The sequence below is a fragment of the Pinus tabuliformis genome, chromosome 5_2 (genome assembly GCF_031772625.1).
Source record: "Pinus tabuliformis cultivar Carrire ecotype Pingquan chromosome 5_2, CPIR1, whole genome shotgun sequence".
Lineage (NCBI taxonomy): Eukaryota > Viridiplantae > Streptophyta > Pinopsida > Pinales > Pinaceae > Pinus > Pinus tabuliformis.
This window is the reverse complement of record NC_142306.1, coordinates 1,058,277,066-1,058,565,423: the sequence shown is the minus strand read 5'-3', so window position 1 is coordinate 1,058,565,423 and position 288,358 is coordinate 1,058,277,066. Positions and strand designations below refer to the sequence as shown.

General features: G+C 39.8%; 1 protein-coding gene and 1 pseudogene across 1 annotated transcript; one reads left to right on the top strand and one right to left on the bottom strand.

Annotated features, from left to right (window-relative positions):
• Positions 1-22,132: 22,132 nt before the first annotated feature.
• LOC149162874 (beta-1,4-xylosyltransferase IRX14 pseudogene) lies at positions 22,133-23,710 on the top strand (annotated as a pseudogene).
• A 112,459-nt stretch (positions 23,711-136,169) lies between these two features.
• On the bottom strand, positions 136,170-281,170 carry LOC149162873 (uncharacterized). Its single transcript, XM_089435825.1, has 3 exons — positions 280,849-281,170; positions 211,314-211,432; positions 136,170-136,514 (listed from the first exon to the last, which is right to left on the bottom strand). The coding sequence occupies exons 1-3, from the start codon at positions 280,973-280,975 to the stop codon at positions 136,404-136,406; spliced, it is 357 nt and encodes a 118-aa protein (XP_089291951.1). The 5' UTR covers positions 280,976-281,170; the 3' UTR covers positions 136,170-136,403.
• Positions 281,171-288,358: the final 7,188 nt, after the last annotated feature.

Below are 288,358 nucleotides of genomic sequence, written 5' to 3'. Positions count from 1 at the left end.
ATTTCGGGAGATTCTGTGGACGATTCTCGGCGCCGTCTGGACCAGGTAGGAGCTAAACCCGAGCTCTTTCATTTCATGGTTTCCTTTTTGCATTCTGTGCTTCATTCTCTGCTTTTCTGAGCCCCTGGGGTTTGATGGGTTCATTCTGCCATCAACGCACCCTGGGTATATCGAAACCTACGCTGAATGTTGGCCAGTATGAAGGCAGTTTGACATTCAACGCAGGTGGAACACTGCTGCAGGTGCGTTGGGCGCAGAAAAGGAATTTGTTGCACAGTTTTTGATGAAAATTTTTGCCTGTTTCTCATCAAAATCAGGATCTAACTCCTCTCTTGTTTGTTTTTCAGAGATCTCGGAGCAAGATGACCCTTACATGGCGAGAACGAGAACATGAAGAAGAGGACATGATTGCCCTAGATGATCCGGTTACAGTGAACGTGCTACGGAACTGAGGCTTGCTGAAGTTCTTCCGCATCTCTAGCATGAGACAACAGATCAACCTACTGCAGTATTTGCTCGATGCTTGGGATCCTATCAATCAAGTTTTCCAGATTAGGGGCAAATCTATCACCTTGACTGCAGTAGACATTTACTTCTTGATTGGCTTGTCGAGGCGGGGTGCCCCCATCTCTTTGTCAGGTTCGGCCCGAGGAAGTGACTCTGTGAGATATTATGTTCGCCAGTATTGCAGGGAAGGATCTCAGCCGAGTAAAGACGGCAAGATCATCATCCGTGATGTCACTGACAGGTCCCTTAGGTCTATCCTGTTTACTTTTGGTAGGATGGCCGGTAGTGCGTCTCTTCATGTAGCCAACAGATCCTATATGCAGCATGCCTTGGAATGCCTCCAACCGAAAATATTCAACTGGTGCGATGCAGTACTTCTTGTGATGAAAAATCAGTTGACCAAGATAAAGGACGGGAGGTTGAAGAACTTTGGGTTTGGTTCTATTTTGACCGCCTTTGCCTTGGAGAAGATACCACTGATGCAGCCGCAGTACATTGCACTCGACTTACCTTCTCCTACTGAACCACGTATGCAGAGATGGGTTGACCATATGTCTAGGCATGCTGGCCAGTCTCAGATTTCGTTTTCTGATACCTTCTTCAGGTGGTTTGATCGTTAGGAGATGGCTTATGCCGAGTATCCATATGCTGGCATGGACTTCTGGGGTGATCTGGATTTAGTACTGCCGGATGGCGAGCAGTGGGGCGCTATTGGTAAAATCTTTGACCATATCACTGTTTACTGTTTTTAATTATAATGTCCTTGTGCTTTATTCTATCAAGACTTTAATCAAACTCATGTGTACATGCAGATGTTGGTCCCGTTCGTCCAGTAGTTCGCCTGAGAGTGCCAGTCGTTGCCCCAGCAGGAGAGGCCGTCGGGAGGGTTATTCTTCGTGACCTTGATGTGGTCGAGACTCTCACAGCTGTGCAGGAGCAGGTTGAGAGCCTTACTCTCGGTATTCCAGATGTGAGGATCGACGAGCTACCTTTGCAGTTACAGCGACATACTACTGGTGTGCCTAGACGATGGACTCGTCTCTTACGCATGATCGCACAGGCTGTGACTTGCTATCACGAGAATCATTAGGCTAGGGTGCCCCCTAGCATTTTGAGTTTTTGGGTCATGTGACCGATTTTGTCTTGGTTACAGAACATTATATGTAAACCATAAACAACTATATATATATTTTGATTTTCGAGGTTTTATTCTGGTTGAGCTATATGATCCACATGTAAAACATTGATGATGTGTTTCTTTTTATAAATGTTGCAAATGTCTATCTAACACATAGTTTGCTAATGAGTCGGTTAATGTGTTTAAGTTTCTGGAAATATGTTGGTATTGAATAAGATCAAATCGTCTTTCCAAAATCTTAACCCTTAGGAACATGCGATAAATAGCTAGGTTTCGGACGAAATATATACCATTGAGTTGTAGTATTACGAGTTGTGAGTCTAGCCTGACAATTAGTCTGCGTATACCATGGGCGATGGCATCAGAGAGAAGTTCTATCAATGCGCTATACTCAGCGATGTTATTCGTTGATTGACCAATACATACACCTCTGAAACTTACTAACTCGCCGCTTGGATAAAAATGGCCCAGGCTGCGGAAGACAGGTTCTGCGAACTACGACTCGCTCCGTCGGCATATCCAACACATGTCTCCAAAAGGTTTGACATCTGCAATGAATGTAAAAAGGTGGATTACTCGACCAAAACGAACACTTTAGCGAAAACAAAATACAACAAAAGCATATTGGTTACTATTTAAGCATAGTAACGCTTGAGGTACAACCCATTACGAGGTTGCGCCAGTGGAATTCCGTCATAATCCATTAACTCGTAGGCTCCTTTTGCTAACACCCGTTTAACAATATAGGGGTCCCTCCATAAAGAATTAAATTTACCTGCTCCCAATTTATCGGATTCTTGGTCGTAAAGCAAGACCAAGTCACCTTCTGAGAAGACACGGGGTTTGACATTTTTGTCGAACTGCGCCTTGACTCGTTTCTTATGGGCTTAGTTAGCCAAATCGGCATCACGACGGGTTTCATCCAATTGGATTAATTCCAAGAAACGAGTCTCTTCTTCTGAAGTTCCGGGGAGGAGATCGATTGCGAGTCTAAGAGATGAGATTTCGCACTGGACTGGTAAGACTGCTTCCAGGCCATATACCAGTTGGAAGGGTGTGCACCTGGTTGCATTCCTTACCGATGTTCGGTAAGCCCACAAGGCTAAGTACAAGATTAGGTGCCACCTTCTTTTGTGAACTCTGATCATCCTTTGCAACATACGTTTTAGGACCTTGTTGATCACTTCAACTTGTCCGTTGGCTTGCGGATAATACGGAGTAGAGCTGTCGTGAGACAATCCTAGTTTGGCAGCTAATTCGAGCATCATGTGATTGTGAAAATGCGATCCATGATCTGTGACTATAGCCTGTGGTACGCCGAATCTGGCGACTACATGATTGAAAAAGAAAAGGGCAGCTGTTTCACCAGTGTTATCTAATGTAGGCATCGCCTCGACCGATTTGGTAAAATAGTCAACTGCGACTATGATATACCCATGCCCCCCGGTCGAGGTGGGGTTACATGTCATGAAATCGATGCCCCATTTGGCGAACAGCCCAACAACAACTATTGGCAGTAGAGGTGCGGGTGGTCTTCTGGTTTTGCTATCAAAAATTTGACAAGCATGGCAACTTCTGACTGCGGTTATGCAATCTTTGAACATTGTTGGCCAGAAGTATCCTGCTCGTAAAAATTTTTGTGCTGTAGCATATCCAGATTGATGTCCCACACAGGCCCCTGAATGACACTTATTCAGGGCTTTTTCGGCCTCTTCATTGGTGAGGCACCTTCTCAGAACTATATCGATACCACGACGGTAAAGTGTATCACCGACGATCATGTAGTCTTTTGCTTGGTATCGAATACGTTTTTGTTCAGAGTGTGAGGTGTTAGGCCTAAACTTTTGGGTTTGGAGATAAATTATTATATCTCCATACCACTCATTGCTTGTAGATATCAGAAACAAATTTTCATCCACGATTGATTCTTCTGATGTTTCATCGTTGGACGACGATGGGAAATCGCATAATAATTCTGCAAAAACTAGAGCTTTCTTTGACTTGGATTTTACGAATTCCAGATCAAACTCTTGAAGGATCGCTATCCATTTCGAATATTTGCCCCCCAGCAACTGTCGCGACAATATATAAGTCATGGGGTTGCAATCAGACAGAATGGTAGTTTTCCGAAAGAGGACATAGTGTCGAAATCTTTGCATCACTTGAACAACTGCAAGCGCCAGTTTTTCCACGTAAGAATATTTGCTTTCTGTATCATTTAAGTTCTTACTTAAATAATATATAGGATGTTCAATTCCATCGACTTCTTGAACTAAAACCATTGCGATGGTTGTATCTGCTGCAGCCAGATATAGGTTAAAATCTCTTTGATAATCAGGGGCGTACATTAATGATGCTTTTATTAGGGAATCTTTCAAAGCATCAAAGGAAGCTTGCGCAACCTGATCCCATACAAAGGGTACCCCCTTTTTCAAAAGATGTGTATAACCTTTAGCAAGTTCGGCGTAATTTGGAATGAACCTCCTCAGAAAGTTTTCTTTCCCTTGGAGTTTCTGAATCTGAAGCAAATTTGAAGGTGGAGGCAAATTTATGATTGCCTGGACCTTGCAGGGGTCGAGACGAATCCCATCCTTGGAGACTAAAAAGCCAAGTAAATGACCAAAACTGACGCAAAATACACATTTGTGTGGATTGAGTCGTATCTTGTAGTGTCGGCAACGTAGAAATATCGCTCTTAAATGCTGCAGATGATCAGTCCGCTTTCGCGAATGAGCCGGAAGGTCGTCGAGGTATGGTTGAACGATGTTTTTGATGTCATGGAAGGCATAATTCATTGCCCTCTGAAACGTCGCTCCCGCGTTCTTTAAACCAAAGGGTAATTTTCGATATGCGAATGTGCCCCACGGACAAATGAATGCAGTCTTTGACTGGTCCTGTGGGCGGATATTTATTTGATTATACCCGGAAAATCCATCCATGAATGAAAAGATTTCGCATCTGGCGCATTCATCAATTATCTGGTCGATGAAGGGTGTAGGGTAGTTGTCTTTTGGACAAGCTTGATTTACATCCCTATAATCGACACACACTCTAATTGTCCCTTGTTTCTTCATAACAGGGACAATATTGGATACCCAATCGGTCAAAGGAACCGGGTAGATAAAACCAGCATGGAGAAGTTTTTCAACTTCTGCCTTAATGGCAGCAGCTTTCTTGGGGTGCACCTGCCGTAGCCGTTGTCTTACCGGTTTGACATCTGGATACATCTTAATTTCGTGTTCAACGATACTCGAGTCAATGCCTGGCATTTCATCATATGACCAAGCAAAGACATCTCTGAAGTCGCGAAAAAGAGAGTTATATATTTCCAGTTCTGAAGGAGAACAACATTTGCCAACATAAATATTCTCTACAACATCTGTTTTAGTCGAGATATTTATGGCGATAGTCTCTTCAATGTTGGATAAGTTTCGCTCGGAATCCACTGTATTTACAGTATTTGATAGGAATTCAAAAACTGAAGGATGATGAAGGTCATCTTGAGTATCTTCTTCATAATCCGGAAGAAGGGAACGATGGTGGCAATCAGTCCATGGTGCCCCTTCAATCAACATTGATTGTACAATTCCTTCGTCGGTTCCATGCACTCACGACCAAGGATCTGAAGGGGTACCATATTCTCTAGACCTATCTATCCAAACACTTGACGAGCATTGATTTGGGTTTGCCTCCCATGCTAGAAACATTGATTGCTATAATATTTCTATTGGGCGTGGGGGCAAGACCATTGCATGATCCATGTTGATATCGTTTTCTGAGATCTTTGTGGAAGATATCATATTGCAGGTTCCTACCGACGCTACTTCTGCCAGATTGATTGGAGGTGGAAGAGTGAAAGTTCCCATTAGTGTAGGATCTTTCAGTAGGCCTACTCCGATATTCTGAAGCGAATGGGGGTTTCCATGGATCATAGGAATGCTTCCTGTAACTTGAGAACCATTGGGGAGGAAGTTTTGTTGATCGACGATTGTAATCCCTCCTTGAAAGGGAAATGCAATCTTTCTAAAATAGGTCGACACAACAACTGCCATGGCATATATCCATGGTCTTCCTAGTAGGATGTTGTAATCAAGATTCCCATCAATGACTTCAACATCTATTTCTACCGTTTTTCCCCCTAGTTCAACTTTCAAGTTATTTAGGATACCATATGGGGTATATGTCCTTCTGTCGAATGCTTTTAATGTCGTCGAAGATCACGACAAGGTTGGAGATCCTAAAGTTTTCCAGCAACTCATCGACATAATGCATGTGGATGCCCCCTCATCAATAATTGTTCGATGAACAGTTTTGTTGAGGGCTTTCACTTGAATAAGGAAAGCTAGTTGGGCTGGTAACTGAGGATCGTATCCTTTGTGGTCGAAGGATACAAGATTGGAATCTTTTGGGTCAACCCCACCAATGGCTGATAACAAAGCCTGCCTTTGGGATGGGAAATTTTGTAGTACTTCAAGAGTCGACATAGCGGATGGCGATTGGGCCAAATCTTCCACTATATTATAATGCTGCGCCGCTCTAGTGCGGGGATTAAATGCCGACTTATGTACTACTCCCTTTGGTGGTTTTATTGTTAATTCAGGAATGATGGGTGGTACAACTTCTGTCGAAGTTGTTGTCGAACTACTTGGTTGATCTTTATCCTTGTCGTTCGGCAGTTGCGGATTCCCGTAATCTTTGTTCCTTGTCGAAATCAAAGCATCATTTTGCTGTTTTGAAACCGACAACATTAGCACTTGAGACGGGGAAGCATTTCCACTATCAACCAGATTTGTTCCTGGATTTGGAAACAGATCAGTTAACACTGCTGAGGTTTTCGAACTCTTAAAGAATTTCTTAAGTTCATCTTTGTATGGACATTCTTTCGTCCAATGATCCTCATCACATATCTGACACCCTGAAGGGGGTTTCCTATTTCCAGGAGGGTTTGAAGAAGGTTTTTCAGGAGATGACTCATCCTGTTTCTTCTTCTTCCCTTTGCCTTGTTTCTTCTTGCTTCCTGGTTGTTTGGTTTCTTTGCCCTTATCTGTCGATACGACATTTACTTCCGAAGCAAGAAGTTCGTCTTTTGCATTTTGATCTGAAATCTTACGGGCCTTATTAGATGTAGCCTTTGTCGATTTCGTGTCTGTTTTGCCAATCACGCCATCGCCGACGTGAGAGTCATTGTTCGATTTAGGAGGAGGAGGAATTGAGAATTCCGGTCTAGGGGCGTCAGGTATTTTGTCGTAGAGCGTGCCGGACTGAGTATAGATCAAGTCCAGATATTGCGCACGAGCTATAACTTGCTCTTCCGTTACGACTCCCCCCTTTGCCACATCTTCCGTAATGGAAGGTAGTAATGACTTGATAAACCATTCAGCTAATAGCTGATCGGGAACGTACGTTTTTACCATCCTACGACGACATTGCCACTCATGTATATGATTAGATATGTGAGTGGCCGTTGTCTGTTTGAAGTTGGTAAGGAGTTCGGTTCCCGTTTCATACCTTATTGGTAATTGAAAATGGGTTAAAAATGTCGTGGCTAAGGTACTGAAGTTGTCAAACGAAGCTCTAGGCAATTCAATGTACCATTTTGCCACTGGACCCGTTAACGTCCTCTGGAAGAGGCGAAGCCTTATCGAATCATCGTTTAGGGTGTTTGATGAACACCATAGATGAAATGTCATCACTTGATTCGATGGATCTTCGCCCGGATTTCCATTAAATTTAGGAATATCTGATGGAAGTTTATGAGGGATCGCTGGCCACCAAGGGGCGTAAGCAATTGGATCATTTGTTAACCGGTTTAAATCAGGTAACTCTAAAGTTGCCACGAATGGTAGCTGCTCATTCAGATTAGGCGAAGCATACCCAGGGTAAGATGGGATTGCCTGAGCAGTTGGTCTTTGCATGCCAGCATAATGCATTTGATGCTGGTACGACTGATACGGTTGGTGGACATGACCATTGTAAAATGGTTGATTTTGACCGTTTTGAATGTACGACTGTCCACTGTTCATAAAGATTTGCTGCTCAGAACCTTGGTATACTTGTTGGAATTGTGGTTGTTGGTATTGCACCAGCCATGGTTGAGAAGCCATGTGCTGTTGCGCTATACTAACCGTTGGACCAAGGTGTGGGGTAATTGTACCCGTCTGGACCTGTGTCGCCCCACTAGTTGGCGATTGTGGTTGAGTCACAGGGTCAAGGGGCTGTTGCATTACAACCTGAGAAATCTGAGGTTGACATACAACAGGCAGCGTTTGAACTTGTGACACTGTCACAATAGCTGGTGTAGTCGGGATATTCGACATAGGTACACACTGTTGCATTGAATACACAACCCTTGGTTGTCGAGGTAGTATAGGTACCCAACCACTTGAGGTAATTCCGGTATAACCTGACTATTGCTGTGAACTCCCGTATGGATATCCTCCCAGAGGGGATAATGATAGGGCATACTGCCCCCCATATGGTGGTAATCCAGAACTCAAGGGAATTGTTTGCCCTTGGGGACCAGACTGCCCAGATGGATCAATTTGTTGAGACTCAACATAAGAGTTTCCAGATATTATTCCGGAGGAACAAACAGGAACGGACCATACTGTCGAAATAGCCCCTGAGTGGGCTCCTTCTAGCGGTTGAGAGCTAGTTGGGACAAATGGTATGCCGGCAAACATTTTTGGAGTGACGGTAGGGAGTTCTGCTGTCGCTGTGTCAGACGACACAGTCCTAGATGTTGACGGTTGTTCAGACATTTGGAGTCTATCCAAAAGATTACCTAGCGATTCTACAGGAACTTCCACTGGTGGTAGACCAACTTCTGATGAAGAAGGAAATAGAGTTACCCCGACTCCAAAGTGCGTTGGAGTACTTGTTTGAGGATCTTCTACAATTTCTTCAATCACAATCAAACCAGGTGGAAGGGGAAGACCGTCAGGTCTGTAAAGTATTTCTGGTGCCGAAGAAGGGGTTGAATCGACAGCGACAGATGTTTGCAGAGCAAGACTCTCCGAACCGGTTGTAGATGGAACTGTTTCGGTAACACAAGTGTTTACTCTCAGACTAAGATCAGTATCACTGTCCCTCTGTGGCTGTTGAACTTCTTCTGTAGAGGCAGGGTTTCCAAAAATGTTTGGAGTAACCGGAATCTCGGATGTTGTTGGAACACTTGTTCTAACTTTAATAGGATATTTCGAACCGGTTAAACGAGTTCGCTTTGTCCGTATTGGTTTCGATTCCGGAGACAAAGACGGTTGACTCGTAAGCCTCCGCGAACAACGGGGTTTCAATTGACTTTCTTCCACGATTGCGGATTACTCGATCAACTAAAATACAAAAGGGGAATATGTTTCCGAATTAAATGAATTTTAGATGCTTTAGACACAACTTGTTTTTTCAGTTTTTAACAGTCGAGAAAAAACAAAAGATGACTCTAGTCTCCTTCGATTTTTAATGAGCCTGAAGTGACAAGTGCTCAGATGGACATTTTCCGTTAAGGAGTCTGAAAAGGAATGAAAGGGACTGCTCTGGAGATCTAGGTAGAGGGTGTGCCAAACCAATCACAAAACTGCAGAATACGTTTTACGGTACGACAGTCAATCTTCCCGAATGCTGTGTTCGGTGCATTGCGATCAGTGGGGCGGCCGACACGGCTTCCTATGGATAAAAGGTTTTAAGCCTATAGGGGTCTCCCAATATATACTCGACGGTACGTGGGAGCACAAGTCCGTACTGGCACTTATCGTCTCACAGTGGAGGAATCACACAACCATCAGTGAGGACAACAGTTACCAGGTTTTACGACGCCGGAACACGTCTCTAGCCTAGACCTCTATGTTGTGCGTTAAATTCCAAAGCTTTGTTAGATTCATTCAATTTATTTTAAGTTGATCTTTCTTAGAAGTTTGCCTTTTGGGATCACCACGAGATGTAGATGTAATTCCTAAATGCAATCTAAAGATGATAAGCAAATTTTTATCTCTTTTCAACAATGAAAATCCTAGCTACAAGGGGAAAAGAAAGACACAATCTTTTCTCAAAGAGCAAAGAGCACACTGTAGATGCACTTTTCCTAAATCAAGCCATACAAACTATCAATATGCAAATGCACATATGCATGTATTTGTTTTCACTTTCTTAATATTGATGCCTAAAAAGAAAGTTGATGTACAAATCTGAATTTGCTTCCAAGTGAAAAACACAAACAAGCTTCTTTTCGAAATCAAAAAAGTAGAGAAGATTACGACACTCTATGATTTTGAAATAAACACTCGTTTCGACACTAGAAAGTGACAAATTCAAACCAAAGGTAAAAGTAAAAGTATAATCAACTGTCAACAACAAACAAACTTTCTCCTAAGATCAAAATCGACACTTACGACAGATCTAAATCCAAGGACGACAGTATGACTATTCTACTCTTTCAATGGAAAACTGTAAATGATGTAACAAACACACAAATAACATCTACAGTCTTTTTGTACAAAGGAGGCGGAATTAAGGCAAAGAAAAGGGGTTTTCAGACAGGTACACACACTGATAACAGGCTGCAAAAATCAGAGACAAAACTGGACAAAATGAAGCAAAGAACCTCAGCTGCACAGGGCAAAGGCTGATCAGCACACCTGTTGCACAGAGAAACTGAATTGCAGCGCAGGTAGCCCTCTCGGGACCTGCGTTGAAATGCAGAACCTCTTCACAGAGCCTGCGCTGGGGCAGAAACGAGACTTCTATCCGGGTTCTGGGTCACGATTTGCAGTTTAATCTATGGTTTTTGGCCGAGTAAAAGCAATCAGTAAGGTACAATCAGAGGGATGATTTAAAGGAGGACTAAGAGCTATCACAAAGGGTAATCAGATCATTTGTGAATCAGCTGTTCAAATCATAAACAAATCCAGTGAGTGGATTGAAGTAGCAGGTGTCTACTTTGCATTTGATAATGGCAAATGCAGTTCGATTGCCACTTCTGTGTTTATGAAACAAACAACAAGAGAAACACAAACAAACTAACTAGACAGGCTCCCCAGCGGAGTCGCCATTTTTTTGTTGGGAAAAGTGTCTACTCAGAACGTCCCTATCCCACTAAGGTGTGATAGTGCCTTAGCAACAAACAAGGAAAACTACTTTCGTATTCTTCTTTATGAACTGTAAACGAAGAGGAATAGGATGAACCAACCTGTGTCTTTCGCTAGTCTTTTGATCCAATCCCTCTTCTCTTTGACAGCCTCCCGCTACCTGCTCCCTTACTTGCCCAGCTTCACCAAGTTCCTGCAAGATCACAGAAGAGGAAAACTACACAAAGACATAGATTTACATTCATAAATAGCTTAGGATCAGATTTAAGCTAAACATGCAAATATAACAAAACATCATTGATACACAAGCATGTAGGAGAAACTCAAATAGTTTTATTGATATAAAAAGAAGATCCAGGAGGAGATACAACCAAGTGAGTCCCGATCCAGCATCAACCTCCCAGCAAAGGAAACCCTTCTTCACCTCCAACAAAGCATAAATCACCCAATGCACTGATCTCAATCTCAAAACCAACAGCAATTCTCTGCAAAGTACAAAATTCCAGCCTTTGGATCTCTGGGATGAGGGATCCATATATAGATGTATGCAGAGAGGATGAGTCAGCTTATGATTTGACTTGTGGCTTCTCTTTGTCAGTTCTTGCTTCCACTTGGAGACTGAGAGCCTCTTACTCATCCTTGGTCGAACTCAGTGAGGCAAGTGTCATTGAGGAAGATTCTGGAAGCTTCCATTGTCTGTCCACCTCGCGGAATGACACTGCCATTTGTCATTTCCCTCTCAGCGCACCCTGGTAGTGCATTTAGGTGCGTTGCAACGCACCTAGCTAGTGTACTGGGGTGCTATGCAATGCAGCTGGCTAGTGGAGCAGCTGAAATGATCCTGATTTGACTGATTCTGAGTGGTTTCTGGTGGAGAACTTCTGGGAGAAGCTGTAATTGGTTGACCTTGTTCCTCTAGGGGTAGGAACAACACTTTTAGGGACTTAGGATCCCTTGGTTTATGGACATTTCATGCTTAGAGCTGTAAGGCACAAAAATGTCTATAACATTTCTAGACCACTGAGGAGTTTTTGGAGGACTTTTGTGGCAGCCTGATCCAATCTAACGTTGTTAATGGATCAATGTATTTCCTTTTAGACACAGCAGTCCACAGATTTTCCGTAGTAATGAGCCTCCAAGCTAACTTTGCTGCAAGAGATTGGGAAAAACAAGCGAGGTTTTTTATACCCCATCCTCCCCACTCTTTAGGACGAGCTATTTTGTCCCACGCGATCCACGGGGTAACTCTCTCAGCCTTGGACCCCGCCCACAGAAATCTGCTGCATACTTTCTCAATTGAGTTTAAGATTCCTTTGGGAACCCATGTCAGGCTAGCCCAGTAGACTGGGATTGCCATCAGAACAGATTTAATTAAAACAAGTCTGCCAGCCCGAGACAGCCACTTGTAACTCCAATGTTTCAGTTTAGATTCCAGTTTTGCAAGGATCCAATGCCAATATTTTATCCTGTAATTGTCGGGCTTTAGAAAGAACCCCAGATATTTGAAGGAATCCTCCAGCGATTTGACTTCAAAGTTCAGAACCAATTCCACTCTGCACACCTGCTCTCTAGCCAGACCTGAGCAAGTAAGTGTAGATTTTCTCTCATTTATGCATAGGCCAGTAGACTTCAGAAAGAGGTCCAAGATCCTCTTGAGCGTCCTACAGTCTTCGAGGCTACCATTGCTGAAGAGGATTATATCATCCACGAAGAGGAGGTGAGTGACCCAGAAATTTTGAGCAACTTCGATTCCTTTGAGAGTTCCTAGTCTTTTTGCTTCATGGATCAAGCGACTGATGCCATCTGCTGCCAGCAAAAACAAGAGGGGAGAGAGCGGGCAGCCTTGGCGCAGGCCACGCTCAGGGCTAAAAAAACTAGAGGCTGCACCGTTTATCAGGACAACTATGGACGAAGACGAAACACAGCTCATAATCCATCTTACAAATTCGTATCTGAACCCCAGATGAGTTAACAAAAGTCTAAGATACAACCAGCTAATTCTGTCATAAGCCTTCGATAAATCTATTTTCACAACGACTCCTTTTTTCTTCCCAGCTTTAAGACTGTGGAGTGTTTCTTGAGCAACTCCCACAGCTTCATGTATTTGCCTGCCATCTAAAAAGCCAAACTGCTCCAGAGAAACGTTTTTAGAAAGGAAAGGTTTTAGCCTGACAACAATGATTTTAGCAATAATTTTGTAAACACAGGTACACAAAGAAATAGGCCTGAAATCGCCAAAAGAGACTGGAAGATCAGATTTGGGAATGAGTGCAAGAAATGTGGCATTAAATGGTTGATAGATAGAACCTGAACGCCTGGAATCTTCCACGACAGCCACTAACTCATCTCCAATGAATTCAAAGAAATGCTGAAAGAATTCGACCGTCCAGCCATCCGGACCGGGGCTTTTGTCCCTTTGCATCGATTTAAGGACGCTTTCAACCTCCTCTTTAGAAATAGGTGCCATGAGGGATTCATTATCTTCCTCCTCTATGAATCTTGGGAAAATCTGGGCAACCCTAATAACTTCTGCAATAGAAGCTTCATCTGGAGCTTTAAAAAGATTCTTGAAATAATTGACCCCCTCAGAGGCCAACTCTTCGAAAGAAAGTGCTAATTCACCGTTGGCTTTCTTCATTTCCCATATTGTATTTGAGTTTTTTCTCCCTTTGGCATAATTCTGAAAAAACTTGGAATTTTCATCCCCTGCCTGCAACCAGATCGCTCTGCTTTTTAAATGCCAGCTTTGCTCCCTGATCTGAAGAATTCTCCTTCTTTCCATCTCCAACTCATGAATTCTCTTCTGAGACTCCCCTGTACCATAACCATTTCTATCTGGATCTTCAAGGAGGGCGAGTTCTGAGTTAACAAAATGCATAGATTCTTCGTCCTTCATTTTCTTTTGGAGAGCCCAAAGTTTGGAGGCGGCCTTCATCCTTACTAAATTGTCCATAAAAAGCTGACTTTGATTCTCATTTTCATTGAAAACATCTTTCCTCCAAGTGTTATGGAAGAGACTAGTGTATGATGCATCCATAAGCCAAGAAGAATTAAATTTAAAAGGAATACCTGGTTTGGTAAGATCTCCCTTCACTTCCAGGAAAACAGGTAAGTGATCTGAAAGACCACCATCCCCAACCCAATGCCTGAACACCTGTAATTTCTCAGCCAATGAATCACTTATCAAGAATCGGTCTAGTTTCTTCCCGATCCAGTCATCTCCTATTCTGCGGTTCCTCCAAGTGGGTCGCAGCTTTGAAGGGGCAACATCCACAAGGGGCGACAAGGCCAATTTCTGTTGGAAGAACTCAGAAAGGGGATCTGCTCTGGCATTGACCCCCCAAGATTCAGTCAGTCCCAGAGAAAAATTGAAGTCTCCTCCAATAATAAGATTTGGATGCGCCAAGAAAGACTTAGCGAAGAAAGAGTTCCAGAACTTCTCCCGCTCCGAGATAGGACCATAGATATTGAGGAAGAGAAAAGGAATGCAAAGTTCGTTGGAGAAAAGTTCCACAGCCAAAACATTTTCTGATCCCCAGGAGGAGATCTCACGCATCACCTTCACATTAAAACCCAGAACCACACCTCCCGAGTGTCCATTCACATCAATTGCATGAAAAATCCAACCAGACAGAAGCTTATAAAGACAACCTGTAATTTCTTCCCCTTTCCCAAGAGTTTCTTGAAGAAGAAGAATATCAGGTTTATTGGACCTGACCAGATCCTTCAGAGCTAGTTTTTTGGGCATACTAGCTAGACCCCTGCAGTTGTAGGATAAAATGATCATCTAGAACTCTCAGGGGGTGACTGCTTTGCTCTAAGCACCACTGGCAGAGACATCTGTTTCCCTCCAGCAATATCAATGATAGCCTTCAACTTTGCCTTCGACAAATTTGATTTCCTCCCTCTTAGCTTTCTCGTACCTATTGACCCCTCATCCATCTCCAATCTGCCTACAACCAGGCCTTTCCCTTTCCTGATGGCTAAAGGTCTTAGGTTGTAGTGAGGTTCAAGGCCTCCAACTCCAGAAGGATGAGTAGAAACGAGAGGGGGAGAAGATGGGATTGTCGTTATAACACTATCTGATGGGGCTAGTCCCATCTTCAGATCTGGCATTTCGTTTGATAGTTGGCTGACCAGACCCACCCCATCACAACAAGAAACATGCAGAGCGTTTGAAGAGCGAAGGGGAGAGGATTGTGGAAGGAGGGAACACGCCTGAATCGATCCATCAATTACGGGGACTGCTGATATACCGGCAAAAGAGAGCGGAAATGATACAGAAACACTAGCTGTCACCTCAGGCTAATCATTTCCAATTTCCCCCACATGCTCCAGATCCAACTCCTGAACACTAGCCGGAGCTTCGGCCTCCTTGAACTGATCCTCTTCCTTCTGAGAGATTACCTTCTTTTTTCCCTTTTCCTCTAGATTCTTCCCATTTTTTCTCTGCCTTCGACGACGACGATGACCAAGAGGGCATTCCCGGGCCAGATGTCCATAAACATGACATCGATGACACCTAAAAGGGAGGTTTTCGTAGTCCAGGGTCTGGATAAACTCTAGACCACGATACTTCAGGAGCATAGCATCCGCCAAACCTTCTTTGGGATTTAAACTTACCATAAGGCGGGCAACGCTCCAGTCATGAGTGTGTAAATAAGTTTTGTCTAAATCGAGAAACTTACCCAGAGTATTTCCGATTGAAGAGAAAGCTGAGTCAGTCCAGAAATGAATAGGAAGACCTGTTAATCTGACCCAGACTGGAAACTCCTATGTTTTTTCTTTCTGGGCATCGAAAAGAGGTGACCATTTCCTGAATAAGATAGGCCTCTTCCCTAGGCTCCAGTGCTTTTGCAACACCCACTTGTGATCCAGGTGGATGTTGGTGGCCACCCACCTATCCCATTTGGACCCCCACGACTGTCTCTTTCAGTTTTTCAGTTTCCTTAATTATAGCACAGTTTACTATTTTTAGCAGTTTTTCGGGTCCTAAACTTCCGGAGCCGTTTTGAGGCCCTAAACGACGTTTTTTGGGAAATGCACCCCAGCGATTTTTCTAATAAAATCATCTTTTCCGTCATAGTCCTCAGAGAGATCTTTCCAACGGGCTATCATGCGCGTCAAACGGAGATAATACGACCAATTCGCGACCCCGGGAAGTTGGCTGTCCAACTCACCCCAAAACGGGGCCCACAATTTGGCATTTCATCTTCTAGGGTTAGGTTTTGGAATGTGAAGGGTTTTCCATTGTTTCTTAATAATAAATAGGCCTTCGAGCCTCATTGTAAACACAGTTCGAAACAATTTAGAGGCATGTAGCCGACACATCTCTTCTCAGAGATAAGCTACCATCGCCCTAGCTGGGTTATTTCTATTTGTAAGCATATTTCAGTATTCTCCATTAATGAAATGAAGTATTATTTCCGTTGCATCTCTGTTTTTATGGTTATCGCATCTCTGTATTTATGGTTATCTCTGTAATCTATTGCGTTCCTATCTAAATCCGGATCAGTGGTATCAGAGCGGTCTGGTTTTTCTCTGTTTTTCTTTGCATGTCCCCAACGAGGTCGGGATATAAGGAGTTAGGGCTTGAATTGGTCCAAGCTTTGCAAGACCAGCCTCGCAAATCTTGACGACCTCCCATGGTGGATGAGAAGAAAGTCGAGGGGGCAGGAGATCCTATCAGAATCTTGCTCGAAGAAGCCCTCGAGCGGCAAAGGAACGCGATGATGGATAGCTTTGCGCAAATCCTTCAGCGGCTACCCAGAGGCGACGCATCGGCTTCCAACAGCTACTCTGGAAACGCCACACCATTTAAGGTACAAGTTAATTTTGAAATCCCCATCTTCGAGGGTCAAATAGACGCAGATGCCGTAGATAAATGGTTAAATCTGCTAGATGGGTATTTTTCTGTTCATGAATTTTCAAGTCAGGAAAAGATTGTTTTCGCTCTTCTCAAAGCAGCCCCCCACGTCAAGGACTGGTGGGAAACATACTGCGAGCAGAAGGATGAAAGTACAGGCTCACTGTTTTCAGCCGCACCCACTTGGAATGACTTCCGGGATGCCATCAAGGAGCAGTACTACCCTGTCGAAAGCTATGAGGACAAATACATCAAATGGACCACAATGCGGCAGGGATGAGACCAAGATGTGCCAGAATTCACAAACATTTTCCATACCCTTCGCACACAGTTGGGTATCAAAGATTCTGAGCTGCATCTGGTACTCAAATACCGCAGCTGCCTACACAGATACATCCAGGAAGAGATGGAGTTCTTGAACATCTCCTCACTCGGCACAGCATACCGATACGCTGTTAAAATCGAGCAAAAGTTCAAACAGAAGAAGCAAGATTTCGGATTTGCAAATCTGAAGCCCAAAGGACAAAGCCAAGGCGGGGTGACGCAAGACAACTCGTCGAAGCCACAAGAAAAGAACACCACCACGAAGTCGAGGAAGGACACAGAAAAGTGGTGTGAGTTCCACAAGAGTCCCACTCATAACACAAGTGAGTGTCGGACCAAGCAGTCGCTGGTGGCCGAGTTGAAGGCTTTCGAATTAGATGCATGTTCTGACTCTGAGCCAGAACCTGACAAGGGGGATGGCAAAGGGAAGCAAATCATTGATGCGGATCCTAGTGCCACTGTTGCCACTGCCAAGATCTAGAAGAATGAGCCCGAAGAGCCAGAGGAGGGGGAACGTCTTTTCCACTCACAGATGTGGGTGAAGGGTTCGCCGCTGAAAATCATTGTCGACAGTGGTAGCCAAAAGAACCTCATTTCAGCAGAGGTCGTGAAGCGGTTGGGCCTATCAACTACACCACACCCACAGCCGTACAATATCCGTTGGCTTCACGAAGGACGAGATCTCAAAGTTCTCCAGCAGTGTCGCCTTCCCTACAGCATCAAGCCCTTCACAGACGAGGTATTGTGTGATGTTACACCTCTGGATGTTTGCGATGTACTATTAGGCCAGCCATACTTGTGGAGGCGACATGCTGTGTATGATTCAAGGCCTTGCGCTGTCATTATTTCTTTGGATAATTCATTATACAGGATACCGGAGATAGCCCCACCTACCGCCACCTCTTTGATCACTGCCAAGAAAGGAAGCAAGCTCATCTCCCAGACTAGGAAATTCATTTTCTGTCTGGTTCGCTCCCAAAGTAAGGGGAAGATCGTTGCCACATCCATGACCCCCGCAAAGGGTTCCTCCACACAGCAGCAGCAGGAAAGGGATACGGTCACGACAGAACACAGGAACAACTTCTCCTCACCCACAGGGGTACCACACAAGTTTCAGGTGGGCAACAAATTTTGGTTACATCTGCAGAAAGAACGCCTTACCAGAACCCATCAGAAACTCAGACCACTCCGACATGGTTCTTACACCAGTAACAAGGATACGAGCAACAATGCTTTGAAGCACAACATTCCTCCATTCCTTCACTTGCACCGAGTGTTCAATGTGGATCGTCACCGACCATGCTCCCCACCATTTCTAGACACCTCAGAGATTGCAGAACAACTCACCAGAGACCCAGCTCAGCAGAAGCTTCCTCATCTCAGGGAGGAACTCAACGCAATGGGGACCATTGCTTCCTAAGGGGGGAGGAATGATCCAGGTGGATGTTGGTGGCCACCCACCTATCCCATTTGGACCCCCACGTCTGTCTCTTTCAATTTTTCAGTTTCCTTAATTATAGCACAGTTTACTATTTTTAGCAGTTTTTCGGGTCCTAAACTTCCGGAGCCGTTTTGAGGCCCTAAACAACGTTTTTTGGGAAATCCACCCCAACGAGTTTTTTGATAAAAATCGTCTTTTTTGTCGTAGTCCTCGGAGAGATCTTTCCAACGGGCTATCATGCGCATCAAACGAAGATAATACGACCAATTCGCGACCCCGGGAAGTTGGCTGTCCAACTCACCCTAAAACGGGGCCCACAATTTGGCGTTTCATCTTCTAGGGTTAGGTTTTGGAATGTGAAGGGTTTTCCATTGTTTCTCAATAATAAATAGGCCTTCGAGCGTCATTGTAAACACAGTTTGAAACAGTTTAGAGGCATGTAGCCGACACATCTCTTCTCAGAGATAAGCTACCATCGCCCTAGCTGGGTTATTTCTATTTGTAAGCATATTTCAGTATTCTCCATTAATGAAATGAAGTATTATTTCCGTTGCATCTATGTTTTTATGGTTATCGCATCTCTGTATTTATGGTTATCTCTGTAATTTATTGCGTTCCTGCTTAAATCCGGATCAACTTGACATGCTCCTTTTGACCAAACCGAATACAGAACCAGCCTCTGTCAAGCATCTTGATCTCTTCTGGCTGACCTGGAGCTTCTTTCCATTCATCCTGAGCCCATTCCTTAATGAAGGCCACCGAGAACTTCCTTCCACAGACTCTGCCAACTAAAAGGGTTTCCGATGCTTCCAGCACCCGGTCTATATGGATATCCACTCCAAAAACACAGCTGGGTCTCTCCTCCTTTTTCCTGAAGATTTTGAACTTCTTCCTCTTTCCACCCACTACCTCCGTCTTGGCTTCTCCCTCTGCTGCCTCAAACAACTCAGAACTCCTTTCAGATGGAAGAATGTTACCTTCATTTCGCTCCACGATCGTCCTTAAAACCCCACCAGCCGATACTGAGACCTGGCTTTGTTTTTGTCCCTCTTCTCCGAATCCATTCAACTCCCCTCCAGCCTCTTCTATGGACGTGGGCCTTGCTAAACTGGGAAACATTCCTTTCAGCATCAGATTTTTCCCAGATATCCGTTCAAGGGCGTCTTTTTTCCTTACTCCGGCTCCCACTACCTTTTCCAAGCTACTTGACTTTCCTGCCTGCTTTGGAAAATAATATTGCAGGTTCTCCTCGGACTCATCATGTCCCCAACAGGCAAGGAGATCTTCAGGTGTCGGTTCTATATCCAACGACTCCCTTCCTTGATGCCACTCCTGCTCTTCACAAAGACCGGACTCCATTCACACCTAAATGATAACAACCATCTAAAGACTCCAGCGGCTTCAGACCCACAACAACCAGCTCCCAAAACTCAGCCATGGCCGCCAAGGAAAACCGCGCGGGAAACCAGTTCAAAAAACCCCTGTTCGTCCATGGGCGCTCCAGGAAATTACCAACCCTTATCAAGAGCTTACCATAATGTTATCCTTGAAATCCTCAAAACTTTTTCAAAATATACTTTGCCTCTTATTCCTAGAACTCAAAATGTTATAGTTGATTCTCTTGCTACTCGTCACGTTGTTTCTGTTAATAAACACCCTTAGTTCATTTATAAGAACAATAAACTAGGTATATATATGTGTATTTTTTTTCATCATAATAATTATTCGGATAAACATGAATTAATATTTAGAACACTTGTATATTAAAAAAAAAATTCGTAATTAATTTTGAAAAGAACTAGTCTTGCAAAGAAAAGACAAACCTTTAGTACATTGAAATTCAATTTCAGTAGATACCTTGAGTATGGATCAAAGAAGATCAAGGCCATACTTGAATGGCCTGTTCTAGAAAGTAAAGCAGAGCTAAGAAGTTTTATTTGATAATTAGATATTTAGAAAATAGTTATTAACATTTCTGACATAGCTGCAGCCTTAACATACTGCACCAAATGTCAACATTTAGATGAAGTAACACTGGAAAAAGGTATTTAGCTACCCAAAAAGGGAAAACAATATGCCCCATGCAGTAATGCATTAAATATTTTCCTGGGTGAATATTGCAGTAGCTATGGAATCAACAGGATGCAACATAAAATATTTTGGGAGAACTATAGTGGTTTTGGTGATAATGGGTCGGTTTGGGTGTCTAATGTTGGTTGGAATTGGAATGGAGATATTTATCTTCCTTCTCCTTGTTGGTATGGATCCTCAAAATGGTGTGAAATCTCGGAGAAATGAAGGACATTATTCTATTTGTAAGATAGCTGAGGTAGGTGTTTGGTCGTTCATGGACAAAAGTGCAGAGTTTGATGTAGATTTTTTAGTGTTGTTTCCGTAAGCGGTATTTTCAAAAAATAGAAATCTATCGCTTTTGTCTTCCTCTAGTTAAATTTAGAGATACAATTATCTAATTTAATTTATAGTCCACACAATCTAGCGAGATTTCATTGCGAGGGGGAGCCAGGTGCCAGTAGATACTGAGTATATCCCCATCTTCTTTGAACTCAACTTCTCGACTTTGTCTATAATTAACACAAAATCTCCTATAATTATTAGTTGCATAATGGTCTAATCTTTCAGTAGAATCAAAATTTTTCTAAGGGTCATTATTCCCACAAGTTTGCTGGCAGTTTCTCCTATACTAACTCTGTCAGAATTGCCTCTTGAAGCTCTATCAATGGTTATTTTAATTAATAATTTTAATTATCTGATTGCATTTCGGGACTTTTATTACCAAGCGTGTGGTTTTTAATACTTTAGACGTTACATATGCTTTTATAGGAATTGCATTTTCATTCTCATTCTGGCTATGTATCGTTTCTCATATACCTAGTAGTCGTTTTGACCTATTTATGATTACTGGTTGGATGTTATTAAATTATCGGATCTTATATAATACCCCTTTCAATCTTCTTCTGGTAACCTTCTTTAAATCTTTTTCTGTCAACCTTCTTGATATACCCAACAATATTCGTAAAGATCTTATCTTGGATATACAATAATGATTTGTTTTTTTAATATGTAATAATGATTTACCTTTCCAAAATTTTATAGAATTTCTTTCTGATCATTTATTCCAAGCCACCATGTTCGGGATTCTTGCCCGCACTTTGTTCCTTACTTTCTACCTGAAGTTTCCTTTAGGCCACCTGCGAAGACTATTGCTATATTATCTTGGGAAGAATGTTAAACCATTTCTTGATGAATTCATCTGAAATTGACTGTTTGAAGGGGCGATGGATAATTAATTGGTCTAGGGGTGTCGAGCTTCTCAAACATATTACACATTTCGATGGGCCTAAGAATTCTCCCTTGCATATGTGTAATGCCCCACTTATATAGCATTGGATGTTCTGTGATGCTTCTTCTGTAGCAGTTGGACTAGTATTGAGTCAGACTCGGACATGTAGGCTTGTAGCACATTTTAACAAAATTGATACCAAAAGAAAATATAACACTTATGGTAAAGAAATATAGGCTTTCATTCAAAACCTTATATTGGGAGCATTATTTCCTGCATAAAGAATTTGTTTTGTCCATATCATCAAGCACTACGGTATATAAATTATCAAGAAAAATTATAACATGGACGTGGCAACTGGTTCCCATTATTTCAGATTGTCACTTTTGTTATTCAACATATAATAAGCAATGCAATGTTGTTGTGGAAAATTTAAGTAGAGTTGTCGTTTAATTATAACTATGCAAACTGAACCATGGTCTTTAATGTAATTGAAGAGGCACAACTAGAAGCACTTTTGGAGAATATTTGTTAGTGGATGGATTTTGCCTTATGCTAGACAATTGGCTTAACAGTTTAGGAGGTCAAAGAGCAAGCTGTAAATAGGGTTGGGCTTGTTATAGTCGCAGCTGGGAGGCTGGGGCAAATGTGGAACTTGTGCTGGTGCTGACAATGCTTGCCAAGATATTTGATTTGATCTCAGGTTATCTAGCTGTGTGATAGGAAGGAATTGGCCCTTTATTTGTTTCAGGACAAACCGGTGACCTTTCTGTCATATTGATTGCTAGGGTGATATGCCATAGTGACTTATATAATATAGTATAGGTAGTCATAGAGAGATTTACCAGGAAATAGGATCCAAACATCAAATGCAGGTTAGCTGTTAAATTCCATGTTTATTCTTGGTGAGCTTTGGCGGTGTTTATTTTTCATACTCACACTTTTATATGTAATTTTGTTTGTGATTTTGATGTGTTATGTCACCTTTAACCAAATCCAAATTGTTCATCATATGCTGATCTGATGGTGCATCCCATGGTGAAGTGGGTCTTTTCAGTAAGCCAAAAAAATCATTGTTCCTGGATATTGTAGACTTGCATTTCTAGCACCTTCTAAGCTTGATCATGTGGGGTATCTATTTTTAGTCCATTTGTCTTCAATTGGGAGACAACAATGGATTTTTTGCATTCTATAATTTATTCAAGCTAATGTTTTATTTGTCATGAAACCAAAGTTGTGAGGGAGCAAAAACTGGATGGTGTTGTCATGTTCGCTGATGACAACAATACTCATAATTTGGAGCTTTTTGATGAGATACAGTCTGTGAAATGGATGGGTGCATTGTCAATTGGCATCCTTGCATATCATGGTCCCTCAGAGATATTACGGATGCAGGCAACTGGGGAAATGAAACTGGACATGAAGGAGAGGGGGGAGAAGAAAATCTTCTGTACCTGTGCAGGGACCTGCTTGAAATTCCTCGGGCCATTTAGTTGGTTGGCATACTTTTAATTCCATTCCATATGCTAAGCAAAGTGCCAGATTTATTGGTGATGGGGCCACTGTATTGCCAAGGAGACTTGAGTGGGCAGGTTTTGCACTTAATGCAAGACTGGTTTGGAAGGATAGCGATAAACCAACTTGGGTTCGAGACTGGGATGATTGGACTGCAGATGGTCAGGTGGTGGAGAGCCCTTTGTCTATGTTGAAAGATGATTCCTTTGTGGAGCCACTTGGCAGATGTGGTCATCATGTATTGCTGTGGTGGCTTCATATGGAGGCTCGTGCGGACAGTAAATTCCCTCGTGGATGGGTTATAGACCCTCCTTTGGAGATCGTGGTTCCAACAAAACACACAGCATGGCTTGATCCACCACCTGTATCACATGCATCATCTGTTGCAAGTGACAATACTCTTCTAGATAATTCAGATAAACATAGAGGAAAAGATGGCAAGTCTTCCAAGAAGAGAAGAAATAAACGAAAACATGACAACCAAACTAAAGCTTAGAACGTATCACGGGTTTCAGAAAGGGATGGAACAAACATATGAGAGCTACATTTCATTAATGCGAGTCTATGTGGCAAATATTTTTGATTACCAATTTCTTGATGTAAGCCTCAACGTAACCATGCTGACCTGTACTGCTGTAGGAATTCCGATATACTTCAAATCAATTTTCTAGGTGAAATCTTTTTATTGTTTCTGGGGTTCATATTCTTCACGAAATCAATGCCAGCCAAACAGGGGTCCCTCCCTGATTAAGCTTATCAGGCAGTCCAGTTGGGTATTGACAACGGATCTATACAATATTGAGGTTGATAAGACTGGATCTGAGGCGGTTATAATGGTATTTTTCCATGGTGCAATGCACGTGGCTCTGCCATAGTCATCTGTATTGTATTTTGCTGTGGTGAGATGAAGATTGCTCTTGCTTAGTCATCATCTACTGCGGTCATTGTTTCAGCACAACTCATGGAGTACCCTTGTATGAATTATTCCTTAGTGTAGCACTTGGCACAATCTGCTTGGCTGTTGTGGCTCCCATGTATTTCTCTGGAAAAATCAAATTTGGAGTGATCAATCAGTCTTACTCTGCTTTCAATCATGTCTTGGGTGACTTCTCACTAATTGTATACCAGTTTCAGGCTATCAGTGCTTTCTCAGCTGTCATTGATCGGTTAGGTGAGTTTAGTGATATTTTGGACCAAAGAAATAGTCTATTGATAGAAGACTCCAAACCAAAGATAGCTTTCTTGAAGGTTGATTAGTTTTATGGAACTGCTTTGGAATGTAATGGAGCAGATACTTTTGAAGTTTGTCCAAAACTTTTGGAAATTGAACATTTAACATTACAAACACCACAATACACTATGACTCTTATTGAATAATTGTCATTGGTGGTCACTAAAGGAGATCACTTACTGATAATGGGTCCAAGTGGAAGTGGAAAAACGTCACTGATGAGAGCTATTGCTGGTATATGGTAATCTGGTAAAGGCACTATTAGATTCCATATAAAACAGAGCAGTAAAGGATCTGATAGATCTATTTTACAAGGAACAATTAACAATGATGGCCCAGTGAATGGAACAAACTATTGTACAAAAGACAAATAACACCAACTCGTAGATGGAATAGAAGGCAGTTCTGGGGCAATATTCATGATGTTAAGAATTCTAATACTAGCGATATTTATGACCTTAAAATATCTGAAAGGAATGATCTTTCAAGGTTGACTAAATTGATAATCTCAAAGAGTTCACCCAGTTGAAATGTTTATTAGTTGTTATATTGGCCACCGTAACTTCAATGACAGGCTTTACAAAATGCTATTATAGAAATGATTGGTTTTTGATGGCTTATAAACACGCAGATGAAAGCACATGCACCAGAATTATCAAGATCTATCTCTGGCTTGATCATGTCATCAAATGACATGGCATTTAAAGAAGAATGTGTCAGTATTCTGGGTCTTTCGCCAACAGATTTGCATAAGGAAATACTCGATCCTTGGATCAAGCAAAAGATTCTAGACATTATTGAGATGACCGACAGAAACCCAAATAAAATTGTTCAAAATACATACGAGGAACCGTGGAACAGAGAGCAGGAAGAAGAAGATGACAATGAAGAGAACGTGGATGAATGTAGAAGCATATGGGACTTCTTGTAGTAGCTGTTAGATTCCAATCTGTATAGGTACTCAATCCTTTTAGACCATACAACAATTACACTACCTCCATGAAACACGTGATGCTAAGGTTCTCAACAACTCTGTCTAGTTCGAGTTTATTTCCATTCTTACTATAAAAGAGTATTTTCTTCTTTTGCTAACCATCAAACAATATTTCTTTTTAGGTTATTCTGAAAATCAAAAAAACTGGAAGGAGATGGGTGTCCTTGGTTGTCTACTGTAAGGGACACAGATTGATTTCAGTACCAAGCACACAATTTGAATTGGCAGTTTCATAGTTCCTTGCTGACACTTGAGTAGAATACTCCTATGTTGTGATTGGCTAAGTTTCATTTTGAAGTTACAAAAGCATTTTCTTCTTATTTACATCTGCCTCGCTCATAGTCTAAAACACCTTTTTATCTTGGATGACCTTTGAAATTTAGGCCAAGCCAATAATGCACATGCCTTGTAGATGGAAAAATTTATGATCTATTAAAATCTTCAAGCATAATTTGACTAAAAGTTATGTGATTTTATGGTTTTATGGAGAAATCAGTTCCACATACTTTTATAACTTTTTTTTTGGAGATTCGTGTCTAGTGGGTCTTGGGTCCAGATTTCGAACTTGCTCCGATACCACGTGTAAGGTCCCATCCTAGGGTCTTCTTACAGATCTATATTCTCTAAATTTAAATGCAATAAGAGGCCATAATTTATTTTCTTACAAGACATTTAAACGATGATAATTTACCATTTAAATATTAATCCCTGTAATTTTAATAGTGAACATTTCATTTCAATCACTTACATGAGTAATCTATGCATAGAGGAATACCTGTACCGATGGCCCAGTGGAGATGCCCTTGAGCTGCTGCTCCTGCTGGAACGCTCCTCTTGACTACCGACTAGATTTACCTCCCATCCAATTAGGAAGTAATTCCTAGCCCATGAAACCTCCATAGGTTCCTTAGCCCTCCGAGCCCAAGTCCAACCAGATGTAGTGTGTGTGTCCAAGACCAAGATAAACAATACTCCCTTCCTCTCTCTCTAGCAATTCCTCAAAATCACAGCCAACCAAAACCAAAAGCCAGACCCAGCATTCCCCTTTCTCCCTTTCTCCTTCCCCTTTTATGCCCCTCCTCCCTTTTCCACCTCAAACACGTCCCATTAATGTCATAACTTCTCCCTCATCCTTACAGTTGACTTCCCTTCTCCCAAGTAAATCTGAGAGTACATTTGGGAATGAGATATGAATATAAAATTGGGTAATTAATTGGAGAGGACCATGTCTTCTCCCAAGTAAAGGTGAGAATACATTTGGGAACGTGAGATGAATATATAAATTGGTAATTATTTGGAGAGGACCATCTCTTCTCCCAAGTAAATGTGAGAGTACATTTGAGAATGTGATATGAATATAAAATTGGGTAATTAATTGGAGAGGACCATGTCTTCTCCCAAGTAAATGTGAGAATACATTTGGGAATGTGAGATGAATATATATATTGGTAATTATTTGGAGAAGACCATGTCTTCTTCCAAGTAAATGTGAGAGCACATTTGGGAATGTGACATGAATATAAAATTGAATAATTAATTGGAGAGGACCATGTCTTCTCCCAAGTAAATGTGATAATACATTTGGGAATATGAGATGAATATATAAATTGGTAATTATTTGGAGAAGACCATGTCTTCTCCCAAGTAAATGTGAGAGTACATTTGGGAATGTGATATGAATATAAAATTGGGTAATTAATTGGAGAGGACCGTGTCTTCTCCCAAGTAAATGTGAGAGTACATTTGGGAATGTGAGGTGAATATATAAATTGGTAATAATGGAAGGAGACCATATCCTATCCAAGATTAATTTTGAAAAGACAAGTTGGGAATTTGAATAATATAAATAATAAATTTTACATCAGTAAATAAAATTTACAGTTTCTCAAATGAAGGTATTCACCAATATTTCTCAATATTTTCAGGTGATGTAAACATTAATAAAATTTGCATGATAAGATTAATTGGGGCATTACACTTGCTTGGTTGATTCCATGTGAGCCTGACTGCAATAGCCCGATGCAATGAAAAGGTACCTAATAAAACCCTTCAGGTTCGTAAACCTCTAGGTTAGACCACCTTCGGCTCCTGCCACATGATCCCGCTCATCCAAACCCGGATTTGATGGAAAACATGTTTAAAAAATCCATTGGGGTAGAAGCCTCCGGGAGAGACCCACAACTAAATGTTCCATACCGTTATCAAAAGCCTAGAACGATGGTAATTGAATGTGACAAACCGTCAAGGTATAAAGCCTGCAGGCGGGACCTACTCGACTCCTAAGTATAGTCAGTTTCCACATGAGCCTGCTTTTGTTTCTTATTGATCTCAAATTTGTTAAATAACGAACTTTGACTATTTGACTACCTTTGATAAAAAATAAAATAAAATAAAATAAAATAAATAAAATAAATAAATAAATAATAAGTGTTGTGCAACATTCCTCTATAGACAACATATAGTTAATAGCTCTGACTCCTCTGTATGCTCTTAGCTCCTTTGTTCCCCTTTTCTCCTTACAACCCTCCTGCAAGCTTCATCTAAACGAAATTGCACAATGAATCTTCTACTCAGCCTTGTTATCAATAAAACCTAGAATCACCGGGGTTACACTTTTATATTGTGCACATGTTAATATATATGCTGAAATATAAATATTGTAAAAGGACAGTGTTATCACTCCTCCGGATCTCCAAGGTTGAGGAAGAGTCCAGCTAAGGTAACCACATACCAATCTTTTGACTTGGTAGCTAGCCCTACTAGGCCGGAGAGGGCTCTCTCCAAATAATCACAACCAGGAGGGTTGGATGGATTAGGGTTTTAGGCTAGGTATAAAGTGTAGAGGTTGCTCTGGTTTGATTTGGTGGGGTTATTGTTGGATGAGGGTATTAGGTCAAAGAGGCTAGGTAAGGGAAAATCAGATATGATTGCAGACATTTAGAGAGACAAGGTAGGCAGGAGGCTTAGCACTTAAAAGGTGATTTGGTGAGATGGTTTAAGACTGATGAGGAGTTAGGAAGAGCATATGAGATGTATTCTTCCTAAACTGAAGAAAAATGGACAAATTATGATAACTTTCCCAAAACAGAGCATGAGCAAACATGTATTCTGCCTATCAACTTGAAAATTACCATATAATAGACATGAAATGGTTTATGAGCTTACAAAACATTCATACAAATGATAAAAAATAAGAAACAATGCTAAACATCCATACCACATGTATCCCAAAGAAATAGTTGCAACTCATCTATTAATACTTGCGAAAATCTGATACAATAGTGTTTCTGATCACTAGTGCAAAATCCAATTGAGTCCAACCTCCGAAAATAGTGAAGAAAGGGAAGATATAGACATCAAAACAAACTCCTCCCAACCTCAGGGGTCGAATCCATGAGAGGAGGAGTAGTTCCACCAAAATCTGAACTGATAGCTAGAGTGTAGGGTGGTCAAAGTGACTCATCCCTAATTACATTGAAATTGATTCATTTGAGCTAATGAAGTCTATTTACCTAATGTATTTAACCCTAGGTAATAGTAAAGGACCATAATTATAGTTACCATATCAATTACATCAGTAAAAGGTTGATTCCCGAAGATGAAAATCAAAACTAGAGAAAACAGTGAAAAATCAGGCAAATTGTCAAGTGCGCCATCTTTTTGTTAAGTGCGCCCTCACAGTGTCATGTGCGCCCTCCATATGGAAGGCTACTTTTGACTGTCTTTCCAGTGTCCAAATTGAGCCCATGATAGCTCATTGGAAATCTTATCCTGTCTAGTTTCCAAATATGCCTTTATTTTTCCAAATGGACTTGATTTGACCCTCCAAAAATGGGTAGAAACATGATTTTTGCTTTTTTTTTTTGCCCTTTTCACTTGCCAATTTTGCAAATAAGGGCTGGAAACATGGTTTTCTTCGATGTATGTGTCATTATGAATCCAGTGGTGGTATCCATTTCTCCAAAAAGTGCCGCAAAAAGGTGTTGCGCGTTTGACTAAGCAATTGATAAGAAATTACCTCAAAAAACACAGAAAAATCAATATTTACAAAAATGAGCCAAGAGGCTTCAAAATTGTTCAAGGGGATGATGTTTGGTGTGGCTAGGCATGGAGTGAAGTTTCTGCAAGTATGTCATGCTTCTTCTTCTCTTCTTGGTGAGTTAGGGCTTCAATTTTTACCTTAGCAGTCTTGAGCTTTGCCCTTGCATTTCTTTCTTTGTTGGCATAGTGGTTTTCCATCTTCCTCTGAATGTCATTTTGCTGATTATCCTTTTCTAGGAGCTTATCTAAATTTGATTGATCTTATCAAGCCAATGCTCCCAGTTCTCATTGATCAAGATGGCAAACTGCTCATTCCATGTGAGCTCATTAACAAGCTTGACCTCCTTTTGTTTCTCTAGTTATAGAGCTCTTTCCAGCCCTCTAGTCTTAGGTCTGCTTCTAGGTTCTTGCTCTTCTTCATGACCATACCTATCATAAGCCTCATCAAGCAATGCCTTGGATTTCATTACTTCCATTTTTTCCTTGATGATCTGAATCTCCATGACATCATGTTTGGCTTGAAGCTACTCATTCTCTTGCTCATAATATGAAATGATGTATTTTGACCTCTCTAGGTTGATTTGGAGCTCCTTGATGTGTGCATCTTTTTCCTTGATGACAATGCTGGTGGCCTTATTGTCATCATGCTCACCTAGGTCAACCAAGACAAAATCCTACTCTGTCAAATGGAGGTCCTCCTCCTCATGCTGAATCTCTATCTCTGTCATCTTTTCTTTGCCCTTGTGTACTTGCTTTGCTGATGAAGAAGGCAAGGCCCCTCCCACAATCTATGGGGAAAACACCTACCTATGGCCTCTCTGATAAGTTTGTGCCACTATGCCCAAATATGCTCCTTTAGGCTTGATAACCTCAACCTGCTTAATCTGCTCCGGTTCACTGATCTCATCTTTGCTAGGTGACTCAATATGCTCATGAAATGGTGATGGTGAAAGTGACTGATCTGATGATGATGAATGGTCTATGGGCTAAGATGGAGGAATGGAAGTGGAAGGATGAGATGATGAAGGGATATTCTGAACATTCTGAATAGATGGATAAGTGAATATGGGATTGGCTATGAAGGTACTCCATGTAATGTTCAGCTCGTTGAGATGATAGAGGACTATGATTTTGATGAGGGAATGATGAAAAAGACTCTTCATTTGATGTTCATATTCCATTTTCTGGACAATATAGGCCATCTTATCAATGCTCCGGAAAAGGTAGTAGGGTATGTTGAGCAGTTTTACCCTAGTGAAATGCATTAAGAGCCGGATGTGATAGGAATAAAGCCTAGAAAATCTACCTTCACATGAAAAATACTTCATGATAATCTTCATCATTGGGGCATATCTGTCCAGGAGGTGAGAAAAAGGAAAATAGCCCTTTCTCTCATTTCGGTACCTTGGTTTTATGAAAGGCTCATAGTAATGTTTCTCCAACTCACCTTGTTTAAACCATTTCTCCCCAACATCTGGGATCCCGGTGGTAGCTGATATAACAACAATACATAAAGTAAAAGTGACACCATCTAGAGTAACTTTGTTGTCATGGAGTTTGGATATGAAGAGTCTAGTCAACATAACATGGTGATGGACTACTTGAATTTGCTCACAGAAATCATAACAACCAAGATATTTGAAAGATGTCACAGCCATAGGAGATGCTAAGAGTTCCCTGAGATCTGTTGTCTCAAATATGAGTATTTTTCCCCCTTTGTGTGGTTTCTTCACCTCTGTTTCTTCTCCCTCACTATATGGTTTGTTCTCCTCTTCAACCATGGTGTTTTAATAATCAAACCCTATGGATTAGGAAATGGGAGTGGGAATGGGTAGGAAAAAATTATGGAATGGAGGAAAGGATTAGGGAACTTAGGGAGGTGATAGGGGATTGAAATATTTAAGGGATTTGGGAATTGGTATTTTTTTACAGGTATGGCAGTATGGCTGCTTAGGAATTTGATGCATAGGGATTAGGGTTTAAGGGAGAATAATTTTGGGATAGGGATTTAACAATATAGGGGTAGGGAAATTGAAGGAGATTGGTTTAGGGAAAGGGAATGAAAGTGTAGGGGAGTTGAAATTTGGGAATTAAGAGTGAATTGATAGTCTTAAGGGATATACTAGGGTTTTAATGTGAGAAAAACACCAAATATTCAATAAAATTCAAAACACCATAAGGGTGACTTTAGGAGGAAGAAGCCTGCTATATTTAGATGTTACTTACTTGTTTGGAGGTTGAATACCATTTGGTGGAGCTCTGGAGGCAATTTTAGCTTTCCTAGACAAAAGCACAACACCTGAAGGGAGTGCGTAGCACCTGGCAAGTGCGCATCGCTTGTAGGGAATGCGTAGCGCTTGAAGGGTGTGCGTAGCGCCTGAAGGGTGTGCGTAGCACCTAAAGGGAATGCACAATGCCTGAAGGAAATGCGCAACGCCTGCTCTGTTTTTTCAAATTAGCTTAGAATCGTGAGAAATGCTCTCTTGGGGTTTTCTCAATCGATGGTAGGAGGCAAATGATGTTGAGTTTGATGCTAGGAAGGCCTTTATACTTGAGTGAATTTGAATTTTCAACTTTAAAACCCACTTTATAATGTTTCAATTCACCTTTTTGAAAACTTTGCTAATTACCCTTTACACTTTGGTTTCTTCTTTGCAGATTGATGATGTTGGAATTTGGCACTTTTCGCATTTGAATTTGCTTGGATGAAGTTGACACATAGAGTTTGAGTTGACAGCTTTAGGAATAATACTTATTACATATAATGGACATAAAATTACATAAATTAAAAAAATATTACATCTATGTTTTTTGGAATAAAATTACAATCTGAAATAAAACTCATACTTTGGAATGAAAAATTAGAACTTGGGAAAGCATAATTACATGTTTGCAAATTCTCTTTAAATGAAAAAGGGACATTATTTTTCTTACTCTCATACTTATTTTTCTTGCCTTATGCAGTGAAATGGAGTATTATTGAACCTTGGAGAATGAAACCTAGTGACCTAATGGGACCTTGAATGACTAGACTCCATGTGGACTTGACTAACACAAGACATGATGAAATGAGCTTTTATGACTGATGTATGCTCAATAAGGCATGAAGGTGGGCCAACAAGTATTGATTTTTTAAGGGAGAGTGAGGCTTTTGACTTGGGATACCATCAATGAGTAAATTTTTGCATGAGGACCTAGGTGGAATGACAAAATTTTCAGAATGGGACCCTAATATGATATAAAAAAGGAGTTTTGATCACTGATGGCAGTATGGAAATACTGACTCTTACAAACTGGTTCTTAGGGAAAAAAATTTTCTCTCCATACACACCGATGCATATTTTATTAAAAGAGGGGATATAAATATTACATTTGCAAATTTGGTCAAGATCCATAATCATAGGATCTAAGGGATCATTTTTAGGAAAAAATAAACAAACTACAACAAATTACAACAATTTGCTAATTTAATGAATTACATAACAAATTAAAATAAATCCCACTCTAACAATCCACTCAATAAGGAATCAACTCCTTTAGTAAAAAAATTGACCTCTCGGTTAAGCAGACTTTTTATTGATGCCCCTCCATCATACTCCCGAGGAACAAAGAATTCATGGGTTCTTGTCTATGATGTCTTCAACATTTTTTCCACTTTTCTGTAAGAGTGTAGCCGTCATCTAGGTTGCATCAGCCACCAGATGACTTTTCCATTTGACTAAGTATTCATATTACTCTTTGACTCAAGTTTTCTTAATCAATGTTTTATCCAGAATTATTTTTGGCTGTAAGGTATTTATTGTTGGAACTACCTATGACATTGAATATGTTGTTGTTCGTTGTCTTCTACTGGTTGCAATTCTTCTCCTGGTTGATATTTGTATAAATCCACAATTTTAAAAATAGGATAAATACCAATCATCAGGGGTAATTCCAACTCATAAGAATTTGTTGAGAATTTTATAAGAATCCTGCAGGGACCAATCTTTTTTAGTTTCAATTTATTATATTCTCCCTCTGGAAATCTCTTCTTCCTCAAATGTGATAGCATCTGATCTCCTACTTCAAAATTATGCTCTCTCCTTTTGAGGTATGCTATATTTTTATACTTAAGGCTACTTTCTTGAAGCCTTTTCTTGAACTGTTCATAAATTTCATGTATGGTTGTGGCAAAATCTTCACCTGTTGCACTTCTCTACTCTATTCTTCCCAAATTTATGAGTTCATGTACTCCCCTTTGATGCACTCCATATAAAATTTAGAAATGGTTTTCACTAGTACTCCTGTTGGGAGAGCCATTGTAGGAAAATTTAGCTTGCACTAAAACTTGGTCCCACTGTTTAGGATGGTTGCCAACTAGATTGCATAAGATATTACCCAAACTCTTGTTCACCACTTTAGTTTGGCCATCCGTCTGTGGGTGATATGTCGAACTAAAACTCAGCTCGATTCCAAGCTTTTTCCATAATGTTCTCGAAAAGTGTCCTAAAAATCTAGTGTCTCAATCAAAGACAATGCTTTTGGGCACTCCATGTAGCCTTACAACTTCCTTAAAGAACAAACTAGCTATATGAGTAGCATCACTAGTTTTAGTGCAAGGAATGAAGTGATCCATTTTAGAAAACATGTCTACAATTGTAACCACCCTCCTCCCACATCTACCCAAGTGATCGGCCAACCAGAGTAAACATGCAACGAAGAGGCTACTATGATATGATTGAACCTCCTTGGTGACCTTAAGGAAATGGAATCGACTGAAACACATCAATTAGACCTTCCACATCAACAACAACACCCCTATGAGACATCTTAGCCACTTAGGCATCTTGCCCTTGGGTCCCATTGATATTTTAAATCTATTGAGCTATGGAGACTCTCATTCTATGGGCATTCCAATGTCCAGATACCTTTGGATGCCCTCACAGGCCTACAAGCCAATGTCCGGGGACTTTTCCCAACATACCTATGCCAGCATCTGCGGAATTCAAGGCACTTTTCTAGCCCAGAATTTCTTCGACTGCCCAGAAGTTGTTATAACTTTTAGAATCCATCAAAGACATGATGACAAGACTAATAAACCAAAATCAACCTCAAGACTAGGCTTTACCATCCCCAACCGGGACTGACATTCTATCAAACACTTGGCACTAATGCAAATTACATGACTAGGATACAAGATAGAACATGAATGACTAAAAACTTTTATGAAACATAACAAGAAGGATCACCACCTTCTCACTTGAACTATTGTTATAACATCAATTAGGTCTTGCATCCCTCATTTTAACATTTACAAGTAAATACATGAAATAACCATGCTTATAACCAACATAAAACCATGTAAATAACAAACATATAATTGCCATTAAATCCACATATAAACAAGTGCAAAAGCAAGAGAACTTAGCTTTCATTAATCATAGGCAAATCCGACTAGGTTCAGGACTTCCACGTACCACCCGACCGTAGACATGGTTGAACCAAATATTTCTTTCAGCCAGTCACCCTCGTGCCATATTCCAAGCATGAATGTGGGATCTCATGGATAAACCAATCCAAAACAACCAAGGGAATCCATAGGTTAAACCACATCCACCCTCACGAAATCATGATCACACCAAAACTTGTGCTCCGATCACAACCCAACTGAACTTGGAATGCCATCCATAATCCATCACTATCCTTGAGGAATTTTCCATCTCTTTGTCTCTTAGGCTTTACGCAATCTAATCCCGGATCACTAGGCCCTAAACCGATTACGCAATCCAAACACAGATCACTATGCCCTAAACCGAGACCAATCTCTCAGGATTTACGCAATCCAAACCCAGATCAACAAGCCCTAAACTGAGACTTATTCCTTAGGATTTACTGTGTATCCTACCAAAACCGGTCAAGGGATTCCTAGGCCTTTTGGAATGAACCTTGAGACCACCTCTGTTGGAAATAATACTGAAAGGGGGGGTGAATCAGTATTATCAGGTCAATTATTTTTCATTTCACAATCAGATGTGTATACGCTACTTCAGTTAGTAAATACCGCGTATGTACGCAACTTCAGTTAAGTAAACAAGCGTATATCAGTAAACTTGTAATTTAAACTATTCTTCAGATGTTGATCATTAATCTGTGCATCAAACCATATAAACAGTAACCAGGAACGGTGAAACAGAACAGGTAGTCACACATAAGAACACAAGATATAAGGTGGAAACCCAATGTGGGTGAAAACCACCTGCTGCAATTCGTCTCTATCTTCTTTAATTAGAAACTTCTTTTTACAATATTTCTGTACTGGTGTAGTCTTATGCCAATACGCAGGCTGCTACTTGCAAAAGGCTACAACCTGCAAAAGGCTACAACCTTCTCTCGTTCTCCAGCTTCTCCTGGAAGGGAGCTACAACCCCCTTAGCTCTTGTACTAGCTGAGGTACTAGTACATAGGTGCTTACCTACAGAAGGCTACAATCTTCTTTTTCTTCCAGGGACCACGTTTCATAAATTTTCAGACTGGATCCATGAATAACATCAATCAAACATCAAGTATATCTGCATCAACCAATCTCTTTTGCACCAAACAAACTGAATCAAATAATCACTTATCTGAATGCTGTACCCAGAAAGCAGTAACAGTAACCAAACACTAATTCTGAACCCAGAACCGTGCAACAATAAACAGAAGTAGCTAAAACATATTTCAAGAGACGTACGCTACTTCAATGTGTACAACCTGCGTGCATACGCTTCTGAATTAAGGCCAACCAGTGTATATGCTATTTTTACTTACTGAACCAGCGTGTATACGTGCCTCTGATGTGCTGAACCTGCGTACAGATCTATAAAAGATAGTTCACTCTTTCAAATATTCAGACATCAGTTATACCCAGATTATCAGATTTATAGATCAAGTCATGCGCCAAATATAACAGATCAAAAACACACAAAGATACTACTATTCAAGTCTTGAGTTTTGACCCATCAATAGAACTTATCCATCTTCTTGTGCTCAGGTTCCTCCTTGATTCAGATTCAGCTACACACCATAAACCAATCACCAGTATTCTAGATCTTGCTCTTCATAAGATATTCAATAATTTTGTCAATCACTTTTCCAAATGATTTCCTCCTTTTTATAGTCTTAGGCCTTACTCAAACTATGGTCCAAAACCATAGAGAACCAATACTAGGGACCCAAAACCTGGGTTCAATACTTTAGACGCAATACCAAGGTCCAAATACCATGGTCCTAAAAATAAGCTTTCCCACATGTACGCGCTTTTCCGTGTATGATAGTGCGTGCATACGCGTACGCGACTTTTGATCAGCAATCCTGCATGTATACGCGACATGGTTAAGAGGAAAATGCGTATATGTATTTTTCTTCCATTCTGAGAGCTTGTACTGTGATCTGCCATCTAAGTGAGTTGTCATCAAGGACAACATCTGTGCCATAGTGCCAAACCTGTGTCATAATGCCAAAAATCTCCCCCTTTGGACTTGATGGCAACCAAATCATTCAAAGTCATTCTCCCCCTTTGACATCAAGGGCAAAGGGTTATGCTCCCCCTGAGTACATGCTGAATTCTCTGCTTTGCTATGCTGTCCATGCTCCCCCTGACTGTAGACAAGGTCTGCAGAAAATTGATCTATAAGAAAGACCATGACTCTATACATCATAAGTGACCTTTCTATCACCAAAGACTTATACATACATCCATCTCCCAACCAAGTGGGGATATACCAATATTGACTCATCCACCCAACCAAGTGGGGATACACCAAAAGTTTACACAAGATAAAACAAGAAAATTACATCATCCATCCCAGGCATAGTGGGGACACCAAGATAGGCCGTTACATGACCTTGACAAGAAAAGAAATTTACGACATAGAGACGAAATATCTACAACAAGACTATGATAGTTATCAACAACTATCATCAGTACCATCTGTCAATCATCATTCAGATCAGCAACCATGTTCTTCCTCTGCACTTGTTCCACCTGAAATTAAAACAACTATGAAAGTGAACCAATATCTTCTAAGATAATGCTAACAATGCATTATTAGAAGAATATATACTTCCCCTGAACCTGTGCCAGATGGTCTCTGTCAGACCCATATCAGACTCTTTTCATCCTGAGCCTAGCCCACTGATTGTCTTCAAACCAACATATACGTGACTGTATCTTCATAAACTGGCGTATGTACGTGGATCCTCCTAATGAAACTCGCGTACAACCACTTTTCTCTGAAACAGACAAGATTCAACAGCAAGATGATGCATCAACTACCCCCAGCTTCTGTCTGAGGTATTCAAATGTCTCCCTGGGCAGTGGTTTGGTGAGTATATTAGCAACTTGTTCCTTAGAGGGAACATACTCCAATTTGACCTTTTGTTCAAGCACTTGTTCCTGGAGAAAATGATATTTGATAGGTATGTGCTTGGTCTTTGAATGCATGACATGATTCTTTGAAATACTGATTGCACTTGTATTATCACAAAAAATGGAGATAAGTGGAGTACAAGTGATTTGCATGTCGTGCATTGTTTGCATCATCCAAAGGAGTTGTGTGCAACATGATGCAACAGCTACATATTCAGCTTCAGCTGTAGATAATGCAATTGAACTCTGTTTCTTGCTGAACCAAGATACTAATCTAGGACCCATGAAGAATGCACCACCACTAGTGCTTTTTCTGTCATCCACGCTTCCTGCCCAATCTGCATCTGTATATGCATGAAGTGTAAGATCTGTACCTCTAGGATACCATAAGCCATAGTTTTGAGTTCCTTGAAGATACTTGAAAATTCTCTTAACTGCTTGAAGATGAGTTTCCTTTCGATTTGCTTGAAACCTTCCAACTATTCCCACTGCATGCATAATCTCTGGTCGGGTACCTGTTAGATAGAGCAGACTACCAATCATGGATCTATAGGTTGGTTGATGCGCTACTGCTGCTTCATCATTTGTGCTGAGGCTGCATCCTATTACCATAGGGGTACATACTGGTTTCGAATCCTCCATCCCATATTTCTTCAAGATCTGCTTGAGATACTTGGTTTGTGATAGAAAAATACCGTCTTTGTTTTGTTGGACTTGTAAACCAAGAAAATATGTGAGCTCACCAAGCAGGGACATTTCAAATTCTTTTTGCATCACCAAGGCAAAGTTTTGACTCATGTCTTCTTCATTGCTACCAAAGATGATATCATCAACATATACAACAAGTATTAGCAACTTATCATTGTCAATTTTTATATATAGATTGCTATCTGTTGATCCTTTTGTAAAACCTTGTTGATGGAGGTACTTATCCAACCGATAATACCAAGCCCTTGGAGCCTGTTTAAGGCCATAGAGAGCCTTTTTGAGTCTGCATACAAGTTTTGGATCATTTCCAAGAATAAACCCATCTGGTTGCTCAATATACACTTCTTCATCCAAGTCTCCATTCAGAAAGGCAGATTTCACGTCCATTTGAAATACTTTAAACTTCTGAAAGCTAGAAAGAGAAAGGAACATTCGTATGGCCTCAAGTCTAGCAACTGGAGCAAAAGCTTCTTCAAAATCTATGCCTTCTTGTTGAGCATACCCTTTACAAACAAGTCTAGCCTTGTTTCTAATAACATCTCCATTTTCATTCAGCTTGTTTTTGAATATCCATTTTGTTCCTATGACATTATTATCTTTTGGTCTAGGAACCAACTCCCAAGTGTTATTCTTTTCAATCTGCTCAAGTTCTTCCTCCATGGCCTTGACCCAACATTCATCTTTGCATGCCTCTCTTACATTTTGTGGTTCAGTGGAGGAGAGCAATGTTAGATAGCTTGAAGCTTCTGAAATGGTTCTCCTTGTTTGTACACCTGCTTCTTTCTACCCCAAAATTTGAGTTTTTGGATGATTCTTCTAAACGTACCTGGATGGATTCTTTTCTTTTATCCTTATCTGTTCTTCTAGTGCCTCATGGGTTTCTTCTTCATCATGAATCTGATTTGATGTTGAAGGATATTCCTCATCATCTTCGAAATCTTTAGATTTTACTTGCCTAGGAGTGTTTCCTTCTTCATCAACCACTACATCAATACTTTCAACAATTTTTCCAAGTCTTTTATTGTAACACTTATATGCTTTGCTGTGGGGAGAGTAACCAAGGAGAATGCCTTCATCTGCTCTAGGTTCAAACTTGCCAAGGTTTTCATCAGTCTTTTTGATGTAGCATTTGCTTCCAAAAATTTTGAAGTATTTTACCGTGGGAGTCTTACCCTACCAAAGTTCGTGAGGAGCCTGAGTGTTGTTTACCCGGACGTTTGTCTTGTTGAGAATAGTAACTACAGCAAATGCGGCTTCACCCCAGAAGGTTGCGGGAGTTCCAGACTCATCAAGCATAGCACGAGCCATTTGTTGAACTGTTCTGTTCATCCTTTCCACTACTCCATTTTGTTGAGGAGTCCTTGCAGTAGAGAATTCCATTCTTATTCCATGTTCTTCACAAAAATTGAAAAATTCATTCGAGGTAAATTCCCCACCTCTATCAGACCTGAGGCATTTGATTCTGTGATCTGATTCATTTTCAACCAAGGCTTTGAATGCTTTGAACTTTTCAAAAGCTTCGTCTTTATGCTTCATAAGTCCTAACCAACACATCCTGGAAAAGTCGTCAATGAACAATATAAAGTATTCTTCTCCTCGAGGTGACCTTTTCCTAGATGGTCCACATACATCAATATGGACAAGTTCAAGTGGCCTGCTAGCTGATCCTTCCTTCTCAGGGAAATTAGTTCTGGTTTTCTTACCAAATTGACATGATTTGCATATTGTATTGTCTGGAATTCTGATGTCAGGGAGATCACGAACCGCCTGATATTTACATGCTTTCCTTATCTGAGAGAAGCTTAGATGCCCCAATCTTCTATGCCATAGCCAGTGTTCATCATTCTTGCTAAGATAACATTGCTGTTGTCCTCCATTGAGTATGTTTAAATTATTTGGAGTTCTTATGCCTTTGATCACTATTTCTCCTGTATCAAGCTCACGAACAATACATCCATTTGATCGAAATATTACCTCATTTCCTTGATCACACATTTGACTGACACTTAATAGATTATGCTTTAAGCCATCAACATACATAACATTCCCAGCTTTGACCTTTTCTTTCAAAAGAACAAAACCTTTACCTTTTATGAATGTAGGGGTGTCATTTCCAAATGAGACCTTCTTTTCCTTTTCTAAGGCGCTATATGATTGAAGTTTTTCTTTATCACTTGTCATATGTTTCGAGCATCCACTGTCGATGTACCACTGATTTTCCTACCCTTCCGCATATAAGGCTATACCACATATTTCTGGTTGTGGTTCTTTCTTCCTCCATGTTTTGGGGCTCAATGAAGCTTGCTCCTTTTGAGTTTTTTTCTAAAACCTACTCCTGCATTCAGAATCTTCATGACCAAAGTTGTTACAGATAGAACATTCTATTTCATTTTCAAGAGCAGAAAAGTTATTGTAGGTTCTTTTCATGATTCCAGTCACACTCCTTCAATTTCGTGCTTCTCTGGTCATGATGGTCTTGTAGGCAACGCATTGAGCTGCTTTATGTCCAAAGTTACGGCAAGAGAAACATTGGCAATTGAAGAAATTCCTGCGATCATCAAACCTTCCATTGTAATAGCCATTCATTCTTGAGGTAAATTGAGAATGATTTACCTGTGGTTGGTTGTAGCTTATTTTCATCCTTGAAGTAGATTGCCCTCGATTTACTTGGTGATTTCTGTTCATTCTAGAAGTAAATTTTCCTTGATTTACCTGGTGATCTTCATTGTGCCTTTGCTGTCGATTGTCAACCTGTTCACTTCTCCTTGCAGCTTCAAGATAACTTTTGGAGGTAGATGGCTTCTGTGCTTGAGATGTTTCTTTAGTATACCCAAGACCTGTCTTGATTAGAGGAGAACGCTGCACTTTGATAATCTTATCTAAAGTTTCAGATCCTTTAGCAAATCTGAGATTGAGAGCTTTCGTTTTCTCAATGTCCTTTCTAAGTCCCACAATTTCACATTACTTTTCATTGTGTTTCTCCATTTCAGCAAGTTGAAATATTAGAGTATCTATAATCATATTTTTTTCTTCTAAGCAAATTTTGAGTTTAGAAATTTCTTCATAAAGAACTTCTTCATCTATAGCATCCAAGAAATCATCATCTTCAAAAGCCATCAAAAGTCTGTAATCGTTACCTTGTTCATCTTCATCACTATTTGAAAGTCCATCATTGTCTTCATGTGTGTAATAGCTCCTCTTACTTACATTTTGTTTTCTGTTCCATCTAACAGGTTCCTTACCTTTGTCAAGCTTATCTTTATGAGGACACTTGGTAGCATAGTGACCGACTCTTCCACAAGCAAAACATTTGAAAGGTAGCTTACCTCTGAATCTTCCAGAACCCTGTTGAAGGTTCTTGACAAAATTTGATTCTTCCTCTTCTTCCAACATATGTCCTGAGTCAATGTAATCTCCTTTTCCTAAGGCTTTGAATGCGGTTTCTCTCTTGTCTGATAGTCCCCCTTTTCTCATTTCGTAAGCGGATAGGATTCTGTGTAGCTGTGACATGGTAAGGCTCTGCAGATTCTGTTTTTTTTCTATGGCAGAAACTTTTGATTCAAACTTAGAAGACAAAGATCTTATAATCTTTTCAACCAAAACAACTTCTTTTATTTTTTCACCCAAATTTTTCATACAATTAACAATCTCATCTATACGTAGGAAATAGTTAGCCACACTTTCATCATTGTACATTCTGATATTTTCATATTGAATTATGAGAGTTTGTAGTTTTACTCGTTTTACCTGATCATCTCCTTCATAGCTCAGAAATTTCTTGTCCCATATCTCTTTTGCGGTTTTGAGCTGCATAACCTTGACGAATTCTGATTGCGATAGACTCCCTAATAGAGTATTGACAACCTTTGCATTTGTTTCGTACTGCTTCTTACCAGCCGTATCTATAGGGGTTGCTGATGGAAATGTGTATCCTGTTTCCATGATATCCCAGACTTCTATACCAAGATATTGAAGATATGTTGTGATTCTTACCTTCCAATAGACGAAATTGCTTCCATCAAAAACTGGTGGCCTGATCGATGCTTCTTTCTCGTAATTGCTCATGATGATGGATCTTCCTTCAAGCGATCAAGCTTCTTTTGAAGGACCTGCTTTGATACCAATTGTTGGAAATAATACTGAGAGGGGGGGTGAATCAGTATTATCAGGTCAATTATTTTTCATTTCACAATCATATTTGTATACGCTACTTCAGTTAGTAAATATCGAGTATGTACACAACTTCAGTTAAGTAAACAAGCGTATATCAGTAGACTTGTAATTTAAATTATTCTTCAGATGTTGATCATTAATCTGTGCATCAAACCATATAAACAGTAACCAAGAATAGTGAAGCAGAATAGGCAATCACACATAAGAACACAAGATATAAGGTGGAAACCCAATTTGGGTGAAAACCACCTACTGCAATTCGTCTTTATCTTCTTTTAATTAGAAACTTCTTTTTACAATATTTCTATATTGGTGCAGTCTTATGCCAGTACGCAAGCTGCTACCTGCAGAAGGCTACAACCTTCTCTCATTCTCCAGCTTCTCCTGGAAGGGAGCTACAACCCCCTTAGCTCTTGTACTAGCTGAGGTACTAGTACGTAGGTGCTGACCTACAAAAGGCTACAACCTTCTTTTTCTTCCAGGGACCACGTTTCATAAATTTTCAGACTAGATCCATGGATAACATCAATTAAACATCAAGTATATCTGCATCAACCAATCTCTTTTGCACCAAACAAACTGAATCAAATAATCACTTCTCTGAATGCTGTACCCAGAAAGCAGTAATAGTAACCAAACACTAATTCTGAACCCAGAACCCTGCAGAAATAAACAAAAGTAGCTAAAACATATTTCAAGAGACGCACATTACTTTAATGTGTACAACCTGCATGCATACGCATTTGAATTAAGGCCAACTAGCGTATACGCTGTTTTTATTCACTGAACCGACGTGTATACACGCCTCTAATGTGCCAAACCTGCGTACAGATCTATAAAAGATAGTTCACTCTTTCAAATATTCAGACATCAGTTATACCCAAATTATCAGATTTATAGATCAAGTCATGTGCCAAATATAACAGATCAAAAACCCACAAAGATACTACTATTCAAGTCTTGAGTTTTGACCCATCAATAGAACTTATCCATCTTCTTGCGCTTAGGTTCCTCCTTGCTTCAGATTCGGCTACGCACCATAAACCAATCACCAGTATTATAGATCTTGCTCTTCATAAGATATTCAATACTTTTGTCAATCACTTTTCCAAATGATCTCCTCCATTTTATAGTCTTAGGCCTTACTCAAACCATGGTCCAAAACCATAGAGAACCAATACTAGGGACCCAAAACCCGGGTTCAATACTTTGGACGCAATACCAAGGTCCAAATACCATGGTCCTAAAAATAAGCTTTCCCACATGTACGCACTTTTCCGTGTATGAAAGTGCGTGCATACGCATACGCGACTTTTGATCAGCAATTCGCGTGTATATGCGACATGGTTAAGAGGAAACTGCGTATATGTATTTTTCTTCCATTCTGAGAGCTTGTACTATGATCTGCCATTTGAGTGAGTTGCCATCAAGGACAAAATTTGTGCCATAGTGCCAAACCTGTGTCCTAATGCCAACAACCTCTGCCTCGGATTCTGAAATCCATCCTGCAAACCAAAGCTCAAAACCGAGATAAACATCCCAACATACCATGGCATCCAGAAAAGGTAAGGCTAGGTTGAAAACCATTGTCATAGCCCGACAGAACCATGCCACCGACAGCTAGAGAACCATACACCAACTTGCAAAGCCATGCATGTCCAAACTAGCTAGGAAATCACACATCCAATATGTTACCTACAAGTATTCCTGTTGAAGCTGCTTGATCTTGCTTTTCCTTGCTTGATCCTTGCTTTCCTTCCTTGTCCTTTCTTTACTGGCTTTTCCTTTCCTTGATCCAAAGAAAAAATTGAGTAAAAACTTGAGCCAAGAGCTTTCCAACTGATCCTCAAAAGCCTTTTTATCAATGAGGCCTCTCTTTTCTTCATTTTCCGTTATTTTCCTTCAATTTCCTCCTCATATGCAACCTGTGACCTTTCACCTTACTTGTCTCCTAATTTCCTTTATTTTCATAAATAAATGTGTCAAAATGCCTTTTTTTCCTTTTAATGTCTTTTCCAATTTCCTTTAGCCATAAACACATCCAATTATTCCCACTAGGGTATCTTTGCCCAACATTCATCTTGGAATACGTGTCCCTTGACCGTGGTCTTATTTTGCCTTTATTAACTTTTATTACATGGAATTTTCACCAGGGATGTTACAGAACCCTCCCCCTTGGGGAACACTGTCCTCATTGTTATACCACACCAAGACCTTAGCAAAACCATTGAAAAACAAACATATTGCCCATGGAGCTTTATAAATTAGCTCGTTGCATTGTTTACAATGAAAGACCTGCTCAAAATCAAAACATCATGACAACATGGCTAGATAACAAACATACTGCTTATTGGAGCTTTATATCATATCTCATTATGATATTTATGATAACCACATATACGCATATGCACATTTGGTAAACTGGAAAATAAAAGGATATGACGCCTGTATCAATCAACGAGGGAATCCAGAGGCTCACACCTCCACCCTCAAAGTAATACCAGGATTCAACTCCTTCTCAGGAAGTCCATAATCCATTGTCATAGTCAAAGCTGCATCTAATGTCCAACGCTATAATCCCGTGCGACATGTCCTCTCAGTGAATAGTTACCGGCTCATTGTTCCAGGGAGCACTCCCAATGTGCATTTGATCTATATGGAAATTCTCATGACCAAAACAAATATATCCCCGTCCTTCACTTCTCTACTACATAGTCCCTCGCGAAATTTGGTCACACCCTTACGTGTAGTCACTCACCTTCCAAGTTCACCGAAATCCCCTATCCCAGGCGATCCATCCCTTGGCAAGGGGTCCTCACATCGAAAGGTCAACAACCAAGGCATATACCTACCTCAAAACCATCATACCAGTGATAGCATGCTCATGGAAATCAATGGACACTATTGGGTACCAACGTCCCATAATGGTCCTTCTCCTTAAGTGCTTTACCAACATATTGTTGCATGTTCTAATTCTTTTCACTGTTGTTGTTGATTCTTGTCGTCAGTTTCAACCACCCACCTGGGCATGTTCATGCATTCCTGTTCCAGGCACATAATTTCCATTAGATTCAAAATAAATTGAAATAACTTCACATCATACCTCATTGGTAGTTATTAAATAAGGTACACTTGCAATCATGTTTACTTCTTGTCACAACAATTCAAACTAGCATCTTTGATCAAATCATCATGTATAAACATATCACATCAGGTTAGCTCAAAACACAACCATCATAGATCAAAATCGTAAATCACATGTAACCATCATAAACCAGAATCATAGATCACATGTAATCATCATAAACCAGAATCATAGATCACATGTAATCATCATGGACCAGAATCATAACTCACATGCATAATAAAACTGAAGTAAAATACTTATACTTTTCCTTAATCAATCCTTAGCTTCTACCTTTGTCCTTATTTTGTACACACTTCAGATCGGTTGTCACACCCGAAAAACACTCAGTGCCTTCTCCTCAACCATGTACACATACACATAGTGTGCATCACACACATGCAACCACACATGACATACAAAACCATGCAATACATGCACCTATACTTGACATACAACACATACACCTACACCCAATGTACAACACAACACCATACATACGCCCACATCCGATGTACACCACCACACAATACATATGCCTATATCCAATGTATAACACAACACACATATGTACACAGAGTACAACACAATGAATACACATGTCACAATACCACGACTACAAAATGCACATATTTAGTACCACATGCCCACAACAAAACATGTACGACACACACACAATACCACATGTGCACCAATACCATATGTAAAACATGTACACAATACCACCTGTATAAAGCACTACCTACATAACGTGTGCATAAAATCACATGTACACGACACCACATGCACAACGTGTACACAATGACACATGTACATTGTACCACTTGTATAACGTGTACACAATACCACATGTGCACATTACCACATGCACGACATGTACACGACACCACATGTACACAACATCACATGTGCGACATGTACACAACATCACATGCACAGAGCACCACATGTACACATGTACACGACACCACATGCTCACAACACCACTTGTACAATCATGCACACAACACCATATGTACAAAGCACCATATGTAGAACATGCACACAACACCATATGTACATAGCACAATATGTAGAACACGCACACAACATCATATGTACATGGCACTACATATACAACATGTACATAACACCCTATGTACACATCACTACATATCCAACATACGCACAACACCATATGCAGACAACACCGCATATCCATCATGCGCATTGTACAATATGTGTTGGTCGGTAGATTTGCGTGTTTTTATCCACTTCACCTTCCATTTCATAGCTTTTTGTGAGGTTAATTCATGTCTCAACTACGAAGGTATGATAAATTGGCATGTATTTTTGAATACTTATTAATGAAACGTAGTCCTAAGGGGAATTCTACCTATGCGACTTGCTAACTAGAGATTTTTTTCAAAATCGAGATAATGATGACCAATAGGCTACAAATCAACACACAACTGTTGATGAGTTGGCAGTGCTATTCTGGGATAGGGACTGTAACGACGTTCAACCAACGAGAAGTTGATGGACCAATATTATTGCTATCTTTTGCATTATGTTTCTACCTTAATGATTGTTGTATATTTGCGGGCAGACAGAGTTGTTGAATCTTTGAGTTTGTTAGTATTATTTTTGTAACAATGCAATGTATAAGTAATGGTTAAGGAGGCAGAAATGCAGACAATTGATCCGAGAAGTGTAACAACAGACTTTACTGTATTTTCTTTTGATTAATGCAACCGAATAATCTTCGATCTTTTTCCACTACCTTGATAGGAGAGTCAGGCCCACTCTCCTGATCAGGTGTTGTTGGATTAGTTGTGTGTGTAGATTTATGTTGGTTGTGTTCACTTGCTTTATTGTTGTAATGATTTATTGATCACATTACTGTGAATTTAGATTGTTGTTACTCTGATTTGCTGTTACTATTATTTACTTGTTGTTACTGTTATTTGCTTGATGTTATTAAATTATTATTCTTGATTGACTACTCAATACTGGGTAGGGAACATGTGGCCTGCATAGACTTTGCACGGTAGCCTTGAAACAATTAACGAGCCCCGGGTTGAAAATTAATGTGGGGAAGGGTGAATTCCATAATTCATATCCGAACACCAACATTTTGGCACTGTTACAGAGGAGGCAATCTAAAGCGCAAAAGTATGACCATCATTGGCCATAAGAACACTCTCTCACCCTTATTAGGTAGTTCTTGCCTCTTTCATGGACTGAGCTTATATTTTGTGATTTTTTTCTTTTTCTTTCTCTTAGGAACACTCTCTCGCCCTTATTAGGTAGTTTTTACCTCTTTTAGGGCCCAAGCTTTAAATCTTGTGATTGGGTTATTTTCCTTTCTTTGTTTTCTTGATTTTAGGAACACTCTCTCGCCCTTGTTAGGCAAAGTCTTCACTAAAACTCTTCTAGGGCCTTAGCTTAAATGGTTGGATTGTTTATTTTTCCTATTAATTATAGGGGCCATCCTATCGTCCGGGACAAGCAAGTTTTTTTTACCCAGTTCTAGGACATGAGCTCTAGATTTGTTTGGATGTTTTCCCTTCGCTTTCAGATTGCGTGAATAGAGACACGAATAAAAGGGGCAGAGGAAGACCCCAAAAAGAGGAATGAAATATCTAGGTAGAGTTATCTATGTCCAAGAAATAATTTCAAGAGTTGAGTCAAGAGCATCATCGCGAGTTGATGTTAGGGTTAGATCTTATACAAGATATGGAGGATAGTCAGTTTCACAACCAAAACCTCCCCCAATAATAGAAGCATAATTTAGGGGAGAAGAAATAGGGAGAAAAGGGTCCAAGGAATTGAACATTGCGAGTTCAGAAGAAGAAGAGGAAGACTTGAGGGAATTAACTCCACCATTTGATCGAGGAAGTTTTGTTAGACAAACTCAACCCTGCGTTACAGAACAACTAGAATCAGTTGAGATTCTAAGTGAATATTGGAAGATATTCATGGCCCATACAAATTCCATGATCGAGTTCGCAATTGGAGATATTAGAGGTGATGCACCTATGGAACCTATTCCTTTAACAACATTACCTATTTTCCATGCTCTCTCTTTTGAAGGTTCGGACACATTCCTCTTTGAATTCAACATTGTTTTTCGGGGATATGATATATTTACGATGCTCATAAAATGAAGATATTCCCTGCTACTCTAAAAGGAACAACTCTGAGATGGTTTATGGATTTAGAGGGGGAATCTATTACAACATGGGATGACATGAAGATAATTTTCCTTGAAAAATATCAAGACTACTGCAAATATCGAGATATTAAAGAGGAAATCTTTAAGATTATGCAGAAAGAGGATGAGAACATGGAGGATTTTCTGGAACGCTTTAAATACAGTATGCAAAGATCGGGCCATAGTGATTTGGATAAGGATATCTTAAAGATAATATTTCTTCGAGCACTAAGGGAGGAATATTTGGAACTCCTGAACATGGTAGGAAAGGGGGATATCTCAAAGGAAGAATTCGACACCATCTGTGAGTTGTGTATCAAATGTTCACGTGGAGCTGCGAGGCATAAGCAAGGAGTACGAACTCTCAAGACATCCAACAGTGGGGTTACAAAAGCAGAAATTGGAAACTTGCTGGATAATTTGAGGACTGATATTCTAAGCACACTGTCCTCACAACTGGATGTTCTACAGGCAAAAAAAAACATATGGAAGCCAAGAAGGCAATGGCCATTTTCTGCCCTCAATGCAAGAAGAAGCACCCGTTGAAGGAATGCCCACTCAATACTATTGAAACTTGTGCAATATGTGAGCAGAGTCATTCTACTAGCACGTGTCCATCTCTTCCTGGGCTAAAGGCAGTTTTTCAGGGAGAAAATGAAGAAATAGATCAGCTTTACTTCATGGGATCAAAGAAACCATGGCAACCACGACCACAAAACATGAATCAAGGTATGTCTCAAGACCCTTCTTAGTATTTTAATAATTTGAATTTTGGGCCTTAGTCTGTACCATTTTCACCTTCATGGCTGCAATACTACCAGTATCTAATGCCCTGACAATCATGCCCCCCCACACTTGGTCCATCCCCTTGATGGTACCAGAGCTGGCGTGGACCTCCTCTTCCTACAAGTCAATTCTCCCAGCCTATGCCGCAACAACAGTTACAACCTGCAAAAATATTTACAACCTCTGATTCCTCCACCAACAATCCCCCTCTTCGTCCACAACCGCCTATTCAATCCAACCCAAATCTGAACAATAGGGGAACCCAACAGGTTGAGACACTCAACCTGTAGAAATTCTCACTGTAGATTAAACTGATTATGCAATGTACTAAAGCAAAATACTTAATCTACTTCTACAATCAAACTTGCGGAAGCTTAATCAATTTGAGCAAGATCAAACATAACACATATAATAGAGAAGAAGAATCAATCGCACATGAAACACAGAAGAATACTCTGGGTAAAGCCTCAGCTAAAAACCCCACTATCTGTATTATCATACAAGTGGAAATATCTCAGGATTACACAAAGCTTTAGCTCTCACAACTATCTAGCTCTTAGTACAATCCCCTCTCACTGCTCATGGATAGACCTGACAACTCATATGCCTTTCCCTCTGTCCTCCAAGCTTCCTATTTCCTTGCACTGTTTTCCCTAGGTGCTCCTGCTGTAACTTTGTGTGACACTGGTCTCACACACTGCTCCAACACACTGTAAAATTGCACAAATCTCAAGGAATTAATTCCTTCTGCATGCAAGAGATTTTCTTATAGGAAAATTCTAGCAACTGATAGTACACTATCCCTGCCTTTAATCTCAATTGGACCTTTTTCTGAACTAACATGCATGAGTTATTTATGAGAGAATATTTAGTTATCTGGAGTACACTAGTTTCATGCATGCATGCATTAACTGACTGAACTCACAATCAGTTCCACAACCTGTTTGGAACTAATATAACTGGACTTAACTCAGTTAACTGAGCTAACTAATTACAACTCAAATACAACTCATCCTTATCTCCTTAATTAAGGGATAAATTCCTCAATCGAAGGGATAACTGTTGCATGACTTCATAAAGACTTCATGTTTGAATTTCTCCAACTAATTAACTCATGATGAATTAATTAATTATTTTTTCAAATAGTTGGTGAGACTAAATTCGAATTTTAATTCTCATTTTTAATTCAAGGACAAATTAAAATTGGAATATCCTGAAATGCTATCTCTAGCAATGCTATTTTTAGCATTTCTATTTTTAACATTTCTTGTTGCTGTTTTCAACACTCCCCCTCAACATGAAAGGTATTATCTGCCACCCCGATCTTGTCTCTATGGAACTTGAATTTACACTTTGACAATGCCTTAGTCAAAATGTCAGCAACTTGCTCCTTGGTCGAAATATACTTCAACAACATGATCCTCCTCGCCACACAGTCTCTGAGATGATGATACCGAATGTTAGGCCCCTATACTACTAGTATAACCCCTTGTTGTTATTATTGCAACCCCCTTATTATATTGTTGTACCCATGTAGTCCCCATATTGTTATTATTGTGCCCCATAGAAGCCCACTATTGTTATTATTGTGCCCTTACATTATTATTGTTATGTCGGCTCTGATTATATTATGACCCCTTAGACTCCTATATATAGAAAGGAGGTCTTGTCATTTGTATCATCCAATAATTGTTCATTTTTGTAATGTAAAGGAGGTTCCCCCTTGAAGGTGCTTATTTTTAAGGCGTTCATCTATCTTTTCTATCTTTTTGTGAGCTGGTTTCATAACATTTGGTGTTAGAGCTTTGGATTCTAGGGTTTCGCTGCTCCAAATAGGTCATCGTGGACTTTTCGCTATAACTTTTGTTCTACGACATTTTATAAGCTAAAAAAAATCCATTTGATAAGAGATCATGCTAAACCTCGGGTCCGAATTTCAGATCTTGTTTCGCTATATTTTCAGAGATATGATCTGAGGAAGTTAAACATTTTGCAAGCTCCAGAATTTCCTCAAAAATATGTCATCATGGAATTTTCGCTATAACTCTTTTGCTACGAAGTTTCATAAGCTAAAAAAAAAACCATTTGAGAAAAAGTCGGTCTGAACCTTAGCACTGAATTTCAGATCTTGTCTCGCTATATGTTCGGATATATAATCTTAGGAAGTTAGGGTTTTTGCAGACTCTCGAATTACATCCTAAACAAGCGACCTTGGGAAAACCATCATAACTTTCTCTCTGAGCATCAGATTGAAATTTCGTAAGAAGTTACAGAGAGAGGATGGATAGTATATTGTTTGGGTATAATTTTCAGAACCTAATGTTTAAACATTGACACGTGGTACGTCGTACAAGTTCACTCTACTGAACTAGTCTATAATTAGGCCATCGCAGGAGATTGGGAATAACTGTTTCTTCGGGAATCCAATTGTGATAGGACTTGCGGATTTAGAAAGAGGAATCAGAGGGATATTACAGGCAAAAATTTAAGAACTTAAAGATCCAAAATTACAGAGTTACATTCATTTCAAGATTGAGCTCCTAAAATCAAGAAAAATCGAGATGAGGAAGTTGATGGCAAGGATCCGGTAAATTGGATACTAGAGATGGAGAAATATTTTGATATACATGGTGTACTACTGTTACAAAAGGTACGTATTGCATCTTCATATTTAGAACCAGATCAATTTTTATGCTATAAAGTGCTTTGTTCTCATAAACGACTTGTTACGTGGTCAATTTTCATGGAGGAAATGATAGCACATTATGAAGATACAAAGAGAAACACATTCTTTAACCAATTGATAAATCTCAAACAAAAGTGTTCAATGGCAAAGCACATTGAGGAATTTCAAAAACTGAATATAAGGGTAAAAGATATTCCAGAGAAGCAAAGGATTGATGTCTTCATAGGTACTTTAAAGGATAACATTCAACATGAGGTTCGTCTTTGGGAACCTGATCCATTGGAGAAGGCATTAAAGTGGGCAAGAAAAATTGAAAGCGAAATTATGGAAATAAGGAATCCCACCACTCACGACTATAATTATGGAAGTGTTTTTTCTCACAGCCTTCCGCAACCTACAAGGTTTACACCACAACAATTGGAAGAAAAAAGGGAAAAGGGGCATTGTTACAATTGTGATAGCAAATGCACTAAAGGTCATAAGTGTGCTGAGAAGAAATTATTTTACATAGATTATGAAGAGGAGGAAGAAAAGGATCAAGAAACATCAAAAGAAGAGGATATACACCAGGAACCAACCCCAGAGAAAGAAGAAATTAATCTAACCATATCTTGTAAAACATCAGTAAGAATTACCACTCCTCAAACTCTCAAGATAGGACATATCAAGAATAAAAAGGTTCAAGAAGCGAAAGATCACATCGAGAAAGAAGAAATTAATCCAACCATATCTTGTAATGCATTGTCTGGAATTACCACTCTTGAAACTATCAAGATAGAAAGACATATCAAGAAGAAAAATGTTCAAAAAGTGAAAGATCACATCGAGCATCAAGAAATGAATCTGACCATATTTTGTAAAGCATTGGAACAAATTACCACTCCTCAAACTCTCAAGATAGAAGGACATATCAAGAAGAAAAAGGTTCAAGCAGTGAAAGATCACATCAAGCATCAACAACAAGTTCTCCAACTTTTAAAGGATAACGCCACTTTGGTGTAGAATCGAATGAAACAATAGGTAGATCAACATCGCAGTGACAAAAGTTTTGATATAGGTGATTGGGTATTTTTACGGCTACATCTCAAGCAAGCTATTTATGAGAAGGAAATGTTCGCAATACTACATGCACTTAAGAAATGGCGACCCTACCCAATGGGAAGACACTTCAAGGTAAAAATGGATCATGATAGTCTTAAATACTTTTTAGAACAAATATTATCTTTAGAAGAACAGAAAAATGGGTCACAAATATGTTGGGTTATGACTTTGACATCATCTACAGAAAAGGGAAGCAAAATTTTGTTGCAGATGCACTCTCAAAAAAGGATGAGGATGTGGAAGCATTGTTTTGTGCTATTTCTATTATCCAACAAGATTGGATAAATGAAGCAAGAAATGAATGGAAGAAGGACGAAGAAGTGTGACCGCTCATTCAAAAGTTGCAGAACATCCCAATTCAAACATATTGCCAGAACTTGAAGAGGAAGGAAAAATCATATTTGAACCTGGAGCAGTGACAGAAACAAGAACATGAAAGCTACGAAATCAATCAATTTCAGAATATCTCGTCAAGTGGAAGAACTTACTCGTTGAAGATTCCACATGGGAGGACAAGAATTTTATACAGAAGCATAAAGAACTACTCAAGCGTTGAGGACAACACTTTTTGAAGGATAGGGGCATGTTAGGCCCCTATACTAATAGTGTAACCCCTTGTTGTTATTAGTACAACCCCCTTATTATATTGTTGTACCCACGTTGTCCCCATATTGTTATTATTGTGCCCCATAGAAGCCCACTATTGTTATTATTGTGCCCTTACATTATTATTGTTATGTCGGCTCTGATTATATTATGACCCCTTAGACTCCTATATATAGAAAGGAGGGGTCTTGTCATTTGTATCATCCAAGAATTGTTCATTTGTGTAATGTAAAGGAGGTTGCCCCCTTGAAGATTATTTTTAAGGCGTTCATATATCTTTTCTATCTTTTTGTGAGCTGGTTTCATAACACCGAATGTCAATGTGCTTGGACCTGTCATGAAATACTGGATTCTCAGAGAGTTTGATACAACTCCGATTATCACAACAGATCACAGTAGGATCCATCCTCTGATCAAACAAACCAACTAGAATTTTCGGCATCCAAATGGCATCACATGTTGCCTGACTTGCAGCCATGTATTCAGCCTCTACTGAGATGAGTGCAATTGACCTCTGTTTCCTGCTGTACCAAGAAACTACAACTGAACCAAGGTTGAAAATTCCTCCTGATGTGCTCTTCCGATCTGATGGACTCCCTGCCCAATTTGCATCTGTGAAGCCCTGTAGGTTCACTCCCTCTAACTGTCTGTACCATAATCCATATTGAGATGTGCCTCTGAGGTATCTAAAAACATGCTTAGTTGCCTTCCAAAACAGCTTGGTATGCTGAACCATAGCTTGACTCAGTTGGTTCACCGCATAGCACAAATCTGGTCGTGTGTTCGCTAAGTACATCAGTGAACCCACAAGCTGTCAATACACAGTAGCTTTTACTACTTCTCCTGAAGTAGCATCCTCCTTCCTCTAGTTACCAACTAGAGGAGTCCGTATGGGCTTGCACTTCACCATGTGGAATCTCCTGAATATCTCATTGGCATACTTGCCTTGAGACACAAACAACTCCCCATCCTTCTGCCACACTTCCATGCCTAGAAATTAGTGCATGAGACCCATGTCTTTTATCTCGAACTCTCTTGCAAGGTCCTCCTTGCAAGACATGATCAATTGATCATCACCTATCAATATTAGATCATTAACATAAAGAACAATGATAAACTTCTTACCTTCTACCATGATGTGGTACAAGTTTGCATCCGCTTCACTCTTTGTGAAGCCCAACCCGGTGAAGTAGTTGACGATCCTGGTGTACCAAGCACGAGGTGCTTGCTTCAGCCTGTACAAAGCTCTCTTGAGTTGGCACACATGTGACTCACGATCGAAGGTATCAAAACCTTCTGGTTTCTCTATATATCACATACATCTGATGGATCTTCCAACCCATCTATGATGATAGTGCCAACATTGATCTGATAGATGAGTACCTTTCTACAGGAGAAAAAATCTCATCATAGTCAATCCCCTCGACCTGTGAAAAGCCACGGGCAACAAACCTTGCCTTATGCTTTTCCACACTACCATCAACAACTTGCTTTACCTTGTAAAGCCAATGGGAACTCACAATTGACTTGTTCTCTGGTCTTGGAACAACATCCCAAACATTGTTCCGAACTATGGAGTCATACTCCTCCACCATAGCATCAACCCAAATTGGCTGCTGCACTGCTTCCTCAAAGGAAGATGGCTCGGTCTCAACACATTCCCCAACAAGGGCCATGTATCTAGTGTACCTATCAGGTGACCTCCTCTGTCTGCACTGGTAAGATGGTTCTCCCACATTCTCTATCGCATCTGACAAAAATATGTCAGCTTCTCTTGTGTGCTTTCGCCCATCTCTGGAAGACTCTGCTTGAGTGGATGTCTCCACTCTTGGAACCTCTGCATGTGGTTGCTCCGCGTCAGTCTGAGGCTCCTCCTCCTTAGGAACCAAAAGTTCCTTCATAGCCTGTAGTTGGAGCTCCCTCTCAAGGGAAACTTGCATGGCCTTCTGCTCATCAAACTTAAGATCTCTGCAAACCACTGTCCTCCGACTGGTAGGTAAATACACTCGATAATTGTGGGGTGTATCAGTGTACCCCACAAGTATCCCCAACTCAGCTGTCGGCTCAAGCTTCTTCCAGGCATCCTTGGTCACATGGAAAAATACCAATGAGCTAATGATCTTGAAGTGACTCACATCTGGTCTCTTCCCGGAGAAAGCTTCCTCTGGTGTCTTCATCCCAAGTATGCGATGCGGGCTTCTATTCTGCAAATAGACCGTTGTGTTGCATGCCTCAGCCCACAAATGAAGTGGTAGGCCTTGGTCATGCAGTATCGCCCGAGCTGCCCCCACAATTGTTTTGTTCTTCCTTTCGACCACCCCATTCTGCTGTGGGTTATGAGGTGACATCAACTCCCATTTAATTCCTTCCACTGCACAGAAGTCCTTAAACTCTTGAGAGACATACTCTCCACCATTTTCGCTTCTTAAGGCCCTGATTTTCTTTCCTGATTCTTTCTCAACCAAAGCTTTGAGCTCACAAAACTTTGAGAAGGTTTGATCCTTCTTCTGCATGAAATAGATCCAGCATTTACGAGAAAAATCATCAATGAAAATCACATAATACCTTTGTTTAGCGGCGGAGTCTGTCGAGAATGGTCCACACACATCTATATGAAATCGCTCCAAGATTTATTTAGCTCGACTGTCTCAATCATGAAATGAAGATTTTGCATACTTACCCAACGTACAACCTTTGCATGTGTCCACTTGCTCAAGTTTACCTTTGGGAAGTCCGGTAGAGATCTACTGCATTATCTTCAAGGCCCCATGATGCAAGTGACCCAACCTCCTATGCCATAACTCGCCAATGTCTTGGCTTTGCACCAATTCTGCTTTCGAACTCAATGCAACACAATTATCTACCTCTAGCTTGTAGAGATTCTTTACTCGAATCCCAATCCTCTTGGTCTGACCCGTGGCTATGTGTCTCAGGAACACTTTTCCTTTACTGAAGACTACATCATAGCCTTTGTCTTCCAACATCGCGACCGATACCAAGTTCTTCTTCAGTCCAGGCGCATACTTTACATTAGTTAGGGTGAGAGGAGCTCCATGCTCCCTCTGAAACACAACCATGCCTTCACCTGAAACACGATACTTTCCATCATCGCCCATCTCTATGTGCATCTTGAGGTCTTTCTCCTCCAAGGTACTGAATAAACTCTTATCGTCGGTCATGTGGAATGAGGCTCCACTGTCTAGGTACCAAACACAACCCACTATCAATGAAACCATACATGTGATGAGGGTAAAATCCAATTATAATTGAGAGGTCAGTGCCTCACCTTCAGATCCCTTCGAGGATCCCTTCTTGGATTTCTTCAATGGACAATTAGTTTCATAATGGCCCCCCTCATGACAATTAAAACATCTCACTTTAGATTTGTCAATCTTCTTCCCACCATGAGAAGAACTCGATTTGGAATGGGAATCCCTCCCTTTCCCTTTCCTTGCCTTACTAGCTAAGGCTAGATTTTCTTCATCATCATGCTTAGATGAAGAACCATCTCTGGTGCTCCTCCTGATCTACTCCTGCATGAGATTCGACCACAATCGTTCCCAATCCGACAGTTTCTCTCTTCCATTCACTGAGTCTTGGTAGCTATGCCAACTCTTAGGAAGACCGAGGAGAGCAAGACTCACCATATCATCATCGGATGTCGTTATTCCTACACTTCCAAGCTCATCTCTGCAGGTGGTGAGCTTGTTCAGATATGTGGAAATAGTGTTGCCCTTTTCACACTTGATTTTCCGAAGCTTTTCCTTGAGCACCAGTTTCCTCTGGTTGTTGTTGTTCTGATATAGGTCCTTCAATGTCTTCCACATTAAGAACAGACTCTCCTTCCCATGGAGACTCGAGCCAATATGGTCTCGAACTCCCTCTAGAAGAATCCTCCTCGCCTTCGCCACACACTTCTTCCATTCCGCCAATTCTTGGGCATTAGCTGCTGTTGGCTTGGGGATTTCTTAATCAATGAAATCCTTCAAACCATTGTCTTCTAATAACGCTTCCATGTGATCCTTCCATGCTATATAATTCGAGTTGCCATCCAGTGCATACTCGAGTCTCAAGCCATTGAACGCCATTGGTGAACTTTGAGGTGTGATAAGAATTCGATTTTATACTTGTAATCAAGAACTTCAAACTTCGACTTTTCCCTTCTCAGTATGTTGTTCACAGCTCTGATCACCTTTGCTTTGGTACCATGTAGAAATTCACACTGTAGATTAAACTGATTATGCAATGTACTAAAGCAAAATACTTAATCTACTTCTATAATCAAACTTGCGGAAGCTTAATCAATTTTAGCAAGATCAAACAGAACACATATAACAGAGAAGAAGAATCAATAACACATGAAACACAGAAGAATACTCTGGGGAAAGCCTCAGCTAAAAACCCCGCTATTTGTATTATCATACAAGTGGAAATATCTCAGGATTACACAAAGCTTTAACTCTCAGTACAATCCCCTCTCACTGCTCATAGACATACCAAACAACTCATATGCATTTCCCTTTGTCCTCCAAGCCACCTATTTCCTTGCGTTGTTTTCCTTGGGTGCTCCTGCTGTAACCTTGTGTGACACTGGGTATTGCCACTGCAAAATGCAATGAATGGTATCTTTGGTCCGGTTAGGTGGTAAATGCTAAGACTTCACCGGTAATTGTTGAACGTACTGATGATGAAGCCTCAGAACCAGAACCTAGGAACTCCTCTAGAAGGTTCGGGGTGATTTGACACAGATTACCATGGGACAACAACCCCCTACTCAAACAATTTTCACTCGAGGATGCCAAACTAGCCCACCGTACCCTAAGAGGCTATCCTTGAGAAAACAAATTCCCCAACCTGAATTTGATCTTTTGGGGGAATTACAAAACTTATTTGTCAAAATTCCATTACTACAAGCTATGAAGGATGTATCGATCTATGCTAAAACAATTATGGAAATTTTCTCCAAAAAGCTTGGAAGAAAACTGAAAGATCCACCCAGTATTCATGTCATGGGAAAATTATCAGACATAATGTTGGGAAAAACTACACCCGCAAATATGGTTATCCAGGAAATCAGATTCTTACAATACAAATTAATGGAGTTGACATCCCAAATGTGTTGGTAGACCTAGGAGTTGCAATTAACGTTATAACTTCCGCAACTATACTTACCTTGGGCCTGCTTGATCTTAAACCAACTCCTACAGTCCTAGAACTTGCAGACCAATCCATTGTAAGACCAGTAGGGAAGTTGGAAGATGTGACTATTTTTGTAGACTCATGGAAATACCATGTCGATCTTCTGGTGTTGCGTACTCAAGCTCCAGTTGGGGGGCATCCTTTGATTCTAGGTAGACCTTGGCATACTACTGCAGATGCTTACATTGGGTGTTGATTGGGAAATATGGTGATATCCAATGGGAAAAATGCAAAGAACCTTGTTCTTTACCCATCGGCAGAACCAATCCCGTCGATAAAACCAAGGTATACCTTAGCACAAAAGCTTCCACCCTCGGATGAGCCTAAACTTGGAAATGAATATATTAGATCAATTCTTAACTTTAGTGAAGATCTCTATTTTAAGGGTTGAACAGAAGATGATGCTATTAGCACATTTATTAGTAGTCCCAACTCCATCTTTGGTTCAACCCACCAGATATTAGAATCTATCATGAGCTGCACTACCAAGGAAACTATTGAACAAGAAACATAAATTGAAAATATTCTTGTCACTATACCCCATAACAATGTTCTTGTAGAAATCAATCCAGGGAAAATGCTGAATGTTAATCCTAATCTTTCACCTTCCCAAGTTGAACAATTACTGAAAGTCCTTTGGGATCAGAAGGAAGCCTTTACTTCGGGATATACAAATATGAAAGGGATCCCTGCTGATCTATGTACCCATCATATATACATAAGAGAAGAATGATGACATGTTTGGCAACCAAAAAGAAGGATGAATCCTGCCTTGAAGAATAATGTCGAGGAAAAATTGTAGAAGCTATTGGATGTTGGGTTTATTTATCCAATCTTGGATAGTCAATGGGTATCCCCACTAGTCATTGTTCCAAAGAAAAATGGCAAGTGGGGGCTCTGTGTTTATTACAGCGAATTGAATAAAGCAACTCAAAAATGCCACTTTCCCTTACCTTTTATTGATTAGGTCCTTGACAAATTAGCCAGGAAGAAGTTATTCTCCTTCCTTGACGGATTTAGTGGATACAACCAGATCCAGATAGCTCTTGAGGATCATGATACAACTACTTTTACTTGCCCTTGGGGGCCTTTTGCATACCGAGTCCTTCCATTTGGCCTGTGTAATGCGCGTGCTACCTTTCAATAGGAAATACTGGGAATTTTTTTTGATCTACTTAATGACAGTGTTGGAATTTACATGGATGACTATACCCCATATGAGGATTCTTTCGAGGAAGTTTTGGAGAATTTAGAAAAGGTACTTAAACGATGCAATCATACTCATGTTTCTCATAGTACAACGAAATGTCATATGATGATGGAAGAAGGGGTAGTTCTGGGGCACTTACTTTCAATTGCAGGAATATGGGTTGATCCTGCCAAGGTTGAGGTAATCTTAAATTTTCCTACACCAAAGACACCAACGACGGTACGTAGATTTATTGCTTATGATGGCTATTATCGACGTTTTATAGAGAATTTTTCTAAAATAGCATTTCCACTTTTACAATTATTACCTAGGGATGCCGAATTTGTGTGGACTATTGCATGTGAAGCATCTTTTTTAGAAATCAAGAAATTAGTTTGTAAAGCTCCGATATTATGAGGCCATGACTAGAAACTCTTGTTTCATATCTCCACATATGCTTCTCATACAACATAGGGGCAGTCTTGCGACAACTAGAGAACAAGAAATCGTATGCGATTTACTATGTGATCTAGGTGGATGTTCATGGCCACCCGCCTATTCCACTGGGACCCCCACCACTGTCTCTTTTAGTTTTTCATTTTCCTTAATTGTAGCACAATTTACTATTTTTGGCAGTTTTTTGGGCCCTGAACTTCCGGAGCCGTTTTAGGGCCCTAAATGACGTTTTTTGGGAAAATTGGGGCCAACAATGACCATTCACTATTGTTGGCTAGTCAGAACTTGTAGTCCTCAGATAGATATTTCTAACGAGGTATCGTGGCATCAAACAAAGATTGTATGCCAACATTATGACCTTGGGATGTTGATGTACCAATTTACCCAAACGGGACCCATAGTTTTGGCTATTCATCTCCTAGGGGTAGGGTTTTGGATGTTTAGGGTTTTCCATTGTTTCTCAATAATAAATAGGCCTTTGAGCCTCATTATAACATAGTTCAGAGGCATGTAGCCACCACAACTCTTCTTAGAGATAAGCTACCATCGCCCGAGCTAGTCTTATTTCCATTTTGTTTGTAATCATATTTCAGTGTTTGATATTAATGAAATGAAGTGTTATTTCTGCTGCATCTATGTCTTTATGGTTATATCTGCAATTTATTGTGTTTTTGTTTAAGTTAAGATCAGTGGTATCAAAGTGGTATGCTCTTTCTATGTTTTTATTTGCATGTCCCCAATGAGGTTGGGATATAAGGAGTTAGGGTTCGAACTTGATCTGATATGATCATATATTAAATACTGATGTAGAGTTGATTATCCATTAGTGAATTGAATGAAAACCAAAAGCATGGAAAACGAGGAAAATTGCTGGAGCATAACACTTTACGACAACTGATAAACCATAAGAAAGATGCAAAACAGAAGTGTAAACAACAAAAACACAGATATACCAGACAACGATATTGATTACGGAGTTCGTCCCTGATGGACTACATCTCCGGGTCCGCTTTCAAGATGGGCGACCATTTTATTAGGAATGAGAAAGAAGAAGTGGATTACACAGTGATTTAGTCAGAATGAACTTGCACACAGGAAATTCTAACCTCTTTCATTAGATAGCTCTCTGAACCAGCTTTCCAACGTCGCTTATGGTTTCCAAATCCGACTCCCGATGCTCCCGAAACTTAGAAAACAAAATCCGCCTCTAACCTCCAGAACCTGCATACAAAAGCTGAAAACTCTCCTTTGGTCTTCAATGGACCATTCTGCCTTTTATGACCCTGCAAGTGCATAAAAACCTCTTTGGCCACCTTTAGAATAAATCAACTGACTTCTGGGGTTCATATGGTTAGGTGTTGGACACCTTAGGGTTTAGTCACAAGGTCGAATTAATTACAAAACCAATTTTCAAACAAAAAACCCAAAATTCCATAGTTTTGGCCTGAAACCGTTACCAGTTAGCTGACTAGGCGGAGGTTGATGATACCACATGTGAACAGGTGGAGAAACCCTAGCGGTTAGGGCTCCAGAGGTTCTGGTAACTGTTTTGATTGTCGGCGTTTGTTCACATGTAATGGTTACATACAATTCTCCGCGTGGTTTCCTCCCGGCGGTTAGGGCCTGACTGTAAACTCTGATGGTTTATTTGTAGTGTTCACATGTATGGTTAGCACCTCCAACGCGGTTACCAAGCTGACTGTCGGTTGATATTAACCCGCGGTTTGCAAGGCGCAGTCATATGCTAACAGTCCCGCTGCGGTTGCGGTTAGGGACTGTTATAACCTTTATGTATTATTTTTAATATTTATACATAGGTCGAGAGGTGTAACATAGGATTATGACTGTAATTTGCATAGGATTTAGGCATAGAACATGGGTAAGCATGGTTTTATATATGGTTTTGAGCATTAGGACTAGAATGCATTAGGATTTGGATGTGTAGAATAGGATTTAGGGCTTAGATTTAGGATAAGAGAGAATTAGGATTCTTAGGGTAACAAAGATAAATAGGATAACTTAGGAGTTAGGGTTTAGGTCTAGGCCTAGGTTTTGAGCTTCGTTTAACTTTCAAATACCCATGTCGACTCTGCACAGTGACATCGGCGAAACTGAAGCCTTTACCAGATGATCGACCCTGGTACATCCTTGTGGTCTCTGTGTGACATTCATCAACATTGCACAATGACGACCATCACATCTTCGAAATTGACACTGGTGATGACGACAAGACTATGTCATCAACCAGGTACTTTAACTTGAACCCTTTTACACAATCAACTATATCAACCATAAATCCTGCAAAGTCGAATGACAAAACACATGTCGTCGACCAAACCCTAGCAGAATTGTCGATGACATAAGTCGACAGCCAGGTACAACATCACATCAACTGAACGCCATGAAACCATAACATTACCTGAACCTGATCATAACCAACACTGTCGATCTGTCGAAGCTGAACTGAAGCGACGACGACACTGAACGACACTCATGAATACTGATGACGACACTTCGAACACTTGTGCATTTGGATCAATGGATCCTCCTGGATCATTCCTCTCCACTTGAAAGCTTTTGGACCACAAAAGTTTGACTAAACATTTAGTCGATGAGGGTAGAACTCCCTCTCTTTCCATATTGAACTGATGATGTACCAATGCATTTGATCAATCACCTGTAGATGATAACCCTGATGATGCTAACCATGATACCTTTTGATTCGGTGACCTGTTTCTTCCATCTACAATATGGCCAACTTGCGATGATGGGCAAACAACCTGTTGTCAAAATGAAAATTGGATTCTTTCCATGAAGAATCATAAGTTAGTGATTCAAAAACATCTTTGAAAATAATGTTTGTAGAACTTTGTTCAATACATCTGATGGGTATTAACAATCTACTTTCCGGAATAACTGAAATATTCAAAGACTCCTTTGATTTTGATTTTGTATCAATTACTTGACTTGATTTACTTTCCTGTTGACTAATTACTAAGTCAATTTGCTGCCCATAACTTATCCAGCTATGATGAAAAGACTGCTGCAACTTAGTTTGATTCTGAAAGCATCTAAGTAATTGTTGATTTACTTGAATCACTATGCCTATTAACTGATATTTCCATTGACTAACACTTTTAGTTAATGCATTAGTTTTCAAACCTTGGTAAGGAAACTTTAGATCTACTTTTGAAAATGCTTTGTCATGAAAACTTATAGACTTCCTCTCCACTTGAAGAGAGGCTTCATTACTTCTAAGAGCATGAAATGATGATGCAATACTAAAGAAATTTGACAATGACTTCCCCAATACTGACCTGCACTCGTGAAACTAAAATTAAACATACCATATGAAACAAGTCTCTGATTAGACTCACATGTACCTTTCCCTGCAATACACTACTGATGATGATAATTTCTGTAATTCAGTTGAATGAATGAATTGAGATTCATTTTGTCTTTAAGAAGATGTTCATAGGACATTAAATGTATCTCATGTTGCTTATCCTGTTCATGAATAATATTTCTTGGAAAAGAATTAACCACCTTAACCAATTGATCTATAAATTGAATCTTGCATCTCGAATAATCAACTTGATGTTGTTCCTTAATAACCATGAGTACATATTTACTTGAACTTATAAACTGCTTAACTTGATTTGAAACAGTTAGATCCAAGTTTGATTTGACTTTATGTGCCTAACGACAAATTCAACCCCTTCTTTCTCTAGGTGATATTTATGTTCTCTTATGTAAAAGACTGCATCTCTATCATAAAGATAAGGACTCCCTAAGACAACTCCACAAATGTCTACTGGGACCACATCTAATTCCACTTCATCGATGTACTTAGATGTAATTGCAAATTTTAACCAACACTGCTTTGTGACATGTATCTGAGTTGATTTATTAATCCAACCTAATGGGTATGGTCTTGGATGATTATGTGTTTCCAATCCCAATTGATTAACTATATGCTTAGATGTTAAATTTGCTTGCGACCCACTGTCAAACATTGTGTCAATCTTTGTATGTTTAGAAGTTATCCCTATGTAGAAGAGTTCAACTCGTTTATCCTCATGTGGAGGATTTATGTCTGAAGAAGATACATTAGATTTCGAACTTGAACCAGTATCAGAAGTTTTACCTGTCGTAACCATGGTAGTTATTTTCCGTTCATCACCTGAATTTGAACCGAGGTCTTGCTGGACTGCTGCAATGGCATTCTTTTCATCCTTCACCTTAAGGAACTTTTTGGGCTTAAGTTCTAGATGAAGTTTCCAGCGCTTCGATTCCTCATGAACGATTCTCTGGAATTGAGAACATGTAGGTCTTTCCTTTTGAATGATCGTTGATTTCTTTCTCTTCAAAATGTTCCCCTTACTGTCTCTGGATTCTCTATTTTCCATCTCTTTGGATGACTGAGATGACAAATTGAATGATCTGCCACCTGATTCAATATGTATGGCCTCAACACACACCTCGTCAAAATCATCAAGATTAAACATTAATAAAGTATGCTGCAAATATGAATGTAAACTGCCGATGTATTTTAACAAAGTTTCATGTGTATCCAATGAAATACCAAGCGCCAATGCTTTCTTCCTGAATTCCTGAGTAAACTCCTGAACACTCTTCCCTTTACCTTGCCTCAGATGCTGCCAATCAATAATAACTTGCTGCATGTATCCTAAAGGATAGAACTGTTTCCTAAGAGCTTTCAAAAACTTAGACCATGAAGAGATAACTTTTCCCATTTGCTTTACATCTAACTGAGTTTTGCTTTCCCACCAGATTAAAGCTATTCCCCCCATTCTAAGTGTAGCTAACTAAATTTTAGTTTTATCTTTAGAAATGTTCTGAATACGACAATACACTTCTAACTTCTTTATCCACTTATCTAACTTTTCAGGATTCATTTCGCCATCATAAATAGGTAACTCAAATTTAACATCAAGTTTCAAAAGCGATGATTTCTTAGGTTTCTTATCCGTTTCAGATGCTGCACTAGAAGAGGAAGAAGAAGAGGATGATGGAGGTGAAGGAGGTGAAGAAGGTTTATCATCCTTACCTTTACCTTTGTCCTTCTTCGATGCCTTTGAAGAAGAAGCTGCATCTCTCGCCTTCTTGTATTCATACAATTCTCCCAACATCTGCTGCATTGTTAAGAACACCTGTTGAAACTGTTCCTCACTCATCTTAGTCTCAGTGTTTTCACCTGCATCGGATCCTGACATGGTTGCTTTTTGAACAACTCGTCGCTTTCCAATCTCTGGATTGATTTTCTCAAGGATTCCTTCTCCTCGTTACGACTTAGACCTGGTTAACATTCAATGGAAAATCTACAATAAAAAACTATCTCTGATACCAAGTTATATGATCTGATATGATCATATATTAAATATTGATGTAGAGTTGATTAGCCATTAGTGAATTGAATGAAAACCGAAAGCACAGAAAACGAGGAAAACTGCTGGAGCAGAACACTTTATGACAACTGATAAACCATAAGAAATATGCAAAACAGAAGTGTAAATAATGAAAACATAGATATACCAGACAACGGTATTGATTACGGAGTTCGTCCCTAATGGATTACGTCTCCGGGTCCGCTTTCAAGATGGGTGACCATTTTATTAGGAATGAGAAAGAATAAGTGGATTACACAGTGATTTAGTCAGATTGAACTTACACACAAGCAATTTTGACCTCTGTCATCAGATAGCTCTCTGAACCATCTTTCCAACACCGCTTACAGTTTCCAAATCCGAGTCCCGATGCTCCCGAAACTCAGAAAACAAAATCCGCCTCTAACCTCCAGAACTTGCATACAAAAGCTGAAAACTCTCCTCTAGTCTTCAATGGACCATTCTGCCTTTTATGACCCTGCAAGTGCATAAAAACCTCTCTGGCCACCTTTAGACTGAATCAACTGACTTCTGGGGTTCATATGGTTAGGTGTTGGACACCTTAGGGTTTAGTCACAAGGTTGAATTAATTACAAAACCAATTTTCAAACAAAACCCAAAATTCCATAGTTTTGGCCCGAAACCGTTACCGGTTAGCTAACCAAGCAGAGGTTGATGACACAACATGTGAACAGGTGGAGAAACCCCCGCAGTTAGGGCTCCGGCGATTCCGGTAACTATTTTGACTGTCAATGTTTGCTCACATGTAATGGTTACATATAATTCTCCGCGTGGTTTCCTCCCGGCGGTCAAGGCTTGGCTGTAAAATCCGATGGTTTATTCGTAGTGTTCACATGTATGGTTAGCACCTCCGACGTTGTTACCAAGTTGACTGTCGCTTGATATTAACTCGCGGTTTACAAGGCGCAATCATATGCTAACAGTCCCGCTGCGGTTGCGGTTAGGGACTGTTATAACCTTTATGTATTATTTTTAATATTTATACATAGGCTGAGAGGTGTAACATAGGATTAGGACTGTAATTAGCATAGGATTTAGGCATAAAACATGAGTAAGCATGGTTTTATATATGGTTTTGAGCATTAGGACTAGAATACATTAGGATTTGGATGTGTAGAATAGGATTTAGGGTTTAGATTTAGGATAAGAGTGAATTAGGATTCTTAGGGTAACAAAGATAAATAGGATAGCTTAGGAGTTAGGGTTTAGATCTAGGCGTAGGTTTTGAGCTTCGTTTAACTTTCAAAGACCCATGTCAACTCTGCATAGCGACATCGGCGAAACTAAAGCCTTTACCATATGATCGACCCTGGTACATCCTTGTGGTCTCCGTGCGACATTCGTCAACATTGCACGACGACGACCATCACATCTTCGAAACTGACACTGGTGACGACGACAAGACTATGTCGTCGACCAGGTACTTTAACTTGAACCCTTTTACACAATCAACTATATCAACCATAAATCCTGCAAAGTCGAACAACAAAACACATGTCATCGACCAAACCCTAGTGGAATTGTCGATGACATAAGTCGACATCCAGGTACAACATCACATCAACTGAACACCATGAAACCATTACATTACCTGAACCTGATCATAACCAACATTGTCGATCTGTCGAAGCTGAATTGAAGCGATGATGACACCGAATGACACTCATGAATACTGATGACGACACTTCGAACACTTGTGCATTTGGATCGATGGATCCTCCTGGATCAGAACTGGTCAAAACTTTGCAAGACCATCCTCGAAAATCCCAACAGCCTCCCATGGCTGAAGAGAAGAAAGATGAGGGGGTATGAAATCCTTTCAAAATATTGCTTGAAGAAACCCTCGAGCGACAAAGGAATGCGATGATGGACAACTTTTCCTAGATCCTTCAGTGGCTACCCAAGGGAAACACATCTCCTTCCAATATCTACTCTGGAAGTGCCACACCCTTAAAGGTACAAGTTAACTTTGACATCCCCATATTCGAGGGCCAGATAGATGTAGATGTCGTAGATAACTAGTTGAATATGCTAGAAGGATATTTTTATGTTCATGATTTTTCCAACAGGGAAAAGATTACTTTTTCGCTTCTCAAAGCCGCACCCCATGTCAAGGACTGGTGGGAAACCTACTGTGAGAAGAAGGACGAAAGTACACCCTCACTATTTTCAGGCGCACCCACTTGGAATTCGTTCTAGGACACCATTAAGGAGAAATAATAGCTTGTGAGGAGCTATAATGATAAATACATAAAGTGGGCCACACTGTGGTAGGGAAGGGACCAAGAAGTGTCAGGGTTTACCAATATTTTTAATACCCTTCGCACGAATTTGGGTATCAAGGATTCTGAGCGGAATCTGGTACTCAAATACTACAACTGCTTATACAGATACATCCAGGATGAAATGTATTTCCTGGACATCTCTCATCTTGACACAACATACCGATACACTATCAAGATCGAGCAGAAGTTTAAATAAAAGAAGCGAGACTTTGGATCTTCGAATCCAAAGCAAGGGAAAGGTGCCCCCAAACCACAGAACCAAGGATAAAGCCAAAGCGAGGTGACATAAGACAACCCATCGAAGTTGCAAGAAAATAACAACACCACGAAGTCAAAGAAAGATATAGGAAAGTGGTGTGAGTTCCATAAGAGCCCCACTCACAACGCAAGTGAGTGTCGGGCCAAGCAGTCGATGGTGGTTGAGTTGAAGGCTTCAAAATCAAATGCATGTTCCAACTCTGAGTCAGAACTCAATAAGAGGAATGACAAAGGGAAGCAGATTATTGATGCAGAGCCTAGTGCCATTATTGCCACCACCAAGATCTAGAAGAATGAGCCCGAAGATCCAGAGGAGGGTGAGCATCTCTTCCACTCACAGAAGTTGGTGAAGGGTTTGCCACTTCAATTCATTTTCGATAGTGGGAGACAAAAGAACCTCATTTCAGCAGAGGTCGTGAAGCAGTTGGGCCTACCGACCACACCACACCTGCAATCATACAACATCGAGTGGCTTCACTAAGAATGAGATCTTCGAGTCAGCCAACAATGTCGCCTTCCCTACAACATCAAGCCCTTCATGGATGAGGTATTGCGTGATGTTTCTCCTCTTGACGTTTGTTATGTATTATTAGGAAAACCATGCTTATGGAGGCGACATGTTGTATATGAGTCGAGACTTAGCTCTGTTATTATTTCTTTGGGTAATACGTTATACAAGATACTAGAGGTAGCCCCACCTACCGCCACCTCTTTAATCTCTGCTAAGTGTTGTGGGGAAAAATGCCTATTTAGGACGATCCTATCCACCTAAGGTGTGACAGCGCCTTAGCAACAAACGAATACAGCTATCATGATTTCTTCCTTTATGAAATATGAAAGAGAGGAGATCGACAAACTTACCGTTGTCTTTCGGTTCTCCCTCGAACTAAATCCTCTTCTCTTTGTGTGTCCACAGCTACTTGCTTCCTCACTTGATCAAGAGAACAGCTACTTGAATCTCACGAGATCACAAGAGAACAACTATCTGTGACAAGAGAACAGCTACTTGCAACAAGAGAAGAACACAATACAAAGGAAAATATACATATTCATAAATGATTCAGGATTAGAAGTAAATCAAATATACTAATGCAATCATACAAAATACACCAGCATATAGGAAAGAATCAAGATAGCTTTATTGAAAGTAACAGGGTTCAGGAAGAGATACAACCCATAGGGCTCCAACCCAGCATCTCCTTCCCAGCAGAATGGAATTCCTTCTTCAACTCCTTTCAAAGCATAACACACCCAATATTTCTAGCCACAAACCAACAACAATTCCTTGCAAATACCAAATTCCAGCCTCCCCTTAGACCTCATGAGAGAGATCTATATATAGGAGTTTTTGGAGAGAGGATGAGTCAGCTTGAGGCTGGTATGAAGCTGACTAGTGTCCTATCCCACTTCAGTTCTTGAGTCCACTTGGAGGTCCTTGCTTCCACTTGGAGATTTGGAACCTCTTACTCATCACCAGTCGAATTCCCTGATCCAAGTGTCATTTTGGAAGCTTCCTGGGCATTGACACCTTGAGAAATGACTCTGCCACTTGTCCAAACTCACTCAGCGCAGGTAGCCTTCTTTGCAGTTGACATTCAACGCAGGTAGACAGTGGAGCAGTTGACATTCAGCGCAGATGCTCAGTGGAGCAGTTGACATGATCCAGAATTGCTTTGATTTTGAGTGTTTTCAGGTGGAGAACTTTTGTTAAGTGCTGTGGTCTGCTGGCCTTGTTCCTCTAGGGGTAGGAACAACATGTTTAGGGACTTTGGATCCCTTGAGTATTGACATTTCATGCTTAGTGATGCAAGGCACACAAATGTCTATAACAGTTGCCCCCTAAAGTATGAGGCCGTTTATCGGGTGAAATGCTTTATCCAGGAGGGTCCGAAGTTCATCCATCTGCTGGGAGGAGACCTGTAATAAAATACAATGCAATACATTATGATTCATTCTGCTTTCATGATCTAGCTGAGGCGGGCATTCCCATGCTCAGCTTTATAAATTCATTTTTGTACATGGAACAGACGATCGTCTGATTGTAGACTGATAATTTTGGTGAAATTATCATCCTTTGAGTAGGATGATCATCTGCTGCAATGATGTACATGTCAAATGTCTTTATATTTCCTGAATATATATCGCAGCCCGGATGGATGAAACTAGATCCGGGGTCTTCAAACTCGTTCGATCTTCACTCTAAGTACAAGTCGATCCATGTGAGAATTGCGCTGAAGTCGAACATGGAAAGACATCGCTTGATTACCGGTCAATGATGTAAACCGTTAACAAGCGCGAGAGGAATCACTGATAATGATAATGACCCTCAAGGTACTGCAGTACAATTCACGTGGTGTGAATAAAGGACTTGGCGTCGAACACCACGCAAAATCTTCTGGTCGAAGGTCATTAATGTATACCTGTCGCCGGAAGTGAGAAACTTGCCATTGAGGCATGCAACCTTCAAAGTACTGAAGGGGGTGTTCCTAGATCAACTTCTTGGATAATGAGCTGATGTCGACAAGAAGCGATCCATCATAGGAGGGCCTTAATGAATCCCACATCAGTGACACGGAACGGAGCTAATGATTTTAATGGAGGTGAAAACGATCTGTGACATATGATTCAGGGTGGCGGTCATGAATGGATGAAGGATAATGTATGGCAGTGGATGGGACCCAGTTGACTCTTTCTGAACGACTTCTCTTGAACATATGGCGACACTGATGCGATGGATTGGTAGCATTACCCCAAATATGGATGGTATGGCGAGACCATGGTGATGTGACCGGTGAATGAAACAACCCAACCCGATTGTAATACGGAGGAAAAGTGTCATGTTCAAGAGCGACCTGCTACCATCAAAGTTTTCTTGATTTTTTCCCAATTTTTCCCCAGTCATTGCTGACCAGTACCTCTTTATTTTTGTCAAGCTTGAGGAGGATGACATATGCTTGTTCTATAACCTGCCCTTCGGGCAAGCCCATCGCTATGTTTTAACGAGCCTAGCGATAGGGAAACTCGTTCTCGTCTAAAGACAAGTTTGTCGCTATTTAATAATTTTAACGAGTCTAACGACAAGGATAACTCGGTCCTTTTCATTTTTTAGAGAGTCTGAAAAGGTACATAAAGTTAACTCCAAAATTCCTTTTTCGTCATCTAATCCCTTAAGTCCGAAAAAGTATAAAACAATACAAAAGGGATGAGTTTTCGATATCTTTAACGAGCCGAACAAAACAAGCGCTCGATCTTTTTGTGCAATAATCTCTCAGGTCCAAAAAGATTAAAATCTAGAGGAGGGATAGCGCTTCCTGTCCTTTAACAAGCTGGAAGGCCAAAACTCGGCAATCTTTTCATATTTTACGAGTCAATTGAAAAGAGCTTAAAGAAGACTCGTCTTTTGAGGAACGAGTGATAAACAGGGATAGCAACTGATTCCAGGTACAGGTTGGAATTTTCCAATCACGGCAGTGTCACAAGGATGGCTAGGTGAAATCACTCTTCGCAGCTGTCCCTCAAAATGGGTAAACAATCATATGGGGATGAACGATCGGCCAAATGAAAAGTGGAGGTGGCAGGTGCAAACACGACCAAGGCTTTTATGGCTGATAAATTTACGATCACAGTGGTTATTTACCGGGATAGGTTCATTTTTTATTTTAAAATGAGCTTAAACACTGGAGGAAACTCTGCTCACTGCTTTTATTTATTTTTTAACGAGCATGAAGACCGCGTTAAAACTGCTCGGATCTTGCGTTTATTTTTTAACGAGCATGAACTTTATGCTAAAACTGCTCGATCTTGCGTTTATTTTTTAACGAGCATGAACTTTATGCTAAAACTGCTCGTAATAAGTTTTGCATGCCCCCAGCATAACAACGCAAATCGAGGTGCATGCCCCCCAAGCTTCATTGCATTCAACTTGGTGGTTGGAATGAAGGTTTACCTTTGAGATTTGGAAAGGGGATTGTTTCATTTTTTAATGAGGTTGACATAGTAAAAGAACTATCCACATGACTCCTTGTTTCATTTTTTAACGAGGTTGACACGAGATAAGAACCGTCCTCGGAGTCTAAATCCATTAGATATAGAAGGTTTTATATTCCACTGTGGCCACTTCCGCCAGATTACTCGGAGGCGGTAGGGCAAAAGTACCCATTAAGGCAGGGTCTTTTAGGGGACCTACTCCGATATTTTGGAGTGAATGATTGCTTCCATGGATCATTGGAATGCTTCCCGTAACTTGTGAACTGTTGGGGAGAAAAGTTTGTTGGTCGATGATTGTAATTCCTCCTTGGAAGGGAAATGCAATCTTCCTGAAGTAGGTCGACACAACTGCGGCCATGGCATAGATCCACGGTCTTCCTAGTAGGATGTTGTAATCAAGATTCCCATCGATGACTTCAACATCTATTTCTACTGTTTTCCCTCCTAGTTCAACTTTCAAGTTACTTAGGATACCATATGGGGTATATGTCCTTCCGTCGAATGCTTTTAATGTCGTCGAAGATCGCGACAAGGTTGGAGATCCTAAAGTTTTCCAGCAACTCATCGACATAATGCATGTAGATGCCCCCTCATCAATAATTGTTCGGTGAACAGTTTTGTTGAGGGCTTTCACTTGAATAAGGAAAGCTAGTTGAGCTGGTAACTGAGGGTCATATCCTTTATGATCAAAGGCCACAAGATTGGAATCCATTGGGTCAATCCCACCTATTTCTGATAATAAAGCTTGCTCTTGGGAGAAGCAATTTTGCGGTACCTCAAGTGTCGACATAGCGGACGACGATTGGGCCAGGTCCTCCATCTGTGCTATTTTCGCACAAGGATTAAATGTCGATTTGTGTACTGCTCCCTTTTGCGACTTTATCATTGGCCTAGGAACGATGGGTGGCACAACTTCGGTCAACGTTGTTGTCGAACTACTAGCCTTGTTGTTTGACAGCTTTGGATTCCTGTAATCTTTATTCCTCGTCAAAGCATCATTTTGCTGCTTTGATATAGACAACATAAGCACTTGGGATCGGGAAGCATTTTGATTATCAATCAGTTCGGTTCTCGGGCTCGGAAACGGATCAGTCAACACAACTGAGGTTTTTGAACTCTTAAAGAATCTTTTAAGCTCAACGTTGTATGGACAATCTGCTGTCCAATGATCCTCATCGCATATATGACACCCCATAGGGGGTTTCCTTTTTCTCCCTTTCTTTTTCTTCTTGCCCCCTGGTTGCTTCAGTTGTTTGCCCTTGTCGTTCGACACCGCACTTACTTCCGAGGCAAGAAGTTCCTCATTTGCATTTTGACTGGAAATCTTACGAGCCTTTTTAGATATAACCTTTGTCGATTTCATGTTTGTTGCACCAATCACGCCATCGCCGGCATGAGAGTCATTGTTTGATTTAGGAGGAGGAGGAATTGAGAATTCCGGTCTAGGGGCATCAGGTATTTTGTCGTAGAGCGTGCTGGACTGAGTGTAAACCAAGTCCAGATATTGCGCACAAGCGATGACTTGCTCTTCCGTTACGACTCCCCCCTTTGCCACATCTTCCGTGATGGCAGGAAGTAATGACTTGATAAACTATTCAGCTAATAGCTGATTGGGAACGTACGTTTTTACCATCCTACAACGACGTCGCCACTCATGTATATGATCAGATATGTGAGTGGCCGTTGTCTATTTGAAGTTGGTTAGGAGTTCCGTTCCCGTTTCATACCTTATCGGTAATTGAAAATGGGTTAAGAAAGTCGTGGCTAAGGTACTGAAATTGTCGAACGAAGCTCTAGGCAATTCAATATACCATTTTGCCGCTGGACCCGTTAACGTCCTCTGAAAAAGGCGAAGTCTTATCGAATCATCATTCAGGGTGTTTGATGAACACCACAGATGAAATGTCATCACATGATTCGACAGATCTTCACCCGGATTTCCATTGAATTTAGGAATATCTGACGGAAGTTTATGCGGAATCGCTGGCCACCAAGGGGCATAAGCAATTGGATCATTCGTCAGCCGGTTTAGATCTGGTAATTCTAGAGTTGCTACAAAGGGCAACTGTTGATTCAGGTTAGGCGAAGCATACCCAGGATAAGATGGAATCGCCTGAGCAGTGGGTCTTTGCATACCAGCATAATGCTGGCAACTTTGACAAGGTTGATGGGCATAACTGTTATTATACGGTTTCCCATTACTTACAAAGACTTGTTGCTCGGGTCCTTGATATGGTTGCTGGAATTGCGGTTGTTGAGTTTGAACCAGCTCCGGTTGTTGGACCATTTGCTGTCGTCCAATACTGGATGATTGACCAAGATGAGGAGTCATAGTACTTGTTTGAGCCTGAGTCGCTCCAGATAAGGAGGCACTAACCGGAGGTTGTGATTGAGTTGTTGAGACAAGAGGCTATTGTATGGCAACCTGAGAAACTTGGGGTTGACATACAATAGGTAGCGCTTGTACTTGCGATGCAATCAACATACTAGGTATAGTGGCAACATTCGACACAGGGTGGACTGGTTGCATTGAATATGCAACCCTTGGTTGCTGAGGCAGTATTGGTACCCATCCGCTGGATGTAATTCCAGTTTGACCTGAACTTTGTTGTAAACTCCCATATGGTTGTTCTCTGGGGGGGAACAATGAAAAAGCATATTGCCCTCCATATGGTGGCAATCCAGTGCTTAAAGGGTAGATTGGCCTTTGAAGACACATTGGATCAAGTTGTTGAGTTTCAACATAAGAAATACCAGATGATAATCCGGATGAAGAAATAGGAACTAACCATGTCGTCGAAACAGTCTCTGATTGGACTCCAGCTTGTTGTTGACAATTTGCCGGGACAGATGGTATACCAGCGAACATCGTTGGAGTAGCAGCAGGAGGCTCTACCGCTGCTGTGTCGGATGACACAGTCCTGGATGTCGACGGTTGTTCAGACATATTTAGTCTATCCAAAAGATTTCCTAGCGATTCTACAAGAACTTTGTGATGAAGGTAGACTAACTTCGAAGATCAACGCAGGAGTAAAGGGTGATTGTTCCGTTTAAAATAAAATGTTAACGACGCTTTAGACACAACTTGCTTTTTCAGTTTTAAAGAGTCGAGAAAAAGCTAAAGATGACTCTAGTCTCCTTTGATGTTTTAACGAGCCCGAAGTGACAAATGCTCGGATGGACTTTTTCTGTTATAGAGTCTGAAAAAGGCCAAAAGAAACTGCTCTGGAGATCTAGGCAGAGGGTGTGCCAAACTTTTCGCAAAACCACAGAATACGTTTTACGGTACGGGTGGTCGATCTTCGTGAATGCTGTGTTCACTGCATTGCGATCAGTAGGGCGACCGACACGGCTTCCTAAGGATAAAGGATATATGCCTATAGGGGTCTCCCAATATATATGCGACGGTACGTGGGAGCTCAAGTCCGTATTAGCGCTATCGTCCCTCAGGAGGAATCACCCACCTTCCCCGAGATCGACAGTCACTAGGTTTAACGACGCCGGAACACGTCTCTACCTAGACCTCTATGTTGTGCGTTATGTTGCAAAGCGTTGTTAGGTTCATTCAGTTTATTTTAAGTTGATCTTTTTAAAGTTTGTCTTTCAGGATCACCACGAGATGTATGGTACAATTCCTAAATGCAGTCTAAGATGATAAGCAAGCTTTATAATCTTTCAACTTTGAAAATCCTAGCTACTAAGGGAAAAGAGAGCGACTATCTTTTCTCAAAGAGCAATCAGCACACTCTAATGCACTCTTCCTAAATCAAGCATGCAAACTTATCAAAATGCAAATGCACAATGCAGGTGTTTGTTTTCCACTTTATTAGTATAAATGCCTACACAGAAAGCTTTTTGCACAATTTTGAATTTGCTTTTAAAATGATCAATACAAACAAGTTCACTTTCTTCGAAATCAGCAAGGGTAGAAGAGATTACAATCACTTTGCAATTTTCGAAATAAAGACTTGTTTTGACACTTTGAAAGAGACAAATTCAAACCAATAAGCAAAAGTAAATCTATAATCAATCTGAAAACAACCAATGAACTCTCTTCTAAGATCACTCTCAATCAGATCTGAATCAAAGGCTACAGGATGACTACTTTACTCATGCAAAGGAAAACTGTAAATGACGCCACAAACACATAAAAACATTCACAGTCTTTTTGTACAAAAGGAGGCGGAATCTAAGCAAAGAAAAAGGTTTATCAGACTGGTACCTATGCTGGTTAAAAGCTGCAAAAAACAGAGATCAAAACAGGGCAACATAGGACAGAGAACCCCAGCTGCACAAAGCCAAACTGGTTCAGCGCAAGTCTAACACTGTGGAGTTGACATTCAGCGCAGGTAGCCTTCACGGGACCTGCGTTGAAATGCAGACTGCCTTCACAGTGCCTGCGCTGAAAGAGAAACTCTCGTTTCCCTTGGTTTCTGGGTCACAAAATGCTCAAAAATCAACTGTTTCAGGCCAAATCAGAAACACAAGCAAGGTATAAACAGAGGGATGCTTTGAGAGGGTACTAAAGACTATCACAAGGATCAATCAAATCATTTGTGGATCTAGTTTAAATCACAGACAAGTCCAACATACTGGATCAAAGCAGCAACTTTTACTTTGCATCCGGGAAAGATGTAGTTCAAGAGTTGTTGTCAAGTCTATGAAGTGAACAAATGACGGAAACACAAATGAAATGAATAAACAAGTTCAATCCCCAGCGGAGTCGCCAATTTGTTGTGGGGAAAAATGCCTATTTAGGACGATCCTATCCACCTAAGGTGTGACAGCGCCTTAGCAACAAACAAATACAACTATCATGATTTCTTCCTTTATGAAATATGAAAGAGAGGAGATCGGCAGACTTACCGTTGTCTTTCGGTTGTCCCTCGAACTAAATCCTCTTCTCTTTGTGTGTCCACAGCTACTTGCTTCCTCACTTGATCAAGAGAACAACTACTTGAATCTCACGAGATCACAAGAGAACAGCTATCTGTGACAAGAGAACAACTACTTGCAACAAGAGAAGAACACAATACAAAGGCAAATATACATATTCATAAATGATTCAGGATTAGAAGTAAATCAAATATACTAATGCAATCATACAAAATACACCAGCATATAGGAAAGAATCAAGATAGATTTATTGAAAGTAACAGGGTTCAGGAAGAGATACAACCCATAGGGCTCCAACCCAGCATCTCCTTCCCAGCAGAATGGAATTCCTTCTTCAGCTCCTTTCAAAGCATAACACACCCAATATTTCTAGCCACAAACCAACAACAATTCTTTGCAAATACCAAATTCCAACCTCCCCTTAGACCTCATGAGAGAGATCTATATATAGGAGTTTTTGGAGAGAGGATGAGTCAGCTTGAGGCTGGTATGAAGCTGACTAGTGTCCTCTCCCACTTCAGTTCTTGAGTCCACTTGGAGGTTCTTGCTTCCACTTGGAGATTTGGAACCTCTTACTCATCACCAGTCGAATTCCCTGATCTAAGTGTCATTTTGGAAGCTTCCTGGGCATTGACACCTTGAGAAATGACTCTGCCACTTGTCCAAACTCGCTCAGCGCAGGTAGCCTTCTTTGCAGTTGACATTCAACGCAGGTAGACAGTGGAGCAGTTGACATTCAGCGCAGATGCTCAGTGGAGCAGTTGACATGATCCAGAATTGCTTTGTTTTTGAGTGTTTTCAGGTGGAGAACTTTTGTTAAGTGCTGTGGTCTGCTGGCCTTGTTCCTCTAGGGGTAGGAACAACATGTTTAGGGACTTTGGATCCCTTGATTATTGACATTTCATGCTCAGTGATGCAAGGCACAAAAATGTCTATAACACTAAGCAATGAAGTAAGATCATCTCCTAGACTAGGAAATTCATTTTCTTTCTAGTTTGCTCTCAAAATAAGGGGAAGATCATATCCACATCTATGGCCCCCAGGAAGGGTTCCTCCATGCAACATAAGCATGTGGATACAATCATGAAAGAATATAGGGACATCTTCTCCTCACCCATAGGGGTACCGTTACACTGTCAGGTCAAGCATTCGTTCAATCTGACTCTCGGAGAAGCTCTACCCAATAGGCCAATATATCATTGCTCCATTGTGGAAAATTCTAAGTACAAGTAGTGACATGATCAACATCGAGTGCCACACAAGTTTCAAGTGGGTGACAAAGTTTGGTTGCATTTGCAAAAAGAACGCCTTACTGGAGCCCATCGAAAGCTCAGACCACTCCGATATGGTCCTTACACCATTACCAAGGTTGTGGGAGACAATGCTTTTGAGATCAACATTCCCCCATTCCTTGGCCTACACCCAGTGTTCAATGTGGATCGCCTTCGACCATACTTCCCACCAGTACTAGACACATCATACATTGTAGAACAACTCACACCAACAGAGTTAAATCCAGACTGCATGGAACAGGGCATAATTGATTGAATTATGGACACATAGGTCAAGAAAACTTGGCAACAGAAGATCCAAATATATTGGGTTGTCAAAGTTGGCCAACTCCTGCACCAAGGCAAGTGGCTCACCAGGGACCAAGTTCACTAGAAGTTTCCCCATCTCATGGAGGCACTCAATGCAATGGGGGCCATTGCTTCCTAAGGGGGGAGGACTGATCCAGGTGGATGTTGGTGTCCACTTTCTTATTCCACTAGGACCCCAACCACTGTCTCTTTCAGTTTTTTAGTTTCCTTAATTGTAGCAAAATTTACTATTTTTGGCAGTTTTTCAGGTCCTGAACTTCAGGAGCCATTTTGAGGCCCTAAACAATGTTTTTTGGGAAAACTAGGGCAAAGAATATATTCAATTAGTGTTGGTAAATCAAAATTTGTAATCCTTAGATAGATATTTCTAACGAGGTATTGTGCTCGTCAAACGAAGATCATATGCCAAGGTTACGACCCCGGGAAGTTGATGTACCAATTTACCCAAACAAGGCCCATAGTTTTGGTGCTTCATCTCCTAGGGTTAGGTTTTTGGATGTTTAGGGTTTTCCATTGTTTGTCAATAATAAATAGGCCTTCGAGCCTCATTGTAACGTAGTTAAGAGGCATGTAGTCATCACATCTCTTTTGAGAGATAAGCTACCATCGCCCGAGCTAGTCTTATTTCCATTCCGTTTGTAAGTATATTTCAGTATTTGATATTAATGAAATGAAGTGTTATTTTTGCTGCATCTCTATATTTATGGTTATATCTACAATTTTTTGCATTCTTGTTTAAGTTTGGATCACTATGTCAACAAGAATTTAAGTTCTACGATTTAATCAAAACCACCCCTACTAGAACCACAAGAGGCTAAATAATGGTGGACACTAGATTTTGGAGATTTCTTGCTTCAATATTTTTTTCTTCTTGCTAATGGTGGGGAGGATCGATGATTACTTTCTAGAACGTCTAAATAGGAAGGAGAAAAAGTGGAGAGATTGACCTCCTTCTCTTCCTCTGAATTGGCCTTTTCTTCCTTCTCATCTAAGGAGGGCTTTTGTCAATATCCTTAGAAGTATTTTCTTCTCAACGGGTGAACTAAAGTTCTTTAAAGGAACTTGATCTGGATCTAGTTGATCTTCTTCAACTATGACTTCTACTTCTGAGTACTTCAAACCTTCAATCTGTTACTGGAGGGAGGATGTTGATGATATTCAGACCTGCTGGAATGAGGCCTCCTAAATGAATGATTCTTATGCTTCCTTGAAACAGGTTTGAATGCTCATTGCTCATCTTTACTTTGAGAAGATGGTGGAGGGATAGAAGGAGACCAAGATGTTGGAGCCTTTGGACATTTTTTTGCAAAGTTCCCATACTCATGGAAAAAAATGCATTCAAAAGGAACTTGCTTATAATCCATAGCCTAAAGGTGGGACCAACCCTCCAAGTTAAGTTGAATTGTATCAAGGGCACCTTTTTCAAAATCCATTTCAACATGAATTTTGGCACAAGAGAAGTTATTGTCCTTTCCCTAAGAACTAGTAATCTAGTGATACAATTTGTCAGTTATGGCTTTGAAAATACCATTGTCATAACAAAGAATGGGAAGATATCACAATATAATCTAAATAGGAGTAGAAGAGATCTCCATGGTAGGATTAAAATCCAAAATCCAGTGGATAAGAAACATTCCCTTAGAGCCCATGAAATAGCTCCCAAACTTATTAATGAGATCACTATCTCGCTAGCTTTCAAAACAAAGGCAAAAATAACTGTTTCCATAATATAGAGTAGCATTGGGCTCATGATCTCTCCAATTTTTAGAAATCCATTCTAAAATTGAGCTATATCTAGACCAAAGTCTGATGAACTTACCAATCAACCCTATTTCCATAAGCGTATTAATGTTCTTCTTCTCAGGGGCATCAAATCCAAATCTACTCTACTACTGTACAGAGAACCATGGCCATCCACGACAGGGTTGGAAATACCGCCGATTATACCAACAATGAACTCAACAACCTGCTTGTTTTAATCAAGAATAGTGTGACAAACATAACTAGATCTTAGAAGTCGACACAAAGCAAACAAGCCAAGCGAGTTGGGCAACTAAAAACTGAAACATCAAATTTGTGGCAACACTGAATCAACCAAGAAATACTCTCATGACATACTATTCAACTAGTCACAACTAAGAAACCCTAGTTGTGCTCTCCCTTTGCTTCATAAACTCCATTTTATTCAAATAACTTCTACAACAGTGTTTTGAATAAAAGAGAAAAACAAGAAATCTTTTCACAAGTTGGGCTTATAATAACAATTTTTTTTCCATGTACTCTCTTAATTTGATATAAAGAAGCTTTGGCTACATTTATCCATTTAAGCTTAAATTTAGATAATTTTTTAATATATAAATAAAAATCATAAATTGAAAATATAATTTTTGGTTTTGAAATTAAATATTCTACATTTTAACCTTTACCTAACTCATAATGGGGGTCAAAAATTAAACCATAAACCTTTTCCTAGGTGTAAAACATCAATTACAAATTATGTATCCATAATCAAATTGATTTGGCTACTTATAACTTCCAAAGTTAAACATATTTCTTTTCAGTCCCCTTAATGGCTTTCTTGTTGTAAGATACCATGTTGCCCCCCCTTTTTTTTTTCTTATAATTATAATATTTATATATATTTAGTGGATCTGTATGTGACAGTAATGAAGACTCCAATAATTCAAATTAATTTCCTTCATATACAATAGTCAAAGAAAATTGCTCTTTTCCATTCTAAATTATTTGAACAATGTTTTTGTTTCATTTTTTATTCGGGGTTTTTGAATGAGTTAGCAAGTAATGGAGGGAATTTCTTTGTTATCACCATGTTTGCATCACATTCTATAAAGTGTTGGGTACGCGTTATATTCTTTATATGATTGACCTTATACATGATTTGTATGTGTTGGGTGCAGTGGAGAGGTTAGGGGGGAATAGAGCCACTAATTTTTTTTTGGGTGTTTTGTTTTTAGTTGTTTTAGGCACTTGATATTTGCTTTTGGCACTTTTGTGGCGCATGTTCAACCCATAGTTTTATTAATTCTAGTTATGGAATTAAGGTTGTAATCTAATATGGGTTAATGTATTAGATGTTTTGGATGCTACATAATCATATATTCATATATATATATATATATATATATATATATATATATATATATATATATATATATATATGTAATAAATGAAGTTGATTGATGATAAAGGTGTAGCTCTAAATGGTTCGTTATTTTTCCCGTTTGGATTTCTAGGGTAAATATCAGTGTAATATGTGATTGCCGTTGTTTTACTTTTTTGTTTATTAAATTTTTTTGTGTATTACATTATTGTAAAGGTTTAAACTTACATTTGGGATTAGAGCAATTATTGGCTTCCAGGAGTTTCCTTTGTGGCTTTGGGTTTGATTATCTTGGGTCTATGGTAAATGTTGCTAAAGTGGGAGCTCTATGATGTTGATTCTTACGCTGGAAAAGGGTGGTGAGTAGTTCAAAAATAAAGATCGGGAAATTTAATGGGCAAAATTTTGAGATGTGGAAGCTCAAGGTGGAAGATATTTTGATAGATAGAGAAAAATTGGGTAACTATGGATCCCGGGAGTGCACCTATAAGGATGTCGACAGAAATTGGACAAAGTGAAAAAATAGTTGTGTCTCTCAAATTCAATATTATTGAATGTTTAAGGTGAAGCTACAACCAAGGTGTTATGGAATAGGTTTGGGACTTAGTATGAGTCTAAGTCCTAAGTAAGCAAACTTTTATATAGAATTTATATAACCTAATGATGGATGATGAAGATTCAATGACAGTGCATCTGAATACCTTCAATATTGTGGTAAGTTAGTTAATGCTTGTTGATATTAAGATTTATGATGGCGACAAGTGTCTCAGTTTACTGTGCTCTTTGGCAGACTTGTGGGTTAATTTGGTTAGAGCCATAGGTAGTAATGCAACTACTTTAAGTTTTGATTGAAGTGAAAACTTAGTTGTCATTTAAATTTGACATGAAAGATCTTAGTGCTACGGACTTTATTTTGGACATGAAAGTAAAAGAGATTGGACTAATAGGAAACTTTGGCTAAATCAAAGGAAATATGTTGAGACAATATTGCAGAGGTTTAATATGTAGGAATATTGACCGGTCAAGGTCCCTATTCCTATAGGTGTCAATATATTTGTAGATCAGTGCTCCAAGACATGAACGAGAAAGAGGACATGTCTCATGTTTTATATGTTAGAATTGTTAGCAATTTGACGTATGCAATGGATTGTACTAGACTAGACATTGCACATGTGGTGGGAGTTTTGAGTAGGAACATGTGAAAATCAGGGAAGAAGCATTGGACAACTTTACAAAGGTTGCATGACACTAATATTATGGAATTTTCTACCAAGGAAGACCTAGAGAAGACATAGTATTGGACATACATGGCTTTATTGACACCAACTAGGCCAAAGATCTGGATCATATAAAATCATCAAGTGGTTATGTGTTTAACGTATTTGGAGGAACAATCAGTGGGATGAGAAAGAGACAGTCTGTAGTGGCACAAAAGTTGAATATATGGCAACCACTCATGCAAGGAAGTTGTATGGTTACCAAGATTATGTTCAAGTATTGGGTTTGTATAAGAAGCTATAAGGTTCGATTGTGACAATTAGAGTGCAACTTTCTAGCAAAGAATTCAACTTATCATTCCAAGACAAAGCATATTGATGTTCAATATCACATTGTGAGAGGCATAGTTGAAAATAGGAAGGTGCTATTGGTAAAGGAGGACACTTTGAAGAATGTAAATTGTTTAACAAAGCATGTGAGTATTGAGAAGTTCTCTTTGTGTAGAGAAACAATGGGCATTGTTGCCTTGGATTGTTGATCACGTATTCCTGTGGCCCCTTATATGTAATGAAACCTACGAGTGGGAGAACGTTGGGTATGTTTTATATCCTTTGCATGATTAACCCCACACACAATCGTATAATAGTGGGGGGCTCGTAGGTTGGGTGGTGGGCGTAGCCCTATTTTTTTTTTTTTGGGGGGGGGGGTGGCAGTTTTTTGTATCTATTTTGGTGGTTTTCAATACATGGTTTTTTCTTTTAGCAATTTTGTGGCAAATGGTGGTTCAACCCATGGTTTTCTAATTTTGGTTAAGGAATTACGATTGTAATCTAATACCTGTTAATGGATTAGGCATTTTGGATGCCATAGGGTTATGTATATTGTATTGTAAACAATGAAGTTGATTGATGATAAAAAATAGAGGTGCAACTGTAGACATTTTGTTGGTTTTCTCAATTTAGGTTTCCAAGGTAAATCTTTATGTAATATATGATTGCCATTGTTTTATTGTTTTGTTTATTAAGAATTTGTGTGTGTGTTGCATTTATGTAAAGGTTTAAAACATACACAAAGGGCATGAAAAAAATATAATTGGGATTAAATGTTTAAGTAATAGGGTAAATGTGTATGAAATAAGCATCGACTTAATAAAGTGTCTACGTGTGCAATGAGTGAGAGTATGTACATAGAAAGGTTAATATAATCAGTATTAAGAGGAGCAATATGTGAATCTATTAGGGTTATTTGAAAGAGATTCTCCTATGCTACAGGAAGTTAAGGATGTTGAAGGAGGTTCTTCTATCATATAAAAATTATCCATTCACATATCCAAGTCATTTGTTCCTTTCTTTAGTAAAAATGTATCAAAGTGTTTCGTTAAGATAATCCATTAACATTTGGATACATCATTCTTGTTGGAGACTGTATCTGCATATTAAAGGATGTAGTCTAATGAGGTGATTTTTCTTAACTTTTTAGTTGGGAAACACGATTATTCTTGAGATTCTTGTTTGTAATATTCCATGGTTAGAGTTTGAAGAGAGTGAGTCTGGAATATTATTCACAATTTACATTTGTAATTCGACGTTTTGAGTCTAGAACAAAACCCATCATATAGGCATACTGGTTGAGAGAAGGAGGAGAGAAGAAGAGGTATAAATACAAAGAAAGAGAGGGAAGAGTATAACAAATTAAGTTGACAGCTAGAAAACCCTAAAAACTAAAAAACTAAAAACTTAAAAAGCCACATTAGATATATTAATACACAAGTTTTAGAAAATTAATAAAATAATTAATAATGAATTATTAATATTTATCCCATAGCTAATAATAAAATATAATATAAGTGCCATACCTAGTAAATGAATTATTTATATTGATATAAGTCACATACTTAATAATTAATTATTAATATTAGTAGAGTAAAAATACTAATATTAAGACTATTAATGTTTTTTTTTGTCGGTAAAAATGTTTCTATTAATTCATCAAAAGAATACAACATATCAACCCCATATATACTAATCTTTCGACCTCACTCCTACCAAATTTATTGGCCAGAAGGGAAACACAAAAACCAAGTACAAAATGTCAAAATCTACTGAGAATCCAAAAACAAAATGACCAAAATGCCCAAAAGACCCCTAAGATAAAGAGACAATCCACTAACATAAGGGGTCGGGAGGGTTCGCAATGCTGGAATAATCGGTCCTTTCCTTGGAGGATCTAGTGATTTTGTTGAAGTTTTGATGACCGGACTCCTCTCTGATATTTGGACCATCACCACGTCATCCACTCGATTGAATGTCACTCAAAACAATGCAGAAGAACCAAGCAAGTCTTTCCAAGCTACGCTGAACGCAAGCAATCCAATCAACTTTCGTGCTAACCACCTAGACAGTCAGACTTGGCAGCCACCCTGGGACTAAACTCCCCTCAAAAATTGCGCAGAGGCTGTTGACCTTGTCCGCTCTACTGATTGAGGAAATTGCACAGACAGGATGAACAGACACCAAGTGCCTGTCCCTATCTCCCCAAAAAATTGCGCAGTTTTCCCAGTCAATCCTCCTAACAGCTGACCGATTGCTCATCAAGGAAACTGCACAGTTTTCATGAGCATGACTTCTGCTAGAAATCAGTCCACTCAACTCACAAACTGCACATAGATGATCAACAAGCCAACCTGTCATCCTCAATGTAGTTTTCCTCACCAACAGCTCCAAGCAGCAGACTGCCAGTTCCGTCAAGGAATTGGTAGTTTTTGCTGCCAAGCACCCAGTGGCTGACTGCCAGTTCCCCTTGGGAACTACACAATTTTTGCTACCAGTGACCGAACAACCAGCTGCCGGTTCCCTCTAGGAATTGCGTAGTTTTGATTACCAGGGTCCTGACCAGTTCCTCCCAAAAACTACGCAATTTCTGCCTGTTGATCCTCCTTGCAGCCCAACCTGTTCCTCCAGAGAATTGCGCAATTTTTCCTTCCAGCCCCTACTGCCTGCTCATTTCGGAAACTGCACAGATTCTTCCTACCTTTCCTTCCTACAACCCAGATTGTCCCTCTCAAAATGTTCAATTTTTCCTTCCAGACAAGCTGGACCTCGCAGACAGTCACTTTCAACTTAAATTAAGCATCTTCATCACTCAGTGACTCTTGCACAGTTATCATCAACAGTGCCCAGATCAATCATCTCACTTCACAACCTTGCTACCTCTCCCGGTCACCTGCATCTGAAATGATCATGTGTTAGGTAGACTAGGAGGTTTTTCTATTTTATGTCGTCTCCTCATGAGTGACTGTAGGCACAGGTACACTAACAAACATGGTGCGACAATGAAAGGGATGAACGAAAGGAGAACATGCAGAAGGACAGGTTCACCAACAGATGAATGAACGATGCATGCAAAGAGATGTGCTAGTGAAAAGATAATCATGCAAAGATGTGTTCGTGGATGGATGGACGAGCAAACATGAAAGATGTGCTCATGGACAAACGAACGGACAAACATGCATCTTTCGCGAGCAGATGAGCCTGTTAATCCTTCCAACATGAAAGAAAGGAACAACGTGCCAAAGCATCATCAAGCGAACCAAAGACCATGGAAGACTCCACGCACTTTGCCATGCGGAGGTGAAGCTGTGCTACACCATAAAGACATCCATCACCTAGCAACACTATAGATCAAAATGCACTCCAACAGTAACACGAATGTACCAGCACTGTCATGTCGAGTCATGTCGCCCACGTCTTTACTATGGGCTATGCTGTCAATCGATCTAATGTAACATGGAAGTCCAAGAGACGCACTTGTTGTACAAAGGGTCATGTAAAGTCGAAAAGCCATGGAAGTTAAACAATCATGAGGGTAGTCAAACAACCACAAGGGCCAGTTTCACCCTTGGCTATAAATACCCCCTCATTTGTACATGGAAAGGAATTTTTCACCTCATATCCTCCCACATATCCAAGATAGTTTGTAATCTTTTCTTTGAGGAGTAAGTAGTGGCTCCAACACCCCGATCACGGGGTTAGTGATGTATGGTGTAACGATGTGTCTTGGAACTTTCGCTTAATTCAGAAGCCTGCTAACATACCAAAATGTTTTCACACATGTATTGTGATTGTTGTAAGACTAATCTTGAACACTTGTAATGCATGTTTCTTTAACTTGTGTTCAACACTTGAACTATTTCACTTGTTTTAATACATAATATGTTAATGGAAATGTGTTGTATATGTTGTTAACGCTGTCTCACCCGTGGTGGCTATCTCCCTGGACATCAGACATGCATTTCACATAAATCTCGTTGTAACAACCATTGCACTTGTTCGAAATCATCCGTTGAGTGTTGTACATGTTATCTTACCTTGTGTGTTGTGACTGTCGCATCTGTGTGGACTGCTCCTACGGAAGCTGTGCATGTCCTGTTGTGTTGTGTGTTCCTAGCCGAGTTGGGACTTTATCCCAACCAACTTGGGACTCACTCTCACCTTCTCTCTTTAAAGTGAAAGAACCATTGACACAAGTACACTAACATTCACCAAAGCACACGAGCCTCACTTCTCGAAGGCAAAGCAAACCACTCTCCTGTGCTGACAAGCAAGAGTTGAGGCAAATATTTAAGACAATGGCAACTAGGCCATCGTACCGGATGGGACTCCCACACCAAATGGTGTGAGGTCTAGTTGGGACATCATACTCGGGTGATCCCCGAAATGTTGGCGGGTCCAACACCATTAACATTTCTGGCGCTAGAAGGAAGGCAACCAGTTGTATATGGATGAACATGCCCTCACTCTCATTCATAAACCATCTAGTCAAGGTAGTGACTCACACTCCCTCTCACCTACACGCGACTCTGCATTTGGTTACTACTCACCTCCCAGGATTGAACACGAGATTCCGTATAATCAACTTCACTCCGTTTGTCCCATCGCTCGCCAGTTCGTGAAATCAGTTAGATTGATCCCAGACATACATCAGCTTCCATACATGTCAAGGAAGTCAAAAGCCACTCCCACAAGAGTTGTTGTATCATCGGTGGAAGAAGTAGTCCTTGCCACACTTGAAGTATGGCGGAAGTTATTGAAGATGGAGAGGAACCTCTGGTCTTCCGGCAAGGCGAACAAGACACAATTGTGATCAGACTCGGTACAAGAGGTGAGAGGAAGGTAGCGGAGGAGGCGGAGGTGAAGACGAACCCACAGACTCAGAGCCAAAACCATTAGACTCTGAAAGAGAGGAAGAGGGCGAAGAAGAAGAAGAGATGGCTGACCCAAATCTTGAATGGATGACTCAGAGACCATTGGCTCTTCCAGCTATTCTGTATAAGATGTCAAAGCGAATGGAGAGTATGAACATCAAGTTCAACCCTGACAGTACGGTGAAGGCAGAAGACCACTTAGACAACTTCTACCTACAGCTGCAAACCCTTGAGGTAAGTTTTGATGACATAGCATGTAGATTGTTCCCATGTACCTTAGATGGTCAAGCAACTGCATGGTATCACAACCTTCCACCAAACTCTATATAGAACTAGGGTATGTTCAAACACATGTTTCTTGAGAAGTTCGCTTATGACAAGACCCCAGCCATGCTACTCAAAGAGTTGGGAAGCCTCAAGATGGAAGGAAAAGAAAAGGTAAAGGACTTCAATCAAAGGTTTACACGTATTCTAAACAAGTTTGTAGCAGACACTAAACCTCATGACTCCATCACTGTTGATTACTATACATCTGCACTGCCAACCAGCATTGCGCAGTTTGTCAAGTGAGTTGTGAAACCAACACTCTTGGAAATTTGAGAAGAGGCTATCGCTAGAGGTTATGTAGATTGCAAAACTTATTTGCCAAAATTTAGAGATCAGAAAGGAGATGATGATGCTCTTCATTTGGTCAAATTTCACATGCATGTAAGTAGACTTAAGGTTGATTTTCATGAAGATGTTCATGGTATCCTTGGAGGGAAATTCACTGTTGTAACTTATTTTGACACCATTAAAGGTTATAAGAAAAATTTGAAATTTACCAGTTATTCATGGCCACATTATCACGCATATGCGAATTGTCATGGATAAAATGGTTTAATACGCGATGTTGGGTTATTTTGTTATAATAATAATAATTTTAATTTTATTAAAATATATCATCGAATATATTTTTATAAAATTTTAAGTTTAAGTTTAAAATTGTTGTTTTAATTCAACCATTAAATCTCTCACAGTTTTCAATGGCACATGTTGGTTCTTGGGAATCAACAATTTATATTCCATTTCGACACCACCAAGGTCATCCGAGCTTTAACAACTGAGGGGGGGTCTGAAGTCTTGTTTTTACAAAACCACCTTTGATCACATGGCATATTCTCGTGAATTTTGCATCCCCCCTGACTTGAAACCATATACCGCCAAGGGGTCCCCCCGAAATCCACTTTCCTGATGTCTGAGGGAGAGAGAACAGGGCACAGGTGTTGGCCAAAGAGGTCACAATAAACTTCATGTTTTAAATTTTTATAAAATGTTGACAACTACATTGTCAACATTTAAGGTTGTAATAAACAGGTTAATACTCCTAATAGCATTTCACGACCCGAAACAGTTGGAAAGCGAATACCGCTGACAATGAGAATAACGGTATTCTCTCATTTTTATCAACACACCAGCTGTCAACAATTAAGTCATTTTTAAATATTAAAATGTTGATTGTGCTAACCACTTCAGCGTCAGTGTTTAGGGCGCATGTGTCTCTGTTATGATCGAAAGGGTAGAGTACGAATTTAATCATGCTTACCAATGTAATTATTAAGAACGCCATTTGATCAATTCCTCCGTATCAAATGAACTCTGATGCACAATCATGAGTAAGGGTGATGTTAGGTTTTAACTTAACAAATAATTGTGTTCAATGTATCTTACACCTCATATCATGTGAGCAGTTATATTGGTAAATTATCTGAGTTTTCTACTTGGAAATTCAAACTATTTCCATTGTAGGGACACAATATCGAATCCCGTGGATAGTGCTAGCCAGAATGGGAAAGGGAGGCATGCTAGACCAAACTAAGCCTAAAGCGCCAGACCTGTTAGATGTGTACCATGATCTCCTACATTTGTTCCAGCAGGCAGGGTGGAGTTAGTTCTTCTATTGGTGTTTCGATTATCACGATTTGGTAGCCCAATCGTTTGCAGCAGGGTTCGATGGTAGCCATGTAGAGGTTGGTGGTTTAGCATTTGAAGTCACAGAGCACACTATTTTCGAAGCCACAACTCTGCCCATGGACGGAGAAAGGGTCTTTCACAGTCATATCCTAGCTGACATAAATGTTTCGTCTTTCTTCAAAGAGGAGCACAGAGCAAAGAACTGGAAAGCCAAGGTTCAAAAAGATTGGCTACAAGACAAATGGTATGCCCCCCTGCGACTTTGTCAACTATATTTTACATGTGAGGGTCATTATAACTGAGTCAATTTGTATCATTTCTACTTCTTGGCTCATTTAGATTGACAGATTAGGATTAATCCTTGCTTGTACTCGATGGAAAGCCTCAAGCACATGGCTTCTAGGTACATGGCTAGGGTTGACCCTTCATCACATTTTATTTATCACAAGCCATTGATAAAACTTCTAATAGAAATCCAGTTGATTAAATTAGGGAGTACCTGGAACAATTTCCTTTTCCAGGGGGGTTTCCAGCCTCAACCTGGGAGGAGGAAAAGGGGCAAACCCCAAACTATCAGGAGGATGAAGAAAAATCATACTGAAGTTCCTATTCAGACTCCTATCATGTATGAAGAATAAAAAACTCCATCCACCTTAGCTGCCCCAAAAACTCGCAAGGTTTATCAAACTAGGAGTGCTCAACTTCATAAGCCAGAGCCTACATCGTTGGAAAGTCCGCGGAACTTATATTGGCTCCACTGGTTTTTCACCTTTACCCTCAGAAATATCCCCTGCAGACACAACTACACCTGGAGATTTGAAGGGAAAAAATCCAGTGACAAAAGAAAGGGAAAATGAACCAACACCTAAGATTCTCAAACAGGGTAATAGGCACAGTAGGCCAACAAACAAACTTTGGTATAAAATCAAGCTTAGAAGCAACCCAAACTTAGCTAAACAAGTCATTGATATAGATTATGTGCCTCTGAAAGACTTACTTATCAACAAGGAACTTGCAAAGTCTAAGAAAAAGCTTATAGAGTTTGATAAGAAGCCTGCAACCCCAATAAGGAAAGAAATAAACAGGCTGCCAAAACAAATCCCATGGAGACTAGACAGAATAAGAAACATAGATTAGATAAGTTGAATGTGTTACTTGAGGCTGCACATACCCTCAGCTAATGTGCTAGGGTACCATAACCATTTTTGTCCACTTGTTTAATCCAAAACTCAGTTTTTTTGACACCCGGCCTGCCAATTTTGTATGCAAATTGAGAGAACTGACAATGCCTTTGGCAATGCTTTTTTTATAAGCCTGACAGTGTGTTTATCAATTGTTTTGAACAAAGTTATGCATACTGGTCAATAAATGAAACCTATAGGAAAATGTCGGCAACATGCCTGTCAACGATTTTGGAACGAAATAGAGACGTTGACATCTCTGTTGTGAGCAATACTCGAAAGCACTGATCTCTTGATTGTAAACAATATCTCATATTAGAAAATCAATAATGTCGACGACCTGCCTGTCAACAAATTTTCCAGAAAAACTCAGACAACAGAAGACATCTAGGAACAGTGTTGATGAAGTATACATAGGGACCTATTTTATTGAAACAACGATGATAATCTATAGAGGGACCTGTTCTATTTTCCAGCTAGACAGTTGACCAGATCACTCTAGTTTTGCCTAGATTTCAACATAATTGCCTACAATTTTTCTAGGGTTCATTAGATATTTTCTAAAGTTTATATTTTTCATGCATGAACTTAAAAAAAGTATTTATAATATCTCAATATTATAATTATGAGGATTCTATTATTTTGCAAACTATTATGTAAGTTCTATAGTTTTTATTTTTATTTATTATTATTATTATTATTATTTTATTTTATTTTATTTATTTATTTTTTGTTTTTATTTTTATTATTATTATTATTATTATTATTTATTTATTTTTTTGTGTAAAGATGTAATAACGTTGGATTTTGATGCCAAGACCTTGTCGCTTTGAAAATATTTTACTACATAAATCCTAATTGAAGTATTCAAGCTCCATTTCTTGACAAAAATTGTGTTTATTGTATCTTTTTTCTGGTGCTTTCATACCTTATTTTATGCACATGTTCAAAGTAACATAGGAGATCTGGGTAAGAATAGATTGAGTGTCAATATCTCTAAAATCCCCTACAAAGTTATAATCATTTAAAGAGATTAATTAGCTGAACTATTTGTCTTGGTTAATTCTTCTACATCTTTTAATTATTGCCTTCTATCAGCTCTTGAATGTGTTTTTTTTTGCTATAAAAATATTCTATACACATGCACTATGTCTGGTTAATTAAGTATTCAATATGACTACTTAATTATCATGAATTCTCTTTTATTCTTCTATCAAATTCTTTAAAAGTCATGTTATTTTATCAAATTGGATGCTGACACTTTGACCAAGGACTATGCAAGAGAGGGATTTATTCATAAACATAGATTGGAAAATCATTAGCAACCACCCAAAATAAATCATAAATTTGGTCATTATGTTTCATAGGTTGTTGTCTAGTGACAATGAGCATCGTTAAATAAAGTCTTGTAACAATTGAGGGACCCTCCTCTGGTTCAAGGGCCAACTTGAACCTAAATATTGGTCGAGTTGGTTTCTCAGCATAATTTTTGCAGCCAAGAATTGCCTACGAGAAACAAGTACAACATGCACAATCATGGTGTATAAGCTTGCCAAATGCTTGTTTATCTTCCCTTAGAGGTTTTCATAAAACATTTTATGAGAGATATAAATAATGTCATCCTTTTTGTTTCTGGTCAAAGACTGTTGCACTCATTTTAAATTTTTTATTGAGCATTTGGAGAGTTTTTATGAAGATGATAAGATTATGGATGATGAGATTGTGGAGACTATTCATGAGAACCTTTTAACAATGAAGAAGATGTATGAGCTAGCTGCCATGACACTCAAGAAGTAGTTATTTCTCCCCTGGCTGAAAAAGAAACAAATATGCATCTCAATGACGTGCTTTCTCCTGAACTTGCTGATCAAATTCAGCAACCTTCAGACATTTACGGAGAACTAGAAAACAATCAACTAAGTTATAATGAAGAATCAATGCTTACATATGACAATCATGATTCATCCACTAAGTTCAATAATAATGTACAACATGTTTGTTTTCTTGAGTTTGATGAACATATTCAACAATTTTCAAATGACCAAGAAAGGGATAAGGATAGTAGATCAATTTGTTCTTCATGTCATTCATTTTCTTCGTTTTCATCTCATGAAAAAACTTGTGAAAATAATTACACAGAGTTGCAAGGAAATAATGAAGAAGAGAAGGATGTTCTAGACCCCTTGGATGTAGCCATTTTTGTTATTCAAAATATGGTTGCCTCAATTGAATATCTGCAAGAACACACAAACCTTGTCTCTAATTTGTATGATAGAAAGAACACATTGTTGCATTGCAATTTGAGAAGGATCCACCGAATGAAGGACTTCATGATCTCAAGACCCTTTTGCCAATTTGTTGCATTCATCAAGGAAGATGGATTTTCTTGCATTTATGGATTATGGTTATCAGTCTTAGTTACAATTCGAGTTTCCATTCTCTTATTTTCTCTGCTTACTTAAGGAAAGTGTGAGAAGAATTCAAGTAAGTGGTCATCTACATTCATGGTTACACTGGAATTTTTCTATTACCTTATCTAGTAGATGTTTCCAGTACATTTGAGTAGGTAGGTGTAAGGAATAACCTCAGCACCCAAAGCATTCTTTTCAGTTTGAGTTTGCAGTAGAGTTTTCAACTCTTAGTGTACAATTTAGTTTTAAGTTTGAAGAATGGATTTGGTTCATATTGAGGATTAGAAAATGTTGTCAGTTTGGTTTTCACTCCCAACTTCAGCTGAGGGAGGTAATTTCAGTTTGAGTTTCAGTTTTCATTTGGCTTCAGTTGGAGAAGGTCGCAGGTCAGAGAAAATTGCAGTTGGACTTCATTTCCCAATGGTTTAGGCTACTAGTCTACTATGTTCTTGGCACCTCACAGGGAGGATGTCATCCCCATTGGAGCCAATGTTAGGGTCCTATAATATAGGGATCATAGTGTTTCTATCTTACTATTCATTTGGGGGTCTTTTGTAAAATTTAACTTATGGTTTCATGAGTCTCATAGTCTAAGGGGTATTTGTACAAAAGGGTCAAATTTAGTCAAAGGGTCATTGTAAATATTTGTGTCAAAAAGGGTCATGTCATGGGGAAATTGGTTATCATATATTAGTTTTTCATTCATGTTAGTTGGTTGGAGAGTCAGTTAGTGTCATATCAAGTTCATGATTACAAAAGTACCCTCTCATTTCATCTCACTTACATTATTAAATATCCACCATCATAACAAGAAGCATGCTTTGGGTGGCATAAAAAAATAAAAATTGTTTGAAACTTCTCTCATCTGAAGTATGGTTTGAGCTCTAGATCAAGTTGAAGGTGAAATACAACATTGAGAAGGACGAAGGAGATGTTGCAAGTCGATTTCAAGTAGTCATTGCGAATTTGCTGCGCGAGTGACCTGCTACTACGTAACTGCTACATGAGTGGTGAAACGACCTCGTGCTTTTGAGTAAAAGTTTTTCTCTCTTCTGTTCAATTTTAAATGTTTCACGAAGCTTGTTGAACACCTTCCAACCAGTCTCAAAGTTTGCAGAATACTCGAAGTATACGAACCTTAGATGTGCATTCACATTTGCTACCCATTTATTACGCAAGTTACATAGTCCCTCATTTTGGTGAAGTGTGGGAGTTTTTTATTTTTGAAATATTGATAAGGTGTTATAAAGATTTTATATGTGGTAAGAGTGTTCATCATAAATTTTGAAGTAGAAAGGCCATCATAAGGTCAAAATGTTGGACTTGCTACGAATTAGCTGGGAAGCTGACTTTTTTTGTCATAATTTACTAAAGATTTTTCCGACCAAGTGGAATTTTAGAAAACCAAAAGAGGTTTTGTCAAGCACGGCCCAAAGAACACAAACCTCATTCATTTTTTGTACATGTGTCATATATTGGAAGATTCAAATGCATTGTCACAGCCTAATTTTCAGGTTTTGTAATTTCCTGTTTTAGTTATGATGTTTAGGTGCAAATTGTGAGGATCTGGAGAAGAATTTTTGGAAAATGAGAGAATTTTCTCTCAAGGACACTCTCATCTAAAAAAACCTCCTTTTGTTTTGTAACAACTGTCAATATTCAGGAGATATGAGCTAGTCTTTGACCCCTATATTTCTAGAAATTCAATCCCTGTTTCGTTGCAAACTCGCTGCACTTTTTATGTAATGCTGACGAGATAGTGGAATTTTGAAGTTTTGATTTTCATGAGAGGAGTTATATGAATTTAAAAACACTTATATTGATGCCTCCAACATTTATACCACAAGAAAGTCATCACATGTTTAGAATTTTGAAGGCGCGAAAGGTGACAATTTTGTTGCAAAAGTGGGGGTTAGTTAATAAGGAAGTTTGCAAGCACTATGAAGCCTATATTAGAGATTCAATATTGTCATAGAGAAATTTTAAAGACACCAATTTTCTCCATTTTTTCAGAGGATGGTTGCAACCATACAAAACATGGAGGGCTACTTCAACTTGCTGCGAAACTGGCTGATGCGCTGCGAAACTAGACAATCAACACCATTTCACTTCATATTTCGAATTTTTGGTTTCTAGAAGTAGTTTGGATCATGTGGATAGGTGTAATATTTCCTTAGGAGGTGTATTTATTTTTTATTTGAAAATATTCCAAGTTGGTGATGTTTTAAGCATAATTGGTTGTAAGTACAATCACTCCTATTTTTAAGTATATGCACCAAAATTTTGATGTATCTAGTTAGAAGTTTGTTTTATTCAATAATTTTGACCACTTAGAGTGTAGGATCGAACCTCATGATGTATATAAAGATGAAAACATAGTAAAGGGTTTTGTTGGTAAGATTAGAGAGAAACAAACTTTTGTGCACTGTATTTTCTGAAAAGTTTGCTAGTGAATGAATGAAAGACATAAGGTGATCTGTAGGGATTCCCATGTCAAATCTTGATGATGTGTGCTTATTTATTCTTTTAATTTTTTATTATGTGTTTACATCTCTTGAATGTATGCCTTCTTTCTTGGAGAAACCATATGTTTAACTCAGAATTCATCTTAATGGTGCTCTGATTTAGTTTTTCCAAGTGATATATGTTTTCCTTGTAAATCAACATTTAGAATTCATCTGTAGTTTTGATGCTCTATGTGTTGTCTTCCACCTTTCTTACACTCAACCTCCAATGATTTAACTTGATTTCATCATCAAGATTTCCTACCTTGCCCTTGTGGAAAAACCCTTTCTCTTTTCATCTTGTCACTGGATAAAAAAATCATTTAGACATGACTCCATGCCCAATGGATCTTTCTCTTCTCTTTCCAACAATTTTTTGAAATCAAACCTCGTTGAACAATATACCTAGCCTAATATCATATCAGTTTGAGCAATCTAAGCTAGAGAACCCTCTCCAAGGCTAGAAGGGCTAGATTCTAGCCTAAAAGTGTTTTGTGGTTACCTATGGAATTTCTCCACTCAGCCTAGGGAAATTTACGAAGTGCTAACAAGTTGGAGCTAAAGGATTGATGTACTCATAAAATTATAGATAAGCATTTAGTGATTTTTCTCTCGGAAGGGTTTCCACCTAAAAATTTGTGTGTCTATTGCCTTGATTTTGTGCACTATTGTTTTATATTTATTGTTGAATATAATTAATGCCCTAAAAAAATAAGTTAACTAATTGTAAGTGAAATATTGATTCACTCCCCTCTTACTATTTCCAACAGTTCCATCTTCTTCAACTTGAATTTTCACATCTGAAGATTTTGATGCTTCCCTTTTGACTAGTTATTGTACTTTGTTTTCCAACAATTTCTCATCACTCTTATGCTTCTTAATTTTCTCAAGTGGATTTTGTTGAAATATTGCAACAAGAATATTCCAATTTAATTTGTCCTTGAATTAAATTGTGAATTAAATTCGAATTTAGTCTTAACAACTACTTGGAAATAATTAATTAATTTATTTTAAATTAATTAGTTGGAGAAATTCAAGTTAGAAGTATTTCTGAAGTCATGCAAGAGTTATCCCTTAAATTAAGGAGATAATATTGAGTTATATTTGAGTTGTAATTAGTTAACTCAGTTTACTGAGTTAAGTCCAGTTGAATTAGTTCCAAATTGTTTGAGGAACTAATAGTGAGTTAACAGTCAGTTGATGCATTAATGCACTCAACTAGTGCTACTCCAGTTAACTGAAGATTCCCTCATCAGAGATTCATGCATGTCTATTTTGAGAAAGACCCAGTTGAGATTAATGTTCAAGGACAATGTACTATCAGTTGCATGTGTTTTCTCATGGAGAAAACTCATGCATGCAGTCAAGGATTCATCCTTTAGGATTGCGCAGTTTGGAAGGCTTGTTTTTCCACTTGGTAATAAAAAAAATCATCCACAAGGAACAACGCAAGGAAATAGGAGCTTGGAGGGCAGAGATGAAGGTTGGAGAGAAGCCAAGATTGCATGTGAGCATCTGTGAGGATTATACTGAGAGCTAGCTAGCTGTGAAAGCTAAGGCTTTGTATAATTCCTATGTATTTCCACCATGTATGATAATACAATAGTGTGGGGTTTCTATCTGAGACTTTCCCCAAAGTATTTTCATGTGTATTGTGCCACTAATTCTTCTTCTTCTTGTTATATTGTTCAGCTCGATCTTTAAGCTTCTGCAAATTGATAATAGAAGTAGGTTATAGTATTCTCCTTTGATTTATATTGCATTATTGGGTTAACCTATCACAGATTTTCTACATGGTATCAGAGCCGTGAACAATATACTGAGAAGAGAATTTGAAGTTTGAAGTTCGGGGTTGCAGGTGCAAATCGAATTCATATCATACTTCAAGGTTGGCAAATGGCGTTCTATGGCTTGAGACTCGAGTATGCCTTGGAAGGTAGCTTGAATTACATAGCATAGAAAGATAGAATGGAGGCTGTATTAGAAGACAATGGCTTGAAGGAATTCATTGATCAAGAAATCCCAAAGCCAACTTCAACTAATGCACAAGATTTGGCTGAGTGGAAGAAGTGTGTGGCGAAGGCGAGACGGATCATCCTTGAGGGAGTTCGAGACCATATTGTCTCAAGTCTCCATGGGAAGGATACTCCATTTTCAATGTGGAAGACATTGAAGGACCTCTACCAGAACAATAACGACCAGAGGAAATTGGCGCTCAAGGATAAGCTTTGAAGAATCAAGATAGAGAAGGGCGATACTATTTCCACATATCTGAACAAGCTCACCACCTGCAGAGATGAGCTTGGAAGTGTGGGAATAACTACTATCGATGACGATATGGTGAGCCTCGCTTTCCTTGGCTTTCCAAAGAGTTGGAATAGCTACCAGGACTCTATGAATGGAAGGGAGAAACTGCCAGATTGGGAACGACTGTGGTCGGAACTTATGCAAGAGGAGATCAGGAGGAGCACATGAGATGGTTCTTCATCCAAGAATGATGATGAAGAAAATCTGGCCTTAGCAAGTAAGGCAAGGAAAGGGAAGGGGAAGTCTCCACATTTCAAATCGAATTCTTCTCATGGAAGGAAGAAGGGTGACATGTCTAAAGTAAGATGCTTTAATTGCCACAAGATGGGACATTATGCGACTAATTTCCCATTGAAGAAGTCCAAGAAGGGATCCTTGGAAGGATCGGAAGGTGAGGCATTAGCCTCTCAGTTCGAAATGGACTTTACCCTCATCGCATGCATGGTGTCATCGATGATGGGTTGTGTTTGGTATCTTGACAATGGAGCCTCATTCCACATGACTGATGATAAAAATTTATTTAGTGCCTTGGAGGAGAAAGACCTCAAGATGCGCATAGAGATGGGTGACGACGGAAGGTATAGTGTTTCAGGAGTGGGCATGGTTGCTTTTCAGAGGGAGCATGGAGCTCCTCTCATCTTGATAGATGTGATGTATGTGCTTGGACTAAAGAAGAACTTGGTATCGGTCACGATGTTGGAGGAAAAAGGCTACGATGTTGTCTTCAGTAAAGGAAAGGCGTTCCTAAGACACATAAGCACGGGTCAGACCAAGAGGATAGGGATTCGGGTGAAGAATCTCTATAAACTAGAGGTAGATGATTGTGCAACGTTGAGTACGAAAGCAGAATTGGTGCAAAGCCAAGACATTGGTGAGTTGTGGCATAGGTAGTTGGAACATTTGCATAATGGGGCTTTGAAGATAATGCAGCAGATATCTATAGGACTTCCCAAAGGTAAACTTGAGCAAGTGGACACATGCAAAGGTTGTACCCTGGGAAAGTACACCAACTCTTCCTTTCATGATTGAGACAGTCGACTAGAGGCTATCTTAGAGTGAGTTCATACTGATTTGTGTGGACCATTCTCGACGACATCCACAATGAAGAAAAGGTATTATGTGATTTTTATTGATGACTATTCTCGTAAATGCTGGATTTATTTCATGCAGAGGAAGGACCAAACTTTCACAAAGTTTTGTGAGTTCAAAGCTTTGGTCGAGAAAGAGTCAGGGAAGAAGATCAAAGCCTTGAGAAGCGACAACGATGGAGAATATGCCTCTCGAGAGTTTAAGGACTTATGTGCAGTGGAAGGAATTAAATTAGAGTTGACGGAACCTCATAACCCACAACAGAATGGGGTGGCCGAGAGGAAGAGGTGTACATAAAGCAACCGGAAGGTTTTGAGACCTTCGATCATGAGTCGCAAGTGTGCCAACTCAAGAGAGCATTGTATAGGTTGAAGAAAGCACCTGTTTCTTGGTACACCAGGATAGACAACTACTTCACCGGGTTGGGCTTCACAAAGAGTGAAGCGGATGCGAACCTGTACCACATCGTGGTGAATGGTAAGTTGTTGATCATCGTACTTTATTTTGATGGTCTCATATTGACTGGTGATGATCAGTTGATCGTGTCTTGCAAGGAGGACCTTGCAAGAGAATTCGAGATGAAAGACATGGGTCTTATGCATTACTTCCTTGGCATGGAAGTGTGGCAGAAGGATGGGGAGTTGTTTGTGTCTCAGGGCAAGTATGCCAACGAGATACTTAGGAGATTCCACATGGAGAAGTGCAAGCCCATGCAGACTCCTCTAGCAAGTAACTGGAGGAAGGAGGTTGCTACTCCAAGAGAAGTGGTAGAGGCTATTGTGTACATGTAGCTTGTGGGTTCATTGATGTACTTGATGAACACACGACCAGATTTGTGCTATGCAGTGAACCAGCTGAGTCAAGCGATGGTTCAACCTACCAAGATGTCTTGGAAGGCGGAAAAGCATGTATTGAGATACCTCAGAGGCACATCTCAGTATGGATTATGGTATAGATGGACTTCACTGATGTAGATTGGGTAGGGAGTCCATCAGATTGGAAGAGCACATCAGGAGGGATTTTCAACCTTGGGTCAGTGGTAGTTTCTTGGTACAACAGGAAATAGAGGTCAGTTGCACTCAGCTCGGCAGAGGCATAATACATGGCTGCAAGTCAAGCAACATGTGAGGCCATCTGGATGCGGAAAATCCTAGTTGGTTTGTTTGATCAAAGGATGGATCCAACTGTGATCTATTGTGATAATCAGAGTTGTATGAAAATCTCTGAGAATCCAGTATTTCATGATAGGTCCAAGCACATCGACATCCAGTATCATCATCTCAGAGACTGTGTAGCGAGGAGGATCATATTGCTGCAGTATATTTTGACAGAGGAGCAAGATGCTGACATTTTGACAAAGGCATTGTCAAAGTGTAAATTCAAGTTCCATAGAGATAGGACCGGGGTGGCAGATAATCCATTTCTTGTTGAGAGGGAGTGTTGAAATATGGCAACAAGAATATTCAAATTTAATTTGTCCTTGAATTAAGTTGTGAATTAAAATCGAATTTAGTCTTAACAACTACTTGGAAATAATTAATTAATTTATTTTAAATTAATTAGTTGGAGAAATTCAAGTTAGAAGTCTTTCTGAAGTCATGCAAGAGTTTTCCCTTAAATTAAGGAGATAAGATTGAGTTATATTTGAGTTTTAATTAGTTAACTTAGTTTATTGAGTTAAGTCCAGTTGAATTAGTTCTGGACAAACTATTTGAGGAACTAATAGTGAGTTAATAGTCAGTTGATGCATTGATGCACTCAACTAGTGCTACTCCACTTAACTGAAGATTCCCTCATTAGAAACTCATGCATGTCTACTCTGAGAAAGACCCAGTTGAGATTAATGTTCAAGGACAATGTACTATCAGTTGCATGTGTTTTCTCGTGGAGAAAACTCATGCATGCGGTCAAGGATTCATCCTTGAGGATTGCGCAGTTTTGAAGGTTTGTTTTTCCACTTGGTAATAAAAAAATCATCCACAAGGAACAACGCAAGGAAATAGGAGCTTGGAGGGCAGAGAGGAAGGCTGGAGAGAAGCCAAGATTGCCTGTGAGCATCTGTGAGGATTATACTGAGAGCTGGCTAGCTGTGAGAGCTAAGGGTTTGCATAATTCCTATGTATTTCCACCATGTATGACAATACAATAGTGTGGGGTTTTTATCTGAGACTTTCCCCAAAGTATTTTCATGTGTATTGTGCCACTGATTCTTCTTCTTCTAATTATATTGTTCAGCTCGATCTTTAAGCTTCCACAAATTGATAGTAGAAGTAGGTTATAGTATTCTGCTTTGATTTATATTACATTATCGGGTTAACCTATCACAGATTTTCTACAGATTTTGAGTATGATTTTTTAAACGTGAAAGTTCTTTGCTCTTTGGATTGTTAACTTAATTCTCACTTTATTCTCATCCTTTAAAACCATGATTTTTATAATAACATTTGATTAAGGTTTTTTAAGTGCAAATTTTATTTTTCCTTTTGCGTTAGATTTTTTTTTTTAATATTTCTCGAGATCTTCCTTTTCTTGTTCTTGTTATTTATTAAATTTTTTCATATTTGTTGTTATCTTGTGCCGTGTGAGTAATTTTTTACTATGTTCCCTTAGGCAAAAAAATTTGGTGTTCTTTTTTGTTAGCGCTTTGTAAAAAATATCTCAGAGATCTTTATATTTATTTTCTAAGACTTTCTTGTCTGGTTGAAGTTCTGCGATTTCTTCTTCTAAACATTTTAATTGTATTTGTGTATTACCTTGATATTCTTCCATAATAAATAATTCCCCACATAATCAGACAACATCGTTTTCAATTTTTAAGAATCAAAAGATTTTTAAATTTTATTTTACAAAATATTTAATCCAAAATGTTGACTTAAGTAAGGAATTCATAGTTCACAATTTCATTATTCTCCAACTCATCTCTTTTGTTATTATTAAATGCAAAAAAATACAATAGATTCACTAAAATATAATAATACTCCTTTTTTTTTAACACAAGTTAAATTACTCTAGCTGCCCGTATTTAAATCTTTTTTATACTATATAAAAGTACCTTTTTAGAAATTTTATAAATTACTTCTTTGTTATAAATTTTTTATTTATCTCTTTTCATATATATATATATATATATATATTTGTTGTAAAATCAGTTTAATGAATATTGTTGTATTAGCCTCGAGCCTTTTGAACTCTTATGTGAGTATACCTTGGTACCAACAACTTCACAGACGGAGAGAAAGTTGAATTATTTCTTCATATATATATATATGAAATTTTAATTTTCACTTTTTAATTAAGTTTATCTTTTATTAAACCCCTTCAAAATTGAAAAGGCAAGATGAAATTGGTGGATGTACGGATGCAGCTTACCAATTGATTTTCCATATGGTAGCGAAGGGCATTTGTATAGCTGGTTGTAAGGATAGATATGATAGCGTCTTAATTGTACTGAGCTGAAAGGGGAAAATCAAGGCCAATTCTAGTTTGTTGATTTGTGATGTATTATTTCATCTTTCCCTACCTCAACAATACCATGACCAAAGAATGGTTGCGGTAAGTTAAACCCAATGGAAGCATATTGGATGCAGTCTATGTCAAGCCCCGAATTCTTCAATATATTTCAAATTTCCTTTTTTCTATCAGAACGATTGGGTCGCTTAAGATAGCGATGGTCGTACAACATAAGTAGCTGTATCAACAACTACACTTAAATGGTAAAAACATTTTTAAAAAACTACAAGCAAAAACTATTGGAAGTAAGTGGTGTTGGGATTGTAATTGATGGTAGACAATTATATGGTCTAGTGGCAAATTCGAATTGGCTCTCATAATGGTACACACAGGTCGATTAGAATTTACTATGCAGACACAATTGTGGCATGCAATTTTATCTATATATATATAAAATGAAATTATATTTTAATGTTTATGAGATTAAGAGTAGTCTGTGGGATCATTAGTTGCTTGTTTTTCACCTTTGGCAATTCAATCATTTTCTTATTCAAATTGATGATGAGCTGGCCCAACCTTCCAACAATCCCCTCGCTGAAAAGACAATGCCAAGAAATCGATGCTAATATATATATATATATAACTCTAGAATCAATCTTCAAATATATTTTTTTGAATTTCTTCTGGTAGCAAATAATTCTTCTCACCGCACACTTTCAAAAATAGCTTGTGGCTCGATTTTGGTCAAAGACCAGAATTAGAAAAACTTTGAACACTGTGTGACAAAATTCCATATTAGATCGAGTCTTTATTTTAAGTGTGGTGAATCATTAGTATCAAAAAGTGGCTTTGATAACCAATGATATGAACAAAGTTTGTTATTATACAAAATGTTTAAAATATAAAGAATTTTATGTGGAAAATATATAAATTGTATATAAGTAATTGCTAGTAGAAAATATGATATTTATTGTGCAATGATGGTCCATTATATATAGCTAGGCGAGAGTGCCCTTTTGTAAGGAGTCATGCATTTTGTGTTGAAAAACAAAGTAGAGTGTAGACTATGATTAATTTCTTTTCTTGATAATTACTTGTGAATGTTATCTGTTTTCTTATTATTTATTATGTTCTCTTCATCAATAAATTATACAAATGTTCAAAACAAAAGGATCACAAAGAGACAAGAGACACCAAAAATTAGACTCCAAGCTAGGGAAAAACCCCACAAGGGGGAAAGCCCAACAATCATTCTCTTATAGAATCAGATAAAAATGAGATATCGAAGACTGATACCAAGACCCAAAATTCCACCACAATTCCAGCTCTCAAAATCCCGAAGAGAGAAAAACTCTTACTCAAAAGCCCGAGCCTGTTTCACCACTTATCAGCAGTTACGTAGTAGCAAGTCACTTGTGCAACAAATTTGCAGCAACTGCTTGAACTCAACCCACAACCTCTCCTTTTGCCTTCTCAATGTTGTCTTTCACCTTCAACTTTCTCTAGAGCTCAAACAAGACTTCGGATGAGAGAAAATGAGAGAAGTTTCAAACAATTTTGAATTTTTTATGCCACCCAAAGTCGTATTCTTGTTATGATGGTGAATATTGAATGATGTAAGTGAGATGAAATGAGAGGGTACTTTTGTAATCATGAACTTGATATGACACTAACTGACTCTCCAACCAACTGACATGATTGACTTGACACCAACAACTAATTTATGATAACCAATTTCCCATGACATGACCATTTTTTACACAAATATTTACAATGATCCTTTGACTAAATTTAACCCTTTTGTAAAAATACCCCTTAGACTATGAGACTCATCAAACCATAAGTTAAATTTTACAAAATACCCTAACACTATGATCCCTATATTATAGGACCCTAACACAACTGAAAAGGGCAACCCCAACTCCGTAGTACTCTAGAGAAAGCGTTCTAATTTTATCAGGTAGCTCCAACTCCTCAAAAGATGCTCCTATTCCTTGTTTTACCAATACCCATTAGAAGGACGCTCCAATGCCCTGCAAACTCCAACTTGCCCTAGCACCACCCTACCACCTTGAAGTGTTTCCAGGATCCAACCTAAAGGTGACTTCAACCATCTTCCTAGCACCACCCAACCACCCAAAAAATGATAATAGATTAAGCTTAACTAATATGGGATCCCTTACCAAGATAATGACCCACTTACATAAAAAAATAGAACAATGACATTCCAAAACTCTTACTATAAAGCCCTGACAAATCCATTACTACAAGTTTTCAACTGATGACAAGTGACTTCTTCATGCCAAATTGTTGTATTAATAAATCCAATGAGATGAATGATGAAATGGTTTTGCCCTTATTGTTGATTATGATACCCTAAAAATGTTGGACTAGAATAACCCTTTATTGTTGCATATTGATTGGTTAACCAGACCTTTAAAACCCTAGATGATAAAAACATTTACAAATAATGAAATCCCTTACTATAAGATATGCGATTCTTTCTTCCAGATGGTCAATGAAGCAATGATGACAATAGATTCCCTGTAGTCATTCCCTTCATGATGAGAATGTTGGAAGATATTCCACTGTAGAATTCTACCAATCTGAGACCACTATACAAGAGGATTTATTTCAAATGATGAAACCCTTGTCGCAGAATGAAAATAAAGCCCTTACTGTTGGATTGTATAAGCTTTGCCACCAAACCTTGAACATTGTAACAAAAGTGATCGTTGTAGCCATGTTGATGATGTAATTTGATTCCAATATATGAGGAGCCTTAACTATGGGACCCCTTCCTGTAAGTGCTAAAATTCTTAGTGATGGGACTGTGACATGTGAGGATGCCCTGACTTCAGCATAACTTCCTTCTTCAAAGTAAAAAGTGCTTGGAACAAATATGACTGAGAGAGGTTGTTCCCAAATATAGATGGACCAATACTAGTAATTTGCAAATTATTGATTGTTTCAAATTTAAACCATTGACTGATTGCAAAGAATGAGCATTGCTAAATTGTAGTTTCTTGTATGTACATGTCATATTTATTTCAAAAATATATGTATAGAATATTTCTCAGGATGTTGGAGATATCACGTCATAGGTTATACAAGCCTGCAAAGTATTGATGTAAACTCTTAGTTTTAGTCTTGGTCAATCCACAATTATGTCATCCTTCAATGTTTCAATCAATCTTCAAAATGTTTTGTTGTTACAAGACCAACACTCTTAGAAATGGCACAGTGATCTTATGTTGCAAGGATAAAGCATTTATAGTGTTTAATTGGAAAACTTCGTTAGCTCTTGTAGCCTAAAAATGACCGCAAAACAGTCACAGATATGATGTCCTAGGAAAATACAAAGATTATGAGGCTCAAACGGATCTCATTCCTTCTTGATTTATTTCCAGATCAAAAGTACACAAATAATGATTCATTCTTTGACTAACTGAGAGAAAATGATTAGACTTTATAATAGTGAGAATATAGGCCTGCACGTCCTTGAAGACCCGGTTTCAATCCTCAGAGATTGATATACTCGAAAATTGAAAGTTTCCAAATGGTGTATGTCTTATCCACAAGGCTGTAGGGATTATTTTCATAATACTTCGCTTATGCACATCACAATCCTCATAGTTATGTATGGAACCTTGCCCTAACAGGGGGCTGCAATACTCCAGAAGGGTGGTGCGTCTATTTTCCAGATAATATCCCATACAAAGTTGTGGCTAGGTCTATAATCAGTTTCAAAACTTCGTTGCCATAGACCTCTAGTTGATGCCCTAGTGAGGGTCGAATAGAAGTTTTGCTCAAACCTTGGATAATCCAATAATTTCAGTCATTTACCTACAAAAGAAACCTAGCCAAGCGAATCCCAAAATAAAACAAAACAAAAAACCAAGCCCTAGCCTCTCTTCTGATATGATCAATGCTCCTCAGGGCCAACTAGTTCAAACCTTTAATTTCAAGATCCTTCGAATTGCATACCTTGGAGGAAGGATGAAACTCATTTTTATAGATTTCGAAGGGGCTGCATAAGGGAACCAAAAATTCGATTTTGGAGGGAGAAACATTTAGAATTAAAATTGATGGAGCCAAAAAAACCTTTGGAAAGATCAATTTGGGTTATGTGGGCTACTTGATTTTGAAATAAGAGTGAAAACCCTTCATACATTAAACTTTGAGATAAATATCCATAGGTAACCCATAATGCCAATTAATTTAATCATTAGTGGAGAACCACATTCCTTGATCATTTGATTTTAGCAAAGAGGAGTTGCCACATCATTGTGCTTTGGAGTTTTTGCCAATAGGTTGGGGTCTTCAATTTCAAATGAGAATATTTATCGAACTATGAAGGCACTTGTGGTGTGCCACATACCATTGGAATCGGCTTGATGAGGAGAATCCATCAAGAATAATATTGACTCGAAAAACCATAATTTTCCATGTCATTTTGGTCGACAAAAGAAGGGCTCCACTGGTTGTTGCTTAGGTTGACATCGATGGCAACCATAGTTCATCAATCTCCCCCTTTGGTATTGATGGAAACACAAGTACTCCCCCTGTGCATTCACTGCTCCCCCTTACTCCATGTTATTTATATTTCTATCCTACTTTCTCTCCCCCTTTGACATTGATGGCAAAGGGTGATTCCCCCTAACAACCTGCCTGTTGTTGTGGCAAAGGGTGATTCCCCCTAACAACCTGCCTGTTGTTGTGTGTTTGTAACCTGCCTCTGCTCCCCCTATCTACTTGGCTAGATAAAATGCATTTCAATGTGAACTTGGGAGTATCCAAAGTTTTTGTCAAAGCTACTCAAATGTCTCACGCAACAACAATTTGGTGAAGATGTCGTCACCTTTTACTTCCTTTATCCAAGCTGCTCACAGACAAAATGATATTTGATAGAAATGTGTTTTGTTTTGGAATGCATGACTAGATTCTTGGAGATACTAATGACATTGGTGTTGTCACAAAACATTGCAATGGGTTCATCCACCTTCACTTGCAGATTCTGTAACATTTGTTTCATCCAGAGGACCTAAGTACAACACGTTGTTGTTGCAGTATATTTTGCTTTTTACTCAACCACAATACAAGATATCCACCAAAGTAAAACGTTGCTCCACTGGTGCTCTTGCAATCATCAAGGCAACCCGCCCAATCTGCATCAGTATAATTTGTAATAACTAATTTATTCCCTTTATGATACCATAGACCAAAATCAATTGTCCCTTTAAGATATATGAAGATCCTTTTTACAACAAGGACATGAGATTCTTTTGGTGTTGCTTGGAATCGTGCAACATGTCCAACTGTGTGCATCACATTTGGTCTAGAAGTTGTCATGTATAATAGGCTACCAATCATAGATCAATTAATCTCTAGTCAACTTCCTTAGACTCATCATCCTTTCTTAGTCTACAACCTATCACCATGGGAGTGTTGACTAGTTTGCAGTCCTCCATTCAAAATTTCTTCAACATATCTATGATGTACTTAGATTGAGAGATGAATATTCCATTTTCTTCGTGAGAAATTTGAAGTCCCAAAAAGAAAGTCAATTTTCCAGGCAAAGACATCTCAAATTCCTTCCATGTCTCCAAAAAAAATCGTGCTTAACCTGTCATCATCATTGCCAAAGATGATATCGTCCACATATACTTATATAAGTGTCAATTTGTCGTGCTCAATCTTAAAATATAGGTTGTTGTCTACAGTTCCCTTTTTGAAACCTTCTTGCTGCAAATATTTTCCAAGAGAGCATACCATGCTCTTGGGGCTTGCTTGAGACCATACAATGCTTTCTTTAACCTGTCGACATAGTCCATCTTATCAATAAGTATAAATCCTTTGGGTTGCTCTATGTAAACTTCTTCTTCCAATTCTCCATTTAGGAAGGTTGATTTGACATCCATCTGATATACTTTGATATTTCTAGAACAAGCATATGCCAAAAACATTCAGATGGCTTCCATTCGAGCTATGGGAGAGAAAATCTCTTCAAAATCAATTCCTTCTACCTGTGCATATCCCTTACAAACCCATCTGGATTTATTCCTAGTAACCTATCCATTTTCATTCATCTTGTTCCTGAAGACCCTTGCTTTTGGTGGAGTACCCAACAAATATGCCTTTATCCAATCGGGAATCTAACTTTCCAATCTCTTGGTCATCCCTCTTTATGTAGCATTTGTTCCCGAAGACCTTGAAGTGCTTGAGATTGGCTAGTCTTCCTTTCCATAAGTCATAAGGATTTTTGTTGCTATTACTCCTCAGCATTCCTCTGTTCAAAATATGAATTGTGGCTTCAACTGCTTGGACCCAAAATATGTTACTTAACTTTAAGTCACCCAACACGGTCCTGGCCATTTCAGCTACAATCTTGTTCTTTCTTTCTGCTACTCTGTTTTGCTGAGTGTCCTAACCGCTGAGAATTGCCTTTTAATGCCATGTTCTTCACAGTAGTGTTGAAACTCTTTAGATGTAAACTCACCTCCATTGTCCAATCTTAAGCATTTGATCTTTAGATCAATTTCATTTTCAACCATTTCTTTATATATCTTGAAATGATAGAACACTTTTGACTTCTTCTTTATGTAGTTGATAGTTGTCATTCAAGTATAATCATCAAAACAATATAAAGTATATATCACCTTTCAACATTCTAGTTCTCATAGGTCCACATAAGTTAGTGCGCACTAGCTCTAATGGATTTGAGGTAGAATGTTTCTTGGTCCTAAATTCAACTCTGGTTTTCATTCCATCCTGACAATGTTTTCAGATGTTGTTTGTCGGTTTTGTTATTTATGGCATTTCTTTGACACCTTCCTTCTTGGTAACCTTGAAAAGGTTGTCAAAGTGAATGTGACCCATTCTTTTGTGCCATACCCAACTTTCATCTTCCTTTCCTATGCAACATGTTTCTTTCCAATTGTATCTAGATAATATAGGTTGTTATGTCCCCAAGATGTTGTAGCTGCCACTTTACCTGTCTCTTTCTTCCTTATTTCACACCTTTTGGAATAAAAAAGAACCATCTGCCCCTGATCACACATCTAACTCAGGCTCAACAAGCTATGATTCAAATTTTCAATGAGCAAAGCATTTTCTGCTTTGGCACCTTTACCTCCAAGCTTGACTATTCCCTTTCCTAAAAATTTGTATGATCCATCATTTCTGAATGATATTGTTCCATCTTTTTCCTTTTGTAAGTTTGTAAACTTGTCCTTGTCTCTTTTCATATGCTTTGAACAACTACTATCAACTAACCGTTCATGCTTCTTTCATTTTGCAGTGAAGGCAAGGTTGCATATCTCATCTTTCCTTTTCCATACCTTTGAAGAAGCATTAATTATGGTTGTCTCTTTTAAGGAGCTCTTATCCACCAGTCTTGTGTTGAATGTCCAAAATTATTACACTTATGTCATTCAACTTCATTATTCAGTAATGCAAAGGTATTGTAGTTTTGATTGTGATCTTCACAAGGTCTCCTAACATGGTTATCATAGTTTCTTTTGTTTCATGAATAAAAAAATCCAAGGAAAATAATTTGATACCTGGAGGATGAGAATCTTCTTGGTGGTGCACTTCTCCATGAGCCTTCCTGCGAATTGTCTATTAGTTATTGCTTGAGCATTCTTCTAGTTGGTTGATCTTGAGTCAAAGATGACTATTGCTTGTTGACAGTGTCAGCATAACCTTTTTGTTCATCTTTATTCCTGTCATGGAGCTTGATCCCTTAACAAAGTTTTTATTATACCATAACCCGGTTTGTCATCACATGACCTTTTATTTCCAATGATCTCTTGCATTATTTTTGAGTTGTTCATGAAATTATGTTGCACATTATTCTTTTGGGCTTTCTTTTAGAGGCAGACTATTTTTCTTCCAGTTTTTCTCTCATCTTGGAGATTTCTTCTAATTCCTTGTTGAGCGTTTCTTCATTCTGCTTTGCTTCTTCTAATTGAGTTTTCAGATCAATAATGATCTTTTCAGAGTCCCTAGATTGTTCATTTATCTTATTTATTTACTTTCTCAATTTCTTGACATTTTTCTATTTTGCCTTCAAATCATCAAGAGAACCTATCAATTCGCCTTTTAGGTCAACTTCTCCTTCCACATTTTCTTCATATTCATCTTCATTTTCAAAATCCATGAACAATACATGTTCTGGATCACTTTCGCTATCACTATCTTTGTCAGATGTAGAATTGTCTTCCTTAGAGTAGAATCTTTTCTTAGGCATTTTCTTTTTACCTTGTTTCTTGTTCCCCTTTTGATTTTTCTTTTTCTTGGGAGCTTCATCTTCTTCATCATTGTCAGATAGTTTTGCATAGGGGCATTTTGAAGAAAAATGACCAATTCTTCCACAACTAAAACATTTTAGAGGGAGCTTACCTTTGTACTTGTCGGTTCCTCTCTTGAGCTTTCTTACAAGATTGTCTACTTTTTCATCTGAGTCATCATTATTGCTTTGGCTGGACTTTTATGTTGATTCTTGCTTGTTCTTTCTTGTCTTCTTTGAGGCCTTGAATGTTGCTTCACTTGTAGATGGCTCTTCCTATTCAATCCTCATTTCATAAGTTCAAAGAATCTCGTGTAGCTCATCCACGCTAAGGTTGTTTAAGTCTAATCTATCTTTTAAGACATAAACTTTAGGATTAAATCTTGTCGGAAGAGATCTCAGGACCTTTTGTACAATAACCTTTTTATCTGTTGGTTCTCCGTCCTTCCAAGGCATTTATTACTTCATCCATACGTTGGAAGTACGCTGCAATGTTCTTGTCTTCTTTCATCTTTAGTTTCTCAAATTGAGCTCCACATATTTGAAGTTTTGCTTCTTTGACATTTGAGTCTCCTCCATATATGTTTTGAGGTTTTGTGTTAGTTTTTGGTAGCATCGGAAGTGCTTTAGCCTTGAAAACTGGTGGAGAGGCTAAGGCATATGAGTTCTAAAGGACCTAGAAATCATTTGGAGAAATTCCACCCAGATTCTATTTTATTAAATAATTAATATTTTTAATGGAGTTCCTAAGTCTAAACTTAGGGAAATTAAAATATTAATGGGCATTAATTGAAATATGGGTGAGAATGATCTAGAAGGCGGATCAAGTCATGTTTTAATTTTAGTCGTTGAATAGAGACTTAATTTCGGTTGTTGAAGACTCGACAAGAAAAGTATAAAATGGAGGTTGGGATTCATTTGGAAACACATACAGAGAGATTGAGGAAATCGATTTTCTGAGGTGAGAAGTTCTCAAGAGGAAAATCGATTAGGGAGATCTTGCAGCTGAGGGGCAGAGAGAATCCATGAGAAGGACTTTCCAGAAAATACAGAACAGAGAGGCGAAGAGAACTTGCAGAGAGGCAGCGCAGTAACCGCGAGAGCTGACTCAGAAAAGTTGTCTGTCACGCAGAATCCAAAACTGCCGGAACAATTGAAATTATCGGGAACTGCTGAATTGTCGAGAACTGTCGGGAGAGTTGATGCAGAGGCAGTGCAGTTTCCGGGAGAGCTGATGCAGAGGCAGTGCAATTGCCGGGAGAGATTATGCAGAAAAGTTGTCTGTCACGCAGATTCTAGAACTGTCGGAATAGTCGAAACTATCGGGAACTGTCAAAACTGTTGGAACTCTCGGGAACTGTTGAAACAACCGGGAGAGATGACACAGAGGTCAGAGAAGGTGACATAGGAATGACACATATCCAACGCAGAAATAGCCAAGGTTAGCCACTCTTGTGCCTGATCAGCAAGAATTATGCCAGGTGAAGTGAGGTAAAACTCACTCAGATTTTCTGCCAGTATTTCTCTCTGTAAAGGATTACTAGATGAGCATCCTAGATTTGTATTCAGATATTTCTCCTGCATAATAATAAACCCTCAGAGCTGTTGCACCGTTTTTCCCACATTGGGTTTTTCCAGGGACTATTGTGTCCAAAAATAAGTGTGTCCTATGTATCTTGTTCTTTGCTATAGTTTTTGTTTCATGAGATCAAATAGTTAATTAGTGGAGGTTGCGGAAGTAATTTGCTTTAGTATTCAGAAGAATAACTTGATGAATGTAATTTAAAAATTATGTAGGTGAAGTAGATTTAGATTTGTTGCAGTAAGGGTTCATTTGAGTCTGGGAATTTTCACATGGTATCAGAGCATTGATTTTGAAATAGGAAGAGCAGATCCAGTGTTGAGCAATGAGGATGAAAGATGCACTTGGCAGCAATTCGAATTCCCTTGAAGGGATTGCACAGTCATTGTCAGGAAGCAGATCCGAGGAAATCTCTCTCTAAGTGAGATGACAGATAGGTACGATTTCTAGTTTGTGAGTTTGCAGAGGCAGAGGGAGTGACACAGAGCCTCAGCGCAATGCTTGAAGGGCACAATTTCTGCTGGGGAAAAAATCTGCTGGAAAAGAACAAAGACACATAGAAGGGGAATTTTCTCCTCAGAGAACTTTCTGCCATAAAGTTCGAATTTCTCACTTGTTGAGCAGTGTTATGCAGTGACTAGAGGAGTTAGTTCGACAATTGGGTAAGATGGCATCGCAGGGGCTTAGAGATCAGGACAGGTTGGAAGGAGCTTCCAACTATGTCATATGGAAGACCAGAATCATAGTTGTTCTAGAGGAACATGATCTCAAGGCAGCATGTAGGTGGACATTGTTGTTAGAGCACTTTCCTTGCTAAGAGGGAGTGTTAGTTTTTGGTAGCATCAGGAGTGATCTAGCTTTGAAAATTAGTGGAGAGGCTAAGGCACATGAGTTCTAAAGAACCCAGAAACGATTTGGATAAATTCCACTTGGGTTGTATTTTATTAAAATAATTAATATTTTTAATGGAGTTCCTAAGTCTAAACTTAGGGAAATTAAAATATTTATAGGTATTAATCAAAATATGGATGAAAATGATCTAGAAGGTGAATCAAGTCACGTTTTAATCTCGGTTGTTGAAGACTCAACAAGAAAAGTATAGAATGGAGGCTTGGGGTTCATTTGGAAACACACACAGAGATTGAGGAAATCGATTTTCTGGGGTGAGAAGTTCTTAAGAGGAAAATCGATTGGGGAGATCTTGCAACTGAGGGGCAGAGAGAATCCGGGAGGACTTTATGGAAAATACAGAACAGAGAGGCAACACAGTAGCTGGGAAAGTTGATGCAGAAAAGTTGCTTGTCACGCAGAATCCAGAACTGTTGGAATAGCCAAAACTGCTGGGAACTACCAAAACAACCGGGAGAGCTGACGCACAAGCAGTGCAGTAGCCGGGAGAGCTGACGCAGAAATGTTGTCTGTCACATAGAATCTAGAACTTTCGGAACAACTGAAACTGTTGGGAACTATCAGAACAGTTGGGAGAGATGACGCAGAGGGCAGAGAAGGTGACACAGAGCCAGCGTAGAAATACACTAGGTTAGCCAGTCTTGTGCCAAATCAATCAGAATTTTGCTAGGTGAAATGAGGTAAAACTCACTAAGATTTTTCGCTGTAAAGGATTGCTAGATGAGCATCCTAGATTTTTTTTCAGATATTTCTCCTGCATAATAATAAACCCTCAAAGTTGTTGCACCGGTTTTCCTGCATTGGGTTTTTCCAGGGAATATTGTGTCCAAAAATAAGTATGTCCTATGCATCTTGTTCTTTTCTCTAGTTCCTGTTTCATGAGATCAAATATTTAATTAGTGTAGGCTACAGAAGTAATTTGCTTCAGTATTCAGAAGAATAACTTGATGAATGTAATTTAAAAATCAAGTAGGTGAAGTAGATTCAAATTTGTTGCAGTAGGGGTTCCTTTGAGTCTAGGAATTTTCACAGTTTGCCCCAAAGTTCCTTACCTGTTTTACAACCCAACACCTTAACATAGAAAAATTCAGTGAGTCCACTCATAATTGTATTCTTGTCTTTGGCATCATACTCGACAAGTTTCTTACCTTTTTCATCTGTTGGAGGAGAGGCTTTTGCATCATAGCCTGTGTCGACTATCTCCCAAATATCATATCATTGTGCAAGTATATATACATGCATCCTTCCACTCTATAGAGCATAGTTTTTCCCATTAAATAGAGGGATTCCATTCTCGGTGCACTCCATGATCTCCCTTCAATGGTTAGATTGATTGTACAGGGACCTGCTTTGATACCAATTGTTGGAAATACTAAGAGGGAGGTGAATCAGCGTATCACTTACAACTAGTTAATTCATATTTTTAGAGCATTAATTATCTTCAACAATAAATATAAAACAATAGTGCACAAAATCAAGACAATAGACATAAATTTTTAGGTGGAAACCCTTCTAGGAGAAAAGCCATTGAACACTTCTCTAATAATTTTATGAGTACATCAATACTTCAACTCCAACTGAAAAGGGAAGCCCCAACTCCCTAGTACTTATAGAAAGTGTTTTAGTTTTATCAGGTAGCTCCAACTCCTAAAAGGATGCTCTTGCACCCTATTTACCAACACCCACTAGAAGGATGCTCCAACACCCTACAAGCTCCAACTTGCCCTAGCACCACCCTACCACCTTGAAGTGTTTTTAGGCTTCAACTGTTATGAAACCAGCTCACAAAAAGATAGAAAATATAGATCAATGCCTTAGAATTCAGCCTCTTCGAGGGGGAAACCTCCTTTACATTACACAAATGAATGATTCTTTGATAATTCAAATGACAAATCCTTTTTTCTATATATAAGAGTCTAAGGAGTCACAATATAACCCAGCCGACCTAACAATAATAATATAAAGGCACAAAAATAACAATAGAGGGATTCTAATGGGCACAATAATAACAATATGGGGACAATAGGGGCACAACAATATTAATTAGGGATACAACTACAATAGTAATGGGGTAATCACTAGTATTATAAGGACCTAACATACCCCTCTCCTTCAAAAAAGTGTTGTCCTCAACGTTTGAATAGTTCTGGATGATTCTGCATAAAATTCTCATCCTCCCATGTGGAATCTTCAGCGGATAAGTTCTTCCACTTGATGAGATACTCCGAAATTGATCGACTTCGTAGCTGTCGAGTTCTTGTTTCTGTGACTGCTTCCAGTTCCAATATAATTTTTCCTTCCTCGTCAAGTTCTGGCAATATTGTTTGAACTGGGAGCTTGTCGCCTATAACCTTCTTTAAACATGAAACATGGAAAACTGGGTGCACTCGAGAAGCTGCAGGAAGCTCCAATTTGTATGCCATAGTACCAATCTTTTGCAACACCTTGTACAGACCATAATACTTTGGTGATAATTTATTATCCTTCTTAGCTTGCTTGAGGTACATTTGTTTATATGGTTGTAGCCGTAGGAATACCCAATCACCTACATCAAAACTTCTTTCGCTGCGATGTTGATCTGCCTGTTGTTTCATTCTATTTTGCGCCAACATGAGGTTCTCCTTTAAGAGTTGGACGACTTGTTGTTGATGCTCGATGTGATGTTCCACTGCTTGAACCTTAGAATTTTCTCTTAAATTTGATGCGATGGATGGTGGCTGATATCCATAAAGTGCCATAAATGGGGTCATTTTTGTTGCTATATGGAAGGAAGTGTTATACCACCATTCAACCAGAGACAACCATTTGATCCATTGTGTTTGTTTATCAGATACAAAGCAATGAAGATATCCTTCCAAACATTTGTTTACTATCTCAGTTTTCCCATCATATTAAGGATGATAAGATGAGCTATGAGCTAACTAAGTACCAAGACAAGAAAATAATTATGTCCAAAAATTTCTGGTGAAAATGGGATCCCTGTCACTTACAATAATCTTTGGGTTTCCATGTAGCTTTTGAATTGTTTCTGTAAATGCAGTAGAAACTGTACTGGCTTTTAATGGATGTGATAATGCACAAAAGTGTGCATACTTGGTAAGTCTTTCAACTACCACCATGATGACACTCTTTCCCTCAAACTTGGGTAAACCTGTGATAAAATCCATTGAAACCTCCTCCCAATGTTGGTTTGGAATGGATAAAGGTTGTAATAGACCCGGGTCTTAATTGTTCCAACTTTATTTTGTTGGCAAACCAAACATTCCGCCACAAACTTTTGAATATCCGATTTAAGGCCATCCCAAAAATATTCCTTCTTAACCCTGTGGTAAGTTTTTAAAAATCCTGAGTGCCCTCTTAAGGGAGAAGTGTGCAATTCCATAAGAATCTTATGTTTGAGTTGGGAATTATTACAAAGGTATAAGTGATATTTGTACCATAACGAATCATTTTGCCAGCTAAATGTATCAGATGTACTGGAGTCTTGTTGTAACTTTCGAATAAGTGCCCACACTTCTTCATCATTCTTCCATTCCTCCCTTGCTTCGTTTATCCAATCCGGTTGGATAATAGAAATGGCACACAACAATGCTTCCACATCCTAATCCTTTCTTGAGAGTGCATCTGCCACCACATTTTGCTTCCCTTTTTTGTAAATGATTTCAAAGTCATAACCCAATATATTTGTGACCCACTTTTGTTTCTCTTCAGAGGATAATCTTTGTTCTAAAAAGTATTTAAGGCTATCATGATCCGTTTTTAACTTGAAGTGTCTTCCCATTAGGTAGGGTCGCCATTTCTTAAGTGCATGTAGTATTGCCAACATTTCATTCTCATAAATAGCTTTGTGTAAAAACTTTCCCTTGATTGGACGACTTTCAAAACCAATGGGTCTTTCATCTTGCATTAAAACAGCACCAATTCCATTTCCTGAAGCATCACATTCCACAATAAAGGTTTTTGTGAAGTCTAATGTAGCTAAGACCGGTGCTTGGCACATTGTCTCTTTAAGATGTTCAAAGGCCCTTGTTGCTTATGGAGTCTATGAAAATGCATCTTTCTTCAATAATGTTGTTAGAGGTGCTGCTATTCTCCCATAATTCTTAACAAACTTGCGATAATACCTTGTCAACCTGAGAAATCCTTGCAGATGCTTTATGGATGTGGGGATTTTCCATTCCCTAATGGCTTTAATTTTTCTAGGGTCTACCTTAACTCCTTCATGAGATACAATATGACCCAAATATTCCACCTCTTGTACTCCAAAGAAACATTTGGATCTTTTTGCATATAGTTGTTTCTCCTTCAATAGTTGTAGCACCTTGTCAACATGTTCAACATGATCCTTCCAAGATTTGTTGTAGATTAGTATATCATCAAAAAATACTAACACAAATTTTCTAAGGAAGGGTTTGAAAATGGAATTCATCAAACTTTGAAATGTAGAAGGTGCATTGGTAAGGCCAAAAGGCATGACCAAAAATTCATAATGACCCTCATGAGTTCTAAATGCTGTTTTCGGAATGTCTTCAGTCTTCATTCTGATTTGATAATATCCTGAACGAAGATCCAACTTGGTGAAGTAAATTGATCCGTGCAATTCATCCAGTAATTCATCAATGACAGGAATGGGAAACTTATCTTTAATAGTGAGCTTGTTGAGCTCCCTATAATCCAAGCACATGCGCCATGATCCATCCTTCTTGTGCACCAATACTACTGGAGCAGAGAAAGAACTTTGACTAGGTTGAATTATGCCAGCCTCTAGCATTTCTGCAACCATACGTTCAATTTCACTCTTTTGGGCATAGGGATATCTGTACGGCCTGATGTTTGGAGGAACACTTCCTGGAATCAGATGAATAGCATGATCATGATCACGAATAGGTGGGAGACCTTTGGGAGTCTCAAATACCTTGGAATGATTGTCCAAGACTTTTTGGAGATCTGGAGAAATAGATGATTTCGATGTAGAAACATCTAGCGAACATAATTGTGAAATTACACCTCTTTGTTCCTTTTTTAGAAGCTTTGTCATACCGTTAGAGTTGATTATCTTTCTCGGTTTCCCTGCAATACCCCTTAATTTGACTTCCCTTCCTTCCACATAAAATTTCATGAAAAGTTCTTGAAAATTAAAAGCTATTGTACCCAAGGATTGTAGCCATTGGACTCCTAGTACAACATCAGCACCTCCCATTGGAATGGGAAGCATTGGGCTAGTCAATACATATTCTCCCATGGATAGCTTGATATTATGGCACTTTCCAGAGCAATTTATTGTTCCTCCATTTACAACCATCACTTGACACTCTAGTGCTGGATATAGGAAGCAATTCAATTCTTTTGCTACCTTACAATGAATAAAATTGTGGGTACTCCCTGAATCAATCAACACTATTACCTTTTTCTTCTTAATTTGTCCTTCTATATTGATGGTTTGAGGAGTGGTAATTCTAGCCAATGCATTACAAGATATGGTCGGATTCATTTCTTCTTTATTTAGGCTTTGTTCCTGGAGTATATCCTCTTCTTTTGACCTTTCTTGCTCATTTTCTTCTTCCTCTTCACAATCTATGTAGAATAATTTCTTCTCAGCACACTTATGACCTTTAGTGTATTTGCTATCACAACTGTAACAAAGCCCTTTTGCTATTTTTTCTTCCAATTGTTGTGGTGTCAACCTTATAGGTTGTGGAAGACTAGAGGCAACAATACTTCCATCTTTATAGTTGTGAGTGGTATGCTTCCTGGTTGCCATAATTTTGCTTTCCATTTTTCTTGCTAACCTGAATGCCTTCTCTAATGAATCAGGTTCACAAAGGCGAACATCATGTTGGATATTATCATTTAAAGTCCCTATGAACACATCAATTATATGCTCCTCTAGAATATTTTTTACCCTTATGTTCAATTTTTGGAACTCCTCAATGTGCTCCATTATTGAACCCTTTTGTTTGAGACTTATCAATTGGCTAAAAAAGTGTTGCTTTTTGTATCCTCATAATGTGCTGTCAATTCTTCCATAAAAATTGCCCAAGTGATAATTTGTTTACGAGAGCAAAGCCATTGATACCATACAAACTGATTTGGTTCCAAATATAAAGTTGCAATACATACCTTTTCTGTGTTTTACACATTATTGAGATCGAAAAATTGCTCCATTTGTAATATCCATGTTGCGGGATCCTTGCCATCAAACTTCCTCATATCGATTTTTGGAATATGGTAGGTCTTCGATCCAACATTAAAGTCTATGAAATCATGATTGACATTTCTTTTGTTCGCATCATGAGTTTCCTTTACTACCTTTTCACCATTAGTAAGTATTTCTTGTAAAAAATTTGTCAAATCTGTCTTCAAATCTATCTTTAAATCGTCAATCTTAGCTTCCACGCCATTTATCTTAGCTTCTACGCCCTTTATCTTAGATTCCACGCCATCTATCTTAGCTTCTGTTAGCTTTTGTGACAGTGAAATTTGTTGCACTTGGTCTTGTAATTTGATATATCATGTAGCATTTCTTGCTCTTCTTCATGAGTCATGCTAGAGATTTCAAGTTGCTTACTAGGTGTTTGCATTTTCTTTCCTCATGGAATCAGTTACCGATAATAATTCTCTACTATGCCCTTTGAATTCCTTCAAAATAATTTTTCAAACCAAGCTTAAGCAAAAATTTAAAAAAAATCTACACACCTTTTTCCACTTTGTAGGAGCTCGATATTGCCTCTGATGTATCTCTGTAATTTCGGATCATCTAGTTCTGAAATTGCGACCTGCAGTGGCCCTTTGTTTCCTCTTTCCAATGCCACCAGTCTGATCCCAATTATATTCTCCAAGGAAGAGTTATGCCAAATCTCCCACGGTGACCTGATTATAGACTAGTTCAATAGAGCGAACTTGTACGACGTGCCACGTGTCTCTGTTTCGACCTTTGGTTCTGAAAAATATATACAAAAAACTACAGTCCGTTCTCTTTCTGTACCTTCTTACAAAATTTGAATCCGATGCTCAAAGAGAAAGTTATGACGATTTTCCCCAGGTTACCTGTTTGGAATGTAATTCAGGAGTCTGCAAAAATACCAACTTCCTCATATCATATCTCTGCAAATATAGCGCGAAAAGCTCTGAAATTTGGACCCGAACTTCAGTGTGATTTCGTCTCAAATGGGTTTTTTTTTTCGCTTCTGAAACATCGCAGAAAAATGTTATAGCGAAAATGCCACAATGACCTTTTTGGAGCAGCAAAACCCTAGAATCCAAAGCTCTGATACCAAATGTTATGAAACCAACTCACAAAAAGATAGAAAAAATAGATCAACGCCTTAGAATTCAGCCTCTTCGAGGGGGCAACCTACTTTACATTACACAAATGAATGATTCTTTGATGATTCAAATGACAAAACCTCCTTTTTATATATAAGAGTCTAAGGAGTCACAATATAACCCAGCCGACCTAACAATAATAATATAAAGGCACAAATTAACAATAGAGGGATTCTAAGGGGCACAATAATAACAATATGGGGACAATAGGGGCACAACAATATTAATAAGGGATACAACTACAATAGTAATGGGGTAACCACTAGTATTATAGGGACCTAACACCAACCTGAAGGTGACTTCAACCACCCGCCTAGCACCACCCAACCACCCAGAAAATGATAATAGATTAAACTTAACTATTGTGGGCTCTCGTATTAGGGACAACAACCCACTTACATAAAAAAATAGAACAATGAAATCCAAAAACCCTTACTATAAAGCCCTGACAAATCCCTTACTACAAGTTTTCAACTGATGGTTAGTGACTTCTTCCTGCTAAACTGTTGTAGGAAGAAAGTCAATGAGATGAATGATGAAACATTTCTGCGCTTACAACTAATTATGATACCCTGCAAGTGATGAACTGGAGTAACCCTTTATTGTCAACCAAACCTTTAAAACCCTAGATGATGAAAAGCTTTACAAATAATGAAAACCCTTACTGTAGGATATGAGATTCTTTCTTCTAAATGGTCAATGAATTAATGATGACAACAGATGCCCTATAGTAATTCCCTTGACGATGAGAATGTTGGAAGAAATGCCACCGTAGAATTCTGTTAATCTGAGACCACTGTGCAAGAGACTTTATTTCAAATGATGAAACCCTTGTTGTAGAATGACCATAAAGCCCTTACTATTGGATTGTATAAGCTTTACCACCTTGAGCATTGTAACAAAAGTGATCGTTGTAGCCATGTTGATGATGTAATTTGACTACAATATATGAGAAGCCTTAACTGTGGTACCCCTACCTATAAGTGCTAAACTTCTTAGTGATGTGACTATGTCATGTGAGGATGCCCTGACTTCAACATAACTACCTTTTTTAGAGTAAAAAGTGCTTGTAACAAGGATGACTAAGAGAGGTTGTTCCCAAATATAGATGGGCCAATACTACTTGTAATTTGCAAAATGTTGACTGTGCAAATTGAAACCATCGTCTAACTACAAAGAATGAGCATCACTAAATTGTAGTTTCTTGTATGTACAGGTCTGCTTTATTTCACAAATATATGTATAGAATATTTCTCAGGATGTTGGAGATATCACATCATAGGTTATACAAGCCTGCGAAGTATTGATGTCGACTCTTGGTTTTAGGCTTGGTCAATCCACAGTTACGTCATCCTTCAAATTTCAATCAATATTCAAAATGTTTCGTTGTTACATGATCCAGGTGGATATTGGTGGCCACCCACTAATTCCACTTGGATCCCCTCTAGTGCTTCTTATAGTTTTTTTCAGTTTCCTTAATTATAGCACAGTTTACTATTTTTAGCAGTTTTTCGGGTCTTAAACTTCCGGAGCAGTTTTGAGGCCCTAAATGACATTTTTTGGGAAATCTACCGCCATCGATTTTTGTGATAAAAACCGTCTTTTCCGTTGTAGTTCTGGGAGAGATCTTTCCAACGGGCTATCATGCACGTCAAATGGAGATAGTACGACCAATTCGCGACCCCGGGAAGTTGATGTACCAACTTACCCAAAAACGGGGCCCACAATTTGGCGTTTCATCTTCTAGGGTTAGGTTTTGGAATGTGAAGGGTTTTCCATTGTTTCTCAACAATAAATAGGCCTCCGAGCCTCATTGTAAGACAGTTCAGACGCATGTAGCCACCACATCTCTTCTCAGAGATAAGCTACCATCGCCCTAGCTGGTTTATTTCCATTTCTGTTTGTAAGCATATTTCAGTATTTTACAGTAATGAATTGAGGTATTATTTCCGCTGCATATCTATCTTTATGGTTATCTCTGTATTTTATTGCGTTCCTGTTTAAATCCGGATCAGTGGTATCAGAGTGGTCTGCTTTTCTTCTCTGTTTTTCTTTGCATGTCCCCAACGAGGTCGGGATATAAGGAGTTAGGGCTTGAACTGGTCGAACCTTTGCAAGACCGGCCTCGCAAATCCCGACGGCCTCCCATGGCGAATGAAAAGAAAGACGAGGGGGCAGGAGATCCTATCAAAATCTTGCTCGAAGAAGCCCTCGAGCGACAAAGGAACGTGATGATGGACAACTTTGCCCAAATCCTTCAGCGGCTACCCAGGGGCGACGCATCGGCTTCCAACAGCAACTCTGGAAACGCCACACCATTTAAGGTACAAGTTAATTTTGAAATCCCCATATTCGAGGGTCAGATAGACGCAGATGCCATCGATAAATGGTTAAATGTGCTAGAGGGTTATTTTTTTGTTCATGATTTTTCCAGTCGGGAAAAGATTATTTTTGCTCTTCTCAAAGCAGCCCCCCACGTCAAGGATTGGTGGGAAACCTACTGTGAGCAGAAGGATGAAAGTACAGGCTCACTATTTTCAGTCGCACCGACTTGGGATTCATTCCGAGATGCCATCAAGGAGCAGTACTACCCTGTCGGAAGCTATGAGGATCAATACATAAAGTGGACCACGCTACGGCAGGGAAGGGACCAAGACGTACCAGAGTTTACCAATATTTTCCATACCCTTCGCACAAAGTTGGGTATCAAGGATACAGAGCAGCATTTGGTACTCAAATACCGTGGCTGCCTGCACAAGTACATCCAAGAAGAAATAGAATTCCTGAACATCTCCTCACTCGGCACGGCATACCGATATGCCGTCAAGGTCGAGCAAAAGTTTAAACAGAAGAAGCGAGACTTTGGGTCTGCGAATCCGAAACAAGGGAAAGGTGCCCCCAAACCACAGAACAAAGGACAAAGCCAAGGCGGGGCGACCCAAGACAACCCGCCAAAGCTGCAAGCAAAGAACAGCGCCGCAAAGCCGAAAAAGGACACGGGAAAGTGGTGTGAGTTCCATAAGAGCTCCACTCACAACACAAGTGAGTGTCGGGCCAAGCAGTCACTGGTGGTTGAGCTAAAGGTTTCAGAATCAGATGCATGTTCTGACTCTGAGTCAGAACCCGATAAGGGGAATGACAAAGGGAAGCAGATTATCGATGCGGAGCCCAACGCCACCGTTGCCACCACGAAGATCCAGAAGGAGGAACCTGAAGATCCAGAGGAGGAGGAGCGTCTCTTCCACTCCCAGATGTGGGTAAAGGGCTCCCCGCTATAGTTCATTGTCGACAGCGGGAGCCAAAAGAACCTCATTTCGGCAGAGGTCGTGAAACGGCTAGGCTTACCGACCACAGCACATCCACAACCATACACCATTGGGTGGCTACACCAAGGACGGGATCTTCACGTGAGCCAACAGTGTCGCCTTCCATACAACATCAAGCCCTTCACGGATGAGGTATTGTGTGACATTGCTCCCCTTGAAGTTTGTGATGTGTTATTAGGACAACCATACTTGTGGAAGCGACATGCTGTGTATGAGTCAAGGCCCCGTGCTATTATTGTTACTTTGGGAAATAAGTTGTACAAGATACCAGAGGTAGCACCGCCTACCGCCATCTCTTTGGTTACTGCAAAACAATGCAGTAAGCTCATTTCCAAAACCGGGAAGTTTGTTTTCCTGATGATACGCCCTCAAGAAAAGAAGAAGACGGTGGCCACGACCTCCAGACAGGGCCCCTCCGCACGACAACTACAGATGGACAAGGTCGTGGAGGAGTATGAGGACATCTTCACCTCCCCCGCAGGGGTTCCTCTGCACTGTCAGGTCAAGCACTCCATTGATCTGACCCCAGGTTCGCCGCTGCCCAATGGACCAATCTATCGGCGCTCTGTTCTGGAGAACGATGAAATTAAGAGGCAGATTCAGGAGCTGCTGCAAAAAGGTCACATCCGTCCGAGTTCATCACCCTGTGGGAGCCCGATCGTGCTGGTACAAAAGAAGGATGGGGCTTGGAGACTCTGTACTGACTATCGGGCGCTGAACAAGATCACTGTCCGTAATAGGTACCCAATCCCACGGATTGATGACCTCCTGGACCAACTAAAGGGGGGAAAATATTTCAGCAAGATCGATTTGAAGTCAGGATATCACCAGGTACCAATCGAACCCTCTGATGTGTGGAAGACTGCCTTCAAAGCCAAGGAGGGCCTTTTCGAATGGTTGGTTATGCCTTTCGGATTGACGAATGCTCCTGCAACCTTCATGAGGCTAATGGACGACATCTTGCGACCATTCACCAACTCATTTGTAGTGGTATACTTGGATGACATCTTGATCTTTAGCAAGACTTGGGAAGAGCACGTCCACCACATCCGACAGGTTCTCCAAACACTGCGACAACACAAGTTATGTGCCAATTTGGAGAAATGCACTTTTGGCATGACCCAGGTTCAGTATCTGGGATACATTATTGATGAGCGAGGGGTGCATGTGGATCCAGCCAAGATCCAAGTCATTCGGGATTGGCCATCTCCAACCACTCTGACAGAGCTTCGCAGCTTTCTAGGCCTTGCCAACTTCTACCGCAGGTTCGTGTTGGGATTTTCTCATATCACTTGGCCCTTGAGTCAGGTTACCAAGGGAGGAGCGAAAGCAATTTTTTTTTGGTCTGAATCTCAACAGAAGGCATTCACAGAGCTGAAAGATCGACTCTGCACAGCACCAGTTCTTGCATTACCATACTTGCAACAACCATTTGAGGTCGAGACAGATGCCTCTGACTATGCTATTGGGGCAGTCCTTACTCAACACGGGCATCCAGTGGCATATCACAGTGAGACACTTTCAGACACAGTCCGGAAGTATCCCACTTATGACAAAGAGATGTATTCCATTGTGCAGGCCTACCGACAATGGAAGCATTACATTTTGGGGAAGGAAACGGTCATCCACACGGACCACTGACCCTTGCAGTTCATACAGACCCAAGGGAAATTGCAGAATGATCGCCATTAGAAGTGGTCCACATACCTGCAACAGTTCCATTTGAATATCAAGTATAAGAAGGGCAGCACCAATAATGTTGCAGATTGCCTCAGTCGACCACCGATCATGGCGTTAACCACCGTGCTCAACTCTTGTGGGCACGAGACTTCTGATTGGCCACTGCTCTACAAAAGCGACCCGGAATTCAGCCACACATACCAGACACTCTTGGAGGGTCAGCATGTTCCAAATTTTCACCTCCAGGACGACCTGTTATGCCACCTGGGTCACCTTTGTGTTCCTTCAAGTGAGCGTGCCAAAATGATTTGGGAAGCACACTACAGTCGGGCCGTTGGGCATTTTGGGATCGAAAAGACCGTGGCAGTATTGCAGAAATATTTCTATTGGCCGAATCTTCGACAGGATGTCGGGAAGTACATCAGATCATGCACTGCTTGCGCCATTGCCAAACCGACCATCAAGAAGCAAGGCCTCTATACCCCGTTGCCTACCCCTAGTCGACCTTGGGAATACATCTCCATGGATTACATGTCAGGCCTCCCTTCCACTAGGCATGGAAATGACTGTGTTTTTGTGGTCGTCGACAGGTTCTCGAAGATGGCCATTATGGCGGCCTGCAAGAAGAATATCATAGCAGAAGCCACTGCTAAACTCTTCTTTGAACGAGTATGGGTACACTTTGGGATCCCACAGTCTATCATTTCAGATCGGGACAACAGGTTCCTCAGTGCATTTTGGTCTAGCCTTTGGTCGATGTTGGACACCAAACTCACTAAGTCCACAGCCTTCCATCCTCAAACTGATGGCCAGACTGAGGTCGTCAACAGGATGATCGTACACATTCTGCGCATGTACAACTCAAAGCATCCACGCACATGGGACGAGAGCTTCCCCTATGTTCAGCACAGCTACAACCGGGCTCTCCATAGCTCCACTGGCCACAGCCCTTTCCAAGTGGGATTGGGATTCCAGCCACTATGTCCCATCGATGTGGCCATGCCATTTGTAGCTACTCACGCAGATTCTGCTCATGTCCAGTCCGAAACAGATAAGGAAAACAGCTTCATTGAGCACATCCAACATATTCGCCAACAGGTCCATGACATTCTGGAGAAATCAAATGCCAAGTACAAGCAGCGACATGATCAACATCGGGTGCCACACAAGTTTCAAGTGGGCGACAAAGTCTGGTTGCTTTTGCAAAAGGAACGCCTTACCGGAGCCTATCGGAAACTCAGACCACTCCGATATGGCCCGTACACCATTACCAAGGCTGTGGGAGACAATGCATTTGAGCTCAGCATTCCCCCATTCCTTGGCCTGCACCCGGTGTTCAATGTCGACCGCCTTCGGCCATACTTTCCACCATTACTAGACACGTCCGACATTGCAGGACAACTCCTTCACCAGGGCAAGTGGCTCACCAGGGACCAAGTGCAGCAGAAGTTCCCTCATCTCACGGAGGAACTCAACGCAATGGGGACCATTGCTTCCTAAGGGGGGAGGAATGATCCAGGTGGATATTGGTGGCCACCCGCTAATTCCACTTGGATCCCCTCTAGTGCTTCTTACAGTTTTTTTCAATTTCCTTAATTATAGCACATTTTACTATTTTTAGCAGTTTTTCGGGTCCTAAACTTCCGGAGCCGTTTTGAGGCCCTAAATGACGTTTTTTGGGAAATCTACCGCCAACGATTTTAATGATAAAAATCGTCTTTTCCGTCGTAGTCCTCGGAGAGATCTTTCCAACGGGCTATCATGCACGTCAAACGGAGATAGTACGACCAATTCGCGACCCCGGGAAGTTGATGTACCAACTTACCCAAAAACGGGGCCCACAATTTGGCGTTTCATCTTCTAGGGTTAGGTTTTGGAATGTGAAGGGTTTTCCATTGTTTCTCAACAATAAATAGGCCTCCGAGCCTCATTGTAAGACAATTCAGAGGCATGTAGCCACCACATCTCTTCTCAGAGATAAGCTACCATCGCCCTAGCTGGTTTATTTCCATTTCTGTTTGTAAGCATATTTCAGTATTTTACAGTAATGAATTGAGGTATTATTTCCGCTGCATATCTGTCTTTATGGTTATCTCTGTATTTTATTGCGTTCCTGTTTAAATCCGGATCATTACAAGACCAACACTCTCATAAATGTCACAGTGACCTTATGCCACAAGGATATAGTACTTATAGTGTTTAATTGGCAAACTTTGTAAGCTCCTCTAGCCTGAAAATGATTGCAAAACAGTCATAGATATAATGTCCTCGATAAACCACAAATATTATGAGGCTCAAACGGATCTCATTCCTTCTTGACTTATTTCCAGATCAAAAGTCTGTAGAGAATGATTGATTCTTTGCCCAACAGAGAGCAAATAATTGGACTTTATACCAGTGAGAATATAGGCCTGCGGATCATTGAAGACCCAATTTTGATCCTCAAAGATTGATATACTTGCAGATTCAAAGTTTCCAAATGGTGTATGTCTTATCCACAAGTCCATAGGGATTATTGTCATAATACTATGCTAATTTGCATCACAATCCACAAAGCTATGTATGGAACCTTACCCTGACAGAGGGTTGCAATACTCCAGAAGGGTGGTGTGTTTGTTTTCCAAAGAATATCCCATACAATTAGTTTTAGAACTTCATTGCCATAAACATGTAGTTGATTCCCTAGTGAGGGCTGAATAGAAGTGCTACTCAAACCTTGGATAATCCAAGAATTTTGGTCATCTACTTGCAAGAGAAACCTACCCAAGTGAATCCCAAAATAAAACAAAACAGAGAACCAAACCCTAGCCTATCTTCTGATCTGATCAATACTCCTCAAGTTCAAATAGTTCAAAGCTTTAATTTTAAGGATTGATCCTTCAAATTGCATACCTTGGAGGAAGGATGAAACTCCTTTTCATAGATTTGGAAGGGGCTCCATGAGGCAACCAAAAATTTGATTTTGGAGGGAGATAAACATTTAAAATTCAAATTGATGGAGCCAAAAAAACTTTTAGAAAAATCGATTTAGATTATGAGGGCTACTTGATTTTGAAATCAGAGTGAAAACCCTTCATACATTAAACTTTAAGATAAATATACATAGGTAACCCATAATGCCAATTAATTTAATCATTGGTGGAGAACCACATGCCGTGACAATTCGATTTGACCAAAGAGGAGTTGCCACATAATTGTGCTTTGGGGTTTTTTTTCCACAAGTTGGGATCTTCAACTTCAAATGAGAATATCTCTCAAATGGTGAAGGCTCTCATGGCATGCCACATACCACCAGAATCGACTTGTTGAGGAGAATCCATTAAGAATGATCTTGACTTGAAAAACCATAATTTTCCATTTCATTTTGGTTGACAAAAGCAAGGCTCCACTGTTTGTTGCTTGGGTTGACATCAATGACAACCTTACTTCATCTGGAACAACTACAAATCCCATTAATTTTAGTTTTGAAAGTTTCCCATCCGATTGAAGTGAATAAATACTTGGATGATGCAGTGCAAACAACATACATTCCAATTTAAAACCCAATGTGAAGAAAATCTTTTATCTGAAGTAAGCCAAAAAAACATACGAGTATAACATGGAAAATTTGAACTCCTTAACAACATCCTAATAACAAAAGCACATATATTAACCAATCAGGTTATCAACATCAATCAGAGGGAAAACAACTAACATATGTTTTAGGATATTGATATTAGTATTATTAAATCTCATAATAACAATTCAATAGAGGATCAAATTCAAATGGTCAGATCATTTTTTGGTCTGACAATTTTGTTTGAGCACTCAAATATTCATATCATCTTATATCATCAAAGATCGTGGTTCAAAGAATTGAAAAGGTTGCAACAACATTACAAGACAAAGAAAAAGATATCAAGTATTTTCATCGATATGCTTTGAGGACAAAGTATTTATGAAGGGAAATTCAATGTTAAGAACATAATTATGTATACAATAATATAAATAATAATGATTGGCAAGTATAATTAATTATGAAAGGGCATGTCCCAAAAGACATGATTCCTTACAAAAGGGCACTCCCCCTAACTATATATACGAGGCCCTCATTGTGCAATCAATATCATATTTTCTACTATCAATTACTTATATGCAATTTATATATTATCCACATGGATTTCTTTATGTTGCATACATTTTGAATATGTTGCATGATGACAAACTTTGTTAGTATCATATAGATTTCAGATTTTAAGTATAATTTTATCAGAACTATTGTGACAAACTATTGAGCAAAATATCCATGACAGTGTATAGATCAAGCATCAACTAGAGAAAATAAACCACCTATCAAAGGTCCTCATGGAACATAGTTATCAAAGATTTTCACGGGACCAGTTTTCAATTTGGGGGGGTGATTTTAATGTTTTTGACCCACAATATGGATTTAAGGCTAGAGTTTTCATTCTGAAGTCACAATTGTTATCATGTTGGTAACTAGGTTATACTGAAAATAAATCCATACCAATCAACAATCAAATAGATCTACCACCTATTATAGGTGAAAACACATTGATATCCTTTGAAACTAATTAACAGCTTAGCACTAGTTCTCCTAGGCATCTCAATCGCCAAAAATAAATCCATAATAACCATCCATGCAGCCTATCACAGTTAAAAACACGAACATTCATATAGTAGACTTACAACATGGCATGGTTAAAAACCTACTTTCATCATAAGAGCAATTAGGGTTTCAACCTTCAAAACCACTAGTGCAAGTGCTCATTTCAAGCATACAAAGTTTTACCCAACAAACACTCCATGGCTCAACCACTGAAATACTCAGCCTTCAAATTAACATGAAGGCAATCTCAATTCAATCAATGCTAATCCCATGTTGAAATTTTAGAAATCTAACTTTAATGCAACTCCAAAATTTCACTTCATTCACTTGATGTTTCTTAGATCTAATCCTTGTGAACTTATGAACGTAAAACATTAAGCTAATCTAAATTACTAAAGTACAACAATAATATTTCACTTCCCTTCAACCCAGTTTTACCTAGTAAGTCAAGAGAATAAACACAATATAAGTTCTTCAATACTACAGTGCTATAGTGCTTACACCATGCTTTACAAGGCATGTAACAAATTTAATTTCTCGTATTACAACAAAATATAACATCAATTATTCTTCTCCTTCAACATATGTGTTGAATTCAACTTAATCACTTAACCAATTGAACAATATGTAAATCAACATGACAGAATATGTTACAATCTACCCAATCAAGAAGATAAATGAGCATAAAATCAAATATGCAAGTGCACCATATATATGCACACCTCATATATATATATATATATATATATATATATGAATATGAGATGAAATACGAGTACATATCACAACCTTGTCACAATGCTAGGTCAAGCACTCCAAAGACTAGCTACAAAGACCATACAAAAGACCTAGTCATCGATGCCTTTTATTAGGGATCACTTTGAACCAAAACCTATCACTCCACCAAAGACTTTCAGTAAGTCAGAATCAACATTAGCAAGACCTCCTTGCTACATACAACAAGCATTTATAACACAAGCTCTTCACACTAGCATTATTATCTTCATGAACGTCCAATAACTCTCTCTTTTCCTTTTTCTCCTATGATTTTCTCATGACCCCTATCATCTTGCACCCTATAAGGCATATCTCTCCTAGGGTTCCATCATGAACCCTAATTTCTCCAAGACAAGTTCATTTGAGATAAGACTCCAAAACAAGAATCCTAGATTCCATGATCAAACCAAAAACATCAATACAATAAAATCATTTTATTTAATACATCATAGAGTTCAAGACTATTCATTTGATTTGAGTACAATGATAATAATGAGTACAAGAGCTCTCTCCTCACTTGTATATACAATAGGTGACAAAGACTAACAAAAAATAAAGACATAAGTCCATACAGATAACCAAGAAGGAAACCCTACATGGAACACTCAATAATACAAGGATGTACGTGTATTTAACCAATATTTATCCAACTCCCAAAGTGAAACACCCTCCAAGCATGAGCTTCATGGGGCTCAATGCCCTCTCCCAAGATGGTGCACTCTCGAACATGTTAGTCCCACACTCTTTAATAGGTTGCTACTCCAACACTTCCTTTTTCACAATGCTTCACTATCCAAGTGTCCTCATGCAAGGTGCCTCTCGTTTAACTATGTGCCAAATGCTCCTCATGTGTGCCCATGTAATCACTAAGTTTCAATGCCACTCAACATAAGTACATTTTCATCACCAACCTCTATGAAGTATGATCTTCAACCCAAACATCCTCAAATAAAGTATCCATTCTCCAATGTATATATCACATGGTTCCAAGCTCTGGGGACTAATTGCCCCCCTCCAAGTGTCCAAGGCTCCTCCTCCTAGCTAGGTACCTCTCCTAATCAAAGCATCAACTTCCCCGTTGTGTGCACCCAATGGATTAGTCATCATGTTGATTAGGGTAATAGACTTGTAGGTAAGGGTGCCACGCTATCACTTTAACCAAGGTCAAACATCCACTAAAATTGAGCCATCCATCCAAGGGACTAAGAGACCTAAAGCTATCCTAGCAAGGAGAAAATGCTTTTGAAATAACCCCAAAAGCCAACATGCCTTCCAGTACAAAAGCATACACAAAAACATTGTTTTATGGTAGTTTGTAATGGAGAATAGGAAGAGTGCCTCTAAGTATAAGGAAAATATGACATGTATTCAAATGGAAATTATTAATAAAACTATTGTTTTTGTTGAAAAAAATACAATTGAAACTATTAATAAAATCTTTAAATATATGTTGAAAAAATGCAATTGAAACTGTTAATAAAATCTTTAAATGTTTATGTTGAAAAAAACAATGCAAACTCAATCATTAATAGATCATTTCAAATCCCTCAGATGGGATGGTAGTGAGGCATGTTGTTATGAACCATGCACCATAATATGATAAAAAGTCAATGAATACAATCCACTTCGATAGTGAAACCTCCTTTTACAATGAATATAATACATGATATGATGATCTTAAAACTAGGTCTCTTTGGTATAAAGATAGGAGACAAAGGGTACAATGAAAGGATTTGGCCTATACAACAATATAAAAATAGAAATCTAATAACTCAATATCTAAGTCTTAATAAGGGGTTTTAGAGTTAACATGGGGCTTGTTTAGGGTTTAAAACATGTCAACAAAACACTTATCATGGCAAGTTGAGATGGCACAAATGAAATTCATGCAATGGAGGGGATAAGGCATAAGGCATGAGGATGAGGTCAAAAATAGACTTGAGGAGCTGATTCATGATAGCTTCAATACTCCGTAATGATAACACCCTAGGCAAGCAATCTAAGATGGTGAAAGTTGAAGAATAATTGTTCATTAAATGAGCCAAGGAGGTTCCTAGCTCAAGACAAGTAGGTATGAATTATTATTCTCCAACATTGATCTTCGAGATAGAGGACTAATTGACAATGAAAGCAGCACATCCAAGAGCACGAGGTAAATGAAGACCGCTAAATCCTAGAGGCATAAAAGAAAGTGCTTCCAACCAACCTTGAACTAAGGAACATAACTTAAGCTCTTCAAATTGTTGGTGGTTTTGCTACCAGCAACAAAGCCACTAACACTCCAAAGCCTAGATAAAACAGAGAAACAGGCTCATGAACAATGCAAGGCCACTTATAGCCAACATATTGGCAAAGTGCTAGAGAGGATTCTGCCAACCACTAGCATCTCCTAGAGCAAGATCACTCGATATTCTTACAGTGGGTCTATATTGGCACACTAAGGATATGACAGCTTGTCATATGGAAAAGATTTGGAACAAGTATGACACACTAAGGATATGACAGCTTGTCATATGGAAAAGATTTGGAACAAGTATGATGACCTTGTCAGTGTTACTCAAGGCTTTGTAAATGGAGAGGAAGAGACTAGGGTGAACTTATCCCAAAGGACTCAATAACAACTAAGGAGGACTCTAAACTTTAAGTTGGAAGCAACCCAAAGCATCCTATCTCCCTAGGATTAACCTCCAATGATGTTTGTTCCCCTCGCATGTTGTTTTCATGCTTTATGTTCACTGCTTTTTATGGTCATATATGGATTAGCGTTGGGTTTTTCTATTCAGTTTCAAGGGGCTTTGGACTTGTTTATGTTACCCCCTCTTTGGACACTCGCAGTTGAATATTATAAAACTTTTGGAACTGTTCATGTCATTTTAATTTTGCTCATCCCTAGACATGATAATGTTATAATTATTATTGCTTAAATCTTGCATCGGGATTGCAAGTGACCACTGATCAACTTAAAACTTTTTTTATATCCCTTATCTGAGGGATCTATTGATTTTCCTTCTGTTGGTCTCCCAGCTTAACTGTAATTTTCCCTGCATATATTCATAGATATAGTCACTTTCACAAATAAAAAATAAAATATAAAATCATTTCAAATGGAGTTGACATTGTCACGACTATGAATCCTAAGCTGACAAGAAAAAATGATGAATGATGAAAAATAGAAAACAATGTTAAATTTATTAAAAATATTGATAATCGCGTGAAAACATTATACACACTATTAGATGTCACTATTTGACAACAAAATAACGATTGCTGAAATTTTGAAATATATGAACTTAAAGTAATGCAATAAACTAAGAACGATATCTGAAATGTTTTTCCCTTCTCAGGCTTCTGAATTCAATCTCAGATGACACCTTTACCGAAGAAATTCTCAAGCTATGAACTTAATAAGAACTTAATTCTCTGAGAACGTTCTGTTTTGCAATGAACAACTGAGTGTCTTCTATAGGCTTCAAGCCTTTTCTCAAAGGTGCTTTGAAATGACACAAAGCATGATGGTGCGATGAATCATGGTCCTGTCTAAATGGTAGTCTCAGATTATTCTTTTATATAACAAATAAACCGTACTCACTCCAGCATGATTTTATGGTCATTAAAAATTCTTAATACCATAAAGTTCATCAACCAAACTCATATTCGAGCCTAGACTTACAACAAAAGACACATACATGCAATCTCAATTTTGCACGGATACAAAGATGCATTCTAATATGGTAAAAAATTTATTTCTTGGCCAATCAAACAACTAATTTTTTTTTAAAATACAGCGAATATGTGAAGTGCAAGGACTATTCTCTGGACTATTCTCACAATGCACTATTATCTGTTTCTTGAAATTACAATTTGATTCTCAAAATTGTCAACAAAAAATTATGAATTTTAAGATGATCTCAAAATAGAACTTGTTACGGTATATGATATAGGTTCTCCCATAACAAAATGAATTTAATCGTCATTTAAATGACCAAATACTTTGTTCCACTCTCTCGAAGCCTCCTCAGTTGTTCGAAATGTCCAAATGTGTGGTGCATCTTTCTCTCTTGATTCTAAGATTGCCTGTGTTCAACATGAAATTAGTTATAATATTGTAAGCAAAAAAGGAAACAGATTGACATGAAATGCATGGCAATTATAAACTATTAGAGATAAGAGAAATTATAAATAAAGATGCAAAGAAGCACATACTCCAACAATCATTTAGAAACTAACCATGAAGAATGTAGAAATACAAAGTTTAGAAGGTTGGTGATCTTACTACGCACGCATGTAATAATGAAATATACTACAGCTGAATGTTTTAGAGATAAACACATTCAACGAGAGAGATTTTTTTGCATTTCCATGAGGAACTGATTTAGAATGCTTATTACGATTATTGTTACCTTCCATAAGGAGTAGTGAGTGTTTCTTATGGTAGTTGCCCCATAAGGAAATATTTTGTCAATTGGACCATGGTCTGTTACAAGTTGGAGCACTTGCAACAATGATGACCTAGGTTCAAAACCTGGTGGGTTCACTCACCATGATAAAGTGGTCAATTCCAGAATACAAAACCAAAAATGGTTAGATTTCAATATGATTTTAACATTAAGACTCTTTTGACTTTTCTGATCAGGCACTTCTGTCACAGTCACATTTATTGTCACAACACACAGACTGAAATCTGACCTGAATACACTAAAATAGACTCAAAAAAACTGGATCAAGACAAACCTAACTAATGTTTTATCCAGATCATACCCAAAAGTGGTTAAACTTATTGACTCTGGCCCTATCCTACTCATAGTTTTAAAACGCAGCCCAGACTGACTCAGAACCGGTCAAAGTGGCCAAGTTAATAAGACACTGGGTCAACTCGGCCAGCAACTTAGACCAGGGGGCAGTTTGGTACCAAAACAGCCCAAACTGGCCCAAACTGGTTGGTGAAACCAACCTCCTCTGTCTTCCATTAGTCCAGAAATTGCTGTAACTGATTCCTTACATTTGTCTGTAGTTTCTTTCTAAAAAGTTGCACTGCACATAATTGTTTCAAGTCTGAAATCCCCACTTGCAAGGCAGGGGCAACAGAAATATGGCTGATACACTTTCTTCAGTTAATATTGCAATAGAGCTAGTTTTTCGGATCTTACATACCCCACCTCACTCGGGGATGATTTGGACAATCACATCATATTTTCAGGTCAACCTGTCTAATTGGAGCAACAAGCGATGAGCTGAGTTCCAGGGTATTCCAGATAGTAGAGTAATGAAACCTCAGGTCTTCCCTCAGCGCCCTCCTTTAGGAGGCCAACCGGTACCCTTGAGACTGTTCTGGAGGTGGCCCTTCCCTCAGCACCTCTGCTTCCTGCTATACCAAGGGACTGCTCCTGATCCCAGACTGAAACTGCACCTGGAAGTGCTCTTCCTGTCATTTGTACTGTCTGCCCAATCCCCATTGATATAAACCTCAAGGTTCACTTCATCCTGCTGAGTGTACCTAAGCCCGTACTCAACTGTGCCTCAGAGATATCTCAAAACATGCTTTGCAGCTACCCAGTGCACTCGCTTAGGCTCTACCATAAACTGACTAAGTGTGTTCACTGCAAAACAAATGTTTGGCTTGGTGTTGACCAGATACATGAGAGAGCTAATCAACTATCTATACAAGGTAGGGTCCACTGCCTCTGATCTAGAAGTATTGATCTTCTTCTAGTTGGTTACAAGTGGCGTAGCCATGGGTTTGCAATCCTCCATCCTGAAACACTTCAAGATCCCAACTATGTATTTCCCTTGTCCAAGGAAAATCTCTCCCTCTCTCTGCCACACCTCCAACCCTAGAAAGTAGTGCATCAGCCCCAAATTCCTCATTTCGAACTCTTCTGCAAGATCTCGCTTGCAATGCGCTAGGAGCTCCTTAGACCCTGAAACATGTTACCACCATAGAACACCAATATGAGAGGCTCACCCTTCGGGTCTACCTCACTCTTGGTGAAGCCCACACTCAGTAAATAACTGTCAATCCGTGCATACCATGCCCTGGGAGCCTGCTTGAGCCCATATAGTTCTCTCCTCAACTTGCACACATGGGAATCCCTCCCATGCACCTCAAAATCCTCTGATTTCTCTATGTATATCTCTTCCCCAATAATGTCATTGAGGAAGGTCGTCTTCAAGTCCATCTAGTGAATCCTCCAACCCATTTGTGTTGTTATAGAAATGATAGCCATGATGGATTAGTATCTGCTACTAGAGCGAGACTGTAGTTTAAGGAATCTGTGCTAACTCAACCTTTGGTGTCTGCTCCTCCTGAACCTCAACTATAGAAGAACTCAAGCTACCAGACTTCTGAAGAGCCCTCTCTTCTTCCAAATTCACACCCCTTTACAATATTGTCTTCTTTAGAGCAGGAATGTAAACACGATAGGCTCTTGAAGTCTTGCTATATCCCACAAGGATACCTTTCTCTGCATTAGGTTCCAACTTGGTCCTTTTATCCTTGGGAAAATGGCAATATTCAAAGCACCCAAAGCTGCGAATGTGCCCCTGTAAACGCTTCCTTTGGTGTCAATCTGCCCAACACCTTGGGTGGACTTCTATTCTACAAGTATACAACAGTGTTGCAAGTCTTTGCCCAACACCTTGTGTGGGCTTCTATTCTACAAGTATACAACAGTGTTGCAAGCCTCTGCCCATGGCAGATCCTGGTCATGGAGCATGGCCTTGGCCACTCCAACAATAACCCTGTTCTTCAACTTTGCAACCCCATTCTACTGAGGGTTGTATGAAACTATCAACTCCTTAATGCCTTCTTGTGCATAGAAGTCCTTGAAGGCATTAGATGTGTACTCGCCTCCATTGTCTGACCTCAACATCTTGATCTTTCTCCCTGTCTGATTCTCGACTAGAACCTTGAACTCCTTGAATTTGCTAAAGACCTCGTCCTTATTTTTCATGAAATAGATCTAGGTCTTCCTGGAGAAGTCGTCAATGAAGGTCACATAATACTGGTACCCACTCAAGGAGATTGTTGACTTGGGGCCACATCTTTGAGTGTACTAGATCCAAAATCCCTTTGGACCAAGTGTCGGTGCTTGGGAAATTGGTCTTGGTATATTTACCCAATGCGCAACCCTTGCACACCTCATCTTGCTCGACCTTCAGTTCTAACAGCCTCATCACCATCTCCCTGAGCATATTAAGCGCTCCATGATGAAGATGTGCCATCCCCCTATGCCATAACTCTCCCAATGCTTTGCTACAACTCACCAATGCATGCACTGGCTCAAACAACAATCAAAACAAGTTGCCCTTCCTAACCCCTATCACTTTCGCTGTTTTGGATTTCTTGGGTCGAATATACACATTACCCTCGTCAAAGGTCACAATGTAACCCTTGTCCTCCAAGATAGCAACTAAGATCAGATTCTTTTTCATACCCAAAACATACAGCATGTCCTCCATCAACAAGGGTTTGTCGGGCTCCATCTGAAACTTGATTATGCCAACACTAGTTGGATGGTACTTGGCATTATCTCCAAGCTCTATGTAGAAATCCAACTCCTCCTTCAAATTGGTGAAATACTCTGACTCTCGTCATGTGGCAAGAAGCCCCATTGTCAATGTACCACACACTAGTGGAAACTAAGCTCGAGAAACATGCAATGAGTAAAAACTCATTCTTGAATTGTGTTGCAAACTCATCCACCTCTGCGCTAGCAACAACCTGCTTCATCTGCTTTCCCTTCTTATTAGGGCATTGACTAGCGTAGTGACCTAACTAATGGCATGCAAAGAATTTAACCTTGCTTGGATCTTTCTTCTTCTCACTCTTGGAAGAGGACCCCTCGCTTGGCCCCTTATTGGCCTTCTTCTTACCCTTGCTTGCCAAAGCAAGGTTCTCATCTTCTTTTGATCTCCCCGCTGACCACTTTCTCGGATCTCCTCTTGGACGAAATCATTACAAAGCCTCGCCCAGTCAGGTAGGTGATCTCAGCCCATAATACACTTGACAAAGACCTCTCAGTGCTTTGACAAGCCATTCAAGGCTAATATGCACTACCTCCTCAACAATTGTCTCTCCAACAGTAGTCGACTTGTCCCTAACCTATGTCATCCTAGACAAGTAAGATGTCACCCTCTTGCCCTTGGGCATTCTTGTGCCATGCAACATGTCCTTTAGTGTCATGTTTTGACTCTAATATAGCTTCATGAGCGCATCCCACATCTTTGCAGTATCCTTCTCTAACGAATCGGGTATGAGATTATCTTTGACCCAATCGAGAATAATCCTCTGCGCCTTGGCCTCGTGACCTCCTTGACCTCATGCAGATCAAGAGCAATTGGATCTAAGCTTGGTAGCACCATTTACACAGCGTGTTCTCCTTGAGAACATCTGAGATTCGTGTTGATTTTTCAAGTGCAATAGATACAAGCATTAAAATCTGAAATACTGATAATTACTTCTAATGATGTAGATCTTCTTTTACCAATTCCAGTTTATAGTTAAGCAATTACACTTCAAAAATTCAACCATAAATGCATAAGGATAGTAGAGATCACAATGCACAAAGAGAGCACAAGATTTATCCGGGAAAACCCAGCAACCTTAGAGAAATTCTTCAATTCAACAAAGGATACAGCTAGTATAGCAAGTCAACTATGACCAACAAAGTTATTGGTCAAACCTGGTCAAACAACCCTCTTGTCAAGTCAAACTTCTACCCTTCAACTCCGGCCCTCTCTAATCTGCCTAGGCCAAATTTTGACTTCCCAGAATATGCCCAAAATCTTGGCCCTGCTGCCCAAAAATTCGACCTGTTTCCCAAACAGTCACACGTGCAAAGTATATAGAGAGAGAAATCTTCTTGAGATGAATTCGTCCTTCATGTCCTTCTTCGTCCTGTAGGAATTTACAGGGTAAGTTCCTTAGACAGAACACCAAAGGACACCGCTCACAAATAGATCACAGATCAATACACCAGTATTTTGACGTGGTTAAAACCCTCAAAGAGGGAAACAGTCCACGGCCTGAGCCAACGCGACCACTTCAAGCAATTTATTAATAAAAGAATGAAAATTTACGTATGCTTCTCTCATAGACGGATTACCCTACAAATGACCCTCCATGCTCTTTAAATAGAGATCATGGACCAATCGGGTGTTAAGCCACGGATCAAGTGTCGGTAATACCGAGGAGAGAATGAACCGTCGGATCACTACATATCGTGACCGTCGGATTGTAAGTTACAAAATGTACATAGTAAAGAAACACACTTTACCTAACTCTATACCTAACTCTATACTAGACCAAGTTGTACTTAACTATTTCCTATGTGTCGGAATATCCTAACATCCCCCCTTAAGAACAACTTGGGATAGGATTGAAGGATTTACAAATATGACACAATCGGAGAAGGAAGGAGGCACTAGAGCCTATCCCCCCTTAGTGACTACTTCTTGAACTCCAACCATAAATCGAAGTTTAGTGAACTTTGCCTCTGTGAGAGTCTTTGTGAAGATGTCTGCAACTTGATCATCTGTTGAACAATATTGCACTTCAAGAATATGGTCATGAATGAGCTTTCTGATGAAGTGCATGTGCAGTTCAATGTGTTTGCTGCGCTGATGTTGGACTGGATCTTTGCATAGTTGAATGGCACTTTGATTATCACACCAAAGTGTAGTCGAATGTTGCTGCTGAAAGCCAAACTCTGACAGGGTCTGACGAAGCCACAAGGTTTCCTTACTAGCTTCTACGGCACCACGATACTCTGCTTCTGCTGAAGAAAGAGAAATGGCACCTTGTTTCTTGCAAGCCCATGTAATAGGTCCTGAACCAAGAGTGAACACATAACCTGCAGTAGACTTCCGATCATCAGGGTCACCAGCCCAATCGAAATCAGTGAAACCAACCAATAGAGGAGATGCTTCGGCACTGTAATGAATCCCAAACTGAACTGTACCTCGAACATAAACGAAGTATTATTTTAGCTGCTTTCCAATGACTTTCACGTGGGTTTTGCATAAACCGAGCAACAAGGCCAACAGCAAAGGAAAGGTCAGGACGAGTATGGGTTAGATACAAAAGTTTTCCTACAAGTTGACGGTATAAGGTAGCATCAACTTCAGGAGAAGTACAAGTGACTGAAAGTTTGACTCCAGACTGAAAGGGAGAAGGGGCTAGCTTACAGTCTTCCATGTGAAAATGGCGTAGAATATCACAGGCATACTTGGACTAAGAAAGGGAAATACCTTCCTTGGATTGCAAGGCTTGAAGGCCGAGAAAATAATGTAAGTGTCCTAAGTCTGTCATTTCAAACTTCCTTTTAAGGCTAGACTTCACATGGTTTATAAAGTTGGGATCACTACCAGTCAGGATAAGATCATCAACATAAAGAACAAGAATGATAAGAGACTTGCCCACTTTCTTGGTGTAGACAGTATTGTCAGAATGACACCTAGAGAAGCCAGATTCTAAAAGAAGGTTATCCATTTTGGCATACCAAGCTCGAGGAGCTTGCTTGAGACCATAAAGGGATTTCTTAAGCCGACATACAAGGCTGGAGTCTGTTTGTATAAAGCCAATAGGTTGTTCCATATAGATTTCTTCATGCAAGTCCCGATGCAAGAAGGTGGATTTAACATCCATCTGATGGACTTCCCATTTGAAAGAAGCAGCAAAGGAAAGAACAAGGCGGATAGAGTTCATTTTGGCAACAGGGGAGAAGGTTTCAGTATAGTCAACGCCTTCAACTTGTGAAAAACCCTTAGCAACAAGACGAGCTTTATGTTTATCAACTTTCCCATCTGGTCCATACTTGGTTCTGTAAACCCATTTGCATCTAACAAGTTTTCATCCCTTTGGTAGAGGAACAAGATCCCATGTATCATTTGCCAATAATGAATGATATTCTTCATTCATAGCTGCTTCCCAATCTGGATGGCCTGAAGCTTCTGCAAAGGTGTCAGGATCATAATTCACTGAAGCTTGAGCCAGTAAAGAAGAGGCTCTCTCGAACTAAGAACGTGTACATCGTTGATCTGTAGGATCACCAACAAGATCACCTGCTGCATCCCGAGTAGCACGGACCCATTTTGGAAGCTGAAGAGCTGAAGGAGGATCCTGAGAAGGTGGGGGAAGATTTTCATCCTCGCTTTCATCATCTGAAGAAGAAATATTTTCAAAAGTAGAAGAGATAGGGAGAGGTGGCACATCCGCCGAACTAGGCTCGCAGGCCGATATATTTTCAGCAAACTTTACATCTCTTCTAATGATAACATTTTTGGACTTACGTGGAATAAGTCTATATCCTTTGACATCTTCAGAATATCCAACAAAAATACATTTTTCACTCTTAGGTTCTAAAGCTTTATGTTTCTCATCTGGAATATGGGCCCATGCTTCACTTCCAAAAACACGAAAGTGACTTACATCTGGTTTGATTGAGCTCCATGCTTCTTCTGGAGTGATATTCTTTAAAACCTTAGTAGGAGTGTGATTTATTATGTAATTTGCACAGTTAATTGCTTCTGCCCAATAATTAAGACTAAGTCCTTTAGATTGAAGCATACAATTAGCCATTTCTTTTAAGGTGCGATTCTTCCTTTCAGCTACACCATTTTGTTGTGGAGAATATGGAACAGTATGTTGCATTTGAATTCCATTCTCAGTGCAAAAGTTGATGAATGTGTTTTTAACATATTCTCCGCCATTATCAGATCTTAGCTTAAGAATTTGATGTCCAAATTGTTTTTCAACAAAGGCCTTAAAGGCCAAGAACATGTTAAATACTTCACTCTTGAGTTTTTTAAGAAGTATACCCAAGTGCGTCTAGAGAAATCATCAATGAAAGTTAAGAAATACTTGTAGCCAGAGAATGAAGCAACTGGAAGTGGACCACATAAATCACTATGCACGAGCTGTAAAGGGGCTGAGGCGTGCCAAGAGGCACGTTTTTCGAAATTGTCCTGATGATGTTTTCCGAGTACACATCCGGAACAAACACCATCTCTGCAAGATACCATTGGAAGGCCTGTCACCATATTTTCTTTACATAGATTCTGAAGAGAGCGATAGTTTAAGTGACCAAATCGCTCATGCCAAAGTTTGCTCACTTCATCATTATGAGCAACAAATACTGAGGGAAGATTTTATGACCCAAAGTTGTTAAACTTATACAACCTTGTAGAATCATCAGCAATGCCAGTAGCTAAAATCTGTCTAGGATCTCTTAGGTCCTTAATTACAACATTGTGAGGTGAAAATTCAACGATTTTACCTTCACCTGAATGGGTTATCTGATATACAGATAGAAGGTTGCGGGATAAGGTTGGAACACATAATACATCATTAAACTGACCATTGTTTAGATGAACAATTCCAGTCCCTACAACACTAAGACATCTATCATCACCAACATATATATTTTTGGTGTTACAATCATTTAAAGAAGAAAACATAGCTTTGTTTTTGGCCATTTTGTAAGAAGCTCCAGAATCAATGAGCCACTCATGAGAATGAGAAGAAGAAGATACATTTAGTGCATAGCCAGACCGAGATGCTTGACAACCACATGGAGAAAGTGCCATTCCTGAAGATGAAGTTGAAGTTGAAGATTGTTCCAAATGGATGTTATGCTTCTTCATTGCTGCTTCCAAGGCTTCCATCTTCTTAAAGCATTTGGATTCCAAGTGGCCATCTCGATTACAAAAGTTGCAATGTCTATCAGTCTTCTTCCCTTTGTTTTTATTTGTCTTATCATTTTGTTGAAATGATTTTTCATTTTGAGACTGAAATTGTTTAGGACCGTTGTTTGGTTTAGGACCATTCTTTTTAGGATACAACTTCTTAGGATTCTTTGGATTTGGTTGCTGCTGGGCGGCTAACGCTTTCTTAGATGAGTTTCCAAGATGAAGAAGACCAAGGTGTAAAAGTTTCTCTTGTTCTCTTATTAAAGAATCACAAAAGGAATCAAAGGAAGGGGACTTGTAGGTTTGTCCTTGAGAAATGAAGGCTTCTCTTGTAGAATGAAAGGTGGAAACAAACACAGAATAGGCTGGTCCCAACTTAGTAAGAATGGAGTAGATAAGGCTACTATCTTCTTTCTTAACCTTAACACCTTCCAAGAGAAGTCTAAGGGTCTTGAACTTGGACAAAAAATCTTCAATGCAAGAAAAATTATTAGGGTCCAATGTAAGCAATTCATTTTCAAGTTGACGGGCTTTAAGTTCATTTTTAATTCCAAAGACTTTAGTAATCTGCTTCATTGCTTCATCAGGAGTATCAAGTTCTGCAATATGGAATCTAAGATCTAGAGAAATAGACATCCCTATCAACCCACGTGCTTGGTCTTGCCTATTTTCCCATTTAGCTGTCTTGTCTTCATCTTTCGGTTTGGTCTCTTGGCCTGTGGCTATTCTGTAAAGACCTTTACTTCTAAGTAAATCCACAATGTAGGACCACCATTGGAAGTAGTTGGTGCTGTCAAGAATAACTTGGCATGGACTTTCCATTTTAAAAAAAGACTGAAGCTATAGATGCTAAAAATAAGTGTTTCAATGGAAAGATCTCGAAAAATTAGGTTGTTTCAAAAAAAACGGTTCTGAAAACGACTTCCGGATGAAGAAGTTATGGCTTTTTGAAGAAAATTTGATGAAGTCGTCGACGAAGTGCAGGAATGTGCGGAAATGAAAAATCCGCCCCCACAAAATGGAGACTTGAACCCAAAACCTCTACTCTCATAAATTAGCTTTGCACCAAGTGAGCTATACAAAAAGTTTGAGAGAGAGAGAGAGCGGGGGGGGTTGATGCTTTGGGTTGCGTGCTTGCTTTGAGAAAGCTCTTTTTCCCTACAAAACAAAAAACACAAAACCCAACACGGACATACAAAAAAAACGAACCTTGCGGCTCGAAGTTAGCTTTAGCCGAAAACTAAATATTTTCAAAAACGAGTCTTGCGGCTCGAAGTTAGCTTTAGCCGGAAACTAAATATTTTCCTCAATGTTTCTGATTTTCCGAGATCACACTAAGGCGCAGCGGAAAAGAGCATACGCATGAGAAAAATCCTTCCTTTCCGTTTCTGATTTGCCCAAATCGCACAGAGTCACAGGGCAAAGAGCATACGCAGAAATAAAAGGTATAGATCCGGTAATAAAAAAGGCTAAATAAACCGAAACCGAAATAAACAGAGAGAAAATCACTGTAAACTGCAAATAAACACTGTATACCTCCAGATCTTAAAAATGACGCAGCTAGGGCTACTGGAAACCTTTTCGCGTGAAAAGAAAGGGGTTCCTCACTGGAACAGATGCTCCCAACACAACAGAGCAGTCCTCTCGGCCCGAAAGCAGTCAGAAACAGTAGATCTAGGAAACGGTTGTCGGATGCAGTTCTACCGGCTTCAGATTTGGATCACCAACGGACGCGGCCCTCAAATAGCTCCGATACCATGTAGGAATTTACAGGGTAAGTTCCTCAGACAGAACACCAAAGGACACCGCTCACAAATAGATCACAGATCAATACACCAGTATTTTAACGTGGTTAAAACCCTCAAAGAGGGAAACAGTGCACGGCCTGAGCCAACGCGGCCACTTCAGGCAATTTATTAATAAAAGAATGAAAATTTACATATGCTTCTCTCATAGAGGGATTACCCTACAAATGACCCTCCATGCTCTTTAAGTAGAGATCATTGACCAATCGGGTGTTAAGCCACGGATCAAGTGTCGGTAATACCGAGGAGAGAATGAACCGTCGAATCACTAATATCGTGACCGTCGGATTGTAAGTTACAAAATGTACATAGTAAAGAAACACACTTTACCTAACTCTATACTAGACCAAGTTGTACTTAACTATTTCCTATGTGTCGGAATATCCTAACACGTCCTTCTCCTTCTTCACTTGGATGCCAAGAATATATCTTCTTATGTGTGAGGTCGAATGGTGCCTTGTGGAGGAGGTTGAATGTTCTATATTTAATGGTATGCCTGTTTGAATGGGTATGTCTCTTCATTGGGGCTGACTTGACTTGAGGGATGGCCGACTTGACAAGTTTGGAGCCAAAAATTTAAAATTTTCTCTTTTGAATCTGAAAAAAAAGAAGAAAAAAAGAAAAAGAACATGTCTTATATAAATTCTTTCAAGGGCTAAATAATAAAAATGACATGAAGAACATGTCTTACAATTACATTATATATTTCAAGGGCTAAAATATAAATTATGAAGACCGACCATAGCTACAAAATTCAACACTCCCTCTTAGCTAGGGAGGTATTCATAATGACTAGACAAATGTTCTTTTGTTGACAAATTTCTCTAAGAAAAGGTTATAACAAATCATCATCATTATTTAATTACCATAATTGGGTCAACAATTGTGACACATGGTAAACCAATAGCATCAACCAATTACCATAATCTAGTCAAACATCTTTGACACATGGTAAATCAATAGCATCAACTAGTCACCATAACTCAGGTCGGTACCTCAGACCTATGGTATCTACTCACCATACTCTGGATCAGTACTTCAGACACATGGTACATCATTTAGCATCAACTAGTCACCATAATTTGGGTCTATTTGACACATGGTATACAGAGTAGTTTTGGTTCACCATCATTCAGGTCAAAATCTTTGACACATGGTGAATCTCCATAGACCACACTCTATCTGGGTAATTCGGGGCCTGATGCTAAACAAACCTGATGCTTTGGGACCATTCTTCCTAATTTGGGTCAACATACTTGACACAAGAATGTCAGTCCTGTTGAATTTTTGTAACTATGGTCGGTCTTCATAATGTATATTTTGGCCCTTGATTTATTTATATTGATTATTATAAAGCATGTTCTTCATGCTAAAGTCAAAAGAAAAATATATTTTTGAGTCATATCTATTGACCACTACGTGTCAACGACCCATACCAGTACACTCCCTTTTTTCGCAAAAAGGATAACACTTGATCGATGTGTCCATGTCGTCCAACTATCATCATCAGCCTGACTTCAAAGATGTTATGTAAACCCTTTCCACATGTGTATAATGTAAATAATCTCAGCAGATCTGTGTCATATATGTAACGACCTAGGTAAACCTACTTTTCTAGTGACGATCTCCATTCTTGGAGGTTTTTTGTCTCACCGATCCATTTTTGGATGGTCGGTAGAGTTTTCCTCCAGTTTTACCCCAAAGCTGGAATGGATTTTGTCGTTAGGATCTTAGGCGAGTCCTAGTGTTTTAGATTGAATCTATGTAAAAGTGATTTGGGAATAATCCTAACTATTTGGTTAAGTTAATTTATTACAAATTGCTTGGTCTGCCGGATTATATTTGTATCACAGAAATTGGTAGTCTTTGAAGGTCTATTACAAATGGGCTTCCCCCTTATGATGTAAAAAATATGAAAATCATGATGTAAAGTGTCTTGAGGGTTGGAAAAATAAATTATTCCCTCATAAGTTAATTAATTAAATTTTCTGGCCAAAAATTAATTAAAATCCTAAATCAAAAATTTAATTAATTCTAGGTCCTAGGTAAATTTAAATTCTCCAAAGACAAAATTCGTCGGTCCTTAAAAAATAAAATTTTAAAAGGTCCCGAGACTAAGGTAAATTAATTATTTTGCTAAATTTTAACCCTTTGATCTCTCGGGGTTAAGTCAAAGTCAAATTTTTTGGGAAATTAACTCAAAAATTTAATTTTTTAGTTAATTAAAATATATTTAATTAAAAAATTTGAATTTCCTCAAGAATTAAATATTTCGCCAGATGAGATTAAAAGAAATTTTAATCTTCATCAACGATCGAAATTGCTTTGACGAGGATCACTCAAACTAGCCGTTGGAGGATTTATCTTTAAATAGGAAGTCATTTGTCAGTCGATCTATCTGACCTTTGAGTCGTGTGCTTAGCGAAAACTCTTATGTAATCTTTTTCTGGATAATAAAGAAAGACTTTGGGGTTAAATTCCGCTGGTGTTACTCTTCATGGGAATACTGTAAGATGTGTTGTTTTCATGCATAATTTTTTCTAAAGCCATCGTTGATAGCTTCTAAAGGGTGATTTGAGTACAGGTATCTTGCTCAGTCGCTGAGATTTTTTTGTTGGTGATACATGAAGGGTTTCGAGTTAGCACCTCCTTTAAAATTTAAAATTTTATCTTTTTGTGTGTGGTATAATGACAGATCTGGTTGATTAGAGCCTGCAGTTTGTAAATTTTGTAACTATTTTTCTAATGTGGCTTTTTCTGGGTTTTAGCTTTTATCATTGTATATATCGTTTGGGTGTTTACTTGTTGCCGTGCAGCTATAGATCTGAGGAAGAAATTTGTGTAAAGTCCAGATCTAGGCCCCAAAGGGTAAGATCTGGATCTCTGGGGTTTATCAACATAATTTTGCAGGGATATTCTTCAAATTTTTGCAGTCCAAGGGTTGTAAAATTCTTAGATTTGGAAATTTTCATGAGGGTTTTAGGGATAAATCTGAAGCAAGTGGATTCAATATTATAATTAAAATTTCTGGAAATGTTTTAAAGGGTTCTCTGGCTACCATTTATCTGTTGATTGAGTTTTCCGATCTACTGATTGGGTTTTTCGATTTTCTGCAAATTTCGATTTATTTTTTTTAAGAAACCCCTTATTCCTCCATCACTGTGGCTCGATCTTTATCTTTCTTTGCTGCTCCCTCATCTTTCTCCTCATCAAACTGCAATCCTCAACCCTGCAATCCGTTGGTTACTTTCTTCACTGATGCATTCTTCCTGCTCGCAGCCTGCCAAAAAAAAAACACAGCTTTCCCTCCGCTAGCCCTGTCCACAGTTTGCTCACCACAGCTTCTCCATCCTCTAAACTCCTCCTACGACTCCCTATCATCCTCCTTGCACCCTTAAATCCTTCTGCTCGCAGTTCTATCTCTCCCACAGCTCCCTTCCTTTACGTGCCTTACTCTACCTCCACGCTCTGCAGCCTCTGTCCTTGCCACCCGAGCTTGCATCCTTAGCCTGTAGTCATTCCTCCATTCCACCTGCCAAAAACCGCTCAATCTGCATCCCCTGCCTTCAAATCCCTTCGCTACCATTTGCCGCAACGCCATCTCCTTCGCTTGAGCCTCCTCATCCTCGCTCTCCAAACGCTGTTCATTTCTCCTTGCCACCGTCGACCTGCATTTTTGCACTCAACCAAACATTTCGACTTTTTCTTTTTATTATTCTATTTGTATTTTATGTATGTATTAGGTTTGGTTGCTTTTACATTTTTTTATGCTATGTTAGGGTTTAGTTAGTTCTTTTTTATTTCATTTGATTTTTTTAGTTTGGTTAACTTATTCCTTTTTTATTTTAAATTTGATTTTTTGTTTTTATTGTTTGTTTAGTTTAGGATTTGAGTTAGATTTATTTTATTTTGTCTTTTAGATTCGTCTTGATTTAAAATTTGATTTTTTATTTTTATTTTTTGTCTTGTTTTGATTTCACATATTTTTTTTCTTACTTGTGATTTTTTTTTATTTTGATTTTGATTTCCTTTCCTTTTATTTTTAATTTTGCTTTAAAAAAATTTTAAAAAATATTTAAAAAATTTAAAATCTAAAAATTTCATTTATGTGACTTTAAAATTCCTAAAAGAATTAAATCAAAAGAGGATTTGCGTTCATATTAAAAAATTTAATGTGGCCTATGGCCCATTAAAATTTCAATTTATTAACCATTTTTTATTTGTTTTACTTTTGTCACATCAAAAATTTAATCTCTTCATTTTACCACGTTAAATTAATTCCCTAAGAGATAATTCAAATTCAAATTTAAAGTTCCTTGGTGTCCTTTCATGGTAAGTGATTTCTCTATTGTCAAGTGCGATTAATGTTTTTAAATCATTGACTATAGTAGAAAGATAAATTCTTCTTAAGATTTGGGATTTAACTGCTAGAAACTCTTACATGATAACGTTTTGGGTGTTGACATTTAAATATTCGTGACCGTCGCTTTGCCACATATATAAATTGCTTAGGATAACTTGTTTCTGTTTAGTCTATGGTTAATTGAATGCAAAGGCACTAGTCTAAAATCATTTCTTTTTTGTGATTGTGTCTTATTTGAATTAATTGTTTAATCTATCCATCTTAGTTGACCAAGATTTGTTCTAAATTCATCAAGTTGTCCATTTTTAAGTCTCCTAGAGCCTGTGTTTCACATGCTATTCTCATTCATTCACCTTAGGGATTACCCCCCTTGACTTGTCTAGGAGAGAGTCTAAACGGAGTAAGTAAGGATTAGAGTGACAGCCCTTACTTTGAGTGTTGTCGCGATTCCTAAACACTTTGTGTGACAACAATGTCCATTTGGACTTTTTCAAAAGAAGAAAATTTGAATTTTTTTTAAATTGAAATTTTGGCTACAAAGTCAATCAAGTTGGCCTCCCTCTAAGTCAAGTCGGCCCAGGCAAGGACACACCCATTCGACCCAATAGATCATTGTATATAGACATTGGTCCTCCACAAGGAAGCAATTCTATCTCTCATCAAGAATCTTTTGGGCATCCAAGCGAAGGACAAGAAGGACAAGGAGGACGAAAAGAAGGATGAAATTCATCTCTTTTTCTCTCTATCTAGCTCGCATGTGTGGAAGGATTCTCTCTCTCCAATTCGCACTATTTTCTGGGCAGTTGCGGGGGGGCGAAATTCTAGGATTCTGGCAGTTTCTGGGAGGCCAAAATTTGGCCTAGGGCAGAGCTAGAGGGCCGAGTTGCTGGATTAGTTTGGAGGCTTGACTTAGAGGGTGAACACTGAAGACCAAGTTTGATCATAGAATTGTTGAAGGTCAAGTTGATCTACTTGTTGACTAGAGGTCTAGGTGTGTCTCTTGTTGAACAAAAGAATTTCTCTATTGTTAGGTTGTTGGGCTTTTCCCCTTTGTGGATTTTCCCAGGGTAAATCTTGTGCTCTCTTTGTGCATTGTGATCTATACAATTCTACTGCTTTTGAATGGTTAAATTTTTGAAGTATAATTGCTTAATGATATGCTAGAAAAATTAAAAGAATATCAACATCATTAGAAGAAATTATTAGTTTTCAAAAATATTGTGCTTATATCCAATGTTTTAAAACTCTGACTCCGACTCCGACTCCGACTCCGACTCGGTATCGACTCAGTTGGCTCGATTTCAATGACTTAGTCGTTGTAAAAAATACATTAAATATTTTTTTTATAACAAAACATAATTTTAAAGATTTTCATTTATGTTTCCAAACACACGGCATTAGAATATAGATAGAAGACAACATATGATCAAAGTAGTCTCAAAAATATATCCATTATATCAAAATGGCACCTAGTGCACTGTCCAATACATATATGATGCTGATATAGAGATCATAACAAAAACACATAACCAAGGAGGCTAGAAATGGCGTTATCCTCCAAAATAGATTGTAAATCATCAAGGAACTAATACAAGGGTCCAAGAGTGTTCCTCACTCCAAGAAAGTCCCAAAGTGCATGTGTACATCTTCAAAAGGTGCATCCTCCACCATGATGTCATCTAGGAGAGACCCTATGTCACCCTTTTCAAGCATGTGAGTGACATGGCACCCCTAAGGGTAAGCACTGGCATCAAAGAGGTATGTGCTAGCCCTCCTAAGTCATCTCAATGATAACCATCCTCATCTGTGCTTTGGAAGAAGGCACCATCCACCAAAACAGGGTCAAGCCCAGCCAGGGGGCATCTTCAATGCATTTGGGCATATCATCAAATAGTCCAACATCCAAGCTTTTAAGTTTAGTGTTTTAGCATTTGGAGGCTCATCAAGGGGTGTAGCATCACGTGGAATCAACTCAAGGCTCGATGCTCATCTTTGGAGAGCCAAGGTTGGGGCCACAAAGTTAGGTTTGCTTTAAGAAAGGGACAAAGAACCTATTGGAAGGTTTTGAAGAAGAATGAAGCTATCCCTTAAGGAATCTCTACTATATATGTAATACCACCTAAACAAACCTCTCAAGATCAAACAACATAAACTTATTTAGGGACCAAAAACCATTAAAGTATCATAGTGAAAACTTTGAAGTCCCCCAAAAGCATAAAAATAAAAATAAAAAAATCATTGTTTTTTAGTTCACAGGGCGTTGTCATCCAACCCGGCCGAGTAGGCTCGGACTCGGCCGAGCCACCTCGGTAATAACCCGGCCGGCCGAACCGGTTCACTAGCCGAGTCGACCCGGTGAGGCTTTGACTCAAACCAACTCGGCCGAATCAATTCCGAGCCAACCGAATCTTAAAACACTACTTATATCTACTTGTTGTAGTGGCTACAACCACCCTCCAAAATTTTGCCTTAGCTTCGTTTTGGAGCCTCCCTACCAACAATCCTTAGCAGCATGTCTTGCACTGTCAAGTACATCGGCTTCAGTTGAGTTTTAGTGGCCTGCCAGCTTGTACATGTCAGCTTGTTTGTCTCCCTCCCGCAGGTTGGCATTCCAAACTTAGACTATTTTTTGGCTGAGACACTCCCCCAGAAAATTGCGCAATTCTGGAGGGGAACCAACCTTCCCTCCAGAAATTGCGAAAATCAGCTAGGCAACCTGCTGGGCTCTAGAATTGTGCAGAATAGTCAGGCAGTCCTCCTTCAGAAAACTGCGTAATCTGACTCGGCACTAGGCCTCAACCCAGAAATTGCGCAATTATGGGAGGCAGTGACCTGCTTAACCCAGAAATTGCGAAATACCTGACAGACAACTAGCTCTGCTTAGCCCAGAAACAGCGCAAATTTTCATACCAGGCTCACACACTGATGCATGTGCCTTCAAGTTGACCGGTTCCCTCCGGGACCGAGCAAAGCTTATTTGCATGCATGAGTTGATTTTCCCGAAATAGCAAAAGGCAACATGCAAAAGGCATCCCTAGATTTAAGGGGTCTATTTTTAACAGCCAGAGGTTACATGCAAAGATCATTTTAGAAACCTCCCGCCAAGTGTCACTTTTTCCTAGATTTGTGGCATGTGCGTCATAACCTTGATCTTATCAAAACTTATGAACCGGACGTTGCAGAGTTCATTCCTCACATCGATCTTGCAACTTTGACATCCCACATCGCATCTAGGAGTCTTCGGCACTTTCAGCTTAGTTGTTTCAGGGTAAGTCTGCTTCTCATTTCTTACGCTACGTTTCTATAGATTTTTGTGTTTCGCTTTGTGTAAGTGTTGTCTGCTTGATTTCAATGAGTGTTTGTTGTCGTTTTAATGTATGTTAGCTTGTAGAAGCACCGTTTTAGTTTTCGTTCGCATCTCACTGTTGTCGCATGCATGATACTGTTTTTGCATCGACGGTCGTCGCTGTGGCGACCTGCTTCACACACATGCATGTTTTCCCGTTTTCTAAATCCTGCACTTACTATTTTCATGCATTATCATTCACTCTTGTTTACACTCAATTTCACCATGCATTCAGACTTCTCATGTTTTCAGTCACCCGTCGGCAGGTCTGGGCTACCTTGACCCGGACCTTGCTTTGCCCGGCTAGCATTGCACATTTCTGGAAGTGAAGGGTCTGCCTTCCCTCCAAAAATCATGCAAGTCTCACCCAGCACTGACCTTTAGGCTTGCATTGTGCAATTCTAGGAGGCAGTGCCTTGTTGGCCCCATAAACTGCACAATACAGTTTGTTGGTTTGCATGTCACTGCTGACTAAAATCACATTGCAGTTTCAGACGTCAACAAGCCAGGCTGGACTGTGCATCGTGCAGTTCCAGCAGTCAGTCAACCTCCCAGCAGCCCAAAATGTGCCTTGCGCAATTTTGGCAATCAGTCCCCGGCCTCCTGGTGAAAATTGAGCAATCTTCACAGACAGTTCCACAAGTATGTTGCATGTCAATCCTCCAATTTGTTTTGGTTTTCAATTGACAGATTGCTTTCCATGAGTGTTGCTATGTCTCCAGGTATCACAGGTGTTCGTCTGCCTCTCAACAGCACAGGTACAATGGCTTCCAGGAGAGCAGAGTCAAAGACACTGTTGAGAGCGCAACTGGGGATGTAGTCGATCAAGTGTCTATGAACTTGCCTATCTATGAAGACATCAAGTTGTTCATAGACAAGGATATCAAGATGAAATGGCAACGGCATCACAGCGAGCAGCACCATCAATAGCAGCAGAAGGTAGCACACCTGCGTGCGACAAATGCAAGAGGAAGGTTGTTGACAGCGCAGAGGCGGAGCAAAGTTGCAAGTTCAAGCAGATCCACTTGTGATGAAAGCAGCTTTGGAGATTGAGGCTATGAGGTGACAGCGCGACAAGAGAATCGCGTGGAGGCAGAGAGAAACAAAGAAGGAGTTGCAGCAGGAACAGGGACAGCAAGAGGCGCAACATGCACAGACTGATGAAACTGCACCCATACAGGTTATAGATCCAGCCCAGCCGCTGGCACGGAGCATCGTTGTCGATCGCATGAAAGGGTGTTCAGGAGCATGGATGTCATTATGCGCACGCATGTGATCCCACCCAGGGGCACACTCACTGAGGCGAAGGCAAGAAGCAAGTCCGACTGGCGCTGAACATATATTTCGACAAGTTGATGTGCATGGTCACCAACACACACTTGGAGATCAGCATAGACCCTATGCATCAGTATGTTGTCGGTCCAGTTGCACTCAAGACGATGATGCACATGTTATCAGACGAGTTGGACAAAGGAGCCATATCACTGTACCCGGATGCAACAGAGGTAAGAATTCGCTTTCAGCAGGATGTCACCATTGAGCGCGCGAACACCATCACAGACGACCAAGCTTGGCATCAGTTCACCACCGTCGATCATCGCGAGGATGTCGAAGAGTTGGTATTCGCACCACTGTCTGAGTCTTAGTGATAGCTTGCATAGCCCGCTCAAGCCTATTTTGTCTCACATGGGTACATGTGCAGATTATATGTAACATCTTGTAAAGTGAAAGTCCAAGTGTCGAAAGTTGAATGTAACAGTCATGTAGTAGGTGAAGAGTCACAAAGGGGAATGTCAAGGGTCACCCCACCCTTTGCTATTTATAGAACCTCATAACTCATTGTAAGGGCTTTTGGGCAACCAAGCTTCCTATAGGAGTATCTTAGAGAAAGCTTGGAAATTATTGTAACAAGCCTTGACTTCTCCACAGTGCAGAGCTAGTACATCTCTTTGGAGGAGCAGGCGGCAATGACTGTAACGTTCTATTATCGGGACTAGTGGTTGGTCATGGTTGTACTGTATGATTCGAACTTTCACTTCTTAATATAACAGAGCTAGCACGTTTCATGCATGTGTTGTTATTGTTCAGTGAACTCAATTACTCTAATGATATATGTATATGTTTGCCTACGCATATGTGTATAGACTTTTTGTATATGTGTGTATGAATCTTACTGAGATGTGTTGCTGGTTTAACCATCACTTTGGATTGTTGGTTTGCCTGCCTTCCAGTTCATGATGCATCTTTGCTCATGTGTTCCCTTCCAAGCCGTGTGTTCCCACAGGTTTCCAAGGGGCGCACTCACTCCACTTTCCGTGTGTTAGAACCATTCATGCACCTTCCTTGGCTTGTTGTGCATGTCACACCCTTGCTACCAAAAGGACATCTTACATACCTCTGCGCGCAACCGCGGTCAAGGCAATACCGTACTACCCATTGCTGGGACTCCTACACCAACCAGTCTGAGGTTTAGTTGGGACTTCTTACCGGGGAGATCCCTTGACATGTTGGCAGGTCCAGCACCGTCAACATTTTGGCACTAGAAGGAGGGGCCAAATGACAAGCTGAGTCCTCACAATCTGTTTTGAATATTCGTACATCTATCATGGCGTTTGTCATCGTTCACCCTCCGAAATTTCTATCCAACAGACATATCTTTCACGTCAAGAGGGAGTTTTGGGATCACTTGTCACGAATCACGTATGATGGTGAAGGCGAGGTGGCCTAGCTTGAGCACTTAGATGACTTCCATGCGCTCATGGAGAACGTGGAAGATTTTAATGAAACAGAGGTCTGTTTGTTGCTCGCACACACACTTTGCGACCACCCATTGCGATGGTGTGGCACACTGCCTCATAACTCTGTGCACTCATTCAAGCATTTCAGCGATCTAATTGAATCTGTTTTTCACCATTTTGATCCTGAAGCACTTGTTAAAAATTGTTAAAACAACGGAAGGCCCTACATGAATCACCTATGGATTTTTCGGAGCGCTTCCGTCTATTCATGTTTGAAGCTCTGAAAAGTCAGATGAAATTCTAGTATCTCATGGACAGATTTGAATATTTCCTTAACAAATCAGTCCATCCCAAGATGAAGTTGAAGTTCAAACCTCACTCAGCATACTTCGATGATGAAGCTGCGCAATCATAGACGGACACGGTCACTGTCTGTCGTCCCCTCATCAAACAGCGTCACCACCGTAGCGTGATGTGGGAGAACATGCACACGCGTCTATTCAACTGTCACATCCTCCCAACATCACTTCTCTCAATTTTCGCGCAAATTTGGTTGTGAAGCCCATGGGTTATCACATGCATGTCTTACCACAACCTCCGTCTTCGCGTTCTATTGATTCTCCGGATTGCATTGTCTTGTGTTCTTCCATTCTAAACTCTACACCTATTGTGAATGAGGATCAAGCCATCGACAGAGTTGGTGTTGCGCAACCAACCTGCGATGTCATTTATGAAAAGTATGAATAGGAGCCTGAACATCAACCCGTGACGAAGGATGATTCCCTTTCGTCCACGCCTCCTCCGCTTTTCCCTGACACCTTCGGTGATTCTGCCATCCCTGATTTTGCTCGTGTATCTCATCCACGAATACACCTATTGTTGATCACTCGCAGGACACACCGGATGTCAGTCCATCATTCGACAGCGGAGAGGACAAATCATTCATTGAACATTCACTTGATTCTTCATCAGCTTTTTCCAAAAACGCAGAGGATGAACATTCTTGCTTCTCATCTACCCCTTTGTGCGATTCATCAAATCATGAGAATGTCGATGAACATCCCGAATTTTTTGATCATGACTATCGTGATCTCTGTACTTCCTCATTTGATCACGACGTTGATTCACTCACTATAAATCTGTCTAAGCCACTGGTCTCCAATGATCTACCTATCGACAAAGTCGAAACCCCGAAAGTTGTCGAGGCACTTCAGCCCTCGCTGATGGTTATGTCAGGGCATCGCTGTCTTGAGGTTGGTTTCACTTCCGATCAGGAAATTGTTGAAACACCCAAGGCTCCTCATCACTCGTCTGTATGCATTGAAGATCAATCTCACACACAGATTTTGATTCCTCCACTCGAATTACACAATCCCATCGCTCTTGCATTGGAGGAATCTTACACAAAAGCACACTTGCGCAATGTAAGTGGTCTACCTTTCTCACATTTGCTTGCATGTCACAGTCAAGAGAATGTGTATGCTTAACATCTGCACGTAGTATAGCACAACACCATGGCAAGTCCACAGAGTGCATGTCATGCGCTTTCACTCACTTCTTTTCTGTGGACACACTTAAACCTGAAGTGTGTTTGGCTTCACTGTTATATCTTTCATGTTTGTTGGTTCGCACAACTGTACTGTTCGCAAACCATGCCTTCACCAACATGGGTCGACCAATGCGTCGGTGGCTGCATTGGAAGTATCACTTTACATAAGCAGACCCATGCACCATTAGCTTAGGAGTAGGAGTAGTGTTTGCTTTTGGTTTGTTTGCTTGCATGCATGTTTGCTTCTTACTTTGCATGTTTGTTTGTTTGTCTGCTTGTTTGCTTACGCATTTGCTTCTTCTTTTGCTTTGTTTTGTCATTTGTTTGCTTGTTTACGTTCGTAGGTTAGTTTCACATGAAACCGTGTGCGACTCTTGAAACAAGTTAGGTAAAGTACAAGAGGACTTGTGCAGTTATCAATACTTGGTTCTGGATTTAAGACCTTTGTGGTTTATTACTTTCGACTTGGTTACCGGAGAATCCACAGTAAGAACCATTTTCTGCCAACGTTTCAAATCCCAACCGGGATCCATCATCAGGACAACTTGAATGCTTGATAGAAGAAGAGCTTATTTGGGATTTGAAACGTTGGCAGAAAATGGTTCTTACTGTGGATTCTCCGGTAACTAAGTCGAAAAAAAAAATAATAATAATAATAATAATAATACTTGGTTATCTGTCTTCCCGCCTTTGTATGAAGAACTTGTGTCTTGAGTCCATGATACATCAATGGAAAATACATGCTATTCAAAGTGAACCTTGGTGAAAACACAACGCTTGCACACTAACTAGTATCACCTACTCGAGATGGTTGTTTTGGGTTAATCCTTGTCAGCTCAGTCAAGTAGAGTAAGGTGAGGGGGAAAACCTTAACAAGCACATCAGAGGTATATACAAACTACTCCTTTGATGGAACAACCTATTTTGCTCTCAATAAGTCGGGATCCCTCTTCTACCTCTGAAATGAATAAGCGTCATGCACAGTTACAAAAATGAAAATGTGAAAAAAATTCAAAAAAATGAAAAATGAATAAGGCGAAAGAAGAGAAAGGCTTCCTACGCAGAGAGGTGATGCAAGTAACTCCGTTAAGGTACTGACCAGGCTTGCTGGCAGCAAGGCAATGCTTGTGCTCCTGCGTGACTCTGCGGGGGCACTGTCCAAGCCTACTGGCAGCGGAGCAACACCAGAGATGAAACTAAAACTCTGACGATCATATGGCTTGTGCACCAATATACCCCTCATCCCAATCGAAACAACTATGACGGCTTGGCTTGGAATGTGAGCTGACCGATCAAGAGCATGGCAGATGCTACATATTACAAACAAGAAAGTGTGGAAGTTGAGACGATCAGAGAACTGAACAATACTTCTGAGCGTGTTAGACTTGCTTTTCATGAACAAGGTCCATGCAGAGAGTTGGAGATCTACCAGTGTCGCCAAGTGTTGTAGCGGCTACAACCACCCTTCAAAATTTTGCCTTAGCTTCGTTTTGGAGCCTCCCTACCAACCATCCTTAGCAGCATGTCTTGCACTGTCAAGTACATAGGCTTCAGTTGAGTTTCAGTGGCCTGTCAACTTGTACATGTCAGCTTGCTTGTCTCCCTCCCGCAGGCCGACATTCCAGAGTTAGACTATTTGTTGGTTGAGACACTCCCCCAGAAAATTGCGCAATTCTGGAGGGGAACCAGCCTTCCCTCTAGAAATTGCACAAATCAGCTGGGCAGCCTGCTGGGCTCCAGAATTGAGCAAAACAGTCAGGCAGTCCTCCTTCAGAAAAATGCGCAATCTGACACTGGGCCTCAGCCCAGAAATTGCGCAATTCTGGGAGGCAATGACCTGTTAAGCCCAGAAACTGCAAAACTTTTCATCCCATGCTCACAAACCGATGCATGTGCCTTCAGGTTGACCGGTTCCCTCCGGGACCGAGCAAAGCTGATTTGCATGCATGAGCTGCTTTTCCCAAAATAGCAAAAGGCAGCATGCAAAAGGCATCCCTAGATTTGAGGGATCTATTTTTAGCAGCTAGAGGTTACATGCAAAGATCATTTTAGAAACCTCCTGCCAAGTGTCGCTTTTTCCTAGATTTGTGGCATGCGCGTCATAACCTTGATCTTATCAAAACTTATGAACCAGACGCTGCAGAGCTCATTCCTCACATTGATCTTGCAGCTCTGACATCCCACATCGCATCCAAGAGTCTTTGGCACTTTCAACTTAGTTGTTTCAGGGTAAGTCTGCTTCTCATGTCTTGTGCTGCATTTCTGTCGCTTTTTGTGTTTCACTTTGTGTAAGTGTTGTTTGCTTGATTTCAATGAGCGCTTGCTGTCGTTTTAATGTATGTTAGCTTGTAGAAGCACTGTTTCAGTTTTCGTTTGCATCTCACTGTTGTTGCATGCATGACACTGTTTTTGCACCGACGGTCGTCGTTGCAGCAACCCGCTTCACACACATGCATGTTTTCCCGTTTTCTGAATCTTGCACTTACTGTTTGCATGCATGATCATTCACTCTTGTTTACACTCAGTTTTACCATGCATTCAGAGTTCTCATGTTTTCAATCACCGATCGGCGGGTCTGGGTTGCCTTGATCCGAACCTTGCTTTGCCCGACTAGCATTGCGCATTTCTGGAAGTTAAGGCTCTGCCTTCCCTCCAAAAATCGTGCAAGTCTCACCCAACACTGACCTCTAGGCTTGCATTGTGCAATTCTGGGAGGCAGTGCCTTGTTGGCCCCAGAAACTACGCAATACAGTTTGCTGGTTTGCATGTCACTGCTGACTGAAATTGCACATTGCGCAATTTCAGTCGTCAACAGGCCAAGCTGGACTATGCATTGTGCAGTTCCAGCAGTCAGTCAGCCTCCCGGCAACCCAAACTATGCCTTGCGCAATTTTGGCAATCAGTCCCCAGCCTCCCAGTGAAAATTGAGCAATCTTCACAAACAGTCCCACAAGTATGTTACATGTCAGTCCTCCAGTTTGTTTTGGTTTTCAACTGACAGATTGCTTTCCATGAGTGTTACTATGTCTCCCGGTATCACAGGTGTTCGTCTGCCTCTCAACAACACAAGTACAATGGCTTCCAGGAGAGCAGAATCAAAGACACCATTGAGAGTGTTGTTATAGACATTTTTGTGCCTTACAGCTATAAGCATGAAATGTCCATAATCTAAGGGATCCAAAGTCCCTAAACATGTTGTTCCTACCCCTAGAGGAACAAGGCTAACAAACCACAGCAATTCACAGAAGTTCTCCACCAGAAACTGCTCAAAAAAAAGTCAATTCAGGATCAATTCAGAGGCTCCACTAGCTGTCTGCGCTGAAATGCAGAGATTACACTGGCTAGGTGCACTGCAACGCAGGTAGAAGCACTACCAGGGTGCGCTGAGCGGGAAGTGACAAATGGCAAGTTCATTCAACGAGGTGGAAAGACCCTGGAAGCTTCCAGAATCTTCTCCAATGACACTTGCCTCAATGAATTCGACTAGTGATGAGTAAGAGGCTCTTAGTCTCCAAGTGGAAGCAAGAACTGACAGAGGGAGAGGACACTAGTCAGATCTCAAGCTGACTCATCCTCTCTCCAAACATCTATATATGGATCTCTCCTCCATGAGATCCAGGAGGCTGGAATTTTGTTATTGCAAAGAATTGCTGTTGGTTTGAGATTGGAATCATTGGGTGCTTAATGCTTTGAAGGGAGGTGAAGATAGGAATTTCATTTGCTGGGAAGGAGATGCTGGATTGGAACTCTATTGGTTGTATCTCCTCCTGAACCTTGTTATTCATCAATAAAGCTATCTTGGTTTCTCCTATATGCTGATGTGTCTTTGATGTATGATTGCATTAGTGTATTTGGTTTATTTCTAATCCTGAACTAGTTATGAATATGAATCTATGTCTTTGTGTAGTGTTCCCTTCTTGTGATCTTGCAGGAACCTGTTGAAGCTGGGCAAGCGAGAAGGCAAGTGGCTGGGAACTCTCAAAGAGAAGAGAAACCGGATCGAGGGACAAACGGAAGACACCGGTTAGTCCATCCATCTCTCTTCATTCTTAATTCATAAAGGAAGAATACTAGAATAGCTGTGTCTGTTTGTTGCTAAGGCACTGTCACACCTTAGGTGGATAGGATCGTCCTGCATAGGCATTTTTCCCCACCACAAATTGGCGACTCCGCTAGGGACATCTGTTTAGTCATTTTATTTGTGTCTCTATCATTGTTTGTTTCATAGACTCAACAGCAACAATCGAACTGCATCTGCTATTCTCAGATGCAAAGTAGACAGCTGCTGCTTTGATCCAATCACTGGATTTGTCTATGATCTGAACAATGGACTCACAAATGATTTGATGATCCTTTGTGATAGATCTTAGTCCTCCTTCAAAGCATCCCTTTGATTGTACCTTGCTTGTTGCTTTGATTTGGCCTGAAACTGTAGATTAAATAGCAAACTGTAACCCAGAACCCAGAAACAACTCTCGTTTCTGCTTCAGCGCAGACTCTGTGAAGAGGTTCTGCATTTCAACGCAGGTCCCGTGAAGGTTACCTGCGCTGAATGTCAAAACCTCTGTGTTGGGAGTGCGCTGATCCAGTTAGGCCTTGTGCAGCTGGGGTTCTCTGCTCTGTTTTGCCTTGTTTTGATCTCTGATTTTTTGCAGCCTGTAACCAGCATAGGTACCTATCTGATAACTCCTTTTCTCTGCTTAAATTCCGCCTCCTTTTGTACAAAAAGACTGTGAGTGTTTTTATGTGTTTGTGGCGTCATTTACAGTTTTCCATTGCAAGAGTGAAATAGTCATCCTGTAGCCCTTGATTCAGATCTGTTGATTTTGATCTTAGGAGAGAGTTCATTGGCTGTTTACAGTTGGTTATACATTCATTTTTTCTTTTGGTTTGAGTTTGTCTCTTTTAAGTGTCGAAACAAGTGTTCGTTTCGAAAGTCGTAAAGTGTTGTATTCTCTTCTAAACTTTCTGATTTCGAAAAAGTAAACTTGTTTGTATTTGTCATTTAAAAGCAAATTCAAAGTTGTGCAAAAAGCTTTCTTTTTAGGCATCAATATTAAGAAAGCGGAAAACAAACACTTGCATTGTGCATTTGCATCTTGATAGTTTGCGTGCTTGATTTAGGAAAAGTGCATTTAGAGTGTGCTGATTGCTCTTTGAGAAAAGATGGTGTCTTTCTTTTCCCTTTGTAGCTAGGATTTTCATTGTTGAAAAGATATAAAAGCTTGCTTATCATCTTTAGACTGCATTTAGGAATTGTATCTACATCTCGTGGTGATCCAAAAAGGCAAACTTCTAAGAAAGATCAACCTAAAATAAATTGAATGAACTTAACAACGCTTTGTAACTTAACGCACAACATAGAGGTCTAGGCTAGAGACGTGTTCCGGCGTCGTAAAGCCTGGTGACTGTCGATCTCGTTGATGGTGGGTGATTCCTCCTGAGGGACGATAGTGCCAGTACGGATTGTGCTCCCACGTATCGTCGAGTATATATTGGGAGACCCCTATAGGCATAAAACCTTTATCCTTAGGAAGCCGTGTCGGCCGCCCTACTGATCGCAATGCACTGAACACAGCATTCAGGAAGATTGACCGCCCGTACCTTAAAAAGTATTCTGCGGTTTTGCGAAAAGTTTGGCACACCCTCTACCTAAAACTCCAGAGCAGTTCCTTTTGGCATTTTTCAGACTCTATAACGGAAAAAGTCCATCCGAGCATTTGTCACTTCGGGCTCGTTAAAACATCGAAGGAGACTAGAGTCATCTTTAGCTTTTTCTCGACTCTTTAAAATTGAAAAAGCAAGTTGTGTCTAAAGCGTCGTTAAAATTTATTTTAAACGAAACAATCACCCCTTCTTCCTGTGTTGATCTTTAGGTTGAGAAAATGGAGCACACAAACCAAGGAATTCCCCTTGGTGGAAATCCTAGTCCCTTCTCCTCTTGGGGAGATGTTGGTGCGCCCCATATGGCCACATTGTCGCTTCCAGGACTGACAATTGGCTTGCCGGTCTGGCTCTTCTCAACCAATGTCGTTCAGAACACCACTATTCCTGAACAGTCGAATCAACAGTTAGACCAGACCAGAGTTACCCACCAGCCTTCTACTTCATCTAATTCTTCCTCTCCTCCTTCCTCTTCGCTTGACGGAACTGGTAAAACAAAAAACCAAGTTCCTAAGGAGAAGAAGGAAAAGAAGAAGAAAGAGAAGAAGAAGGAGCCAAAAGCGACTGGAGGCAAACAAGTGTCGTCTGACAAAAATCCACACACAGCACTGACTAGGCCTAAATCGCCATGTGTCATATGCAAGGGAGACCACTTCCACAGAGATTGTCCCTGCATCCCTCGGATACTAAGGGACTGGTCTCCCCGTTTGCACAATCCGGTGGCATCAACCTCTGATAGCCATGTTGAATGCATACCGTCAACTAGCGAGAGTGAAGTCCTCGGACGAAAAGGGAGAGCTAGATCTCCCTGTAGACTGTGCGAAGGCAACTGTTAGCGCTTGAAATTTCACCTCAGGCTGAGAAAGGTAAACCTCAAGGCAACATCAAACCAATTAGCCTCGTAGCTAGCCCTACGGGGCAGGAGAAGGCTCTCTCCGATCTATCTCGCAAAATCTCCAATAAATGAGATCACCAATAAGGTATCACTGATATTAGGCTAGTAAACTGATCAGAAAGATTGATTTTGGGGTTTTGGGGTTTTTGGTGGCAAATTGAGGAGAGGGCAATTTTGGGTGCGGGGATTGGACACAGTTTCTGCAGGGGGTTCCTTGGGGCGAGGTAGGAGACAGTGTTGATGCCTTTAACTAAGGTGGATGGTCAGGAATGAAAGATGAAGAGCTAAAGAGAGCAAACAATAACTTTGAATTCTCTTTAGACAGTAGAAAACATAGAAATTAAACAAATTTAAAAGCAGAGCATGGCAAGCATGAATTCTTACTTTAACACTTCATTTGTTTAATATGCAGAAGGAAAGAAAGGAGATGAATCACATAACACACTTACAAGAACATTAAGAAGCACTCCATCAATACATGAAACCACAAGAATCCCAAAAAGGACTGCAAAACCCTGGTCTTCCTTAGCAAAAAATTGCAAAGATACAGTGAAATAATACAATGATAGCTTCTCCCTCAAGAGTCCAACCATGAAAATGAGCAAGAAAGTACATAATATAGATGATCTAACCTCTTTCCCTGCCTCCATGGGTCGAGCTCACTATCCTAGGAGTTGTTTCAACCACTTCTAAACTAAGCACTACAATCTAGGCAGTCAAAACAACTTGCCTCTATAAGCTAGGAAACCAATCCATTCATTAAATATTTACCCTTTACATGAATGAATCTTCTAGAAGTGTTAAACAAGAGTAAAAGTGTCTTAGAGTTACAATAATTACATCAAAGATAATCATCTTCCACCCCAAAAAGTCAAACTGGGTCAAAACTGCGTTTTCTGGGCTGTACAATGCAATCTGGCAAAAACTGCCTGACGGGTCGCCCGCCTTTGGAGCGATGTTTGAGGCACTTGCAGGTGTCCAAATTGAGCAAAAGTGGGCTTGTTGGAAAGGTCTGTGAGTCTATTTTCCAACCCAACTGGAATTTTTGAATTTGGAGGTCATTTGCCCTGTCAAAACTTAATTCTCCCAAGACAGCTTTCTGCAGTTCAAAAAAGTGGCAGAAAGTCAAATTTTGCATGTATTTTGACCTTCTGGAGGCCCAAAACTCCATAAAAACTCATGTCCATCCATGGGCATATGTAACTTTGCATGACAAATCAGGAAATGCTGAGTTTTTGTGAAAAGGAGTTGCCTTGATGAAGGGTCGCGCGGGGGGTGAGACCCGTTAATGGGAAAAACCTGCAAATTGCACAAAAAATTCACAAATGACAAAATTTTCTCCAAATTTCTTGAAATTTGCGCTGGGAGTCCCCAATCAAGTACCATGCTCATTCAAGGAGGCTTTGGCCAAAATTTGGAGTGGATCGGGCGTTTTCCTTCGTTTTTGTGCTTTGGCCAACCGTCCTTGGAGCATTTTCATTTTGGCCTTGCACACATGCATTCTTGCCCAGTAATGGTTTTTCATGTTCCTCAGCAATTTCTTCTCTTGGTTGGCCTTAGCCAACAGCCTCTCCAAGTGTGCGTTCTCCTAGATGAGCATGGACTCTCAGTCAGCGGGCAATGGATCACCGGGTCTTCTTCGGTTCAAGACTCGGTCACCACAAATCCTCCATAACTCATCAAGTGCCTGCTCATCTTCCAACTGTGTGTTGCGCTGCTCAAGGTAGGTGATGGTCCATTGTGCACCCTCTAGTCTCCTCTGTACCTCAACCTCTGACACTGATGCTTGGTCATCACTCTGCTCATATGTTTCGGTTTCTGTCATGTTTGAAGAGCAGAGTGGACAAAATGTACTGCTGTTTCTGCTTGTAAAAGTGCTGAACTCTATGCTGTTTCAAGGGGACAATGACATGAGGGAAATGTTAGGGGAGGGACCTCTTGCACAAGGAATTGGGAATATATGAATAACAGGGAATTTAGGGAATACATTGCAAACAAATATTTGCATATATACAGCCATACATGTACATAACAAGGATATAGGGAATCATTTACAAAATCACTGCATATAGGAATACATGTATAAACAGTGAACATAAGGGAATACATGTATGTAACAAGGGGACATTTGGAAACTTATTTACAAAACCTTTCACATATTCGCCAAGAAATTTTTATGTTTATAGCATGCATATGGTGAAGCAAGAGTAGGGTTTGAGTTTTTGATACTTTGGGAGGGGGAAAGGGTTTGCAATTATTTACAACATAGCATGGGGAAAATAGATATGAATGCAAATATGAGTAAAAAGGGAAGGAGGGAAACAATTTACCAAGGGGAATACCTTGAAACAACACAAACCCTAGCACATTTACACATTAACAATGCAGCGATATAGTGTCTTGTCACTTGCATGATTTGAGGTTAAAACACAAGCATGAGTGTTTACATTCATAACCAACCACCAAAATGATGTGTAGAGAGCCTACCTTGAACAAATTTAACAACTTGTGGTTCCTTGGCAGCTCACTGGCAAAGTTCTGTGGAGAAATCCCCAGCGGGTCGCGCGCCCCTGACGGGTCGCGCCAGTGTAATTTTTGCACTGGCAGAGGGTGCCTGACGGGTCGCGCGCCTTTCAGGAGGCTTTTGGAGGCCTTCCCAGTGTCAGAATCAGGTGCAGGATAGCTCGTTGGAAAGGTCTTTGAGTCTACCTTCCAACCCAACTGGAATTTTTCAATTTGGAGTTGATTTAACCTGTCAAAAATCAAATCTCCCAAGACTGGTCAAAAAGTGCCAAATGAGGCTGCCTGAAGGAAGAGTGCTGTTGCAGTCAACTTTTGAATGCCTTCCTCAACCCCAAATTGAGTTCATGATAGCTCATTGGAAAGCTCTTGGTGTCTAGTTATCATTTTACCCATCAAGAAAATCATTTGGCCAACCAAGCTAGGAGAAAACTTGATTTTCCCAAGGTCACTTCAGAGGTGTCTTTGATTCTCCTGAGGCAACGATATTCTTGACATTTCTCTCAAACCATGACACCTGTGTAAAAATTGAAGAAGGTTTTTCTTCCTTGGCATGTTGTGAGCAAAAACCTCTCTCAGTTTTGCAAAATTCATCTCTGATTGCTCTGAAACATTGTTTGAGTGAAACTTATCCCGATGTGTGGAACAAGGAATTTTGTCGAAATGGAGCGAAATGAAGGGAATAGGGGGCTTCTAAATTCTTGGGGAAATTTTGGGAGTGGGGAGGGATGTTAAGAAGCAGGGGAAAGTGGAATCTCAGAGATTGAGCGAGGGGAAGGGGTCCAAAAGGGCAAAACACAGGCCAAACCTAGAAAATTGCCAGGTTGTAGCTAAAAACTAGGGTTTGTGCAAAAATGAGGATTTTAGCGGATCTAAGGGATGGGAAGTGTTTTATAAGGTACTTTAAGGATAGGGGAAGGTGTATGAACATCAGGAAACAAGTTTTGCCGATGATTTGACCGTCCAAGAGGAATTGGCTTCAAAACCCTAGGAGAGGGAAATGACCTTGCCTAGGCACAACTGAAGCATGAACAAGATGTAAAATGACTCATTAGACACTGACATGATAATGACAACCCTATGAATGATGATAGACTCAGTTGAATGATGACATGGACCGCCATTTGGACAACTTTAGAAGGAGTAAAAACAAACCCTAGACCTAATGCCTAGTGACCAAATTTTGCTTGAAAACTCTTTGAAATGACAAAATTTGACTTGGAGACTCTGAGACCACTTTGTAAGAGCATATTTGATCACTGGAGGAAGGCTGGAAAGACTGACACTAACATTGGCTCCAATGGGGATGGTAGCTCCCTGGAGGTACCAAGAACCTCAGACCTCTAGGAGAGAAGACCAGTGCTTTTCAATCATTGGGCAATGGAGTCATAAACTCAAGCTGAAATGCATGACTGAAAACTGACACAAACTAACTTAACAACAAGACTAAAAATTGACTCATAAAGGACTCATGACTCAACTAAAAACTGACTCGATACTTAAACACAATCGACCAACTGAAAATGATGCTCAAAGTGGAGCTTATTCATCAAAACCTACTCTAACAGTTTCATTCATCACCTGGTCAAGTGAAATGAAACAACCAATGTAACCAAGTAAGTGTCCCATCTGTTGTTCGAATTCTCCACAAGTGCTTGCTTATGAACAACAAGAGAGAACTACTGAAAGGCAACTCCCATGACAACTTAGAAACAGATCCTTGGAATGATATGAATTCTCTATCCACCTCCAAAAACACTGCATAAGGATCTTGAAGTTCATGCACACTGGAATTTAGCTTATCCAATGGATTACTTCTCTTTCCCTCATACCATGAATGCACACTTTGATCTGAGCCTTGTGACGAGACCTCTGCTGAAAATGACAAAGAAACCAGCTGCCGGATCAAATTCATATCAGCATATGTTTCAAGCTCACATGTAGTCAATGGAGAAAGACTTTGACTGCAAACCTCATCCAAAACATCAGCTATTGGATCATGAAAAACATGAAAAGACTATTGTAATGTATCCATTGAAAATGCATGACATCCTTCTAGCTGTTCATCTTGTTCTTGAGAGATTTTACGAGAATTCTGCCTTATAAACTGAAATGCTTCGAAACAAAAGGGTATAGAATCTTCCTGCATCATCAAATCATGTATTTCGGCTGCCATACCTTCATCTGTAATCTTCCCTTCAAGTTCATTTGGTGGCTGCAAATCTGATGCTACAGGCTGCTCAAGAATTTTGTTATCTGTCTCATCCTCAACATTAACACTGAGAGATTGCTGATTTGTTATAGGTTGTTCATTTGAAGATTTACTATGCAATCTACCCTTCAAAAACTGAAATGATTCAAAACAGAAAGGTAGGGAACCTTGAATCTTTAAATCTTGTGTGTCCACTTCCAAGTCTTCAGCTGCAACTTGACAATCAATGGCTTTCGGGGGTTGCAAATCTGAATATGAGAAGTCTTGAACAAAATTTCCATTGCTCTCAAGATGGTCTAGATCAAGACTTGTTGACAGCTGATTTCTAATTTCATGGAAGTTGTCTCTAATGAACTGACATGAATCAAAACAAAAAGGCAAAGATCCTTCACTTACTTCAAACTTTGCTGCACTTTCCTCATCACTGTCATAGCTGATATGTGATGGCTGAACATTGTATTCGAGCTGCTGAAAATGAACTTCCTCCCACAAACTAGCTACTGATTTGTCTGTAAGATTAGCTTCTTTTTGGAGAACATAATCATCATCATACTGATCAAACCGAGGCAAATCATCGGTATAAAACATATCATCAAGCATGCAGGTCATATCAATAGTTCTTTCTTCGCCAAGGTGATCTACAAAACAATCATTATCAGATCTATGACAACTAGGATAAGAAACAAACTGTTTTGGATCAGCAACTTGTTCTTCTTCAATCAGCGAGCCATGAGCTTGAACATCATAATCATTCCTTGCGGTGATCCTTTGCATCATCTCTTCCACTGCACTTACCAAAACGTCAAGCTTTACCTCTAGAGATGTCGATTTTTCCGGATCTATGTTTTTCATCTCTTCTTCTTTCAACCTTGCCCGTCGGATCAGCAGATGCGCCTCTACATTTACTGCACTGTTTTGCATCTCGTGAAGCGTTGCAATATCCCTTTCTCTCAGCTGAAACTCCATCTCCGGATCAAAGGCACCCGGGTAGTGCAAGAGGGCAGATCTAGGAGTAGGCCTTATATCGATTGGGATCGAATAATAAACTTGGTTAAATCTGGCTGAAAACTGTTGTACTGTCTCCCCTGGCAATCTTTTCAGTTGGTTATACTCTTCTACAATCAAGAAAAGGTTCTGCCCGATCATCCACCTGTCGAGAAAAACTTTGACAAACTGCTGGAAATTTGAGATGCTCGCATCAGGCAGGGCTTTGAACCAACTCTTCACTTTGGATTGCAAAGAAAGAGCAAAAAGCCTAATACTGACATCTTCTTCATCAACTTCAAAAAGATCTAGAAAATTCTCAAAATTCTGCACATGTTGCTCAGCGTTGACATTCTTACTTTCACCATCAAACCTCGGCAAGTATAGATCATAGTTTTTGGGGAAAGCATGAAGAACAGAAGGTAAAACAAGAGGTTTATACCGATCTGGAATTTTACAAGGTGTAGGGGTATGTACAGCAGGTATAGAATCGGTCTTGGTCTCTTGAGATTCATCAATTTGAAGATGGTCATCACAAAATTCGGAAAAAGGATCTTGATCAAGCTCAAAGGCATGCAAATCTTTGGTATTCACAATCTTCAAAGGGAAAGAATCAACTGCAAGCCTGGGATCTTTTCTCAAGCATAGTATACTTTGCAACGCAGTCTTGACATTCTTGGGAAAAGAGAAGAAATAATTTATGACAAAGAACAAAATGTCTTGGATGAAATTCCAACTTGAATACCTGATCTGTCCATATTGTACTTTCATGTTTTTGCTGGTCGGGATCATCCTCCAGTGGAGTTTTTGGATCTGATCTCAAAAATGATTTAGAGTCGCCACGTGAATGATTTCAGCCTTTCAAGTGTCTGATCGTTGTCCACCATCAACAATCAGATCTGAACTTGATACATGTACTGGGGTAAAATGCAAATGAAGTGTTGTATTCACAAGCTCACGGAGATTGACTGAAGCAGCGTTTATCTACTTCCGCTTATGCAAAGCAAAAGCGTTTCGAAGGCTACCTGGCATAACTTCAGGCTCCTTCTAAGACTTATGAAACAAACACATCAATCCACAAACAAGTTTGTTCTCCCCAGTGTGGTCGCCAGTATGTTAGCGCTTGAAATTTCACCTCAGGCTGAGAAAGGTAAACCTCAAGGCAACATCAAACCATTTAGCCTCGTAGCTAGCCCTACGGGGCAGGAGAAGGCTCTCTCCGGTCTATCTCGCAAAATCTCCAATAAATGAGATCACCAATAAGGTATCACTGATATTAGGCTAGTAAACTGATCAGAAAGATTGATTTTGGGGTTTTTGGGTTTTTGGTGGCAAATTGAGGAGAGGGCAATTTTGGGTGCGGGGATTGGACACAGTTTCTGCAGGGGGTTCCTTGGGGCGAGGTAGGAGACAGTGTTGATGCCTTTAACTAAGGTGGATGGTCATGAATGAAAGATGAAGAGCTAAAGAGAGCAAACAATAACTTTGAATTCTCTTTAGACAGTAGAAAACATAGAAATTAAACAAATTTAAAAGCAGAGCATGGCAAGCATGAATTCTTACTTTAACACTTCATTTGTTTAATATGCAGAAGGAAAGAAAGGAGATGAATCACATAACACACTTACAAGAACATTAAGAAGCACTCCATCAATACATGAAACCACAAGAATCCCAAAAAGGACTGCAAAACCCTGGTCTTCCTTAGCCAAAAATTGCAGAGATACAGTGAAATAATACAATGATAGCTTCTCCCTCAAGAGTCCAACCATGAAAATGAGCAAGAAAGTACATAATATAGATGATCTAACCTCTTTCCCTGCCTCCATGGGTCGAGCTCACTATCCTAGGAGCTGTTTCAACCACTTCTAAACTAAGCACTACAATCTAGGCAGTCAAAACAACTTGCCTCTATAAGCTAGGAAACCAATCCATTCATTAAATATTTACCCTTTACATGAATGAATCTTTTAGAAGTGTTAAACAAGAGTAAAAGTGTCTTAGAGTTACAATAATTACATCAAAGATAATCATCTTCCACCCCAAAAAGTCAAACTGGGTCAAAACTGCGTTTTTTGCGCTGTACGATGCAATCTGGCAAAAACTGCCTGACGGGTCGCGCGCCCCTGCCTGACGGGTCGCCCGCCTTTGGAGCGATGTTTGAGGCACTTGCAGGTGTCCAAATTGAGCAAAAGTGGGCTTGTTGGAAAGGTCTGTGAGTCTACTTTCCAACCCAACTGGAATTTTTGAATTTGGAAGTCATTTGCCCTGTCAAAACTTAATTCTCCCAAGACAGCTTTCTGCAGTTCAAAAAAGTGGCAGAAAGTCAAATTTTGCATGTATTTTGACCTTCTGGAGGCCCAAAACTCCATAAAAACTCATGTCCATCCATGGGCATATGTAACTTTGCATGACAAATCAGGAAATGCTGAGTTTTTGTGAAAAGGAGTTGCCCTGATGAAGGGTCGCGCGGGGGGTGAGACCCGTTAATGGGAAAAACCTGCAAATTGCACAAAAAATTCACAAATGACAAAATTTTCTCCAAATTTCTTGAAATTTGCGCTGGGAGTCCCCAATCAAGTACCATTCTCATTCAAGGAGGCTTTGGCCAAAATTTGGAGTGGATCGGGCGTTTTCCTTCGTTTTTGTGCTTTGGCCAACCGTCCTTGGAGCATCTTCATTTTGGCCTTGCACACATGCATTCTTGCCCAGTAATGGTTTTTCATGTTCCTCAGCAATTTCTTCTCTTGGTTGGCCTTAGCCAACAGCCTCTCCAAGTGTGCGTTCTCCTGGATGAGCATGGACTCTCGGTCAGCGGGCAATGGATCACCGGGTCTTCTTCGGTTCAAGACTCGGTCACTACAAATCCTCCATAACTCATCAAGTGCCTGCTCATCTTCCAACTGTGTGTTGCGCTGCTCAAGGTAGGTGATGGTCCATTGTGCACCCTCTAGTCTCCTCTGTACCTCAACCTCTGACACTGATGCTTGGTCATCACTCTGCTCATATGTTTCGGTTTCTGACATGTTTGAGGAGCAGAGTGGACAAAATGTACTGTTGTTTCTGCTTGTAAAAGTGTTGAACTCTATGCTATTTCAAGGGGACAATGACATGAGGGAAATGTTAGGGGAGGGACCTCTTGCACAAGGAATTGGGAATATATGAATAACAGGGAATTTAGGGAATACATTGCAAACAAATATTTGCATATATACAGGCATACATGTACATAACAAGGATATAGGGAATCATTTACAAAATCACTGCATATAAGAATACATGTATAAACAGTGAACATAAGGGAATACATGTATGTAACAAGGGGACATTTGGAAACTTATTTACAAAACCTTTCACATATTCGCCAAGAAATTTTTATGTTTATAGCATGCATATGGTGAAGCAAGAGTAGGGTTTGAGTTTTTGATACTTTGGGAGGGGGAAAGGGTTTGCAATTATTTACAACATAGCATGGGGAAAATAGATATGAATGCAAATATGAGTAAAAAGGGAAGGAGGGAAACAATTTACCAAGGGGAATACCTTGAAACAACACAAACCCTAGCACATTTACACATTAACAATGCAGCGATATAGTGTCTTGTCACTTGCATGATTTGAGGTTAAAACACAAGCATGAATGCTTACATTCATAACCAACCACCAAAATGATGTGTAGAGAGCCTACCTTGAACAAATTTAACAACTTGTGGTTCCTTGGCAGCTCACTGGCAAAGTTCTGTGGAGAAATCCCCAACGGGTCGCGCGCCCCTGACGGGTCGCGCCAGTGTAATTTTTGCACTGGCAGAGGGTGCCTGACGGGTCGCGCGCCTTTCAGGAGGCTTTTGGAGGCCTTCCCAGTGTCAGAATCAGGTGCAGGATAGCTCGTTGGAAAGGTCTTTGAGTCTACTTTCCAACCCAACTGGAATTTTTCAATTTGGAGTTGATTTGACCTATCAAAAATCAAATCTCCCAAGACTGGTCAAAAAGTGCCAAATGAGGCTGCCTGAAGGAAGAGTGCTGTTGCAGTCAACTTTTGAATGCCTTCCTCAACCCCAAATTGAGCTCATGATAGCTCATTGGAAAGCTCTTTGTGTCTAGTTATCATTTTACCCATCAAGAAAATCATTTGGCCAACCAAGCTAGGAGAAAACTTGATTTTCCCAAGGTCACTTCAGAGGTGTCTTTGATTCTCCTGAGGCAACGATATTCTTGACATTTCTCTCAAACCATGACACCTGTGTAAAAAGTGAAGGAGGTTTTTCTTCCTTGGCATGTTGTGAGCAAAAACCTCTCTCAGTTTTGCAAAATTCATCTCTGATTGCTCTGAAACATTGTTTGAGTGAAACTTATCCCGATGTGTGGAACAAGGAATTTTGTCGAAATGGAGCGAAATGAAGGGGATAGGGGGCTTCTAAATTCTTGGGGAAATTTTTGGGAGTGGGGAGGGATGTTAGGAAGCAGGGGAAAGTGGAATCTCAGAGATTGAGCGAGGGGAAGGGGTCCAAAAGGGCAAAACACAGGCCAAACCTAGAAAATTGCCAGGTTGTAGCTAGAAACTAGGGTTTGTGCAAAAATGAGGATTTTAGCGGATCTAAGGGATGGGAAGTGTTTTATAAGGTACTTTAAGGATAGGGGAAGGTGTATGAACATCAGGAAACAAGTTTTGCCGATGATTTGACCGTCCATGAGGAATTGGCTTCAAAACCCTAGGAGAGGGAAATGACCTTGCCTAGGCACAACTGAAGCATGAACAAGATGTAAAATGACTCATTAGACACTGACATGATAATGACAACCCTATGAATGATGATAGACTCAGTTGAATGATGACATGGACCGCCATTTGGACAACTTTAGAAGGAGTAAAAGCAAACCCTAGACCTAATGCCTAGTGACCAAATTTTGCTTGAAAACTCTTTGAAATGACAAAATTTGACTTGGAAACGCTGAGACCACTTTGTAAGAGCATATTTGATCACTGGAGGAAGGCTGGAAAGACTGACACTAACAGCAACCACGCCATCCACCGTTGTCCCTTCTTAGACGAAGCGAAAAGAGTTTTGGATGATTGTCCGGTTTCACCGTTACGACTTCCTCCTGGATATAAAAAACTCTTGCCGAGTCCTTCGTTAGTTGAAAATCCAGCTGGCCCGCTCAAGTGGTCAGTTGAAGCGTCGGTCATTGAAGACGAACCAGCTGAATCCATACCCGACGAAAGTCAAAAGGTCGAGGCGGCAGTTGACCCGGTCTTGCCTTCAGAGGTTCTATCTTCGAATGATACCATCACAGAAGAGAATAAAGACGACACCGTCCAAATTCTCTTCATCAACACAGACTCCAACGAGCACGGGGGCACTCCCCCCATTCCTTTATCGCAGGAAGGAACTTCGTCAGAGTCATACCCGGCCGTATATTCGGTCCCACCACCAAGCAACCTAGTTGTCTCCTTCGACTGGAACCAACTAGGCAGACCCCGTTTGCCAGCAAGCATACCATTCAGAATTATCGTCCAAATATACAGAATGGTAATGGCTGGCACCATCATTGTGAAGGGGCATCTGTGAATATCCTTTCCTCTATTGCTTGGAAAGCGCTTGGTTCGCCAGCGCTTTTGCCTGAAATGAGAAATCTGACAGGCTTTGATAAAGGAACCAGTGGACCTTTAGGGATCCTCCCAAATGTGCCCGTCACATTGAAAGGGAAAACCGTTCAAATGAACGTGATGGTCGTTCAAGGACCCTTGGATTATAACCTACTCCTTGGACGAGACTATATATATTGCATGGGAGCCATCGTCTCCTCACTCTTTAGAGTAATGTGTTTTCCGCACGAAGGAAGAGTGGTCAAGCTCGTGGACCAGATTTCATTTCCCGGATCACGCATCGCAAATAGTCATATACCATCCCTAAATGGTCTCTTCACGCAAGAAATGTCTCAACCCACGGTCCGTCCTCCCGATGAGCGCGAGTAATTCGGAGGGGTACGACTGGAACCCAGGGGGCATGCGTCCTGGTCTGCTTCGGCAGGAAAACTTTGGGTATAGAGTAGGTTTCCGCGGGAGAATATGACTAGTCCGTACCCCGTCCGTGATTGAGACATGGGTTGTTCTAGAATAAGATTCTTTTGTCAAAGTTATGTGTTTGACAGAACAGAGTCACTCACCTTTGTTTATCTCGGTAGACATCGCCGAAGAAGTGTTTTGTTTGAAAGATTAACAGAACAATCTTTGGGTAACCTGAAAGAGGTAGGCCTCTCTCGGTAAAACAAATGTTTTGGCGGAAGTGAAGTAGAGGTAACCTTGAAATCATATTTTATACCTGGGGGCATGCAAACCTTTTGGAGTGCAAGCAAGGGGCGGCTATTTATTTTTTTAAATTTTTAGGTCCTCCCTTTAAACCTGTAGGTCTAACCCTTTAAACTCGTAGGATTAGTCGTTTCCGAACTTGCATAACGGAAGGATGTGGAGCAAAGCTTTGTAAGATGAAGCTCCATAAAAAATAGAATCTTAATGAGACATTCTTATCATATGACTGGATTAATCGAGCAGTTTTAGCACACAGTTCATGCTCGTTAAAAAATAAACGCAAGATCGAGCAATTTTAGCACACATTTCATGCTCGTTAAAAAATAAACGCAAGATCGAGCAGTTTTAGCACACAGTTCATGCTCGTTAAAAATAAACACAAGATCCGAGCAATTTTAGCACATATTTCATGCTCGTTAAAAAATAAACATAAGATTGAGCAGTGTTTTTCCGCGTTTAAGCTCGTTAAAAAATGAACTATCTTCCGGTAAATAACCACCGTGAATGTAACATTATCAGCCATTAAAGCCTTGGTCGTGTTTGCCCATCACCTCCACTTTTCCATTGGCCGATCGTTCACCTCCATATGATTGTTTACCCATTTTGAGGAACAGCTGCGAAGAGTGATTTCACTAGCCATCCTTGTGACACTGCCGTGATTGGAAAATTCCAACCCGTACCTGGAATCAGCTGCTAACCCGTTTTATCACTCGTTCCTCAAAAGACGAGTCTTCTTTAAGCTCTTTTCATCTGACTCGTAAAATATGAAAAGATTGTCGAGTTTTGGCCTTCCAGCTCGTTAAAGCGACCAGAAGTGCTATCCCTCCTCTAGATTTTAATCTTTTTGGACCTAAGGGATTATTGCACAAAAAGATCGAGCGCTTGTTTTGTTCGGCTCGTTAAAACTATCGAAAACTCATCCCTTCTGTATTGTTTTATACTTTTTCGGACTTAAGGGATTAGATGACGAAAAAGGACTTTCGGAGTTGACTTTACGTACCTTTTCAGACTCTCTAAAAATGAAAAGGACCGAGTTATCTTTGTCGTTAGACTCGTTAAAACATTAAATAGCGACAAACTTGTCTTTAGACGAGAACGAGTTTCACTATCGCTAGGCTCGTTAAAACATAGCGATGGGCTTGCCCGAAGGGCAAATTATAGAACAAGCATATGTTATCCTCCTCAAGCTTGACAAAAATAAAGACGTACTGGTCAGCAATGACTGGGGAAAAATTGGGAGAAACTCAAGAAAACTTTGATGGTAGCAAGTCGCTCTTGAACATGACACTTTTCCTCCGTACCACAGTCGGGTTGGGTTGTTTCATTCACCGGTCACATCACCATGGTCTCGCCATACCATCCATAGGGGTAATGCTACCGATCCATCGCATAAGTGTCGCCATATGTTCAAGAGAAGTCGTTCAGAGAAGTCACCGTGTCCCATCCACTACCATACATTATCCTTCATTCTTTTCATGACCGCCACCCTGAATCATATATCATCAGATCGTTTTCACCTCCATCAAAATCATTTGCTCCGTTCCGTGTCACTGATGTGGGATACATTAAGGCCCTCCTTTGACAGATCGCTTCTTGTCGACATCAGCTCATTATCCAAGAAGTTGATCTAGGAACACCCCCTTCAGTACTTTGAAGCTTGCATGCCTCAATGGCAAGTTTCTCACTTCCGGCGACAGGTATACATCAATGACCTTCGACCGAAAGATTTTGCGTGGTGTTCGACGCCAAGTCCTTTATTCACACCACGTGAATTGTACTGCAGTACCTTGAGGGTCATTATCATTATCGGAGATTCCTCTCGCGCTTGTTAACGGTTTACCTCATTGACCGGTAATCAAGCGATGTCTTTTCATGTTCGACTTCAGAACATTTCTCACATGGATCGACTTGTACTTAGAGTGAAGATCGAACGAGTTTGATGACCCCGGATCTAGTTTCATCCATCCAGGCTACGATATATATTCAGGAAAGATAAAGACATTGACATGTACATCATTGCAGCAGATAATCATCCTACCCAAAGGATGATAATTTCATCAAAATTATCAATCTACCATCAGACGATTGTCTGTTCTATGTACAGAAAAATGAATTTATAAAGCTGAGCATGGGAATGCCCGCCTCAGCTAGATCATGAAAGCAGTATGAAAAATAATGTATTGTATTGTATCTTATTACAGGTCTCCTCCCAGCATTGGATGAACTTCGGATCCTCCTAATAAAGCATTTCACCCGATAAACGGCCTCATACTTTAGGGGGCAACTGTTATAGACATTTTTGTGCCTTACAGCTATAAGCATGAAATGTCCATAATCTAAGGGATCCAAAGTCCCTAAACATGTTGTTCCTACCCCTAGAGGAACAAGGTTAACAAACCACAGCAATTCACAGAAGTTCTCCACCAGAAACTGCTCAAAAACAAGTCAATTCAGGATCAATTCAGAGGCTCCACTAGCTGTCTGCGCTGAAATGCAGAGATTACACTGGCTAGGTGCACTGCAACGCAGGTAGAAGCACTACCAGAGTGCGCTGAGCGGGAAGTGACAAATGGCAAGTTCATTCAACGAGGTGGAAAGACCCTGGAAGCTTCCAGAATCTTCTCCAATGACACTTGCCTCAATGAATTCGACTAGTGATGAGTAAGAGGCTCTTAGTCTCCAAGTGGAAGCAAGAACTGACAGAGGGAGAGGACACTAGTCAGATCTCAAGCTGACTCATCCTCTCTCCAAACATCTATATATGGATCTCTCCTCCATGAGATCCAGGAGGCTGGAATTTTGTTATTGCAAAGAATTGTTGTTGGTTTGAGATTGGAATCATTGGATGCTTAATGCTTTGAAGGGAGGTGAAGATAGGAATTTCATTTGCTGGGAAGGAGATGCTGGATTGGAACTCTCTTGGTTGTATCTCCTCCTGAACCTTGTTATTCATCAATAAAGCTATCTTGGTTTCTCCTATATGCTGATGTGTCTTTGATGTATGATTGCATTAGTGTATTTGGTTTATTTCTAATCCTGAACTAGTTATGAATATGAATCTATGTCTTTGTGTAGTGTTCCCTTCTTGTGATCTTGCAGGAACCTGTTGAAGCTGGGCGAGCGAGAAGGCAAGTGGCTGGGAACTCTCAAAGAGAAGAGAAACCGGATCGAGGGACAAACGGAAGACACCGGTTAGTCCATCCATCTCTCTTCATTCTTAATTCATAAAGGAAGAATACTAGAATAGCCGTGTCTGTTTGTTGCTAAGGCACTGTCACACCTTAGATGGATAGGATCGTCCTGCATAGGCATTTTTCCCCACAACAAGTGCAACCGGGGATGCAGTCGATCAAGTGTTTATGAGCTTGCCTATCTATGAAGACATCAAATTGCTCATAGACAAGGATATCAAGATGAAATGGCAACGGCATCACAGCCAGCATCACCATTAGCAGCAGCAAAAGGTAGCACACCTACGTGTGACAAATGCAAGAGGAAGGTTGTTGACAGCGCATGGCGGAGCAAATTTGCAAGTTCAAGCAGATCCACTTGTGATGAAAGCAGCTTTGGAGATTGAGGCTATGAGGCGACAGCGCGACGAGAATCGCACGAAGGCAGAGAGAAAAACAGAGAAAGAGTTGCAGCAGGAACAGGTACAACAAGAGGTGCAACATGCACAGACTGATGAAACTGCGTCCATACAGGTTATAGATCCAGCCCAGCAGCTGGCGCGGAGTAGTGTTGCCGATCGCATGCAAGGGTGTTCAAGAGCATGGATGTCATTATGCGCACGCATGTGATCCCACCCAAGGGCACACTCACCGAGGCGAAGGCAAGAAGCAAGTCCGACTGGAGCTGAACATATATTTCGACAAGTTGATGTGCATGGTCACCAACACACACTTGGAGATCAGCACAGACACTATGCATCAGTATGTTGTTGGTCCAGTTGCACTCAAGACGATGATGCGCATGTTATCAGACGAGTTGAACAGATGAGCCATATCACTGTACCCGGATGCAACAGAGGCAAGAATTCGCTTTCAGCAAGATGTCACCATTGAGCGCGCGGACACCATCACGGACAACCAAGCTTGGCATCAGTTCTCCACCGTCGATCATCGCGAGGATGTCGAAGAGTTGGTCTTCCCACCACTGTCTGAGTCTTAGTGATAGTTTGCATGGCTCGCTCAAGCCTATTTTGTCTCATATGGGTACATGTGCAGATTATATGTAACATCTTGTAAACTGAAATTCCAAGTGTCAATAGTTGAATGTAACAGTCAAGTAGTAAGTGAAGAGTCATGAGGTTAGGTGAAGAGTCACAAAGGGGAATGTCAAGGGTCACCCCGCCCTTTGCTATTTATAGAACTTCATAACTCATTGTAAGGGCTTTTGGGTAGCCAAGCTTCATATAGGAGTATCTTAGAGAAAGCTTGGAAAGTATTGTAACGAACCTTGACTTCTCCACAGTGCAGAGCTAGTACATCTCTTTGGAGGAGCAGACGGCAGTGACTGTAACATTCCATTATTGGGACTAGTGGCTAGTCATGGTTGTACTGTATGATTGGAACTTTCACTTCTTAATATAACAAAGCCAACACGTTTCATGCATGTGTTGTTATTGTATTTCAGTTAACTTGGTTACTCTAATGATATATGTATCTATTTGCTTACGCATGTATGTATAGACTCTTTTTGTATATGTATGTATGAATCTTACTGAGATGTGTTGTTGGTTTAACCATCACTTTGGATTGTTGGTTCGCCTGCCTTCCAGTTCGTGATGCATCTTTGCTCGTGTGTTCCCTTCCAAGCCGCATGTTCCCACATGTTTCCAAGGGGCGCACTCACTCCACTTTCTGTGTGTTAGAACCATTCATGCACCTTCCTTGGCTTGCTGCGCATGTCACACCCTTGCTACCAACAAGGACATCTTACTTACCTCTGCGCGCAACCGCAGTCAAGGCGATACCGTACAACCCACTGCTGGGACTCCTACACCAAACGGTCTGAGGTCTAGTTGGGACTTCTTACCGGGGAGATCCCCTAACATGTTGGCAGGTCCAACACTATCAACACTACTGCACTTCAAAAATCAACACGATATTAGAGCTTTAGTGAAGGAAGGAATGTTGTTTTCCACAGAACTAGAGAATCCAAGTTAGAGTCTTCGAATCTCTGACATAACCAACTCAAATGCCACAACAAACTACTTTGCACATCGGAACAAATACAGTAGTAAATCAACTAGTGCACAAATAAACATTTTTTTCAATTTTTCAATAACCCAACTTCGTTATATTAACAAACTTTAATACAATTGTCTAGGGCTCCCATACTAGGGATCATGGCCATCATATAGTCATTGATACAAGAATACAAACTAGGGTTTGGTGTCAACAACTATGACAACTAATCTACCTTTTACAAGATACAACCAACCTACTAATTGATGTAGTGCACCATCACAGCTCTTCTTGGTCGTACCCTAAACACATTTGTTGGTCCTTCTGCTCCCAATCTGCAGCAACACCAATCTGCCTCTATCAATGGATCCTACTTCTTTAGGTCCCTGAACGCAGCTCACAAATCTTCCCTCTAGTTGCTCATTAGTCCATCAATGAATCCAACACATAGGGTCTTCTTGCGAGTTGTTCACAACCCCTAGACTGCCCACTGCGGCTTCTCAACTCTTTGGGACTTCTTCCCACTATTGCCTTCCTGTGTTGCTCCAATGAAGACAAACTTAGGGCATAGAGAGTTGCCCTCTATCATTGCAAAATGTCCTTCTCTTCAACAAACTTGGGCTCAATCACTAGTCCACTTGGCTGCGTTCTTTTGTCCTTCAAAGAGTCAACCCTTAACCTCCAAATCCTTGCCTCTCCTAATAGACCTATAGACCTTCAAGGTCTACACCTAGGACCAGTGTTCCACGGGGACTCGCCCCCACCCCCCCCCCTTAGGGGTCTAGTTTCCTCGCTCCCCCGCGCTCCGGGGACTTGGGGACTAGAAGGGGACGTTTCCCCACACTCCCAAAAATGAGGAAACTCAGGGGGACGTGCCAGGGGGGCGTTTCCCTTCCCTGAGGGGGCGTTTCTTTGCTGTACAAGATGTTTGTACTGGCACTGAGATTTTACTGAGATATCCCAGGACTGCTATGTATAACACAGTACCTTCGTCCGAGATTTTCATCTTCTAATCACTGTTATATTATGTTGTCCAACATGCTTAAATTGCTACAGAAGAACCACCGAGATCAGATGTCAAGACTGTTATACACAGCCTTGGATTTACCACGCTGTCATCTATAGCGACGTGCCATTAATGTGGGACCTTGTACCTGAGTTTATAACTTTGACTGCGGCTGCCACACCTGTCATTTTTCAGCGTGAACAGTTCTTCTTTTGGCTGTAAGTTACATGTCTCTTAGACTGCGTAGAAGTTTCCCTGATCTGCGTGTAATTTCCCTTCATGACTGTGTTTTAAATTTCTTTCCTTACTGCGGCTATATGACAACAGATCTGCGTGGCTGCCATCTATGCCTGCGGCTGTATCATGTCAATGGATCTATTGCGTGGCTCATCCTCATTAGCAGCATGGATATCCTCATGACTGTGTATGACTGCGTGGTGTATTATATGAATGCCCAGCATATATATTCAATGTATATATTTCCAGCGTATATGCCATGTATGGACTCCATATTGCATTAACGTGGTTCCATATTCATGACATGAACAGCATTTGACATGTGAATAACGTCTAATATATGAACATCATTTGTATACATATCACACCATGAACAGCCTCATGAACATCGTTTAATATATGAACATCGTTTGATATATGAACAGCGTCTAATATATATCTCACCATGAACAACCATGAACAGTTTAATGCATATCTCACCATGAATAGGCCTGCGCTATGCTTTGCAGCTTTTCAATTCAAACCAAATTGGCAAATTGTCATAGTGGACTCAATTAATAAATTATATTTTATATTTATAAATTTTTAAGACCCTGACGCTCCCCCACGTTTCCTAAAAAATGGTAGGGAGCTTTTGCATAGGCCGCTCCCGCGCCCCCTCGCTCCCTCGCCCCCTCGTCCCGAAACCTTGGTGGAACACTGCCTAGGACTCAACAAAACACCTACTTGCTACCCTCCTAACAACCACAAGATGCTTAATGGATTCGTCCTAAACTAGGACTCTCATCCTCTAGCAACAAAACAACTTGAAACACCAATCAACATACCTTTTTACTCAATTTTGGGCTTGTGTATACTATTGTAGGATCTTAGCTTGGTTAGGGCTTCTAACAATCCCTTTTATCCTTATCAATCTACTCCAAAATCCCTCTTTAAGCTATGGTCTTCTTCCTTCTGGTTGCTTCCATACACTAGCTTCTAGGGCTGCTTCTAGCTCACTGTAATGCCTTTCGGCCCCCTCCAATCTATGGTTACAGGGCTTAGCCCTCTTGCCAAGATGCATAGGACTTGAGGCCTTATTCCAGAGAGATACCACACAAAAACTCACAAAATCTTCCCAAAATAACCCTATTTGCCATGGCCAACACTACCAAACAAACTCACTCCAAAACCAGTCACAAGAAGATGCAAAACTACTCATCTTTGGCTAGGGCTTCTTCAAATCTGCGGCCAATTTCAGTGTTGATTTTTAATATACCTTGAACAAGTGGTTTCCCATGGGTTAGTCTCTACCTAGGGAAAAGTGTCCAAAATAATTATTTTCCTAAGTGTGACTTTATAAAGTGAAAGTGACTTTATAAGTGGTAAAGTCAATGTTAAATTATAAAATGAAAAGTGACTTTAGACATAAAGTACAATGTGGGTACTTTATTTAATGGGTGAGTTAAAAAATAGAAAGTGAGAATTAAATGCACATTTATTCTCATCCCTTGATCTAAATGAATATGAGCCATTAGATCTTAGGGTTGCCCAAAAGTCATTTAGGGAAACAAAAGGGGGAAAAGAAAAGAGAGACTGCATTCATTCTTCATGAGCAGATTGGAGAAAGGAGGCTGAGAATTGGAGAAAAGTTTTGAAGGAGAAATTTGCTGCAGCAAGCTAAAAGAGTGATTTCTGGGCAAAGCTGGGCATGGAAATCAAGCTTAGAAGCAAGGAAAATTTTAAGGATGGAAAATTTTCTTGAAGTTTAAAAACATTGGCGAATCTCACTAATCCCTAATATGCAAACTATAAAATGTTTATTGATATATTTGTAAAATTATTAAAATTTATTATGATTTTATATATAGTCTCTATATAATGTTGGCAATTTTTAAGGTAAAATAATTTTAGATTCTAAAATTTGGGCGAATCGTCTTTTATAAAAAACTGGAAATTGGCGAATCTTTTTTTGGAAAAATCATGGAAAATTAGCCCATTGGGCGAACATTAGCCCCTAAAAGTTTCCATGCTTAGAAGACAACAGAAGGTACAGTGCGAACAACATTGCATGTTGTGAGTTGCACACCGTTCGAGAGAAGTTTTTGAAAAAAAACCCGTACACTCGTATCCGTACAGTGCATTTTTCAGCGTCAAGTGGGCACAGAAATTGAGGCAATGTGGGCACAGTTTTCAAAGAGTTTTGGGCTGAAGAGATAAGTTGTATTTTGTTGTTTTGTTTTGTCTACAAATGTATTTTTCCTAAACTTGAAAGATAAATAAATTTGAAGAGCTCTCTAATAGGTTTTCCTCGGAAAAGATTGAAGGGGTTTTGCCTGGGTCTAAGTTGACCAAAAATCTGTGTATTTTTATGTGTTGTTGGTATGGTTATGCCCATATTTATTTTCAGCATGTGTTGACAGTCCCATGTGTTTTAATCTGAAAATTTCATTTCCAGAATCCTATATGTTGAATCTATGTTTATGGGAAAGGGCATTTAACTGAATGGGAGTGATAAGGTGAAATTAAAACAGGGTTGGGATTGTTGGAAAAAAAAATTAGTCATCAAATTTCAACATTCAGAGGTGTCTTCTTTATGTTTTGTTGCACTTGGATGAGAGGAATAAGGTCTCTCCTCCCTCATTTTTATGTGTTCCTCTAGGGTGACATTTAGTCCATCAAGAAGGGTCTCCTTAACTAAGGCCGACATGAAACTTTAGACAATTTGCCCACTTGAAACACAAAAATTAACTTCTACCAAAATATAAATCCTCTCTTGGCACTTGAAGCAGCCCCTTGCTCCTCTAAGGGTTCTCTTCCATCTCCAAGTGTCAAATCAACAAATCTCTCCTTGGTTTCACACCCACAAGCTTGGGTGCAAAGCCCACATCTTGGGTACTTAGCCCACAAAACCTTTTGTGGTGCCAATTCCTCCACAACCCTGTACCCTAGGGTTTGGAGTACCTCCCAAGCTACAAATCTCAACAAGGAACACTAAGATTACTCTTGAAGAAACCCTACATTGAGATCACTATTGTTGAGTCCTTATTGCTCTACATCCATGCCATTTTTTATGAAATCAGAGAATAAGTTAGAAGGGGCCTCAAACTTTAGAGCATGGAAAACTAGGATTGATCTTATTCTTGCAAAGAACAAAGTTTTGAATATTGTGAAGGGCAAGGTTGTAGAACCAACAAATAATGCAGGGAAAGAGAAGTTCAAGGAAGATGACATCATTGCCATGAGCCTTATTGTGGATTCTATTAGAGATCATCTAATCTCGTATATTGCAAAGCTTGAATCTTCAAATGCAATGTGTGATGCCCTAACTAATCTATTTACATTCAACAAAATTGGTCAAGTCATGAGTTTGAAGAATGAGCTTCGTGATGTGAGAATGACAAATAATGACACTGTGGCTTCATATTTCACAAGAATCTCTCAATTTGGAAACAAACTTCAAGCAATTGATGAAATCGTCTCTGAGAAGGAACTTGTGACTATAACACTTAATGGACTACCTAGATCATGGGATGCATTTGCAACTCATATAAGTAGCCGGAAGGATGTTCCATCTTTTGAAGAACTATGGACCTCTTGTGCTCAAGAAGAATCAAGGTTTATGTCAAGATACAAATCGCAGGTTCATTTTTCTCAACCTTGATGTATAGGTTTGGATCAACATCACTTTTCGATAAACCGAGTCTTGTTAGGTAGTTTTTAATTCAAAAATACCAAGCTCTAGGTGCTTGCTTAAGTCCGTACAAGGCTTCCTTCAATCTGCAAACGTGAGACTCTCTTCCATGAACCTCAACCTTGAGGTTGTTCTATGTACACTTCTTCCTCAATCATGCCATTAAGGAAAGTAGTCTTTACATCCATATGATGTAAATTCCAACCCATAGAAGAAGTAACACAAATAATAGATCTAATGGTGTGCCTAGCAACCGGAGCAAAAGTCTCATTGTAATCCTCTCCCTCTTTTTGGGAGAACCCTTTAGCCACAAATCTCGCCTTGTACTTGTCAATATTGCCATCCACTACATGCTTGATCTTGTATACCCATTTGGAGGTCACCACTAATTTCCCTTCAGGTCTAGGCACAATCTCCCATACATCATTCTTCATAATCGATTGGTATTCTTCCAACATCACATCCTTCCAAACTTGTTGGCTAACTGCTTCTTCAAAGGTGGAAGTTTGAGAACCAATTAGATTAATCATCAAGGTTGCACAACCAAAATACCTCTTTGGTCCCTTGCTCTCTTTGAAGGTGCCACGTGGTGCTACATGTCCTTCTTCTTCCTGCAAAGTAGATCTAAGCCAAACTAGTCTCTTCCTGATTTGAGGAACAACAACTAGGTCCACTGGATCGCTAGGCCCTTTTGGCTCTTCTTGATGATCTACAGGATGTTCTGAAGGATTGGATGGACTTGAGTCTTCTTCCTTGGGAGCTTCATGTTCTTTGTCATCATTAGAGTCCATGGGGACTTCTTTACATTTCCAATAGGCAACATTCTCATCAAAGGTCACGTCCCTACTTACTTCAACCTGTCGTTGTCTTGGAACATAGATTTTATAGGCCTTTGATGACTCACTATATCCAACGAATATTCCTTTCTTTCCCGAAGGCTCTAACTTCTTTCTCTTCTCTTTAGGTACATGGATATATACTGGACAACCAAATATTCTAAAATGTCCAACCTGTGATTTTTGTCCGGTGAACGCTTCTTCAAGAGTCTTGTCTTCCAAATTTGATGAGGACTTCTATTTTGAATATAAACAATTGTCATAGATGCTTCACTCCACAAAATCATAGGCAAGTCTTTATCATGCATCATTGCCTTAATAAATTCTTCAATGGTTTTGTTCTTTCTTCAACAACTTCATTTTGTTGCGGATTATAAGGACTATCAACTCCCTCTTAATCCCAACTTCTTTACAAAAGGCAACGAGCTCCTTGGAAGTATATTCTCCTCCATTATCTAATCTCAAAATCTTGATTTTCTTTCCCTTCAAGTTTTCCACTTCAACCTTAAATTCCTGAAACTTGTTAAAGACTTCATCCTTTGTCTTCATGAAGTAAATCCATGTCTTGCGAGAGAAGTCATCAATAAAAGTTACATAGTACAAAGAGCCTCCAAGAGATTTCACTGGCATTGGACCACATACATCAGAATGAACTAGATCCAAAATTTCCTTGGCCCTACTTTCTGTTAGTTTTTGTAGCAACAAATGGTGTTCTAGTCTCGACAGTTGTCGCAGATGCTAAGAAACATTAAGACTACAAAACCCATAAGAGGTTTTAGGAAAATCCACCTAGAAATGCCTTAATTAAGTTAATTCATCAGTAGTTAAATTTTTCCCAAGTCTAACTTAGGAAAGATAATTAATTGAGGAAGGTGAGATTTCTCTAGAAACTCATATGGATCGACCAGGTAATAATCTTGACCACTAATTAAGTTTTAATCTTGGTTGTTGGAGTCCCAACTAGAGATTATAAGAAGAAGTCGATAGGTAGATGGAGGAACACACTTGAAAACGATTTTCCTCAGGCAGTTTGACTTTCTAGAGAGCAGCAACATTCTGCTAGAAGAGTTCGAGCCAAAGAGGGTACATAGAAACAAAGAGGGGCAAAGAACGTCAGACCGAAGGAAGTTTTCCAATTTCAGAGAGTCAGAAAGAGGAGGCCGAAAATATTCTCCAGGAGGTTGTGCAGAGGCAGCGCAAGGCCTCAAGTGAGTAGTTCGGTTCAGCTGAAGGGGAGGACGTCTTCAGTTCCAAAGAACGTGAAGATTTTTCTAGAGGACCAGAGAAGCATTTTCCCAGTCAGGAATACGCAGGATGGCTAGACTGGCAGTTGATTCAAGCAGTGCATTTGGCAGGTAGCGCAGGGGTGACACAGAGCCTGCGCAGACCAGTTTGCACAGCTAGCTTTGAAGAAGTCAGACAGTGTCGGGATTGCTCGGAGAGAGGGTAAAATCCCTCGGTGATTTTTTTTCCAGTATTTCTCTTGGGTAGATTCACTAGTTTGACAACATTTATTGTACTCAGAATTTTCTCACTGCTACTTAATAATAAAAACCCTTGGCTGTTGCACCAATTTTCCCACATTGGGTTTTTCCGGGGACATTTGTCCAAAAATAATGGTGTTATATTTTTTTGTGTGTGCCCGTATTTTCTCAGTTTCCAGTTTATCTTCCGCAATATTTATTTTGGTTAAAATTGCCATTGTGAATTATTCGTTGTTTGTCGTAGCAAATAAACTGCTAATTATAGTTAGAAGAATAATTTCCAGTTGCTACAATAGTTGAAATTTTCACATGGATTCAGAGCAAATTTGATCAGATAGGACGCTCAAGAGGAAGAAAGAAATTGTCCAGATTCAGAGGAAGTCTGGCAGCTCAATTTCCAGATATGCACAGAGGTTGGCATGGTAGTTCGAACTACTGGGCAGAGAGTTCGATTTTTCTAGTGCGGGTGGTAGGAAAAATTCGCAGAGCCCAATGGTAGTTCCAGTGGGTAGTAGTAAAGCTGGGAAGCAATTCTAGTAGAGTAGATCAATATTTTCGCAAAGCAGATTTCTTGTTTGGGCGCAGAAGGGTTTTGTAGCAATTACTAGAGTAGAATCAGCGTCGAGTGGAAGAGGAAGTGCACACACAGTGGGAGATTTCTCACATAGGGTTTCCAGTTTAGAAATCCAAAATTTCCAGTTGTAGTCGGCAGTCGCTGCAAGCAAAATTTCTCACTCCAGAAGTGTTGATTTGGGGTAGCATCGGATGTGCTCTAGCCATGAAAATTGGTGGAGAGGCTAAAGCACATGAGATCTCCAAGACCCATATATGGTTTGGACAAATTGTACCCCGTTTGGGAGATATTAAAATAATTAATATTTTTAATGGAGTTCCTAAGTCTAAACTTAGGAAAAATAAAATATTAATGGGTATTAATATAAAACTGGGTTAGAAGGTTCCAAAAGTCATGGATCAAGCCAAATCTAATCTTAGCCATTCATTAGAGATTTAATCTCGGTCGTTGAAGGACCAACAGGAAAAGTATAAGAGGAGGCTTGAGGGTCAGTTGGAAAACACACCAGAGTGATCAGTCATTCATTTTGCTAGAGCGGGGTTGCTAAGCAAAGTTGAATCAGTGATCAGCAACAAGGGGCAGTGAGTACAAGGCAGAGAGGCAGAGACAGTACTGAGAGACCAGCGCAGAAGCAAAGAGAGTGAGAGCAGTAGCCAGTCTAGGCTACGCAGAGCCCAGTAGAGACAGCGCAGAGGCCAGAGGGACTGCGTCATCCACGCAGAGGCTGTTGGAGTGATACAGAGGGTCCCAGAGGTTGCGCAGTGCCTCAGAGGGCTGACGCAGAGGGTCTTGGGGCTAACGTAGGTCAGCAGGAGGCTGACGCAAAGGCCAGAAGGGCCGGCGCTGAGTTTCAATTGTGCCAGAGAGGGTTTCATGGGGCAGGTTTTCTGAATACCTGTTTCCTAATATAGAGGTATTGTTGTCGTGTATTTTTCTCTGTCGAGTGAGTCGGTTAGGCACCCTGTTGTACTCAGAAAGACTACATAATAATATAACCCTCCGAATAGCTGCACCAGTTTTCCCGCATTGGGTTTTACCGAGGACATTTCTCCAAAAATAACGGTGTCACTTGTGTGCTTGTTTTCTTTCAGTTGATGATTTGTAGATGTTGTGATTGTATTGTGTTTATTTCAATATTTAAATGTATTAAATAACTTGTTCGAATTTAAACAAGTAGAAGACATAAACCAGCAGAATACAGATTAATTTTCTAACGGATAGACTTAGAAAATTCAACATGGTATCGAGCGTGGTTGTAGATCACAGGAAAACTGAAGGCATCAGCTTAACAGAGCATTTGCATCAAGATTCAGCTGTCCCGAGTGACAGAGTTGATCCTTGCAAAAAGCGATAGAGGAAGGAGTGACGCAGAGGGGTTGCGTCATTAGTCGGACCAAAGAGAGGCAGCGCAAAGGCTGAGGAAGGCAGAAACAAGCTCACGCAGAGGCCGGGAGGCTGATGCAGTTGGCTGAGGGAGCTGTTTTGCCAGTGTCGGGATTGCGTAGAGCTAAGAGGCTCAATCCTTCAGTTGTTGGGGCACAAGAAGTTGTGGGTAGTTTGTGGAGCGAAGCTGGTGGGGTACTATGGTCAAAACAGTACCTAACAGGACAAGAGCAAGGTGGAGGGAGTTGCTGCCGAGGCGGATTTCTAGCTAAGGAATCCGGATCAGTGTTGCAGTTGCACAAACAATCGAAGTGGGGCAACTTGAAGTTGGCAGAAGGATTTCCAGGAGGGAAATCGAGACTCAAAGGGAGTCCAGAAGAGAACTTCCAGACGGGAAGTAGAGAGACTCAGCAGGAGTCGAACAAAGGACTTCCAGGAGGGAAGTAGAGAGACTCGGAGGAGTCGTCAGAGAAGAGCAGCGAGATGGCCATGAATGGGCTGAGAGATCAGGACAGGCTGGACGGAGCATCCAACTTTGTGGTCTGGAAGGCCAGGATCTTGTCCATTCTAGACAGACATCGTATCAAGGGCTTCGCCTTGAGAGTGATGGCTATCCCAGTTGACCAAGTAGCTAACTAAAGGTACGAGGAGGCAATGGCTAAGGCAAATTGTATCATCCTTCATGGGGTCAAGGATCATGTGTTCCCACATATTGTCGAGAAGGAAACGACAAAGGAGATGTGGGACACTTTGAAGACATTGTACCAGCATACTTCCGTGCAGAGTAAGATGCTCCTAGAGAATCAACTAATGTAATACTAGATGCAGAAGGGAGAGCAAATAGATGTCTTCCTCAGTCGGTTGAAGGAGATTCGTGACCAACCGACTTCCATAGGGGCCACACCGAATCAAGAGTCGATGGTAAGGACCGCACTTAACACAGTCTCTGAGGATTGAGAGACATTTGTCCAGAGCATACTCGGCAGGACAAGTCTTCTGGATTGGGAAGAACTGTGGGCAGCTCTTCGTCAAGAAGAGATCAGACGGCTAACCAAGGCGGGGAGTAGCGGCAAAGGGGTCAAGATCAAGAAGGAAGAGGAAGAGGATGCGGCTCTAGCATCTGCGGGAAAGCAGGAGAAGAGGAAGAAGAAGGACCTCTCCAAGGTCAAGTGCTTCCATTGTGGGGAACTGGGTCACTATGTGAACCAGTGTCCAAGGAAGAAGAGCAAGGGAGAGGCTTCTGACTCAAAGGCAGCGCCAATGAGGGCGGAGAAAGAAGTCGAGGAGGATGACGATTGTGCCATGAGTGCTCATGTGCCACTTGAGAAGAAGTGGGGAGACATCGAGTTGTAGTCAGGAGGACTACAGGCGATGAGGGGCAGGATCCTTGAGGTACCCAACCTCTTGGATTATACCTTGCTACGGGAGCCCCGAAGAGGAGTAGCAGGACTGGCGGATGTGGGTAGAGACGGATGCAGATGAAGCAGTGAAGAGTGCTACAGTGCAGGAGTCCCTGGGCAAGGCGAGGCTAGTAGGCTGCAATAGCGCGAGAGGCACGGGAGTGTTGCACTAGTGCAGGATGGCACAGAGAGGTTTGCAACGATGCGAGATGCAAGGAGTTGTTGCAGCAGCGCAGAGGTTAGTAGAGGGAGCACATGTTAGCGACAGAGAGAGCTTCAACATCGGGAGTGTTTCTAGCCTGACAGGGATGTCAGAAGTTGGGTGGATCAGTTACTTACTTCTCAGTAATTGAGTTGCAGTGCAGTAGCATGATGCATCATGATGAGAGAGGATGCAGTGCAGATGCAGTGTTGGGAGGATGGACCAGCAGCAGCACAGATGCAACATGGGCAGTGGCAGGGCCATGGGTAGCAATACAGGATGCAGCAGTGCAGAGGATGTTGGACGGGGAGGCCTAGCATCAGTACAGGGACCAGTGTTGGATAATCAGGGTGATGCTCAATGTGGAGCATTACTAGAGCACAGTCCTCGCTAAGAGGGAGTGTTGATTTGGGGTAGCATCGGATGTGCTCTAGCCATGAAAATTGAGGGAGATGCTAAAGCACATGAGATCTCCAAGACCCATAAATGGTTTGGACAAACTGTACCTGGTTTGGGAGATATTAAAATAGTTAATATTTTTAATGGAGTTCCTAAGTGTAAACTTAGGAAAAATAAAATATTAATGGGTATTAATATAAAACTGGGTTAGAAGGTTCCAAAAGTCATGGATCAAGCCAAATATAATCTTAGCCGTTGATTAGAGAGTTGATCTCGGTCGTTTAAGGACCAACCAGAAAAGTATAAGAGAAGGCTTGAGGGTCGGTTGGAGAACACCCCAGAGTGATCAATCATTCATTTTGTTAGAGCGGGGTTGTTAAGCAAAGTTGAATCAGTGCTCAGCAGCGAGGGGCAGTGAGTACGAGGCAGAGAGGCAGAGACAGTACTGAGAGACCAGCACAAAAGCAGAGAGAGCGAGAGCAGCAGCCAATCCAGGCTACGTAGAGCCCAATAGAAACAACAAAGAGGCCAGAGGGACTGCGTCATCCACGTAGAGGCTATTGGAGTGACACAAAGGGTCCCAGAGGTTGTGCAATGCCTCAGAGGGCTGATGTAGAGGGTCCTGGGGCTGACGCAGAGGCCGGAAGGGCTAGCGCTGAGCTTTAGTTGTGCCGGAGAGGGTTTCGTGGGACAAGTTTTTTGAATACCTGTTTCCGAATATAGAGGTATTGTTGTTGTGTATTTTTCTCTGTCGAGTGAGTCTGTTAGGCACCCTATTGTACTCAGAAAGGCTGCATAATAATATAGCCCTCTAAATAGCTACACCAGTTTTCCCGCATTGGGTGTTTCCGAGGACATTTGTCCAAAAATAACAGTGTCACTTGTGTGCTTGTTTTCTTTCAGTTGATGAACTGTAGATGTTGTGACTGTATTGTGTTTATTTCGATATTTAAATGTATTAAATAACTTGTTCAAATTTAAACAAGTAGAAGAAATAAACAAGTGGAATATAAATTAATTTTCTAACGGATAGACTTAGAAAATTCAACAAGAAGGGAGTGCAAATAACAAATTCAATAGCTGAACAAGAGAAAGAGGGAGATATCCACTCCAGTTTCAGATTTTGCAGAGATGGCCATGACTGGGCTTAGAGATCAGGATAGGTTGGAGGGAGCCTCTAACTACATCATCTAGAAGGCAAGGATGTTATTCCTGCTAGCTGAATTTGGCCTGAAAAACTATGCAGAGAACATTGTGGGAGAACCTACTAATTCAGATCAACTTAAGGAATTCAGGGAGATGGCTAAGATGAAGCGGATGATCTTAGATGGAATCGGGGACCATATAGTCTCGCATATATCGACCAAGAATACGACCAAGGAGATGTGGGATGCTCTCGCATAACTATACTAGAATCCTCCCGAACAATGGAAGATGTTCTTGAAAGAGAAGTTGAGGAACATCAGGATGCATAAGGGTGAAGGCATTAATCCCTTTCTCACCAGAATTCAGGAAATCCGAGATCAACTTGCAACCATTGGGGAAGCGCCTCAAGATACAGAGCTAGTGCATTTGGCACTGAACAGTGTCTCAAAGGATTGGGAGATCTTCATCCAAGGCATCTTGGGAAGAGATAATCTACCTAGGTGGCATAGGATGTGGTCAGACCAACAGCAGCAGGAGATGAGGCAAGCACTAGTGAAGACCTCCATCAACAAAAGCAGCAGTAAGGGATCGAAAGGTTAGAAGGAGGAATATAATGTGGCCCTTACATCAAAGGGTCCTAGTCAATGACAGGGTTAACAAGGGGAGAAAAATAAAAAGAAGGACCTATCTAAGGTCAAGTGCTTCAGGTGTGGCGAGTTTGGCCACTATAGTACTCAATGTCCTCAAAGGAAGAAGGACAAGCAAGAGAAGCAAGAATAGGCGGCAACATCCGGAGAGATAGACAAATTGTCCTCCAAGTTGGAGGAAGACTTCACCATGTTTGCAGTTATACCTCCAGGAGTGAGGTGGGGCGATATGGAGTTATAATCCCAAAGTTGCGCGGAGGTTTGGGTTGCATCCATTGAGGTATCTTCCTCATGGATCACTACCTTGCTACAAGGGCCCATAGTATTTAGTAGCAGGATGGACCAGTGTTAGTTGATGCAGTTAGATTCCAGAGTGACAGTGGCAAACTAGTTGTGGTCAAGTGCTGAGGAGCGCAGAGCAATGTTGAAAGCAGAGCAAGAGGCTCATTAGTAGAGTCAGCAACAGTGCAGATTCCCCAGTGGACAATGCAGAAGCTAGTAGCAGTCAGATGCTCAGGAGATAGATGCAGCATAGAGACAGTTGATTCAATATTTCAGATGCTTCTCAGTTGCAGTAGTTGTAGGAGCAGCAGCAACAGTTGAGAGGGAGTTGCAGTGCAGATGCGAAGTTGATAGCAATATAGCAATGTCGGCAGTGGCACAAAGGCAACATCAGAGTTGCGCAGTGGTTGGTGGGCAGTGGCCAGAGATAAACAGCGTATGAAGGATGATGCAGAGACAGGGTGTTGGAAGCAGTTCAGCACTAAAACACCTTCCTCGCTAAGAGAGAGTGTTAGTTTTGTAGCAACAGATGGTGTTCTAGTCTCAATAGTTGTCGGAGAGGCTAAGAAACACTAGGAATCCAAAACCCAGAAAAGGTTTCAGGAATCCACCTAGAAATTCCTTAATTAAGTTAATTAACCAGTAATTAAATTTTTCCTAAGTCTAACTTAGGAAAAATGATTAATTAACAGTAACTAATTGAGGAAGGTGAGATTTCTCTAGAAACTCACATGAATTGACTAGGAAATAATCTCAGCCATTGATTAAGTTTTAATATTGGTCATTGGAGTCCCAACTAGAGACTATAAGAAGAAGTCGATGGGTAGATGGAGGAACACACTTGAGATTGATTTTCCTTGGGTAAATTCAACTTTCCAGAGAGCAACAACATTTTGCAGAAGAGTTCGAGCCAAAGAGGTTACGCAAAGATAGAGAGGGACAGAGATAGTGGGTCCAAAGGAAGTTTTCCAGTTTTGGAGTGTCAGAAAGAGGAGGCCAAAAACATTCTCCAGGAGGCTATGCAGAGGCAGCATAAAGCCTCAAGTGAGCAGTTTGATTCAGCTGAAGGGGAGGATATCTTCAATTCCAAAGGTGGGGAAGATTTTCCGGAGGGCTGGAGAAGCATTTTCCTAGTGAGCAACAAGCAAGATGGCCAGATTGGTGTTGATTTGGGGTAGCATTGGATGTGCTCTAGCCACGAAAATTGATGGAGAGGCTAAGGCACGTGAGATCTCTAATACCCAGAAAGGGTTTGAGCAGATTCTAAACAGTTTGGGAGATATTAAAATAATTAATATTTTAAATGGAGTCCCTAAGTCTAAACTTAGGGAAAATAAAATATTAACGTGAATTAATATAAAACTGTGTTAGAATGGTCCAAAAGTCATGGATCAAGCTAGATCTAATCTTAGTCGTTGATTAAGGACTTAATCCTGCCCGTTGATTTGTCAACGAGAAAAGTATAAGAGGAGGCTTGAGGGTCACTTGGAGAACACACCAGAGCAATCAGTCATTCTATTCTCTAGAGCGGGGTTTGATAAGAGAGATAGAATCAGTGATCAGCAACAAGGGGCAGTGAATACAGAAACAGAGAGGCAGAGAGAGTACCGAGGGAATCAGCACAGACGCCGAAACTGTCGGAACAGCCGAGAAAGCTGACGAAGAGGGCAAAAGCCGGAACTGCCAGGAACAACCGGAACTGTCGGGAACTGCTGGAACAGCTGGGAAAACTGACGCAGGGGGCAAAAGCTGGAACTGTCGGGAACTGCAGGGAACTGCCGGAACTGCCGGGAAAGCTGACACAAAGGGCAAAAGCTGGAACTACCGAGATTTTCCTCTGTTGGGTGAGCCGGATTTGGCACCCAGATTGTATTATGAAACTGCTTAATAAATCAAACCCTCAGATAGCTACACCGATTTTCCCGCATTGGGTTTTTCCGGGGACATTAGTCCAAAAATAACAGTGTCAATTGTGTGCTTGTTTCTGTTTCCTTCAGTTGATGATCTGTAATGTGTTGAGCATGTACTTGTGTCTATTTTCAGTATTTACATGGTAAATAACTTGAATCAGAACAAGTAGGAAGAAATAAATCAGAAAGTACATGGAGGGTTTCTAACTGTTAGACTTAGAAACTTCAACATGGTTTCAGAGCGTGGTTGCAGATCACAGGAGAACTGAGGACATCAGCAGTAGCAGAAAACAGTTGTCCCAAGTGACAAAAGTTGTTCCTAGTAGCAAAGCAGCAAGGGAGGGGTGACACAGTGCCTGCGTCATCAAGTTCGAGCCAAGAAGAGGCTGCGCAGACGCTGAGGGAGGCAAAGACAGGCCCACGCAGAGGCCAGGAGGGCTAACGCAGTTGGCTGAGAAAGCTAGTTTGACAGTGCCGGGACTACGCAGAGCCTAGGAGCTCTCACCTTCAGGTTGTTGGGGTCTAGGAGGTTGTGGGTAAGTTGCAAAGTGGAGTTGGTGGGGTATTGTAGTCAGAACAGTACCTAACAGGGCAAGGCCAAGGAGAAGGGAGTTGCTACCGAGGGTTTCTAGCGGAGAAATCCAGATCAGTGGTGCAGCTGCACAAACGATCAGAGTAGGGGGCATCTTGACATCGGCAGAAGGGTTTCCAGGAGGGAAATCGAGGCTCAAAGGGAGTCACATCGAGAACTTCTAGGAGGGAAGTAGAAGAGCAGCAGAATGGCACTACACGGAGTAAGAGACCAGGACAAACTAGACCGAACCTCAAACTTCTTAGTCTGGAAGGCCAGAATCTTATCCGTACTTGACAGAAATTGTGTCAAGCACTTCGCTGTGAAGACGATAGTGGTCCCAGTTGACCCAGCTAACAATGGCAGGTATGAGGAAGCAATGGCGAGGGCCAAGAGTATCATTCTTGACGGGGTCAAGGATCATATAGTACCACATATTGCCGAGAAGAATATGGCACGGAGATGTGGGAGGCCCTAACCAAGTTGTATCAGCATACTTACATGCAGAGTAAGATGTTCCTAGAAAATTAACTGCGGTCATACCAGATGCAGAAGGGAGAACAGATCGACACCTTCCTCAGTCAATTGAAGGAGATCCGAGATCAGCTGACTTCCATTGGGGCCACACCAGATCCAGAGTTGATGGTGACAACAGCCACGAATGCAGTCTCAAAAGACTGGGAGGTGTTTGTCCAGAGCATACTACGCAGGTCGACCCTTCCAGATTGGGAGGAAATGTGGGCGGCCCTTCGCCAAGAAGTGATCAAGAGGGTGACCAAGACGAGAAGCAGCAGCAATGGGATCAGAATCAAGGAGGAGGAGGTGGATGTTGCCCTAGCATCTGAGGGTAAGCAAGAAAAGCGGAAGAAGAAGGACCTCTCCAAGGTCAAATGCTTCCACTGTGGGGAGTTGGGTCATTATGCGACCCAGTGTCCAAGGAAGAAGAGTAAGGGAGAGGCCTCCGAGACCAAGGCAGCGCTAGCAAGGGCAGAGAAGGAAGTGGAGAAAGACGATGACTATGCCATGAGTGCACACACACCACTTGAGCGGAAGTGGGGAGACATCGAGCTGTAGTCAGGTGGACTACAAGCGATGAGGGGCAGGATCCTCGAGGTACCCAGCCTTTTGGATTAGACCTTGCTACAGGAGCCCCAAAGAGTAGCAGTACTGGAGATGTCAGCAGAGACGGATGCGGATGGAGCGACAGAGGGAGCTACAGTGCAGGATTCACAAGATAGCGTGAGGCAGCAGTGCGAGAAGCACGGGAGTGTTGCACCAATGCAGGATGGCACAGAGAGGTGTGCAATGGTGCGAGATGCACAGAGTTGTTGCAGCAACACAGAGGTCAGAGAGGAAGCACTTGTCAGTGACAAAGGGAGCTTCAGCGTCAGGAGTGTTTCTAACGTGCCGGAGATGTCAGAGTTGGGAGATCAGTTACTTACTTCTCAGTAACTGAGTTGCAGTGTAGCAGTTAGCAGTGGTAGTGCTATGGACAGCATGATGAGGGGTTGCAGTGCAAATGCAGCAGTGGCAATGGCAAGGCCATGGGCAGCAGCACAGATGCAAAGGGAGTTGCAGTACGGATGCAGCATTGGTAGTGGCAGAGCCATGGGTTGCAGTACAGAATCCAGCAGTGCAGAGGATGATGGGCAGCAGGCCTAGCATCAGCACAGGGACCGATGCCGAATGATCAGGGTGATACTCAGTGAGGAGTATTGCTAGAGCATAGTGCTCACTAAGAGGGAGTGTTGATTTTGGGTAGCATCGGAGGTGCCCTAGCCACGAAAATTGGTGGAACGGCTAAGACACATGAGATCTCCAATACCCAGAAAGGGTTTGGGCAGATTCTAAATAGTTTGGGAGATATTAAAATAATTAATATTTTTAATGGAGTCCCTAAGTCTAAACTTAGGGAAAATAAAATATTAATGTGAATTAATATAAAACTGTGTTAGAATGGTCCAAAAGTCATGGATCAAGCCAGATCTAGGGTTTGCTAAGAGAGATAGAATCAATGATTAGCAGCAAGGGGCAGTGAATACAAAAGCAGAGAGGGTACCCGGAGAATCAACGCAAAAGCCAGAACTGTCGGGAACTATCGGAACAACTGGGAAAGCTGACGCAGAGGCAGAAGCCAGAGCTGTCAGGAATAAACGAAATTGTCGGGAACGTTGACGCAGAGGGCAGAAGCCGGAACTGCCGGGAACGTTGACGCAGAGGGCAAAAGCCGGAACTTCCAGGAACAACCGAAACTGTCAAGAACAGCGAGAACTGCCAGGAACAGCCGAAACTGTCGGGAACAGCCGGGAAAGCTGACGCAAAGGGCAAAAGCCGGAACTGCCGAGATTTTTCTCTGTTGGGTGAGCCGGATTTGGCACCCAGATTGTATTCTGAAACTGCTTAATAAATCAAACCCTCAAATAGTTGCACCGATTTTCCCGCTTTGGGTTTTTCGGGGATATTAGTCCAAAAATAACAGTGTCATTTGTGTGCTTGTTTCTGTTTCCTTCAGTTGATGATCTGTAATGTGTTGAGCATGTACTTGTGTATATTTTCAATATTTACATGGTAAATAACTTGTTAATTAATAAGAACAAGTAAGAAGAAATAAATCAGAAAATACATGGAGGGTTTCTAATATTTAGACTTAGAAACTTCAACAATTGCCTATTGATTCAGGCAGTGCATTTGGAAAGCAACGTAGGCGTGACGCAGTGCCTGCGCCAACCAGTTTGGACAGTTAGCTCTTCAGAAGTCAAACAGTGTCAAGATTGCTCAAAGAGAGGGTAAAATCCCTCTGTGTATTTTTTCCATTATTTCTCTTTGGTACATTCAGTAGTTTGGCAACATTTATTGTACTCAAAATTTTCTCACTGTTGGTTAATAATAAAAACCCTCAAGTGTTGCACTGGTTTTCCCACATTGGGTTTTTCCAGGGACATTTGTCCAAAAATAATGGTGTTATATTTTATGTGTGTGTGCCAGAGTTTTCTCAATTTCTAGTTTATCTTTCGTAGTATTTATTTTGGTGAAAATTGCAATTGTGAATTATTCATTGTTTGTCATAGCAAATAAACTGCTAATTAATTTACAGCGAGAAGAATAATTTCCAGTTGTTGCAATAATTGAAATTTTCACACTTTCACTGCTTGGAAAAGGCTTCTTGATATTCTTCCCAAGCGCACAACCCTTACATCTTCATGCTCTATCTGCAAATCTGGAACACCTGAAACGATTTGTTTTAAAACAGGCAAAGCTATATAGTGAAGGTGAGCATATCTTCTATGTCAAAGCTCACATGGATTGATGTCATTATGTACTAATGCTTGAGTAGGTTGTTTCAAGAGTCTATACAACCTTCCTTCACAAACTCCAATTACTCTAGCAGAATCTATACTTGAGCCCTTTGGCCACACAAGTACTTTACCATCAACAAATGCTACTCTATCTCCTTTATCTTCCAAGCATGAAATAGAAACCAAATTCTTTTTCAAACCTAGTACATATAGTATGTTGCTAAGATGAACGTTTTCACCTGATTCCAACTCAATGGATGTTTTCCCAATGCCTTTGACTACATAATTGTTGTCTCCAAGTTCTACCTTTTGAGATAATCTTCTTTCCATTAGACTTGTGAGGTTGTCACGATCTCTCGTCATGTGTCTTGAGGCACCACTATCTACTAGCCAAAAATCATCGCTATCTGCAAAAAAAACCTGTAATAGCAGATAAATCGAGGTCTTTGGTACCTGAATCTTCATTTTTAGGCTTCTTTGGAAGTTCATCAATGTCTATTGTGGTAGCATGTTGCTTTTCCTTTCTCTTTCTATCATTCAATCTTTCAAGACAATAATGTCTATAGTGACCAATCCTTGTTTTCCTAGCCCTAAATTTTGTAGCTCCTCCAAGCTTGTTCTTTGACTTCATAGACGAACCCATGGATAAATGTAGGTCTCTTCTACAGTGACCTTCAATGCTCTTTCCTTTATCAAAGCTTCTTTAAGAGTGATCTCAATGTCCTTTGGTTCGCCAAAGCTCTAAAACCATGTTGATTTTTCAAGTGCAATAGATACAAGCACTAATTTCTAAAATACTAATAATTACTTCTAATAATGTAGACCTTGTTGGAAATAATACTGAGAGGGGGGGTGAATCAGTATTATCAGATCAGATAAAACTTTTCAATTTCATACTCAGATTCATACACGCAGCTTAAGTTAAGGATATCAGCGTATATACGCGACTTTGTTAAGGGCAACTAGCATACATGTAGTAATCTTATGATTCAGTTAGCTTATCTTCAGTAAATGCATCAGAACATTATTAACCATATTAACAGTAAACAGGTGCAATATAACAGAACAGATCATCACACATAAGGCACACACATGAACACCATGATATAAGGTGGAAACCCAATGTGGGTGAAAACCACCTGCTGCAATTTGTTTCTATCTTCCTTTAATAAGAAACTTCTTTTACAATGTACTGGTGCAGTCCTTTACCAGCACGCAGGCTACAACCTGCAGAGGGCTACAACCCTCTTAGCTCTTGTACTAGTCGATCCATTTACTAGTACGTAGGTGCCTGCCTACATAATGCTCCAACCTTTACTCGTTCTCCAGCTGCTCCTGGAAGGGAGCTACAACCCCCTGGCTCTTGTACTGGCTGATATGTTTACCAGTACGTAGGCGCCAGCCTACTGAACTCTACAATCTTCCCGGGACCACGTTTCATATTTCATACTGGATCCATAAAACAACCTGCATCATCAATCTCTAAATTACCCAATACTAAATCACTGAAACCCTGTCAACATCATAGACAACATAATAACCAGATCCAACTTCATCTTCAAATATCATACATCACATTGTATACGCTACTTGGACAAACCCAACCTGCGTGTATACGCTCTTTTGCCAAAGACAACCTGCGTACAGATCTGCAAATCCTAACTTATAATTCCGCAGCTATATCAGACATCAAAACATACCCAGATCATAACAATAAACATGCGTCAATAGATCTAGTCTATCCACAGTCAAACCATATAAAGATAATCATTCCAAGCCTTGAGATCCCGTTCCATAGTTCATCATCCTCCACATGAGTGAAACCATGGTTCAGATCACCAACCCATAACCAGCATTTGGATCTCACACTTCATCAGATATTCATTACTCACTCCACACTTTGGCCTAATGATCTTCTCCTTATATAGGTTTAGGCCTTTCATAATACCACGGTCCAAAACCATAGTAAAACAATACCATCAACTCAATACTAGGGATCAACACGTCTGTCAAGATACTTTGGTCCAAAAACATAGGCTCAAGTACCGAGGACTAACTACCACGGACCAAAAGTAAGCTTTCCGACACGTACGCTCTTTTCCATTCATGAACCTGCGTGTATACCCTACTTGGTATATAGCGAACCTGCGTATACGCGACTTGGTATATAGCGAACCTGCGTGTATACGCGACTTGGGCTTAATGAACCTGCGTATATGAATTTTCTCTTCTTCTTATAGTCTGATCATCAATTCCTTGATGTTATCCTTCTGCACTATGATTTGTCATCAGTGTGATTTGCCATCAAGGACAACACTTGTCTCATAATGCCAACAATCTCCCCCTTTGGACTTGATGGCAAAGCTAACTTGTCACACTTAGAACTTGATCTTCTTGTTCATTTGAGCTGTCCTGCATCCCATGCATTTAGTCACATCTATAGATTGATCTAGTTATATGTAATTGAGATGTTATTCTATGAGAGGGTTGCCATCAAGTAAAACACTTGTCTCATAATGCCAACAATCTCCCCCTTTGGACTTGATGGCAACAACACCAAATCACTCTCCCCCTTTGACATCAAGGGCAAAGGGTGGACCAAGATATTCTCTTTCCTTGATAAACATTCTGCTGTCCATACTCCCCCTGAGTACCTGCTGAAATCTCCAAATGTGCTCCCCCTTTGTATATGCCAAAGTGTACCAATCTGTCCATGCCAAGTCTTTGTACTGCTGAAGTGTGTTGTTCATGCTCTTCCTGACTGAAGGCAAGATCTGCAAAAAGATGTTCTACAAGAAAGAACACAACTCTATACATCATAAGTGACCTTCCTAACACCAAAGACTCATACATACATCCTTCACCCAACCAAGTGGGGATCAACCTCCCAACTAAGTGGGGATACATCAGAAGTTTACATATGACAACCAATTACATTACATCTTCATCCCAGGCATAGTGGGGAAACCAATATAGGCCGTTACATGACCTTGACACCATGAAAGAGATACCACATAAAAGAGATATATGACATAGAGATGAAATATCAAGACTATGCAAATCATCAATAACTACTATCAGCAGCATCTGTCAATCACTGTATATATCAGCAATCATGTTCTCCTTTTGTTCTCCATCTACCTCTGTTCCACCTGAAACCAGCAACAGCTGTGAACTAGAACCAAAAGCCAACAATGCATTATTAGATGTTAATCTGCTCCCCCTGAACCTGTGCCAGATGGTCTCTGTTAGACCCATATCATAATCTTCTCATTCTGAGTTTGACCCACTGATTTCCTTCAAGTTATCATATACGCGACTGTATCTACATAAACAAGCGTATATACGCGGATAGTCCTTATCCAACTCGCGTACACAAATTTCCATATCAGCAACCTGTAAATGTCCAGTAGAGAATAAGTCATCAACCTATAACAAGGTATGTCTGCATCAATTCATCCCTTTGACCAGAATTCAGAGTCATTCACATTATATCATGTGTGAAACCACCATAGCCATTTCATCAAGCTCTACATGATCCAAGTATCATTACTTGGGAACATCTGCATCAACCAACATATGTAAGTATCAACCTATCATCATATAGATATGAACTCATCATCATGTCTCCAACAAAGTGACTTTGAGGAGTCATCCATGTATCAGCACTATGTATCTTGAGCTCAAACTCTTTTGACAAAACTTCTTGATATCATCAACAACAACAATCCTTATCCCCATGAGTGCCTGCATCATAACTGTATGATCTTTATGCATATGATGACAGCAGCATATGAGTGACTCATCATCAAGTGAGGAAGATGTGTATTCAAGCTGTGTACTTCTCCTTATCCTTATGAAGATCACCATGTAAGCACCATAAATGCATCATCAATGAGTCAACCATAAATCTGATCTGAACATCAACTATGAAACCCCAAGAATCATATGAGATTTTATCATGGATTACTCACAACCACATCATAGCAAGATATATCATTTAGCCATATAAGTAACATCACCAAGGACTATTAATCCATAATGCCAACAATGCAATATTAAAGGCATATTCTCCCCCTCAACCTGTGCCATCTGTTTGCTGTTAGATCTGAACATGCATACATCAGTAGTAAGCATCAAGACATCATCATCATCAAGTTAGGATTAAAACACTTCTAGCATCTTACAAGTATCAAGTCATTTCTAGACATTCTCAGCAGACTGTAACTGTTAACCAATAGAGCAGATACTGGATTGAATCATATCAGACCCCTTTTCTGAGCCTGTCCCCACTGCTTTTCCACAGACTGACATATACGCGACTTTGCAGTGTATAACTCGCGTATATACGCGACTTCAATTTATGAAACTTGCGTATGAGTTTCAGGACACTGAAGTTTTACACCTTCAGCTCCCTCTGAGTTTATTATGTCTGTGTTGTGTTGAACCTGAGTATTTTGTGCTGTGCCACATCTTTCTGGCTGAACTTCCTTCTTCTTCCATATCTTCAAATGTGATGATGTTTTCTCCTTTTGGTGTGATGTCCGTCCTTTGTTCCTGCATTCCTTTGCTATATGTCCAAGTTTGTTACATGCATAACATCTTACATGTTTCATATTCCTCCTGTAGCAATCAGCAGCTTTGTGACCAAACTTATTGCAAGCAAAGCAATATCCATTAAAGTACCTTGAATGTGATGATCTTTCTGCATGATGGTGTTGAACTCTTCTTCTTCCACATCTGGCTGCAACATGTCCAAGATTATGACATACATAACATTCAACATTATTCATAGGAGAAGTAAAAGATTTTCTTTGAAGAATCTCTTTCCTTGGTTGATGATGAGATGGATCTTTCATTTCTTCATTGATCACTTTAGATTTCTCTTTAGAGTTCCTTGCCTCACCTTGTGAACTAGATTCACCTTCAATAGATTCATGGAAACCAAGACCAGTCTTTATAGCAGGAGATCTTTGACTACTAAGAATATCATCCAAGACTTTAGAGCTATCTTGAAATCATAAAAGCTTATCCTTTTCTTCTATTTTACCTTTCAAGATATTTACCTCATCCTGAAGCTGTTCTTCCTTTTCAAGAGATTTCTTTTTCATATCTTCTTCAGCTTTTCTTCCTTCTTCCATTTGTTCCCTTAGTTTGAGAATCTCCTTTTCTTGTTCTTCATTCAGATCCTGCTGCATTTGACGAACTTGGAAGGCACATTCCAGCTGGGATTTTAAGTTGATGACTTCATTGTCTTGTTTTTCAATTGCTTGATGTAGATCTTCATTCTGCTTCCTTGATTCTTCAAGATCTCCCTTTAGTGAGAGTTGTAGCTTCAAGATTTTCATAGTAGCTGGATCTATCTTTGAGTTTCTTGATGGTTGTGCTTCTTTCGTTGACTTCTTTTCTTAATGATGTCACTTCATGCTGCAATTTTTGACATTGGGCTTCCTTGTCCTTGAGTAGTTTTCTTACCTTGTTTCCTTCTTCAAGTTGGGCCTTTAGTTTGGTAGTTTCTTCTTTGAAGTCACATTCCCTTTTGTTCAATAGATCTTGCTGATCTCTAATTTTGTCTGTCAGCCTTTTAAATTCTGCCTCTATTTGATATCTTTCTTGTTCACCCATAAGAGCAAGTTCAGAAGTTTCACTATCACTTCCATCTCTTTCACAAGGAAATATAGCTGGAACATCAGAGGATAACACATTCATACCTGATAATGATTCTGAATCTGATTCTGAATCTGAAGAGCTTCTTATACCTAATCCCCAATCGATTCTCCCACTGTCATAGTCCTTCTGATATGTTTTCTTCTTCTTATGAGCTTTCTTCTTAAGCTTCTTTCCCATTGTTCCACGGATCTCCTTCAAGCGATCAAGCTTCTATCAAAGGACCGGCTCCGATACCAATTGTTGGAAATAATACTGAGAGGGGGGGTGAATCAGTATTATCAGATCAGATAAAACTTTTCAATTTCATACTCAGATTCATACACGCAGCTTAAGTTAAGGATATCAGCGTATATACGCGACTTCGTTAAGGGCAACTAGCGTACATGCAGTAATCTTATGATTCAGTTAGCTTATCTTCAGTAAATGCATCAGAACATTATTAACCATATTAACAGTAAACAGGTGCAATATAACAGAACAGATCATCACACATAAGGCACACACATGAACACCATGATATAAGGTGGAAACCCAATGTGGGTGAAAACCACCTGCTGCAATTTGTTTCTATCTTCCTTTAATAAGAAACTTCTTTTACAATGTACTGGTGCAGTCCTTTACCAGCACGCAGGCTACAACCTGCAGAGGGCTACAACCCTCTTAGCTCTTGTACTAGTCGATCCATTTACTAGTACGTAGGTGCCTGCCTACATAATGCTCCAACCTTTACTCGTTCTCCAGTTGCTCCTGGAAGGGAGCTACAACCCCCTGGCTCTTGTACTGGCTGATATGTTTACCAGTACGTAGGCGCCAGCCTACTGAACTCTACGATCTTCCCGGGACCACGTTTCATACATTTTCATACTGAATCCATAAAACAACCTGCATCATCAATCTCTGAATTACCCAATACTGAATCACTGAAACCCTGTCAACATCATAGACAACATAATAACCAGATCCAACTTCATCTTCAAATATCATACATCACATTGTATACGCTACTTGGACAAACCCAACCTGCGTGTATACGCTCTTTTGCCAAAGACAACCTGCGTACAGATCCGCAAATCCTAACTTATAATTCCGCAACTATATCAAACATCAAAACATACCCAGATCATAACAATAAACATGCGTCAATAGATCTAGTCTATCCACAGTCAAACCATATAAAGATAATCATTCCAAGCCTTGAGATCCCGTTCCATAGTTCATCATCCTCCACATGAGTGAAACCATGGTTCAGATCACCAACCCATAACCAGCATTTGGATCTCACACTTCATCAGATATTCATTACTGACTCCCACACTTTGGCCTAATGATCTTCTCCTTATATAGGTTTAGGCCTTTCATAATACCACGGTCCAAAACCATAGTAAAACAATACCATCAACTCAATACTAGGGATCAACACGTCTGTCGAGATACTTTGGTCCAAAAACATAGGCTCAAGTACCGAGGACTAACTACCACGGACCAAAAGTAAGCTTTCCAACACGTACGCTCTTTTCCATTCATGAACCTGCGTGTATACCCTACTTGGTATATAGCGAACCTGCGTATACGCGACTTGGTATATAGCGAACCTGCGTGTATACGCGACTTGGGCTTAATGAACCTGCGTATATGAATTTTCTCTTCTTCTTATAGTCTGATCATCAATTCCTTGCTGTTATCCTTCTGCACTATGATTTGTCATCAGTGTGATTTGCCATCAAGGACAACACTTGTCTCATAATGCCAACAGACCTTATATCAATTGCAGTTTATCATTAAGCAATTACACTTCAGAAATTCAACCATAAATGCATAAGGACAGTAGAGATCACAATACACAAAGAGAGCACAAGATTTACCCTAGGAAAACCCACTTGGAGGAAAAACCCAACGACCTTAGAAAAATTCTTCAATTCAACAAGAGATACACCTAATGCAACTAGTCAACTATAACCAACAAAGCTATGGTCAAACCTGGTTAAACAACCCTCTTGTCAAGTCAAACTTCTGCCCTTCAACGGTGGCCCTCTCTGATCTGCCTAGGCTGAATTTTGCCTTACCAGAATATGCCTAGAAACTCGGCCCTGTAGCCATGAATTTCGGCCCTCCTGCCCAAAAGTTCACATGTGCGAAGTAGAGAGAGAGGGAAATCTTCTTGAGATGAATTCACCCTTCTTGTCCTTCATCCTTCTTCTTCGCTTGGATGCCCAAAATATATATTCTTATGTGAGAGGTCGAATGGTGCCTTGTGGAGGAGGTCAAATGCTCTATATATAGTGTTCTGCCTGTTTGAATGGGTATGTCTCTTCACTAGGGCTGACTTGACAAGTTTGGAGCCAAAAATTCAAAATTCAAATTTTGAAGTTTTCTCTTTTGAATCTGACATGAAGAACATGTCTTATATAAATTCTTTCAAGGGCTAAATAATAAAAATGACATGAAGAACATATCTTACAATTACAATATATATTTCAAGGGCTAAATATAAATTATGAAGACTGACCATAGCTACAAAATTCAACAATTTGAACCTTCCATTGCAAATAGTTCGAAGAACCCTCAATCCTGTCCTCATATCGAACATTGGTTTCCATTGTACAATAAAACCCTCAAAAAGATTGAAAACTAAAATCTAATTCCTTTTTATGCGTGTCCTAAAACCTTGTGTCAAATATCCTTGGTTTTGTATTCAGAGTTTAGAGCTCTGATACCATGTTAAATTCTTTAATCCCAGTTACAATTTTACTATCTCAAAAAACAATCACAGGTCTGAAATAAACAATGCTTTCTAATCTGATTTGTAACAATAAATATTCTAGGTTTTTAACCAAAATAAAAGCAAAAATATTGGAAACCCATCACATGCAACAAAGAATAACACAGATATACCCTAGAAACCCTAGTGTGGGGAAAACCAGCAGACATTGGGCTTCTTATTCAACTTTAGGAAAAACATTTTTTTACAGCAGTCTTACAAGAATTTGCTCCGGCAAATACACAACAAAAGATCTCAGCCTTCTCACTCACTTGGCCCTTGTTCGACCCACATGTGCGGCCCAACAAAACAAACTTTTGTGGACAAGGAAAGCTCGACCTCACGGCCCAAGAAAAAACTCGGCCAACTCACTCTAAGAAACTCGGCCTACTCGATCCAAGATAACTCAGCCTCTCGGTTGATCTTGCTTGCCTAATCTCACTCTAGCTGGCTCGATCTAGCCTTTTCTCGCTCTCGATGCTAAATACCATGCTTCACTGAATCCCAACTCGTGCCAATTAATTGTATCTCTCCTTTGGCTCGAACCTCATATTAAAAAGATCAAACCCTAATCTCAACGGTTGAGATTAGATCTTGACTTACTGAGATCAACAGCTACAACTTAATCTGTCATTGACTTTGTTTTTTAATGAAAAGGTAACAAGCAATTAAATTAATTTGTCATCTAAAGTCTTGACTTAAGAAATTCATTAATTAACTGTTGTAGGAGATAATTAAGGTAACTCGCTGCAAGTCTTGGCACTTGATCCATGCAGAATCACCTTCCAAGCTACAATCTCAACAATTGTTGCTTGTTCAGAAACATTTATTTCCACAGTTGAATAAATTCAGATCTGATTATTTAATTAAGAAAAAACATAAGAACGCAGTCACCTGGGGCTTAAAAATTGAGAATATATACTGATATAGCATATGCAAGATTTACGAAATATTTTTTTATATCCATTAATTTCGTCTCATATCAAGAAAACAATCACTGATGCCAATGGTAACTCAGACCACTTTAATAGTCTCTTATGCACAAAATAGAATTTCTAGTTCATCTCTCTCCCACCCCCCTTGAAAAACTGGAGAGAATGGATAATTGAAATAACTATACTTGATGCACAGAAAACTTACTTGCATTTCAGATGATGGTTTTGTTTTCAGATGAAAGCAGTCAAAAAGAGCATTCCACTTATCAAAACAATTATCAAAAGTCCCACCTCTGTAATACTGTTGCATCTGATGAACAGGAGCTGTTAACACATTTAATTAACCAAGTCAGACCCAATTGGTACTTGCAAACAATAATAAATTTTATTTTTACATTTCAAAATGAAAAAACCCACAATTTTGAGCTAGTAAACATACAACTGGATACACTATTCACCCACTATACCAGAATTAACATTCCCATTGTCTCAATTTTTTCCAAGCAATGTGACAAGAAAGAAATTCATAATACAAAAGTTCCTAATCATATCTTCTGTAGATTACAACTAAGGAAGTCAGGCAATTTTACACTCTTTAAACAACAAACAGAAAAAGATGAAGTACCACTGTACCCCACCGCAATATTGCTTTTCTGTAGAATGTGGTTTCATTATATTGATTAACTCATCAAATTACAATAAATAAGATGGCATAGTAAAACATTCCTAACAGCATCTTACTCCTCTAGCAGGAGATATTGTATTTCAATAATACATCCTACAAAGTTTGACAAGAATTTGGTCAAATAGACCAGCACAGAAAAACAAAATATAAATGTTAAAGCCTTCAAGTAAGCAGGAGAGACAATGCATGAACACTAGAAAGCAGAAAATCTCTAAATGCATGCAAGTTCTTATGTGATTACCATCTCTGTGTTGGAGAACCAGGGAATTGCAGAAGAAGGGAACAATGAATTCCAAGAAGTGGTGTCCACAGATGGCATTATATTACAGAAGCACAAGTGAGCATAGCTCAGCATATAATGGATAACATATATGTCAATCTGTACAATGATTAATAGACAGATCCATAGGATTAACTACATATTACCCAAAGCATGAATGACTTCCACAAAACAGGGAAGACAGTCAACTTTGATCCCCTTAGAGGCACCAGATCTCTTTCCTTTCAGCCTCGACCCACACACCAGTCAGCCTAGTAAGGACCACTGTTGGCAGACCTAACCAGTTGACTACTAAATCAACTATACAATTGACTGCCCAGTTGACCTCACAGTCGACCTTCAAACTATCAGCAGCATTACACAGACTGACTCCAAAGGATCAGGAGACGGGGTGAACAAGTTGATCCAACTCCCCCAATAAACACAACTCTCTAGAGATTCAGGAGGTGGAATTATCATGATACACCACCCCTAATCACAGCTCCTTGAAGCCCAAGTATAGGCTGAATTTTCACATACTTACCTTCTATCAAACGATTCATAAGGATATCAGCAACTTGATCATCTATCCTGCAATAAACAAGAGATACAACTTTCTCCTATACCAAGTACCTTAAATAATGGGCATGAAGCTCCACATGCTTTATCTTACTGTGAGCAATAGGGTTATCAGCACCTTGTATTGCAATTTGATTGTCACAACTCACAATACACCATAGTGGGACCCTAAAAAGGAAATATGCGCTTAACAGTAGGTCGTGAATCTATGTGGTCTCTATGCCAGCGTTAATGGCACCTCTATATTTAGGAATTGTGATTGAGAGGGAAAACCTCAGTTTCCTACAAGACCACACTATGGGTCCAGGTCCAAGATGAAACATGTTACCCATAATGATGCATGAGTGTGCACATTCCTTTAATTTCCATCACCCATGGCAGACAACATTGACATATGATTGATCAAATCTAGGGGCATTTTATGGATGCACACACGTCTCCCAAAATTGTCCTTAAACTGACGACTGATTATGATGAATCCAGGATATCTGACTGCTCGAACATGATAGAATCTTTTTGCAAAAAATGTGTACTGCTATAGGGTATAGTTGACATGGAGTGGTCAACACTCCTTATCCAAATAAGGCATGGGAGATATAGTTGGAACTTGGAAATTTTTCCTCGGAGATATTCGCAGGGTTATGCTAGAGGTTATGGCTTAGCACAAAGAGTGTTAGCAAGTTAAGTGATGACAGCAGCTTATCTCACACATTAATTCTGGAAACAGCTGCTAAAACTTGCAGAGATGAGAGTACAAATATGAGCAGAATCAGCGAATTTATGGAAAGAAGGTAATTGTCAAGGAAAGCTAGCAGTTTCCTGCAGACAAAAACGTGAACAGCAGCTACAGGGAATGAATATTTGGCAGTTTCTTGTATGTGAAAGTGATAAACAGTGTTGAATATGTTGTTATTGATGTCAAAGCGTGTTGAAGAATGTAACTAGTGTCGGTCTTCATAATTATATTTGAGTCATGATGTAATGTATTTGTCAAAAGAAAGAAAAGAAAAAATTATTATTAAAGAAATTGACTTATTAAAGCATGGGTTTCATGCTTGGGTCAATTGTTTTTAGGTCAGGGTCTTCATTGAAGACTTCTAGGGTTTATGTCAAGTGTTCTTGTCCATGTCATAATGTAAAAGACCCTTCTTGGGCTTTATTTGTCAAGAAAGAAATTTATTTTATTGTAAAATATGTCAATTAGGCCTCCTCCACCAAGTCAGCTTCAAGAGAGGACAAGTCGCCCTCAACAAAGGAATTTGACCTCACAAACTCACTATATATTGGAGCAGCTCGACTCATTTGGAAGCACATATCTCACACAAGTTCGAATTGCGGTAGCTAGGAGCAGAAAAAGTGCAAAGTTCAAGAAGGAAGTTGGAATCAAAGTTTTTGGGTCTCTCTCTCTCTCTCTCTCATGTGCAACAAAATTTTGAAGTTGCATCGAAGCTATGAAGTTGCTAGGCTGGAACTACTGATGTTGCTAGATCGAAACCGCAGTCCTAAAACTGGGTCGAAGTTCTGAAGCTAGTGGTCGAAATTCTAGGTTGACGCTACATTTGAGAAGTTGGCACTTGGTAACTTTGGAAGAGATCATCAATCAAAAGGAAGAGATGACTTGGTGGAGGAGAAAGGTCTTTTGGTCTATCTCAATTTGAATCTACTAAAGGAAGACTTTTGACTAGGTTTTCCCCTATAAAGGGGTTTTAGCCCTAGCTAAGTGCCTACATCTGCTGTCCATTGATCTTCATGTTTTGCTTTTGGTAATTGCTTGATGAAACAAAGATAAAGGAAAAACATAAAGAAGTTAATAAGAACACTAAGATTTCACAAGTAATTATCAATATAAGAAAATATTTTTGCCTTTCCAATTTTCTAACATGGTATCAGAGCTAAGGTGAAGAAGGAAGAAAAAGGCAGGTTGAAGATCTATTAAGGAAAAGGAGATCAAAGGAAGGTCATTAAGAAGGATCATATAAGGAGATAAGCCTACTATCTACAGGAACTATGTCAAACTCAATGAAGGGAGAAAACAAACTAGAAGGAGCCTCCAACTACAGGGCCTGGAAAAAGAGGATAGATCTCATCCTCGAAAAGAACAAAGTTTTGGATCTTGTTCAAGGAAAAATCAAGAAGCCTATAGATGAAGCAAGTGAAATAGAGAAAGCAAAATTCAGAGAAACCGAAATCTTGGCTATGAACCTAATAGTGGATGGAGTTAAGGACAACCTAATTCCATACATATCCAACCTAGATTCCGCTCAAGAAATGTATGAGCCTCTCCCCAAACTATCCACCATCAAGAACATTGGTCAAATACTCAAGAATGAATTAAGAACTATTACGATGACGAAAGACGATACTCTATCATTCTACTTTATAAGGATATCTAGAATCAGGGATGAACTCCAAGCAATAGATGAAGTTGTACCAGAAAAAGAGCTCGTAATTACTGCTCTTCTAGGACTACCAAAATCTTGGAGTGCTTTTGCATCAGGAATTAATAGTTGGAAGGATACTCCAACATTTGAACAAATGTGGAATGCATGCAGTTAAGAAGAAGCTCGAATATCATTAGTAATCAACAAGGAGGATGAAGAAGAAAATACCTCTAATGCATATTCTGCTCATCACAAGAAGAAGGGAACCTTCAAGAAGTTCAAAGGACCAAAGAAGAAAGTTGACCTATCCAAGATTGAATGTTACAATTGTCACAAGATGGGTCACTACAAAAATCAATGTCTGGAGAATCCAAGGAATGGGAAGAGAGAAAGAGATCAAGCAAATATTGTCGATGAAGCTCCACCAGAGAAGAACAAGATGGAAGAATTTGAAGTCAAACACTTATTTGCTAAAGACTCTTAAGGACACTATCCCTTGCATATCCTTCTACTTTAAGTTTTGCAATGTTTTCTTTTATGATTTGATTTCTAGAGTTTGTAGGTCTAACATGTCTCGTTAGAACATTTTTTATTTTGAAAGTTGTAAGTATCCCTCAAAAGGATTGGGTTAAGAGGGAGCAGAGCCTTCACCATTATACAAACGATAAGTATCTTGTTCTTTGTCTCCTCTTTTATGTTTGACTTTTCTCTCATATCAAGATTTGTTCGTGTTATATGCTAATAACCTTTTCTTTGTACTTTTCTTAGTAGGAAAAGATTGCAGAATACACAAAGGTTATGGAGGAGACTTCAAAGGATAAACTTGAAGCATGGAAGAATTTATGCTACAAAGGAAGCTCTTCAAAGAATTGATTGTCCTACGAGGTTTGTTAAGGAACAACTTGTTGACCACTACCGGTCAACTACCCATGCAGTACACCCCCCTTTTTCTTTGCAAAAAGGGGCAGCACCTGATCAGCGTATCGTGCCATCCTGCAGTCATCAGCAGCTTAATCATTTTGATTGTAAACCCAGTCTGCATATATGAATTGTAAATAATCTTAGCAGACATGAGTCATGTATGTAAATTGCCTAGGTGGACCTAACTTTCTGATGGTAATCTACGTCCCGGAAGGTTTTTCGTCTCACCGATCCATGATCGGCAGAGTTTCCCTTCAAACCTGACCCCAAAGCCGGGATGGATTTTGTCATTAGAACTTTAGGAGAATCCTAGTGTGTTAATGTGCTAGATTATAGTTGTGTCGCAGAAACTGGGTGATTTGTGAGGGTCTATGTTAAAGGGGTTTTTCCCCCTTAAGATGTAAATTGTAAAAGTCATCATGAAATGTGTCTTGAGGGTTGAAAAATGTTTTAAATCCCCTCATGAGTCCTAAGTCCTAGGTCCTAGGAGATTTTTCCAAAGGCTAAGTTCGAGGATCCATTTTAAAATGAATTAAGAAATTAAAAATGAGTAAAAATAATAAAATAAATAAAAATTGAAAAATTGAAAAAATTAAAAAATGAAATAAATAAAAAATCATAAAAAATTATAAAATAAAGCAAAAACCCTAACTAATAAAATAATAATATTTTAAGTGAATGCATGCAAAATATTATTTTTTAATAATTCGACGGATGAGATTAAGAGATGTCTTGATCTTCATCGACGGTCGAGATCATTTTGACATGGATCACTCGAACTAGCCGTTGGAGTTATTTCCTTTAAGTAGGGTGCTAGGGGTCAGTTCAAAAAGGAATAGGATCTGTGAGTCTGGTACTGAAGAAGCTCTCTTGTAAATCTATTTCTGGTTAATAAAAGAAGACTTTGGGGTCCATATCTTGCTGGTGTTACTCTCTTGAAATGCTGTGAGATTGTTTAATTTTCTGCATATTTTATTTTCAGCCATTAATAATAGCTAATTGTAGAGTATTGTGAGCACAGGTATCTTGCTCACTTGCTAGGGTTTGAGTGTTGTTAGGGTTTCTGAAGTAATGGCAGGTATCTCCATTACTTTTTGAGATCTAGCAGCATTTTTGCCCTCTTTACTGATGGTTGTTTTGAGCTGTGCAGAAAAACCTTTCTGAAGGAAATTTGTGGGCGTTCGGGGAAGTTCTCGGCTGAACCAGCCAACTCCCGCAAGCATTTTTTGCTGAGCCCAGTTGGATTTGATCCTGGATCTATCATTCAGTTTTATTTTCTAATTTGCATGAGAGATTTTCTGAAGTCCTTCACAGTGAAAATCTGAAATTTCTGTTCTTTAAATATTTCTGTTCTTATTGCTGAACCTGGCTGTGATAGGGCCAAAAATCTGTACATTAATCAGCTGTTCTAGGGTTTCAAATTTTAGCTTTATTTAGTTTTCATTAGGATTTTCAGTTTTTGGTCCGAGGCATATATCATCAGTACTTGGTTTCCTTGCAGTTGCCGTCGAAAGCCCTCAGAGTGAGTAAGTCTCTGTTTGATTATGCATGCGGAATCAGCTTCAAAAAATCGATTTCAAAACCACTGTAAGCCAGGACGCGGCATCAATTGATCAGTCGATTTCACGAGAAATTTTCAGTTGGATATCAGACGCAAGCTTGCAGAGAATCATGTGCTGGGCATCATTACGGCCACAAAAGATTGTTCCATAAATGATTTCAAGCCGCCATTAAAAGGGAAACGTGTGCAGTCAGGCGAGTTACATTTGCAAGCACTCGGAATTTTTATCTGCCGTCGAAGTTTTCTGCAGAGTGGAAGCTCCAGGTAAGAACCAGTTTCATGTCAATCCTCCGATTCCGATCCTCATTCACGCCGGCTCAGGTAAAATTTTTATGCATCTGCAAAATTGATTTCAAAGCCGCCATCTGCTATCTAAACTGCCCAGCGTATGCATATCTGCGTACCCCACTTCACAGTGAAACAACTGTCTCCGTCAAGCACCAGCACGCTCACTCTCAAGTTAATTCTTCAGACGCAAGGTAAAATCGATTCATTCTGCCCTCCTCCGTCTAACTGTGCTTTCGAATTCTTATTCTGCGTTTCAATATGGGGTCGGGATCTTCATTTTAATGCACAGTGGCATTCTGCGTTTCAATACGGGGTCGGGATCTTCTTCTTAACGCATAGTGGTATTTTTACGCAGTGAAATTTTTCGTTTGGTCACGTTTGGGTTTGATTTGGCACAGTAGTTTTGTTTTATAGATTTGTATATAGTTACGTTTCACGCTTAGGTTAGGGTTTAATTTTTGTTTAGATGCAATCGTTTTCAGATTAAGGGCTAACGTAGATTTTTTTTATTTATTTAGATTTTAATTTGATTTTTTTTGGTTAGTTTAGATCTAAAAATTTGCATAGTTTTGGTTTTATATAGATTTTGATTTTATGTTTTAGATTTAACTTTAATTAGATTTTAATTTTTGTTTTATTTTTGGTTTTAAAATATAAAAATATAAAAAATAGTAAAAAGATTTTATTTAAAAAAATTTAGGCTTAGGTTTATATTTTTGTATAGTTAGTGTTTTAGATTTTAGTTCAAATAGATTTTAAGTTTTAAGTTTTATATTTTTTTAGGATTTTTTAATTTTCATTTTTATAAAATAAAAAATAAAAAAAATTTAAGCATAGATTTAGATATTTTAGTTTTAAAAAATATATATATATATATATATATAAAAATAAAAATAAAAATAAAAATTGAAAATTAAAAGTTTTCTTTTTCTTTTAAATTTTTTGAAAAGCATAAAAAATTGTGGAAATTTTCTTTGTCAGATCCAGTTGTTTTTCGGGAATCATCATGTTATATCTTTCATGCTGAGATCTAAATTTTCAAATCGAGATACGAAATATGATATCTGGTCAATGATTTATGACTCTCGTAGTGGTTTAAAGCATTTATCTTTTCAAAATTCCCAGTTGCTGGATATCATTTTGGTCATTTTAAGAACATTGTGATTTAGCTGATGACAAATGATTGTTGTTCACGGTTTATGTTTCTATATCATCTAACAAGTAATCGTTTTAACCACAATCTCTTAAGGCACTGGTCTGCTAAATTAATCAAATCCATCTAGTGCTTATCATATCGTGTCTCGTGTCTCCCAACCAACTGGTCGACAGTTGGTCTTCATCATCTCACAGGGTCTACCCCCCTTAGCCGCGGGAGACAGGCTTAAACGAAGGGATCGGGGATCAGAGTGACAGCCCCCGGTCTGAGGGTTGTCGTGTCAATCCGCGCGACAACATTTTTTGGCGCCGTTGCCGGGGACATTTTTCTCGGCGTTTCAACGACAATCTTCCTTCTCATTTTTACCTTTTCATTTGGTCTGGCAACGCCAACATTTTTTGGCGCCGTTGCCGGGGACAGAGTTTTCCTGTTCCTGGAGTTTCATCGACATTCATCTTCTCATATCTCATCTCTCAATTGAGCTGGCAGATTCAATATTTTTGGCATCTTTTCATCCCATATCAGCAGCATCTCTTGGGTTTGTTTCTTGTTTGGGTGGCGACTCCATTTTCTCATTTTTCCCAGACAAGAAGCTTTCCTCATATCTGCTTGTGGTTACTTTTTGGATCCTAGAATCAGATTCATTGTTCAAGTGGCGACTCCACTTCTTTCATCTCTTAATTTTCTTGAGCAGAAATCTCTTTCTATCATCCATTTGATCCCTTATTGTTCATCATGGATTATTCATTTAAACCATGTCATTTTACTGATAATCTCCATGATCTTCCGAAAGAGGCCATTTCTAAATTATTTAAGTTCTCGGGTGGTGATTCGGTCGCTGTTAGACAGCATTTAAACAGGTTTACTTGTGTAATAATCATATATTGTAGACTTCCTCAATATAATCATGAAGATTTCATGCATCAGACGGCCGTGAGCAGCTTGATATTCGGATAGGAAAAAGTCCTACCATATGCAGAATTGGACATGGCACATCCGACAAGCAGCCGACAGATTTGCCTGAAAGCAGGCAAATGCTCAGTATACACTATATTGAACACATCTGATGCCATGGGGCATCCTTTGTATCGTATTTCTAACCCTACTCCTTGTTTTTTCCGCATTTTTATTTCTGTTTTAGGATTAGATTTGCTTTTCTAGAATAGTTAATAAATGAAGAGCTTTTATCTTTTCCTGCGCTTAATGTATATGATGATTTTTTGGATGGACGCTACTTACTTTTGTGTTGTATGGATACAGATTCTGGATTCTCACATTCCTGCAAGCAGCAACGTGTCCCCAAGTAGAGCCAGATGTTGACCACTACCGGTCAACTACCCATGCAGTACACCCCCCTTTTTCTTTGCAAAAAGGGGCAGCACCTGATCAACGTATCGTGCCATCCTGCAGTCATCAGCAGCTTAATCATTTTGATTGTAAACCCAGTCTGCATATATGAATTGTAAATAATCTTAGCAGACATGAGTCATGTATGTAAATTGCCTAGGTGGACCTAACTTTCTGATGGTAATCTACGTCCCGGAAGGTTTTTCGTCTCACCGTTCCATGATCGGCAGAGTTTTCCTTCAAACCTGACCCCAAAGCCGGGATGGATTTTGTCATTAGAACTTTAGGAGAATCCTAGTGTGTTAATCTATTAGATTATAGTTGTGTCGCAGAAACTGGGTGATTTGTGAGGGTCTATGTTAAAGGGGTTTTTCCCCCTTAAGATGTAAATTGTAAAAGTCATCATGAAATGTGTCTTGAGGGTTGAAAAATGTTTTAAATCCCCTCATGAGTCCTAAGTCCTAGGTCTTAGGAGATTTTTCCAAAGGCTAAGTTCGAGGATCCATTTTAAAATGAATTAAAAAATTAAAAAATGAGTAAAAATAATAAAATAATAAAATAAATAAAAATTAAAAAATTGAAAAAATTAAAAAATGAAATAAATAAAAAATCATAAAAAATTATAAAATAAAGCAAAAACCCTAACTAATAAAATAATAATATTTTAAGTGAATGCATGCAAAATATTATTTTTTAATAATTCGACGGATGAGATTAAGAGATGTCTTGATCTTCATCGACGGTCGAGATCATTTCGACATGGATCACTCGAACTAGCCGTTGGAGTCATTTCCTTTAAGTAGGGTGCTAGGGGTCAGTTCAAAAAGGAATAGGATCTGTGAGTCTGGTACTGAAGAAGCTCTCTTGTAAACCTATTTCTGGTTAATAAAAGAAGACTTTGGGGTCCATATCTTGCTGGTGTTACTCTCTTGAAATGCTGTGAGATTGTTTAATTTTCTGCATATTTTATTTTCAGCCATTAATAATAGCTAATTGTAGAGTATTGTGAGCACAGGTATCTTGCTCACTTGCTAGGGTTTGAGTGTTGTTAGGGTTTCTGAAGTAATGGCAGGTATCTCCATTACTTTTTGAGATCTAGCAGCATTTTTGCTCTCTTTACTGATGGTTGTTTTGAGCTGTGCAGAAAACCCTTTCTGAAGGAAATTTGTGGGCGTTTGGGGAAGTTCTCGGCTGAACCAGCCAACTCCCGCAAGCATTTTTTGTTGAGCCCAGTTGGATTTGATCCTGGGTCTATCATTCAGTTTTATTTTCTAATTTGCATGAGAGATTTTCTGAAGTCCTTCACAGTGAAAATCTGAAATTTCTGTTCTTTAAATATTTATGTTCTTATTGCTGAACCTGGCTATGAAAGGGCCAAAAATCTGTACATTAATCAGCTGTTCTAGGGTTTCAAATTTTAGCTTTATTTAGTTTTCATTAGGATTTTCAGTTTTTGGTCTGAGGCATATATCATCAGTACTTGGTTTCCTTGCAGTTGCCGTCGAAAGCCCTCAGAGTGAGTAAGTCTCTGTTTGATTATGCATGCGGAATCAGCTTCAAAAAATCGATTTCAAAACCACTGTAAGCCAGGACGCGGCATCAATTGATCAGTCGATTTCACGAGAAATTTTCGGTTGGCTATCAGACGCAAGCTTGCAGAGAATCATGTGTTGGGCATCATTATGGCCACAAAAGATTGTTCCATAAATGATTTCAAGCCGCCATTAAAAGGGAAACGTGTGCAGTCAAGCGAGTTACATTTGCAAGCACTCGGAATTTTTATCTGCCGTCGAAGTTTTCTGCAGAGTGGAAGCCCCAGGTAAGAACCAGTTTCGTGTCAATCCTCCGATTCCGATCCTCATTCACGCCGGCTCAGGTAAATTTTTTACGCATCTGCAAAATTGATTTCAAAGCCGCCATCTGCTATCTAAACTGCCCAGCGTATGCATATCTGCGTACCCCACTTCACAGTGAAACGACTGTCTCCGTCAAGCACCAGCACGCTCACACTCAAGTTAATTCTTCAGACGCAAGGTAAAATCGATTCATTCTGCGCTCCTCCGTCTAACTGTGCTTTCGAATTCTTATTCTGCGTTTCAATACGGGGTCGGGATCTTCATTTTAATGCACAGTGGCATTCTGCGTTTCAATACGGGGTCGGGATCTTCATCTTAACGCATAGTGGTATTTTTACGCAGTGAAATTTTTCGTTTGGTCACGTTTGGGTTTGCTTTGGCACAGTAGTTTTGTTTTATAGATTTGTATATAGTTACGTTTCACGCTTAGGTTAGGGTTTAATTTTTGTTTAGATGCAATCGTTTTCAGATTAAGGGCTAACGTAGATTTTTTTTATTTATTTAGATTTTAATTTGATTTTTTGGTTAGTTTAGATCTAAAAATTTGCATAGTTTTGGTTTTATATAGATTTTGATTTTATGTTTTAGATTTAACTTTAATTAGATTTTAATTTTTGTTTAATTTTTGGTTTTAAAATAAAAAATATAAAAAATAGTAAAAAGATTTTATTTAAAAAAATTTAGGCTTAGGTTTATATTTTTGTATAGTTAGTGTTTTAGATTTTAGTTCAAATAGATTTTAAGTTTTAAGTTTTATATTTTTTTAGGATTTTTTAATTTTCATTTTTATAAAATAAAAAATAAAAAAAAAATTAAGCATAGATTTAGATATTTTAGTTTTAAAAAAAAAATATATATATATATATATATAAATAAAAATAAAATTTAAAAATTAAAAGTTTTCTTTTTCTTTTAAATTTTTTGAAAAGCATAAAAAATTGTGGAAATTTTCTTTGTCAGATCCAGTTGTTTTTCGGGAATCATCATGTTATATCTTTCATGCTGAGATCTAAATTTTCAAATCGAGATACGAAATATGATATCTGGTCAATGATTTATGACTCTCGTGGTGGTTTAAAGCATTTATCTTTTCAAAATTCCCAGTTGCTGGATATCATTTTGGTCATTTTAAGAGCATTGTGATTTAGTTGATGACAAATGATTGCTGTTCACGGTTTATGTTTCTATATCATCTAACAAGTAATCGTTTTAACCACAATCTCTTAAGGCACTGGTCTGCTAAATTAATCAAATCCATCTAGTGCTTATCATATCGTGTCTCGTGTCTCCCAACCAATTGGTCGACAGTTGGCCTTCATCATCTCACAGGGTCTACCCCCCTTAGCCGCGGGAGGCAGGCTTAAACGGAGGGATCGGGGATCAGAGTGACAGCCCCCGGTCTGAGGGTTGTCGTGTCAATCCGCGCGACAACACAACTCAAGGTATGTTTTAGACTATACATTTTGTTATAAAGTTCTCTTCATGTAAAAGATATGTTCATTCTCTTTTGAAATTTGCATTGCATTACTAACATCATTATGTCTAGGGTTTTGAATCACAAAGATTCTTGTTAGGGTGATTAATCATTAGATTGAATCTACCCTCATGATATTATTTGATCATTCTTGTGTAACCCTAAATTTAGGGTTCACTATAAAACCCTAACCTCTTGTTGCTAAGGGCATGTCAATATTATGAAACCTTAGCCTACTTAGGGTTGTTAATGAAATCTAGAAAACCTATTTTTTTGGTGTTTAGGGTTTTGGTATTGTTATGATAGAAACCCTAGTTCTTTAAGATTTATTGTTTATGTCTAAATTATGTATTGAATCCCTAGATCTTTAAGGTTTGGTGAATTACGATTTGTGAACAAAATCCTTGTAAGTAAGATTCTAGGAATGAAGCCCTAGGTGTAAATTCGATCAAACCCCTAGCCTGGAGAAAATTGTTGTATCCCTAATTTTGATGTATTAATGTTTGTCTTGGGTTTACCTAGTAGATATGGATACTAATATGAGATGTTAGTACATAAAATCCTAGATATGCATATGCAAGTATGTTGATGCTCATATTTTTAGTTTGTGAAATCTAGAGTTTGTAAGAAACCCTCGTAAAATCTAACATGTAAATTCTAAAAATTGTTGAAACCTTAGATGTATAGCACTATGACTGGATTGTTATTGAATTGATGATATCTAAGGCTTTGTGTCTCGAAGATGGGGTCTAAATGTTTGAGAGAAAACCCTAGCAAGAGGTTAAAGACTAGTATGTGTCTCTTGCTGATTATGAACCTAACTAGGTTTAGGTATTTGATGTCTAAAGTATTTGATTGTTTTGATGTTTCCATTATATTGATATAACTTTGATATAGTTAACTTCATACTTCAGAATATGTATTTTGGTTGTACTTTCTATTAAAGTTTTGCAAGTACATAATCTTCAAGATGATGAAGATGCTCGGATAATATTAATAAGCATGATGGAGGAAGTAAGAAGGGATGGAGCTATGAAAGGTTCTATGATGTTATAGAAGTGGTTGATCTCCCTAAGTTGAGAGGGAGCTTGGATAGAAGAAAGGATATATCTCCCCAGTTAAGAGGGAGGGCATATTATGACAATGAATACCTTGAAGTAAGCAAAAGTACTATCGATGAATGTTCATGAAGTTACAAACAAAAGACTTGAGAAAATCGGACGATGTATTTGGTGTTGCTGAAGAAATGAAAGAAGAAGAAAGCTTCCAACAAATTATATATGAATAACTTGATGATGAAAGCAGCATTAGGATTATTGAGGACCCCAAAGGTTTTTGTTTACTTGTATATATATTTGAAAGTTTATTGTTGATTGGGGTTTATGTTTGTACAGGTAAATCTCTCCACAAGAAGATTGAACACTTTGGAAGCATGCTTGGACAAATGAATATATCTGGTTTAATTTATTAGGGAGAGATGAAGCATCTAATGGCAGATGCTTGGGAGGACATCTGGTCGGCCTATGTGTTGGTGTTTAAATCCCGAAGAGGGAGGGTGGAGTTGGTCATGGAGCTCCGACCTTGAATACGTGCCTAGATCCATGGGTTGATGGTTAGCAAGTACGCCTAATGGTACCTAGAGTGGCTGAAAGCTTGAGTCCATCTTAGTCCCACCCGAATAGAATAACCTAGTGAGGTTTCTAGTCCGTAGCACTGAGTGTGCTAGAACTCTTCATAATTTATTTTGGAGATCTTCCATGTATCTCTATATATATATGTAATTATGAATACCTCCCTATTTAAGAGGGAGTGTTGAATAATGTAACTAGTGTCGGTCTTCATAATTATATTTGAGTCATAATGTAATGTATTTGTCAAAAGAAAGAAATTGAAATTTTATTATTAAAGAAATTGACTTATTAAGGCATGGGTTTCATGCTTGGGTCAATTGTTTTTAAGTCAAAGTCTCCATTGAAGACTTCTAGGGTTTATGTCAAGTGCCCTTGTCCATGTCATAATGTAAAAGACCCTTCTTGGGCTTATTTGTCAAGAAAGAAATGTATTTTATTGTAAAATAGGTCAATTAGGCCTCCTCCACCAAGTTGGCCTCAACACGGGAATTCAACCTCACAAACTCACTATATATTGCAGTAACTCGACTCATTTGGAAGCATATATCTCACAAAAGTTCGAATTGCAATCGTTGGGAGCAGAAAAAGTGCGAAGTTCAAGAAGGAAGCTGGAATCGAAGTTTTTGGGTATCTCTCTCTCTCTCTCCCCCTTCTTGGGCTTTATTTGTCAAGAAAGAAATTTATTTTATTGTCAAATAGGTCAATTAGGCCTCCTCAACCAAGTCGGCTTCAAGAAAGGACAAGTCGGCCTCAACAAGGGAATTTGACCTCACAAACTCACTATATATTGCAGCAACTCTACTCATTTGGGAGCACATATCTCACACAAGTTCGAATTTTGAATAGGTTTTCCCCAATAAAGGGGTTTTAGCCCTTGGTTGAGTACCTACATTTGGTGTCCATTGATCTTTGTGTTTTTCTTTTGGTAATTTCTTGACGAAACAAAGATAAAGGAAGAACATAAAGAAGTTAATAAGAACACTAAGATTTCACAAGTAATTATCAATATAAGAAAATATTTATGCCTTTCTGATTTTCTAACAAAGTGGGTGCATGATATCACCATTGATGTCCTTAGTATGTTGGCATGCATGGTTGAGATGACGCATTGATGAAACCCTAGCTCTAGGGTTTGGATCCCTTGGACGATGATCACACCCTGCACTTGCCCCACACTTTTTGATCATGTTTGTCATGATTGTTGACATGAGACTCCTCCGGGTTGATAGTCCTCGTCAAGTTGTTTTTGTTGATATGTGGAGTGCTTCATGGGCCCTCACGGTTTGAGAGATATGCTTGTTTGAAGTTGATGTCCCCACCTTGTGGTCAAAAGGCCCAAAAGGGTGATGATGTAGCAACATTATATTGGCGAGTTTATTGCACACTTCGTTAAGAAAAGGAGAATAATTCTATGAAGGAGAAATTTTAATTAATAAAATCTCAAACTCATAATGGTCAAAATCTTGGAGGAAAAATAAAAATTGAATTTTTGTGAGGGGGGAATTTTAGATCCAAATACATTCAAAATTCAAATTTCAAATAATTTTTTCCCTCCTAAAGTGGAAGTCGGCTGACCTCAGAGTGGTCTCTGACTCTCTTCAAGCTATATAAGGAGATTTATCTCCCTCACTAAGATGAATGATTTGAGCGAAGATCAAAAGGAATGAGCTCGTATTATCTATGAAATAGCTGCAGCCTTGACGAGCATTAGAAAATCAGACGAGAAGGCAATTTGGAAGGCTTTCTGGGCTTATAATTCATCCTTTTGAGATTCGTTAAATCTACTTGTAGGCATTTCCATGAGCTTTTGGCTCTTCTAAAGAGCAAGTCTGAGCCACATTGTTGGTGACATTCGCACTATCTTCTTGATCTGAAGCAGTCCAGGAATAATTAAAGGTTTTTGATATTAATACATGCCTTCTTACTTGTGATTTGCGGCCTTGTTGTCCTAGTTTCTGCGATAGCACACACCCTTATTTTGAAGTACTCACTCAAGGTTTTTGAAACCTGTAATCAATCTTTGTACCAGACCTCACATACTTCTGAAGGATCTCGGGCACACTGGTTTGGTTCTATTATTGTGAAGTCCTTTATTCGAATTTGGAACAAAAGTATTAATTGAAGATTATCATGACGCATCCAAGCCCCTGAAAGTTTGAGGCAAAGTGCATAGTTTCGCAGGTTATGACAGACATCTTCTCTGAAGCAGCGAAGAGACGTCTAAATTCATGCCCTTGTCTTATCACAGCTGCGATCTGTGGCCTTGTTATCTAAATCTGCCTATTTTCTGCGGCAACACAAACCTCACTGTCATGACATTGTTAAAGGTTTCACTCGAGGGTTTTGACACTTCTGATCAGAGTTTTTGAGGCATTCTTGATAAAAGTTGGCTATATCTAGGGTTTGATCTAGCAAAAAATCTAAGGCCTGAAGTCTAATCAAAACAATACTTTGTTGAAAAGTGTAACTAGGTTCAGTCTTCATAATGAAATGTAATTGTGATTTTATGTAAAGAGATGTAAATAAGAAAAATAAAATATTATAATGCTTGCATCATGGGTTTCATGAGCAAGAGATTTTATTTTTGACTCAAGGCTCCCATTAAAAGCCTTTAGGAATTGTTTGTCATCTAATCATAAAATAAGATAGTCATTGTCATGTAATGAAGTCATGCTACACATTGTAAAGAGTCAAACTTGTCTATGAAAAGTGTTCCTTCGAGACCTTGTCACTTATCCTCTTCAAGTTGCCTACAACGAATGGAGAACTTGCTAGATGATGTCGTCCTTCCTCCTAATGATCATGTCGACCCAAAGGACATGAGAAAGAGTGTATACATAGCCACACTCAGCCTCACTTAGGAGAAAGCAATTCGGTGAAAAGAAGTGCGAAGTGTTAGTTTTTGGTAGCATCAGAAGTGCTCTAGCCTTGAAAATTGGTGGAGAGGCTAAGGCACATGAGTTCTAAAGAACCGAGAAATTGTTTGGTGAAATTCCACCTGGATTATATTTTATTAAAATAATTAATATTTTTAATGGAGTTCCCAAGTCTAAACTTAAGGAAATTAAAATATTAATGGGTATTAATCAAAATATGGGTGAGAATGATCTAGAAGGTGGATCAAGTCATGTTTTAATCTTAGTCGTTGATTAAAGACTTAATCTCGGTCGTTGAAGACTCAATAGGAAAAGTATAAAATGGAGGCTTGGGGTTCATTTGGAAACACACACAAAGAGATTGAAAAAATCGATTTTCTGAGGTAAGAAGTTCTCAGGAGGAAAATCGATTGGGGAGATCTTGCCGCTGAGGAGCAGAGAGAATGCGGAAAAAGGACTTTCTGGAGAATACTGACAGAGAGGCGGAGAGAGCTTGTAGAGAGGTAGTGCAATAGCCAGGAGAGCTGACGCGGAAAACTTACCTGTCACGCAGAATCTAGAACTGTCGAAACAACTGAGAGAGATGACGCAGAGGCAGCGCAATAGCTGGGAGACCGGGAACTACCAGAACAGTCAGGAGAGCTAAAGTAGAGGGCAGAGAAGGTGACACAAGGCTAACGCAAAGTCAGTGCAGAAATAGCCAGGGTTAGCCAATCTTATGCCGAATCAGCCGGAATTCTGTCGGGTGAAGTGAGGTAAAACTCTTTCAGATTTTCCACAAGTATTTTCTCTATAAAGGATTGCTATGAGCATCCTCGATTTGTATTCAGATATTTCTCCTGCATAATAATAAAACCTCAGAACTGTTGCACCGGTTTTCCTGCATTGGGTTTTTTCGGTGACTATTGTGTCCAAAAATAAGTGTGTCCTATGTATCTTGTTCTTTGCTTTTTTTTCTATTTCATGAGATCAAATATTTAATTAGTGTAGGCTGCAGAAGTAATTTGCTTTAATATTCAGAAGAATAACTTGATGGATGTAATTTAAAAATCAAGTAGGTGAAGAAGATTCAAATTTGTTGCAGTAGGGGTTCCTTAGAGTCTAGGAATTTTCACAAAAGAGCCTACAAGAGAAGTGTTAAGTAGAGCCTATAAGCAGAAGTGCAGACTACAAGCAGAAGTGTGAAGAAGGGATAGCGAAGGAAGAAGGATCGACGGCATCACAAGAAGATTGAAGTAGAACTTGTTAAAGTGATCTTGTTTGGGCATAGATCTCGCAATAAGGAAGTCGAGGAGAAACTCTATTCTAGGGTTTTTGATCTAGGGCTAACCTAGGAGACTAAGTTTCTATAGGTAAGACGAGAAGAGCAGTAGAGACCAAGATTCTCTAAAGGAAGCCTAGAAGAGCAGTGTGGAAGGATAGAGACCGAGATTCTCTAGAGGAAGCTGAGAAGAGCAGTTCAAGAGAAGAAGGAAGTCAAGAAAGGGAAGAGGCAAAACATCAAGGTTAGTGACAAGGGTCTTGGAGGATTCTAGAGTCAAGGGTCTTTGTCATGGTCTTGGTATTCGTCAATTGAAGATCTATAAGAAGATTTTTCTGATTGGGTTTTCCTCTCAAAGAGTGAGAGGTTTTGGCCCTGGCTAACAAGCCTACATATTGTGTCTCTTGTCTTCTATTGTTTATTTGGTAATTGTCTTGATGAAAAGAACACATTGATAATATAACGAAGAGAAGATCATAATACAAGAAGTAAAAGCACATCACAAGCAATTATCAAAAAGAGAAATCTCCTAATCATTATTGCCCTAGATTTGTCAACATGGTTTCAAAGCTTAGGTGCTAAAGTCAAGAAGGGGCAGTTAATCAAGAAGACACACAAGAGTCAAGTTTCAAAGAAGGAGCAAAGCAAGTCAAAGGACACCAAGCAAGAGATCAAGATCTTCAACACATCAAAACCCTAGATCGAAGAAATCTACTCTAGCAAGAAATCTTGAAATCATACTCAAGAAGGAAGCAGAAGGAAAGACCAAAACCGTAGAAGCAGTTCCAAGATCATCATCTTAAGAAGGCTAGAACATTCAAGAAGGATTGTGAAGCAAACTGTTCGGGCCCTATACCACTAGTGTAACCCCTTATTGTTATTAGTACAACCCACTTATTATATCATTGTACCATAGAAGCCCACTATTGTTATTATTGTGCCCTTACATTATTATTGTTATGTCGGCTCTGATTATGTTATGACCCCTTAGACTCCTATATATAGAAAGGAGGTCTTTTCATTTGTATCATCCCAGAATTGTTCATTTGTGTAATGTAAAGGAGGTTGCCCCCTCGAAGAGGCTGAATTCTAAGTCGTTGATCTATCTTTCTATCTTTTCTTGAACTGGTTTCATAACATTTGGTATCAGAGCTTTGGATTCTAGGGTTTCGCTGCTCCAAACAGGTCATCATGGCATTTTCGCTAAAACTTTTTTTCTGCGACATTTTAGAACAAAAAAAACCCATTTGAAAATAAATCGCGTTAAACCTTGGGTCCGAATTTCAGATCTTTTCGCACTATATTTGCGGAGATATGATCTGAGGAAGTTGGTCTTTTTGCAGACTCCTGAATTACATTCAAAACAGGTGACCTGGGAAAATCGTCATAACTTTGTCTCTGGGCATTGGATTGAAAATTCGTACAAAGGTACAGAAAGAGGACGGACTGTAGTTTCTTGTATATGTTTTTCAGAGCCAAAGGTCAAAACAGTGACACGTGGCACGTCGTACAAGTTCGCTCTACTGAACTAGTCTATAATCAGGTCACTGTGGGAGATTTGGCATAACTCTTCCTTGGAGAATCCAATTTGGGTCAAACTTGTGGCATTGGAAAGAGGACATAGAGAGCTACTGCAGGTCACAATTTCAAAACTTAAAGATCCAAAAGTACAGAGTTACAGTCGTTTCAATATCGAGCTCCTAAAATCAAGAAAAAGCAAGATGAGGAAGTTTGATGGCAAGGATCCGGTAAATTGGATACTTCAGATGGAGCAATATTTTGATTTGCATGGTGTACCACTATTACAAAAGGTATGTATTGCATCTTCATATTTAGAACCGGATCAATTTTTATGGTATAAAGGGCTTTGTTCTCGTAAACAACCTATTACGTGGTCAATTTTCACGGAGGAAATGATAGCACATTATGAGGATACAAAGAGCAACACCTTCTTTAGAGAAACACCACAACAATTGGAAATAGTTAAAGGGCTTTGTTACATAATGGAAAGTAAAATTATGGCAACAAGAAAGTCTACCCCTCACAACTATAAAGATGGAAGTGTTGTTTCTCCTAGCCTTCCACAACCTACAAGGGTTACACTACAACAATTGGAAGAAAAAAGAGAAAAAGGGCTTTGTTACAATTGTGATAGCAAATGCACTAAAGGTCATAAGTGTACTGAGAAGAAATTATTTTACATAGAGTATGAAGAGAAGGAAGAAACATCAAAAGAAGAGGATATACACCAGGACCCAACCCCAGAGAAAGAAGAAATGAACCAAGCCATATCTTGTAAAGCATTGGCAAGAATTACCACTCCTCAAACTCTCAAGATAAAAGGACATATCAAGAATAAAAAGGTGCAAGAAGTGAAAGATCACATCGAGAAAGAAAAAATGAATCCAACCATATCTTGTAATTCATTGGTCGGAATTACCACCCCTCAAACTATCAAGATAAAAGGACATATCAAGAAGAAAAATGTTCAAGAAGTGAAAGATCACATCGAGTATCTGAATCCGACCATATCTTGTAAAGGATTGGAAGAAATTACCACTCCTCAAACTCTAAAGATAGAAGGACATATAAAGGAGAAAAAGGTTCAAGTAGTGAAAGATCACATCGAGCATCCACAACAAGTTCTCCAACTTTTAAAGGATAATGCCATTTTGGTGCAAAATCAAATGAAACAACAGGTAGATCAACATCGTAGTGAAAAATGTTTTGATGTAGTGATTGGGTATTTTTACTACTACATCTCAAGCAAGCTATTTATGAGAAGGAAATGTTGGCAACACTACATGCACTTAAAAAATGGCGACCCTACCGAATGGGAAGACTCTTCAAGGATGAGGATGTGGAAGCATTGTTTTGTGCTATTTCTATTATCCAACCAGATTGGATAAATGAAGCAAGGAATGAATGGAAGAAGGACGAAAAAGTATGGCCACTTATTCAAAAGTTGCAAAAGATCCCAATTCAAACAATATTGCTAGAAATTGAAGAGGAAGGAAAAATCATATTGGAACCTGGAGCAATCACAGAAACAAGAACCCGACAGCAACGAAATCGACCAATTTCAGAGTATCTCATCAAGTGGAAGAACTTACCCGCTGAAGATTCCACATGGGAGGACAAGAATTTTATACAAAAGCATCAAAAACTACTCAAGCGTTGAGGACAACGCTTTTTGAAGGAGAGGGTCATGTTAGGCCCCTATACCACTAGTGTAACCCCTTATTGTTATTAGTACAACCCACTTATTATATCGTTGTACCCATAGAAGCCCACTATTGTTATTATTGTGCCCTTACATTATTATTGTTATGTCGGCTCTGATTATGTTATGATCCCTTAGACTCCTATATATAGAAAGGAGGTCTTTTCATTTGTATCATCCCAGAATTGTTCATTTGTGTAATGTAAAGGAGGTTGCCTCTCGAAGAGGCTGAATTCTAAGTCGTTGATCTAGCTTTTCTATCTTTTCTTGAGCTGGTTTCATAACACAAACTCTCTCTCAACCTTTCAAGAGGTAATCTTCTACCATCATCAAGATTAAGGACGAAGCAAGCAGCAAATACTCAAGTAAGTTTATGACTTCATCTGATACTATCAAAATGTCTTTTTGCAAGGAAAGCAACAAATTGGTTGGGGCTACAAACTTCCTTGCATGGAAGAAAAGAACAGACCTAAATCTCATTGAGAATGAAGTCATGGACCACATCAAAGGGTCAATAACTCAACCTCCCAAAGAAGATACTCAAGCACATGCTAGATTCATGAAGGGGGAAGTAAGAGCCTAGAGGATTCTTATAGAATCCATCAAAGACTCTCTCATCCCATATGTATCAAAATTAGACACTGCAAAATCTATATATGACAAATTGGTAGAGTTATTTTCCGTAAGTACTGTTGGAGAAGTAATCTCTCTAAGGCAAGAACTCTACAAATTAAAGATCTCAAGGGAAGAAGGAATAGCCTCATATTTTATGAGGATTTATGAGATAAGAGATCAACTTCAAGATCTGGGTGAAATAATGTCTGACAAAGAAATGACCATTGTAGTACTGAATGCACTACCAGAGGAATGGGGCAAATTCACTTCAAGTATGGGACGAAAGAAGCCACTCCCTTTCAATATCTATGGTCCTTATGTAAGATTGAAGAAACCAGACTAAAAGCAAAGTTGGATGTAGGAACAAATGAGCAGAATTAAGCGTATGCTGCTATGTCAAGAAGAAAAGGAAAGTTTGGAAAATTTGGTCCTCAAAGGAAGAAGAAGAACATGGCTAAAAGATAATGCTATGGATGTCAAGAATATGGGCACTATCGAAGAGATTGTCCCAAGCTTAAAAGGGACAATAACAAGAGGAATAAGGAAGAAGCCCATATTACCGAAGAAGTAGAAGAGCCTGAGACAAAGAAGCCTAAGAAGGAGGAAGTGAAAGATCTCTACTATGACTAAGAGAATCTCCTTCACTAAAAGGTACTCTTCTGTTGTATTATAGATAGGAAACTTTGTAAATGAGATAGGATGCATTATATCAGAGAATGGCATCATGGTAGAAGCATTAGAAGTAAGAGCTCGTGACATATGTAATATGATGAATGTCTGGAAGTCAACTATGTAGGATATAGCTCTTTGTAAACCTCATTAGAAGCTCAAGTGATACTTATGAAGAAAGAAGAAGTCATCTAGGAAAAAGGGTTATCATATATATGTCAAAAGGAAACATCTGCAGGATAAGATATGCAAGATCCTCAAGATTTTCTGATGGAATTGTAAGATGTAACGATCAAGAGAAAAAGTAAGTAAATCATTGATAACATGACAATGACAGTGAAGCAACTATAAGTATCACTTGAGCTTCTACTGAGGTTTACAAAGAGCTATATCCTACTCGACAATCCTTGCACACTAGGCTCCTAAATCCTTGCGCACAAGCTCCTATTTCCTAGTGCACTTCGGCCCTATTTCCTTGCGCACTTCAACCCTATTTCCTAACGCACAATTGCTCCTCAATTATACGCACTCCACACACAAAGAATGATCTCATAATCTATGAATTATGTGTTTCCATCCTTCTCCTTATAGATAGAATTCTATGCTTAAGAGCAATTTACTTCAATTTTTCTTATTAACCCAATATCAATTTCCAGATTAGCAATCACATCAGCATGATAGTAAAATGCAGGTAGAACATAAACATAAACAGTAGAAGACAAGCCAAACAAGAGGACACAAGATGTGGCACCAGCCAGGGACAAACCCCAATGTGGGGAACCCTTGATCAATTCTTCTTATATTCTTCAATAGTTCAGCAGAGAAAGAAATAGTGCAAATATACAAAACTGATATTTTATGACTGCAGTAGAAAACCCTTGACCAGAGAAGTCAATGTTGGTCAAACTGGACAAAATCTTCCTCTGAAGATCATTCATATGGCACCAATAGGATGTTCATCAAACTGAGCCAAACATGGTCAAACATTGACCCATTACAGCTCCCAAAACACTGTTGTCTTCTTGCTGCACTAGTTGTGACTGCTTCAGCAATTAGGGCACCAAGCACTACTGTAACAGTCCTCCAACAGTCATCAAAACAGCCTTTAATCTCTGCAGTATTAACTCACAAGACAGCTCCTAGATTATGCTAATGATCTGGGCATATATAAGCCCTCAAACACCCATACGTAATACTTGACTGTGGTGCTATGGTCTGCAGCCTAACACACAGTCTCCCTTGTAGCTTCCAGGCAGCATAATCATTATCAACAATACCCCAACAAATATGACCTTTATCTCCTCTAACTCGACCCTCCTACAAGAGGAACACAACCTCACGCGGTCACAAAACAATTCCTAAACAATCCCTTAACCCATGCCTAGGAACAACCTTCTTTCACGCTGTCAACATAATTATTCTTATTGCGTTTAGGACTCCTTCTGCTGCGTCCTAGGTCTCCTTCTTAGTTGTGTATAGGGCTCTGTTGTCGCACAGAGTGTCTAAGCACCGAGACAACGCTCAGACTTGGGGCTGTCACCCTGATCCCCGATCTCTCCGTTTAAGCCGTCTCCCTAAGCTAAGGGGGGTAGACCCTATGGGATAAAGGAAGACCAACTAGGAACCAGCTGGGTTGGAGACACAGCGAGGCAAACAAGCACCTGGAGATTTTAACGATGGATAACTTGATGGATTTAAATGATTAAATCAGATAGAGTAAATGCCAAAATAAGACACGACCACAAGATGGAAATAATTTTAGACCAGTGCTTTCATTAATAAAACAAGCTATCCAAATCGATTTTCAATATGTGATGAAAGGGACGATAATCCACAAATGCCCAAAAAGATTCCAGATTTAAAACAATTGTCATTTTTGACCATCATAAAAAATGCATTTAATGACACTAAAGAACTTCAAATTTAAACTTTAATTATTCTTTAGCAATAATGCTTAATGGTAACCAAAAAATTTAAAATCTTTTAAGGTGATGAAAGGGCTAAAAATAAAATAAAAATTTTAATGGGCCATAGGCCACATTTAAAAAAATTTAACATTAAAGCGCAAATCCCTTTTGTTTAGTTTTTAAAATCTTTAATCACCAAAATTTTTATGATTTTTTAAATGTTAGGATTTTTATAAGTTTTTAGATTTTTTAATTTTGAAAATTTAAAATTTTTTAGGATTTTTTGAAGTTTTTTTAATGATTTTTTTATTATTATGAATTTTTTACTTTTATTAAAGTTAAAACAAACAAAATCTAAATCTAAATGAAAACAAAACAAACAAACAAACAAAAAATATGAAACCTAAACTAAATGAAAAAAAGAAAATAAACTAAGATATAACTAGAATATAACTAAAACTAAAATAAATAAATAAATATGAAACTACATGTTAACTTAATAAATCAAACGTAATCTAATTTCAAAACTAATTATATTAACCTTGAGTTTTGACTATACTTACATTCATCAACGCATGGAACCCTAAACTACACTAAATAAACGAAAACGAATTTCTTTAAAACGCATCAATAAAAGATGAAGCGTATGTTATTGAAATTCCGCAAGTGAAAACTCGAAGGCGGCGGCAGCGTTGAAGGGAATAGGGAGCTCAACGAAAGTAGTGAGATGGGCAGTCGACAAGATTTCAACGCAAGTCGAGGAGCTTGTGAGTACTTGCAGGTCCCAGGATGCTTGGATGCGGGATGATGGAGATGTTGCGGGATCAGTAGCGGATTGAGGGGCGATCGAAGACTGCGTAGGCTTGGTTACCTGAAGGGAGAGCAACTCGACCGAATAGCAGTTCGACGACAGCGTGGATGCAAGGGAGGAGAAATGAAGTGAATGTTTGCAGCTGGACGGAAGGATAAAAATGGCAGGGAATGGATGCGCAGCAGAGAGAGGTTCGTGGAGATTGAACGCAAGCAGAGAGGACTGAGGAATAGATGCGGGGTTTGGAGAAAAATGTGTGGAGAGGTATAGAAACTTGCGAAATGGAAAGGCGAGGGTGAGCCACATGAGCTGGGCAACGAATGGTGGCAGGATGATTAGTGAGGAGCGAGGAGAGTTGATGACAGGTTGAAGAAATCGCAGAAGGGATGGATTTGTAGCGTGGGAAGGACAGAGAGATGGGACAAGTGCAGGATGAGGGTGTGGACAAGGAAATGACTGCATGGAGAGGGTTTGGAGTGAGCGTAATGGGTGAGGGAGCACCCAGGCAATAGGAAAAAAGCGGCGGACCTTGAAAAATTTCGAAATTTTTATGCAGCATGAAACCCCACCAGGCAACAAATCTAAAGAAACCAATCAGAAAACAGATGGCCGGAAAACCCTTTAAAATTTACCAAAACTCTTTTCCAGAAGTCTTGATTTAAAATTTTGAATCAGCTGCTTCCGATTGTCAATGAAAAAAACCCACAAAATTTTCCAGATCTTGAAACAAATACCCCTGCAAGAGCTGACTCTGAGGCCAGATCTTACCCTCCAGGGCTTAGATCTGGCTTCAAGATTGAATCTCACCTTCATATCTGCAACCTGTAATGACAAAAACAAACACCCAGAAACAAAATATGCAAGAAACAAAACTAAAAACCCTAAAACCAGCTAAATAATTACAATATTCACAGTTTAAAGGCTCTAAATAGCCAGATTTGTCAGTATGCCATAGAAATATTTTTAGAATTTTAAATTCGTATGAGGTGCTTCAAAAAACCTTTCATGCATTCACCAGAAAAATTCTAATGATAAACCCGGGATCAAAACCAATGGGGCTCTTCAGAAAATGCAATCCAGGAGTTGGCTGGTTCAGCCGAGAACTTCCCCGAACGCCCGGTAAACTCAAAATCAACGATTTCTTGCACAACTTAATTCAACCATTAACATAGAGAGAGAAAACAATAGTAAAATTCAGATCTAATGCAAATACCTGCCATTATATTCAGAAATTAAACTATCATTCAAACCTTATTGATCAAGCAAGATACCTGTGTTTAAATCAATCTTCAATAAGCTAACATCAATGGCTGAAAGTAAATCTATGCAAGAAAATAAAACATCTTACAGCATTTCCCGCAAAGTAACACCAACAGAGATTAACCCCAAAGTCTTTCTTTATTTGCACATGAAAAACAATTACAAGAGAGCTTTCACTCAGCACACGACTCCAAGGTCGAATGATATCAATGGACAACTGACCTCCTATTTAAAGAAAAAATTCCCAACGGCTAGTTCGAGTGATCTTTGTCAAAGCGATCTTGACCGTCGATGAAGATCAAAATATCTTTTATTCTCATCCGTCGAAATTAAAATAATGAAGAAATTCGAAATTATCATTTAAATGCATTTTAATTAATTCAAAAATTTAATTTTTGAATTAATTTCCTCAAAATTTTGACTTTGACTTAACCCAAGGGACCAAGGGCCTAAAATTTAGCAAAATAATCATTTAACCTTAGTCCCTGGACCTTTTAAAATTTAATTTTTTAAAGGACCCTCGAATTTAGCCTTTGGAAAATTTAAAAATACCTAGGACCTAGGACTTATGAGGGGATAAAATATTTTTCTAACCCTCAAGACACTTTACATCATGACTTTTACAATTTTACATCTCAAGGGGGAAAACCCATTTGACATAGACCCTCATAGACTACCCAGTTCTGCGACACAAATATAATCTAGCAGATCAAGCAATTTGTAATAAAATAACCTAACCAAATAGTTAGGATTATTCCCAAATCACTCTAGCACACTAGGACTCCCCTAAGATTCTAATGATAAAATCCATTCCGACTTTGGGGTTAGGCTGAAGGAAAACTCTGCTGACCATGGGTCGGTGAGACAAAAAACCTTCCGGAACGGAGATCATCACTAGAAGATTAGGTTTACCTAGGCAATTACATACATGACATAGATCTTTTAAGATTATTTACAATTTACACATACAGACTGGGTTTACAAAATAACATGAATAGGCTGATGATGATAGTTGAATGGCACAGACACGTTGATCAAGTGATATCCCCTTTGCGAAAAAATGGGGTGTACTGCTACGGATAGTTGACACGTGGTGGTCAACATCTGGCTCTACTTGGGGACACATTGCTGCATTGGAGGAATGTGAGAATCCAGAATCTGCATCCATGCAACATACAACAAAACATAAGTAGCGTCCATCCAAAAATCATCATATAACATTAAGCACAAGAAAGATATAAGCTCTAGTAACATGAAAAGATAAATTTGATCCTAAAACAGAAATGAAATGCTGAAAAGACAAGGAGTAGGGTTAGAAACACAGAGGATGCCCCATGGCATCAAGATGTGTTCAATATAGTGTATACTAAGCATTTGCCTGCTTTCAAGCAAATCTGTCGGCTGCTTCTCAGATGTGCCATGTCCAATTCTACATACGGTAGGACTTTTTCCTATCCAAAAATCAAGCTGTTTACGACTATCTGATGTATCAAATCGCCTTCCTGTTCTCTTGCTCTTGTGTTTTTTCTTTGCGGAACATTCTGCTTCAAAACCCTCAAATGAAGTATGTAAGATATGTGTGACATGTCTTTCTTCATTTTGCATCTGATCTTTATCGTTTTTAATTTTATCTGGATCACCTTCAATTAACCACTTTTCAATCAAACCAATGACCTCCTCATAATAAGATGGAGCTTGTTGCAAAAGATAAGGGGGCTTCTGATCTGTCGACGTTTCCTGGTTTCTTTCATCCTCTGACCGCTATTGAAATTTCTGTACCTGTATTGTAATGGCATCCATCTGGCTAAAGTGTTCAACCTTCATAGCACTGATTTCCCTGGCATGGTCTTCTTCCATATCTTTTATTACTTTATCATTCTTTCCTTTATGGTCATCAAGCAATGCTACATAGGGTTTATCTCTTTCTTATGATTTGCTTGTATGGTAGCCAACTAATTATTATAATCGAATGTCATGATAGTCATTTCTTCATCCATAGTTAATAACTTGTTTTGCATAGAATTAATCTCCCTATCATGATTAGCTTTCATGGTTTCCATTTCCTTATCTCGCTTTTCCAGGTGGGTGTATAAAGTTCTCATATCATTGGCATAATCAGTGACAAATTTTCTTGATTGATCTCCATATTTTTTACCAGCCGCATTAGTTCTTCTATAATTTGCTTCTGATTTTCCCTTTCATTGTCGAGACTGATTTTACAATTTGTCCCTGCTTTTCCACTATCATGGATTTGATCTGCAACAGTACAGGTGGATGGCACATTCTGATATGATAAATTATCTTGAAATCTTTCATTGACAGCTGGACCCTTCATAAGATTACTTTCATTCTGTTGCACAATTTTAGGGGCACAAGGCGAGCTATCTTGGTAACCATATCTATCTTTAAAAGCATTGACAATGTCTTGTAAAGAAGTGAAAGAGTCTTCAGGACAATTATTAAACCAATTCAAAGCATCACCCTCTAAAGAAAAGACAAATAGACGCATTTTGACATCTTCATGATCATACTGAGGAGGTCTACAATATATGAACATTATACGAGAAAACCTGCATAGATGCTTTCTAACAGCGACTGAATCACCACCCGAGAACAAAGACAATTTAGAAATGGCCACTTCCGGAATATCATGGAGAACATCAGTAAAATGACACGGGGTAAACGAATAATCCATGATGAATAATGAGGGACCAAATGGATGATAGAGAGAGATCTCTGCTCAAGAAAATCAAGAGATGAAAGAAGTGGAGTCGCCACTTGAACATGAATCTAACTCTAGGATCCAAAAGGCAACAAACAACCAGATATAAGGGAGGCTTCTTGTCTAGGAAAAAAAAAATGAAAAGAAATGGAGTCGCCACCCAAACAAGAAACGAACTGAGAAGTCCAGGTGCTAAAGGTACGATTAAACGATATGACGAAAGATAGGGCGATGAAAAGATCAAATGACGCCAAAAAATGTTGGTCGTTTGACAGGCTAATGAATGGCGGAAAAGATGAGATGATTGAAAAGATGAATGTCGTAAGGACCAAGGACAGAAAAACTCTATACCCGGCAACGGCGCCAAAAAATGTGGTTGTTGTTGGTTCAAATGAAAAGATGAGAATGAAAAGTCGTTGAAACACCGAGAATAAAATATCCCCAACAGCGACGCCAAAAAATGTTGTCGCGCAGAGTGTAAGCACCGCGACAACGCTCAGACCAGGCGTTGTCACCCTGATCCCCGATCTCTCTGTTTAAGCCGTCTCCCTAAGCTAAGGAGGGTAGACCCTATGGGATAAAGGAAGACCAACTGGGAACCAGCTGGGTTGGGAGACACAGCGAGGCAAACAAGCACCTGGAGATTTTAATGATGGATAACTTGATGGATTTAAATGATTAAATCAGATAGAGTAAATGCCAAAATAAGACACGACCACAAGATAGAAATAATTTTAGACCAGTGTCTTCATTAATAAAACAAGCTATCCAGATTGATTTTCAATATGTGATGAAAAAGTGACGATAATCCACAAATGCCCAAAAAGATTCCAGATTTAAAACAATTGTCATTTTTGACCATCATAAAAAATGCATTTAATGACACTAAAGAACTTCAAATTTAAACTTTAATTATTCTTTAGCAATAATGCTTAATGGTAACCAAAAAATTTAAAATATTTTAAGGTGATGAAAGGGCTAAACAAAAATAAAAAAATTTAATGGGCCATAGGCCACATTCAAAAAAAAAAATAACATTAAAGCGCAAATCCCTTTTGTTTAGTTTTTAAAATCTTTAATCACCAAATTTTTTATGATTTTTTAAATGTTTAGGATTTTTATAAATTTTTAGATTTTAAAATTTTAAAATTTTTTAGGATCTTTTAAAGTTTTTTTTTTAATTTTTTTAAGATTTTTTTATTATTATGAATTTTTTACTTTTATTAAAGTTAAAACAAATAAAATCTAAATCTAAATGAAGACAAAAAATAAAAATAAAAAATTTTATGAAACCTAAACTAAATAAATAAAAAAAGAAAATAAACTAAGATATAACTAGAATATAACCAAAACTAAACTAAAAAAAAAATATGAAACTATATGCTAACTTAATAAATCAAACGCAATCTAATTTCAAAACTAATTATATTAACCTTGAGTTCTGACTATAATAACATTCATCAACGCATAGAACCCTAAACTACACTAAATAAATGAAAACGAATTTCTTTAAAACGCATCAATAAAAGATGAAGCGTATGTTCCGCAAGTGAAAACTCCAAGGCGGCGGCAGCATTGAAGAGAACAGGGAGCTCAACGGAAGCAATGGGATGGGCAGTCGACAAGGTTTCAACGCAGGTCGAGGAGCTTGTGAGCACTTGCAGGTCGCAGGATGATGGAGATGCTGCAAGATCAGCAGCGGAATGAGGGACGATCGAAGACTGCGTAGGCTTGGATACCTGAAGGGAAAGCAACTCGATCAAATAGCAGTTCGACGGCAGCGTGGACGCAAGGGAGGAGAAATGAAGTGAATGTTTGCAGGTGGACGGAAGGATAAAAATGGCAGGGAATGGATGCGCAGCAAAGAGGGGTTCGTGGAGACTGAACGCATGCAAAGAGGACTGAGGAATAGACGCGGGGTTTGGAGAAAAATGCGTGGAGTGGTATCGAAACTTGCGAAATGGAAGGGCGAGGGTGAGCCACAGAAGCTGGGCAGCGAATGGTGGCAAGATGATTAGTGAGCAGTGAGGAGAGTTTATGACAGGTTGAAGAAATCGCAGAAGGGATGGATTTGCAGCGTGGGAAGGACAGAGAGATGGGGCAAATGCAGAATGAGGGTGCGGACAGGGAAATGACTGCGTGAAGAGGGTTTGGAGTGAGCGTAATGGGTAAGGGAGCACCCAGGCAATAGGAAAAAAGCTGCGGACCCTGAAAAATTTCGAAATTTTTATGCAACATGAAACCCCACCAGGCAACAAATCTGAAGAAACCAATCAGAAAACAAATGGCCGGAAAGCCCTTTAAAGTTTACCAGAACTCTTTTCCAGAAGTCTTGATTTAAAATTTTGAATCAGCTGCTTCCGATTGTCAAATGAAAAACACCCACAAAATTTTCCAGATCTTGAAACGAATACCCCTGCAAGAGCTGACTCTGAGGCCAAATCTTACCCTCCAGGATGTAGATCTGGCTTCAAGATTGAATCTCACCTTCAGATCTGCAACCTGTAATGACAAAAACAAACACCCAGAAACAAAATATGCAAGAAACAAAACTAAAAACCCTAAAACCAGCTAAATAATTACAATATTCACAGTTTAAAGGCTCTAAATAGCCAGATTTGTCAATATGCCACAGAAATATTTTTAGAATTTTAAATTTAGTTTGAGGTGCTTCAGAAAACCCTTCATGCATTCACCAGAAAAATTCTAATGATAAGCCCGGGATCAAAACTAGCTGGGCTCTTCAGAAAATGCAATCCGGGAGTTCGCTGGTTCAGCCGAGAACTTCCCTGAACGCCCGGTAAACTCAAAATCAAGGATTTCCTGCACAGTTTAATTCAACCATTAACATAGAGAGAGAAAACAATAGTGAAATTCAAATCTAATGGAGATACCTGCCATTATATTCAGAAATTAAACTATCATTCAAACCCTAGTGATCAAGCAAGATACTTGTGTTTAAATCAATCTTCAATAAGCTAACATCAATGGCTGAAAGTAAATCTATGCAAGAAAATAAAACATCTTACAGCATTTCCCACAAGGTAACACCAGCAGAGATTAACCCCAGAGTATTTATTTATTTGCAGAATAAAAACGATTACAAGAGAGCTTTCACTCAGCACACAACTCCAAGGTCGAATGATCTCAATGGACAACTGACCTCCTATTTAAAGAAAAATTTCCCAATGGCTAGTTCGAGTAACTCTTGTCAAAGCGATCTTGACCGTCGATGAAGATCAAAATATCTTTTAATCTCATCCGTCGAAATTAAAATAATGAGGAAATTCGAAATTATCATTTAAATGCATTTTAATTAATTCAAAATTTTAATTTTTGAATTAATTTCCTCAAAATTTTGACTTTGACTTAGCCCAAAGGACCAAGGATCTAAAATTTAGCAAAATAATCATTTAACCTTAGTCCCTGGACCTTTTAAAATTTAATTTTTTAAAGAACCCTCGAATTTAGCCTTTGGAAAATTTAAAAATACCTAGGACCTAAGACTTATGAGGAGATAAAATAGTTTTCTAACCCTCAAGACACTTTACATCATGACTTTTACAATTTTACATCTCAAAGGGGAAAACCCATTTGACATAGACCCTCATAGACTACCCAGTTCTGCGACACAAATATAATCTAGTAGATCAAGCAATTTGTAATAAAATAACCTAACCAAATAGTTAGGATTATTCCCAAATCACTCTAGCACACTAGGACTCCCCTAAGATTCTAATGATAAAATCCATTTCGGCTTTGGGGTTAAGCTCAAGGAAAACTCTGTCGACCATGGGTCGGTGAGACAAAAAAACTTCCAGAACGTAGATCATCATTAGAAGATTAAGTTTACCTAGGCAATTACATACATGACACAGATCTGCTAAGATTATTTACAATTTACACATGCAGACAGAGTTTACAAAATAACATGAATAAGCTGATGATGATAGTCGAATGGCACGAACACGTTGATCAAGCGATATCCCCTTTGCGAAAAAAGAGGGTGTACTGCTACGCGTAGTTGACACATGGTGGTCAACAGGCTCCACTGTCTGTGGCTTTAGGTCTTATTTTACTGCAGATTTAGGGTTCTCTTGACAACAAATTAGAGCTCCTTTATGACTGTGGATTAGGGCTTCTTTAGGTTGCTTATAGGAGCTTCTTCAGGTAGTGTATTAGGGCCTTCATTGACAGCATATTAAGGCTCCTCCTTGACTGCGTATAAGGGCCTCTTGGACAACGGATTAGGGCCTCCCTTTAAGTGTAGATTAGAGCTCTTCTTGACAACATATAGAGCCTACCTTAACTGGGGAATGGTGCCTTCCCTTTGATGCGGATTAGAACCTCCTCTACTGCGTATAAGAGCTCCTCTGATCTGCGGCCAAACCTCCTTCAAGACTGCAGCGAGGGCTTCTACCATAGTCTCCCCTTCACCTGCGACTAAGGCTTCTTCATGAAGATTGCGGCTAGGGCTACTCCCTCTTGACCTCTCTTGCCACCAAACCCAAACGAGTGGAGAGAGATCATGAGAGAAGTGTGTGTGACAAATGAATTGAGGCCTCCTCTATTTATAATGCCACATTGAGGTTGAGCTGGGGGTAATTTGGTTGTTGGCCGACCTTGACAATTTGTCAAATAATACAAATAAATTCATATCTCCATAAATACATGTCGGAATCGGATGATCTTTAGATCAATCCTACACCTCTTGAATAGAGGAATCCAAGAAAAATATCAGTTGCCATAAATAAGATGACCAGCATGGAGTTTGGCCCTAGTTGCCAATTTTAACACTCCCTCTCAACTAAGGAGAACTCCATCTGCTAATCCATTTGTCAGTCTTTACTATCTCTGCCATCAATGCAGTGCCCTGCACTGCTCTGCTCTGTTGAACTATGAAGAAGAAGTGATCGAGAATGATCATACCATTCTCTACTGACCCGAAGTCAGTCCCAAACAAAGGAGAGTGTCTCATACCACTCTTACTGACCCGAAGTCAGTTCCGATCAAAAGAGAGTGTCTCATACCACTCTTGCTTGACCCGAAGTCAGTTCCAATCAAAAGAGAGTGTCTCATACCACTCTTACTGACTCGAAGTCAATTCCAATTGATCCCAGATCAATATAATCCTAGCATAGGGAGTACGGTAGTACACAATGTGTCCATCAGTAGTACTATGGTCCCTATCCTCATTTCCCTACTCATTGGCCAGATGAGAGGTACTTCCCATGAATCCCAGATTGCATGGGTAGGATGTCTCAGCAGGAGAAGGATGAACCACTCATCCTGCCTACATGTTGCCACGGCTATCCTAAGGGAAGGCTGAACCACTCACCCTGTACACAACAAATCACTAGGGGAACGCTGGACCACTCACCCTATGATTGTGTCTCAGCAAGAGAAGGATGAACCACTCATCATGCCTACATAGCAAACCACTAGGGGAAGGCTGAGCCACTCATCCTACAGGTGCTCATCGCTCCAAGAAGTACCCCAAGCTCCTCAAAGCTCCCAGAGCTCAATATCCACATCATACAGGACCCTTAGGAGAGGGTCTCTCCACGACTCCTAGTCATTCTCAGAAAGTCGAGAATTTGACCTTTCCCAGGGGCTTCGTCAGAATATCGGCGACCTACACATCAGTCCCAATGTAATGGAGCCTTATTGCTCCTCGTCGTACCACATCCGGGATAAAGTGGTACATGATGTCTATGTGCTAGGAGCGATCACGAAATACAGGATTCTCTCATAATTGGATCCCACTCTGGTTGTCACAAAGGATCACGGTGGTATCCAGCACATGTCCAGACAGCTCACTGAAGAGCTTCTCCAACTAGACAGCTTCACACGAGGCCAATCTCACAGCTATGTATCTGGCCTCAGTAGTGCTCAAAGCAACCGAATTCTGCTTCCTGCTCATCCAAGATACCGAAGCAGAACCCAAAGAGAAACAGCACTCAGAAGTGCTTTTGCGATCCTCCATATTGCCTGCCCAATCAGTATCAAAATAACCATGCAACCTCACAACTCCAATAGTGTATCTCAGTCCATGAGTGATTGTGCCCCGAAAATATCTCTGAAGATTCTTAGCACCAATCCAATGTGAGTGATGAGGCTCAGCCATATATTGGCTCAACATGCTAACTGCAAAACATATATCCAGACGGGAGTTCACCAAGAACATCAATGCTCCTATGAGTTGACGATACTCAAAGGCATTTCCCAATTCAAGTCCGGCAGCACTACCACATAACTTCTTAAAGTTAAGCTCCATCGAGGTAGTCACAGGCTCGCAGTTCACCATTCTAAATTCGGAATCCAACTCCCTCTTACGTTTGTAAATGAGAGGGTTTGTACTTGTTAAAAAGAGGTCGTCCTCATAAAGTACCAGTATGAGAGGTCTATCATCCACAACCTTAAAGCAAGATTTGGATCGGCTTCACTCCTAGTGAATCTCAACTTCATCAGATAGCTGTCAATCCTCTCATACCAAGCCCAGGGTGCTTGCTTCAATCCATAGAGAGCTTTCTTCAACCTGCATATATGAGATTCCTAGTCATGAACCTCAAGCCCCTCGGGTTGTTCCACATCTATGGTCTTGCTATTACTTGTAAGATTTCCCTCGGTACATCCCGAACATATACCTTCATGCTCTTCGTTGAACTTAGGCATCCTTATCACCATATGTCTCACATCGAGAAGGGACTTACATTGAAGATGGGCAGACCTCCGGTGCCATAGTTCAGATTGAAAAGATGTGTCACAAGAAATGGTCCCCAATGGAATTCCTGAAACTTGATACAAAGTGCCAACCCTGAACCCAAGAGTAAAAGCATCTTTAAAATTCCTTTTCCAAAAACATACCTTTCCATCGATGAATGCCACCTTGTAACCTTTGTCTTCCATTGCCAAAATGGACACCGGGTTCTTTCTTGAGATCAGGTACATATAGAACTTCTTGTAAATGAATCGTGTTACCCTGATTCAATTGAAGGGTAATATTCCCTACACCCTTTACGGGATAGGTGGCATCATCTCCAAGAATAATCTCCAAGTTTTTTTCCTTCTCTATCAAATTAGAGAGAGCTTCCTTGTATCCGGTGAAGTGCCTTGAAGCACCACTATCAATAAGCCAATTTCCCAAAGTGTCCGGGGGAGAGGTGGTGGAGAGGGATGATATAAGATGATACTCCTTTTGCTTATCAGTAGCAACATTTGATTCTTCATACTTGGAGTTCCTTGCTTTCTTGGAGGGTCGACCATTTCCTTGATGTCCTGCATTCCTTTTTCATCTACCATTGTACCGGCCATTCCTTCGATCATTGTTGTTGAAGTTGCCCCTAGAATGATTGTGATCATCATCATGTGATGTGTCCCTTCTATTTGGACACTCCCTTGCATAGTGGCCAAACTTATTGCAAGCAAAGCATCTGCCTTTCTTTCCACCCTTTGATCCAGGGTTTCCATTGAAATGACCTTCAGACCCTGCATAATTTCTCCTTTTGGCATGAGCGGAGAAAGCAGTGGGGTTGCCTCTATTAGAAGGCATTTCTTGCTCCACCATTCTTGTTTATTCCTGAATGCATCTTGACATCAATTCTTCAAACCCCGAAATTCAATCATTATTGAGAATAGTGGTTCTAAATATATACCACTTGGGTGGGAGTCCTCCAAGGGTAGTGATAGTAAGTTCCCTGTCAGATATGATTCCTCCAATTGATAGAAGATCATTCTTGATCTCGAAGATCCTTAAGAATTATGATTGAATATCCTCGTCCTTGCCCTTCTTAATATCCTTCAACTTATTTTTGAGGAACAAAATTTGATTTGCATCACTAACCTTGAACATGCTTACCAATCTGTCGTAGATCTACTTGGAGGTGTTTAGATCGAAGATGTAGACCACCAGAAGCTTGTCAATGGAATCTTTGATAATCTTCTTCGCCTTAACTTCCCCCTTGGTGTACTTGTTCTTTGAAGCAGACGGTGCATTTGATGGAGGCTCAGGGATTTTACCCTTCACATAATCCAACACTTCTTGTTCTTCTAATGTCAGATCAAGAGACATCTTCCATCCATGATAGTCAGACTTTTCATGGAGCTTATCTTCAACCGAGAAGTGGGATGAGGAACCCATTGAGCCTTTGACCATGTCCAACTGTCTTCGGTGATTGTTCTTTCACTCCTGCTTGGGTTTTGTCTTCACCTCAGCTCCGATCCCATGTTAAATTTTGGTATGTTCTATGCTTAAGAGCAATTTACTTCAATTTTTCTTATTAACCCAATATCAATTTCCAGATTAGCAATCACATCAGCATGATAGTAAAATGCAGATAGACCATAAACATAAACAGTAGAAGACAAGCCAAGACAAGAGGACACAAGATGTGGCACCAGCCAGGGACAAACCCTAATGTGGAGAAACCCTTGATCAATTCTTCTTATATTATTCAATAGTTCAGCAAAGAAAGAGATAGTACAAATATACAAAACTGATATTTTCTGACTGCAGTAGAAAACCCTTGACCAAAGAAGTCAATGTTGGCCAAACTAGACAGAATCTTCCTCTGAAGATCATTCATATGGCACCAATAGGATGTTCATCAAACTGAGCCAAACATGGTCAAACCTTAACCCAATACAACTCCCAAAACACTGTTGTCTTCTTGCTGCACTAGTTGTGACTGCTTCAGCAATTAGGGCACCAAGCACTACTGTAACAGTCATCAAAACAGCCTTTAAGCTCTGCAGTATTAACTCAAAAGGTAGCTCCTAGATTATGTTGATGATCTGGGCATACATAAGCCCTCAAACACCCATATGTAATACTTGACTGTGGTGTTATGGCCTGCAGCCTAACACACAGTCTTCCTGTAGCTTCCAGGCAGCATAATCTTTATTCCTTATCCCTCCAACGATACCCCAATAGATCTGATCTTTATCTCCTGTAACTCGGCCCCCTCCTACAAGAGGAACACAGCCTCATGCAGTCACAAAACAATGCCTAAACAGTCCCTTAACCCATGCCTAGGAACAACCTTCTTTCACGCTGTCAACAGAATTATTCTTGTTGCGTTTAGGGCTCCTTTTGCTGTGTCCTTAGGTCTCCTTCTTAGCTGTGTATAGGGCTCCACTATCTGCGGCTTTAGGTCTTCTTTTACTGCAGATTTAGGGCTCTCTTGACAGCGAATTAGGGCTCGTTTATGACTGTGGATTAGGGCTTCTTTAGGCTGCGAATAGGCGCTTCTTCAGGCAGCGTATTAGGGCCTTCATTGACTGCATATTAAGGCTCCTCTTTGACTACGTATAAACAACGGATTAGGGCCTCCCTTTAAGTGTAGATTAGAGCTCTTCTTGATCCGAATTGGATCCATAAAGAACTGTCGAAAGAACCATGACTGTATCAGGTCGAGACAAACATCAAGGAAGTTAGAACAGCGATCAAAAACACCTCTAAACCAGTGGCAATGGCAGCCAGCGTGGAACGACGAGGACCTCGATCAAAGCGCGCTGACCGAGGCCCATGGAGATTGCGCGGGAGGCGAAATTAGCCCCTGGGAGGCCCGGATCGGGAAATAGAGGAGGTTTTTGATGCGCTAATCGCGCATCGCTGGGCGAAAAGGCTCGAAATGGGGAAGCCCCGAGCAGTTGGTCGTGTGGAGAGCCAGAGAACCAAGGGACAAAAGGCAAAAAGGGCTAAAGCTAAAAGGCGAAACCCGCTCCGAAACCGGCAGTATTGAACGGGGGGCTCCTTGAACGGTAAGCGGTTTTGGATGAAAGCGGAGCGATCCCACTCAACAATCGATGCGTGGCGAGCAGAGGAGAGAGAAAACTGCCGCTCATCGCATGTTAACGGTCGAGCAAGTCAACCGCGCAAAATGAGCGGATGGCGTTGGATCTGGGGGGTCCAGATCTGACGGTTAATATCGCGCCCGATGGGGAAGCGGAATCGACGAGGGATTAAGCCGCAGTTTGTAAAGATTTGAGGTCCGTTTTGACCGCCACGGTGGAGGAAGACCCATTCCACAACGTAACTGAAGAATTGAACCGACGAAGCAAGCTGGCACGTTACAAGAGGACATGTGGCCACTCCCTGTGAGCTGATGATGACGCCGAACAGGGAACTCCAAGCGCAGCTGTAGAAGGCGATTCGACGGAAGTGGAAGAGGAACTGAACAGACATGGGAACGAATGGCCTTAAGGCCAAGAAAAGAGACAGAAGACAAACACATAAAAGAGAGAGAGATAGAGAGACTAGAACCCCGAGAGGAGGACGGAACACAAAGAAGAAGACAGTGAAGCAAAAGCAGAAAGAAGATAGAGGGCCAAGCTGACCAAAGGCAGCGTCAAGCACCAGAGAGCTTGAGAGATTCAAGCCATCCCCGAGAGGATATGTCAGACCAGAGAGGTCAAAGAGCTGGTAGGCAACAGAGTCTGTGCACTCCAGTGGCTTGGGAAATCCAAGAACCACCCTGCTAAGCAAATATGTTTCAGGTGACTCATATTGAGCTCCTGCATTGTAATTCTCTGCTTAAGACACAATAAAACAAGGCCACCACTGAGAGCTGGACCGGAGATGTAGCCCTGGAGGATAGGGTGAACTCCTTACTAATTTCTTGTGTTCTTGTATTTTCTTACTGTATTTCTCTGTTGTCTTTCCATTTCAAGTGTCTGTGTATTTGGAATTTGATCGATCCGTTGCTTAAATAACATAGACACACACACCAACATATGAGTCTGTAATACCTTTAATCAATAAATCTTTAACTGATCTCACTAATAAGGTGATTATCAAATCAAGTGGTATTAGAGCTTTAGGCTGTAAGGTTAGACAAGCTTGTGTTGGTTTAGCTGTTGAATGCTCACTAGATCAAAGCTCAAATTAGGAGAAGGAGAGTTGGTGGAAACTAATCCTGAAATTGGGAGAGTCTATTCTTGAAAGACAATGTCAGAAGAAGGTTCTGTGGGGCCAAACCCTCAATTGATAGAAAGTTTCCTAGCTATAAAGTCTATGGTAGAAGAAATGTATAAGGACTTTAGAAAGCATAAGGAAGAAGACTCCTCAGGTTCTAAACAAGATAAAGAAGAGGATGAGTCTCACTTCCATGACCACTCCAAAGGAAAAGGGAAAAAGGAAAGCTTCCTCACACCTCCTAATAGCCCTGTGCATAATAAAAAAGCATCTTTGATTAAGATAGATGTTAAATTTGATTTGCCTATATATGATGGAGAGCTAAATGCTGAAAAGTTGGAAAATTGGATTAGACAAATTGATGTGTATTGCAGAGTACAGAACATAGACTCAGACAAGAGTAAGATTCAGCTGGCAAGCCTACGCCTAGGAGGCACTGCCTTGGTTTGGTGGGAAGGCAAAACCCAAGCTGATATGAAAAGACATGGTAAGACCATCTCTGTCTGGAGTGAATTTGTTTCTGCAATCAAAAAGCAGTTCTATCCATTGGCCTACATGCAACAAGCCATGATGAGTTGGCAAACTCTTCGACAGTTGAAAGGGCAAAGTGTGCAAGGGTATACTCAAGAATTTAGAAAGAGAGCATTGATGTTGGGTATCTCATTAGACTCACCAGAGACTCTTTTGAAGTACATTGGTGGTCTACACAGCTACATGAGGCATACCATCCTCATGTTTAATCCCACTAGTATAGATGAGGTATTTGTACAAGCTACTCATCTAGAAGCTAGAGGAAAAAATGGAAATCCAGAAGTTGGAGGACCATCCCAACCCACTACAAGCAAAAGCAAGGAGAAAAGAAAGCAGAAGTGGAAAGCAAGGAAGGCTAACACTGCACAGAAAAGCAAAGCTTCATGCACTCATTGTAAAAAGGATGGGCATGATGATGAGCATTGTTGGATTCTGCATCCAGAGCTGAGACCTAAGAAGTCCAAGGGCAAGAAGAAGAAGACTGTTGCAGCTAATCAGAAAGATTTGGGGTCGGACTCAGGGGATGAAACAACTATTGCAGCCACAAGTATAAAAGGTAAGAATTCTGAAGCATCTACTAGTAATTCTACTCAATCTATTATTGATGAAGAAAATGAGAGAAAAAGACATGAGCTTTTCCATATTCGAGTTACTTCCAAAAATCAAAAGATTGATACTTTGTTTGATAGTGGCTCACAAGTAAATCTAATTTCTGAAACAATTGTAAAGAAATTGGGATTAGCAACTACACCTCATAAGAAACCATACCCATTAGGATGGTTGAATGATAAAGCACAACTACAAGTGACTAGACAGTGCAAACTCAAATTTTCTTTTGGGTCAGCATTTGTAGATGAGGTTGAGTTAGACATAATTCCTTTGGATATATGTGGAATTGTTTTAGGAAGCCCTTACTTGTATGATAGAAAGGCTATTTTCAATAGAGCTGAGAACAAGTATCTACTTGTTAAAGATGGAATCGAATACTTTGTAAGAGCTCATAAGCTCAAGAATAATTATACTCTCATAAACTCAGGGCAAATGAAAAGAATCATAAATTCATGCAAACAATTCTTACTAATGGTTGTAAAAGAAAGGAAACATGATAAAACCAATGTATTTGAGGGCTGTAATGCAGAACAACATGTAGAAATTTTGAATAATTTAACACATATTCAATGGAGATTATCCTGATCATGTACTAATGCGGAAAACATACACAATACATAAGCTCCTCTACGTTGATCAAGAATATAGCAGCATCAATAACAATAAAACATCAAGAGCATTCACACATTAACACAGTATGTATCACGGGGAAAGCATCTCGCTAAAAACCCCACACTATCTGTATATTAATGATTGAGTCATGTAACATTACACAGCATAATACTTCTCACAAGTATCTCCACCTCTGTTACACACAATACAGCTCAGATCTGATCTCCAAATCTCTTCCACTGCTTGCCTGCCTCCACTGCTCAATACCTGCTCAAGAACTGATGAGAATTGCTTCCCAAACTCGATTTTCACCTGCAAAATAGTCACTCACTCTTTGTGGACGTGAGCAAAGGCTAAAATGCGGGCCAAATACGTGAGCAAACTCATTGGCATACTCAATCCTTTGATTGTGCAAGATCTGGTGCACAACTATAGTCACAACTGATAGCAATCTGATTCTCTACCACCTGTCCCTGTTGAACTGAACATGCACTGACATGCAACTGAGTTAACTGATGTATTCTTTAGTTGTATTATGAGTTAATAATTAGTTTAACAACTCATCATTAGTCTATCTGCAGTTAGACTAACTACAACCAGTTTAACTAAGTTAAACTGAACACAACTCCATCAACTGTACCTCCAGTCCACTAAACTCAACTCACTTGAGTTCTAACTGAAGTCATGCATGCAACAACTCAACTGACTCATAAGAAAAACGAATTTCCTTCTGACAGCTGCATGTGCCACTTTCGTAGCTCAAACTGAAGTGCTCCAAGAGAATAAGATTAAGTTTATAGTCCAAATATTATTGTGAGATAATAATATTTGACTTTTCTATTTTTGACAGCCAGTCTAAAAATAGACTTGATCACTCACACTGTGATCACTCACACTTTCATCAAAAATAGAAGTCCATCTATTTTCCCAACTTGATCAATCATCCATAAACATAGACATGATCCATATGTCTAAAAATAGACATAGTCTAAAAATAGACTTGCGCCAAAAATAGCCTGCGGGCCCACTTAGTGAAGGCGACTCTTTTCACTAAGCTCCATCATCTTGTTGCAATCTCAACACTCCCTCTCGACAAGATATGGATTATCAGCAACCCCTATCCTGCCTCGGTGGTACTCGAATTTGCTCCTGGTGAGAGCCTTCGTCAGAATATCAGCATCCTGATCCTCCGTTGGAATGTACGAAAGTAACATGATCCTCCGCTGCACACAATCTCTGATATGATGGTACCTGATGTCAATATGTTTAGATCTATCATGAAATACAGGATTAGCCGAGAGTTTAATGCAACTCTGGTTATCACAGTAAATCACAGTAGGATCCAAATGAGAACCGAACAAACCAACCAGGATCTTCCTCATCCATATAGCCTCGCATGCAGCCAAACTTGCTGCCATATACTCGGCCTCCGCTGAACTGAGTGCCACAGATCTCTGCTTCCTGCTGTACCAAGAAACTGTTGTCGATCCAATACTGAAGACCCCTCCTGATGTGCTCTTTCTGTCTGTTGGGCTCCCTGCCCAATCTGCATCCGTGAAGCCACATAGCTTCACCTCATCCTCCTGTCTGTACCACAAACCATATCCCGATGTGCCTCTCAAGTAGCGCAATACATGCTTGCCCGCCTTCCAGAAGAGCTTGGTAGGCTTAACCATAGCTTGTGAAAGCTGGTTAACTGCATAGCATATATCAGGTCGTGTATTGACCAAATACATCAGCGACCCCACCAACTGTCGATAAACAGTGGCATCCACTTCTTCTCCCGAAGTGGCATCCTTCTTCCTCCAACCTCCAGGAAGAGGAGTATCAACAGGCTTGCAGCCATGCATGTTGAACTTCTCCAGTATCTCCCGAGCATACTTGCCCTGAGAAACAAACAGTCCACCACTGCGCTGCCATATTTCCAATCCTAGGAAATAGTGAAGGAGGCCCAAATCCTTCATCTCAAACTCTGTAGCAAGATCCTTCTTGCATGACAGTATCAACAGCTCATCACCCGTTAGAATCAAATCATCAACATACAGTACAATGATAAGCAACTTACCCTCCACCACAATCTGGTATAGGTTCGGATCCGCCTCGCTCTTGGAGAATCCAAGTCCTGTGAAATAGCTGTCTATCCGTGTGTACCAAGCACGTGGTGCTTGCTTCAACCCATACAGCGCTCTCTTGAGCCTGCACACATGCGACTCGCTGCTGAAGACTTCAAAGCCTTCGGGTTGCTCAATGTACACCTCCTCCTCAATGACTCCGTTGAGGAACGCAGTCTTCACATCCATCTGATGAATGTGCCATCCCATCTGCGCTGAGAGAGCAAGAATCGTCCGTATGGAAGAATACCTTGCGACAGGTGCAAAGGTCTCCTCATAATCGATCCCCTCAATCTGTGAAAAGCCTCGGGCAACAAATCTTGCCTTGTACTTCTCCACACTCCCGTCAGCTGCCTGCTTAACTTTGTAGATCCATCTCGAACCTACCACTGATTTCCCTTCCGGTCTAGGAACAATCTCCCATGCACTGTTTCTGACAATAGAATCATACTCTTCCACCATGGCGTCTACCCATGCGGGATCCTCCACAGCTTCCTCGAAAGAGGATGGCTCAGTCACAACACACTTGCTCATAAGAGCCATGTATCCAGTGTACCGATCAGGTGACTGTCTCTGCCTGCGTTGGGCTGTAGGTGGTCCTACAACTTTCTCTGCATCTTGAGCCAGTCGCTCAGCTTCTGTCAAGCGCTTTCGCCCTCTGATGGTTGGCGCTGCATGAGTGGTCTCTTCCACTCCATGAACCTCGTCCTGTGGCTGATCCATGTCCTGAAGCTCATCCTTAGGAACTAATAGCTCCTCATCTGCATGCAAGTGTAGCTCCCTCTCAAGCGAACACTTCATGGCTTTCTCCTCCTGAAATTTTATATCCCGTCGCACAACAGTTTTACCACTATCTGGCAAATACACACGATAGTTGTGGGGCGTATCAGTGTACCCCACAAATATCCCAACCTCTGCAGTCGGTTCCAACTTCTTTCTGGCATCCTTCGTCACATGCATGTAAACGTTAGCACCAAAAATCCTCAAATGAGAAAGATCAGGCTTCTTACCAGAATAAGCCTCCTCGAGTGTACTCATGCCAAGTATCCTATGAGGACAACGGTTCTGCACATAAACTGCTGTATTGCATGCTTCCGCCCACAAGTGAAGGGGTAGACCCTGATCATGCAACATTGCCCGTGCAGCACCCACAATCGTTCTGTTCTTCCGCTCGGCTACCCCGTTCTGCTGTGGGTTATGGGGAGCTATGAGCTCTCTACGAATCCCTTCTGCCTTGCAGAAATCCTTGAACTCGTCCGAGATGTATTCACCACCATTATCGCTCCTAAGAGCCTTCACCTTCTTCCCCGACTCCTTCTCGACCAGTGCTTTGAATTCACAGAACTTTGAATATGTCTCGCTCTTCTTCTGCATGAAGAAGATCCAGCACTTACGAGAGAAATCATCAACAAAAATCACATAATACCTGTGTTTTGCTGTCGAAGCAACTGAGAAAGGTCCACACACGTCTGTGTGAATTCTCTCAAGGATCGTCGTGGCGCGACTATCCTTCTCGTGAAAGGTGGCTTTCACAAACTTCCCCAAAGTACACCCCTTGCATTGATCTGACTGCGCAAGTGTGCCTTTAGGAAGCCCTGTAGTGATCTGCTGCAGTATCTTCAAGGCTCCATGGTGAAGGTGACCCAATCTCCTGTGCCACAACTCGCCATCATCCCGGCTCACCAATCCTTCTGCCTTGCCTGCCATTGCTGCGCATCCATCTACATGCAACTGATAAAGGTTCCTCACTCGAACCCCTATCTTCCGGGTCTCACCAGTTGTCTTGCTGCGCAGGAAGGCCTTTCCCTCGCTGAAAACAACATCATACCCCTTGTCTTCTAACATCGCCACTGAGATGAGATTCTTCTTCAATCCTGGAACATGCATGACTTCCTTCAATACAAAGGGTTTACCAGACTCCCTCTCAAAGGAAATGGTACCGATACCGGTCGCACTGTATCTACCATCATCGCCCATCTCGATGTGCACTCCAAGATCTTTGTCCTCCAGATCAGAGAACAAATCTCTATCTCCCGTCATGTGAAAAGACGCAACACTGTCCAGAAACCACACTGATCCCATCACACTTGAAACCAAGCATGCGATCAATGAAAAATCAAGCTCAAACTGAGAAGCTAAAGCCTCTCCCCCTGCAGATCCAGCAGCTTGCTTGTTCTTCTTCTTCTGCGGACAATTTGTGGCATAGTGTCCATGCTGGTGACAGTGAAAACACTTCACCTTGGACATATCCTGCTTCTTGCCTTTCGCACCAGACTGAGAAGCTTTCTTGCTCTTCCCTTTCTTTGCTTTGGCAGCCAAAGCACAATTCTCTTCATCAGCTCCCTTTGACGAAGATCCGTCCCTGGTACTCCGCCTGATCTCCTCCTGCACAAGATCTGACCATAGTCTTTCCCATCCTGGCAACTTCTCCCGACCATTGACAGAGTCCTGATAGGAATGCCAACTCTTCGGAAGACCAAGGAGAGCCAAGCTCACCAAGTCCTCATCATCGACAGTAACCCCCACACTTCCCAGCTCATCTCGACACTGAGTGAACTTCGTGAGATACTTGGGAATACTGTCTCCCTTCTCGCATTTGATGTTTCTGAGTTTATCTTTGAGCGCCAGCTTCCTCTGATCGCTCTTGCTTTGGAATAATTCTGTTAATGATTTCCACATCAAATATGGAGTAGCCTTTCCATGGAGGCTGGAAACAATGTGATCCTTCACGCCCTCCAACAGAATTCTTCGACATTTTGCGATCTTCTTTTGCCAAGCATCAGCTTGAGTAGCATCAGTAGGCTTTGGGATATCCGTATCTATGAATTCCTTCAGCCCGTTATCATCCAATACTGCCTCCATCCTGTCCTTCCATGCAATATAGTTTGAGCTGCCCTCAAGAGCATACTCCAATCGCAATCCGTTGAAAGACATTGCTGCGTTGTCACCAAGAAAACACTGCTGCAAATTCGAATTCCACCAGCAACCAACTCAACTGCTTCCGATCAACCCTCGCTTGATATCCTGTAAAAATCTCTTCTACAAATCAAGCTGCTCTGATACCATGTAGAAATTTTTCTACAAATCATCTAGCTCTGATACCATATAGAAATTTTGAATAATTTAACACATATTCAATGGAGATTATCCTGATCATGTACTAATGCGGAAAACATACACAATACATAAGCTCCTCTACGTTGATCAAGAATATAGCAGCATCAATAACAATAAAACATCAAGAGCATTCACACATTAACACAGTATGTATCACGGGGAAAGCATCTCGCTAAAAACCCCACACTATCTGTATATTAATGATTGAGTCATGTAACATTACACAGCATAATACTTCTCACAAGTATCTCCACCTCTGTTACACACAATACAGCTCAGATCTGATCTCCAAATCTCTTCCACTGCTTGCCTGCCTCCACTGCTCAATACCTGCTCAAGAACTGATGAGAATTGCTTCCCAAACTCGATTTTCACCTGCAAAATAGTCACTCACTCTTTGTGGACGTGAGCAAAGGCTAAAATGCGGGCCAAATACGTGAGCAAACTCATTGGCATACTCAATCCTTTGATTGTGCAAGATCTGGTGCACAACTATAGTCACAACTGATAGCAATCTGATTCTCTACCACCTGTCCCTGTTGAACTGAACATGCACTGACATGCAACTGAGTTAACTGATGTATTCTTTAGTTGTATTATGAGTTAATAATTAGTTTAACAACTCATCATTAGTCTATCTGCAGTTAGACTAACTACAACCAGTTTAACTAAGTTAAACTGAACACAACTCCATCAACTGTACCTCCAGTCCACTAAACTCAACTCACTTGAGTTCTAACTGAAGTCATGCATGCAACAACTCAACTGACTCATAAGAAAAACGAATTTCCTTCTGACAGCTGCATGTGCCACTTTCGTAGCTCAAACTGAAGTGCTCCAAGAGAATAAGATTAAGTTTATAGTCCAAATATTATTGTGAGATAATAATATTTGACTTTTCTATTTTTGACAGTCAGTCTAAAAATAGACTTGATCACTCACACTGTGATCACTCACACTTTCATCAAAAATAGAAGTCCATCTATTTTCCCAACTTGATCAATCATCCATAAACATAGACATGATCCATATGTCTAAAAATAGACATAGTCTAAAAATAGACTTGCGCCAAAAATAACCTGCGGGCCCACTTAGTGAAGGCGACTCTTTTCACTAAGCTCCATCATCTTGTTGCAATCTCAACACAACAAGCTGATATAGAAAAGGTTGTTTCAAAATATGATGTCTTATTTCAAGAACCTAAAGGTCTGCCACCCAAAATGGGAATAGTACATGATATTATTTTGCAGCAAGATGTTCCATTACCTAACATTGGAATGTACAGGTTGTCTGCTTTAGAGAATGCTGAAATCAAGAAGCAGGTGCAGGAGTTGCTCGAGAAATGGTTCATCAAGCCTAGCACATCACCATGTGGGTCACCAATCGTTTTGGTGAGAAAGAAAGATGGCTCGTGGAGAATGTGCATTGATTACCGAGCACTGAATAAGATAACAATCAAAAATCGTTATCCCCTTCCTCGCATAGATGATCTTTTAGATCAATTAAAAGAAGTTGTTTATTTCACCAAGCTGGATTTGCACAGTGGATACCATCAGGTCAGGGTTGCAGAGCAAGATGCATGGAAGACTGCTTTCAAAACAAAGCAGGGATTGTATGAATGGCTGGTTATGCCTTTTGGCATAACTAATGCTCCTGCTACTTTCATGAGATCAATGAATGATGTACTCAGACCTTTTCTTGATGAATTTGTTATTGTGTACCTGGATGCCATTCTGATTTTTAGTAAAACTTAGGAAGAACATTTAAATCATGTTAAGCAGACACTAGATGTTTTGAAAAGAGAAAAACTTTATGTTAAAACTCTCAAAATGTGAATTTGGCAAAACATCTCTAAACTATTTGGGTCATATAGTAGGGGGAGGTAAATTGAAAATAAATCCCTCTAAAGTGGCAGTCATTGTAAACTGGCCTAAACCCAAGTCTGCTATAGAAATGAGAAGCTTCTTAGAAGCAACACAATTTGGAGAAAGTTCATTTCTAACTTTTCCTCAATTGCAGCTCCCTTACATGCTTTAACAGGATTTAATAAAGTGTTTCAGTGGGGAGGCAAACATCAGAAAGCCTTCGACACCTTGAAAGAAAAGATTAGTACAGCACCTGTACTAGCACTGCCAGATCTACAAAGACCATTTAAGATCCATACTGATGCCAGTGACTATGCCATGGGAGCAGTGTTGACACAGCACGGTAAACCCATATGTTATCATTCTGAGACTTTTAATCCTGCAGTAGTTAACTATCCTACATATGACAAAGAATTGTATGCATTAGTTCAGAGTGTGAAAAAGAAGAAATGTTACTTAATGGGCAAAGAGACAGTAATACGTACTGATCATCAACCACTTCAATATTTGCATTCCCAAACTAAGTTGCAGCAATCAAGACATTACAAATGGATGGGTTTTCTACAACAATTTCATTTAGTCATCAAATATAAAAAGGGCATACATAACAAGGTTACAGACATGTTATCTAAACCCATTATAAATGCATCTACCATACTTAAGCATAATTCTATACTACATGAAAGCTACATTGAACAATATGCTCAGGATATGGACTTTAAAGATGTATATGCAACTTTGAGTCAAGGCAAAAGAGTATAAGAATTGAACTATCACATGAAGAACCGACTCTTATATCATTTTGGGAAACTCTGCATTCCACAAACTGAGAGAGTAAAGATAATTAGAGAAGCACACACTTCTCTGATATCAGGTCACTTTGGGGCAAGTAAAACAGTTGCACAGCTGCAAAGGTTTTGTTATTGGCCGAAAATGAATGAGACAGTTTCTAGAGATGTAAGAGGGTGTGCTATGTGTGATAAAAGCAAGCCCAGTAACAGAAAACTAGGCTTGTACACTCCATTGCCAGTTCCTTCTCACCCTTGGGAAAGTGTTTCCATGGATTTTGTTGGAAGACTGCCTAAATCTAGGAAAGGTCATGATTATTTATATGTTGTTGTGGATAGGTTCAGCAAAATGTGTATTTTGATACCCTGTAATAAACAGATTACCGCTGAACAGACTGCAAAATTGTTCTTTGAACATGCATGGGTTCATTTTGGATTACCCACTTCCATTGTATCTGATCGAGACACCCGATTTGTGGGGAAGTTTTGGTCCAGTCTGTGGGAACTAATGGACACCAAACTAAAGAAAAGCACAGCTTTTCATCCACAAATAGATGGCCAAACAGAAGTAGTTAACATGACAGTGATCCAGTTACTGAGAGGATATTGCAGCAAACATCCTAAGCTTTGGGATGAACACTTGTGTTATGTGCAGCATGCTTACAACAAAGTAAAACACTCTGCTACACAGAGATCTGCTTTTGAGCCCTATTTTGGTTTCACACCAAGGTCTCCTTTGGATTTCGTCTTTGGTAAAGAGACCATGGTTGATGGACACAGTGATGTGGACAGGGCAACTAGGTTCATTAAACAAATCCAGGAGATCCACCAGGCAATACAGGAATAGCTGGAAAAGAGCCAAGCCAAATATAAGGCTAGGCATGACAAGCATAGAATGGAGCATAGTTTTCAAGTTGGTGACCAGGTCTGGTTGTATATCAACAAGAACAGAATGCAAGGTGAAGGTAAAAAGCTAAAGCCTATCAGGTATGGACCCTTTAGGATACTTGAAAAGATTGGTGAAAATGCTTTTCGCCTTGATTTACCAGCGTACATGCACATTTACTTAGTCGTAAATGCAGATTGCTTGAGATTGTTTGAACCTTCAATGATTGAGAACCCTGAAGAGCATAGTCAATTGCCTTCTATCGATGACTTGCTACCTGAATATCTTAATGAATTGCAGGAAGACACAGTGCTGGACAGGAAGGTAAGGACGACGCGCAGGGGAGATGTGTAGTACCTCAGGATTGGGCTTAAAGGTTCAAAGCCAAGCAGTGCAAAGTGGATTGAGGTTGGACAAGTGAGGCAGTAGTATCCTCACTCAGTCAATGCTTAAAAACCAACTTTTGGTGGTCCAGAAGCTTTTTCAGTGGGAAGGCCGTGATCCGAATTGGATCCATAAAGAACTGTCGAAAGAACCATGACTATATCAGGTCAGGACAAACATCAAGGAAGTCAAAACAGCGATCAAAAACACCTCTAAACCAATGGCAATGGCAGCCAATGTGGAATGACGAGGACCTCGGTCAAAGCGCACTGACCGAGGCCCATGGAGATTGCACGGGAGGCGAAATCAGCGCCTAGGAGGCCCGGATCGGGAAATAGAGGAGGTTTTTGATGCGCGATTAGCGCTAATCGCACATCGCTGGGTGAAAAGGCTCGAAATGGGGAAGCCCCGAGCACTTGGTCGTGTGGAGAGCCGGAGAACCAAAGGACAAAAGGCAAAAAGGGTTAAAGCTAAAAGGCGGGACCCGCTCCAAAACCGGCGGTATTGATCGGGGGCTCCTTGAACGGTAAGCAGTTTTGGATGAAAGCAGAGCAATCCCACTCAACGATCGACGCGTGGCGAGCAGAGGAGAGAGAAAATCGCCGCTCATCACACGTTAACAATCGAGCAAGTCAACCGCGCGAAATGAGCAGATGGCGTTGGATCTGGGGGGTCCAAATCTGACGGTTGATATCGCGCCCAATGGGGAAGTGGAATCGACGAGGGATTAAGCCGCAGTTTGTAAAGATTTGAGGTCCGTTTTGACCGCCACGGTGGAGGAAGAAGACCCATTCCACAACGTAACTGAAGAATTGAACCGACAAAGCAGGTTGGCGCGTTACAAGAGGACATGTGGCCACTCCCTGTGAGCTGATGATGACACCGAACAGGGAACTCCAAGCGCAGCTGCAGAAGGCGATTCGACGGAGGTGGAAGAGGAACTGAACAGACATGGGAACGAATGGCCTTAAAGCCAAGAACAGAGACAGAAGACAGACACACAAAAGAGAGAGAGAGACAGAGAGACCAAAACCCGAGAGGAGGACGGAACACAGAGAAGAAGACAGTGAAGTAAAAGCAGAAAGAAGATAGAGGGCCGAGCTGACCAAAGGCAGCGTCAAGCACCAGAAAGCTTGAGAGGTTCAAGCCATCCCACGAGAGGATCTATCAGACCAGAGAGGTCAAAGCGCTGGTAGGCAACAAAGTCTGTGCACTCCAGTGGGTTGGGAAATCCAAGAACCACCCTGCCAAGCAAATCTGTTTCAGGTGACTCATATTGAGCTCCTGCATTGTAATTCTCTACTTAAGACACAATAAAACAAGGCCACCACTGAGAGCTGGACCGGAGATGTAGCCCTGGAGGATAGGGTGAACTCCTTATTAATTCCTTGTGTTCTTGTATTTTCTTACTGTATTTCTCTGTTGTCTTTCCATTTCAAGTGTCTGTGTATTTGCAATTTGATCGATCCGTTGCTTAAATAACATAGACACACACACCAACATATGAGTCTGTAATACCTTTAATCAATAAATCTTTAACTGAGGTCACTCATAGGGTGATTATCAGATCAATATAGAGCCTACCTTAACTGCGGATTGGAGCCTTCCCTTTGATGTGGATTAGAGCCTCCTCTACTGCGTATAAGAGCTCCTTTGATCTGCGGTCAGATCTCCTTCAAGACTACGGCTAGGGCTTCTCCGTTAGTCTCCTCTTCACCTGCGGCTAGGGCTTCTTCATGAGGACTGCGGCTAGGGCTACTCCCTCTTAACCTCTCTTGCCACCAAACCCAAACAAGTGGAGAGAGACCATGAGAGAAGTGTGTGTAACAAATGATTTGAGGCCTCCTCTATTTAAAATGCCACGTTGAGGTTGAGCTAGGTGTAATTTGGTTGCTAGCCGACCTTGACAATTTGTCAAATAATACAAATAACTTCATATCTCCATAAATACATGTCAGAATCTGATGATCTTTAGATCAATCCTACACCTCTCGAAGAGAGGAATCCAAGAAAAATATCAGTTGCCATAAATAAGATGACCCACATGGAGTTTGGCCCTAGTTGCCAATTTTAACACTACTACAGCCAACAATCTGTCTATGAGAAATAGTCTCAACCTGCCTTGAGAATCCTGATCCATACTCGACAATCCTTGCACACTAGGCTCCTAAATCCTTGCGCACAAGCTCATATTTCCTAACACACTTGGCCCCTATTTCCTTGCGCACTTCATATCAACTGCCATAAATAAGATGACCCACATGGAGATTGGCCCTAGTTGCCAATTTTAACACTACTGCAGCCAACAATCTGTCTATGAGAAATAGTCTCGACCTGCCCTAAGAATCCTGATCCCTACTCGACAATCCTTGCACACTAAGCTTCTAAATCCTTGCGCACAAGCTCCTATTTCCTAGCGCATGTGGGCCCTATTTCCTTGCGCACTTCAGCGCTATTTTCTAACGCACAATTGCTCCTCAATTATACGCACTCCACACACAAAGAATGATCTCATAATCTGTGAATTGTTTGTTTTTGTCCTTCTCTTTATAGATAGAATTCGATCCATGCAAGGAGGCCTAGTTTGATTAGCAATTCACTCGTGTTTCCTTCAATTGTGATTGCGAGTTAACTAAGAACTCAACTTGTTCTCTCTCCAATCAACACTGAAGTCTTAACTCGTTCTCTTTCCAACCAACACTAAAGTCTTAACTCGTTCTAACTGAACTTGTCACTTCCACCTTGTCCTGTAGTCTAACTGAAGAAGACTCCACTTAACTGAGGCTTCAACACTATGCATGAAAACTTGATGACCATTCCAATAAACTAGAAATCAATGTTAGTTTTTGATGGATATAGTAGCATCAGATAGGTGTTCTAATCTCTAAGGTGTCAAAGAGGCCAAGGAACATGAGATCTCCAAAACCGAGAAAAGGTTTCGAGAGAAAACACTTAGAAACCTCTCAATTAAATTAATTGATCAATAATTAAAAAGTGCCTAAGTCTAACTTAGGAGAATTGATTAATTAATAGGTATTAATTGAGGAAATTGCTTTTGCTTTAGAGACTTCTAGAAAAAGTGATTTGACAGAGTCTAAGATGATTTGAGCCATCGATCATGATTAGATCTTAGTCGTTGATGCTCCAGCAAAACATTACAAGAGCAAGTCAAAGGGGCTTGGAGAAGACACATCGAATAGCAAGAGAGCAAGGCAATTCGAATTCCCGAGTTCGCAGTATTCAATGAGGATGCAATTCGACCCAGGGAGGAGATAGTAGCAAGGGTTGTAGCAGTGAGAATTTCCAGAGAAATTCTCAAGAGGTTTTCCAGTTTTCCATAGTGAGGGAAGGAAGGCCAAATTTTCCAACAGGGAGGCCATATTCTGCAGTGCGAGTTGCCCGGTTTATCATTGCAAGTTTTCGAAAGGAGGATCAGCAGCTAGTTCCCGGATCTATTCTCAAGTGGCTGAGTGAATTCCTTCTAGAGGCAGAGGAAGGCAGGTTGACTCATCTGGAGGTGTTTCGGAAGCAAAATGAATTTTCTCTAGCAAGCAGTGCGCATTTCCAGACCAGTAGTGCAAATTAGCTGGGAAGTGTGAGTTTGCCAGAGAGGCTAGATCGAGTAGCTGCGAGGGAAAAGGATTTTCATAGTATATTTCCCGTGGAGATAAATTGTCATATGATTCCTAGTTGGGCATCCAGTTGTAATTCTCTAAATTTGCTACATAATAATAAAACCCCAATCTGCTGCATCAATTTTCCCTTCGGGGTTTTTCCGTGGACAATTGTCCAAAAACAACGATGTTAATTTTTTTGTGTCTGCATCTATTTCTCAGTTCATGTTTCAATTTCCGCAACTTATTTTATTTGTGAAGGATTGGGTGAATTATTTGCTATTTGCCGCAATAATAAGTACAAAAGACAAGTAAATTGTTAAAGCATAGGAGTATAATATCCAATTGTTGCAGTTCAAGGAATTTTCACATGGTATTAGAGCATTGAAGATCGTATCAAAGGCTCAAAAGCGAAGGAAGCGAGATTGTGCAGTTTCAAAGGGAGATCCGAAGCACCAGTTTCTAGATCTGCACAGGCCAACCATGCAGTGCGAGTAGCAAAGAGGAAGGAAAAATTGATTTCCAATTCAGGTGAAGGAAAAGTTCAATTTTGCCTCAGATCTGTAACAGTAGGCAGTAAGATTGACGGAGTAGGTTTTCGATGAGCAAATCAGTGAGTTCGCAAAGTAGATCTAACGTAGTGATTTTGCAGCAAGGGTTTTGCAGTTGCAGATCAGCACAGGGAAGGAAAAGAAAACACACGAGAAAAATATACTTAGAACTTCTCTAGTGTATTTGAGTTTCTTAAATTTTTCAGTATGGCCACACAGAGATTCAGTATTCAGGATGCTATGGATTTGTCCTCCAAATTAGAAGATGAATTCTCTCAAATAGCTTGCCTCTCTAGCTCGACTTCATAGGGTGTTCGGTATATAAACAGTGGAGCGTCAACTCACATGACCGGAGTTACAGACTACTTTTCCATAAGGAGAAGCAAATGGACTTTCAGATCCGGATGGGAAACAAAAATAAATGTACTCCAGTTGGGAGAGGTACCTGTTGTAACATATTCTTGTCAAAGGAAATGTTACAAAAAATTTCGAAATTTACCAATTTTTTCTTGGAACCAAAGTCCATTGAAGCTAATAATAGTGAAGTAGAAGATATGGATGATTTGCTTGCTCCTTGTGACTTTTCTAACATAAATGGATACCCTCATAACATTCCTGATAAGGCTATAGAGAAGTTGCCATCCTATCAGTACGACGACGCAATAAGTGTGAAAACGCACATCAGAAATTTTAATCTTTGTATAACCAAGTGGTGCAATACTGCCAACTATGAAGATGTTAAGATGAGACTCCTTGTTTTATCATTGGAAGAAGATGCTCTATACTGATTTACGAAGCAAGTTGCCAACTCCTTTGCAAATTTGAAGCAGATCATTGATGCTTTTAGCGATAAGTATGGTGATAAAAAGGAAGATTGTCATATTTTGGCTGCTTTAAATGGAATCAAGAAGAACGAAAACGAGACAATGGAAGAGTTCAACAAGAGGTTTAATCATATAGTTAAAAGTCTGCCTCGTGATATTAAACCTCCAAAAAAGTCCATTCTCATATCTTATGTTGATGCATATAATGGTGATATAGCTTATGAATTGAGGGGGAAGGAACCAGGAGACATGAGAATTGCTCAAACAATAGCTTTAAAGATTGAAATAAATCAGGAAACCTCAGGAAAATTCAACATTCTTGGTTTCACAAGAGGGACCTCCTCAAGGTCTCATGAATCTAAAGGCAAAGTAGAAGAAAAGGAAGCAGCAAGTGACCCAATTAAAGAGCTTACTCGGTTGATTAAGACTATGGAGATCAACCATGCCAACCAAATGAATGTTATATAAAACAGATTGGTGGCTATGGAAAGGTCACAAGCTAGAAGATTTCAATCAAGGCCTAGTGATAGGTAGCAAAAGAAGGGTCCTCCACAAGACCATATAGCCACCTAACCCATTGAAATCTACCAACTTGGTGGATCAAGCTCCTCCTTATTGTAGACCTTGTGATGAGTTTCATGATGAGTCCACTTGTCCCATTTTTTGTCGAATTGTTGAAAGTGGCTTGGCAGGGACTAGTAAGTAAATCAATATAGTTGGCAAGAAGCATCATATTTCTATGGAAAATTAGAAGGAGGTTGTGGAAAGAAGAGAAGAGGCTAGTAATGTGACCACTACCCATAGTGTGAATAATATGCTTGATAAATGTGATAAGGTCACCAAGATTTTTGGAGAAAAGCCTACACTAGATCAGATTCTTGAGATGGCTAGGGACAAAGGGGCGACCTATCATAGAAGAAATAAGGGATCAAGGAAATGTGCAACAAAATATTCCTAAAGTCTTTACCCCTCCTACATCAGATTTAAATGTTGACTTGGGTGTATGGATTAATAATGCAAAGGTCTTGGTTCCAGTGATAGAAATTCTCAAGATCTCTTCTCAAAAATCCAATTTGTTAAAAGCTCTTAAAGCCCCTCATGGAAAAGATGTTGAGAAGATCTCTAAGTATAAGAATGAAGATGCCCCATTAATATTACAAAGTATGGATAGGGGAAAGGGAAATGAATAGCATCAACAAATTTTAATTACTTTATCGGTAAATGGATATCTCTTGCATAATTGTATGTTGGATTTAGGTGCATCCTCAAACGTTATGACCAAGAAAGTGTTGGAGCAACTAAATTTCAAAATTTCTAGGCCTTACCACGACATATGTGCTATAGACTCCAAGAAAATTAAAGTGTATGTGTTAATTAAGGACTTACAAGTTCATTTATCAGCTTACCCAGGTATCATGAACACTACACCATGGGACATTGTTGTGATAGATGTGCTAGATGCATGGGGCATGCTTCTATCAAAGAAGTGGGCAGTTAATTTGGGAGGTAGCATTCAAATGGACTTATCATATGCTAACATTCCTAGCATTGATAACACCATGGTTAGGCTTGATAGAGAATTGGAAAGGAAGTACCATGTTGAGAACCCCAAGGAGCCTAACAATGAAATAATCTATGAGACGGATGAATTGGGGAGTTCTGTAGTGTTACCTAACTCATCGGCCCCTATGGAAGATAAAGTTGAGGAGAAGTAAGGTGATGGAATCTGGCATATGTATTTTGATGAAGCCCATTCAAAATATGGGAAAGGAACAGGAATTATACGTATGTCTCCCCTTGGGCACATTTTCAAGTTAGCATATAGGTTGGAGTTTGATGCCACAAATAATGTGGTGGAATATGAGGCACTCCTATTGGGCTTAGAGATAGCTAAGGACTTGAAGGTTAAGTTGTTGAGCATTAAGGGTGATTCTGATTTAATTATTCTTCAAGTGAAAAATCAATTTGCATGTAAGAGTGAAAGGCTTAAAAGATACAAAAATGTTGTGTGGGACACCATGGAATATTTTGATGCCTCGAACATTGAAGGCAGTGCATAGAGACAAAAATAGTAAGGCAGATGAGTTGGCAGTTGTTTCATCTACACTTCATCTTACAAAAATTTTGACAAAAGAAAAAATTAAAATGGAAAGTAAAATTTAAGCCATCAATACCTGACAACATGGAGCATTGGTAGGTATTTGATGATGAGAGTCAAATAATAAGTTTCATAAATAACATGCAAGAGCTCTCAGGCTTTCAAGTTGGTTACAAAGAAGAGGGGTGTGAGTACATAGATTGTGATGACGCCAAGATAAACCCCACTCCTAGGGGACTCATTACATTGGAGCAACTCTTTGATAGACGTGATGGACAAAAGAAGAAGAGCGAAAATAAAATTGAACCAGGTGACCATATTGAGGTCAATATTGGGATTGAACAAGATCCCAAGATAATAAAAATTGGAAAAGCAACAACTGGGAAAGAGGAAGCAGTTGGTAAATTCACTAAAAGAGTATAGAGATGTGTTGGCTTTCACATATGATGAACTAAGGGGTTATAGAGAAGATGTGATCCAACACACCATACCTCTCAAGGATGAGAATGTCAAGCCCTTTAGGAAAAAGTTAAGACAGATAAATCCTGAGCTAGCTGCTTTGGTACGAAAGGAGCTCCAAAAGATGTTGGATGTCGGAATTATAGCTCAAACTAGGCATTCTACATGGTGTTCAAACTTGGTGATTGATGGAAAGAAAAATGGTTCCATCAGATTGTGTGTCAATTTCAGAAATCTAAACTTGGTATGTAAGAAAGATAACTACCCTTTGCCAAACATGGAGATTTTCCTTCAAAGGGTCACAGGATCATAAATGATGTCACTTTTAGATGGGTTTTCAGGATATAAACAGGTCATGGTTAAAAAATATGATCGCCATAAGATTACATTCACCATGCCATGGGGAACCTTTGAATATTTGAGGATGCCTTTTGGGTTGTCAAATGTTGGGGCTACATTTCAAAGGGCTATGGTCTATGCCTTCAAGGGTTTGATTGGCAAGAATATTGAAATTTACCAAGATTATTTGACAGCTTTCTCAAAGGATGGATCAACACATATAAATCATCTTAGGCAGATTTTTGAAAGATGTCAGGGATATGGGATCTCTTTGAACCTAGCAAAATCAATATTTGGGGTAACTGAAGGTAAATTGATGGGTCACATAATATCAAAGGATGGGACAGGGATTGATCCAGAAAGAGTCAAAGCTATAGAGAAAGTTCCTTTACCCCACAATGTAAAAGATCTCCAAGTTTTCCTTGTAAAGATTAACTTCATCAGAAGATTCATTCCAAATTTTGCAGAATTAGCAAAACCCATCCAAACTCTCCTAGAGAAGAATGCAAGGTTTGAGTGGGGTGACCAAGGGAAGAAAGCCTTCAATGATATAAAGGGATGAATCGCAAAAGCTCCCATGCTAGTTAGTCCAAATTATTCCAAGGATTTTATGGTTTTCTCTTTCACATTTGAAGACACAAATGCAGGGGTGTTGCTTCAAAAGAATGATGGGGAACGAGAGCAACCAATTGCATTTATGAGCAAGGCATTGCATGGTTCAACATTAAAGTATCATATAATGGAGAAAGCCTATGCATTGGTAAAATCACTTAAGCATTTCAAGGTGTATGTTGGGTACTAAAAAATAATAGCTTATGTTCCACATTCAATAGTAAAAGATATTTTGACACAACAAGATTGCTTATAGGTACCAGGCTAGGTGGGTCACAAAGATACGAGAATACGACTGGAAATTAGACCCACAAAGAAAATCAAAGGACAAAGTTTGGCTCAAATACTTACAAAGGGAAATGAAAAGGCCTTAGGAATGGTTTGTAACTTTGTCAGAATGTTTCATCAGAACCAGCAGTTTCTACTGAAATTCAGAGGTTGAAACAATTGGACTGGTATGAGAATATCATCTTTTATTTACAGAACCTTACTTGCCCAAGTCATTTAGTGGGTCACAAAAGGAGGGCATTAAGGTTAAGGGCTTTCAAGTAACCTTACTTGCTCAAGTCATTTAGTGGGTCACAAAAGGAGAGCATTAAGGTTAAGGGCTTCCAAGTATTACATCATCCAAGATGGATTAGGTTGGAGGAATGCGGAAGGGCTCATACTTCGATGTGTTGATGAAGTGGAAGCCAAAAAGCTTATAGTAGAGTTCCATGTAGGATTTTGCAGGGGCCACTATGCAGCAAAAACCCCAGCCCATAAGATCCGTAGAGCTGGTTATTATTGGCCTACTCTTTTTTTCAGATGTTCACAAATTTTTGAGGCGGTGTCAAGCTTGTCAGATGTTTAATGCAAAACAAAAGTTGGTTGCCTTACCTTTACAGCCAGTGGTGGTAGAAGCTCCTTTCCAACATTGGGGCCTTGATTTCATAGGGCAATTTAAAGAAAATTCAAGTAATGTTTACACTTGGATACTAACTGCAACAGATTATTTTACAAAGTGGGTGGAAGCCACAAAGTATGCCACTAAGAAGGTTGTGACGGATTTCCTAGAAGATAAGATTATAAAAAGGTTTGGAGTTCTTGTTAAAATCACAACCAATAATGCCAAAGTTTTTAGTTCAGCAGAGTTCTCATATTTTTGCTTTAAATATGGCATTATCCTCTCCCACTCGTCAAATTATTATCCCCAGGAGAATGGTCTTGCAGAATCCAACAATAAGAACTTGATAACTATCATTAAGAAAATAGTGGGAGATAACAAGAGAGCACGCAATAGTAAAATAAAGTATGCATTATGGGTGGACGGGATTACAAAGAAAAGTTCCATGGGGAAAAGTCCTTTTGAGCTTGTGCATGGCCTTAATGTTACTTTACCAGTGCATTTAAAACTCCCTGTATATCAGTTGCTTCAGAATTTTACTTCAGACAAGGATGCAGTTCAAAACAGAATTGATCCAATTGTGGAATTGGCTGAAATCAGAAGAAAGGCATTTGATCAAAGCTGCAAAAATCAGACTAAGGTTAAGAAAGCTTTTGACAAATCTTCTAGGCAGAGATCCTTTCAAAAAGGTGATATGGTATTGCTTTGGGATAAGAGGAGGGAAAAACCAAGAAAGCATGGGAAGTTTGACAATCTATGGTTAAGGTAATACATTATCAGAGACATTGTTGGTCAGGATTCATTTCATCTCAGCACACTCGATGGAGAGCCAATTGATTTGACTGCAAATGGGCAAATGCTTAAGCTATTCTCCAAAGAACACATCTGATGCCCAGGGGGCATCCTTTGTAAAGTATCTCTAACCTTGCTTGCATTTCGTCTCTTGTTTTTCAATTTCAGCATTTTATTTCCGCATTTCCTGTTCAATATATTCAGCTCGATATTGATGATTTTGTATATATGGTGCATGTGCTACTGATGTGCTTTGTTGTGAGATGTCTTTATTCTCATATGCTCTTTTGAAGATCTAGCACACATTCCCAGGTGGAGCCAAATGTTACCTACTAAGTTGTACCTAGCAGGATATGAAGACCCCATGGCCTATGTACAAGGTACCTATCATTTTTTCAAACGATCAGCAGTCCAGTAGGGCATCTTGCCCCTTTTTACTATCTATCCTCTCTCTCTTCTTCTCTCAAATTCCATAACCTTGCAAGGCAATTGCAATAAATGACACTAGCATGATGAAATTATGTAACAGACTTAGAAACCTTGGGACTCGGTTACTAAGGGAGTCCACTCTAGAGTGTTTTTTTCACTTGACTAATTATTTTCAGCTTTTAGCGATAAATAGCTAGTAGAGTTTTTTTCACCCATAACCTCCAAAGCTGGAGTGCATATTAGTAATTAGGCCTTGAGTTAGTTCTAAGTCTAGGGTCAATGTATATTACCATGCTAGGTCATATCTAGAGTCTTACGAAATTTAGCTAGGTATTTTTAGAAATTTTTAAATAATTAAAAAATTCCCACAAGAAGCGATTTTTAATGGATTTTATATGTAGGGCTTTAAAAAGTGCTGCTAGGAAATGTTGGTGGCATGTGAGTACTCAAAATTCATGCTCAAAGCACCAACATTATCCTAGTACCCACTTTGGGGTCCAAAAAATAAATATTTACACATGAAAATCAACTTTTACTCATAAAAATGGAAAAAATACAAGGAAAATTGTTCCAAATCAAATAAATGTACCAGCAGTCAACCAAGTGACTTGGCCATTCAAAGGCTAAGTTAGGATCTGATTTGGAGGCCACATAAGAGGGCCAAATCCATTGCCATGTGGAGGGATGAATTGTTGGTTACTACAGCCAATTAAGGGGACCAAATCTCACGAATTGAGGGCCAAATTCAGTCAAAGAGGGGGGTCAAGTTCCACACTTGAAGGTAGCCGAGTTTGCTGAGTTATGTGGCAGGTTTGAGGGAGTTAACTCCCCCATCCAGCCACATGTTTACACAGCCAGTCAAAAAGAGGATATGCTGCCTCTACTAACAGGTCCCATGCAGCCACTTTAGCAGTCCACTCAACAGCTGTCTCAACATGGAGCGATGGCTAAATATACTTGGAGTTTGGGCCACAACTTGGTTGAGGAAACTCTTGCTTGCTGCTATACTTGGCAGCCCACTTCAAGTCACAAGAGAATATGCAGTAGTTAACGAGACGTACGCTGCCAACAAATGGAGGAAGCACGCTGCCACCTACAGCAGTCCTCAACCACTTGGAAACTCGTTGAAGCATTGAGATCTTCGCCTGTCTTTCCTCTTCTCCTTGGGATTGTCTCCCATTTCTCCTATGAATGTAACCCACTTGCTCATTGTTGAGGATGATTAGAAGAATTGAGCTTGGGTGAAGTATACAATTTTGTACTGCCATATTTTCTTCATAAATAAAGAGGCTTTGGAGGTCACGGAATGGTGTTCTTGGCTTGATTATTATGGAGGTAACCCTGTGTTTGTTCATGGTTTTTAATGCTCTAAATCTTGTAAGTGTAGGCCTGTAATAGGGACAGTGTTATCCAAGGGATAGAGTAGTAAATACTTACTATTTCTCTTGTTGGCTTTGCAAACTAGATTTAGTTGCTATATGTACTTGTGAATAGCATATTCAAACTTTTTCTTGTTTGTAAAGTCACACCTATACTACTAATGGTTTGTGGACAAGATTCATAGTGTTTTACAAGGTATCCCCCAGCTTGAAGTTGGCCATATCCTCGGCCAGATCAACCACCTTCAAGACGCTGAGCACTTCATTTCACCAATCCAAGCATCTCCAAAGGGTAGCTCAAGGATCTGCAAAACAGGACATTGAGAGGGCTTTAAGAAGCTCCAAGACTCTCCTTTTTTCCTTTTGATCATTTTCAGTTGTGCTCTTCATTGAAAATCAGGCATCTTGGCCTTTATTTGGACTGTTTTCCTAACAGCAGTCCTCTTCGCTAAGAAAAGACCAAGTTCACTTTGTCCTTCTTAGCAAATTAGAGTAGGAAACTTGATAGGTTGATTGTAGACTTCTTTGGTTAGTTTGGGAGTTAACGTATGCTAGATTTTTTTTATTGTTTCATTTTTTTTTGACACTTTCTAAGTCAAACTGTTTGTTGATTTTGACAGACTTTGACGCTCACAAGGGTAAGTGCTGGTTGATTATGCCCATTTTGAAGAATTGGAGCAACGAAAGGCTACCTTAAACCAGTTCTTTGCAAAAAAGAACAGCAACTTGTACCTTGTAACCCCTTTAAAGGGCTTTCCTCATCCTTTGATCCTTCAAGGGATCTTTTTGTAACCTTCTTCAATTGATTTTTCTCCCATTTGTCTATAAGGGAGCTTCTATTTCCTCTCTTGACTTTGACCCCTTAATTTGTAAGGGGTCTGACCAAGCATTGTAATTTAATTCAATCAAGTGCTTGTTTTTTTTAGAGTTAGGGATTTTTCCCCTAAGCATCCCTCTTCCCAATCTGGGGAATTGTCTTGTGATTGTGCTTGGGTGGTCTCCCTTTTCTTATCATTGATCAAACTAAAGGTAGAGTAGGTAATCACGTTTTTCATCTAGCTTAGTTTCCCTTTTATTTCATGCAATCTAATCTAGTTTCAAGTTCTCTTCGTTAATTTGTTCTCATTGCAATCTAGCATAGCAATTGCTTTTCATTTGAGCAAGTCACTCTTTTTTATTCAAAATGTCAATTTGCATTTCACTTGAGGCTCTATTTCTATTCTAAATTTGGATTAATTGCAATTTTGCTTTTGATTTAATTGTATTAGTTAGCTTTATTTCCTTTCGAGAAGTAATTTACCTCCAGCAAGCCCCAAAAGTTTGCTGGTTGAAGTAGTCTAAAAAGGGACACTTCCCCTTCTAAGACTTCTTATTCTAAGATGGGGGCTCTGGTGAGGATAAGGCCTAAAGGAGAAGTTCATTTCTAACTTGCTCAAATTTTGCAATCACACTTGCATGTCTCGCACACCCACCTTGAACTAATTTAATCTCAAGTGACAACTTATTTCTAATTAAAACAAACCAAGACACACTCCATCACTTTTATTCTTACAGTATCTTTTGTGCTTGATCACATTTTTATTGCCATTTCACTTTCAATTCAATTGATTATTTGGGCATTTACAATTTAAGCTGAAGTACATTTCAAGGCACTTTTATTTCAAGTACTTTTACTTTCAGTATTTACAACTTCGAGTACTTCAATTGAGCATCTATTGGGCACATTATTAGCATTGGTCTTTTATTTCATATCTTTACTTGCCAAGCTTTTGCTTAACATCATGATATCTATGCCTTATAAATGAATGTGATGCTTATGGTTATCATTTACATGCCCTGAAGTATTTGTCGTGACTTATCTTTGTTGATGGTGGTTGTATCTTGTAATTAACTCCTAGAACTTGCTTAATTTAGATTAATCCAGTGTTCCACAGGGATGCGTCCCCCAGGGTCGGGTGCACACACCCCTCTCACCCGGGACGGGGAGTCTCTTGGGGGTGCATTTCCCCACACACCCTTTTTGGGAGTCTCAGGGAGACGCAAGGGGGTGCATTTCCCTAGTGTGGGAGTCTAGACTCCCCAAAAAGGGTGCGTCTAGGAGTCCCCCTTCAGTGTGGGAGTCTAGACTCCCCAAAAAGGGTGCGTCTGGGCGTCCCCCTTCAAAAAGGGTGCTTATGGGCGTCCCCCTTTAAATTTGTCTAATAAGACCCAAATTAAAAATTAAAAAATCAAAAAACAAAACAATTAAAAAAATTTAAAATTAAAACTAAATAGAACAAAAAAACATTAAATAACTAAAAGTTTAAAACCTAGGTTCAAACTTTGTGTTAAATAAATTTAGTGTTCAAACTTTGAAAATATACTAGTATGTTTTGCTTTCAATTTAGATTCTAGAATGATGGATGATGAATTTAATTTTTAAATCAATGTAAATTGTAGAATGATGAATGATATGGATCAATGTATTTGAATATTTCATTATTGATTTTTATTTTTTTTATTGAATCTCATGGTATATATGAATAATTCAATAATGAGACTTGAGTATGTCATATGAATGTTATATGTATCAAAATGAATGATGAGGATGGAACAATGATTCAATTGTCTATTTAATATTTTTATGCTTTCATTATTGAACAGTGAACAATGAATATGAACTTGAATTATATATATATACCTCGACGTCTCCCCGCACCCCCGAAATTTCCCTAAAATTTGAGGGAGTCACCCCTGTGCGTCTCCCCACACCCGCATCTCCCCGCACCGGAGTCTTGGTGGAACATTGGATTAATCAAGCCTTAGTATATTTTAACAGGGTCTGCCCCCCTTTGCATCACTAGGAATTAGCCTAAACGTAGGAGTTGAGATTTGAGTGACAGCTGCTTAACTCGAAACATGCCCCCCAAGGCCACACCAAGTGGAGTTAAAGATTTTCTCCACGATATCCCAGGTGTGGGTTCAGGCGGCAACAGGGACCATCTGTAAGGTCCCAAGGTATTAAAGTCCCAATTCCATACAAACCAAGAATGTCCAGTAAAGGTTATTCACCTGGATCAGCTGGCAGAAGATTACCCTACCAAAGAAATGGGGAGGATGGGGGCTCAAGGACCTTCCCGCCTTCGCTCAAGCACTTTCTGCAAAAATGGGTTGGACCCTTATGACAAGTCAGAACCTATGGGCTCATGTATCATACCATAAATATATATGGCCCCAGAGGTTATTGGATTGGATCAGATTACCATCCTGGCAATCGAAGGGATGCTCGTCGATTTGGAAGGCACTTATACATTCTCTCCCACTCATCCGTGACAACTTGGTCTGGAGAATAAATGATGGAATGTTAGGCAGGATAGGGCTTGACCCGTGGATTGGCAGTGGAGGGAGACACATACTCAGCAGAGAACTTATCAGACTCCTAAATGTCCGAGAAATCAAGGTATTTGCTGACATTGCTGATCAACAGCGCTCAGATATATTTTCACAGGCTTGGAAGACGGCCCTACAACTTGATCTTCCTCCACAATGGCATCTAGAATGGGACAATTTCATCTCAGCATTAACTGAATCTCATATTCGGATTAAACAGGGGACAGACGAATTAGTATGGTGTATGGCTGATAATGGTATCTACGCACCAAAGCAGGGTTACAGCACTCTCATAATGCACAAAAAACCTGATTCGCTCTGCAACTGGTGGAAAGATATATGGCAGTTAAAAGCTCCCCCTCGCACAAAGCTCTTCTTTTGGTGCGTTCTTAAAGACATCGTTCCCACAGGTGAACATCTCTCCCATCGAGCGATATACGGGCCTTCTTGGTGTATCCTGTGCAAGGCGGCAGAAGAAACAACTGCGCACCTCTTCCTACATTGCCCGGTTTCACAAGCTCTTTGGCAAAACATCTCAACTTCTATCGGCTTCACTGGAACTTGGAACGGGGTTGATATTCAAAGCTCTTGGGTCGATTGGAAACAAAGGCATCCAGGCTCAAAATTATTGAACCTCCCCTTAATTGTTGCTTGGCATTTATGGAAGGTTCGAAACCGATATATATTTGAGAACCTGACGGTGTGCTGGCCGCGTACTGAAGCCAGCATTATCTCCTCCTTCACGGAACTTCCTGATCCCACTCCCACCAGGGTGAGGAGTATCCTGCCTCCTCCTACTATTGATTTAACTACCCCCTGGGCCTTCTTCGACGGGGCAGCAAACCAAAATGGCTGTGGGGGAGGATTCGTGCTTCATATAAACGAAGATCATAGATTCAAAGTACAGATGGGGCTTGGTGTGGGCTCAAACAACTTTGCGGAAATAATGGCTCTTTGCAATTTATTACACTTTTCCCTGGAACAGCAGTGTCAAAATCTTAATATATATGGGGATTCGAAGACTGTTGTAAATTGGTTCAACCTTATTACAAATTGTCACATACATACTCTCAGCAATATAATGTATGAAATACAAACTTTCAAGGCAGCATTTAATCATATCTCTTGCCTTCACATATACAGGGAACATAACAACTGCGCTGATCAATTATCCAAGGAGGCTTTGGCACTTCCCAGAGGAGAATGGATAATATTGGAACAGCAAGGGTCTGAGGAGTACCGTTTCTTCCACAGGCCATATATAGACCAGAGAATCCAATAGGGACAACAGTCCCGAATATCAGAGAAATAAATGCACAAAATCTGGAATTTTTTGACTATCTACGAATACATATATATAGAGAAATTTTGACCTTGCGTGGTCTTGTACAGGCGAACAAGCCAGACAGTATAAATAGGCTATCATCATTATATTTGGTACACAATGACAGATCACCCTGCGTGGTGGATCTTGGTATGAAAAGATTTAGCATATGCTACCGCATTTACAATATGTAATTTTCTCCTTTTAATGAAAATTACGGATTTTTCCAGTGGAAAAAAAAAACAAGAATGTCCAGTTCTAATGGGTTGTAAATTCTATCATACACACATACGCACCCCATAATATATCAATGGATTTCAAATAAAACTCAAACTGCCTTATACCTCAAGCAATACGACTTTGATTGGTTGCATCTTACCCTCAGCATTTTTTCTGAAAATGGCCTTAGCATTCAACTGTAATCATTACTTGTAATCTATTTTACTTGTATGAAGAAAAAAAAACCCATTGATTCCAGCACAGTTAACATATTTTAAGTTTTAACAACTTTGACACTTTTTTCAGAGAATTGCAGTGAATGGTAATGCTGTTGTTTTCATGGCATTACTATTAACTTTAAATCAGACTATTACTGTCTTCTAGTTTGATCAAATACCTTTTCTGTTGTAATCTGAACAACTGCATTTGTATGGTTTCAACTTGTAAATCAAACGCCCTAAAGTTACTCTAGAACTCCTTTACAATATGTCCAGTATCAATGGATAAAACTGTCTCTGTGTGAACCTAATATTACTTGGGCTCTAACTCTAAATTACTAAGAAATCTAAACTAGGCTAAACTATACTGGCTACGAATCAACCCCTGATCTTATATTTTACAAAACTTGAGCAATAATAAGGATGTAAAAGATCTTACATCAACTATCCTGAAATTTTCTATTACGTTAACAATTCGATCCAGCATTGCTAACAAGTTGTCGCTGCTCTGCCTTTTCATTTGCTACCATAAACCTTTTTGTTATTATATGAGACACGTTGTATGTTTGCAGCCCATAACTCATCATAGCAACACAATGAGCTTGAGCAAAAGAAGGTTCAAGAATATTAACCCTAATTTCAGATTTGCAATATTCGAAGAGGAGAAAAGTTAGGTGCATTCTACAACCCAGGTGGGGTGTGATGATCCATAAACTCTTTCTACATGTATGCCATATATGCAATGGCAAATTGAATCTAATTGATGCATTGAGTAAGTACATGGATTATAGACGCTGGCACAAATCCATCTAAACCTTGGTCCGATATGAATCGAGGTTGTGAAGCTCGAAGATGCATACTTGAGTTCACAGAAATAGCCAACAGAACAGATATTGGAATTTAAGATGTACAACCTCGAGGTTCATATCAAACCTGGCTTTAGATGGGTTTGGATGGATTCGCGCTAGTTAAAAGCGCACAGTCAGCGACGGAAACCAACATAGCATGGGATAATATTTCGTCTAAAGCCAATTTAGGGATTTTGGCAAACAACTAGTGCACAACACAAAACCAAACAACGAACAATACCCAAATGCCATTATTACCGTTTGAAACAGAAAAGAATGATCAAACACACCGCCGCTTGAATCCTTCATGTTACAGAATAGTCAGCAGGTGATATTGAATGTTATTCACTGATGATAGAATATGTATATATGACTTCCTAATAATGGATTATGATGCTTCGTAGTCTCCACCTTAATGGTTTAACAGATTTCAATATAGAAAATGCTAAGACACAGATGGAGAAGAATTGGTTCCTTACAGTAACAAAACCATAGGGCATCGAAGCAGGTGGTGCACGATAGATCTCTCCGAGACGGTACTTGAGCTTGCATCAGGTTCTGTGCATCACCTGCATTATCATCAACAGCTGCCCTTGCGTCCGCCATTCGGGAGCTTCTATTGATCAGATGTCACACCGCCCAAGTGAAAAAATCATGGAGCTTTAACGTGTAGTCAATAAATGGTGCCAATTAAATAGAAAGCAGCATTGGGTTTTCTCTAATATTGGTCTTCCTTTACGTCAAACACCAGCACTCTGGTCATTGTGTTCAGTAGACAGTAGCCCTTAAGAGCCGAGACAAATTTAAGGCAAGAGCTATTTCCAACACTAGCATATTTACGACGCCTGACATGCGCCCGAGATAGCCCTTTATAACGCGCAGTTTTTTCTTTTTTTTCTATAGTCATCCGGGCGCGTGTTATAAGGGGCTATCTCCGGCGCATGTCAGAGCGTCATAAATATGCTATAGTGTTGGAAATAGCCCTCTCCCAAATTTAATAGTTCCCACGTTTATATCGTTAAAAATGGTCGTTATAGTCCTATGGTAAGTGCATTTTTACTTGACCCCGCACAACTTTGGTGTCCTTTGGGCATTTTTCCCAAAAATTATATAAACAGAGCATTAAATTAGACCAATGATGGCAGCGGTCTTAAGGGTCATTCAATTATCTAGACAATGATTTCGCAAATAAGAGAAATTTGAGTCGTTCAGTCCCTTTTATATATGGATGGAAGTCACTAGAATTCCACAACCCACATTCAATTTAGATGGAAAGAGTATAACCATATCCTCGCCTAAGGGAAGGCCTATTTATTTATAGATAGCTAAGTTAGGATGACTAGTCTTAGAATTTATTTATTTATAGATAGTTAAGTTAGGATGAATAGTCTTACAATGTGGTCTTATTTGTTTAAGTTTTTATCCCGAAAATTAATTCATAAAAAAATTAATAAAATTATGTTTTTTTATTTAAATTGTGTTTTTGAGTGAATAAATGATTCAACATCCTGAAAATCTTGGGAGCACTTAGATTATAGAATAAATTTGTGATTTTAAAAAATCTATGTTAGATTTTTGGTCAAAATTGATTAGAATTTATTCTTGAAAAGAGTCAAAATATAGAAGATTTAGACTAAAACCTAATCTTAGTAGTTGTGGAATAATTATTTATAAAAATAATCAAGAAACAAAACTAAGTAAATTTAAAAACATAAATTGAGTTTTGTTATATATGGTGGCACTAGAAATATTTTATCTTGGTTTGGTTGTGGAGTTGTGGTTTATCAAAAAAAGAGAAAAAAACAAATAAATGAGAAGAAGGAAGGAAAAGTAAGTAAATTTGAAAATTTAGTTGAGTTTATGTTATATATAGTTGTATGAGAAATATTTTATCTTGATTTGAGGAGAAGGAAAACTAAGTAAATTTGAAAATTTAAATTGAGTTTATGTTATATATAGTTGTAGGATAAATATTTTATCATGATTTTTAAGTGTTTTCAAATCTAAACAAAATATCTACTACAGAACATATAATTAAGTATATAAAGCAATTGAGGAAGTGAAATTGTTTTCCTCTTTGCTCTTGGTTCTTAGATTAGTCTACTTAGACTAGAAAGCTAGAAGTGCAATGATCTGAAATGGAGCAGATTAATAATGGTGTGCTAATTTCCCATTCAGAATATAAAAAAGTGTTTGAGGTTTGTACTCCAAAATAGCAAGTAAAAACATGAATTTTATGTGTATTTATTTAAGTTAGTTTCACGAAGAAAACATAAAACATGAAACCAAAACACTGAATGGAAACATGCATCAAACAGTAATACACCAGCCATTGTTAAAGGAGTTCACCCCTCCTGGGCTACATCTCCTTGGATTAGCTCTAAAAGCATAACCCCTTCTTATTATGCCCAATATCTAGAAAAGAAGAGAACATAAACTGCTGAAATGGAATGGCTAGTTTCTCCTTCAAAGAGACAACTTCTGCAAAAGTTCTCACTCCATACACATGTTAACCTACAGCCAAACGTGTACACCTTCAGCAAACACATGGATCTTACACCAAGACCCTATACTCCAACTTCCAAGAGCATAAACAATACCACAATCCACTTGAAGTACTTAAACAAGTCTCTTTGTCCAAACACATATAGAGAAAAAAAGAAATAAAGCTACAGCATTGTTGTAATGGCTACTACAGAAAGAAAATGGAGGCTGGAAGACCCTTGCAAGGTCATCTCCATCTTCAAACCCCTCCATAAATTGAATCAACACTCTGGTTGACCATGGCACCCATAGGCTTCACTTTGCAAAAATCCTATCGAGAAGTGCTCCGTTGATCCTGAAATCTATTCCAATGAGTTCAGAATGTCCAAAAATGGCCATCTAGCCTCTTTTTGTATCCCCTTTGGTCGAAAATTGCCTTAGTTATGACTTATGTCAGTCTTTCCACAATTTTGTCCTCCAAATATGGCTTACTATCAGTTAAATTCATTATCTAGAGTTAAATCTAGTAGTTCCGCCAAAATTTGTGGTCCCTCCATCTTCCCTGCCTATCTCGCAGTTAAGGCTCTGTCGCAAATCGCAATCGGCAGAAAACCCATGGTCTTAAGGTCTGTGAACAAACGCAGCAATTTGTGCGATTACGATATCAGCAGACCCAATGGACAATTAAATGGAACCTATAGTCACATCACATCCGGGACTTATCACTCATCGCAATCAGCGGATAACCTGGGGTCTTGTATATGTGGGACTTAACGCATTTTGGCATGCGATCTGACGATCCGGCGGACCCGACGAGTTATAAACTACAACATATAACAGTATCGCATCCAGCGCCCTATCGCAAATCGCAATCGACACTTATAGACAGGGCCGCTTTGTAAACACCTACCCCGGTTGCGATTGCAATATGCGATATAACGCATCACACCTAAGCTCTATCAGGGGTCGATTATGTAACGGTGACCCTTCGTCGATATGGGATTGCGATATATCGCATCACAACTCTGACTACTCCGAGGGATGATTACCTCAACTCCTCCAATATGCGATATGCAGGACCCAATGGAAACCTACCACTTGGCACTTCCCCATTCGTTGGGACCTTTGCCATGTCATTCAATCTTGTCACGTGTCCAAGTCAAACCTGAACTTTGACTTGCTCTAACTTTTGCGTGTGAGCTTGGATTTGAGTGTCGTTCACACCATTGGATTCAGAATGATGAGATCTTTGATCTGAAGCTAAGATTATCAAGATTCTGACACTTTGATTTTTTGGCAAATTTTGAGCCCCTGATCACTCTTCCCCATTGAAAAACTTTTGGACTTCAAAAGTTTCAAATCATCAATCAACTGCATGCAATGTCTTTTAAACATCTTCTTTGTCTCCTTCACCTCTGTTCTTCAGAGTTTGAACAATGAAGCCATTACTTGCATCTGCAATTGACATTATCGAGTTTACAATGAAGCAATTTACTTGCCAAGAGTTTATAAAATAGTCTTTGGACAAGTTTACATGGAATTGCCAAGATGGTTTAAGTAAATTGCTTCTTTCAAATCGATTACATAATGATGATTACAAAACACATTACAAAAACTTAGGCACAATGCCTCTCACTCTCTCATCACCTAAGAGTCGCTACAAATCCCCTTGATGACCATTTAAAACACTTTATGTTTTATTGTTTCTTTCCATCATATTATCATGTGCAAATAATTAGGTTAGTGCTCTAAGTACCATAAAGCATTAAAAACTTTAATTAAGGTTCCTGTTGCAGACTCTCATAATTCAACAAAACTACTTGACTTGGGTTTGGAAAGATGTTACCACTACACATTTCACCTTTGTTATCTTAAACATGTTCAAAGTGCCTTCAACTGCTAGATTGACGAGTGCTGCCTCCGAATCATCAACTTTATCGATGATATTTGGACATGCCAAGTGAAACACTCCCCTTCAACCATTAATGGTCATTGCCAAACTCTCATGATATCTTCTGAAAAGATGACACTCATGTCTTCTAAGGTCTATGTAAGATTTGTTCATCGAAATGTGACTCTCGTTGCAACAAGAGAAAGAGTTCCTCGCTTCTTTCAACATTTCATGCACGATGGCCAAATTACTACGCTGCCAGTTGATGCACATATTCTTGCTATACAAGATGGAGTCGACTTGTAAGATGTGTTGGCCTCCTCTCATTTTATGTCTACTTTGAAGAGCATGCTCTTTGCAGACTACCAGATTCCATTCTCTCAACAATGAACAACGCTTGGAAATTTCACCCATGCTTGTGGTAAGTCTGTCCATGCATTCAACATTTTGTTTGTCAAAATCATGTTGAGCTTCTGGTCAAAAATAGATTCTTCTCGGCTTGTCCACGTCACTATGGCCATCCACAGCAACATCCTTTCCAACAAGAATTCCAAGGTGCTCATCTGCAAAATCCTTATCGAGGATAAGATCCTAAAAGAATCTACCAAATGAACCAAAACAAGACTCACATAGTGAATACTTGTATAACTTGAGTACTAAACACACTTGGAACATACTAAATGTGCTACAACTACTCATACAATAGTTTTAAAATGCTTTCTCAAGCTACAAATAGAAATGCATTTTACAAAATGGAATAAAATTGACTCCCAAATTTTCCATTCAAATTAGCTATCAACAAGCCAAAATAGCATTATAATGCTTAAAGAAAACATTGTTGCATATAAGTGATTTATTTATGAACATCACTTTTACAAATTACCCAACTATGGGGATATGCAACTAGTGCAAAACAAAATTTTACAAACTTAAGCTGGACAAATAGTCCACCCATTTCTTACCCAACCAGGTAAATGAACCATCTATTTGAACTTTCTCTTCTTATGAAGCTGCTTCAGGTATGATCGCATCTTGCGCCACTTTTTCTTTTGTTGCTTCCTCTTCTAATGCTTGCAGTATTTGCTTGCCCTTACCAGGATGAAGTTGTGGAAACAATTTCCAACACTTCTCGACCCAATGTCCACTGATATTGCAGTGAGTACAAAAGTTCTTTTGAGCTCCTCTTGGCTCACTTGCCTTTAACCTTGGATGAGATTTTCTCTTTTCGGTCTCAATTCCATTAGACATAAACATCTTCTTGATGATTTCTTTCCTTTTATTGCACTTATCTACACAATGGTTAGATGAAAGGCAAAAGGTGCATGGAAACATATTTCTCAACATGTTATTCATATCATCATGTTGTTTTCCATTATGAAAAGCATTCTAATTAACAGAATGGTTATACCTCTTTCTGTTTTCCTTTGGCTTACACTACTTGCGTGAGGAACTTGTGTGGCAAGAAGAATTTAGCTTCCCTTCTTCTTCAACGTTTTCATCTCTCTTTGGAGATGTTTTGCACTTCAAGTCCTCCTTACGCTTGAGGAACCAAGCAGGAACCAATTCTGGATGCAAATCCCAACATCTTGCCTCCTCATGTCTTCTCTTACTGAAAAACGAACAAAATACCCATGAGTTGTCGCTAGAAGACCATTCTTCTTTTGAAACATAGCCTAAGCCTTCATATTTATGCCTCTCCTTGGCCTCAATTGGATTTTTAATGCCTTGTTGGTTTACTCCAAGGCCTCCTCCCTTCTAACCCATCTTGGTCAAGAGCTTGGATCCAATGCCTTTACTATGTTTTTCAAAGGCTACAAATGAATTTACATCAACACTTTCACATAAGGAAGAAGCATGTAAATTCTTACCATTTGCCTCATCTTTTGATTGACATACAAAGATGTTTTCAAACTCCCTTTTGATTCTGGATGTGTCCTCTTGGACTCTTTGGCTCTCTTCTTTCAACTCCTTGAATTTGGGTGCTGATAGAACCTCATCTTCCACATCATGTGGACAAAAGGTACAAACTTGTCCATCTACCTTCTCTGAGGGACTTTATACACTAGCATCTTGCATAAGAGTTGTAGAAAAACATGAATATTGTGGAGAAGATGGTGGTTTATCACCATTCTTGTTACCTTCTTCCTTTGGATAACATTCTCCTCTTAGAGGTTTAGAGATTTCGCCTTGAAATTTGGTATTTCTCTCTTCATAGAGGATTTTCACCATTTCTGCCATGTCTAAGAAAGCCTTTCTAAAAGCGTTCACATCCTCTGACACTCTTGCAGGCTCTCCTCCTTGGGACATGCTTTTCTTGAAGCTTCTACTGCAATTTGAGGTAGAACATGGTGGCAGAGATTGTAACAATCTTGTTATCCTTTCCAAAACCTTCTCCTCACTTGAGCTTCAAAACACATTCACTTGCAAACAATAGTCAATTCCTCCTTGCACAAAGCAAACCAAAACTTTGATACCAACTTGACCTGAAATGGAGCAGATTAGTAATGTTGTGCTAATTCCCCATTCAGAATATAAAAATGTGCTTGAGGTTTGTACTCCAAAATAGCAAGTAAAAACATGAATATTATGTGTTTACTTAAATTAGTTTCACGAAGAAAACTTAAAACATGAAACCAAAACAATGAATGGAATTAACATGCATCAAATAGTAACACACCATCCATTATTAAAGGAGTTCACCCCTCTTAGGTTACATCTCCTTGGATTAGCTCTAAAGGCATGACCCCTTCTCATTATGCTCAATATCTAGAAAAAAGAGTACATAAATCGCTGAAATGGAATGGCTAGTTTCTCCATCAAAGAAACAACTTCTGCAAAAGTTCTCACTCCATACACATGTTAACCTATAGTCAAACATGTAAACCTTCAACAAACACGTGCATCTTACACCAAGACCCCATACTCCAACTTCCAAGAGCATAAACAATACCACAATCCACTTGAAGTACTTAAATAAGTCTATTTCTCCAAACACATATAGAGAAAAGAATAAATAAAGCTACATCACTGCTGTAATGGCTGCTGCAGAAAGTACATGGAGGTTGGAAAACCCTTGCAAGGCCATCTCCATCTTCAAACTCCTCCATAAACTTAATCAACACTCTAGTTGACCATGGCACCCATAGGCTTCACTTTGCAAAAATCTTACCCAAAAGTGCTCCTTTGATCTTGAAACTTGTTCCAATGAATTTAGAATGTCCAAAAATGGACATCTAGCCTCTTTTTGCATCCCCTTTGGTCATAAATTTCCTTAGTTATGACTTTTGTCAGTCTTTCCACAATTTTCTCCTCCAAATCTGGGTTATTGTCAGTTAAATTCATTATCAAGAGTTAAATTTGGCAGTTTCGCCGAAATCGGCGGTCCTGCCATCTTCCCTGCCTATCTCACAGTTAAGGTCAAGTGGTCACATATAAAGTGGTTGGTCTGGCGGTTAAGGCGACAGTTCCGTAGCTCTCTCGCAAATCGCAATCGGCGGAAAACCTGTGGTCTTAAAATCAGTGAACAAAAGCGGGCAATTTGTGCGATTGCGATATTGGGGTACCCGACGGGTGATTAAATGGAACCTATAGTCGCATCGCATCTAGGACTTATC

Coding starts and splice junctions, on each gene's coding strand:
- LOC149162873 (XM_089435825.1), bottom strand. CDS start 280,975: ATGGCGGACGCAAGGGCAGCTGTTGATGATAATGCAGGTGATGCACAG. Junction 211,433..280,848: donor TGCCCTATGGTTTTGTTACT/GTAAGGAACCAA, acceptor ATGTGTTAACAG/CTCCTGTTCATCAGATGCAA. Junction 136,515..211,313: donor AACCATCATCTGAAATGCAA/GTAAGTTTTCTG, acceptor TGTTGAACACAG/GCAATCTTAGAATCAAGAGA.